The sequence below is a fragment of the Cynocephalus volans genome, chromosome 10 (assembly GCF_027409185.1).
Source record: "Cynocephalus volans isolate mCynVol1 chromosome 10, mCynVol1.pri, whole genome shotgun sequence".
Lineage (NCBI taxonomy): Eukaryota > Metazoa > Chordata > Mammalia > Dermoptera > Cynocephalidae > Cynocephalus > Cynocephalus volans.
In genome coordinates this window covers 2,275,251-2,555,648 of record NC_084469.1, presented here as the reverse complement: position 1 = coordinate 2,555,648, position 280,398 = coordinate 2,275,251, and the positions used below count along the sequence as shown (strand labels likewise).

The 280,398-nt window shown below is 49.7% G+C and overlaps 13 protein-coding genes and 1 non-coding gene across 31 annotated transcripts in view; 6 read left to right on the top strand and 8 right to left on the bottom strand.

Annotated features, from left to right (window-relative positions):
- The window catches only part of HAP1 (huntingtin associated protein 1), a 9,557-nt gene extending 6,793 nt beyond the window's left edge, over positions 1-2,764 (bottom strand). For all 4 annotated transcript variants that reach the window (XR_010024649.1, XM_063111953.1, XM_063111954.1 and 1 more), the window contains exons 1-6: positions 2,275-2,764; positions 1,247-1,323; positions 697-813; positions 443-585; positions 121-220; positions 1-42 (exon numbers count right to left, since the gene is read on the bottom strand). The exon at positions 1-42 is cut by the window's left edge and continues 25 nt beyond it. Coding sequence is in view for 3 of the 4 variants with exons in the window: in XM_063111953.1 (XP_062968023.1) it covers positions 1-42; positions 121-220; positions 443-585; positions 697-813; positions 1,247-1,323; positions 2,275-2,764 (969 nt within the window). In the remaining variant the exon portion in view is untranslated. The remainder of the gene's footprint in view (positions 43-120; positions 221-442; positions 586-696; positions 814-1,246; positions 1,324-2,274) is intronic.
- A 24,944-nt stretch (positions 2,765-27,708) lies between these two features.
- JUP (junction plakoglobin) lies at positions 27,709-51,579 on the bottom strand. 2 transcript variants are annotated; one of them, XM_063110173.1, is made up of 15 exons: positions 51,455-51,579; positions 40,783-40,998; positions 38,646-38,905; positions 38,188-38,426; positions 37,201-37,402; positions 36,116-36,260; positions 35,904-36,007; positions 34,456-34,794; positions 32,337-32,492; positions 31,990-32,109; positions 30,144-30,294; positions 29,925-30,046; positions 29,305-29,344; positions 28,865-29,029; positions 27,709-28,522 (listed from the first exon to the last, which is right to left on the bottom strand). In XM_063110173.1, exons 2-14 carry the CDS (start codon positions 40,988-40,990, stop codon positions 28,878-28,880), a joined length of 2,238 nt encoding a protein of 745 aa, XP_062966243.1. In that variant the 5' UTR covers positions 40,991-40,998; positions 51,455-51,579; the 3' UTR covers positions 27,709-28,522; positions 28,865-28,877. The 2 variants fall into 2 exon arrangements, with proteins under 2 accessions (XP_062966243.1, XP_062966244.1); XM_063110174.1 differs by having other exon boundaries at positions 40,783-40,995.
- Positions 51,580-62,084: 10,505 nt separating this feature from the next.
- Positions 62,085-68,273, bottom strand: P3H4 (prolyl 3-hydroxylase family member 4 (inactive)). The gene is made up of 8 exons (XM_063111599.1): positions 67,777-68,273; positions 67,532-67,684; positions 67,231-67,402; positions 66,357-66,485; positions 65,289-65,434; positions 64,567-64,650; positions 62,796-62,940; positions 62,085-62,522 (listed from the first exon to the last, which is right to left on the bottom strand). Exons 1-8 carry the CDS (start codon positions 68,242-68,244, stop codon positions 62,500-62,502), a joined length of 1,320 nt encoding a protein of 439 aa, XP_062967669.1. The 5' UTR covers positions 68,245-68,273; the 3' UTR covers positions 62,085-62,499.
- Positions 68,274-69,315: 1,042 nt separating this feature from the next.
- Positions 69,316-76,998, top strand: FKBP10 (FKBP prolyl isomerase 10). Its single transcript, XM_063112143.1, has 11 exons — positions 69,316-69,566; positions 71,815-71,960; positions 72,420-72,584; positions 72,639-72,663; positions 72,787-72,932; positions 73,321-73,510; positions 73,701-73,846; positions 74,449-74,641; positions 75,126-75,268; positions 75,475-75,638; positions 76,040-76,998. Exons 1-11 carry the CDS (start codon positions 69,322-69,324, stop codon positions 76,223-76,225), a joined length of 1,749 nt encoding a protein of 582 aa, XP_062968213.1. The 5' UTR covers positions 69,316-69,321; the 3' UTR covers positions 76,226-76,998.
- A 1,309-nt stretch (positions 76,999-78,307) lies between these two features.
- Positions 78,308-87,716, bottom strand: NT5C3B (5'-nucleotidase, cytosolic IIIB). Of its 4 annotated transcripts, none has more exons than XM_063111412.1 (9): positions 87,650-87,716; positions 87,373-87,471; positions 86,689-86,758; positions 86,556-86,602; positions 83,242-83,327; positions 82,226-82,315; positions 80,846-81,008; positions 79,794-79,994; positions 78,308-78,746 (listed from the first exon to the last, which is right to left on the bottom strand). In XM_063111412.1, the coding sequence occupies exons 1-9, from the start codon at positions 87,659-87,661 to the stop codon at positions 78,603-78,605; spliced, it is 912 nt and encodes a 303-aa protein (XP_062967482.1). In that variant the 5' UTR covers positions 87,662-87,716; the 3' UTR covers positions 78,308-78,602. The 4 variants fall into 4 exon arrangements, with proteins under 4 accessions (XP_062967482.1, XP_062967483.1, XP_062967484.1 ...); XM_063111413.1 differs by having other exon boundaries at positions 79,794-79,982; XM_063111414.1 differs by having other exon boundaries at positions 79,794-79,910.
- Positions 87,717-88,679: 963 nt separating this feature from the next.
- Positions 88,680-94,393, top strand: KLHL10 (kelch like family member 10). The gene is made up of 5 exons (XM_063113133.1): positions 88,680-88,873; positions 91,238-91,727; positions 92,533-93,150; positions 93,499-93,648; positions 94,019-94,393. The coding sequence occupies exons 1-5, from the start codon at positions 88,680-88,682 to the stop codon at positions 94,391-94,393; spliced, it is 1,827 nt and encodes a 608-aa protein (XP_062969203.1).
- Positions 94,394-98,521: 4,128 nt separating this feature from the next.
- KLHL11 (kelch like family member 11) lies at positions 98,522-105,957 on the bottom strand. Its single transcript, XM_063112658.1, has 2 exons — positions 105,413-105,957; positions 98,522-100,272 (listed from the first exon to the last, which is right to left on the bottom strand). Exons 1-2 carry the CDS (start codon positions 105,955-105,957, stop codon positions 98,691-98,693), a joined length of 2,127 nt encoding a protein of 708 aa, XP_062968728.1. The 3' UTR covers positions 98,522-98,690.
- Positions 100,588-100,662, top strand: TRNAI-GAU (transfer RNA isoleucine (anticodon GAU)). The gene has a single exon. It is a non-coding gene; the product is annotated as a tRNA-Ile (tRNA).
- Positions 105,958-107,071: 1,114 nt separating the features above from the next.
- Positions 107,072-163,085, bottom strand: ACLY (ATP citrate lyase). Of its 3 annotated transcripts, none has more exons than XM_063109595.1 (29): positions 162,978-163,085; positions 158,552-158,736; positions 157,119-157,241; positions 155,248-155,310; positions 154,559-154,749; positions 154,022-154,101; positions 152,740-152,870; positions 151,881-151,999; positions 150,860-150,996; positions 150,080-150,141; positions 148,472-148,589; positions 146,256-146,410; positions 145,498-145,588; positions 144,224-144,253; positions 140,990-141,131; positions 140,545-140,713; positions 138,500-138,604; positions 137,576-137,772; positions 135,435-135,516; positions 134,643-134,753; positions 117,909-118,036; positions 116,989-117,082; positions 112,576-112,730; positions 111,332-111,482; positions 110,989-111,132; positions 109,263-109,376; positions 108,741-108,823; positions 108,387-108,463; positions 107,072-108,040 (listed from the first exon to the last, which is right to left on the bottom strand). In XM_063109595.1, the coding sequence occupies exons 2-29, from the start codon at positions 158,708-158,710 to the stop codon at positions 107,946-107,948; spliced, it is 3,306 nt and encodes a 1,101-aa protein (XP_062965665.1). In that variant the 5' UTR covers positions 158,711-158,736; positions 162,978-163,085; the 3' UTR covers positions 107,072-107,945. The 3 variants fall into 3 exon arrangements, with proteins under 3 accessions (XP_062965665.1, XP_062965664.1, XP_062965666.1); XM_063109594.1 differs by having other exon boundaries at positions 158,552-158,733; XM_063109596.1 differs by lacking the exon at positions 144,224-144,253 and having other exon boundaries at positions 158,552-158,733.
- A 9,099-nt stretch (positions 163,086-172,184) lies between these two features.
- On the top strand, positions 172,185-194,819 carry ODAD4 (outer dynein arm docking complex subunit 4). The gene is made up of 11 exons (XM_063112580.1): positions 172,185-172,298; positions 174,012-174,143; positions 174,397-174,547; positions 175,229-175,290; positions 175,572-175,737; positions 176,982-177,206; positions 177,393-177,600; positions 182,527-182,613; positions 184,233-184,429; positions 190,551-190,635; positions 194,748-194,819. The coding sequence occupies exons 1-10, from the start codon at positions 172,185-172,187 to the stop codon at positions 190,580-190,582; spliced, it is 1,374 nt and encodes a 457-aa protein (XP_062968650.1). The 3' UTR covers positions 190,583-190,635; positions 194,748-194,819.
- Positions 194,820-201,262: 6,443 nt separating this feature from the next.
- On the top strand, positions 201,263-208,558 carry CNP (2',3'-cyclic nucleotide 3' phosphodiesterase). The gene is made up of 4 exons (XM_063111635.1): positions 201,263-201,397; positions 202,678-203,347; positions 205,467-205,606; positions 207,019-208,558. The coding sequence occupies exons 1-4, from the start codon at positions 201,395-201,397 to the stop codon at positions 207,466-207,468; spliced, it is 1,263 nt and encodes a 420-aa protein (XP_062967705.1). The 5' UTR covers positions 201,263-201,394; the 3' UTR covers positions 207,469-208,558.
- A 1,174-nt stretch (positions 208,559-209,732) lies between these two features.
- On the bottom strand, positions 209,733-236,986 carry DNAJC7 (DnaJ heat shock protein family (Hsp40) member C7). The gene is made up of 14 exons (XM_063112477.1): positions 236,873-236,986; positions 225,566-225,654; positions 224,243-224,367; positions 223,750-223,863; positions 222,968-223,042; positions 219,326-219,444; positions 218,436-218,589; positions 217,551-217,715; positions 216,651-216,742; positions 213,297-213,370; positions 212,746-212,892; positions 212,184-212,336; positions 210,477-210,539; positions 209,733-210,054 (listed from the first exon to the last, which is right to left on the bottom strand). The coding sequence occupies exons 1-14, from the start codon at positions 236,947-236,949 to the stop codon at positions 210,017-210,019; spliced, it is 1,485 nt and encodes a 494-aa protein (XP_062968547.1). The 5' UTR covers positions 236,950-236,986; the 3' UTR covers positions 209,733-210,016.
- Positions 236,170-244,714, top strand: NKIRAS2 (NFKB inhibitor interacting Ras like 2). Of its 6 annotated transcripts, none has more exons than XM_063112479.1 (4): positions 236,170-237,298; positions 241,632-241,739; positions 242,146-242,387; positions 243,004-244,712. In XM_063112479.1, exons 2-4 carry the CDS (start codon positions 241,646-241,648, stop codon positions 243,241-243,243), a joined length of 576 nt encoding a protein of 191 aa, XP_062968549.1. In that variant the 5' UTR covers positions 236,170-237,298; positions 241,632-241,645; the 3' UTR covers positions 243,244-244,712. The 6 variants fall into 6 exon arrangements, with proteins under 6 accessions (XP_062968549.1, XP_062968553.1, XP_062968554.1 ...); XM_063112483.1 differs by having other exon boundaries at positions 241,613-241,739; XM_063112478.1 differs by lacking the exon at positions 236,170-237,298 and adding an exon at positions 240,517-240,606.
- On the bottom strand, positions 244,596-279,240 carry LOC134389049 (zinc finger protein 385C-like). 4 transcript variants are annotated; one of them, XM_063112475.1, is made up of 9 exons: positions 279,179-279,240; positions 272,476-272,727; positions 252,922-253,067; positions 251,312-251,422; positions 249,751-249,913; positions 248,238-248,522; positions 246,956-247,158; positions 246,515-246,625; positions 244,596-246,019 (listed from the first exon to the last, which is right to left on the bottom strand). In XM_063112475.1, the coding sequence occupies exons 2-9, from the start codon at positions 272,723-272,725 to the stop codon at positions 245,783-245,785; spliced, it is 1,506 nt and encodes a 501-aa protein (XP_062968545.1). In that variant the 5' UTR covers positions 272,726-272,727; positions 279,179-279,240; the 3' UTR covers positions 244,596-245,782. The 4 variants fall into 4 exon arrangements, with proteins under 4 accessions (XP_062968545.1, XP_062968546.1, XP_062968544.1 ...); XM_063112476.1 differs by having other exon boundaries at positions 246,530-246,625; XM_063112474.1 differs by lacking the exons at positions 244,596-246,019; positions 246,515-246,625; positions 246,956-247,158; ... (1 more) ...; positions 272,476-272,727; positions 279,179-279,240 and adding exons at positions 256,130-257,434; positions 258,525-259,258; positions 263,346-263,384 and having other exon boundaries at positions 249,862-249,913.
- Between the last annotated feature and the right edge of the window lie 1,158 nt (positions 279,241-280,398).

Below are 280,398 nucleotides of genomic sequence, written 5' to 3'. Positions count from 1 at the left end.
GAGCATCTGCTCCTCATCCTCAAGGGTGTCGAATTGAGAGGCCTGGAGGGAGGGAGAGAAGAAGGGGCAGGGGAGTCAAGGCCCCCTGCTGGTGGGCGTGCCCTCCTCCCCCATCCTCACCTCCTCTCTCAGCTGATCGTTCTCCTCCTCCAGCAGCCTCAGCTTTTCCTGCAGGGCTTCCAGCTGCGGGCAGCGATGCATCGGCCCCTCCTGAGGAGTCCTATGGGAGGCAGTAATGGGAGTCAGGGTGCAGGGAGTCTGGGAGTGGCAGTTCCCAGTTCCCAGCCCACCCAAGGGCTTCCCTCCCCCCTGCCAATAAGGATGGCAGTCTCAATCGTCCCAACAACGCTGCTGGCCAGCACATTGATCGTGTCCCTGTTTACAAATGAGGAAACTGAGGCCCAGAGGAGGGACTGCCCAGGTGCACAGGCAGGACACTCACAGCTTGGGGGCATCACAGAGATGATCACACAGCTGCGCCTCCTCTTCCTCCTCCTCTTCTTCCTCCTCCTCCTCATCCTCAGAGTCTGAGTAGAGCTGAAGGAGGTCATCCCGCAGGTTCACCTGGTGTCTGAGGTGTAAAATCTGGCAGGGGGAGAGAGGAGCTGTGGGTCAGGGCGTGGGCAGGAGCAGGAGTGAGTCCTGGCATGACGGGCATGTAGACTGGCCCCCTGCCCCTCCTCCCCACCCAGTTACCTCCTCCCTGGCTGAGCCCAGCATGGCTTCCAGCTTGCTGTTCTCCTCCATCAAAACGCTGTTCTGTTTCACCAGGGACTGGCCGATGCGAGCGGCTGTATTCAGGTCCCGCTCTCTCTACAGAGGGACCACCACCCATGAGGAATACTTTCTAGGTTTCCAGGATCTCCCAGACAAGTGGGAGAAGCTGGGGACACCCAGAGGTCACAAGGAGGCTAGGCCACTAGGAGAAAACCTCCCCATCCCCCACTTCCTGGGTACTAAACCAGAGTCTGCCATGAACCCACTGCAGGACCTGACTCAGTTTTCCCTTATGGAAAAAGAGCAGATCAGACCAGACAGGCTCTGAGAGCTCTTCCAGCCTGGACATCCCACATCTACCTGCCTTCCACAAGAAAGACACCCCCACCCCCACCCCAGCCCCGACAGCTTGGCCCCTAGAGAGGTAACTAGGCAGGAAATACACAGGTCCCTACCCCTACAGGACAGAATTAAAATGCAGGCCTGGCTAAGGCTTGGGGCTAGCCTGGGTAGGGGAGTCAGTACACACCTCCTCCAGCAAATATAACATCACTTTGATATCTTCTTGGGTGATCTTCTTGACAGGCGGTGGGTTGGGACACAGCACTGGAAGAGGTGGGTGCGAAGAAAAGCCCAGGCCAGGTCAGGAAAAGGGAGACATGCTACCCAGGCAACCCACCGTTTCCTTCTCTGTCCCAGTTCTCCCTCAACAAGACTGAGCTCCCTTCCTGTCCCCCAACATCTCTGCTCCCAGGGCCAACTGGACTGGGCTCTTTTTTTGCTTTTTGTTTTTTTTTTCTGGAGGGCCTTGGTGAAGTAAAGGGATCACAGTCCTCTGGGCTGAGGAACTGGGCTCTCAGCACGCCTGGCTCCCTGGCAACGAGGAGAATGAAAGCAGCTGGGGGAAGTACAGCCGCCTGGAGGGGCAGCTTAGCCAGCTCATGGGAGCCTCACGGGTCATACAGACGCAGTCACCCACCCTGCACCTGTTGGCGTGTGGAGAGGATAGGAGGAAGGGACTTCGGCACCGGAGAAGGGGGTACCCGAGCCTCTAGACCCAAACCAGACCCTGAAGAGGATGGGAGGGAAGAAAAGGGGCAGAAGCTACGGCCCCGCCCACTCCCAGACTGCGGGTGTCCGGGTGCGCTACCTTGACGCAGACAGCCCCGAGGTGGGCAAAAGCTCCCCTCCGCCCGCACACCTCTCCACCGCGGGCGAGCCCGGCCGGGCAGCGCCTTCCCGCAGCCCCCCGCCCCTCTCCTGGCACTGCGGTAGACCGGGGCGGGGGCACCGAGAGTGCGCAGATCTGTCGCAGCAACAGGCGCGTAGAGGGGGACGGCGGAGCGCTTGGGGCCTGGACCGGACGCACCGAGAGGAACCAGGGAACGACAGAGGCAGGGAGGCGGAGAAGGGGCGACCAGACAGCGACTTCGCGGGGGCGGCGGAGGGCTGAGATTGAGCGCCGCAGGGGGCGGGGCGCCTGGACCCCACAGGACCACCTCCTTCCTGCAGCTGCCCTAGTCCCACCCGCTCGGGGACCCCGGGGACTCGGTTTACCTTCCTCCAGCTCCCGAATAAAGGCGGCGCGCTCGGGGCCGGACACCCCGGGCCGCCGGCCAACGTAGGCGGCCGGCGTCTTCCAGATGCCTGCCGCCTTTCCAGTCCCCAGGCCAGTGGCCCGGGGACCAAAGGGCCCTTGGAATACGAAGCGGGTCCACGGTGCATCCGAGCTGTCGGGCACGGACAGGGCATTCCCCTGGACGCCCGCCAATGTGGACGCGCGCTGGGCTCCTGCCTTGGCTCCGGCCTTGGAGGCGGAGCGAGCTCCGGCCCGGGCTTCGGAGACGGGTTGGGATCCGGATCCTGCTCCCAGACCAGCCCCCGGCGCCTGCCCGGTAGCGGGTTCGGGCTGTGCCGACGGCTCTCGGCCCGGACTGGCTGCGGGCGGGGATGCGGAGCTGACTGCTGCTGGGTCCCCGGGTCTGGGTCCAGGTGCGGGCCCCGGCCCGTCCCCGGCGCAGTTCCGCCCGGGCTCCTTCGGTCGCATCTCGCCTCCGCAGTCGGCTCCAAAAACCCGGCCTTTATAACCTGTGCCCGGAGCGGGCGCCCCGCCAGGCCGTACCACGCGGAGCTACGGGGGTGGCCGAGGAGCAACCGGCGGTGCCCGGGTCTTAGGGTCGCGTGGAACAGAAGCTAGTGGTGGCGGAACATAGGACGAGAAGAAACGAAGAGCAAGGAGAAGAGTCGAACGCACGTGCTGGCTGGTTCCGGGCTGGGTTCAGAGTGTAGGATCTCTCTTCCCCTCTCCATCTACGGGAATGGTTCTGCCCAAATCCACCGCTTCCGGGAGACTCGGGTACAGGAGGGGCTCGCGGGTCCCCCGCGAGGGTCACCCACTCCCCCTCGCTCCCGCCGCCCGGGTTTCCGGCTGCCTTACCTGGTGGCTTACCAGCCAAGCCAACGTTGCAAATACGGCCCGGGGTGACCTGTGAGTTAGGGCGGGTTGACCGGGAGAGAGATCCCGACTCCAGCCCTGCTTTCAGCGGCTGTCCGACCTGGTGCACCGTACACCATCCCGCGCTCCCGTGTTATTGCGTCTCCTCGCTCTTCACCTCCAGCCCTAATCTGCTTGCCCACCTCTTGCCATCCCGGCACACACCTGTGCTTCTGGGGAGACCCCGCTGAAATGCCTCCCTGGGACCACTCCTCCTACCCCCTGCGCCACGTCGCCTGTAGTGAGCGAGTGTCTGTCTTCAAGACCAGACCTGCGCCCCTGGGGCGGCAGAGGAGTCCAGAGGCTATTTCTGTGCCTTCAGACCAGGGGAAACTACAGGCCAAAAAGAGGTGATTGTGGCGCTGATTCTTTTCCAGCCTTGGGATCATTCTTGGTACCCCAATTTCCTTCTCTTTAATACCCAATTAATCACCAAGCCCTGCTGAATTTTTCTCTTAAATATTTCTCAACTGTTCCATCTCCTCTTCAGCCCTCCTGCTGTTTCCCAGGTTGAGGCCTCATCTTCTCAGATTCTACTGCAACTCCACACCCACGCCCACAGCACACCCGCATCTCCCTGGATCCACGTGGTTGAATTCGTCTCTAGTCCGTCCCTCTCACTCATACTCCTCTCTAAGCTAAGGAATTCCAGGTGCCTCCTCCCCACAGCGACCACTCCTAGCTTGAGTCCCAGACAGGAGCAGTCACCCAAGGTCTTCAGCTGGAACAGAAGCTCATAGTGCCTTTGGGGCCAGGTGCTCCGGCTGGAGCAGGGAACAAGAGAAACTAGATTCCTGTTCTCCTGGAGTTTAGAGTCTGGAAGGGAAGGCAGACAAACAAGAAAACAAGTAAGATAATTACAGATTGCAGTACGTTCTCTGAAAGAAACACACGGGGAGATATGACTGAGAAAAACAGAAAGTACCCACTCTGGCAGGGTGGAGAAAATCGTTAATTGCATAGTACTTTGCATCTCAGCACACGCTGCAGCCTACACAGCCCACTCAGAACCTCTCCCTCCCTCAAATGGCAGCCTCACCATCAGGGGGCCAGAGTTTCTCATTCCTGATTGGTGGCTGAACCCTGGTCAAAATTCACCTCCTTGCCCTCTCATCCCTCACACCCCCATCAGCCACCCATTTATCAAAAGATAAGAGTAATCCTCATTCATTACATTTCTGAAACACTGGCTCCGAATCCACCCCCCCCCCCTCATTAACAGGAAAATCATAAAGAGATAGCTCCCCTGCAGAACTCAGACCTCTCCCAACCCCTGCCCACATGGCCCCTGCTCCCTCCTTCCCTCCTCTCCTCCTATCCAGACCCCAGGGCTCTTCTGCCAACTCATTGAGGGTGGCTCAGGCCAGAGACTTTGGAGAAAGCTGGGACATCTAAGATCCACATCCACCCTCTGTGCTTTTCACACGTTGCCTTTTTTTCTGGTTATTGTCATTAGCAACTTTAATACTTGTTGGCTTCATTTCTTCCTTAATCTCAACTCTTCTCATCCCCCTAAATTATCTTCCAATCATTATTCATTCATTCAACAAATATTTATTAAGCACCTGGTGCCAGGCATTGAGACAGGCGTTTGAGACATATCAGTGAAAAAACAAAGAGTTCTGCCCTCTTAGGGCCCACATGCACTGCAGAGCTACAAACAATAAACAAAGAAATAAAGCACAGAGTGTATGAGATGTGCCAAGGGTTGGAGAAAAATGAAGCTGGGCGGAGGATCTGGGAGTGGGGGTGGGTTGTGGGTTGCAAGTTGAAATAGGGTGGTCAGGAAAAGCCTCACTGAGAAGGAGGCATCTGAGTCCAGAGCTGATGGAGGGAGGGAGCGACAGAAGATGTTCACTTAAAGAGGGTGAGAAGCAACAGCCCCTGCAAAGACCTGAGGCCTAGAAGGAAACCTAAGTGGCTGTAATGGAGTGAGCAGAGGGGATCGTAGATGGGTTGGAGGGGTGGCAATAGAGACAGATGGACTAGACCTTGCTTGAGTCCGTGGAGGGCTTTTCATCAGAACAGTGACATGATCTGACAAGTTATAATAGGAAGGCTCTGGCTGTTCTGCTGAGAATACACAGACAATGGGGGGCAAAGGTGGAAATAGGGTGGATCTTAGATAGCAATGTGCTACAATCACCATTGCATATCTATGATTTTGCCTGGAGTCATCTCTGCACACATTTTTAGCCATAACACATCACATTACCTCGTCCATCCATGCCCACATTTGTAGGTGACCAAAATTCTTGCTATTTTTAAAATCAGAAAAAAATTACATGCAGGAAATTCTCAGATCTTAAATGAGCAATTTAATTCGTTTTGACACATGCAAATCCAGACACAGAATATTTCTATCAGTACAGGAATTTCCTTCTTGCCCCTTTTCAGTCAATCTTTACCCCAAGAAGCAATTACTGATCTGATTTTTCTTACCTGCCTCTTCTAGAATTTCATGTAAATAGAATCATAACTATATACTTTTCTGTGCCTGGCTTCTTTCAGTCGGTTTAATATTTTTAAGATTTATCCATGTTCTGTATATATCACCAGTTTGTTCTCTTGTATTGCTGAGTACTATCCCCTTGCAAAGATGTACCATGACTTACTTATCCATTCTCCTGTTTATGGTTATCTGGATTGTTTCCAGATTGGGACTATTATAAATAAAACTACTATGAACATTCTTTTTTTTTTTTTTTTTTTTTTAAAAAGATGACCGGTAAGGGGATCTTAACCCTTGACTTGGTGTTGTCAGCACCACACTCAGCCAGTGAGCGAACCGGCCATCCCTATATGGGATCCGAACCCGGGGCCTTGGTGTTATCAGCACCACACTCTCCCGAGTGAGCCACAGGCCAGCCCAGTATGAACATTCTTGTACAAGGCTTTTAATGGATGGATCTTGCCATTTCTCTTGGACGATTACCTAGGAGTGAAATTGCTGGGTCATAGAATAGACATATATTTAATTTTATTTTTAAAACTGCCAAACGGTTTTCCAAAAGTGATTGTACCATTTTGCACTCTCACCAGCAACGTACAAGACTTCCGTTCGCTCCACATCCTCAGCACCGTGCGCTGTGTCAGTCTCCTCGGTCTTAGCCAATCTAGTGGTTAGGTGGAGGTACCTCTTTGTGGTTTTAATTTGTACTTCCTTGAAGGCCAGTGATATTGAACACTTTTAAATTTGTGTGTATTCTTTGGTGGAAGCGTTTGTTCAAGCTTTTAGCCCATGTGGGGCGATGGTTGTTTGTCTTCTTATCACTGAGTTGTAAGAGTTCTTCATAAACTCTGGATACGAGTCCTTTGCCAGACGTAGGTGTTGCAGATATTTTCCCCCAGTCTGTGTGGTGGCCAGCCTCCTAGGTAGCCCACAATGCTTCTTGCCTGCTGGCGTCCATGCCTCTGTATACGCCTCTCTCACACTGAGGCAGGGCTGACCTGTGGGACCAATAGGAGGCTGCAGGAGCGGCCTCTGAGTCTAGGTCATAGAGGTGTCATGGCTTCAGTCTTGGACTCGGAGATGGCCTGCTCCAGCAGCGCCATGAAGAGCCGCGTCCAGAGGAACCAGCTCAGCAGTCATGTGATGAGCCACCTTAGAATAGGTCCTCCAGCCCCAGTCGAGCCTTCGGGTGACCACAGTGCCAGCCAGCAACTGACTGCAGCCCCAGGAGACACCCCGAGCCAGAACAGCCCATCCAAGCTGCTCCTGAATTCCTGATCCACAGAAGCCACGAAAAATAATAATGGTTATTGCTCTTTTAAACTACTCAATTTGAGGACGATTTCTAAAACTGTCACATTATGGCTTGTCTCTTGGTTTTCTTGACATTTTTTGATGACCAGAAGTTTTAATTTTGATTATGAGCAGTGTCAGTTTTCTTCTCTTGTGAATATTCTTCATTTTGAGTGTTCCCCTTTCTGACCACTAGTACCAATGTGTTGCCGTGGAAAGGGTACAGATTAAGCAGCCACACAGGACTGGATTTGAATCTTGCCTCTGCTTCTCACAACAGGCATGGCCTCAGCTTCCATGTCTCTAAAACGGGACCAATAATTTAATTTAGTAAATTAAATTTACCAAGTAGAGTGTAGGCTGTGGTGGCCTCGGCAGTCAGTGGCAGCGGCTGGACCCCACCAGGGACCCACCCGAGCCTGCCCCTGCCCCTGTCCTGTGGCTCCTTATGGCTTCTGCGCTATCCCCTAGGGCTCAGGCTTCCTACTCAGCACCTTGGGGCCACCCAGGCCCCTGTGGCCCACCCGTCTCCAACACAGAAAATCTCCCTCACCCTGGGGCTTCTGGTACCCTGGTTACTCCAAGACCCGTGGGCCCTGATACTGGGATCTAGGGCTATTTGGGGTGCTACAGGATGCTTGGAAGGAATTGAATCCTCTCTATGCTTTTAGCTCTCATTGGCCCTTTTCACCACAGGGCCTTTGCACAGACTGCTCTTTGCAACTGAAATGCCCTCACTCCATCCTGGTCCTGTGCCATGCCCCCCACTACGGCCAGCAGGTCTTCGCACATCTGATTTTTAGTTGCTTGCTATGATATTTCTCTCCTGAAGACCCCCTCATGCTACACCCCTGCTCAGTGCTCCCGCTGACCCCTGGGTGCTGTGCTTGTCACTGAGCACGTCGTCTTTTGACACTGTCACAATGTAAGCTCCCTGAGAGCTGGGACTCCACTGCGTCCTCAGTGAAGCCCGTTCGAAGCAACTGCTTAAAATGGAACGAAAATGTTTTCAGATACACAGAGTGAAAAATTCAAGGAGCCTCAAAGGATATTTGGTGAAAACTTGAAGTATCCTTCCCACCCCTGACCTCTAAGGCCCAGTTATCCTCCCCTGGGGCAAAGATAAACCAGATCCATGGGTGTCAGCCAAGGAAGTCTATGCATGTACACGTGCATGTGTTTCTACAGAAGGTCAGTTGCTTGATGTTGCGCTCTTTTACTTAACATAGCTTGGAGATTGTCCTATATATTTGGACATATAGATTGAACTCATTTCAACGACTGCACAATATTTTATTAGTACTATAATTTATGGATTCCGTTTCCTATTGGTAGCAATTTAGGTTCTTTACAGTCTTTCACAACAATAAGCAAAGCTGGGGGGATTAACCCCGTACAAGCATCTTTGTACCCAAGTAGGAATATTTCTGGGGGCTAAATTCCTTGGTACGGAAGTGCTAGGACGAAGGGCTTCTGGTAAATCTCTGCATGGATCAGTTATCGCTAAATGGGTTGTGCCCCCCCCTCCCATTTGAATTTCAAACAAAAACAACGACAAGTAAAATGCCTGGCCTAGAGCTGGTGCTCAACAAACATGAACTTCCTTCAGGTACCCAATGTCAGACCTCAGGGTGGGTGGGTTAGTCTGCTCAGTCTGCCACTACAAGACACCACAGACTGGGTGGCTTAAACAACAGAAATTAATTCTCTCACAGTTCTGGCGACTGGAAGTCCAAACTTAAGGTGCCAGCCACGCTGGTTTCTGGTGAAGCCTCTCTTCTCAGCCTACAGACGGCACCTACTCACTGTGTCTTCATGCGGCCTTTCTTTTTTTGCACATTTTGAGAGAGATTTTTGGTATCTCTTCCTCTTCTTCTAAGGATACCAGTCCTATCAGATTAGGGTCCCACCCTTATGACCTGGTTTACCTTTTTTTTTTTTTTTTTCTTTTTTGTGACTGACCAGTACAAAGATCCAACCCTGGGCCTCGGTGTTATCTAACCATCTGAGCTAACCAACATTTAAACTTAATTACGTCCTAAAAGCCCCATTTCTAAATATAGTCACATTGGGGGTTAGGGCTTCAACAAATTTCAGAAACTCAATTTGGTCCATAACAGCTGGTTTCAAGTTTTACTACTAAAAAATGTAAAAAATAACATGAAGGTGCTTTTTACAACATGTTATTTAGGACATCATTGTACAAAAGACCCCATTTTTCTTCTGGCTTAGTTCCTGGAGCACATTCTCAGAAATGGAATGACCAGGTCAGAGGTCAGGAGGTGTTTTGTAGGCCCTGTTGCCAGCTGCCCATCCACTCAAAACCAAAACGGCATGGCCCTCTATGCAGGCCCACTGGGAGAGTGTTCTCCCATGGCCCAGCTAACTCTGGGCTTATCATTTTTATTTTTGCTGGTTCCATGGGTACAGAGGGCCTCCTAGAGAATTGCTTTTGTTTTCATTTTGTTCATTGCTGGCTACGCTGTGCATTTTGTGATGTGTGGACTGACTCTCTGAGCAGCTGTTTAAATGATCTTTTATACTTATTAAGTGAAATTCTCATCTCATATATATCATTTCAATCACCATCCAAAAATGTCAACACATCTTTTAAACCAATTTTTTTTTTTTAATGACTGGTAAGGGGATCTTAACCCTTGACTTGGTGTTGTCAGCACCACGCTCACCCAAGTGAGCCTACCAGCCATCCCTATATAGGGATCCGAACCCATGGCCTTGGTGTTATCAGCGCCGCACTCTCCCAAGTGAGCCATGGGCCAACCTTTTTAAACCAATTTTAACATATACCTTTTTAATGCTGCAAAACATTTTCACTCATTAAAACGTGATGTCATTTAAGCTTCACAACCACCCCAAGAAAAACGATGTAATTTAAGCTTCACAACCACCCCAAGAAAAATGAAGGACAGGCATTAAGTGTTCCCACTGAACCAATGTGGAAACTGAGGCACAGAGAGGGGATCTGATTTGCCAATGGGAACATAATGAGATGACAGTAGAAGTAACAAGGATTCTTTCCTCGACTAAACTCTAGTCAAGCTCTTCTTAATCCTCTTCCCAACTAGGCCTCAATTTGGGGGTTCATCTGTGCATTGTCCAATTTTAGCAAGAACCCTGCTAAGTTGGTTTAGCTAGATTCCCCGGCCATCAATATCTGGCCACCGTCAGTATCTAATCAGGTTCCTCCACCGTCCCATGGGTGATGTCTGTTCACTGGCCTGTCTTCAGCAAGAAGTCTGATAGGTTGGTTTAGCCAGAATCCCCCATTACCCTTGACATTTTGTCTTAGTAATTTCCCATCCACTGACCCCCACCCTGCTCCTTGGCTATAAATTCACACTTTTCCTTGTTCTTTTCAGAGGTGAACCCAATCTCTCCCCACTACTGCAAAACCCCATTGCAGTGATCCCTACACCTATCACAACGGTCTTGAATAAAGTCTGCTTTACCATTCCTCAACAAATGCCATTGAATAACTTTTCTTTAACAGAATCCAGGGGTTCAGACTCCTAGGCTTGGACTGTTTCCACCGCACTTCAGTGCCCGTGAGAGATACATTTGCTTCCTTCAGTCTGCCCGAGGGTCCCAGGAGATTTTGCCCAAGGGCCTTGACCTCTCCTCCCTCCATCTGCACATAAGCTCACTAGGTTCCAGCCCCTCGGACCCAAGAGAGTCACCTTTCCCACCAAAACCCCCCCGTGTTTGTTCCTTACAACTCAGAGTCCTCAGGAGAAATATTACTGGAGTCTCGGTATCAGGAATAATTGTGATTTTCCTGAGTGAATTGTGCAATCTTCTCCTGGGGGTGCTGCCCTTGACCCTGGCTGTGTGAGAAGGCACAGAATCAGGAGTTCACACCTGCATCCACTCCAGCACAGGGCCTCGGAGTCTGCCTTCAGGAAACCTCACCTGCCTTCGTCCCATCTGCCCAGCCTTCATTTTCTTGTGGTCCTGTTTTCCTTATCAGCTTCTTTTTCATTCTTTTTTATTTTATTTTATTTATTTATTTATTTATTTTTGGTCAGGGGGAGGGAGGGTGGCTGGCTAGTAAGGGGATCTGAACCCTTGACCTTGGTGTTACCAGCACCATGCTGTCATATATTACCCAAGTGAGTTAATCTTTCTCTTATTTTAATCTGGAGCTGTCTGAATTGACGGAAGCCACCTTAAATCCTTTCTGAGATAAGGTAACACATAAATAAACAGATGGATAGATGCAGGCATCTGCACAGGTGCACACAAGCACAAACATCACAAGTCTCCAGCCATCCCAAGCCAGAGGGGTCATCCTGAAATACAAACATGATCCTATCACTTTTCATTTTTTTTAAATAACAGCTTTATTGAGATATAATTACATACCATAAAACTCACCATTTTGAAGTGCACAATTCAGTGGGTTTTAGTATATTCACAGAGTTGTGCAACCATCTCCACTAGAATTTCTTAACATTTTCATCACGCCAGAATGAAACTCTGCACCTACGTGCGGTCATTCCCCATCCTTCCCCATCCCCATCCCCAGGCAACCACTAATCTGCTTTCCATCTCTGTGGATTTGCCTATTCTGGACATTTCACATAAATGAAATCACATACTATGTGGCCTTTTGGATCTGGCTTCTTTCATTTACCATAATGTTTTCAAGGTTCGTCCACGTTGTACCATGTATCAATACTGCATTCCTTTTTTTTCTTTTTAAAACAGCTTTATCGAGGTATAATTGACATAAATAACATATAAGTGTATGTATGTAAAGTGTAGGGCTTGATAAGATTTGATATACATATACACTCACGAAACCATCCCCACAGTGAAGATAACGAGCTTTTCCACCACTGCCATATATGACCTTTTTTTAAATAGAGTTTATTTCTTAGAGCAGTTTTAGGTTCACAGCAAAATTAAGCAGAAAGTGCAGAGTTTCCCTACAGCCCCTGCCCCCTGGCACACACAGCCCCCCATCCCCGCCCCCTCTATCAACATGCCTGCATCATAGTGGCACACTTGTCACAGGTGAGGTACCCACCTTGGCACATCATTTATCATCATAAATGATGTCCATAGTCTATATTAGAGTTCACCGTTGGTGTTGTCTTCACTCCTTTTTATTGTGGAATAAGACCCTATCATTCTTTTCTTTAGAAAAAACTCTAATGGGAAATAGTGTGGCCAAAAACTCAAAACTGAACTTCATTAAGATTTCCAACTCAGGGCCGGCCCGTGGCTCACTCGGGAGAGTGCGGTGCTGAGAACACCGGTCACAGGTTCGGATCCTAAAAAAAAAAAAAAGATTTCCAACTCAATTTTTCTTTTTTCTTTTTTTAGCTGGCCAGTAAGGGAATCCAAAGCCTTGGCCTTGGTGTTGTAACACTGTGCTCTAACCAGCTGAGCTAACCAGCCAGCCCTGTAATTCAATTTTTAACTACCAATGTACAGATCATAAGAAGAATAAAGGTAAATACTAAACCCACAGGAATGCAAAGAGCAGAATCCAGACTGAGACCCTCTGCAGGACAAATGATCCAGCTTCTTCAACAAATACATATCAAGGAAAATAAAGGGAATACCCTAGATTAAGAGACCCGAGAGTCACATGAACAAACCACCAACTGAGGACCTTATTTGAGTTCTGAGTCACCTGGAAGTTTAAACACTGACCAGATATTTCATGATATCAAGGAATTATTATGAATTGTTTGGGTATAATAATGGTGTTGCCCTTATGTTTTTAAAAAGAGCGCTTATCTTTGATAGCTACTGAACTATGTGTATATGAAATGATGTCTGGGATTCTAAATAATGCAAGAGGAGGAAGCAGATGGGGACGTGGGGAACGAAGTTGGCCGTGAGTGAATCACTGATGAGGCTGTGCTGTAGATTCAGGAGTTTCATAATGCTCCTCTGTCTTGTGCATGTATTTTTTAAGTTTTCCATAATAAAAAGTTATTTTTTAAGTAATCATACACAGACACATACAGCCCACTGATAGCTCCCCGTTTCTTACAAGGAGGGTTAAAAATCAGTTGTCCTCAATTGCCCTACTTTGTCAGTGCCTAGGACATTCCTATCTTACATAGCTTTGCTGTCATCGTAGTGAGTAAGAGTCCGACTTTCCAGCACCACATTCAAGCTCTTCCTGTTTGGGGCTCCCATCTCACCCACGTGCATTTCTGCCACCCCATTGACACACCCTCCGCTCCAACCACACAGGACTTCTCACTGCCAGGACACGCCGTACTTTCGTTCAATCAGTCAAGTCTTTATTGATCACTTCCCAAGAGCCTGCTACTGTTCTAGGCACTGGGGATACAGCAATGTACAAGACAAGCCTCTACCCTTGGGAGCTTCTGCTCTAGGGAAGCAGCCAGTGTAAACAATGTCACATGATGATAAGCATCTCAGGAGAGAAAGAAAGCCAGGTAAGGGGAAAGAGGAACAGGTACTACTGTTTAAGAAACGGTGTTCTGGAAAGGTGTCTTAGTCCATTTACTGTTGCTTATAACAGAATACCTGAAACTGGGTCATTTATAAAGAAATGAAATTTATTTCTTACAGTTCTGGAGGCTGGAAAGTCCAGGGTTGAGGGAGTACGTCTGGCGAGAGCCTTCTTGCTGGCAGGGACTCTCTGCAGAGTCCTGAGGTGGTGCAAGGCATCACATGGTGAGGGGGCTCAGTGTGCTAGCTCAGGTCTCTCTTCCTCTTATAAAGCCACCAGTTCTACTCCCATGTTAGCCCATTAATCCATCAACCCACTAATCCATGAACCGATTAATCCACTCATGAGGGCAGAGCCTTCATAACCCAACCACCTCTTAAAGACTACACCTTTCAAATACCATAGTTGGATTTTCCACTCTCTTAATACTGTTACAAGGGGATTCAGTTTCAACATGAGTTGTGGAGGGAACCAAACATTCAAATCATAGCAGAAAGTTTCCCTGAAGAGGTAACATTTAGACAGAGAAATAAATGAATTAAGAGAGTGAGCCCTGCAGATATGGGGAAGAGCTACTGAGCAGAGGAACAGTAAATGCGAAGACCTGCAGACAGGGGTGTGCATGGATTTTTATGGTATGGGATGGCTCTAGGGGTTTTCAAGCAGGGGAGCAACATGGTCTGACTACATTCAAAAAAAGACCATTCTGGCTGCTGGTTGAAGAATGGACTCTGGAGCAGCACTGTCCAACAGAAATAAAATGTGCGTCCCAAATGCAAGCCGAATATGTAATTTAAAATTTTCTAGCAGGCATATTTACTAAAGCTTACTTTTTAATATAAAAGGGGGCAAATTCGTTTCAATAATTTATTTTATTTAACCCAATATTTTCAAAATATTGTGAATTCAACATGTAATCAATATAAAAAATTATTAATGAGATGATATCTTACTTTTTTTTACTAAATTTAGTGTGCATTCTATAGCACATCTCAATATGACTAGCATTCATTCTCGTCTTTTATTTTTTTTTAAAGGAAACGGATGGAAAAAAGAAATTTTTTTTTTTTAAAAGATGACCGGTCAGGGGAATCTTAACACTTTACTTGGTGTAGTAAGCACCACACTCTCCCAAGTGAGCCATGGGCCGGCCCAAAAAAAGAAATGCTTATCTTTATTTCCGTAGATGTAATTTGTCTTTTTTTCCTGAGTGCTTTTAGATATTGTCTCTTCGGGGCCGGCCTGTGGCTCACTCGGGAGAGTGCGGTGCTGATAACACCAAGGCCACGGGTTCGGATCCCATATAGGGATGGCCGGTTCGCTCACTGGCTGAGTGTGGTGCTGATAACACCAAGGCCATGGGTTCAGATCCCATACAGGGATGTCCGGTTCGATCACTGGCTGAGCGTGGTGCTGACAACACCAAGTCATGGGTTAAGATTCAAAAATTTTTTAAAAAAATTTTTTTAAAGGAATCATTGTTCTGTGACAATGATTTAAAGCCGTGAGACCAGGTGAGATCCCTGAAGGACTGAGAGTAGACCAATAAGAGAGCCCAGGACTAAACCCTCGAGTGTTTAGAAGGCAGGAAAAGGAGGAGGAGGCATCAGAGAAGACTGCGATGGACAGGGCAGTGAAGCAAAGGAAAATCAAAAGACCTGGGTCCTAGAAGCAAATAAAGTGTTTCAAGAAGAGAGTGGCCACCTGTATTGAGTGGTGCTGTCGGATCATGCAAAGACTGAGGACCGAGAACCAGCTTGACAAGCTGGAGGTCACGGGCAACCTTGGCAAGAGCGGTCTTGGTATAGGTCTTGATATAGGCAGGAGAGACCAAGAAGGGATGAGGAAATAATGAAGGTGAGGAAGGGAAGACAGAGAATATAGAAAATTGTATTGAAGAACTTTGTAACAAAGGAGAGGTGGAAAAGGGAACACTAGCTGAAAGCGCACATGGGCGCTAGAGAAGCCGTTTTAAAGATGGGAGATAAGACCACATGCGTATGTGCTGATGGAAACGTTCTAGCAGGGAGGAGAAAACGGATGCAGAAAAGCGAGCCCATAAACCAGGAATAATTCCGAGAATGGAGGAACCCCAGTAATTAAGTCCGATCTCCTCGATGCTCAACGGTGCATATTTCCTATGGTTTCTTTGTTAGCAGAAAGCTTGGGGCTGAGCCCGTGGCGCACTCGGTAGCGTGCTGCGCTGGCAGCGCGGCGACGCTCCCGCCGCCGCGGGTTCAGATCCTATATAAGGATGAGCGGTGCACTCCCTGGCTGAGCGCCGGTCACGGAAAAAATAAAAATAAAAATAAAAATCAAATGTGCTACCATTAAAAAAAAAAAGAAAGAAAGAAAGCTTGAAGGAGCGCAACCCCAGGGTTTGCTGTGGAGAGTCAGGTGGAAGAACACGAAGAGGGGATGTACGGTGCATCACACAGCCCAGACTCTGTGAGGCTTCCTGGCTCTGGCTCCAGCTGCCTGTGCCGTCTCTCTGTGTCTCGGACATCTCTGCAGCCCCAACACCAAGCACAGTACAGAGCATAAGACAGGGGCCCATTAAATGTCTACTGAATAGATGTTTGCAAAACTGAATCATTTCTGGCCATGAGGAAGCATCCCTGAGGCCCCTGGAGGGTTGGGGGTGAAGAAGAAGGAAGTGGGTGGAGAAGACTGAGATGAAGTTGGGGACCCTGCAGGCTCCCAGTTGACCGCACTCTCTAGGTCAGGACTCCAGCACCCGGCCACCCTGCCTGCAGCCACCAGAGGGCAGTGCCAGCCCACGCATCACTCCACCCAGCTCCCTCACCTGCGGGGTCAGTTACCCCACAAGAGGCAGAGCAGAGATGGCGACTCCATTTCACAGATGGAGAACCAGGGCTCAGACCCCTGGCACTCTGCAAGCAAGCATTTTGGCGTAGCTAGTTGATGTCTGCCTCTCCATGGTCCAGGGGCTGCCCGGGAGACCCAGAGGGGGTCTCTGATCCAAGCCTCTCAAATGGTCTTTCTGTCCTCTGTCCCTCCCTTCCCTGCTTCTGCTCTGGGGGAGAGATCGGGCAGAGCAGAGACCCTAGGCCTCCTGCCCTCACTCCCAATAAGCAACCTCTGACCCCTGTTGGACCAGAGAGAGGACAGGAGGGGGTGGCACTTACCAGGCTATAAAGCCAGGCACAGCCTCCATAAACTTGGGGCATAGTCACTCAGAGGTCCAGTCTTGGGCAGCGCACACTCAGATCCCTCCCCCTGCCTCCTCCCCTGGCCTGACCCTGGAAAAAGTCACCTGGGACAGAATACCCAATAGAAAGAGCCTCCTGAGTCAGTGCCAGGGATCTGGGCAGGGCCAGGCACTAGGACTACTTTCTGCATCAGGCGGGGGAGCAGGAGGGAAGGGATGTCCTGGACTCGGATGGGGGGACCTCTCACCCCCTCCTCACCCCTGCTATCTCCTGCAGGCCTCAGGGGAGCCCTCCTTCCTCTCCTAGCCCCTCTTCCCACCAGAACAAGGCAATGACCACCATAGTCCCCCTTTCCCAAGCCCCCAGCACTCAGGTGCAACCCTCCTCCCATCATTCACAGAGAACGGGGGGCTTGAGGGCCCAGACCCCTACCACCCCTCAGGGTCCCCTTTCCTTTACTCCTCCTCCTAGGACCCCCCCAGACTCCTGGGGCATCGAGCCCCTCTGGCCTGGACCTGGGAGGTATAGATGCACCTGAGTTCTGAGCCCCGAAGCCTGCTGTCGTCTGGTTTCTACCGCCCCCTGCTGGCCAGGACGTGAAAGGAGAGAGAGGGCAGAGAGCAAGTGCCTGGACGGAGCGCGAGGGGCCGGTGGCAGGGGCTCCAGCTAGACACCAGGGTTCTCATTTCCTCCGCTCCCCTCCAAGCCCCACCACGCTCTCCGCCCCCCGGGGCTCTCGTCCTCGCGGATCACCCCTCCTCCCACGCAGCCTACGGGCTCACTCCTGCTGCAGTTTCTGAAGCCTGACTCCTCCTCCGGGAGGCTCTCCCTGCTCCCCGCACCAAGACAGCTCCTCGTTCTGCCCTCTCCTGGCATCCTGTCCTGCCTCTCACTATTCGCCACGTAAGACTATGTCAATTACGAGTTGTTCTATTTAAATAACAATGAGGGCAGTGTCTGTTTTGCTCACTTCTGTATTCTTCAGACCCTAATTAGGTGTCCAGTAATATTTGTTGAATGAACACATTGATGGATTCTCTGGGTGTGGGTGTGGGCGGAGGGGTGGTAATCACCCTGGGAAAGTGACCACCAAAAGGCTGCAGAGGACTGACTTGCTCAGTCAGGGTGAGAGCCTAGGCCTCCAGACTCCCAGTGCAGTGCTCCATGCCCCCCAACACAGGTGACCAAATGCAGGTGAGCCCCTCCAGGACACGTCCAAGGGGACACCTGTTGGGAGATGGGGAAGTCTGGCAAGGATGGGAGCCACAAACCTTCAGGGGGTGAACGTCAGCACAGTCATGTCCCCCCACTTCTCACCTAGAGCCCCTCAGCCCAGCCCCTGCTTGATTACTCCCGGGACCAGAGTTGGAGACCTGGGATTGGCCTGGTAAGGATTTGCGTCCAGCAGGTGGGAAGGCTCCTGTTCCCGGAGGCTCCGCGGGAAGCAGCTGGGAGTGGGAGAACTATAGCACCCTCTGTGAGGAAGGGCAGGGCAATCAGCTGGGGCCAGCCTGCTGCACAGGCAGTACCAGGCTGGGTGGCGAGCCCGGATGGATGTTCTCCAGCCCTTAGGCCTCCCTGAGCTATCTCCAGGCTCAGGGAGAACACCAAGGAAGCCTTCACTCCCTGACCTCTGACCCCAGAGCCAACAGCACCTTCTGATCCTTGTGTCCATGTCCAGGCTCTGAGCCTTCCAAGGACAATTCATGGGGTTAGGGACAGCGACAGAAGGAGAAATGCATGTTCACTGAGCCCTGACTGGGTGCCATGCTTTGCATGTGCCTTATATCATTACTGGAAGGAAAAAAATATTACTATTTTACAGATGAGAAACTGAGGCCCAGAGAAGTCAAGCAATTTATCCAAGGCCACACAGCCAGGAAGTATCAGAAAGGTAAAATAATCACAAAGGTTTGTCTTCCCAAGAGCCCATGTGCTGTCTGTCCACTGCCTCCCAGACCAGGGAGGGGCCCAGGGAACCCCTCCCCATGGGCTACCCATACTCATTGGACTTCCTTCCACAAAGCAGTAGGCCCACTGCTAGATCTTATAATATAATGTATTGACAAAGACACACATATATCACTAAATCGCAAATTTTAAAATACTTTGATAACTATATTTCAATAAATAGGTTTCCTCTACAATCTCACTTATTTTATCTCAGGCATTTAAAAATATTCTTCTAAGAAGGGGTCCGTGAGCTTCACCAGACTGCCAAGGGGGCCTATGGTGCAAAAATGGTTAAAGATCCCTGGGCTGGAGAAACATAAGGCAGCATTCATGGGTAGAATGATATGATGTCTGATGTTTGCTTAAAGAGACTCAACAAAATGAGCATGTAGACAAAATAAGAGAGGAAGACATCAGTGACTACCGAAGCTGGGAGACGGGCACGTGGGAATTTACTTCTCTGTTTGCTCTACTTTTACGTGTGCTCTAAATTTTTTCTTTTTTTTTTTCTTGGCAGCTGGCTGGTACGGGGATCTGAACCCTTGACCTTGATACTATAACACTGAGCTGTAACTGACTGAGCTAACCAGTCAGTCCCATGCAAATCTTTCTAATAGAAAGTTCCCTTAAATTTTGTTGTTGCTGTTCTTGTTTGTAGTGGCTGGCCGGTATCGGGACCCGAACCCTTGACCTTGGTGTTACCAGCACCACACTCTACAGAGTGAACCAACTGGCCAGCCCTTAAGTGTTGTTAAACATTTGTATGTGACAAGGTAATATTTCTTAAATATAGATAAGCAAAAAATAAAATAAAATAAAAATTTTGGGGGGGGTGGTTGACCAATACAGGGACCTTAGTGGTATCAAACAAAAATATTTTAAATCACCTGTAATTCTGTGGTTACCCAGAATAACCACTATTGACTTTGTAGTGTAAATGCCAACACATACGTTAAATTTTGTTTTGTTTTTTTCATCTTATATGTGTTAACAGGCTGGTGGGTTAGCTCATTTGGTTCGAGCGCAGCCTTATAACACCAAGGCCACGGGTTCCAATCTCCGTACTGACCAACCACAAAAAAAAAAAAAAAATCAGGGCCGGCCCGTGGCTCACTCGGGAGAGTGCGGTGCTGATAACACCAAGGCCACAGGTTCAGATCCCATATAAGGACGGCTGGTTAGCTCACTGGCTGAGCGTGGTGCTGACAACACCGAGTCAAGGGTTAAAATCCCCTTACCGGTCATCTTTAAAAAAAAAAAAAAAAAAAAAAAAAAAAAAAAAACCACATTTTATATGCGTCAGTCTTTCCATGTTGATGAACAAGGATCTCTATTCTCACCGCGGTGCCTCCCAGTAAGTATGTAAATAAGTAAATAAATAAACAACGCCTTGGCTGCCCTGCCCTGACTTACAGACCGCACAGGAGGGGGATCAGTCCCAGAGACACCTCCCCTCCAGGCGGCACCAGGATTGTTCTTCTGGTCTCAGGGTTCATGTATCCACTTCCTCTTCACTCTTCTAGCAACAGAAGCGTCCATCCCTCTAGAAGCCAAACAGCCCCAGAGATGGCCACCCCCACTGAATCCTGCAACCCAGGCCTGGGAGACTAGATGTGGGGAAACCTCTGGGTGTGGCAGGACCGAGTGTCCACTCTGGGTGTCTACACTGACTGTGTGAGGCCAGGCAGAGCCTCAGCTCCTCCCAGCACACAATCTCCCAACATACACCCTGACAGCTTGGAGGGTCCTGGACCCAAGACCGCCATCAATCCCCTGGGGACAGGCCCTGCCCACCAGCAGATACTCACCTCTTTTCCTCTGGAGGAGTCCTGCTACAAGCTAGAGGTGAAGGAGGGACACCTCCCTAGTGCCTTTGGAGACGCTATGCCCTCTTTTCCTCCTTCAAGCCTCAGCTAAGGTGCCACCTCCTCTGGGAAGCCCTCCGTGATCTAATCTGGGCCCCTGCTCTGCAGTGTGCTTCCCTCTATCCCAGTCCTCAACACACCGGTGCAAAAGCAAGAAAGGCCCTTGAGCCCGGCTCCCACTTCCTCTGAACCAGTCATGGAAAATGCTTTGCACCCCGACATAAACCAGAAATAAAAGCATCACCCTGACTGGTTCTGGTCTTCAAAATAATAAAGCCTGAGTTTTCCCCATAAACATGGACCACCTAACAAAAATAAGTCTATTCCTGAACTTCATGAATATGATATGTGAAATAGTTGCCGTTCCCACCCCAGACTGGATAATGTCAAGGGTTTCCTTTAAATCCTTGCTGTGTTTTCAGTTTGCTGAGCTGGTCCTTCTGAAAACAGACCCCCTTGCACTCTTCACAAGTAAAGTTTTCTCTCCTTCCCTCTAGGCTTCTGTCTCAAGTTTTCCTTTGAACTGGGCTGTAAACACTGACTTCCCCACCTATGGGTCCCACTCAAGGCAAGGGTTGGTCATCTTCATCTCTGTATCCCAGAGCCTGGCACAGGCCAGCGTGCTTGAGTGCTCAGTAAATGTTTGATGAATAATTTAGCCAATGAGGAGAGCAGGCCAGTGGACAAACCCAGAAAACCCCGACCCCAGGCTTTTCCTCGAGGCTCAGCTCTACCTAAACCCTCTTCCAGGAAGCCCAGAGCATCATAATCACTGGGGGACAGGAGGGTCTTAGGCTACCTCTTGGGTGGTTATTTCCCCTTTACTGCAGGTAGAGGTCTCAGCTTGGCCAAAAGTTTAGTCCTGCTTAGTAGAGACTTCGTGGACATGAGGTGGGATAGAAAAGTAAAGCACTTAGCACCTACATAGCAGATACTCAGCAAGTGCCTACAAGGTCATCATTCAAGGCCCAGAACCAGATGGCTCTGGGGGAGTTGAAGGGAAAAGGGTTCTCACCCCCTTCTCTCCAGGGATGGAGAACAAAGAGCAGCGACACGCACGAAGCTGGAGGCAGGGGAGGACCCTTCCATCCTGGACCACCAGGGTTCCAGGGCACAGCCAGAAACAATGAGGCTGGGGGAGCCAGGATGGAGTGTGCTGGAAGCAGGCGCTGTCCCCCACCCCCCAATCCATCCACCAGCTCCGTGATGACAAAGTGGAGTTTGATATAATGGAAAGACCGGGGACCAACCTGGGTTGGACTCAGCCAGGTGGCCACTCCCTGGTTCTAACACACAGCTCCACAACTCCATCTCGCTGCACTTTGTCTGTGAAATGGGGATAAAAGCACCTCTATCATAGGATTGCTCGAGAACTCATGAGCTCACACATGCTAAGTTCCACTTCAAGTGCTCCATCAACTGTGGTAACTGCTGCTGGTGGAGACAGACACAAACAGTCTTCCCAGCAAGGCTCTGAGAGGGGTCTATAGAGTGCTGTGTGCAGGCACAGGGAGGGACGGGTTACTCTGCTGGCAGGGGGAAGGAGAGAGGGCTGTGAGCTGGACGCTGAGGGGTGTTAGCAACTGCTGAGTGAAGATTCCAGGCATTCCAGACATTCCAGGCAGAGCAATAGCCCCAGAGGTTCCCTTACCACAGTGCTCTATTGCCACACCTTGTCCCCAGAGGTCTGAGGACCTGATGTGACTTCTGGAAGGGTTTTGGTGACTTCATCCAGGCCCTTCCTTGGGCTCTCCCACAGTCTTCCCACCAGGTGGCCCTCCAGCCTTTGCCTGAATACCTACTGTGATGTTGAGCTCAGGAAAGTAGTCCATGCACTTCCAGACAGCCTTCATTCTAGAAAAGTCTTCCTCAAGACTTCCACTTGGAGCAAAAATCTTCCTCTTTGTAATTCTCACTCCCACCCCCAGTCCCACTTCCTGTTTAGGGTTCTGCCGTCTGGAGATCCCCAGATGAGGCTGCACCCTCCTGTGCTCTGGAGGCATCTGAGTCTTTCGTGGGTGTGCTCCTCTCGATGGCTGTAGTGGATTGAATTATGTCTCCCCAAAACTCCCTGAAGCTTGAGTTGTGTCCCCCAAGTTTTATGTATTAGGAACTTAGCCCCCACTGTGTTTGTAAAGAGGGTGGGAATTGTAAGGTGGGGCCTTGAAGAGGTGTTTGGATTGTGGGACCATGCAGTAGTGAATGGATTCAAAACGGTGGTCAGGGACGTGGTTCTGAGGGTTTTAAAGGGAGAGTCTGTCTCTTTCTGTTCTCTCTGCTTCCACCATCTTGCAATGTGAGACCCTTGGGTAACTGTCGCCACCATGAGATGGGCTTTGAACTTCCCAGCCTCAGAAACTGTAATCAATAAATGTCATTTTTCTTTAAAAGTCACCCAGTTTCAAGTATTTTGTTATAAGCAACATAAACGGATTAATACAAAGCCCCACCTTTCATCCAGGCCTGAGCCCCATCTCTCCTGATCTCATGAGGGGCTCCAGGCCAGCCCAGTGGTTACCAGTGGGGCTGCAGCAGCAACACAGACCTAGGCTCTGGGTTGCAACCTTGCTGGGTGGGAGTGGAGTCAGGCAGCTTTCATAAACCTCAGCTCTGGCGCTCACACAGGCTGTGCCATCTTAGCACATTCCCTACCTCTCTGAGTCACGAGGACCCCATCTGGTATCCTTTGCCTTCAGTTTATACACCTCCCAGGGCTGAGGTTATGCTGTAAAGCTCCTAGCACCCAATGAGGACTGAACAATGGTAATAGCTGTTAACATTATTATTAAAAACAGTAAGGGGCTGGCCAGTTGGCTCAGTGGATTAGAGTGTGGTGTTATAACTCCAAGGTTAAGGTTTCGATCCCTGTACTGGCCAGCCAACCCCCAACTCCTACGAAAACAATCGAGTCACTAGGCAGGTCACCTGAACTTCTGCAGCCTCAAAAGTAAAACAAGAAGCAAAATATCTCCAACCTCCAGGCTGCTGTAAGGAAATCACGTAGCACAGGGCCGGACACAAAGAGCAAGCTCGGTGAGTGATGGGCATGTCACCGGCTCCCCGAGAATGACCCCAGGACAGAACCTCACCTTCCAGGAGGGGTTGCTACTGCCCTCCAGTGAAAGCCTTTCCATGGTCCCATCCCCATCTCCTCCAGGATCAAATTCACAGGCTTTAGCCATCTGACTTTTGCCTCATTTTCCAGCCTGGTTTCTCACTGTATCACTTGCCCCTCTCCCAGGCTGGTCACGCCGAGCCACTGTCATCTCTCCCATTCTCCACCCGGGTCAGATCTCTGTATCTTTGCTGCTCCAGCTCCAGAAATGCCAGTGCCTTCCCTGGGGCCCAGTAAACACCTCAGATGCCACCAACTCCCTTGCAAGGATGAAATGACCCGTCCTCCTCTGGCTCCCACTTTCCTGCTCATGTTGATTTCTGTCTGGTTCCCACTGGAAGACGAGAATCGTGGGGTCTCCAGTCCCAGTGCCTTGAACATTGGGCAACGAGCAGGCCCTCGGGAACATTCAGTGAAAGAAGGAATGAATGACCCATGAACGCAGCCGAGCGGCTACTGCTTTCCTTGTGAGACCTTATACTTCTCTCAGCACAAAGGTGTGACAGTTCCTCTTATGTGTCAATTTGACCGACCACAGAGTGCCCAGATTAAATGCTATTTCTGGGAGTGTCTGTGAGGGTGTTTCAGGATATTAGCATTTGAATCAGTGGCTCAGTAGATTGCTCTGCCCAGTGCGGGTAGACATCCTCAAATGCACTCAGGGCCTAAATAGAACAAAAGCCAGAGGAAGGAGAAATTTGTCCCTTTTATCCTGCCTCACCTCTTGAACTGGGACACCTCATAATCTTCTTTTCATGCCCTCTGACTGGGACTTACACCATTGGCTCCACCAGTTCTCAGGCCTTCGAACTTGGACTGAATTACACCACCAGTTCTCTGGGCCTTCATCTTGCAGATGAAGGGGCTTCTGGGCTTCCATAATCAATTCCTCATAATTAGTGAGCCACTTCCTCATTGTGTGAATATATATATATATATTCCTATGTATATCTCCTATTGGTTCTGGTTACCTGAAAACCCCAAGTAATATACTAGGGTGCATTTGGACTGTTTTCCACAGCTTTCTTGTTCTAGTAATCTATTGTGGACGTGGGAGTCAATTGAATGTTTTAAATCTTTCCCACATGTTCTGGACATAACAAAATCTCCTCATATTTTCTACATGGGCACAGATGATTTTAGATCAAAGAACAGTTGGCACAGTATATCCGTGGGTTCTGCACCCATAGATTCAATCAACCACAGATCAAAAATATTTGGAAAAAAAATTCCGGTTTCTAAAAGCAAAACTTGAATTTGCCACACGACAAGCACTATATTGGATCATGGGAATGAAGTGATGTGTAGGCATTGTATTAGCTGTTATAAGTAATCTAGAGATGACTTAAAGTATACGGGACCTGTGCTTAGATTATATGCAAATACTACGCCATTTTATATAAGGGACTTGAGCATCGGCAGATTTTGGAACCCACTTGGGGTTCTGGAGCCAATCTCCCACAGATCCCAAAAGACAACTGTACAGGATTTAGGATTCTATCTAATTATTTCCTACCTGGTTATTTTATCTTGTTGATTGTCATCTTTTAAGCCAAGTTATATGCTTTCTGCAATGAGGTCGTGTAAACATGTTTTTAAATTTTTTCATAACAAGACTTACTTTAATAACATTTATTTATTTATTTATTTTATTTATTTTATTTATTTTTAAAGATGACCGGTAAGGGGATCTTAACCCTTGACTTGGTGTTATCAGAACCACACTCTCCCAAGTGAGCCACAGGCCGGCCCTATAACATTTATTTTTGAATAACTGTAATAACATTATTATTTTTAAGACTTTTTGGTAGACCTCTTCTATGGTCATTTAAGATTTTAATAACTTATTATTGAAATCTCATCTTGTTAGTTTCTTTTTTCTTTATTTACTTTTTTAAAGATGACTGGTGAGAGGATCTTAACCCTTGGCTTGGTGTTGTCAGCACCATGCTCAACCAATGAGCCAACTGGCCATCCCTATATAGGATTTGAACCCGGGGTCTTGGTATTCTCAGCACCACACTCTCCAGAGTGAGCCACGGTCCGGCCCTAGCCTTGTTAATTTCTGTCCCTCATTCTGGTTCGTCACCGTTTCTTGGGGGCTTTGATTCTGCTACTCTCCCCTGCCATTGGCGTGGCACCTGCCATTTTGCTGTCTGTCTCTGTCTCCACTGGTATTGATTTCAATGCAGAAATGTTGCCCATGGCAGATGGCAGAGAAAGACATTCCTCCAAATCGACAGGGCCAGGACTCCTATTCCTTGGGGATGGCTGCTCCAGGTCTGCCCACATCACCTGTTTCCCCTTCTGGTCTTGCTAAACCCAGACACGCAGAGCTCTTCTGCCACCTCCCTGGCCAAGCCTACCAACAAGGAAACAAGGTTAGCCCGGGAACGTTCCTAGTTGCAACAGAGTTTACTGTTGATTTATCCAATGTTTTCTGCATCCCCTTTCTTTCTTACTATTAGAACCATGATTTTTATCGAGGGGGTTTTGTATGCAGCTAAAACATTCTCAATTTCCCAGCTTCCTTTGCAGCAAAAGATGGTCACATGACATAGTTCCAGCTAATGTCCAGATACATCCCTGGGGTGAATGTTCCTTCTGGAAATCAAAAAGGCAAAACCTCTCTAGGAGATAGCTTTTGCCCTTACCTCTTCTTCCTGCCTGGAATCCCTGTACTTTTTCATTTCATCCTCACGTTCAGTAGGTAAAGAAGGCATTATCCCCATTTTGCAGATGAGGAAACTGAGAGTAGCCCTTTCTTATAAGCCACCTCAAAAGAAGAGGTGGGAGTAGGGTGCTGGCTCTCTTCATTAGCCTCTCCAGATCCTCTCTCCCCTCTGCTGTGGGCAGCAGAGACAACACGAATAAACTACACGAATGGGCTCTCTGGTTGCCGCTGGGGTTTGGTCAACAGGGAGCTTGGGGAGTGGGAGGGAAACCACAGCCTCCCCTTGTCAGGGAGCCTGGTCCCTGCTAGGCATTCCCTCCCTCCCGGCCTGCTAAAGGTGGCAAGGCCACTGTAATTAGCCCAGGCTACTGTCCTCTGCTTTGCTGTTTCCTGTACCTGCCCACACCTTTGTAATTTGCCCCTTTACCACATTCTCCTCACATTACCCAATTCGAATGTTTCCTGCCAGGGCATTGTTCAAAGACCTCCACTGTCCCCTCCACCTTCCCATGGCTCCCGTCAGCAAAGCTCAGCTCTCATCCCCTCTTGCCTGGACCTCACAGCCTGCTCCTAACTGGGCTCCCTGCCTCCGCCCCCAGCACCAACACCACGGCCCACTGATCCTCCCCACATGAGGCCGTGGCCTCCCTCCGCTGCCCCGAGCTCCAGGCAGGTGTAGAAAGCAGGCACCAGGCCCGCAAGAGCAACCGCACAGGTACCTGATGGTCTCGGGTTTGCTGGGTCTGTTGTAACTAGCCCACCCCAGAAAGGAGAATTTGGGGTTGTGGGTGGAGAACCGTCACATCAGCTGACAGTTAGACCAATAGGATGGGTGAAATGACCGCCGCACACAGGGCATTATGGAATGTAGAGGCATCCACTCAGCCTGGCGGGGAGGGGAGGAGGTCACAGAGGATGTGTTCCCGGAGTCAGGTCTGAGCCAGACCCTAAAGGATGAACACAGGAAAGCATTCCAGGCAGAGTGACAGCACGGACAGAGATCAGGAGGCCAGAAAGTCTGGAGGATGCTGGCTGTCACTGGTGCTGCTGAGAACAGAGTGGGCAGCAGGGGTGAGGATGGAGGGGAGGTGGGCAGGGGCTGGGTGGGCCCACCACAGACCACCGGGGGCCTGGACTCCAAGCCATAGGCCATGGAGAGCGTTAAGCACAGGAGCTACCTGCCAAATGTAGATAAAGACTGGGTGGGAGCAGAGCAGGGCTGGAGGCTGAGAGAAGAACAGGACCTGGTATCCCTGAAGGGGAGACTCAGCCCCTGTCACCTCTTCACCCCTCCTTGCCCCCTAAGACTTCAAGCTGGAGCCCTATACATACAAGTACATATTGGATTAAATCGACTCTGGCTCCTCACACACTCCCTCCTCCCCAGCTTCCCTCTCCTTGTCTTTCCCACCCAAGGCAGCCACAAGGACATGCAGGACCCAGCCGAGAGGGTGCCAGGCTGCTAAGGGAGCCCCACCCCACTCCCCTAAACAGCCGCCAGTGGATCTGTGTATTATTTTTATTTTCTTTGCTTTGGTTTATACAAAACAACCAATAACCAAAAACATAAAGCAATAATAAAACTCTCCGCTGGGACCCCCCCAAGCCCCCCACACCCATGTGCAGGAGGTGGGAGGGGGTCTGAAACTGGAAGGGGAAGAGAAAGCCCCTCACCACACACCAGAGGGGTCAACAAAGAGCACTTATGGGGGCCAGCTAGGGCAGTTGTGTGGGTGGAACAGGGGTGCAAGGGAGCTGTCCCCGGGCTCCCCGGGGAGGGGCCGAGCCAATTTAGCATCCTGGAGAGAGAAGCAGGCAGTGTCCTGGAGCAGGGGACTGACTCTCCACATCTCTGCCCCATTTCTCCTGGATGGTCCCTGAACTTTTCAAGAGAAGCTTTGGATTTCAGGGGTTTGGGCCTTGAACCTGGGTCCTGGAGACCTTGGAGACTCAAGGTAGTCTGCTGGTGGAGTTTGGTGAGAAATTTAGACCCAAAAAAGAAACCAAAGCCCTGCGGGGCTCAGCCATCTGGAATAGGCAGGCTGAGGTGGGGGTGGGGGGTTGCTGGGAGGACACAGAGTGGGTGGCACGTGTCTAAAGCTTTAGTGGCCAGGGTCATGGGGGCAGGGAGGGGGTGTCATGCCCTGGACCCACTGCCCAGGACAGAAAAGCAGGAGCAGAACACCATCCCAAGAAAGACCCTACAGAGGACCTCTGGAGGCGCGGGGTTCAGCAGGAAGTCATGGCCCTGGCTCCCCCAGGCTCAAGCACTTTTCTGTCTCACCCCATCGCCTGCTCGGAGAGCCTTTCAGATGAAAAACTGCACCTGGGGGGGCAGCAGACACAGAGGGGTCAGGGGGCTTGGCAGACCTGCGTCCCCCAGAAGCTCATGCTACTCCCCAGTCACCCACCTACCGCCCCCCAGAGAGAAGGGGCCAAGAGGAGCAGGACTCCCCACCCCAAGCAAAGACGGAAGAACAAGGCGGCCCAGGCACACCTGCTAGGGAAGCTCAGCAGCAAAGGCTTCTCCACCCCCCAAAAAGGAGCCAGGGTTTCAGCAGAGACATGAGAGGGCCTCCATCAGAAGGAGGCTCTAGAGAGAAGGACAGGCAGGCGCCTCAGCAGCCGCAGGCATGAGGAAGGGCTGCGAAGCTTGAGGGGGCCGTACTGGGAGGAGCCAGCTAGGCCAACATGTGGTCCGCGGTGGGGTACGGGGGCCTGAGGCCGTCGCTGTAGGTGTCAATGGGGTAGTCCCCGTCCATGTCCATGTGCATCTCCAAGGGGTCCAGGGGCACATCGCTCGAGTACATGGGGCGGTAGGTGGCATCCATGTCTGGGGAAGAGAAGGGGGCTCCATCCAGGGGTTTGCAGATCACCCTGTTGCGGGGGGTCTGGACAGCCCTCAGCCACTTCCTCCGTCCCTGCTCACCCCCAGTGGGCCTGACCCCCTCCCCAAACTCCCACATCAGAGGATCTAGACGGGAGTACACGTGGATACCACACAGTGGCTGCCACTGGTCCTCTGGCCCAGGAGACAGTGTCTCCCCCTCACTCACACTCACAGCTCCCAGGCTCTTCAGAGTCCCAAAGAACTCTGCACACACTTACCATCTGCATAGGGCTCATTGATGGGGATCATGCTCTGGGCCTGAGGAAGGAGAGAGAAACACGGGGGAGAGACTGAAAATGCAGACTCTGGGCTACATCTCAGCTGCGGGCAGGGAGAGATGCTTCTACAAAAGGGGGCCGGGGGAAAAGAGAAGACTGCTTGGAAGAACACAGGATAATGAAACAGGGTTACCTAGTGCCCAACTCATGTCCCGGGGCACCTCCCCAGGGTGGAGGGTCTCACTATTCATGCTTGGGGGCTCCCAAGCCCTGGGGAAGGGAGTGGAGGGAAGAGGACTCAAGAATGGGTGCAGGGCCCTGCCCTACCCCAGATCAGAGCCACCACTAGCCTATACAGGATCTTTGTGCAAATTAGAAAAAGGTACTCCTCAAACACTTTATATCTGTTTGAATAAAATAAAACTGCCATTTTTGGGAATCAAAAACAGATATATGGTTCAACTTACTACCTCTACCTGCTAGGAATTGTCAGAAATGACCAAATTACAAAATAAAAATCTATGAGGTCTATGGTATGGTAGAAGCCTCCCTAGAAGTGCTGCCTTGTGCAGTGTGCAACCTGCACAACCATACATTGCAGTCCAGCTCAGGGTACTCACAGCCTCCCAGGCAGCTGGGTCATGCTTGAAGAGGGAGTTGGTGAGCTCCACGGACACGCGTTTACGGTAATCTGGGTTCTTGTCCTCAGAGATGCGGAACAGGACGGCAGCGGCATAGGTGGCTGGGCAGAGAGGCGAGGAGAGGCCGAGTCAGACGCCGGCCTTCACCGGGGCTGTGGGAACAAGGCCCAGCCCCCTCGCCTCAGCACAGACCCTCACCAGTGCCCTCGTTGCGCGAGTGCAGCAGCTCCATGAGTGGGGCTGAGGCCCCCTCAGCATCGATGGCATCAGCCGCCTCCTTGTCCTGGGCCAGCTCGCACAGCACCCCGGCAGCCACACGCTGGATATTCTCTACCGACGAGTACAGGAGCTGGGGGAGGGGCACAGGGTGGGGAGCAGGAGGAGAGGGCTGAGGGGCAAGGCAGGCCAGGCAGCACGCCCCGCAGCCTGCCCACCGCTGCCTCCCTTTCCTGGACGCAACACAGGCTCCTACTAGAAAATGTGGAAAGCCCAGGGAAAGTATAAAGAAACAGGAAAAAAATACAAAAAATACCCATAATTCCCCACCCAGACATAGCCTCAGTTAACGCACTGGCATATTCCCACTGTGTTTTTATCATAGTCCAATTATTAAATATATATACATACATATGTGTGTGTATATATATTTGGGGGAGGTCATGTGGCTGGTATAGGGATCCGAACCCTTGACCTTGGTAATATCAGCACCACATTCTACTGAGTGAGCTAACTGGCCAGCCCTATATATATATAATTTTGATTCCTGCTTTTTCACCTGACATTGTAGCATAAAGCATTTTCTTACATATTATTTTCAAATTTTCCCTTAAAATCTATGCATTTATATTGATACTCCAGAGAGAAGATAACCCTAAAAAGCAAAAGAAACAACAAGAAAACTAAAATACTCAATTGGTCACCACTGAAGGTGGCTATGGCCCTAATCCTTTACTCTGAAAATTAGTAATTAAAGGGGAAAAATTTCAAAAACAAAAAATTCTTCTTAAGCATCACTGTATATGGCTACATAATATAGTGAACCTCTTTTTTTTAAACCGTTCCCCTAGTCAGCATGCAGTTTGTTTTCAATTATTATAAGTAAGATTGCAATTGTTATCTCTATGCATAAATCTTTCTCCATATTTTAAGTTAAATTATGTCATAAAGAGAGAATCCCAGACTCGAATTACTTGGTCAAAGGACATGAACACTTTCTTTTCTTTTTTTTTTTTTAAAGATGACCGGTAAGGGGATCTCAACCCTTGACTTGGTGTTGTCAGCACCACGCTCAGCCAGTGAACCAACCGGCCATCCCTATATAGGGATCCGAACCCATGGCCTTGGTGTTATCAGCACCGCACTCTCCCGAGGGAGCCACGGGCCGGCCCCAGGACACGGACATTTTCAAGGCTGGCTGTACACATTGCAAGACTGCCCTCCAGACCTCCCTTCCCCACCAGCAGGGTGTGAGACCACGCATCTCATCACAACTTCACCAGCACAGGTCATCCCAGTTGTTTTCCTTTACCAACTCCATAGTGGAAAATGAGCTCTTGCTGGGGTGAGTTTCATTTCTTTAAATTCCCGGGACTGAGCATTATTTGTTTATGAGCCACCTGGGAATCATTTGTCGCCTCTGCCCGTATGCAACTACTGGGATCTAGTATGAGTGAGCTCTTTTATACGAAGGATATTAAACTCTTATCTACTGTGGTACTTGATCATAACTTCCCATTTTGTTGTCTACTTTCTAATGCTTTTTAGGTTGTTTCTGACATATAGATGGTTTTAATGTTTATGTGGTTGAATCTCAAGATTTTTTTTTTTTTTCCATTTGTGATCTCTTCCCTTGCTTTTGAGCTTGCAAAGTCATTCCCATCTAGGGGTTTGCTCAGTAGTCATTCATGATGTGGCCACTTTCCTCCAAACTCCTCCAAAGACCTCTTGATGCCTGGCCAAGACCTCCCAAACCCATGGCTCCCAACTTTCCCCTCTGAACAGTGGCTGAGGGGAGATCTTTCCTGCCCACCTGCCCCAGACTCACCTGCACAAACAGAGGGATGGTGTTGAGTCGGAAGATCTCCATGCGGTTCATAGGATCCCGGGCCAGGATGTGCAGGGCTCCAGTGCAGCCCTCCACGATCTCCTCCATCCTCACGCCATCCTGCACAAGAGGAGGCATGGGGCATGGGGACAGGTGGCCCTTGCACGTGGCCATCCCGCTATGACACCCTGACAAGCTTCACTAATTCTTGGAGTTGGCATCAATGGCAACTCACCGCCCCGTCTATACATGCATGCACGTACTCACGTGCACGCACTCACACGCATGCACAGAGGGCACCCTGACGCCCCAGGGAGGGCTGTCACAGGCACCAGTGGCACACTTACCGTGTAGGGCTGCTGAGTGCCTGCAGCCACGTGGCGCTGGGCATCCTGGTGGGCCTTAACCAGCAGTTGGACAAGGCGGGGAATGACCGCTGCCTCCTGCAGTGGGGCATGGTTCGCTGGGCACAGAGCCAGATTCCTGACCAGGCCGATGGTTGCCTGGCAAGAAAACAGGCAGCAGTCAGGGACATTTCTTAGGCATCTGGAGAATCCAAGCTCCCCAGCTTCAGGTATCTCCTCCCTCTCCTGTCGTCTCCTCTGTTCCCAGGCCAGACATAGACACCCTGGAAGATTCCAGAGAAGGAAACCACCCCCAGCCCATGTCCCTTAGTCTGTAGAATCTGTAGGTCCTCGTGTCTAACTCTAGTAGCCCCTGCTAAAATGACACCCCATTCCAGAACATTCCACAACCCCCATGCCCCTCTCTCTTAACCCATCTGCAGACACCATGGCCTTGCTTGTTTTTCTGATAGTTTCCAAACACTGATTATCAGGAAGTCTTTGCTATGGTTGACCCCAAAGCCTCCTGCTTGGTGGCAGCCATACTGGAATCAATCTCTAGCGGGGCAGCTCCAGGAAGTTCTCCTCATGGAGGCCTCCAGCTCATGGGAGCCACCCTGGCCTCCAGAGTAAGGGTCTTGCAAAGCACTCTATCATCTCATTTGATCCTCAAAACAAGAGGCCAGGAGGGCATGGATGAAAATCACATGAGAGATGAGGATGCGAGCACAGGGTGGATGGCTTGCCAATGTTACTTGTCACTTAGCTGCTGGGTCAGGATGTAAATGCTCCCCCACCTCAGGGTTGCAGCAGGGACCAAGCGCCAAGGAGAGGTCACACTCTGCCATTTTTTTTTTCTCGGTATGGATTTTTTAATTCAACGTATATAATCACTTAGCATCATTCTTTTTTATTTTTGGCAGCTGGCCAGTACGGGGATTCAAACCCCTGACCTTGCTGTTACAACACTGCGCTCCAAGCAACTGAGCTAACCAGCCAGCTCTAGAGTCATTCTTATCTGTATGTTAAAATGTCTAAAATTTAGCTAGTGGAGGCCCCGCCAGCTGGCTCCTGTGTCCACTGACAAGACCCTGGTCTATGGTAGCTTCTCACTCTCTGGCACCAAGCCACGCCACGTTTGGCTCTTTTCCGTGTTTCTTCACATACATACATACATGCGCAGACCCTCCCCCCATAACTCTGTCCCTTCGGCCTGCCCACCCCCTGGTCCAAACTCAGCACATCTGTCCTCTACCCAGGCAGCTCCTGAGAAGGCCCCACCTCCTCACACCTCTGACTCCCTATGGCAGAGACTAAGTACCCCCAGATTCATCTCTACCCTTTGTCTTTTTAAGACCCCTCCTGACTTTTATCAGGACACACGGACATCTGGCTGGCACATTTCCTAACCTCCTTGCATCTCAATGTAGCCAAACAACAAGTTTCTGAGTGTGAGCCAAAGCAATGTGTCCCGATTTCTGGTGGCCGCCAGCCTTCTCCACTTGTCCATATCTGTGGTAACGGCACAGTCTAACCATTCACATGAGATCAACCCTCTCATCTAGAGCGTCTGGCATAGAACAGACTGGCAGCCCCACCTGGGAGCTGGTAAGAAATGCAGAACCTCAGGCCCGCCACAGCCCTATGGAATAAAGACCTGCAGTTTAACGAGCCCACCCAGGGTACTCAAGTGCATACTGAACTTCTTAAAAGCTCTGCTCTAGGGGATGACAGAGCTACAAGATAAAAAGAATCTGGGGGCCGGCCCATGGCTCCCTCGGGAGAGTGCGGTGCTGATAACACCAAGGCTGCAGGTTCGGATCCTATATAGGGATGGCTGGTGAGCTCACTGGCTGAGCGTGGTGCTGACAACACCAAGCCAAGGGTTGAGATCCCCTTACTGGTCATCTTTTTAAAAAAAAAAAAGAATGTGGGTCTCTGGAGCAGAGCCGGTGTCAAGATCTCAACTGTCACATGAAAGAAAAATAAACTTCTATTTTATCTGAACCACTGTATTTAGGCTTCTTTGTTGCAGCAGCTTTGCCTGTACTGATACACGCCTATCTCTGCTTCAGGGAGCTCCTGCCCCTCTCCCGACCCCCATGGCAGCCGTGGTCAGTACCTTAACCAGTGGCCACTGGTTAGGCTGGTTGAGCAGCTTGACAATGGCTGGGATGCCGTAGTTGAGGCGCACGGAGTTCTGGGCCATCTCAGCCTCAGGGTGGCGGCTGGTGAGGTGGCGCAGGGCACAGACAGCAGGCTCCGTGATGTCGTCCTTGTCGCCAGCACGCAGGATGGCATGGATGAGCGCCTCCACACCACTGTTCTGCGTCACCAGCGTCTTGTTCTTGCTGTTATTGCATGTCAGGTTGGAAAGGGTGCCCGTGGCGCAGGTGAGGACATTGACGTCGTCCACACTCAGCTGGTTCACCAGAATCTTCAGCACACTCTCCAGGCCCTCCTGGGGGACAGGGGCAGTGAGGGAGAAGCCAATCCTGGGAAGCTTCCCAGATATGTCCATGAGGACGGGACAGCCTAAAGGGGTCAGTCCTGCCTGCATGTGCCTACAAACATTTCCATGACCTGCCGACCCTATGAGAGGGGGCTGCTACCCCTAGGGCACATGAGTCAATGAGGCCCAGAGAGGTCAGGGGGACTTGCCCACAGACCCACAGCCAGTGTCTGGATCTGGACCCAGGCCTGTCTCTAAGCCCCATGCTCTCCCTGCCACCCCCTCAGTCTCACCACTGGGCCCTCAGACCAGGCAGGGCCCCACTCAGGCCAAGGGAGGCCTCTAGGCCAGGTGGAGATTGTTGAGGAGGCCACATGCTTCCATGGCCTAGCTGTTCCCTCCAGAGTCCTCCAAGCCAAATTCACTTTCAGGAAAAATCCCTAACACAGAAGCCTCACTTCTCCCAGCAATAGCCATGTGGGACTTGTGGGACAGAAAGACCCCAGGCTTGGGGGACAAATAGCCCTGGGTTCAAATCTCAGCCTTGCCATTTACTAGCTGTGACCATAGGCCATTCCTTAACTCTCTGAGCCTCAGTTTCTTCATCTAACTAGTGGGGTCCCACGCTCCAGGTTGCTGAAAGAGTTGAACAAGCCAATATCCAGAAGCGTCAGCAGAGGGCCAGCAAAGATGAGTGCTCAGTACAGTTTATCGATAGGGACACTCTTAAGAACCATAGTCCAGTTGGAAGGAGGGGCCAGGAGCCTTGTCCTGAAGCTGGCTTTTCCCTTAAATTGTGTTTTTAGCCACCAGGGCCCCAATGCTCTTGGCACACTACTGCTTCCTGCCACAGGGTCCAGGTCAAAACTGTTCCTTTGCTGCCATCTGAACCCCAGCTTAAAAACATCAGTCCACTTCCTCCTCCCTTCCCAAATCCCTAAGAGGGTTTAGAGCGCTAAACTAAAGGGATGAAGGTCTTCAGGGCCCTTCCAGTCTCAGCAACAAGGAAAGACGATTTAGAGGCCCCCAAGGCTCCCACGGCACCTAATTCAGACATCCAGACAGGAGGCGCACGAGGTGGCTGAAGAGGTCAGCCCAGGCTCGGACGCCGCCCTCACCTGCTTGGTGGCCACATCCGAGAGGTTGCGCAGTGTCCACAGGCAGTTTTGCACCAGGCGAGGGCTGTTGCTTGTCAGGTGCTTGCCCAGGGCCTGCATCCCACCTAGGGCAGGAGACAGGGGTCTTGTCAGCCACAGGAGAGCCCAGCTGACAAAGCCTGGCCACTGGGCAGGGACCCCACGCCAGCCACTCTCAAGGCCATACTACTCACCAGCCTCCACAATGGCAGGCTTGTTACTGGGACACACAGACAGCACCTTGAGCACGCGGCTGGTGGTCCAGAGCAGCTTCTCATAACTGTAGTTACGCATGATCTGCACAAGGGCCTGGGGCCCTCCATTGGCCAGGATGATCAGCTGCAGGGGGAAGGGAGAGAACTAGTGTGAGTGACAGGGAAGATGACAGGGGACGAGGAAGGAAAGGGGAGGGCTAGGGAAGTGACAGACAGTCATTACTGAGTTCAGCTAAAACCTGAGTAACCTGTGTGTCTATTACATATAAGCCAAAATTTTGAAGAAAGGGTAACAGCCAATGCTGGCAAGGATGTGGTGAAACTGTACTCGCCTGAGAGCACTGGAAATTAGTCCAGTCCTTTTGGAAAGCAGTTTGGCCACTTGGGTAAAAGCACAGAGGTATTAAAAACCTTTAGCCCCACTGATAAAAATTTTTTTCCACTCTTTGGGAACAGCTATGTGCCCAAAGATGATCATTACAGCACTGTTTATAAAGGTGGAAAATTGGGAGCAATCTACTGGCCCTCCCTTAGAATAAATTCTGGGGCCTCCACTTAATGAAATGCTATCTGCCATTACAGAGGATGGTTCTGAGGACAATACAGCAAAAAAAGATTTTTCAAACATGATGCAAGGGGCTGGCCAGTCAGCTCAGTTGGTTAAAGCACAGCCTCGTAACACCAAGGTCAGGGGTTTGGGTCCCCGTACCCGCCAGCCGCTAAAAAATATAAATAAATAAAACATCTAAAACATCACACAGAAGTTGAGCATTGCTATGACTACAACTCTGCATACATATGTGTAAATACGCCCACAGAACAGCTCTCAAGGAAGCACATCAGAAAGACAACAGTGGCTGTATGAGAATGAGGAGGGACTTTTTTTCTTTTCCTTATCCTCAAATAGTAACTTTGAGTAATTCAGGAAGATGATGAACATGTCTATCGCATATGCAGGTACATGTCACCTAAAAAGAGTAGGGGGCAGCAGCCTGAAGCTGCGTCAGGATGGAAGGTGAGGCAAGGTGGGCTTCAGGCCCTGGGAGGGGCCGGGAGGGGCCCACCTTGCTCTCCTGGTTGCCATAGGCCAGGAGCTGCAGACAGTCGGTGGTGATGGCCAGGAACTTGGGGTTGTTCTTGTTGAGCAGGGGCACCATCTTCTGCAGCCCGTCCGCCAGGCGCACAGCCATCTTGGCGCCCTCCTGGTTGAGCAGCAGATTGTGCAGCGTGGTGATGGCATAGAACAGCACCGACTCCACGGGGGAGCTGGCAGGGCGGGTGGGAGGAGCACAAGTCAGGTCATAGCAGCCTGGCATAAATGTGGGCCTGGAATGGTTCCCTCCTCCCCCAGGATGCCTTCCCCTGTACCGACACCCCTGTGGAAATATCCCTTGACTAAAATCTCACGGTCCTTTGAGCCCAGACTGCTCTTATGTACTGAGCACGCAGCACCTCTTCTCTCCCCACTGGGACCATGACTTCTGCTCCTGGGCTCCCAGCCTGGTGCTGAGTGCATAGTGGGTCCCCTGGACACCCATCCTTACTGAGTAACTACCATGGGGAAGGCCACATGCCAGGGAGGCCCTGCCAGAGATTCAGAGGGGTCCAAAATCAGTACCTCCCCCCTCAGGGAGCTCCCAGCCTGGTACGGGGATGAGGAATGAGACCAATCAGTATTAGCATAAGGCCAGGAAAGATAAAGGTCACAAGGGTCTTTGCACATGCTGTTCCCTCTGCCTGGAATACCCTTTCCTTCATCTACACTGGCCAGGCTCCAGCCATTCATCAAACCCCTGCAGTCAGAGCAATTCTACCTCTGAGCAATCCCAGAAGCACCTCTGCCCTGGCCTATATTGTACCCTGATAATGAACCTTCTGTTTACATGGCTGTCTCCCTTGCTGGGCTATGAGTAGCTGAGCACCAGGATAGGGCATGGGTCTACACCTGGCACATAGTAGTTGCTCAATATATGTTTATAGGACCCCAGGGCAGGGAGGTGAGGAAGCACAAGTGGAGGGAGGTCCCAGGCCCCCGCAGCGAGCAGGGGTACCTGAGCATGCGGACCAGGGCAGGAATGCCACCCGACTTGAAGATGGCGAGCAGCCCCTCACGGTGGTGGGAGAGGTTGTGCAGGATGCTGGTGGTGCAGCGGGCAGTGTCCAGGTCGCTGGTGTTCTGCATGGTGCGCACCACGGCTGCCACTAGCTGGGGCGAGCCCATCAGGGCGCGCCGCGACGCATCCTTCTTCGACAGCTGGTTCACAATCATGGCCGCCTTGGTCACCACCACCTGGAGGGCAGGGGCAAGGTTGGGGGCTGTGAGCAGATGGGTCGGGCTAGGCTGTCCCAATGGGAAGGAGGGGCCAGGAGACCCTTCCACAAAGCACAGACTCCTCCTGCTCCTGGGGAGTGTGGGTCATGACTTCCCCCACACACAATATCCCTCCCCTGGAGACACCTGACCTCTTCCCTCGACCCTACTCCCATCCCGGCCAGACCCTGTACAGACCGGGTCCTCATCGTTGAGCAGTTTGGTGAGCTCGGGCAGGGCCCGGGTGGCAAGCTCAGCATCATCTTGGTAGTTGATGAGATGAACAATGGCTGACTTGAGCAGCTGGGATGGCTCAGCCAGTCGCTGCAGGTTGGTGGCCTGCCCCTCCACCTGGGTGGCCATCAGCAGTGAACTGTCCTCGCTGGACACACCAGGACACATGGCCTCACGAACCCGCTTGGCTCTGGCCGTTGTGGACATTTGGTACTCCAGATCACCTGGGGGCCAACAAGGCAGGCACTGAGCTGCAGGAGGCAGGCACAGGAACACCGGGGAGCAGGGGAGGCGTGCAGACAGTCCCACCTGGGTTCTCTGGGCTGCCTCTGCCCTTACTAAAGCCCCAGCATACCACTCACAGTTCTGCCTCTAACCAAGGACCCTGGGGAGGTCACCATGGCCTCAGTTACCTCATCTGTGAAATTGGGCACCACCTGTTCTGTCCATCACAGGGAGTTCTTAAGACAATTAAATGAGATAATGGTTGTGAATTGCTCTAACAAGAAAGGATTTGTGTGCCTGGCACTTATCACCACAAAATGTCATTGATAATTTAAACCATCCCACTCCTGACACCAAAAATAATTTTTAAAAAAGAATAGCTAACATTTTGAGTAATTATTATGTGCTTAACAGAGAATTAAGTGTTTTTCTCATATTTTCTCATTTAATCTTATGACCCTACAAGGTAAGTACTATCATTATCTGTACTTTACAGATGGGACAACTGGGCACAGAGACGTTATAAGGCAATCTGACTCAGGTGACCAAATCCTTACTCTATTCTCCTCCCCTAACCATCAGGGAAGAGATGGAGTTAGACAATCTAGGTCTCTTTTCAACCTTGAAATCTCATGATTCTAATTATACCCTCATCATCCCCAAAGGTAGCAACTCTCCCACTACATGGTAGGCAAACAGAGTCCCAGAGAGCCACCCAACATCACACAGCAGATCCAAGGTAAATTCAGGACTGTGGGTTTCAGAAAGCAGGAGCTGGATCCTCAGCTGCCACCCCAGGTTCCCTATCTAGCTTCTATCACCTAGGTGGGCCTGAGAGCCCCACAAATAGGTGCCCAGGCAACCCCACCCTGGCAATTGTCCCGATACCCATGAGGAGAGGGAGGCAGAGGTTCTACCCTCTAATTAGTTGGGAAGCAGGAGACATCTACATGGATTTCCCACCTGGATGCCATACTGATAGCTACCAACACAATGCCTGGCCCTGCCAAGCCCAGAGGCCTCTGCCTACTGTCAGGGAGGAGACCCAGAGTGCAGAAGCTGAATTCTATGGAACCCCAGGCAGCTACAGTTCACCTGGAACTTCCCCCAGCTCCCACAGCTCATCCTGCTGGGATGTGCAGGGCCCTGGAGGAATCTGTGGACAACAGTCCTAGGTCCCAGGTACTCACTCCTCTCCCGCAGTGGGGCCGGGGCACCCTGAGCTGGTGGGGCACCCATCCCTGACTGAGCCCCAGAACTGGGTCAGCCACTCTACCCCCTGGCCTTGGCCTATCTGCACGTCAGCATGTGCTGGCCTAGTCTCTCCACCACCACCCCCCGCACCCCTACTCTTAAGGGTCTCTCAGGCTTGAGGACCGCACCTCCTCTACCAGGCTGGGGGATCCCTAGGAGCTCCCTGAGGGCTGGAGCCCTGTTTACCCCATTAAACTTGAGACTGCTGGAGCAAAAGGGATTTGTCTTTCTCCCCAGTCCACAGGTTCCCTGAGGGCAATAGTGATGTCTCCTCATCATACACTAAGCTCATGAAAGCCAAGGACTGTGCCTCTTCCTTCAGACTGGCGGCACCCTGAGGGCAGGGTCTATACCTCCCCTCTATACTAAAGTTCACGGAAGAGGAGTCTGTGTCCCTCCCAGATGTGGGATCCCGAAGGAGCTGTGCCTCCTCTCTGACTGAGTGGGCCCCTGTGAGCATGAGCTATGCCTCCTCCCTTAGACTACACTGGTCCCTAAGAGCAGGAGCTGTGCCTCTCCCCTCAAGACCAGGAGCCCCTAAAATCTGTCTCCTTTTACTCTGACCAGCCTCCAGGGCCCAGCTGGGTTTTCTGCCCCATGGAAAGTCCCCAGGGATCCTGACCTTGGCTCTGGGGCACCCCCTGGGTATAGGTGGTGGTCTTCTTGACCGTGTACTGGCGCCCGCAGGCCTCGTCCTCATCTGTGATGCCCTTGCTGCTGACTGAGGGCACGCAGGTGTTGGCGCCTGAGTGGATGCCTGAGTCATAGGTGTATGTCTGCTGCCACTCGGTCACCTTGATGGGCTGTTCAATCAGGTTCATCACCTCCATCGTGGCTGCTGGGGGCACAAAGGAGGGACAGGATGTCAGCTGGCCCCCAGTGAGGCATCCCAACACCTGGCCCAGCCCCCAGCTTCAGTAGTCCCCATCCCCACTCCGGACAGCCTCCTCTGTCCCCAGGCCCTTCCTGTCTCTAACCCCATTACAGCCCCAAGGGCCCCAGTGGGCTGCAGGAGCGGGAAGGGGCAGAAGGTCATCACGTCCAGGGCGGGACTACCCATGATGGGATACCTGGGGGAGTGGTGGAGTCCCGGGGGTGCCAGTTATGTGTCCTGGGCTTGCATCTGACCTCCATCCCACAGTGGGTGAAACCCAGGGGGGTAGGGCAGTAAAGGAGCAGATGTCCTACCCAGCCCCAGGCTCACTCAGTTTGCTGCCCTGACACAACATTCCCAGGTGCGCAGGGCATTCAGGGCCTCCAGCAGTTTCTGGGGTCCCACAGACCCACCGTCAGCCCACTGGAGCTCCCTGGGAAAGTCTGAGGAGGCAGGGCAGCAGCACCTCAGCCACTGGACAGGAAATTGGGTGAGGCAGGGAAGCCAACAGACAGGTTTCTCTGGGATGCCCCAGGCTCCCTCAGAGATTCCTGGATCTCTCTTTCCTGCAGGTAGGGCAAGATCACAGAGGCCTAGGCCCTACAGTCCTGTCCGTCCCAGTACCCTAACCCCTAGAAGCCTTTTCCAGCTGAGTCCCACAGACCTGTTCAAATTCCAGCTACTTGCTACCAGGCAGTTCCCCTCTCTGCTGAGCCTGTGTCCTCATCTGCAAAATAAGGTAACACCACCTCCCTTGCAGGTTGACGTAAGGACCATATTTGCAAAGGACCCCACACAGCACCTGGCACATAGCAGGTGCTCAGTGCTGGAGGTCATGCCATTACCATCAGTACCGTCTCTCCCCAGAGGTGTTTTCTTACCTCCTGATCTCCATGAACCCAGGCTAGGGATAGGAAGGATAGGGTGTGTGGACAGGCCTCTGGGGAGCTGTTGCTACCAGGAACCCCTCCTTCTCTGCAGAGACTTGGGGGCACTTAAAAGTTAATGAATGGCCAGGCCTTACTGTGTACCAGGGAGGTGAACTTCCCCCTTGGTCTGTGTTTGGTTCCACCATCTGGGAAACTGACCTCCAGAGCTCAGCAGCTGGGAGGAAAGGCAAGGAAAGCTGTGATCTCATGAGGACCTACTATGTGCCAGATCTCTCACAAACACCCTCATCCTTACAAGTAGGTTTCAAAGCACATGCTCTGTTGCCCCATTTACAGATATGGAAACTGAGGATAGAAATGGCAGAGCCAAGCATTCCAGCCTCTGGTCAATTGTTGAAACTCTACCCCTTTACACAGGCGGCCTAGGTTCAATTTCCAGCCAAGGAGCCCGTCTCTTGGAGATGTAAATCCCTTTGGAACGTTAACATCCAAAAACTTAGCAAAAAAAAAAAATCAAGCCAGATTATTTGGAATAATAAAAAAGGAAATGGCAGAGCCAGGACCAGGCACAGGCATGAGTGACATCGAAGTCTGTGGCCTTTGCATATCCCAGTATGGCCTCAGAGAGCAAGCAGACCCCAGGCTGATCCACACATGAAGCCAGGCAGCACCTAGCATCTCAAACCGGTTGTCCCACTGTGATGGGGGAGTAGGTGAAAACCAAGGGTGGGGACATGGGGGGGCGTGGCTGGTGCAACACAGCCCCACCCCAGGAACAAAGGGCACCAGGGTTATGCCTCCCCAGTGACAGCCCCCATGCCACCCTCAAGGACGATGACAAATGATCCTTCATGTCTCATGGCCCCTCCCCTGCCCATGAGCACACCTGGACAGGCAGAGGCAAGAGCCAGACCAGCTCTCTTGCCTCCCTCTCCTCGTCACCCGGAGTGACTCAGAGTTTCAAGCTGATAAACAGAAGCAGGCCCAGAACACCAGACTGCAGGCTCTGTGCCGCCAGATGTGCGCAGCTGCTTCCCAGGCAGCAGCCAAGGGTGGCTATTTCAGGAGGAGCCCCCCCGCCCCCAACCTTCCCACACACACCCCTTCCCTGGCAGCAGAGCAGAAAGGCCAAAGGCAGGAAACAGGGACTTGAAGAAGACAGATTCATGAAAATCCTGCCCAGCGCTGGGATCCTCCCCACTGCCTCAAGGGTGGGTTCCAAGAGATAACCCAGGAGAGCCTGGGTGAGCAAGCCGGGCACAGAAGCCGTCCCCTGGGAGGAGTGCAGAAGACTGGACATCCAAGCACTTGAGAAGAAAGGTGAAACGGTACCCGTAAACACTGTGGCATTAGCCCTCCAAATGCCATTCTGCTGGGCAAAGGCTGAGCCCACATCTGACACCGAGCCTCACTTAATCAGCTCCACTCAGGACAAACTGGACATCTCCAGACCTGGTCAATAAAAACATCCCCTCCTAACAGGCAGAGGGGAGGAAAGGCCCCTCCTCAATAGAGCCAGCGCCTAACCCCAGAGATTCTCAGCCGAGCCCGAGGAGAGCAGACCTCACCCCAAACCACAGGGATGGTCTCCTCACCAACCCCATGACAAAAGGGACCACCAAGGGTAAGGCTGGCCATAGGTGAGGCATTTCCTCAGCAGGCCCCTCACCACTCCCACCAACCCAGGCCTGGAGTCCAGAGAAGCTGAGCTCTGGACAGCTGCCCAAAAGCCAGCAGAGGTCAAAGAGTACTATGGTGTCCAGTCACCTTTATGATCAAATAAATCTCATTCTTCCCTCAAAGCAACCTGGCAGGAATTCTATTATTCCAAATTTCTAAGTGAGGAAACTGAGGCTCCACATTGAGGAAATGAGACTCTGCTCAAATCCAGGTCTGCCTCACTGGAGAACCAGCATCCAGTCCCCTAGATAGGACCGGTGCAGCTGAGCCCTCTTGTGAGGGGAGCAGGGGGCTGATGCAGCCAAGGTGGAAGGGAGGAAGAGCACAGACTGCAAATCAGGAGTCCCAAGTCCTAGGCCCAGATTTGCCACAAACCTGCTGGGCGTCCCTGGGCAATTACTTTCCCTCTCTGGGCCTCATCTACAGAAAGAACGGCCCAGGTGACTGGCAAAGGAAAACTGATGTCTAAGCTTCTAGGAATAAGGAACCAGGATTCCCATGACAGACAAGAGAAGGCTGAGGGTGGGCCAGGTCAGAGCTGGAAAGCAGTTCGGAGAGAGTACACGCACCAGAATTCTCCTTGAGGAAAGGATCATAGGGAGAGCCATTCCTGCAGCAGGAAGGCTGAAGTCGGACCTCAGGCAGGGCTGTCAGACAGCCCCACCCGCCCCTTACCCTAGCAGAACCGGGCAAATGCTCCCACAAGAATCAAAAGTGCTGGGTTCACAGTTCCCAGGGCGGAGGAGGCCGCGCCCAGTTTGGTCTTGTCGCTCTCCACCCTGGACCTGGCGTCAGACCTTCCGCAATGCCCCTGGACAGAGCCCGGGTGGACGCAGGAGAGACAGACGCCGGCCCTGCCCATGCGCTCCGTCCAGAGACCGGCAAAGACAGAGACAGGTCAGGTTTCTGATTTGAATGGGTGGCCTTTGTCTAGCAGCGTGCTCTATTGTTGGCAGCAGGGGAGGAAGAAGCCAGCTCACAGATCACAGGGTGGAGTGGGGGACAGCTCAAGGACAGGAAGAGAGAGGATGGCCCTGGAGATGGTTTTCGAAGGACCCTTCCCCAGCCAGTCCATGCTGGGTAGAGTCTGCGTGCAGCACTGAGGTTGCTCTGAGTGCACCTCTGCCCTCCATCCCTGCGTCCTCCTCTGCACTGCCAACCCACGGGGCTGGCACTGGGCACCCTAAATCCAAGACTGTTCCAGCCCTGACAGTTAAAATAACCCTACCAGAGCTACACCAGCCTCCTGCCCCAGCCAGCAACTGCCGGAGACAGTCAGTAATGGATACAGCTCAGCTGGGCTGCAGGGCACCAAGTGTCAGTAAGACACCTGGAAACAAGGACATGACAGGCTGCCCAAGAGGCTGTGCTGGAATCAGGCTCAGAGCAGGGCAGGCCGGGCCCCGTAAAGGTTCTTTGGGACAGTGGCCAGCACCCTGTGCAGACACAGACCCACGGGCTCCAACAGTGACAGTGACAGAGGACTAGAGCAGTGGGCAGGGGCAGGACAGCATGGGATTCTGAGTGAGGAGAGGGGGCTCCATCCGGCCCCCACTCACTGGCTATGTGCCCTTGGGTAAGATTTCCTTAAGCCTCACTTTCCTCATCTGTGAAATGGAGATGATCAAGCTACTCCCTTCTTCAAACCGTCATGTGAATCAAACACAACCATGGCTCTGGAAGTCCTCTGTCGACAGGAAAGGCCCAGGCAAGCGTTCTCTTATTAGAGAAATAAAGAGCTGCAGAGGAGGAGGCCAACCCGGAGACATGCTTGGCCAGGTGGCCAGCAGCCACCCTGTTTTTTGAAATTAAAGACCCAGGTTCTCTGAGGGGCACTGCCTCCCAGCCCTAGGCCAGAGCCCCTGGGGAGGTATGGCTGGGGAGGAGGGGTTAAGTCCGGGTCCTGGGAGGGGAAGAGGGGCTTCTCCCAGGCCAGGTGGAGACACTGGACTGCCCCCCCTCCCTGTCACATGCAGCCTCCTGCAACCAGTAGCACTGGGCAGCCATGCCCGGGCATTCCCCACACAGCAGCCCGAGGGGAGAGGCTGGTCGCAGCCGCACCCTTCCCCACTCTGTCTCTGGCTCCCACTGAGATCTGGCCAGCACTCCCAAGCACAGAAGCAAACAGACAGCAAAGTACAGAGAGACGGACATGACTGCTTCCCTTCACAGCCTGTCTCTCCCTCTCAGGCTGGGGCTTCCCAAGGAGGCCTCCCCCAGGAGGCTGGTAACTCCAAGAGGGAATCTCCTGAAGGCTAGAGCTTCCCTGGCAGACACTGTGGTCTCCATCAACAGACTGGTTATTTCAAGAGGGCAGGGATGAAGCAGGAGCTACACATGGCCAGGGCTGGCTAGGCTGGGGACAGGAGAAGACAGAGAAAGCAGTCTTCCGGAGGAAAACCCTCTCTTCCAGTCTGGAGGACAGGCGAGCTGTCGCCTGAGGACTAGCTGAGGGGTGGGGGAGGCTCAGGCCAGCGATCCAGCTGCTGTTTGTTTTCCTCCTCTGGGCTCCTTCCCAAAGCAAACAAACCAGGGTGGGAAAATGAAGGGGATTTGTAAGAGAGGGAAATGCCCCAGCCAAGTGGCTCGACCCCAGGAACCTCTGGGCTCCCCTGGAGAGGGCTCCAGCTGGAGCTCCATTCCCTGCTGGTGACCATCTGTGGGCAAAGTCCCAAACCGGCAGATGACCCCAAACTGGGAATGGAAAAACACTTCACCCGGCATCAGGAAACAGCAGCAAAGGGTTGGCTTGTGTTGGTGACGTAACTTGATACACAATTACCCTCATCCCACTGCCCCCCATCCACCACCAGTGGGGCTTACACAGCCTCAGGTCCATGGGCAGCTCACTCCTTAGCAACAGCAGCTATGATCCCAGCTAATGGCCACTCCTTAGGCTGTGATTCTCCACGGTTTGATCCTGTGGGGACTGTTGCCTGACCCTCTCCTGGAAGAGCAGGGAAGCCCTGATGAACTGTTCATGTCCACTAGTTTCCTGTGCAGCACGTGCTGCAGAAAACTAGGATTTGGATGAAACATTTGGTTTAACTGTGTTACTGTACACAGAGCATGAGCTCATCAAGATCGAGGCTAAAGAGCAAAAGGGATGCTTAGAAAAAAGGGAAGGGAAAGAAACGTCAGTGGCAGCTGCCTCACAGAGTTGAGATTATGGGAGATTTGTCTTCTCCTAAACTCTTCCAAACTTCCTGATTTTTTTACAACGATCAGATATTATTTTTCTCAATCAAGGGAGGGGGGAATCACCCCCAAATAAGCAGTTTACTGATTGCCCAGCCCAATCCCAACTCTGCTCCCTTTCCAAGCCGCTAGTCGGAGACAAGAATCCATCTCCACGGCGGGGAAAGACACAGAAAGCTGAGCTTCCTGCCCTGAGGGCCCCCACGGCTGCGATGCCAGGAGGCTGAGCAAAGGGGAGTGGTCAGAGAGCTCTCTCTTCAGGCCTAGCCAAGGAAGTTGCTAGAAAACAGGGCAGTCCATGTCCAAAACCTCCACCAGATTCAACCACGTCCCAGGAGAGAGGCCTCACGGTGTCACTCGCAGTAACACAAACCCCAATGACCTGCCCCAGCCACACTGCTTTTTCTCTTCACAGGGGTCAGCGGGCCAGCCTTTCCCAGGACATCTGCTCCCTCACTGCCATGTCACTCTTGTCCCAAAAGACACAAGACCAAGAGTTTCCCAAGGGACCCCAGCAAGCCTCAGGCTCACCCCAAAGTGCAGCAATTCCCACTGGCCCTCCCCCTGCGCAGGATAACCTTCCTTAGAGAAGAGACAGACCCCTGAGCCTCCACCTCTCCCCTCTTATTCTTCTTCCACTCAGGATCTCATCTCTAACAGACAGGAAGTCATTCCTCCTCTCCAGCCTCCATTCCTTCTATAAAAGCATCAGTCCCAAGCACTCTCGTGTCCTCGGCTGTGATGGAAAACCACAGGCCAACCACTCTCTTAATCACAGCCAGCTGGGACTGAGTTCACTGTCTTTCCTCCTCTGTCCCATCAAGTCCCCTTAGCCTTCTCTTCTCCAGGATCAATACTGTCCATGACTGGGGTCCCCTCCTGCCCTCAAGGGTTGTGGAGCCTGGCGGTGACAGGCTCAGAACTCGAGCTGCACCATCACCTAGAGAGAATCCCTTTCCCAGACCCCAGTTCCAGGCCCATTCTGGTGTCAGGTGCCCAGCCGGCAGAGGTGACACAACCAGGCAGGTCTGAGAAGACGATCTGACATCAGCTCCTCCCTCGAAGGCCAGGGCACCCATGACCCCACCCCATCACCAGAAAGGCCCTCCCAGCAGCAGCCAGCCCCCTAGGACTCCCAGGCTCCAAAGCATAGGACAGCCAGTCCCCTGCCAAGAGCAGCCTGGCAGCATGGCCTCGTCCAATCCAGCAGGACATCAACCCAGACCTAGATCTGACTCTCATTTCTCTCCGCTCCCCAGGGAGCAGCCCCCCTTTATTTTGGCACAGCCCCAGCCCCCAGCATAGCAGGCAACTCCCATTTTCTATACAGGGACCAGCCCAGAACAGCCATGGCTCTACCCAGCTCACACCAGGAGACAGCACAACACTGACCCCTGTCCTCTTCTTTCCCTCTCAACCTACCCCAACACCCACCACAGCCCCTGGCCTTGGGGAGATAGCCCACTCTACCAGGAACTAAAAACCAAGCCACTGCAGAGGTTTAGAGGGCTGGCGGCTGGAACATGACTCACTTCCATCTGACAAACTTGCCTCCGCCTTCACCACCCACACATACCTTTCTGGACCCTTCTGAATTCTCTTCACCCCATTCAAGCAGAGGCTCTCAAAAAGTGACAGAAAAATACTTTCCAGAGCTTCACGTGGCAGGATGGGCTCTGGGCTTGGAGCCAGAGGACCCAAATGCCAGTCCTGGCTCAGCTTGGGTCTCACTGTGCCACACTGGCAAGTTACTTAACTTTCCTGGGTTTTTATTTCCTCATCTGGAGAATGTAGACAATGACACCTGCTTCTAAGGATAGCCGTAAGGATTAAGTGAGGACAGTTCACGAAAGTGCTTGGTATCTGCAGCGTCTCCCCTTGATTTTAAGTTACCATTTACCAACTAGTTACTGGGTAGGTACGTATTACTATTCCCATTTTGCCAAAGAGGTCACTGCGGCTCAAAGACGTAAAAAAAGTGCCTTGACCAAGGCAACACGGGCAATGAGAGACAGAGCTGGGCCTTAAATCCAGCCAAGTACAAGCCCCAAGCAGTGTGCTCACAACTGCCCCATCATCTCTCCAAATAAACAGCTCTTTTGTAGACAAGACAATTGCCCCACCTCATTCTCAGGTGGCTCCTAGAGGGGAGAGACCTCCCTCTCATCCGTACCCACCCCACAGGCCTCCAGGAAGGAGAAAAGGCTGCCAGGCCTGGCCTGACCCTCTCAGTTCCTACCAGCCTGGCAGTCCAAACAGAGGTGCAAGAGGGAACAGGGTGGAGCTGGGGTGCGGAGGAGGGGGGAGGGCTCATGTCACCCAAGCTGGGGCTTGATCTAGCAAGAAATGACTAATTGGATGCTACCTTCTCCCCCTCCCATCCAGTCAGTAGCCAGTTTTCACCAGGCACCTCCTAGCAATACTTCCTCATATATCTTTTCATCACTGCCACAAAACAGATTAAGCTAAACTAATCACTTAGTCAACATAATTACAATGCTTCCCCCTCCTCCACCTTGGCATGAAGAGGAGGGAAAACAGGTTATTTTTGCTCAAACTCCATGCCCGTGTAACTCCTCAGAGGTGCGCCCCTTCCCACTCCCAGAACAGAAGAGGACCTGGGTTTCCTCTTCAGCCTTCCCTACCTGGGACACTCCAAGGGGGTGGGTCCGACCCCCACCCCCACTCTCCCATCTACAACCATCTTCCCAAGATAACCAGGGCAAGCAGCTCTGATCTCCCCACAACCTTCCTCCCCTACCCAGGACTGAGAGAGAGCCCAGCTCTTACATTCCCCCTCTGTCCCTCAAGGAGGTGGAGCTCCAAATCCATGCCGAAAGAGCACACTTCAGATTTTTTAAAACCAGTGTACAAAGCCTGGTGGAGGGCCGGCCCGTGGCTCACTCGGGAGAGTGCGGTGCTGAGAACACCAAGGCCACGGGTTCGGATCCCATATAGGGATGGCCGGTTGGCTCACTTGGGAGAGCGTGGTGCTGACAACACCAAGTCAAGGGTTAAGATCCCTTTACTGGTCATCTTTAAAAAAAAAAAAAAGACAAAGCCTGGTGGAGATCCCCAATTCCAGCCGGGGGAGGGGCTCTCAAGAAAGTGGGGGGAAGGCAGGTGAGGGGTCTAATGCAGCTCTGGCTGAAGGAGTCTAGTGTTGAAGAAACCGTCCCCCGAAAAGCTTTCCTCCTGTCCTACTTTCCCCATCAAACTCTCTCGAGAAAGGGGTGAGTGGGGAAAGAACGGCAAAAGCCTCCAGAAAAAAATGCACCTTGATAATTCGGAAATCAAATGGAAAGCAAGCCCCAATGCTCTATGCTCCTCGGCCTCAATTATCAGCTGGCTAAGTCAGGTGGGGGATGGGGTAGAGGAAGGAAAAAAAAAAAAAGATCATCCCCCACCCCTGCCCCACCCCCATTCCTGGGGAGGGGGCAGAACAGCTTGGAAGAGAGCGCCGCTTACGCAGGCCTCATCTGAGAGTGTGGTGGTCCCTGGAGACAGGAGCAGAAGGAAGAAGCCGCTTCCCCTCTCGGCCCACCCCCACCCCGGCCCCCACCTCAGGCCCCAGGAGCCCAGCAAACAGGATGAGATGGGGGCAGGGAGGACAGGGTCAGAGAGCAGACACTGGCCCTGGTTCAGCCTGGCGCCTGCTGGGGGAGGGGGGCTCTGCACCAAGAAGGACCCCCTAAGCCTTAGAGGAAGCTCTGGGTAAGGAGATAGGAGAATCCCCAGAGAAAGCTGCCGTGAATACTTCCTCCCGGAAAGTTTGTTTGGGGTGATTTTTCTAACAATAAAAGGTTACAGAAGAAGGGCAGTCCTGTTCCCATATCAATACTCTGGAAGCCAGGGCTACTGGAAACTAGGCCAGGTGACCCTGAGTTCTGTACCCCTACACAGCCCCCTCCCCCCCAGGCCCCAGTCGCAGCCACGGGTGCCAGACACCAGCTGGATACTGAGCCGGTTCCGTCACCCTATCCCACCTCCGCTGGAGGAGCCATAGCCGGGCAACCACCGGAGCGGAGCGCGGCGCCGCAGGTCGTACGGACCAGGCTCCGGGAGCTGGGGGGCTGGGCCTCTGGACTCCGTGCACTCACCTGCTCGGCAGGTGGGGTCAGCGTCGCTGGGAAAATGTGCGCTCGGCCCCCACAGTTGGGCGAGCTGGGCGCAAACAATAGGGCCCCACCCAGGCCTGAGGGAGTAGGGAGGGAGGGAAAGCGAGGATGACGCGTGGGGTGGGGTGAGAGTGGCCCCAAAGAGACCAGCGGCAGCAAGTTTCCCAAACGGTAAATTCCTGACTGCACAGTGAGTCTTGGGACGTATGCGGAGCAGGTCAAAGTCTCCCCCGCCAGCTAAGGGCGTGAGTCAGGGACGCGGCGTCGGGCGAATTCCGCCGGCCCCGGGGGAGGCGCGACCCAAGTGGCACCTGCCCTGATCCCTCCGCGCCCTTCTCAGATCTGCGGCTCACGGAACCCCCAGGCGCACTCGACCCGAACCGCGCGCCCACTCAGTCGCCGCGCCCTGGACCCCAGCGCGCCCCCTACCGCCGGTGCAGGGTGGTGCTCCCTGGCGCCTGCCCTCACCTGCCCTCTCGGCCGCTGGCCACCCCTTCCCTCTCCCCAGAGGTACTTGCCCCCGATCGTCCGCACCTGCGTGTGGAGCCTAGCCGGGCTGGGTCGGGGTCGGGGTCGGACCGGGGTGGGAGCCGTCGCGGGCAGCGAACTGAGCTCGGCGCGCTCGGGCAGCGGCCGCTCCGGACTCTGACCAAGGCAGCAACTCAGTAACCGAACAAAAGGCGAAGGGACCTGACAGCCAAGCCACGCCTCTCGGGCCCTCGAAGCCCCGCCCCCGGCGGGGACGCCCACCCGCTGATGCGAGCTCACAGGCTGCCTCGCCTGACTGTCCCATCGAGGGGCGGGGCCTCGAGCCCAGTCCTCTTCCACGGCAGCCTCTGTTTATACGCTCGCCATTGGCCGCGGGGACTGCCAGTCTGCTCTAGGGATGGACTCCAACTTGAGGTCCCGTCCTAACTCTGCACATATTGGCGGATAGAAAGTTACTTTCTCCTGATTGAACAAGGGTCTGTCAGTCAGACAAAGAAAAGAACCAATGGAAGGAGTGGGGTGTGTCTTGCCCCACCCTAGCACTGAGCAGGTAAGACTCATTATTCTCCCCTTCCCCCTACCTGTCCAACAGGTGAGTCAGGGGGCTCCGTGGGAAAGGACCGACGCCTTCACCAGCCAGCAGACTCAGCGTCAGGCATGATGCTTCTTTGGGCTTATTCACCCTTGCCCCAAAGTGGTAATAACATAATTGTATAGCATTTCATAGGCTTTGTGCTGGCTTGGGATTTTTTCCCCAAAGATGGAGTGCTCCTGGGATTTAGAATTAGAAGGTCTGGGTTTGGGTCCTGGCATTTAGTACCAGTATGATCTTAGGCAATTTACTTCACCTTTCACCCTGTTTCTATTCATCTGTAAAACAGGTACATTAGCTACGTCTATCTTACCAGAGTGTGGGGGATTAAGTGAAGTAAGTTTTGTGAAAGTACTTGGACAACTGCTAAATGTTGCAATTTAAATTATTCATGTGGGTTTTTTAAATTCTCACGACAAGGGGGCTGGCCGGTTAGCTCAGTTGGTTAGAGCATGGCCTTATAACGCCAAGGTCAACCCTGTACCACACAGTTATTAAAAATAAGTAAATAAATAAAAAGCTGTATTAAATTTTTTTTTTTTTTTTTTTAAAGATGACCAGTAAGGGGATCTTAACCCTTGACTTGGTGTTGTCAGCACCACGCTCAGCCAGTGAGCAAACCGGCCATCCCTATATGGGATCCGAACCCGGGGCCTTGGTGTTATCAGCACCACACTCTCCGGAGTGAGCCACGGGCCGGCCCCAAAAGCTGTATTAAATTCTCATGACAGTTTTGAAAATTCGTTAGGACAACAAAACAATCTTCATTTTAAATAAAGATAAAGAAACTGAGGTTCAGAGAGGTCACAAAACGAGAAAGTGGCACACCCCAAGCTAGAACCCCTTCCTTCTAATTTCAAGGCCCATCAAACCATGTGTTCTCCTCCTGGAAGAATAGCATAGACATGAAATGTCAAAGCAGTGGGGAAGGGGCAGGGAAAAGATAAAAACACTCTGGGAGAGAGAGAAGGGCAATTATTTCAAAAAAAGATAAAGTATTGGTGTAAGGAGGCTTTGGTAGGTTTGGAAAAAGTCAGGCAGCAGATCTAAAGGAAATTGAGTGCTGGCACAAAAGAAATGAGGCAGCAGGCCTCTCCGGAGTGGAAGAGCCTGGGTTAGAAATCAGAAAGAACTTCTCAACAGGCAGCTTAAGAAGACAAAGGCATTTCCTTTCAGTGGTCGATAAAATGAATGCTGGTGGTGGCTGTACAGTGTGCCAAGGGTCCTACAGACATTTATTCATTCAATACCAACTGAATGCTGGACTCTGGGTTAGACCCTGGTGACACAGAAAATAGAAAGGATTCCAATCTTCAAAGAGCTCAAAGAGGGATAAGCATAAACAGCCTGTGTGTGTGGGTGTCAGGGGAGTGGTTGTTTAGAAAAGGGTCCCCCCTCAAAAAAGCTTTATATCCCCAAATCTAGCACAGAGGATGGGCTGGGTGAAAGTACAGTAGTGGCATCCTTGACTACTTTCCCCACCAGAGAAAGGAATGACGGCTGAACATTTTCCCTCCTGAAGTTGTGCCATCTAAGAAGTCTTCCCAGAGTAGTCCAGGGAGATATCAATATCCCCAAACCAGTTGCCGTGCCACATGCCAAGCCACTGCCCTTTGCTTTGTTTCCCTAACTCTCCCTCCTCCAGCTTACCCCAGTACCTTGATCCCTACCTTACCCCTGCTCCACCCAGCCACTTGCCACCCTGCTGCATAGTGCAGTGGCCAGCCCGCAGCTTGGGATGGAAAGAGTTCACAATCCTAGGGTGCTGCTACCTCCAGGCTTTCATTTCCTCCTCCTCCCACCCACCTCCCACCTCCCCACCCCCACCTCCACACATACACATGTACACACGTAAGTACTTCCCAGCCCAAGCCTGGCTCAACTCCCTCCTCTTTCTCCTGACTTAGCAAACAGGCAGGGTAAGGCTGGTTGACTGCGCAGAGGGGTGGAGGAGCCTGGGTGGGGTGGAGGGGCAGAAATAAGGCTTCAGAATAAAGCCTCGTGTGTGTGTGTGTGTGTGTGTGTGTGTGTGTGTCTCCTTGTGTGTCTTAGCATGGTACATGTTGCAACACACCAGCCCCAAAACTAAGCACACAGGCTGGGACTGGGTGGAGGCACCACCACAGCATCAGAAAAGACTGAGATTAAAGCTGTGCATCTCCCCCCAATCAAGGAATTTTCTGCACATTTATTAAGCACCTAGTATGTGCTTGCCAGGCACTGAAGATTCATCTGTATCTAAGGATACAGAAAAGAATCAGAAAATGATGTTTCAGCTGTCTGTTTAGGGGATTTGGTCTCACAGGAGTAGGAAGTGCCTAGGGGTAGGGATGAGGGTTGCTGTGACCACAGTCTCCCCTGTAGCTTGAACTTGAAGGAAAGCCCACAAGACCTTCTTTTCCAGTCCCCTGTCTTCAAGCCTTTAAAAGCAAGAATTCAGTTAGCTCACGTGGTGAGAGCGTGGTGCTGATAACACCAAGGTCAAGGGTTCAGATCCCAGCCTCAACGAAAGGGGGGGGGCAGGAATTCTCTGACAAATCTCCAGGAAAGGAGATTCTCCAGCTTCCCTTATGGTGAATGACCATGTCTCCTTATTCTAACACTGGTAAACTCCTTCTGGTGTCTAGTGTCCATTGATATTCGTACAGTTTAAAGTCATTTCTCTTGCCCAGAGCTCACTGGAAGGAGAGTCCGTGGGCCACCAAGAACACATACGGTTAACTCAACCTGGAAGCTTTTGGGGCCTCAGAGTAAAGAAAGAGGGCTGGCCAGTTAGCTAAATTGGTCATAGCATGGTGTTGGGTAACACCAAAGTCAAGGCTTAGGATCCTCAAACCCAGCCAGCAGCCAAAAAAACAAAACAGAAGCAGAAAGGGCACCAAGTGGCCCATCCCAAGCTGCCCCAGAGACAGAGGTAACTGACAAAGAGGGGTCCAGTAAGGACTTGTTGGGAGGGAGGGGAGCTAGCGGGGGATGGGGAGGCGCTTCTCTAGGGGAGGTGAAGAGCATCGCCAGTGTCCTGGATGGCCAGGCCACACCACTCACCTCGCTTCCCCTCGTCCTCCACGGGGCCTCTGGGGCCATATAAGGAGGTGGAAGAGGGTCTCTTCTCTGTTAGAACATAGTCCTTATTCTACAGGGCCCCTTCCCCAAACAGAGACAGGAAGAGATTTAGGTCTGCCCATGCCACGACACACACGCCCTTTCATGCTCACACCTCGCAGACATACACTCATGGGTGCACATTCACATACCCAAACGCCAGCTGCCTCGGCTTTCTCTCCCCAGCACACACATGCACACCCTTCTTCCCTCCTCTTCAGCTTCAGATGGCCACATCTATAAAGGGGGACCACGGGTGAGCACTGGGTTGCCAAACTTCAGGCTGATAGAGGTAACTTTTAATCACACAGTAGCCTCTCCCCTAGCTTTGTGGCAGCAGATAAAGAGAACAGACAACTAGAAGTCCTCCCAGGTGGAAGACTCAAATCAAAGGCAATATAAAAAGTTAGTGGCATCTTGGGCATGGGCAGGGGCAGAACCATCCTTAGAGCAGGGGAAGAGGGCTTCTGTCCTGGGTCCTGCCCTTTATTTATTTATTTATTTATTTATAAAAGATGACTGGTAAGGGGATCTTAACCCTTGCCTTGATGTTGTCAGCACCACGCTCTCCCAAGCGAGCTAACCGGCCATACCTATATAGGATCCGAACCCGTGGCCTTGGTGTTATCAGCACCGCACTCTCCCAAGTGAGCCACAGGCCGGCCCATGGGTCCTGCCCTTTAAAGGTCCCAGCTCTGGCCCTCCCAGGGAGGGGGAAGGTTGCCCCATCCACACAGGGCCCGGGCAATGACCTTACACGGAATTCAAAACCCTTCTAGACCATAATCCAGGTATCAGTAGCAGAAACTGTGGAATTCCTTGCCCAGCATTGACCCTGCTTCTAGGCCTGTGGGTCTCTTATGCTGGTTCTTCCCCGGAGAAACACACTAGCAGCACAGGTGGTGTGTGCATACTTAGGCCACAGGAGTGACAAGGGCAGTTACGGGGGGTGGTAAGGGGATGGACGCAGCACGGACACGTAAGCGGGCTGGGGTATCTACCTGTGTGTGCTGGAGGCCCTTGTGATATGGGCAGACCCAGAGGTGCTATGGGAAGGGGAGATGGTCCAGGGACTGGGGGCCGGGGACCAGTTCTCCCCGGGGCTGCCACATTCTGACAATGTCTGAGAAGTCTAAATTTCACAATAGCCTTTCAGGTCATTGTGGATGCATTCTGGTCACAGGATACCGTCTGTAACAGTTTGTTAGCCTGCTTTGTAATTTATTTACATCTATGTATGCAGGCGTCCACTTGTACTCCGGCCCCTGCCCACTGGTATTGGGGGGTGGGCCTCACTCAGGGTGACCCCTACACAGCTGGGGAGAGGACAGTGGCTGCAGAAGAGCCTCCAGGCTCCCAAATTCTGCTGGCTGGAGAGGGCCCAAGCATCGCCTAGAGCTGAAGACAGAGAAGGATGGTGCAAGGCCTGACGGGGTGGGGGTGGGAATGCTCCTGCTTTTTTGCTGCCCTTTGTCCAGCATAGGACGCTTGAGGGCACAGGCTGCCCACAGCCTGGTCCTCAGGCATGTGACCAGCCAGGGAGGGTTCTTAATTATAGAGGTAGCTTCAGCGACACTTCCCTGCAAGGCATGTGGGTGGGGATGGAATGTCAAAAGGAAAACAGGGAGGCAAGAAAACAGAGATAGGATGGGCCAGAAATAGTTCAGTCCAGGGCGAGACACCAGCAGCCAGGGGTGGTGGAAGGAGAGGCTGGAGGAGGGTCAGGACCTCTCCAGGGAATGTCTGTCCCGAAGTCACCCCCCTTACCCACTCCAAATCCCCCAAGGTGCAATTCCTCTGGGACTTCCGGAGCCCAACAAGATGGGCTCCCAGCATCGGGATTGTATTCTGGAGCTGGGTCTCACTGGCTCTCTGAGCGGCCCCCTCTCGCTCTGAGTGGGTTTGGTGGGGAGAAGGCGGAGCGAGACCTTGCCACCTGAGTGACCCCACTTCCGGCTCCTTGGGGGGCGACTCCACGCACAGGCTGACACGGCTGGGGCCCTGCCCGCCATGCCAATCTGCCTGCCCCTCCCTCCCTCCAGGACCCAGGACACAAGCCTGCCCGGACAAGGGTCCCTTCCCTTGGAGAGGCGACCCCTCCCAAGAGTGTGTGCGCATGCGCACACAGATGGGGGCCGCAATCTCCCCCCACCTATGGGGAGTCCTTGGGAAGAGGAAGAAGGAATAGTCTAAGCAGAGCCCCCTTTTCCTTGTATACATGAGGAAACTGAGGCTGGAGCCAGGAGAGGAACTTCCCTAACGTTCACACCAACAAATTGCTGGCAGGGCTGGGACGTGAACTCCCGACCACCAGCCCACTTCGCCCAATACAGGTCTCTTTCCACCCCAGTGAAGGTAGGGGGGTGGGGGTGCGCAGTGGGGGAGATAAGAGCGATTTTGCAGGGCTGATTGTGTCAGCCTGACGTGTGACTACAGGAAAACTTTGGGATTAGAGAGCCAGGGCTGGGGGAGGGATCTAAAGCAGAAACCTAGGCTTTACCACCCAGAACCACAGCAATGAATTATGCAAAAAGACCCTTCTCCAACCCCCCAGACCCCACCGCCCTGCCTCCCGGGTCTCCAGGCCTGGCTCCACCTTGGTAAGAACTGGGGTGGGACTTGGAGGCCCCCACCTGGTACTTTAATCCCATCTTCCCCAGTCCCGTCCCACAGCCCCCAAAGAATTTGAGAGTTGAGATCCTTGAATATTTCATCAGCACTTCAGCCTCCAGTTGAAGCAGCAGCCAACGTACAGCTCACGGATAATTTATGGCCCCAACAGAGAACCTGGAAGTAGCCAGGGGGAGGGGCGGGCGAGTGGGGGAGGGTGACGGGTGATGCCTGGAGCTGGCAGTTGATAAGGGTGCTGGAGAGAAGCCAGCCCGATCCAGTGTGTAAGAGGTCGGGGGAAGGCGCTCCAACGCCAGGGACATTGCCATTTCTGAGGATATCAATGTATTAAAAAATAAATAAACAAAACAGGGCTATCAAAATAATTGTGCTAAAGGTTAAAGTCACATGACAAACATTTTCTGACTTCAGTCCTGCCTCTGTCTCTGTATAACCTCATTTGGAGATAACATAGAAACTTGTAATAGGAAGTCCTTTTATGGCTGTGAGACCCTCAAATGACCCCCTTCTCCCCACAACCACCCGGGCCATGGATAAAGGCCAGATTCCCCACTTGGATTGGCTGAACCCCACCCCTTCCCAGCCTCCTCCTCCAGGAAGGCTGCTAGGATTTAGCGAAGTGGTCAAGGGAAAAGGAGGGAATCTGGCTTGGCCATCTCTTACTCTGGCCCAGGAACGTAAGATTGCACTTTTCTTCTAAAAGGCAAGATCGGAAACGTTACCCAAAGTGGAAAATGTCAAGTTCTCTTGGCCTCTTTGCACATGACCTACCTAAGGGACTCCTTCCAGAGAGTCAAAGGATCAATATTATGTATGTGGGGGGAAGGTAAACAAGCAAGCATATTCTCCCACTTACTTTAATTTCCCCACCTGAATCATGGGCATGAGACAGGCTCCCATCCCAAAGGCTGTTTGGGGGACAGAAGAGATGCTATCCAGGCACCTGGGCGCCAGCTGGGACCCAGGCAGGTGGTCATTATGGGGTGATGTGTCCACAGGTCAGGCCTGGGGTTTGGGCTGGGGCTGGTTCCCATGGGCCACCCTGGCCCCCAGCACACTCCCATTCAATCCCTGAGTCATCTTGGAACCTCATGGTGAAGGGAGCTGGGCAGGGCTATGCCAGCCTAGCTTACAGTGAGCCCCAGCCCTGGGGGCCTGACCCATACTCTCTAGGCCTCAATTTCCCCATCCGTGAAATTGGGGACATCTGCCAGGACTGTCCTTGGAGAGAAGTTGCAGGAGAAGGAAGGCCTGGAGGAAAGACCCAGGGTGGAGAAACTGGCCAGGGGGGCTTGGGCCCTACCAGTGCACTGCCAGGACCTCCCCAGCCTGGTTGAGTTGTTGGTCTTAGTGACAACTGGACACAGCCTTCTGACATTGGGAAAGTGCCACTCCTTATTCTCCCAGAGACAGGAAGCACCAGGGTGAGACTTCAAGAACGATTTGTCGGGGGTGGGGAGGCGGGCCAGTTAGCTCTGTTGGTTGGAGGACAGTGTTATAACACCAAGGTCAAGGGTTTGAATCCCCATACTGTGCAGCCACCAAAAGCAAAAACAAAAAAACAATTTTTCAAATCTCAGAGGGGAATTTCTCCCACTGGAATTGGGGGGGGGGGCGGCTGTGGGACTCCTTCCCCCCTCCCCTAACCATCACTGTCAGGATTCAGTGGTTGGTCTAAGTGACCCCAGCAACTCTGTCCCCAGGCCCCTTGCTCGCTCCCTTCTCCTCGTCGCTCCTTTCTTCCTTTTGTTTTGGCAGCCGGCATCCAGGCCATGAGGGATCTGACCTTTGACCTTGTTGACCTTGGTGTTATCCCCAGTGAGCAAACCAGCCAGCCCTTTCTTCTCTCTTCCCTCCTCTCCCTCTCTTCTCGAACTCCTTGCCTCCCACAATGAGCGTTGTAGGGCTTTGTCTCCACATCCGGGAACCCTCACCTTCCTCTCCCGAACCCCCACTGACAGCCTAAAAGGACAAGGACAGCACCTGAGACCAGGGCATTGTCTCCCCTCCCTCCCTTCCCTGAGCAGCACTGATGTAGAGAGAAAAGGTCCAAACCAGCTCAGCCGCCTCGAGGAAGCTCCGACAAGCTGCTCCTCATTCCGCAGGCTCGCGTGGAGCAGAGGGGGCTGATATCTCTGTTGCAAGACTGTTTGGAGGATTATGAAGAACTTGTCAAGTGCCTGGCACACAGGGGGTACTCGGTACGTGGTAGTAGCTACGATCTCCTTAGGATGGGGTCTCCTGGGGTCCAGGACGCCTCTGTGGCACCTAAGTCTGGCCCTTTTATGTGAGACCCATCATACTACAGATTCTAGGACTGATGAGCTGCTGGGTGGGGTGCCGGGGGCGGGGTGAGGAGGTGGGCGGGGCGAGCGAGGCAGAGACGGAGGAGGGAGGGCGCCTGGACTGGGTGGGGTTGTGAGAGTGGGCTGGAGGGCCCCAGAGGGCCCACGCTGGGACTCGCTGGGACTTGGTCTCACCGGTTTGGGGAGCTGGCTGGGCAATGCGGAGACACTGGGAGAGGTGGGAGGGGCAGGCGGCTACCTGGGAAAGGAGCTGAGTAAGGCACACTGGACAGGCAGGGCCTGGGCTGAAGGCCTGGATGGAGGGATACGTATCTGGGGGGGGCTGGCCTTCTGCTCCCAGGGGATATCCCCCCCAAACATGCACTGCTCAACCGTCACACACCCAGAGACACCCTTCTCAGACACACACATGGACACACATCTCAACACACTTACTCACACTGCACCCCTCAGCTCTCTCGATTCCTCTTCCCTGGCTCTATTTCCCCCTCACCCATATCTGAATGCCTACCTAATTTATATATTATAACATTTATTGTTTGCTGCCTGTTGTCTCCCTGCTTGAATGTAAGCTCCACGAGGAGGACGGTAGGGCATTTGACCTGCTTTGTTCACTATTGTACACCCATCAACCACAGCGTGCCTGGCCCATAGTAGGTGCCCAGTAAATATGTTGAATGAGTGAATGAAACCGTCTCAAAACACATTCACGTGTGCACGCACACTCAAACCCACGTGCAGAGACACGCTCAGCCACCCACAAGGCTGCCATGGACATTCCCAGCCCTGCGCGCACAGGCACACGCTCACACCCAGACCAGCAATCCATGTGACGCACAGCACACAGACAGACCTTCTCTCTCCACACAGGCACTTTCAGACCTACACCCGGCCGTCCAGATTCCAGAGCTCGCACTCATCACAGGCACACGTTTCTGCAGACCAGCTCAGGCACATCCCAGCTCCCCACCCTCTGAAGTGCCAGCCCTGGAGGGCAGCTCCTCCCAGAAACAGGGGCGGGCCTCATGGATGCTGACAACACAGCAGCTAGGAAGAGGAGGGGTGGGGCAGGGCCACCCTGGCACCTGGGAGCTGTAAGACCCACCCATGGGAGGGGGGAGGGAGTGAGGTCACTGAGCCCTGTGTCTTGACCTAGCCCTTGCTCCAGACTCAGACTTATCCCAACCAAAGGCCTAGAGGTGGGGTCTGGGGTGGGACAGGGAGTCCTCCCGGGCACAGAGATGGGTGAGGCACAGGCCAGGTCACCTGGCACATCTGGGGGAGGGGAAAGGTGTGGACAGTGAGAACTCAGCTTCCCAGCTTCGACGCCACTCTCCAGTAGGAAGACGCTTCTGCCACCCTGCCCCCTGGGAGGCCTGAAATGGGGGCAGTGGGACAGAATTGTCTCCTGCCTGGCCTTGGCCCTGGGTTCTTCCCTAGAGAGGCCCCCATGTCCCTTGTGTGAAATAGGGGTGGTGGTGGTGGTGAGTCACAGCGCTGGGTGGCAGCTACAGGGCACCATCCTTGCCCCCACACCTCTGGACCCGACCCCCTGGAGTGGATGCAAGATTGGGCAAGAGGTGTCTGGCTGTCTCACTGCACCCCAACAAGTCCCAATAATCAAATCATATCCCTAGGGCTCCTCAGATGAGCTGGGGCACCAACCTAGCAGGGCATGCTTGCTCTAAGGAGCCTGGGACAGTAAATGCCAGAAGTAGATGTCCTCGGCCCCCTCCCCACACTTGCCACATTCCCCAAGGGAAGTGATGTTGAACTAGGAAAACAGCACATCCCATCTTAGAAATCTGAAACCACCATCTTCCCCAGACTCAGGAGGGCAGTGTCCTCGCGCCCCCTGGTGGCGGGTCTACAATTGCATGCCACACACGCCCTTCTCATCTCCAACCCCACCCCGCCCCCAGGGCACCAAACTGTCCCCACCCCTCCATTTTACAATTGAGGAGAGAGGGGCAAAGAGGGAGGGAACAAAGGACCTGCACCCTTGCAGCCCAGCTCTGAGGAGAAAGGAACCCAGGTGCTGAGGTTCAGTCAACAACCAACGTTTATTGAGCACACACTGTCAGGCCACCAGACTGCTAGATTCCCGGTCCAGTGCTCTTCATGACCCTGGCTGCTCCTCTGCCGTTTGGGATAAGACTCAGGCCAGCAGCTGGAGCTTTCTCCTCCAGGAGACTGTCCAGGTGGGGGCAGCAGCGGGAAGGAGGACGAACCCCCATTAGCCCACCTGTCAACCTGCAGCACCAACACTATCCTGTGGTCCAGAGACACAGAAGCAGGACTGGGGAGCAGCACTCACAGCTGAGATAGGAAGGGGGCCTGGTCAGCTGTGTCCATTTTAAGTTTTTAATAAATAGTTCTTGCTGCTGCCCAGGCTGGTGAGAGTGGTGCCACTCGGCCCAGGATTCCCAAGCTCTTGAGGGATGCAGGTCGCCCCCTTTTCATGCCAGTTCAGGCTCTGGCTCTGAAAAGCAAAGGAGAAAGCACTGGGGTTAGCCCCCCACCGACTCCCAACAGGTGTCCGGGTGCTGTCCTGGCAGGAGGTGGAGGAGGCTGGGGAGGCTCCCAGGACCAGGTCTCGCTGGCCCCAGCTCTGGGAGGGAGGCTGTACCTTCCCCCACCCCCAAGCTGGAAGCCCCTAGAGGAGGGGTCCCAGCACCCACACACAAACTCCATTGGCTCTGCATCTGTCCCCGACCTCCATCCCTGCCACTCCACCAGGGCCCAAGCCACTGACCAGCCTCAGCTTCGTCTCCTTTGGCATCTGGTTCTTGCCACCAGTTGGCAAAGATACCCTCCTCGTAGTCACCTTCCCCCTCGAACTCGGCATCAGATGGGGGATCCTCAGGCTCTGTGGGCGGTTCTGACTCCTCCAGCTCCATCTAGAGCAGCCCCCGGGTTGGGGAAAAGCCAGGTCACAACAGGCCCAAACCCAAAGGGGGTCCTTTCTTGACCAAGAGGACCTCCCATACCATCTCTCAGTCCCCAAAACCCCTCCCTCCCCAGTCTCAAGTTCTAACCCGAGAAGGTTTTAAAGGTCTCCCTCAAGGTCCTATTCCTGAACTGCCACATCCCTGAACTGATGCCTGGGGCCCCACCAGTAGAGATTCAGTGTTAGCATGAGCATCACCCTCTCCACGGCCCCACCTTTTAAGGACAAGTGCACCAGTGAGAAGACTGCTAGTCCCTGCATAGTGTTTGCTCATACTGTCACCCTGCCAGGAACACCTTTATTCCCCTGTGCCTGATGGCTCTTGAGGATGCCTCCAAGCCAGGGCAAGGTCCTCGCTGGTAACCCTGGCTAGGCCCAGAGCCCTCCTCGGGTGTCCTGTGCTGACCTCTCCAGCAGCAGTGTGTGGCTCCCCCATTAGACCATGAGCTGCTTGGGAAAGGGCCTGTGCCTTTCATCCATTTTACATACTTGATCTCATTCATTCATTCATTCATTCATTCATTCATTCATTCATTTATTTATTTATATTTTTAAGATGACTGGTAAGGGTATCTTAACCCTTGACTTGGTGTTGTCAGCACCACGCTCTCCCAAAGTGAGCTACCCGGCCATCCCTATATTGGATCCAAACCCATGGCCTTGGTGTTATCAGCACCACACTCTCCCGAGTGAGCCACGGGCTGGCTCTATATATCTACATTTTTCTATCTCATTTAATTCTCACCACAGCAGTGTGAGGTGGGCATTATTCTCCCCATCTGATGGACGAAGAAACAGAACTTTGAGAAGTCACCTAGGACTTGCCTGGAGGCTACCCAGCTGGTAAGAGGTGGAGCCAGGTCTGCCAAGCACCCACGCTTAGGTGCTAACAGTGTAGACCCTGCCCCTGAGTCTGATGAGTGGGGAGTGGGTGCATATACAAAGGAGAGGATGAAAAAGTAACCCCTGAGCAGCAACACCTTAGAAATCCAGGCCGTCAAACCCTCATTCAGAGTCAATGTAACACGCTATGGTCCTTCCTTCCTGGCACCCTGCATTCATTCAATCATTCACTTACTGGTTCATTCAAACTCAGTTTCTGAGTTCATTCAAAACCAGCTCTGTGCAGGCACCATGGGGAGCTGGGAATAACCTGGTTCCCTGTTCTGGAGCGAAATCTTCCAGGGAACTGGCTAGAGAAGAGGGTCAGGTGTGCGATACCAGGGCTGCAAAGAACTCCAGGTGTAGGCCATGTGGCCAGGGAGGCACAGAGGGTCAAAGTTGGCACTGCAAGACCAGAAGAGAGAGCCGGGGCATGCAGCAAGGGCTTCCTGGAGAGGTGCCATCTGAGTGTGCACTGGAGAAGCAGGATTGGGACACATAAAAAGCAAGGGCCCAGGAACACTGAGGCGGGGGAGAGAAGGAAAGGTGTAGATAAGGGACAGGCAGACCTCTCCAGCTTCAGACAGCTGACTGCCGGGGGCTAGGGTTGAACTTTGACACATACAGTGGCCCTAGGAAAAGGCCCAAGGTGTTCCCACCACAGCCCAGCCCTGGAGGGCAGGGGGCCACTCACCTCGTCATCTGACTGCAGGTACATGTGCGTGAACTCCAGCAGCTCCCGCAGCTCAGCAGTCTGGTTGTGGTACAGCATGGCCTCCTGAAAGGAGGGAAGGATAGGACATGAGCCAAACCCTGTCACCAGAGGGTGGGGGGTCCCAAGATCTGTGCCCACTGGCCCTTTTTCAGTTCAAGGATCAGGGAACCGGTATCAGCCCACATGCTAATCAAATAACCAGAGCTGCTTGGAGCACCGGGTTAAGTAGGATTCTGAGGGCTTAATGAGAAAGAGTGCCTCAATCAATTAGCAATGTCTGCCACTGACAAGGAAAGCAGCAGTGACACCATGTGCTCCACATTTGCCAGCCTTTCCTTGGACTCCAAGGGGTGTCCTCAGTTGGTTCGGGCTAGGGGGTCCCTGAGGAAGAAGGGCACAGGCCAGCACTGATGGCAATGAAGGTGGGAGGGGAGTGGGCAGGAAAGGACATGTGTTTTCCTGCCTGCTGTGCTAGTGAGGTGGGTAGTACCACCTCCACTTTGCAGGTGAGGCAACAGATTTGGTAAGGGTCAGTGATGTCCCCAGGGCCACACAGCTGTGGGGCTGGGGTTTGAACCCAAGACTCTAACCACAACCTATATCCTTTCTTTCCACTTCCCTCCCTGCCTATGGAGGAAACCAGGATTTTTTTTTACAAACTGCATGTCCAGCGAGTGCCTCAGTCAGCATGTAACGCCCACCTCCCGGGGCTGGAAGTCCTCCTCCTGCAGGCCCCAGCGAGCCCGGTGGAAGCGATAGTACACCAGGTTCTGCTGCATGACACTGTCCTGGGGGTCGAAGAGCATGTAGCTGGCGGCACTACGGGCAGCCTGACGCACGTCGTTCACTGTGGGTGGGAAAGGGTGAGGAGTGGCCCTGGCACTGCCCCTGCAGGGGCAACCCCTACCTATCCCACCACCGCCCCCTTTCCCAATTTAGTTCAGTGCCCCTGCCTCCAGCCACCTCCCAGAATACCTGCTGGGCTTCTCATCCCATCCAGTAATAATGTAAACTAGCACACATTGGGCACTTACTGGGTGCCAGGCCCTGTGTAGTCCATTTAAGCCCCACTGTTACTGTCATCCCCACTTTACAGACAAGAAATTGGAGGCCCAGAGAGTTTAGATAAATCACTCAAGCCCACACAGCTGGAGAATGATGGCACTGAGGAAGCAGAGGCCAGTGGCCTGGCCCTCAACCTCTCTGCTATCAACATCCATGAGGGTCTCCTGGCCCAGTGGGCCTCAGCCCCTCCACTCCAACTCCAACATGATTCAGGCTCTGTCTGAATCATGGCATTTCTGTGTTGCAGGAACCCTGGAGGCTGTCCATCTCTGCCCCAGTCAATGCCAGGATCTCTCTCAAGTGGGGAGAGCCACAAGTACCGGTATTAGTTTTTATTAGCCATGCAACTAATGGCTCCTTGCCCTCTATGACCCTCAGTCTCCTCATCTAAAAAATGGGTCCAGTAATGCCAGTTGCATGGTGTTGGTGAGAGGATCAGGTGAGATAAAGGACTTTATAAACTGTCAGGTGCTTTGCAGTCCTTGGCTATCTAGTCATTTGCCCCAGACTCCCTCTAATTCTCCCCTGAGGCCGCTCTCTGTTCCCACTCATAAGTCTCTCACCTGCCCCAGGCCCCCAGGGTCCCTTCCTCATATCCCCACCACCCCTAATCTTTCCTCCCAACAACCAGGGGTCCCAATCTGAGGGACAGGTCCCCACAACTCTTCCTCCTCCCCCATCTCCAGCCCACCCCAGAGGCTCACACTTGTAGTAGGCAAACTGCAGGTAGTGATACATGGTGGCCACGAACTTGTCCACGAAGTAGCCACCCACATTGGGAGTCAGATTGGCCTCACAGTCCACCTTGCACTGCAGGGACTCTGCAAAGAGATCTGGGGTGGGAGGCACCAGTGAGGAGCTCGTGTTGCTGAACAGCTCCATCCCACTCATGGGGAAGGCGCCAAATCCCAGCTCTGGCTACTGAGCCTGCTTCCTTGTCCAAAGTGCTTTGCTGTTGCAATCACATGATTATCGTGTTATCTTGATAACATACAATACATGATGCGGCATACAATATATGATGCTGAGGAAGATTACTATGGGCTGGGCTGACTTAACACCCCACAGCTAAACCCCCACCCCAAGCCAGAGAGAGCCAGGGCATTCTGGGAGAATGGCAAGTGAGGTTTGGAGGTGGGACTGAGGACCAGACAGAGAAGATCAGGACAGCCCCCCTTTCTGCCCCTGCTTGAGGAAACTGGGGGTTAGAGATCCCAAGAGTAAGTGTGATTTCTGCCCACAAACTGCTTTCTGCACACACCTGCTAGGCTGTTTCCCACCTCAGCACCTTTGCACCCGAAAGGCCTGTAACCCAACCTTCCCGGACCCTTTTGGGATGTCCTCTCTCTGCATCGATGCCCAGCACCTTGGGCCCTCCCGACGGTTGCCATTCGCACTCAGCGTCTCTCTCAGCAGGCTGAAGGCTCCGAGAGGGCAGAGTTGACACCTTACTCCTGTCCTGAGCACTTGGTATGTGCTCCGTAAATATACATGGAATGAATATGTGTGTCAAGGGGCCTTAGGAAGCAGGGCCCTGTGGGTGAGCGGGACGCCCACAGCGGTCTGGGTGGGGAATACCTGCTATAGCTGGATAGAAGTCTTTGAAGTCCACCTGCTCGTGGGCCCCCTCGCAGCCGGCCAGACACCGGGCAAAGACTGCCAGGTACTCGGCCAGGGCCCGCTCCATGTCCTCGGTGCTGCTGCGGAAATCCCCGCTGTTGTAGAGCTTCACAGCCCGGAGGAACACGGCCTGGGGGGGAGCGTGGCAGGGGGAGTCGGGGACCTCAACACCGCCCCTGCCCTACAAGCCCTCTTGGTGGGTGGGGGCGGTCAGGAAGGGGCGTCCGGGTCAGCCCTCCCCGCTGCCCCTCCAGCCCACCTCGTAGGGCTGAGCCTCTAGGTCCGTGAGGGACTCTTCGGCGACGTCGAGCATCCCCCGGTAGTAGTTGAGGTACTTGGCGGTCAGCTCGTGCTTCGGGTTCTTCTGGAGGAAGGTGTAGGCCGCGGCCACAGCCTTCTCCACCCGGTTAGCCTGGTGGAGGCCGGGGTAGGGGGAGCAAGGTCAGGCGGGCTTCGGGTTCTGGGAGGCCGGGCCCTCGGGCGGGGGGCGGGGCGGGCGCCCACCTTGAACAGCGCGTAGTGCAGGTACTGGTAGGGCAGGCGGCTCTGGAAGTCGCGCAGCAGCTGCCGCGGCGGGTAGGGCACCTGGAAGGCGGGCAGCGTCCGCTTGCAGCGCCGCAGGCAGGCGGCGCGCTCCAGGACGCGGCCGAAGAGCCGCAGCTCGCGGGCCCACTCGTCGCCGCGGTCGCCGTCGGGCCCGGGGGGCGAGGCGGCGGGCGGCGCGGGGCCGCTGCAGTTGGCGTGGCAGAAGGCCTCGCTGTCGCGCAGCAGGCGGTGCAGCCGCAGCGCCGCCTCGAGGTAGCGCGCGCTCTCGCGCCAGCTCTCGCCCTCGTACTGCTCCAGCGCGTGCCCGTAGGCCTCGGCCAGCGGCATCAGGTCCTCGGGTGGGAAGCCCCGGAAGCTGTACTTCTCGTACTGCGCCCCGGCGCTGCCTAGCAGCAGCCACAGCAGCGCCCACGCCGCCCGAGCCATGCCCGCGCCGCCCCGGCCGGCTCTCCGCAGCTGAGCAGGCGGCCGGGCGGGCGCGGGGGCCGGGCGGCGCGCCCGCTGGGTCTTAGCGCCGGCCCCGAGGCGAGGCGGGCGGGGGAGAGGCCTGGGTCGCGCCCCTCCCACCTTGTTCAGAGACTCCAGTAGCGTCCTGAGCCCCCGACTCTGGCCCGGCCTCTTGTCCTCGGGGGTCTTTCCCTTGACAGATGGAGGTGGGTGGGGTACGCTTTACGCCAGGAGTGGGGGGCCCGGAAAGTCCCTCCCCACACAGAGAGAGTGCCCGCACCTTGAGGTCGAGACACGGAGGGGGCGTCCGCTCCGTGTGCTCTGCGCGGGCTGAGGGTGAAGTCCTGGAACCTGGCTTCCACCACGGCGCCCCTGCCGCACGGTCCGCGTCTTCCCAGCCCACGGCGGGAGGTACAAACCTGCTTTCCCCCGCACACCTTACGCTGTCACCAGTGCCACTCGATCTCCCTCTCCCCGTCGCAAGTCCTTGCAGTCCAGCTTTTGCGGAACAAAGCTGCTCTTCCCTGGAGAAGCCTTCTCTTGGAGGACATTTGGGGAGGGGGAAGCGCCGAGATACCCTCAGATTCCGGGGCCCCACCACCCACCTGAAGGGCCTAGATTTGGGGGTGCCAGCAAAAGAACCGAGGGATGTCTCGGCCCGGCTTTAGGACCCGGGGGCTCCGGAAAAAGACACTGACTTTTTAGGTTTTTTTTTTTTTTTTTTTTTGTTAGTCCACTCAGATTTCTCATCTTTCCCGAACATCCCTCCCTGTCCAGGCCCCAAGTCTCAGCCCCGGTGGAGATGGGGGATGGGGGATCCGAGCTCTTTGTGGGGGCCTGGAACTCTCAGCCTCGCCCCCTCCTCCTGTTCTACCACCACCACCACCCGGCCCGGCCAGCTCAGCCTCCCCAGCCCCCATTCCACGTGGACTAGCCAGGCCTGGGGCGGGGAGGGAGGACAGGAAGAGGGGGAGCCAGCTCTGGAGGAGGGGGAAAGGAGGTTGTCGGCGGCTGCCTCGCTCGCCCTCACTGCCGGCAGTCCCCGCTCCAGGCACCATGTTCCCCGCGGGGTCCCCTAGCCACAGCCTTCTCGGGCTCCCCCTGCTGCAGTTGCTTTTGCTGCTGGTGCAGGCCGTGGGGAGGGGGCTGGGCCGTGCCAGCCCGGCCGGGGGCCCCCTGGAAGACGTGGTCATCGAGAGGTACCACATCCCCAAGGCCTGTCCCCGGGAAGTGCAGAGAGGGGACTTTGTGCGCTACCACTACAACGGCACTTTTGAGGATGGCAAGAAGTTCGACTCGAGGTAATGGACTGGGCCCCCCGACTGGCCACTCCCGTTCCCTGAGCCCCAGCTCCCAGGTCCTGTGGTTCCTGCGTTGGCCCTTTTAATCTCTTCATGCCGTTACTCACTCGCTGATCCCCTACTCCCAACAGCACCCTGGAGGGCTCCCAGACATCCGTTTCCCCAAAGATACCCCCTGCCCCCAATTCCAAACCTTCATCTCTCAAGGGACTCCAGTTTCTCTCACACAAGCTCCCCACATCCCCCAGAGTGCTTGATAATCAAAGTGAACTGTATTGTACTCACCATTGCTTTATTTAAAAATGTGCTGGAGGGGGGTGTTCTGGTCTACAGTATTGGGGGGAAGGGATGGTCCCTGATGCATGTGAACCCTGGGGTGTTCTATCAGCCTGAGACTCCCTCACCTTTCCGCCCACGCTGACTCCATTTCTGGTTCCACCCCCAGTTTCCATACCTTTGTGGTTAGAGAAGAGGGAATAAAACTGTTTATTGGGCTGCTGGGAGTTTTCAGCAGGGTGGGCATAGCAAGACAGCAGGATGGATGGCGGGACGAGGTCATAGCTCTGTCTACGTGTCACACGGTTGGACGTGCCACCCTGGCCTCTTTGGAGGGTTTTCATGCCTCTCTCTCAGGGTCTCCTCACACCCCTATCTCCCTCCCTTTAAGATCTGCCAGCCCAGGGCCACACACCACCCATCTTGCTGGCCCTGGGCTTCTGGTCTATCCAGGCCTTCAGTCTGCTCAGCAACTCCACTTTGGTTGGTGCGGGCAGGGCAGGGCTGTGCACTGGCCTCTGGTAAACTTTGGGTCCCAGTCCCACATGAACCCCCACACCACACCCAAAGATGTGAGTCCCTCCTAGACCCTTGCCCCAAACACAGCTCAGTCCATGGGAAATTAGCGGATTTCAAAGGCAGGCAGTGTGTGGGGTAAGATTAGGAACACCAGAGTCCAAAACCCTGTGTTCAAGTCCAGGCTGTGGCTATGGTCAAGGACTTTGTCTCTTTAATCTTCACTTTCCTTGTCTGAAAAATAGAGATAAAAACAGTGCCTACTTCCTAAGGCTGAATGAAAGTGGGCTTCTCACAGTGCCTGGCAGTCCTTGAGCAGGTTCCATATGCATTAGCCTTGACTCTGGGGAGAACCATATACCCTGATGGTGTTTAACTTGTAGAAATTTCATGCAGAGCTTGAGCCTTCACAACAGCACTGTGAAGAAAACAAGCCGGACCTAAAACCTGCTGGGTATAGGCAGTAGCCAGGAATCAGCCCTGGGCTCCGGACCACTCGGAGTGGGAGTTGGGGGTGTCTCCCCTGGTGGAGACTCTGGCAGCCTGTCTAGGACCCAGTTTACTTTCTTAACCAATGGTCCCTTCAATCAAAATAAAAATCTCCCATTCTCCCGTACTTCTGAAAACTTAAAATAAATTAAAATATATAGCAAAAAACAAAAGCCATGGCAATTTTTGGAGGGTGAGGGCAGCTGGTCAGTATGGAAATCTGAACCCTTGACTTGGTGTTACAGCACCGCGCTCTAACCAGCTGAACTAACCGGCCAGCCCTATGGCAATTTTAGAATAGGCCTTTACAAAATTTGACACCAATCCCCATCCCCACCTCTGGCCATCTCCGCTTTCCCCTCCTTTCCTTGGGAGAGTGGATAGTGCGGTGGCAAAAACATAGGCTTTGGAGTTGGACAGACTGCATATTAGTTGTACGACCTTGGGCAAGTCCCTTAGTCTCTCAAGTGTCTATTTTTCTCATAAGAAAAATGAAAACAATAACGCCCGCCTCACAGGAGAGAGAATTAAATAAGATAATAAATGCAAAGTTCCAGATATTTAATCTGGCAGGTAGTAAATGTTCAGTAACGTTCCTCTGCCCCTCCCTGCTGTACTTACCACTCCTTCGGTATCAGCAAATAGAAGCAGCACACAGGCCTGTACACCCCACCCCGCCCCATCCCAGGGGAATAAAAGCCCCTGGCCGCCTCAGGAATTTCCCTTTTGCAACAGCCCATCCTCTTAAGGTGGGAGTCATGGCCGACTGAGGAGGAAGGCTTGAAAAGGAGGTAAGGAGCAGGTGTGTATATCCACACCTCTGTATAGGAAGGGGGACTGTGCATGTGTGTGTGCGTGCACACCTGTGCATATATGCGACCATGGGCTGAGAGAACCAGGTGGCTGTGTGCACCCTCACCTGTGCACACCTGAGGCCACTGAATCCCATCTGCCCCCTCCCCCCTAGCTATGACCGCAGCACCTTGGTGGCCATCGTGGTGGGGGTGGGCCGCCTCATCACTGGCATGGACCGAGGCCTCATGGGCATGTGTGTCAACGAGCGGCGCCGCCTCATCGTGCCTCCCCACCTGGGCTACGGCAGCATCGGCGTGGGTGAGAAGGGCCGGGGCACAGGCATGGGGATGGAGGAGGCCAGCAGGCAGAGTAAGCGACACCAGGGTCACAAAACTGAAGCACAGGGCTGGCCAGTTAGCTCACTTGGGAGACTGTGGTGCTGGTAACACCAAGATCACCAGCCAGCCACCAAAAAAAAAAAAAAAAGAAAGAAAAGAAAACCAAAGCACAAAGATGGGGAAGATGGGGAGTGACTTGCCCAGGGTCACACAGCACACACAGTATACATACATAGTGGTAGCCCGTGGCTAGAGCTTCGGTCTCCTGCCACTGGGATGGGAGGAAGGGAAATAACGGGCCCTGGGCATAGCTTGGTTAGGAGGGAGGGGAACTGGAGGTAGTGGAGGGGGAGGCAAAGCTGGACTCTCAGACCTCCGCTCCACCCCCTACCCTGGGGGATTGCACCAATTATGACCTCCTGCTTCTCTGCCCTCACAGCGGGGCTCATTCCCCCAGATGCCACCCTCTACTTTGATGTGGTCCTGCTGGATGTGTGGAACAAAGCAGACACTGTGCAGGTGAGCACCTTGCTGCGCCCGCCCCACTGCCCCCGCATGGTCCAGGACAGCGACTTTGTCCGTTACCATTACAATGGCACTCTGCATGGTCCAGGACAGCGACTTTGTCCGTTACCATTACAATGGCACTCTGCTGGACGCACCGGCACCACCTTCGACACCAGGTAAGGGGTGCGTGGGAGCCCTGAGGCACCGGGGACTGTGGCATAGGGAGGGGGGGTCTGAGTCCGGGGCCCATCCTGCCTATTCCACCTCCTGCAGCCCCACCTCTATTTCATTCTCTGCAGCTACAGCAAGGGTGGCACTTATGACACCTATGTCGGCTCTGGTTGGCTGATCAAGGGCATGGACCAGGGGCTGCTGGGCATGTGTCCTGGAGAAAGAAGGAAGATTATCATCCCTCCATTCCTGGCCTATGGCGAGAAAGGCTATGGTGAGGGCAGGCAGGGGCTCGGGGGAATTCTCCAGAAGAGGGAAAACCAGGGCTCCACCTGTAGTTGCTCAGGTTGTGTACTGCACAAGGGCACCTGGCCAAGGAGGCGAGCAGAGATGAAATCTAGCCCTTGGAGCTCATCTCACTAAGAAGGGGTGCTTTATTCTGATTCACACAAAGGTTCGGTATGGGTCAGTGGTGGCCTTGGGGAAAACCCAGCTCAGGCCTCACAGGAGGAGCAAGAAATAGGGCTGCTGAGAGGAGAGAAGGGGGTCTGCAGAGTAGCGTTGGCGTCATTTTGCGTGGTGCTCACATAGGCTTTCCTGAGTCACAAAGGAGCCCCGGTTTGCTCCCCACTTGTATGGTTCAAGCCCTATCCCTTCCCCAGGGACTGTGATCCCTCCGCAGGCCTCCCTGGTCTTTCACGTCCTACTCATCGACATCCATAACCCCAAGGACACCGTCCAGCTGGAGACGTTGGAGCTGCCCCCAGGCTGTGTCCGGAGAGCAGTGGCTGGGGACTTCATGCGTTACCACTACAATGGCTCGTTGATGGATGGCACTGTCTTTGATTCCAGGTCAGGAGGGTCCTGAGGAGGTGGGGAGGAGAAGCTGGGGGAAGACAGAAGAAGCTGAGACAGGAAGGAAAACACCAGGTGCTGAGTCTGGGACCACCACAGGCTGCAGCCAGGGGGCTCACTCTGAGCTACCTGGAAGGGGAGGGGCTCCTTTGACTCCCTTCCTGGCCTTCCCCACCTTGTATTGCAGCTACTCCCGCAACCACACCTACAATACCTATATCGGGCAGGGCTACATCATCCCTGGGATGGATCAGGGGCTGCAGGGCGCGTGCATAGGGGAGCGCCGGAGAATCACCATCCCCCCCCACCTCGCCTACGGGGAGAACGGAACTGGTAGGGTGTTCCCGGACTCCCACCTCTGCTCCTATCCTGAACGGCCCACAGTGGCCAGGGCCCCACCCCCACGGTGGGGTTCCAGCCACTGCTCTGCTCCTCTCACAAAGATTCATGCAGTTTACATCCGGTCACCCATTCCATTCCTGCCTCGTGGAGTTCATCCGTTTTCTCCAGGGCGGTCCCCTACTTCTCCCCTTGCATAGTGGAGAAGGGCAGCCAGCTGTTGCTTTTGGGGAGGGAGGGTGGTTGTGGAAGAACAGAACCAGCATAGCCCTAGGAAGCAGAGAGATCAAGGTTTGAGACCCAGCTGTGCTGGGAGTCTCACTGTCCTCACCTGTAGAATGGGACTAACCACACTGATCTGCAGAGTAAATTACTGGGAGTTTATAAGATGATGCATGGAAAAGGGCCTTCTAATTGCAATGCCTTCACCTACCCCCTCACCCCAACAAGAGAACCAACTGTGAACAAACATCCAGTCCCATCCATGTCTGAATCCTCATGGGGGGGGAGGGGTACTGAGTCTAGGGGCCTCCATGGGGACCTCAAGCGGCCCCTCCTAAAGCTCCAAGCGACCCACTGCCCCTTTCTGGTCTCAGGAGACAAGATCCCTGGCTCCGCCGTGCTGATCTTCAATGTCCACATCATCGACTTCCACAACCCCGCAGATCCAGTAGAAATCAAGACAGTGTCCCGGCCTCCTGAGACCTGCAATGAAACTGCCAAGCTCGGGGACTTTGTTCGATACCACTATAACTGCTCCCTGCTGGACGGCACCAAGCTCTTCTCCTCGTGGGTCCGGGGCAGGGCCAGGGCTGGGCAGGTGGGTGGGCACAGGCATGGGGAGTCCCCCCAGCAACACCCCAACTCCAGTACTCTCTCGGTCACCGAGTCTCTGGTGGAGCACCCAGACTCTGGCTTCCTCCATAAGACCCCGTCTCAGTGAGTGTCAGGGAGCCACAGGGAGACAAGATTCTTTACTCCATAGGGGAAGGGAAGGCAATATTAGCAATAGGAGGAGAGCTATTTCTGTTTTATGGAGGGGAAACTGAGGCAGGAGAGATGAGCCCTCAAGGCTACACTGTGGGGGCAGTGGCAAGGTGAGAGGGGAATCCCATGTCTGCACTGTGGGGCCTCTGAATTCTGCTGTGTGGATGGGCACCAGAGGGGCAACTCCAGAACTGAGGGCTTGTCCTGGGCCCAGGTCGGGGAGAGTGGGGTGTAAACTGGCAGGGGACAAGGACTGGCACTGACCTGGAAACCTACTCTCCCCCAGCCATGACTACGGGGATCCCCAGGAGGCAACTCTGGGTGCCAACAAGGTGATTGAAGGCCTGGACATAGGCCTGCAGGGCATGTGTACAGGGGAGAGGCGGCAGCTCATCGTGCCCCCGCACCTGGCGCACGGGGAGAGTGGAGGTGAGAGGCAGAGACCGTGGCCTCATTGGTGTTCTGTCCCTTTGCCCCTGCCCATCTGAGGCCTGTGGCTGGTGGGAGGAGTCAGGGGAGCCTCCAGGATGGTTCTGTAAACATCTCATGTACCACTTCCCAGCCACCAAGAGGGGAAACTGAGGCCTATGGACAGGTCTGATTGGGACCCTTCTCTACTCTTTCCCTCCCTCTAGCCCGGGGAGTCCCTGGCAGTGCTGTGCTGCTGTTTGAGGTGGAACTGGTGTCCCGGGAGGATGGGCTGCCCACGGGCTACCTGTTTGTGTGGCACGAGGAGCCCCCTGCCAACCTGTTTGAACACATGGACCTCAACAAGGATGGAGAGGTCCCTCTGGAGGAGGTGGGTGAAGGTGCAGTCCTTAGAATGACCATGCCCATGCATGCCCCCCAACCAGGAAGCCCACTTGTATGGTGCATCTAGCAAGAAGGCAGGGCCTGTCCACCTTCCTGCCTGCCACCTCTGCTGCCATGCTTCTGCCACCATGCTGAGGCACATGTGCAGCCTGTCCCCCATCTGGGCCCAGTCACTGACTATGCCCATGCCATGCCCTTCACACTGGCCCCAGCCAGGACCCAGCACCAGCTCCTATCCTCTTCCAGTCCTTACTGCCTTGTGGGGGGCACAGCAGCCTGGGAAACGATACTCACAGGCCTCCACCTGGGGGCCCTTCCCAAGACCACCCAACAGCTGCTCAGCCATGACACTCATTGCCCACCTCTCCCTGGCTCTCTGCCCCCCAGTTCTCCACCTTCATCAAGGCTCAAGTGAGTGAGGGCAAAGGACGCCTCTTGCCTGGGCAGGATCCTGAGAAAACCTTAGGGGACATGTTCCAGAACCAGGACCGCAACAAGGATGGCAAGATCACAGTCGAGGAGCTCAAGCTGAAGTCAGATGAGGACCAGGAGAGGGTCCATGAGGAGCTCTGAAGGGCGGGAAGCCTGGGCCTGGCCTCAGACATAAAGGCCAACCATTAGGCGGACAGTGGCAATGGGACTGACCTGCCAGCAGTCACCCCCTCTGCTGGCATAACGTCTGGGAGCCACCTAGAAAGTTGTCACAGGAGACAACTCTGGTTTTCCACTGGCCCTGGATTAAAATCCACAGCACAGACCTCTATTCCACTTTTTTCTTCCAGCCCCACACCCCTTCCTTAAAACGTTTGGAGTTACAAAGGCAATTTGGGGATAGCGGAGTCCAGGGTTGGATGGGTCTCTTCCTGGGTTGCTAGCCCCTCACCCACCTTCCCTCCACTTGCAAGACTGATCTGATCATCCCTTATTTCCCCAAACTTCCCCTTTATTTGTACTTCTCACCGCCCCCACCCCGCACCTCCAGTCCCCATCCCTCTGTTGTGGCAGCTCCCCAAGAGCAAGAATCAGGGCTGGGGAGACCCTCCAGCCTTCCTCCCTCAGCTCTGACTGGCTCTTGGGGAAGGGGGTGGCTCCAGGAGGGCAGCCCTGCCTCGTGGGTCCCACTGGCCCATCTCACTGTCACTGTCTCCACGGTGGGGCTGAGCTGCCCCTGGGGTGCTGGAGGTCAGGGCTGGACTTCATGTAGTCTTTTATCCCTAAAGAAGTCTCTCTCTAGGTGTAGAAGAGGAAGAAAATAAAGGTTGTGTGTGAGGAAATCTGCTTAGATGGGTTTTAGGGCTACAAAATCTTTGGGTTTGGGGCTTATTTGGGACTGAAGGGTGCTAGGGAGGTGGGCAGAGCTCTGCACACTCTAAAGGCTGAACTGGTATCAGATCCCTTTCTCCTTTGTGTCAAATAAAAGATTAAACCAAAGGCCTCAGAATGGAGTCTATCAGGGGCTGGCAGGGGGTGGGGGAAGGACTTTAGACCCAAAGATTGGGGTGGAAAGAAGAGACAAACCAAGCTGTTTCCACGGCCTCATTAGCTCAAGACAGTGTGCCTCTAGATCAGGGCTCCTCCCTCCAGAAGTTTCCTGCCTCCCCTGGGCCTAACCTGGGGGCCTTGCCGTGGAAAGGGAGCCCTGTTCTGCCAAGGAAGGGTGGATGTCCAACGAGGAGAGGGGCCTGCAGGGAGAGATAACCCTGCTCTTTGTCCCCTAATCGTCCCAGTCAAATGGGAAAGACGAGGTCCCTGACCTCAAACACAATGTACAAACCTCAAGAATCAAACCACTCTGGGCTGGCCCGTGGCTCACTCAGGAGAGTGCGGTGCTGATAACACCAAGGCCCCGGGTTCGGATCCTTAAAAAAAAAAAAAAAAAAAAAAGAATCAAACCACTCAGGTTGGGTTACACTATCACGTAGATCGTTTCCAGTACTGTGATATTCTCACCTCTCTGTGCTTCAGCCATCACCACTACCACCTGCCCATCCTTTTCCCTCTTGCCAGAAGGAAAGGTATTAAGTTCAGATCTCCAGACTCTGCAGGGAGGAGTTGCTTTAGCTGCCAGCCGGACCATCTGCCCTCACTTGCCTGCTGACTCTGGCCAATGTGACAGAGACAACTCCAGCCTTCTGAAGAGAGCTGGAGACTTGGGAAAGAAAATGGCAGGACTGGACTCACAAACCATACTGCCCCCATAAGCATCAATTTCTTGCCCAGGATCCCCTGAGAGATGTGACTTCTCCCCACAGCCAGGTGGAGGTCGGACAGCGGTTACAGCCCCAGCCTCAGATGTTAACCATCCTTCCCCCCAAAACCCCGAACTGAAGCAGAGAAATGTGGCTCTCAGACAGGGTCACCTCAACCCTGCAGGTGATCCAGGGTGATCCCAACTAGATTGCAAGTTTGATGGCTGCAGCAGAATAAAGCCAGATCATTCCAGGTCAAAATCAGACCCTTCCAACCCCACCCACCCACTCCAATCTGCGCAGACACACTTAGGCTGTGCTCAGATGGGCTCCTGGGCTGATGCATGGTGGTTTTCAAACTGTTCCATGGAAGCCCAGAGGCTTCCCAGAGGTTCCTGTGCCTCCAGGGCCGAGAGAATTCAGCCTGTGCCTCCCACTCAAACCTTCCACATCAGAACGGCTTTTTTCATTTTTTTAATGTCGATCTGTTTCACGTATTACATTTATTTGAAGAACAGCTTCCCAAGTTTAAAAATTGTAAAAAAAAAAAGAATCCCTGGACTAGGCGATCCCTAGAGTGCTGTCATGCTGTGGTCCACATTCATCTGGGACAGCACCTGCTGCCCTCCCAGGTGGCAGGACCTCCCTCGAGCCTCTGGTGAGCAGGCGAAGGTGCTGTGGAAAGGTGGGCATGGGAAGCGCCCAGCAGCTCTCCGCTGCCCTGGACTTTCCTCTGTGTTCGCACTGAGCGGCCTGCACCCTCAGGATCCCTGCAGCTCCACCCGCTCCACCTGGTCCCCCGGGCGCAGGATGTGCTGCAGCAGGCCATTGACCACATCCAGGGTCCCGTCCTTCTCCAGCACAATGTCATAGGCGTCCATGTAGCGTGCCCGCTGCTCCTCCACCTGCCAGGGGATGAGGGGAAGGAGACTAAGAGTACCCAAAATGCCCTGCCCGCTGTCTCTTATTCTTAGGCACTTGGGACTGGGAGGAGACATTCAAGCAGCAACTCCCCAGCTCCCTCTTGCAAGCCCAAGAAGTTCAAGGTTACAGGAATCTGTACTTTGGAGACAGATAGGAGATGGGCTGCCACAATTAACCCTTGGGTCAATGTCAAAGGACAGTAACAAAGATTATAAACCAAAAACCAGGTGTTACCTCTAATCTCTCTGGACTGAATTTTCCCATGGCTCAAGCATTCTGGTGGACTCTGGCACCTGCTGGCTGAGGGGCAGACTCCGGTGGCCACCAAGCTTGGTTCCATACCTCGTGCGCCTCATGACCATGCTGTTTCCACCCGTTAGTCTCTAACACGTTCTCGTTATTTTCTTCTCTACATCATAAACCTGCATCCTGAATATTGACGTCTCTCACCTCGATCATGCTTCCCAGGCATGGTTTAGGAGGACTGGTAATCAGCCCCACCGTTCCTTAAACTATTATCCCCTTGACCACATTATTTAACCTCCTTGCTTCGGTTTCCTCCTCTGTAAAATGGGGATAACAGTCACAGCCTCAAAGGGCTGTCGTAAGGATTGGATGGGTTCATGTCTGTGAAGCACTTAGAGCAGTGCCTGGGACCTGGTGAGCAGCAGTAGACACAGGCTGCAAGGAAGCGCCGTGGGTGGCCCTCTCTCTGGATGCCCGTGCTGGGTGGCACGCTGAGTGCACCGCTGTCACTGCTGGGTACTGCCTTTTGTTTCTTGTGTGGTTACACGCTCCGAGAGAACGTGGCTTGTATATTACCTCTGTACCCCTAATACCTCTAAAACAAAAGGGTTTTTTTTGCGGCTGGTCAGTACAGGGATGGTGCCCTGGACCTCGGTGTTGTCCGCACCACACTCTAATGAACTGAGACACTCTAACGGGCCAGCCTCTTTCTAAAGCATTTGTTAGCAGGGATTCCAAGAAAAGAAAGCCGTGAAGAGAGGAAGCTCTGGTCCCTTACCTACCTTGTCATTTAGGAAGCCAATCTTGAGAATGTTCTGCACACCGGGAACTCCTTCAGCCATAGTGAGATCCCCCATGGAGTCTCCAAGCAGGAGGACATTGGTTCTGCCCTGAAGCTGCTGGAAATAGCTAGAGTTCTCACACATGGAGCTGTTCTTATTGTACATGTGTATGAGCTGGCCCTTGAACCCCTGTAGAAAACCCTAAATAATCAAGACAAGAGGCAGACAGAAGGGCTACAGGGACCCACGGAGTGCCAGTTTTCCATTGTCCCTGTCACAGAGGAAAGGGAATCCTGCAAGCCACAGATAATGCCAAAACTTGATCATAGTCTAACCTAGGGGTCAGCAAACTAGAACCTATGGGTCAGATTTGGCCTGTTTTTGTAAACAAAGTTTCCTGGAACACAGCCATGCTCATTTGTTTACATCTTGCCTATAGCTGCTTTTCTGTCCTTTAATGACAAAGTTGGGCTGTTACAACAAAGACTGCATGGCCTACAAAGCCTAAAAGTATTTACTACTTGGCCTTTCAGGAAAATTTTGTAACTCTTGGTTTAAACTAACAGGGGCAGTCAAATATGGTTGCTCACCTGTTCAGGGGGAAGCATGAAGCCCGTGGCATAAATGATGTTCTGGTTACGTGTGTGCTAATGCTCAGCTGCGGGCCAAATCCTAACCACAGGTCAAAGTGATGAAAATTCCAGCCATTGGTGTTTAGGGGAAGAAGTCAGAATGTGGGTGAGTCACAGCAGCCTACCCCTGCCTCTAGAAAAACAAGTCAAAGTCCAAGCCCTTCCGTACCTGGGATGGCACGTGACCCATGACAGTGACATGGGTCTGGACTGACCCATAAACAGGTAACCCATGGCAGAAAGTTGACTGCCGGCCAAACACCAAAGAGAAGGTCCTTTGAAAGTAACCCACAACTAACTCTCTGAGGCTAAAGGGGCCAGCATGCCTCGCCTCCCTTCCCTCCCGAGGCTGGGGTTAAGGCGTCCTGCTGGTGGTCCCCACGCCTCTTTCTTTTTCAGTCCAAATGAGACTTGACTCACATCTTCATTAAAATCCATGTAGTTGGACACAATGTGGACGTTGGGGTAGAACACTTTCATCTGCCGGATAATTTCTTCCAAGATATCACCAATGCCCGCAGAAAAGATGAAAAGAGGGATGTTGTTATGGTAGAGGGTGTTGAAGAACGTCTTGTATCCCTCCCTGCAAAGAGACAAATGTGTATGGGAACAGCCCTGCCTCTGCTACTGTTCTTTATTTTCTACATGGGTTTTATTATACCAATCCTAAGTGTTCAGCTCAATTAATTTTCCTTTTTCTTTCAGCAATACAAACTCATAGGAAACTCAATTAATTTTTACATATGTATACACCCATGTAACTACTAGCCACATCAAGGTTCCCTGATGGCCTCTCCTGGTCAATACCATCCCTTCCCTATTTTGACTTCATGTCACAATTGGTCAGCTTTGCCTGTCTTTGCACTTCATGTAGATGGACTCATACAGACTGCACTCTTTCATGTCTGGCTCACTTTGTTCAATATAATGTCCATAACATGTTTTGCATTTCATGAATCATTCATTCTTTGTCACTGCTATGTAATATTCCATCATATAAATATGCCACAATTTATCTATGCAGTTTCCTATTGATAGACGATTGAGATGTTTCCAGATTTCAGCTATTATGTATGAGTAAAGCTGCCATGAACACCGTGTGTGTGTCTCGTGGTGGCTACATGCACTCCTTTCTCTCGGGCATACACCTGGGAGAGGGACTGTTGAGGCAGAAGGCAGGCATATCTTTTCTGCTACTGTTCATGCAACCAGGCAGCTATCCTGGGACCTCTTCACTGGGCAACACCCCACCGCCACGCTGGCACTTACTGGGTCTACACACATCTCTACGCTCAGCTTGTCAAGAGCTAGCCAATCTCCCCAGCTAGGACACGCCATCCTTGAGGGCAGGCATCTAGGTCCACTCCTTCCTCTAGGAGCCCCCACCCCGCCTCCAGGAAGGAAAGCTCCAGCAGAAAGAGCTGCTCGGTGAAGGCTGCTGACAATCAAGGGTCCCAGCTTAGCCACCTCCCATGTCTGGATGAAGAACATCAGTCACCAGAGGGGCCCCAGAAGTCTTTCACCATTGTGAAAAGTGAGTTAGACGCTGTCCTAGGAGCTAAAGGTCTGGTCATTTCACACTACATCCACTACCAGCAAACTGCTTCCCAGGAGGGTGGGAAATCCTTGAGGTGTATCCAGAGAGTAAAAACCAGACCTTTTTCATATCGGTGGCTCAAGGTGCCATCTCTCCTCTGACTCTCCCTGCAACTAACTCCTCTCCGTTCCCTAACCTCCTTTTTGTAAGTAAAACAGTTTCAAATAGTGTGGAAGAATTGTTTTCCAGAGCAAGCAGCTTACCTGAGCATTGCATTGGACTCTCTAACCACCTGGGCTATTTGAAACTTCTGAATCTTCTGCTGACACAGGAGATTGTGTGCTCTGGTCCACCTAGAAACAGATAAACCACAAAACCCCAAAATCAAATCGCTCAAGTAAGTGTCCTTTCCCTTCACAGAACCAAGTCCCCTTGACAGCATTGAGAGTGGAGGCCTCATCCTTCCCCACAGAGCCATTTCCTGAAGGACTTGGGCTGTCCTTAAAAGGAAGAGGTGAGAAAGCCACAGAGCAGGGAGACAAGAGTTGGGTGAGCTGCCTGCTGAAGGCAAAGCTCTTCTGAGTCCCTCTGTCCTTGACCCCACTCCCTGGAGAACTGGGGACTGTCCAGTGATACTGTTTTCTATAGGACGGTGGCTATGGTTTGAACACGTCCCCTAAAGTTCATGTGCTGGAAATTTAATCCCCAATGTGAAGGTGTTAGAAGGTGGGCCTAATGGGAGGTGTTTGGGTCATGGGGGCACCACCCTTATGAATGGATTAATGACACTACCACAGGAGCGGGTTCCCTGTAAAAGGACGAGTTCAGCCCCCTCTTCCTCTCTCCCTCTCTCCCCCTCTCTTTGCCCTTCTGCATGAGATGATGCAGCAAGAAAGCCCACACCAGTTACCAGCCCCTCTGACACTGGACTTCCCAGCCTCCAGAACCATGAGCCAAGAAATTTGTTTTCATTATTAATCATCAAGTCTGTGGTATTCTGTTATAGCAGCACAAAATGGACTAAGACAAGGGTCATTTCCCCAAAGCACTTATTCCCCCAAACCAAGGGGCTTCTAACTTGTTCCAAGGATTCTCTGAAGGCCTCCACTCCAGCAGCAACCACAAGCAGCCCCAGGCGTATCTGGACAGTTTGTTCTAATAGCTGTGCTAAGGGCATTCAGTTAAGCCCTCAGTAAGGTAAGGGAGCTGGAAAAACACAGCCCTCCCCGCCCACTGCATCGGAAGGGTCCAGCAGCACCTCCTCACCACCAGCACTTACCAGTCCACCATATGAGGTAACTTCTCTTTGATGGTGCGGTGTGGGTCAATCTCAATTGCATAATAGTGGTGGAAGAGCGCCGTGAGCTGGGACAGCCAAGGGACGAGAAGAGCCATCAGTCCACATCAAGTTTTCCCCAGCAAAGTCCTACACTTAGCATGAGGGAAAAAATCACCCAGAAGGTGGAACTTCATGTTCGGGAGTGTTAGTTTTCCGGACTTTTCATGTGGGGACACATCACTTATAGGATTCAAGTTCCTCCTCTCTCATCATCTTCCAACATAACTGGTCAACATGCTCGCAGTTACCTATTTGATAAAAGTCTGGGAGCAAATGGATCCACAAAGCTGGTCATTCCTTTGCAGCCACCCTGAGAGAGGGAGGTCTAAGAGTCAGCAATATAGGAGCTTCTACTATCAGAGAAGAGGGTTACTAGGATTTTTTTCTTTCCTTCCTTTTTTTTTTTTTTTTTTTTGCTGTTGCTATTAATCATCAGGGCTTAATCAGTAAGAATTGATTTAATACTGTATTTCCTAAAAGGTGGTACACTTTTAGGTGATGGACAAGATGATTTTGGGGAACACATGTATAAACACTTTTCATTTTAGTAGTCTGGGATTCATTTTAATGTATCTTAGAAAAAAGAAAACTAAGGGCCGGCCCGTGGTTCACTCGGGAGAGTGTGGCGCTGATAACACCAAGGCCACGGGTTCGGATCCCTATATAGGGATGGCCGGTTAGCTCACTTTGGGAGAGCGTGGTGCTGACAACACCAAGCCAAGGGTTAAGATCCCCTTACCGGTCATCTTATAAAAAAAAAAAAAAGAAAAAGAAAACTAACACATCGAACTCATGCTTTCATAGAGATGGATTATTTCTTTTATTAGTTAATTACATTCGGATTTCCAAAAGTAGGCCAATTTATTTATTTATTTATTTATTTTAATTTTCTTTTTTTAAGTCAAGTGCAGTAGTGAAAAGGGGGAAAGAGTAGAACAAGGAGTTTGATCTGTAACTGACTGTGATCAATCGATTGAGATAACTCACTATCTTCAGCCCAGCCTGCCGGCCAATTTAAAGAAAGATATTTAGTAAAGGTGACATGGCAAAAAAAAATCATGAACATAGTACTAGCTGATTGTAGTTTGGGGCATAGCATGTTGGTGGACAATTCCATCAAAGTGTCAACATGAGGCAAACTATCTCATAGCATCTAATATGTGTTTCCTCTGGCTAAGGTTTCCTTCCACATGCTAGGACTTTCGACACTCTAGGGAGGCTGTTTCAGGGATCGTGTGTCATGCAGAGTGCCCAGTAAAATTGAGAACTGACTGAGTAAAGAATTTTAATATATGCATGCTCTCAGGAATATTACCAGATCACATGGAGTCCCTGACCACCTGTCCAAAACAGGATTAAAAAGCAAAAGTGACAAAGGCAGAAAGTTCCAGAAATGTACGAAAATCCTCAATGTATATTTTTAGGAGTTATTTTTCTAAAAGTATACTAGAACTCAACAGAAAAATATAATTTTTAAAAAAGAAAAAAATTTTTCAATCACAATAATTCCTCAAACTGGTTAAGATAAGTGAACAGATATGATGTTGATGGCAGGGGGAGGAAGAGGGAGGGGGGAAATAAGGAATTGGTGAAGAGACATGAAAATCAACTACACTGTATATTGATAAATTAAAAGAAAAAAATGATGTTAAAACATACAGACAAAAAAAGAAAAGAAAAAAATTTTGCATAAACTTTGCTCCCCACCACTCCAAAACCCTTCAGTCCCAACAACCTTACTTTTATCTAGCTTCTTTATCCTTGAGAGCATCCAATCTACTATCTTATTTGGGAGTACAGCTTTCTGGAAGATGATACGATCAGGGATGTGAGGAACCAGAAAAGTGACTTGCCAAAGGCAATCAGTGTAACCAGAACCCACCTTAAACTAAAAGTGGCCTCTCTAGAAGGACAGGTTTTAGGAATATAAGAGCTACCTATAATTCACTGCCCATCTTAATAATGAGTAATCATGGGCCGAGCCCGTGGCGCACTCGGGAGAGCGCGGCGCTGGGAGCGCAGTGACGCTCCCGCCGCGGGTTCGGATCCTATATAGGAATGGCCGGTGCACTCACTGGCTGAGTGCCGGTCACGGTAAAGACAAAAAATAATAATAATAATAATGAGTAATCATGACAGAGTAACAGAAGTTGACCGATCTGAGAGACCAATAGACCAGTCATTATGCAGTTTAGTGAATAACAAAAAGGACCTAAGCGATGCTTATATTCAGTAAAGAGAGCTCAGCAACTCGCAGAGCAAAGCGCAGCTATACAGCATGGCTCTGCAGCAGCACAGGGCACGGATGGGAAGAGCATGGGGCAAAGTAAGGCCGACAGTCAAGCTCCAGGGGTCACTTTACATATTTGTATATATCTTACAGAAACGGGAGTTATCATATATTGTCATTAATTCAGAATCTTTCGTGATATCTGTTGCCTTACCAAGAAAATTACATTTATCAAGGAAAGAGCATAACGTAGTGGGAAGAGTTTGGAAGAGAATGAGATCTGTGCGAAAATGAAGCCGTGCGACTTGGCTGTATGATCCTGGGTAAATTGCTCAACCTCTCCAAACCCCTGTTTTTTCATCTGTTAAATGGAGACAGTGATAGTTTGATCCACCTTTTGGAGTTGTGGGCGGGTCAAATAACATAACATTCAGTTCTCTTGTAAACTCTATAGTTAACAGTAAGCGTGATGTCCATCTACGATCCATCAACCATCATACGTCTTGGCCAATAAGACTAGATTAGACTGAGCATAGAAACAGCAATTTTTATGTATTTTTATTTATTTCTTTGGTGGCTGGCTGGTAAGGGGATCCAAACCCTTGACCCTGGTGTTACAGCGACAACCATTTTTTATTTTTTATTTATTTATTTTTTTTAAAAAAGATGAACGGTAAGGGGATCTCAACCTTTGGCTTGGTGTTGTCAGCACCAAGCTCAGCCAGTGAGCCAACCGGCCATCCCTATATAGGATCCGAACCCGGGGCCTTGGTGTTATCAGCACCGCACTCTACCGAGTGAGCCACGGGCCGGCCTGACAACAATTTTTTAAAAATTAATTTTCTTTTTTTGGCAGCTGGTGGGTATGGGGATCCGAAGCCATGATGTTGGTGTTATAAGGCTGCACTCTAACCAGCTGAGCTAACCGGCCAGCCAAAACATTAATTTTGTAAGGTCTCTCTTCTGGAGTCTGGTTCTAACCAGGAACCATTTGAAGTAGCACATGATCAGGGGAGGAACCCACCTCTCTTCGACACTCCTCAGTGACGATCTTGCTGTTATCCAGAATATCTGGAGAAATGCAAAACTCTTTTTACTCGTCCCTCAGAAGCCATCACCTTGTCAAGCCCAGCAAGGCAAGCTAGTATGTGACTTACTGTGAGAAGATGGGCATCGCTTTCCATTACATGCAAACCTGCTCAAAGTCATGTCAAAATCAGAAATCACCTGCAAGGCAAAAGAGAGAGGATGCCTAAATAGGGTCCTCTAGTGTGCCCCCAAGGGGATGATTAATCAAGTCAAAATGGGTGAATGGCCAGCCAGCAGTCAAGGCCCTGGGGAGTTAGACAGGGAGAGAGACAGAGAAGTGATCCCAGTTAGCACGTGTTAACCCCGAGGAAAGCCCAGTCTCCTTGGGGGGTGCGGGGGCTGGGGGGGGGGTGTCAGTGAAGACTCGGGACTCCTCTGACCCTTTCTAATAGCACCCATTTCAATGCCCTGGGGTCCTCCCTAAGGTGTTTCCACCTTTATGGCCCACCTCCACACCTTCACCTTCTTGGGGAGCTCGCTGGCCAAGGCCCCACATCCTGGTGTGAGGTGCTTTCTCTCTATAAGAGGAAGCAGCATGACCATATTGAGAAATTTGGAATCTAGGTTTTAGGACAGGTGGGCTCTCCCCCCAGGCAGTCAGGAGAACCAACCTGCTTGCCTTCAGGCCCCTGGCCATTCCTGGGGCGGAGGGCTCGCGGGTGTCCGCAGCAAAGCAAAGCGGGGGGCCCCCTGGGTGGGAAACCTCCCCAGCCGCCCCCGGCCCGGCCGGCCCAACCTCGCCCCAGCGGTACCTGTAGCCGGTGTCCCCCGCCCCTGCGGAGGGCGCCCACGATCTCCTGCACCCGCCCGGGCTGCCGCATCAGCGCTGTGGTCTTCATCAGGGTGCTCACCTGTCCCGAGACCCGAGAGAACCGCTGACCTCGGCGCCGCGCTGGGCCCACGGGGAGCGCAGGGCTCGCTCGGGCGCCCCTGCGCGGCGGGTCCGCGGTGGCCCGCGGGGTACCTCCGAGCGCCCCGGGGATCGGGGATCGGGGCCCGCCCCCCGCCGCGCGCTTCCTCCCGCCTCACCTCCTCCGCCATCGCGCCCGCGGCCTAGTCGGCGGCGCCGGCCGGGGACAGTGACCTCCTCGCCGACGCACTGCGCAGGCGTCGCCTCCAGCCGGGGCGGGCGGGCCGGCGAGGGTCCGGGGCCGGCGAGGGTCCGGGGCCGAGGGCGCGGCACCGGGAGGGCCCGGCAGAGGCGAGCGGCCTCGGGAGGCTTGGCCTGTGTGCTTGGTGAGGAACCGGTGGAGGGTGAGGCTCCCAAGGTGCTGGGGTTGCGTGGGGGGCTGGGCCGTCCTGAAGCCTTGGGTGGGCTCCTGCCACTGCATCAGGAGCAAAATCCCTGGCAAGAGTGGTCATTTCCAGGCTTAAAGTTTGGGTGACCAAAAAAATAAATAAATAAAACTATTAATTGCCGGATGGAAGGGAATCTAAAGGAGCCATACAGTGAACTCTCCTAAACATCCAGAAGTTGCTTCCTTAACTGGGCCCACTCCTCATCCCAGAAAAAACAGAGTGACCCACACATCTGGGGACTGGAAGACCTTCAACAGCTGGGCCAGGGTCAACTTTCATCAGCTTGACTTCTCCCTCTGCCTCTTCTGACTGGGATTTCCTTGAACTCGGTGTCTGTCTCGGGAGCCAAGTGTGGAGCCCTGGGAGGTAGACGGAAGCTACAGGGATGCATTTGCAGGCCTTGGCAACCTGAAGTGGGACACGGGAACTAGAATCAATAAAAACTCTTACGTGGTGTTGACTGTCACAGTCTGCTCTGGGTTCCAGGACACAGAAGGCGGTGTGGGGTGGTCTTCAGCCTGAGTGGCATGGTGGGGGAGGGGGAAGGAAGGGAACAGGGACAGGAGGGAGTTCCAGAACCTGACAGCACAATCCTGAGAGTGATCTCACTGCAGGCCCAGGATTCTGGAACCTGGGCTGCCTGATGGCCCTATATGAAAAATGTAGTAGGGAAAAGGAGTGACAGCTGGCTAAAGGGGCCCCCCACAACCCTCCTCAGCACCCTAGGAGAGCAGCCTCCCTCCTCTGGTCCCAGGGTGCCATGGCAATGGAGAGTGCGGCGGCCTCTGCACGTTTCCACCAGCCTCACATGGAGAGGAAGATGAGTGCGATGACCTGTGAGATCTTCAATGAGCTTAGGCTAGAGGGCAAGCTCTGCGACGTGGTCATTAAGGTCAATGGCTTTGAGTTCAATGCCCACAAGAACATCCTCTGTAGCTGCAGTTCCTACTTTAGGTATAACAGGGTTGCCGAACTAAGCCAAAGGGAGGATGGGGCTCATTCTGAGACCTTTTAATCTATTTTGTTTCTCACTCCACCATCTTAAGTTTAGGGACACTGTCAAAGCTCTGGGTTCCTGTAGCCTGGCTCCCTTGTCTTCTGAAGACACACAGCTAGGGGCAGAGCCTCTTTTCTCTGATTCTCAACTGGATTTCAACCAACTAGTGGTGGGCCAGGTGCTTTCTTCTTTGAATCCCACCCAAACCAACCTTTGGGAAGGTTGGACACCCCTACTGGATTTCCTACTTAAACCCAGATGGCAACGCTGCTTGAGGCACCCCTTCCACCCCCTATCCCAGTAGAGACAATTTCAAACAGGATGATAAGTCGACAAGGATTGAAGAGATAGGAAGGGGAATAAGGGTAAAGTACCCAGGAAATATTTATTAGAAGAAAAAGGGAGTTTTTGGCCAAAACCATTGTAATTTAGGAAGTGGAAGGGCCATTTTCTTCATGAGCTGAAAATCTTTGGAATAATCAGTTCCAATGAAGATGTGATACATGTGTCTCACCTGTCGCTAAAAACTCTCATTCATCTAATCCCTAGAGCAGCATCTACAAAAAGATCAGAAAGTAAAGTTTTAGCTTCTCAGGTCATGCAGTCTCTGTTGCACTGCTCACCTCTGCCTTTATACTGTGAAAGCAGCCGTAGGCACTACTAAATGAATGGGTACGGCTGTGTGCCAGTCAAGTTATTTATGGACACTCAAATTTGAATTTATTGTAATCTTCAGGTGTCACAAAAGTCTTTTATTTTTCCCAACCATTTAAAAATGTAAAAAAATGTCCTTTTTTGTTTTTTTGGAAGCTGGCTGGGACAGGGACCCAACCCTGGACCTTGGCATTATCAGCACCGTGCTGTAACAGACTGAGCTAACCAGCCAGCCCACAAAAACATCCTTCGCTTGTGGGCAGTACAAAAGCAAGAGGTGGGCCAAATTTGGGCTGAATTTGTCTCAGAAGCCATACATAGGTTTTCAGACCCCTGCTCTAGAGGCAGAATTTGATCTCTAAGCCCATATTCCCTTAAACTTCTTAGAAAAAAATATATTAGAGCAGGAACTCTGTCTTGTTTAACACCGAGAAAAGTACATAGTTGCAAACTTGGCTGTAAAAAACAAATAAGTAAAAAAAGTACCTAGCTATAAGGTAGAAGAAGTCCAGTAAATAATTATTGTGGAATGGTAGTCACTTATTAATTCAATAATTATTGAGTGCCTATTTTGTGAAAGGCACTATTCTGGGTACTGAAAAGAAAACAATGAAGAGGTAAACATTCCGTTCTCATGAAGCTCACCTTCTAGTAGGGGGAATAGGCATTAAATGGGTAAAATACACATCAGATCCTCATAAGTGCTAGGGGAAAAAAAGAAAAAAGGAAGATAGGAAGTGGTGATGGCAATTCTAAGCAGGATTGTCAGAGAAGGGCTTGCTGACAATGACATTTGAGCAAACACTTCAAGGGGATGAGGGAGTGAGAAATGCAGAGATCTGGAGGAGGCTCCCAGACAGAGGGAACGGCAAGTACAAGGGACCAAAGGTGGAAGCACCTCTGGTGTGTCCAGAGAACAGCAATGAGGCTGGCAGGGCTGGAACAGAGTGAAAGGAAGGTGGGAAGAAATAAGGCCAGAGAGGAATTAGTGGTCCAGATCTCAGAGGCTTTTGTAGTCCCTGGTAAGGACTGTGTATTTTACTCTGAATAAGAAGGGAAGACAGCGGAAGGTTTTGAGTGGAAGAGGAACGTAAACTTTCACAAGGATCACTCTGGCTGCTGGGAAAAAACTATAAACTCTGCAGGAGTCAAGGGCAGAAGCAGGGAAATCAGTTAGGAGGTTACTCTGGATAATCTAGGCAAAAGATGCTGGTGGCTTGGACCCAGGAGGTAGCAATAAAAGAGGTGAGAAATGATCAGATTCTGGATATGTGTTGATTGAATGATACTTTTTTAAACAGTGTATTTGCTCAAGTTTAATTTCCTTAAGCTAGGTCAATGGGTTTGATGTCAAGGGGTGGGGACAGAAGAGACCTGGGTCTCATTCCCAGTTCTAGATCTCAATTTCTCCATCAACAAAATGGAAAAAAGACCTAGTTATCATGAGGATTAAGCAAATAGTCAAAGTTCTCGGAAAGGTTCTCTTCTTGCCCACTGTATAAAGCACAAACCTGCACCCCACTTCCTCAGGCCAATTTACTTCCAACATACTCACCATGCTCTATTTGGAAAATGCCCAAACTCCCCTTAAGAAGTAAAGGGGGTGGAGGGGGCATGGCAAACAGGAGAGACTGGTTCGGTGGCTGCTAGTTTCTTTCTTTTTTCAGGGCTTTGTTTACAAGTGGCTGGAACAACACTGAAAAGAAAGTATACAACATTCCTGGCATTTCCCCTGATATGATGAAGCTAATTATTGAATATGCATACACTCGGACTGTGCCTATCACACCGGATAACGTGGAGAAGCTGCTGGCTGCTGCAGACCAGTTTAACATCATGGGTATCGTCAGGGGTTGCTGCGAGTTCCTCAAGTCAGAGCTGTGTTTGGATAACTGTATCGGCATTTGCAAGTTCACAGACTACTACTACTGTCCCGAGCTGAGGCAGAAGGCCTACATGTTCATACTGCACAACTTCGAGGAGATGGTGAAAGTCTCAGCAGAGTTTTTAGAGCTCTCAGTCACTGAACTTAAGGACATCATTGGAAAAGATGAGCTCAACGTCAAACAGGAAGATGCTGTATTTGAGGCCATTTTAAAGTGGATTTCCCATGACCCCCAAAATAGGAAGCAGCACATTTCAGTTTTACTTCCTAAGGTCAAGTTTATTTGTGACTGCTTAATTGTTCACTTTTTGATTCATTTATCCCAGAGGGATTGTCCTAAGACACATTCAGATGTACAACAGATTCCAGGGCTATGTTTACATACACTAATATAGAAGGCATCTCCTACTGTTCTCAGGAAATTTGCATTTTCTTTTCTGTTGGCATTGATAATTCCTTCTACTCCCTTTATACATGTTTTATTTTCTTTTTGTCTGTTTGGAGGCTGGCAGGCACAGGGATACAAACCCTTGACCTTCGTGTTATCAGCACCACACACGCCGTTGTTAGCTCATCAGCCTTACCCTAGTTATATTCTTTGACCAAGATTCCCCTTGGTAGTGAAGGAAGAGGGCCTTCAAAAGAATTCTAAAGGGTCTTCATTTCGCCCTTTTTCCATTCCATGAGTTTCTCTACACCCAAGGTAGAAGTTGGACTACAAGCCAAATCATGAGGATTGCACACAACTGTAGCCAGTTGGTGCTAATTAATATTACTTTATATAATTTAATAGATTACATATTTAATTACTGAACAATTACCACAACTTTTTCTGGTCTAACAGTACTGCCCAGTGCCCAAGGAATGGGCTAACTCTGTGACCACTTGAGGTGCCTTCTATCTAGTTCATTCTCAGCATACAAATGTATACCACCTCGAAAAACAAACTGTGAGTCATACATTTCAAAAACAAACCATATTTTTAGCAATTCAAAGGCAGACTGTAAAATGGGTTAAGGGTATAAGGTTCCCAGGCACCCTCACCTCATCTGATGATAATCTGTATTTCCTTCTTAGGTTCGCCTGGCCCTAATGCATGCTGAGTACTTCATGAACAATGTTAAGATGAATGACTATGTAAAAGACAGTGAGGAATGCAAGCCAGTCATCATTAATGCCCTAAAGGCCATGTATGATCTCAACATGAATGGACCCTCTAATTCTGACTTCACCAACCCACTCACCAGGCCCCGCCTGCCCTATGCCATCCTATTTGCAATTGGTGGCTGGAGTGGTGGGAGCCCCACTAATGCCATTGAGGCATATGATGCTCGGGCAGACAGATGGGTGAATGTCACTTGTGAGGAAGAGAGTCCCCGTGCCTACCATGGGGCAGCCTATTTGAAAGGCTATGTTTATATCATTGGGGGGTTTGATAGCGTAGACTATTTCAATAGTGTTAAGCGTTTTGACCCAGTCAAGAAAACTTGGCACCAGGTGGCCCCAATGCACTCCAGACGTTGCTACGTCAGCGTGACAGTCCTCAGCAATTTTATTTATGCCATGGGAGGATTTGATGGCTATGTGCGTCTCAACACTGCTGAACGTTACGAGCCAGAGACCAATCAATGGACACTCATCGCCCCCATGCACGAGCAGAGGAGTGACGCAAGCGCCACAACACTCTATGGAAAGGTACAGGACCAGGGCGGGGGAATGTGGAAGCAAAGAACAAGGCCTCGCTTGTTCCTCAAATGACTGAGGGGCTGGCCACTTAGCTCAGCTGGTCAGAGTGAAGTGTTACAACACCAACAGCAAGGGTTTGCCTCCCTGTACTGGCCAGCCGCCAAAAAAAAAAAAAAACTAAGTGGCTATGTGTAGCTATCTCTTATTTTACTTATTAAAAAGCAATGCAACACATATGGAAAAAAGTTCAAACTGTACAGACTGGCATTAAAAACGACCCCCTGCGACACATATTATCCTTTCTTCCTACTACCCAGAAGTAACAATCTTAATAATCTTGCAATTCTCTTCAAACAGGTCTACATATGTGGTGGGTTTAATGGAAATGAATGCCTCTTTACAGCAGAAGTGTACAACACTGAAAGTAATCAGTGGACAGTCATAGCACCCATGAGAAGCAGGAGGAGTGGAATAGGTGTAATTGCTTACGGAGAACATGTATATGCTGTAAGTTTATCTTGTACCACAACAAAAACAATACTCCCTAGATTTTCTATTAGCAAACAGGTTTCCGCTACCATTGGTAAGCATTTTAAAGGCCTTTTTTCTTTTTTTTGACCAGTAAGGGGATCGCAACCCCTAGCAAGGTGTGGTCTGCACCACGCCCAGCCAGTGAGCGCACCGGCCATCCCTATACAGAATCCGAACCCGTGGCCTCGGTGCTACCAGCACCACACTCTCCCGAGTGAGCCACGGGGCCGGCCCTTAAAGGCCTTTTTTCGTGGAAGTTATATGAAATCGTTTCCTTCCCACAAGGCTTCCTCAGTGAACAGGAGCAATGGTTAGCAGTCAGCCGTGTTTCTTTTGCTATCCACAGGTGGGCGGCTTTGATGGAACCAATCGTCTCAGGAGTGCAGAAGCCTACAGCCCAGTGGCCAATACTTGGCGCACAATCCCCACTATGTTTAATCCTCGTAGCAATTTTGGCATCGAGGTGGTGGACGATCTCTTGTTTGTGGTGGGTGGCTTCAATGGCTTTACCACCACCTTTAATGTTGAATGCTATGATGAAAAGACCGACGAGTGGTATGATGCTCATGACATGAGTATATACCGTAGTGCGCTGAGCTGCTGTGTGGTACCAGGGCTGGCCAACATAGGGGAATATGCAGCTAGACGGGACAACTTCACTGGATTAGCACTGCGAGATGAAGTAAAGTATTCTGCTTCCACAAGTACCTTACCTGTATGAGCCTCTTCGTTTAGCTAATAAAAAGTCTAAGCAATAAGAATTCTTTTTTTAAATAAATGCAGTGTTTAAACTAGTCAGAGTACTGGAAAATGTTCAACTTAAGGGGGCCAAGCGTTGAATGAATGAGGAAGTAGGAGGGAAGGAAAACAGGCAATTACATTTGGTAGGGCATAATTAAAGAAGAAAAAAATCACAGTACAAACCAGTTCTAAGGAAATATGTTTACTTAAAACTTACATTGAGACCATTAGTGGCTTTAACACAGAACAAGATAAATTCAGGAACATAAAACAAGCCTTGTTTTTACAACGTAGTGTCTCAAAGTGTTCTAAATACTACATCTCTTCTGACTTAAAGGGAGATAGTCAAGTTACATTTTCAGTAGAGTAGCAGCTTGGATACTGCTAGCCCAAAAAACTCACTGTATCAACTCTAAATATTTATTTTACAAATAACAAGCCCTATCACATGGATCATAACATCTTCAAACATCTAGCAAGCACTACTTTTCACAAGTGCATTATGCAGGAGGACTAAGTTAACAAGTGCTCTATCGTATGTGCTTCAATGTAAGACATTCGCAGTTATGGTCATACAGAGTAAGGCAAAAGCCCTACAAAGGTCGACAAAGAGTAGTAATTTGGCTACTTTATTAAGTTCCTTGAAGCAAAATGACTACTATATTGTTACTGTTATTGTATTACATCACTCACCTATGAGCTGTTTCATTTCCAATGACCAGAACAGATGTTATAATGTAAGCATAACAAAACAAAAAATGGACTATTCTCAAGAAAGCAACAAACTGGAGTGATGAACCGTGCCAAAATATTTGACAGTTAAGGAGAGACGGAATTGTTTCTCAAATATTCTACAGTTAAAGCATCCTATTTTTCTAATGTAGGCAGAATAGTTGCTTCACAATACTGTACACTTGCAAACGCATGAAATGTGGCCAATATACCCTTTTTATTTAAGCTCAATTTGTGGAAAACACAAAAAAAGTCCCTTTAGTTATGCTTGATTAGACCACGTAACTAAAAAAAGCAAGTCAGCTCACCTGTCTACTTATAGCGTTGTGTTGATATTAGAATTATGAAGCAGAAAATGAAGTATTTGTAACATACCACATGCTATGCTAGTCAAGAGAGGAAAAATGTGTGCCCTAGAAACTGCCTTACCAGCAGCCTAAAAGGTTTAAAAAACAAAAAACACAAATTTTCCATAAACACTACGTTTCTAGTTTCAAGCTTCTGTTCTATAATAAAAAGGTCAGTATTTTTGAATTTTTTGGTCCCAGAAATACTATACAAAATCAGGTAATCAAAATAAAACTGATGTCAATGAATTTTAAAACTTTTTGGCAAAAAGGATACTCTTGAACTGGCACAGCAGAGCAAAACTGAATATCAAGATACGCAAGACTAATCATGCAAACACCTGCAAGTGAGATATATTACTTAAACACTAAGCTCATGACTGACATTCTCAATATATGTCGCTGATTTTTTTTTAAACCATGGTAGGATAGATAAAGTTAAAAGATACCCACTCTAAGATACAAGTGGCCTCAAAGTTATTTGTAGTTACTACTTTTCGGTATAATCAGTTCCTCTCTTTCCCTTCCACCAAATGAAAACAAAAGCAACAAAACAAAGGTCTACTTGAATACATATTAAGCTGTTTTTTTAAAGCCATGTTTTTAACTGTTTACATTACCAAATACAATCTTTAGAACCTTTCCAAATACTCAGGGAAGTTATTTCCAGTTTAGAATTTCAGAATGTCAGCCTTGAACAGATTTAAGCAAATCTGGTTTCTTTCCTTATTAACCAGTTAGTTAGGAAATTTCAGAAACACAAGTTACTGATGTGAAATCACACAGGTGAATTCAAATATAAAAGTTAGAAATTCAGTAGTCAGGAAAACCTGCACACATTATCATGCAATGAAGGACTTACCCCTTCTTTTCAGCCATGGCCTAGGCTGCCTGCTAAGTTAAAAAACAACAGTTTCAATCAAGTTTTTAAAACCAGATTATACCTAAATCTTATCATTTCTGGCACATCATGTGAAAAAAAAAAAACAACCCTACAAATAACTTGGTAATGATTGTCTCAGAAGACAACTGAGACCAAAAAACAAAAACAAAACACATCACACCTTTCTGGAGAAAAACTGGCATCCTAGTGAGATGCTAAATAATTTCAACACAACTAAGAAATGGAAGATTGCTAGCACAGTCTATTGGAGAGAAATGAGAACTTCAACGAGTTTCATTCAATGATTCTGTCTTACTTGCATAGACCTCTCACAACTAAGAATTAGTGCTTCTCAGAATCCAAATGGCTTTTATAAAAAATAACTACAAAGAAATGGAAATTGAGAAAAAGGTAGTTGTGGGGTAGGATAATACACCTTATGTAGAAATAGGCTTACAGTTTCCCATACCCCTAAATTAAAGGTTGGGTTTTTTTTTTTTGGTGGCTGGCCGGTATGGGGATGTGAACCCTTGACCTTGGTGTTAGGCTGTGCTCTAACCAACTGAGCTAACTGGCCAGCCCCTAAATTAAAAGGTTTTAAAGATTTCCAACACATGTATTAAAAACTCTTATCCTAGGCAGGGATACTAATTCAGAAATTTCAGGAAAGTTCTTAACATAGAGCCCAAGGGCTGAAACATTAAGTCTCGCAGCAAATAGCCAAAATTTCTGGTTGTGCTTTTTTCTTCTGATGTTTGATCTCACAACTAATAAGGTTAACTACAATGGATAAAGGGAAAAAAAAACCACCATGCTTGGAATTTGACTTCTAGAATGGTATTCCAGAATTTCTTTCTTTCTTTTTTATTTTTTTAAAGATGACCGGTAAGGGGATCTTAACCCTTGACTTGGTGTTGTCAGCACCACGCTCTCCCAAGTGAGCTAACCGGCCATCCCTATATAGGGATCCGAACCCGTGGCCTTGGTGCTATCAGCACCACACTCTCCCAAGTGAGCCATGGGCCGGCCCTGGTATTCCAGAATTTCTAAGAATGTAGACATTCCTTAAACAAGAAAAATATACTGGTCCCACTCTGCAAACCATTAGAACAGGAGTCCCTTATGTTAAATGAGCGCTAAAAGAGAAACTGAGTGCTAACTTGTATAAAGCTCGGGAGTGTGTAAGAGAATCAGAAGAATGCATAAAAGTAAATAAAAGATAACTGCAGTGATAAATCTTTAAGAGCTAAAGTTATGCACCCAAATTTGGTATTCTAGGCTCAGGCAAAGTTCCAATAAAAGTCTAGGACAACTGGATAAATCATTATTATAACAATCAGGGCCAGAAATAATAGGGCTTCTCTGTAGCTACATTTCTCTAAATTGTTACTTCCTTCCCATTTTGGAAAAAACCTCCTGTAGAAAGGAATGATGAAGATTCTATACAACATGCATTAGGGCAAAAATTAAAATTGAAGGCATTGAGTGTCGATTGTCATAGGCATTATTTATACTCATTAACATATCCTCAAATAAGCCTGCAACTCCTGGACAAAGTGTTTTTAATTTTTTAAATGCCTTTGATTTCTCTGTCTAAACTAATACTTTTCTTCGTAGAGAAATAAATTTCATATACGTAACTTACTCTGTATCAATCAATCGGTTAAAGATCAATACTTTTGCCAACTACCATCATCTCAGAGCAATGACTTGAAGTCTACAAAACAGCTGCTAAAGAAATGAAAAATATTTTTAAAAAATGAACAAAACAGCATTTCCAGATAAACACAAAATATCAATGCAAACATTATGAAATCATCTTGCTGAAATGTTGTGCTTTTTTCTTCAAATTTCGGTCTCACTATTGCCCATACCTCCTGCAGATGATGGCTATGCATAAATTCTCATCTTGTCAAAACCAACCATCCCAGAAAAAAAGAATATAAAAGTAAATGTGCAAATAAAATCGGTGCTTAAAGCATGTTTAAAACATAAGTCCCAAAGACAAAGGAGTTATAACTTGTTGGCAGAAATACAGCCAAATAACTACACCTGATTTTTCCACTTGTCTTTAATACGATCTTATCTAGCTAGCACATACACACAAAAGAGATAAAGATTGCAAGCTAACAAAAATCACCACGTATTGAACTGAGCTTCCCATTCTTCAGTTTTTAACTACACTTCCCTTATATGGGGAAATAATCAGTTCAGGTAGAATATAAGTTATCGACATACTTTTCCAAGTAACAGTCCGGTTACCTTCAGCTTCACGTAACACATATAACAGTTTAAGCTACACGTTATCAGAGAACCTAGCATTCAATCTGAGAGCTTGGCACTCGCCGCATGTTTAGTGCATGCCGATGTATTTCTTGCATCTGTCTGATGCGGTCTTTCTGCCACATTAGGTTTTGAGGCATAGGATATCTCTGTGTGCCATGCAAGTACCGGTATGGGATCCTCACGTGACAAGCAGTGGCTCTACAACGAGGCTGTGGCATGGGAGGAAGAAGCATCCACCTCTTTCTCTCAGCACAATATCGGTAGGCTTCTTTCCGATACTGTTTGTCAATGTCATCACTGTTTTTCCAGCCTCCAATAATGAAGACGTCATCTTTGTAATAGCAAATGGCGGCTCCTTCAATGCTTAGGACTTCTGGAGGCAAGCTTTCAAGGATCTCATCAGACACTTGGCTGGCAATTTTTCTTACTGCCTCTTCATTTTCTAAAGTATAAGTCTTAGGGCAGCATGACGCTGTCTGATAAAAGTTTGAATTGACCACAGACATTTGGAAAAAGCAATAATTGTCAATAAGAGGCAAAGATTCCACATCTTGCCACTGTCGAGTCTCTGTATCATAGCAAGTAATGACAGCCTTTAATCCATCTTCAGTGTCCCGGTCCACAGGAGTGCGGGCAGCAATGTACAGAAACCGGTCTTCGATGGCTAGTGCTTTAACATCTCGAAGAATCTTTGGTGCTGATTCCAAGTTGTGCCATTTATCAAGCTCGGGATTATAAACAGTCACATCTTTAAAGCCAGGACTAAAGTTACCATGTCCTCCAATGCTATAGAGCTTCCCTTTGACTTCTGTTAGCCCAAAAGAATGCTTTCTTGTCATCAGACTACAAACATGTTCCCAAGTATTCAAATTTGGGTTATACTTTTCTACAGTTTTAGCAAACCCTGGTTCCATTGACCCAGCAACATATACGTAGGATTCTGTTACTGCAACAGCATGTCCATCAAGGTGATTATGAATATGGGGCAGGTTTACCCATCTGTCCTCATCAACAAAATATCCCACACATTCACTTAAATAGTCCCCTCCTTCTGAAACGCCTCCAATAACCATGATCACGTCCATGTTTTGCCCATAGCGAGGTAATAACGAGACATGAGAAGCAGGATGCTGAAGAGTACCAGACTGTATATTCTCAGCTCTCAGAGCATGCCTCTCCACAGCATCGGCCACTAACTTGACACAGACTTCATTATTAGCCACCAGCCTCTCTGGCTTGACATGCCGAGTAAGGTAGGTAGGTTTCATCTGGGACAACCTGAGCAATTTAAAAAGTTCTTCAAAGTATCTCTCTCTCTCTTCAGCATTTCTCTGAACCCACTTCAAAACAGTTTCAAAGAGAACCTCTTCAGAATCAACCGTAATTTCCAAGTCTGAAAGCCAGTCTCGAATGAGATGGAAAGGTAAAGTATAAAATTCTTCATCCTGAATTACTTTGTGAAAATTCCTCCGTATCATATCAGCAGCTTTCAGAGCAAGTTGGCTCAGGGTGTACATGTGAGCTAAGCTATGAATGGCCACACAATTTGAGAGATGAAGCTTTTTCTTGAGAAATTCTCCACAAAATTCTTTTAAACGAATTAACAGGAACCTAAAATCAAGAAAAAGAGAAAAGATTAATTTTCAAAGGTACATATGCTCTGCAGTTGCATTTTGAGAGCATCTGAATTATACAAATTGAAATGGTAAGGTTAATCTCACTTTATGTACCAACATTTGAAAAAAGGAAAACCCCTCCAAATTAGAATATACTGTGCTGGAAAAAGTATATTTAAAAGCATATACAAAAGTCATCTTTATATATAAAATATGTTTTAAATATTATTTACATTATATAGTTTACATATAATTACATATTATACTTGTTATATATATGTATTTATATACAAAATGGAGTTTTGGGGCTGGCCAGTTAGCTCAGTTGGTTAGAGCGTGGTACTGATAATACCAAGGTTAGGGGTTCAGATCCCTGTACTGGCCAGCTGCCAGAAAACAAAACAAAAGAAGAAATATAAAATGGAGTTTTTAATCACGTAAGGTGTTCTAGAATATATCCTTCAATGAAATACAATAGTCTCATACTTTATTTTCACTTTAATTTGTCCCTGGCAGAGGCAAAGCCCAATCCAATCTTGTCTCTGCCATCCTTTGCTAATTCTTTGCCAGTCACCAGCCTCTTCTTAAATGAGGGAGGATTTCAGTGAAGAGGTCAACTGTATATGGTACAAGTAACAGCCAGGCAGGAACCATGACTTCCTGGAGGCTCTGTTTGGTCAGATATCGGAAGCAACACAGTCTAGGCTTTGTGTCAGAGGTTTTAATCTCCTCTTCACCAGAGCTTTCTCCCTGGGCAGCCAGAAGGCATGGGTGTTCAGGGGCTTTGCCCTGAGCTGGATTCTCATTAAAGCAGGGATGGAAGGGCAAACTCAAATATCTGAAGAAGCCAGAAACAAAACAAAAACAACAAAAACACATGTGTAGAGGGCCGGCCCGTGGCTCACTTGGGAGAGCGTGGTGCTGACAACACCAAGTCAAGGGTTAAGATCCCCTTACCAGTCATCTTTAAAAAAAAAAAACAAAAAACACATGTGTAGGACAGCCTCGGTTAAAAAACAAAAGAAAGTGGTTTTGCATACAGCTGACTAGACATTGTCTGCCCACCTAAATTAATTTAAAATTAAAACAAAAACAAAAACCCACAGTACTTTCAGCCAAATCCGTAAATCTGAAAGCATTCAGCCCAAGGGTGGCCAATTTGAGACCACTGATTTAAAAAAATTAAGTCCCCAGAACTAAGAAGAACCTTTTTTTTTTTTTTTTTTTTGTCGTTTTTTCGTGACCGGAACACACCGGTCAGTCCTATATAGGATCCAAACCCGCGGCGGGAGCGTCGCCACGTTGCCAGCGCAGCACTCTACCAAGTGCGCCACGGGTTCGGCCCTAAGAAGAACCTTAAACAATGAAAGTATGACTTCATCAGTCCAGGCCTCTCTCAATTCAGTAACCATTTGTTAATATGGTTATTGTGCTTAATAACTACCTTAACTATGATAATAAAGATGACGAAGACAGGCTCTCTTAAACCTCTTAAAGACACACAACATCTTAGAGATAAAATAAAGAGAAGGTGAAGTGCTTAGGACTCTAAGGGCTCCCAAACATGTCTGGGTGCCAGGGTCACCTAATTTGCAAGCTGCCCTGAGCTCCTATTTCTGGCAGGCACTCCAGGTAATTCTGACACATATTCCTTGAGACAGGTGTTTGGAAGCACTGCTCTACAAAAACAATAGCTATCATATACTAGTCATCTGCCACATGAGGGGCATTGTGCTGGGCGCATCCTATTATTTTTGATCCTTATAGTGTCTTGCAAAGTAGGCATGTGTAAAGCTACATGACTGCCAGTTGCTAAGTAAGGCAAATCATAACTAAAGCCAAAATGTTTCATTATTGTAATGGAACTAAGTTTCCATTTATATTGTCAGAGCTAGGGCTCAGACCCTTCAAACCCATTGTACAGACTGGGTCCCCAGACCCCTCACACGCAGGTCCACACTAGGTAAATGGGAAAGATCCCAGCAACCATTGGCAGATGACATGAGCTCAGTCCTCAGCAATGTCAGCAGCAGCATACAGGTCTGGCGGTGGTGGCAGACTTGCAGAAGGTCCTGGGGGCACTGGCAGCAGCAACTTGCAGCAACAGCCTGTAGCAGCAGTAGTGGCCTCCCTATGACCACCCCCCCCCAGTGCATCCCAGGGGTGGGGGGCTGCCATGGATCAGAGCCACTCATCCTTTATACTTAAGTCCATAACCCAGGACACCTAGGTGCATATGCACGATTACATTAGACAATAACCAAGGAACACCTGGGTGCATGTGCATATTTACACCAAATGCTCAGCAAGATTCTGAACATCTGCAGGGCCCTGACCATTTTCCTATATTTTCCCAACAGCAAGATCACCAACAGACAGAGTATATTTAGATGGAAGGAGGAGAGAACCTGCCTCAGAGATGATGGCAAGATTACATGTGATGATCACAGGGTGCTTAGAACAGTGCCCGGCACAAGGCAGCTGCTCAGCAGCTGTCAGATGAAGAGAAGTTAGAAGTTTTAAGTTGCCTGTAGTACCCTCTCCTCTCCTCACCCCTATCTCCCCAATAAAGCAGGGGCAAATCTGAAAAGCACAAGATTACATGACAAAAGCAAACACAGCTTGAGTCAGTGCAATAACCCTTCTCTATCCATTTTCATGCAACAAACCTCCCTCCCTCAGACCTATACCCATTCCACTCCACCTTCTAATTGATGACACAGCCTAATACTCTGAGAAAACAGAAACAATTGGGCAGGAACTTCATCTTCCCACCACCCAATCTGCCTGCAGCTGTACCCTACACTCAGTGCCTTCCCAGTCTAATCTCTTCAATTTAATTTTTTTTTTGGTTGGGGATCCATACCCTTGACTTTGGTGTTATCAACACCACGCTCTAACCAACTCAGCTAACTGGACAGCCCTTCTCTTCAATTTAATATGGATTCTATATCCCTCATGGTTTCAAGTACTTTATTCCTACAATTATTCCCCTGCTCCTGTAACATCAATTTCTCCTTTTCCACTGAATCATTTTCTTTTTTTTTGTTTTTGGCAGCTGGCCAGTACAGGGATCTGAACCCCTGATCTTGGTGTTATAATGCTGCTAGCTGGCCAGCCCGAATCATTTTCATCAGCACACAAATATGTCTCCTATCTTGGTTGGGGGGGTGGGGAGAGATAAACTTCCCTTGAACTCTACCCCTCTCCAAACATTTGCACATGTGCACCATTTTTCTGATCCTTTATAGCAAGACTTAACTGGCTCTTGTCAACGCCATGACGGAGCTCCAGTGATCACGTATGGGATGGTAGAGTTGACACAATCGCTACTCCCTACTTGATAACCTTCTTTTCTAGGCTTCCATGAGATGAGTTTTCTTTGCTGGCTCCTCTTTAACATTCTAGAGAACCCCAGGGCTCAGTCCCGCCTGCCCTCTCCCCCCTGTCCCTTTTCTATCTACACCCCCTAAGTAATTTTATCCAGTCCCATGGCTTTAATTACCATCTATATGCTAATTTCCTCCCAATCTGTATCTCTAGCTCCCAATGCTCTTATATCCAACCCACCTACCCAGGCATCTCCTTGACCAAAACCAAACTTCTGATCTTCCTCCCAAACTTGCTCTTCTGCAATCTTTCACATCTTAATAACTATATCTTTCCAATTGCTTGAGTCAAAAAACTAGCAGTCCTTTCCCTTACCCCCCACATCAAATCCATCAGCAAACTCTCCTCTACCTCCAAAATATATCTAGAACCGAGCACTTCTCATCACCTTCACTTTTCCCTCCTCAATTCAAGCTTCTATCACCACTGCCAACAACCTCCTACACTCGTCTCTCTCCTTCTGCCCTTGCTGGGCATTGCTCCACCCTTTTTTCAACACAGCAGAATTCATCAAATCACACTGCATCATTCCTCTGCCTCAAACCTTCCCATCTCATTCAGAGTAAATGCTCAAGACCACAGGCCAACAAGGCCCTGTGAGATCTGGATCCATCCCCATTACTGTCCTGAGGCTTCTCCTGCTCTTCTCACCCCGCATCCCTTTGATCCAGCCACACTGGCCCCCCTGCTATTCTCTAACATCCAAGCAAGCTCCACCTCAGGGCCTTTCTTTGGACCTGTGTCTGCTACCTGAAACACTCTACCTTGCCTCCTTCCGTTCTTTGCAAAATGTCTTCTTCAGGAGGCATTCTCTATCCACCCAATTTAAAAAAACAGTCCCTCTCCATCAGCACTTTCTGCATGCCCCCCAGCATGCTTCATTTTTCATCATAGCTATAACAATCATCCAACAGGCTATACATTTGACTTATTTACTGTCCGTCTACCAACCTAAGTGCGATGAGGAAAGGGACTTTTGTCTGCTTTGTTTACTGCTAAATCCCCAGCACCTTGGAACCCAGAGTCTGATCTAACCCATAATAGGTGTTCAACAGATATTTGTTAAAATAACGGATATGTAATATGATATTGGCAAAAGAGACTCCTCCCCATCTCTGTACATGGCATTCACCTGCCTCCTAACCAGTTTTGAAGCACCCATTCCTGTTCCCTACAATTCGTTTTCCACAGTAGCAGAATATTTTTAAAGTATTTAAATCAGATCATTTCTTTACCCAGCTTCTCACCGCACTCACAGTGAAGTCCAAACTCGCTTATTCCAACACCTGTCACACACCCTTCTCTCCTTCACCCAATAGATTCAGCCTCACTGGATTTTTTTTTTTTTTCTTTTTTCTTTTTTTAAGTTCCTTCTCTAAGCCAAACTGGATCCTGCCAGAGGGCCTCTGTGCTGCCTGCCTGGAACGTTCATCCCCCATCTTTGCACGGCCAGTTCTTTCTCGCCATTCGGAAGTCGGTTTAAATGTTACGTCTCCAGAAAAGTCTTCCCTCTATTCAACCACTCTTCTTTACTCCTGAATGTGAGCACAGCACGTATCACATACTGCCTTTCCTTTTCACTGCCCTTGTCCCCCCATGTAGAATCTGAGCTCCCTGGGTGCAGGGCGCCCTCGCCGGACTCGCAGCTGCAGCCTCCGTTCCCGCGCAGCGGCTGCCCACAGTGAGCGTGGGACGGGCGGTGGGCGAGCATCTCCCTCCTCCGCGACCCGGCCCCCCTCGCCTACCTGTCGGCCAGCTCCAGCACCTCGTGCACGCTGCCCGTGCTGACGCGGATGCGCCCGGTGTACATGTACTCGATAACGGCTTCCACCGTGTCGGGCTCGGGCCCCGGCTCGGAGCTCCACTTGCGCATCTCCACCCGGCCCGAGCGAGACTCGGAAAACTGGCCCGAGAGCAGGGGCGTGAAGTACTCGGTGGCAGCGGCCAACACCGAGCGGTGGGCCCGGAACTCACGGCCTCCCGCCCCGCCGAAACACAGGGTAATGTCGCAGAAGAGGCCCTGGCGCCGCTGCTCGTTCTGCCGCCAGGACAGCTCCGAGCAGTGAGAGCTGCACTCGAAATCCTCGGCCTCTGGGCCCGGATCGCCCCCGCTCGCCTCCATTGCAGAGATCCCAGGCCCGGGCCCGAAGTCCACCGTGCCGCTGCCTCGGACTTCGGCGGCCAGCCCGGCCGAGCCGGCGGCGGCCGTTTCCATGCTCTCCATCTCCAGCACCTGAAGGGATGCAGCCGCGGCCGCCGCCGCCGCCGCCGCCACCGCCGCAGCCGCCATGCCCAACCCCCGCAGCCTCCCAACGAGACGACAGTTCTGGTGCGACACAGAGGGATTGTGGGACTAAATAGAGCGCGCGGGGCGGAGCCGGCCCTGCCGGGCGCGCATGCGCCGCCGCCACCCGCACTCCCGCCCACCGTCTGTGAGGTTCGGCTGGAACCCTGGCCCAGCGAGGGTGGATTAATCCCGGGCTTCCCATCGAGATGTTCTTCCCCCAGAGTAGCATGCTCTCCGCGGTCATTCTGCAAAGTAGAAGCTACCTTAGGCCATCACCCATTGTTAAAGCTTCGGGTGGCAATATAGGATTTCTACTGACAATGGCTTTGGAGTAAAACTTTCAAGACAGCCAGCTAAACGGATGAGAGTGAGCGAGTTACCCACCTCTGAATTAAGTTATCCTCTAAAAATGGGGATATTATCTACTTTGGGAGATCACTGTGAGGATTAAATAACATAATGTTCAACTGTTTTACACAGCGCTTGGTCCATAGTCACTGTTCCCTATATATTTGTTAAAACGGTGAGCAAAAGCCACTTTTGGATTTTGAACAAGGGTGTGGTTGAATCCAATGTATTTTTTAAAATATCAGTGGTGGCTGTGTGGAGAACGGACAAAGCGGAGAAAAGGGGTGCCAGTTAACAGACCAGATATGGACAGGTCAGGTTGTTAAAGGGTAAATCGACAGGACTTGGCAACTAGATAGAGGAAAGGGTGACTCGCAAGCTTTCGGCCTGAGTATCCGGACAGTTTTGGTTATCATTCACAGATTTAGGGACAAGTGGGCTTTTAAAAAAATTTTTGGCAGCTGGTGTGTATGGGGATCCAAACCCTTGATCTTGGTGTTATTACACCAGGTGTTTTTGTATTTTTTTAAGCTTTTGTTTTGACTTTTTTTTAAGATGTGGATGAGCATTTTATTTTATTTTGGCTGGCCAGTACGGGAATGGAATCCTGGACCTTGGTGTTATCAGCATCATGCTCTAACTAACTTGAGTTATCCAGCCAGCCCCATGCATGAGCATTTTAAAAACTACATGTTCTGAAACTATTAGAAAGTACAGCTTGAAGCAATACAGGTGAAAGGATATAAATAACATGAAACAGCAGTATGCCTTCATTGTTAGTATATAGTTTATTTAAACCAAACTATGATAATACAGAGAAGAGACTGAGGTGAGAGCTGCCCAGAATCTTTGTGGATTATATATGCAAGTAGCTGGAGTCCTTGGATCCACACTTCAGTAACAGATAAGTCAGCTGCATAAATACAGACAACATAAGACGCAAGACATTTCACAGCTTTTTGCTTTGCGTTTCCATTTCAAACATATGTATGTTACAACTTTATACTTTAAATTACTACTCCACACATTATGTGACAATGGCTAAGGATGCAATGGTCCCATACCTCTGACATAGGCAGACTTTGGTCTGCAAGACAGGACATTTCAGTGGGATAACAAACAAACTCTAACACATAACATACAAAAAGATCCTTAAAAATCAGATTAATACGATGTTCTTCGTGTTATATGTGGAGGAAGAAAGGAAGTGGAAAAACAAGACATCAGTGGGCTTTAAATATATAGTATCTTGAGGTCTTAAAAGTTTCATTCCCTTCCTCCAAGGGGAAAATTTTTTTTAACTGATAGAAAAAAGAAAGCAACGTCACAACACCCTACAATGAGGAAGAATGTTATCCTGACAATGTTTAGATGCTTCCATATAATAAATACAGCAGGTAGCAGAGCAAATGTCACAAGTATTGGCTTGGTGTTTATTCCTATGCTTATAAAAAAATATTAAGCTTCTTTGTATGGACTGAACGGCAGTTAGCCTGTGGGTGTTGGTCTTCGGTCCCTGCACACCGGTGGCTGTTTACATTCCATGCTCATCCTATAGCAGGCTCCACTGCCAGCTGCCTGCACACTATTTCCCAAGGAGGAGTTCTTGTCTTCGATTTACTGCAGTAGGGTTCCTAGCTTAGTTACATGCTCATGTGTTCCGGAAGAACGTATGAAATATCATCCCACGGATGACGATACAGCCCCTGCTTCAGCCTCTTCTGATCAAGATAGTGTCCTAAAAAGGAGCAAATGCATCTTTTTATTACAGTTCCACAAGCCTGGTGAGGGGAGAGGCTAAGGAAAGGAAATCTTTCTAAACAAAAAAGGTAGCTACAAAGAAATGGGCAAGTAAATCCAGATCCATTCCACAGGCAGATCAGCCAGACGTGGTAAAAGGGTTTAATTCTGTTTTCCTGGGCTAGCTATCAAAGTCACTTCTAAGAACAAAGGAACAAAGACAAAGATAAGGGGAAATTTAAAGAAAAGAAGGATTAAAAACAATAACTCATCATTCGAGTAGGTGGTAGAGCTGAACCGTGGTTAAGAGGGAAAAAGAACAGCCCTTACAACAACAAACTTACCAATGAAGCCCATGCTCCTTCCCAGCACAAAGATACCGTTGAGGGCTCCAATGTCAATATATTCATCAGCTTCCTCCCTGCAACACACAATCCACTTGTAGTTTTAAAATGGCTCACATGACTGCCCTCTTTCCCAAAGACAGTACTACTTCTGCCCAGGAATGAAAAGCTCTCTTTGTGGTTTCAGAGTAGAAAAGAGGGGTGCCCTGGGCAGTGGCATGAGAGGCAATTTTTGTTTTCTTTATAGCTCTCCATATTCTCTAAATCTATAAGGAGCATGTGTGACTTTTATAGCTGGGAGGAAACCACAAAAATCAACAAACGTTGTGAGAAGAAAATAACTACAATGCTCACCGAGTAAAGGACCCACAGTTTCTAAGCATGTCTACAAATGCAACTCCAATTAAACCATCCACATTCAGGATAAGATTCGGTTTCTGCAAAGGCAAAAAATTCAAAGCATTTACCATTTTTTCTTTGTAATTTTCCACTGTTACTACTACTATTACCATGAATTTTATTTTTTTTGGCAGCTGGCTGGTACAGGGATCTGAACCCATGACCTAAGAGTTACAAGGCTGCGCTCTAACCAACTGAGCTAACCAGCCAGTCCTATTACTATGGATTCTGACCGTCATTTAAAAAGCTCCCACCAAAACATCCCAGTTGGTTGACACTGTGTCATACTCAGTTCAATTCCCAGTGTCTAGCAAAGGACCTAGTTGACATTTAATACCTGTCTGTTGAATTTAATTATGCAACAGTAATAAAATTTCCAAAATAGACCAGGTTTGATTTTAGCTGCACAACCAAAATTAACCTGGCTCCCCTTTCCCAAGAAATTTACACAAAAAAATGATTAGAGAACTTTATTACCTTTGAGGTGGTAATCTTCTCCACTTCCAAAGCATAATCGAGCAGCGGGGTGGCAGGGAAGTGCTGTCTGACATAATCTTTGAGGATTTGCACTCTCATGTCTGGATTGTTTATCTAGAAATGGACACAAAGTTACAGGGGTTACAAAAAAGTTACAAAGTTACCACTCAAACACTACTGTTAAGAGCCTGTTTGGACTTGCCATAGGTGGACAGAACTGTACATCTCTTATCTCAGAGGTGATTCAGGAACCTGATCCACATGTACTATCCATGTAGCACTGATTATGACACTGCTGTGGGGCTTAAGGTTTTTGAAGTCCTCTCCTATCTCAATTGGGCCTCAAACAACCTCTGTAGGTTTCTCTCTTTTATGTTACAAAGAAGGAACTGAGCCTTGGAGATGTTCAGGAAGTCAGCCATGGTCCTACAGTATCACGCAGCAGGGGGCTGGGACTGGCCCACTCTACAACCTGAAGTCTTAGGATCCAGCCACCAGCTATGCTTCCCACCAGCTCTGTGGTCTAGTCAGCTGTAGCAAAGTTCTACTCTAAGCAAGCACATGTTGGGAGCAGGTTGGCAAAGTATCCCCAAAATTTTAGGAAAAATTCCAGACCTGCAATGAATGAAATTAACCATCTGCTGAGAGATCCACACATACCCGTTAGTCAGGGAGTGAAGTGATTTAGGCACATGCCAAATCCCAATACCATAGTGACCTCCTTGCTCAGCAAAGAGAAATACTAGGTCAGTATGGACTCCAGAACGGAAAGAGCTCAAAGACGGAGTGTGGCAGAACAGGTCTAGCATTATCTTAGAAAGAGGCCCTGAGTTGTGGGTTAGAAAGTTGTTATCTGCTCAGGAGCTGGAGGTGGCTCAGCAAAGTTCAGCAAGGCCTGGTGGAATGTCCCTTAGAGTTCACCACCTTCCCTGGTTGGTTCTAATCCAGTCCTGGCTCATCAAGCAAGCTCTGGATGTCTAACCCAAGATGGCCAAGCATTTGAATGCCTGGAATGTCCTGAATCACACACATGACCCTCTTGTGTTAACACTCCCCACCTAAACCAGCACAGTGCCCAACTAAATGAGGTTTCTGGAACCACAGAGCCAAGGAGCTTCCTAAGGAGCTGTCGCTATAAGGCCCTTAGCAATTGCCAACTACCTCTTTTCTTTCTCTTTGGTTTCTAAACACAACACACTGCCAGGACACACAGAGGACTACCTGACCTGCGTGAGACTGCATGACACCAGCACATCCCAGACAGGGGCTGCTTCTTCAACACAGGCAACAGAGAACAGAGCCACAGCCACCCAAAGTGGATGTAGTGTGAATGAGAAATAAACCTTTGCGGTTGTAAGCCACTGAGATTTTTGGAGTTGTCTGTTATGGCAGCATGAAGTATTATCTAGCCTAAGGTGACCAATATGTCCCCTTAACCCTGACATAGTCCTTTCTCCTATAACGTTCATTTGGAAAGCTAAAGTACCAAGTTTCCACCTCATCATATTTTCACACAGCAATTGAACGAGATAAAAACTGTTAAGGACAATCTGTATTATAACATGAAAAACACAGCTGCCTTATATTTGGCATTTGTCAATGCATCCAAAGCTTTGCATGGTGGGAGTCAAAAGCTTGGGTGTTCCCAACTAAAATGATGCTCTCCTGTCACCATCCATCCTAGAGATCCATGCCCCCCCCGCCCCCCTTACTGAGAGCAACTTACTGATTTCACTCGGTGACCAATGCCCATGATCAGCTTTCCTTCCTTTTTCATCTTATTCACAAACTCCATGGGGATAATGCCACTGTCAAAGGCTTTACTGAACATCCTGGCTGCTGCATCTAAGGCACCCCCAAACCGGTCCCCCTGTAGGAGAAACAAGCACATGTTGACACAAGCTGTTAAGAGTTCCTCCAGCTTTGCAAACCAATTCAGTAGTTCCTGAGCAGCCCCCAGCACAGGGTTTCGCACTCAGGGGCTTCTTCTAGAACCTTGCTGGAGCCAAGCAGCATGATGCCAAAGCCCAGTGTTCCAGCTTTTCACCTCCCAGGATGACTATACTTACAATGGTGAGCAGCCCCGAGGTAAGACTGGAGACCAGGTCCTTTCCAGCCCGTGCACAGATGATGGTGTTGTGAGCCCCAGAGACGGCTGGCCCATGATCAGCTGTCACCATCAGACACATCTCAATAAACTGGCAAGAGTACTTGGGCAGCCTAGGGGAGGATTAGGGAGGGGCAAGGAGAGGAGAGGTGGAACCAAGGAAGAAGACACATTGATAAGGCCATGTTCCCACTTCCTCCCATCTTCCAGAAGGCATCACTCACATTCAAATCTAATACTATCACATAACTCCAAGGCAAAACATCCTGATTCTTCAGCAGCTCTGGATTTTGCTGTTATCAAATATTGCTTGTAAATCAGAGTCTGCAGCCAGAGGTTGAAGCTCTTCTTTGGGCAGTGGTTTTCAGCACAAGTTATTGAAACAGTATCTGATCTGTATTTGTGGCTACCTTCCATGTGCAAGACAGAGAAGAGGTGAGACCCTCATCTCTTTCACAGTGTATGAGGCCACCAGCCTCCTTCCTGCACAGTGTTCAACCTCCCAATTAATGATCAAGAACGAAGTCTGGAGACATGGAGAGGCAGAAGCAGACAAAGGGAAAACTGCTCAGGTGTTATGACTGTGAACTTTTTCCAGGAAGGGCTGCAGGCAGTACCAAGACCCATCTCTCTGCAGGTGAGAGCATGACATAGACCAAGACTTCGACATGGCCTTTTGCCCCATGCTCCAGGAACCATGTACTCACTAGCTCCCTTGCCCAACTGTTAGTTCCAGGATAGGACTAAACTTGGGAGCTTCAGAGAAAACCAATTTTTTCTAACATTCGGGCTAATGAGTGACACAAATTTGTAAAGAGAACACAACACAAGGTACTCTGTATTTGGTCAGCAACCCCACCAGGCCCACACTTTAAGTCACCAGATCTGCCCACATCTCCCCATTAACCCCCACCTCTCTATCAAGAGGTCTGCATTTACTCTTTAAAAGTTTCCAAGGGAAAGGGGCTGTTCCGAGACTTCTAACAAGGCCATTGCTTTCTGCTTCTCTTGATTTAGACTGGCCTTTCTGTCCGTGGAAGACTTTGGAACAGCCTATGTCTCTTTCCTCTGGCCTTTCAGTTGACCTGCGGCCATAAAGATGGACCCTGGACATACTCCCCCAGCCTGCCTACACCCACTCCTTTGGCAGGGGAAAATTGCTAACTGAGCCACAGGGCCCTACCACCTCCTGCCCCCATGCCTCACCTTTTCTGGAACCAGAGAAGGCCAAGGACCCCACCAATACCCATCTCTTCCTTGAAGACCTCGGTGATGGGCATGCCCGCATAGATGAGCTCTTGTCCTCGCTCGTCGCAAATGCTTGTCATGAACGAGGCAGGTTTGCGGATCAGACCCAGCTCCTGGGCAAAGATGGGTGCAGGGGGAAGCAGGGCTGTGGTGACTACAATAGATTTTCCTGAGATTGCCCTGTTGCACGTGCTCTCAGAACCAAAGAGTCCCAGGAATGTCTTAAACTTTAGCAGCCAAGCAACCAGACAAACTCCTTCTAAGAAAAAGTGTAAGAACCCTTTTATTAGATCATTTCAGGTTTAGAAAATAGGACCATGCCCATGGTAGCCACTTAGCACCAGCTATTTCTGTCCTTTACTGAGCTTTTTTGGGACCAGACAGTACACCAAGCAGTTCATATTCATTGCTTCGTCTTAACCTCATAAAGGAGGATCATTCCTCATGTTACAGCAGAGAAAATGAGGCTCGGAGAGGCTAGGTTACCAACCCAAGGTCTCCTGGCTAAGAAATGGAAGAAGGAATCCAGAGGGAAATTTTTACAACACTTCACATAAAGCAGCCAACCCCACCAAAATGCAATGTGGTACATGGCTGTGGACAGGGGGTAGCCCCTCAGCTAGTCTTTCAGCCAGGGGAAGGGTACTGAGCTGAATCTGCATCTCCGGAGTTAGGGCACAACAGGGGTATCATCAGCCAATTCTGCCCAACCCCATTTCTTTAATTACCCCCTGTGAATTTTTTTTTTTTTTTTAAAGATGACCGGTAAGGGGATCTTAACCCTTGGCTTGGTGTTGTCAACACCACGCTCACCCAGTGAGCCAACCGGCCCTCCTTATATGGGATCCGAACCCGTGGCCTTGGCATTATCAGAACCACACTCACCCGAGTGAGCCACGGGCCGGCCCCCTGTGACATTTTTTAAATGCTTTTAAGTTATATTTTAATTATAAAAGTAAGATGAATATGTTCTCCTTTTCAAAAATTCAAAGCAGAACAGATATAGTTATGTCCCCTTTGGCCTCCACCCCAATCTTCATCTTCTGCCTTAGTGTTAGTTTGTTTTTTTTAAAAAAGATGACCGGTAAGGGGACCTTAACCCTTGACTTAGTGTTGTCAATACCACGTTCTCCCAAGTGAGCCAACTGGCCATCCCTATATAGGGATCCAAACCCGTGGCCTTAGTGTTTATCAGCACCACACTCTCCCAAGTGAGCCACGGGCCGGCCCCTTTAGTGTTAGTTTGGTGGACATCTTTCTGGACCTTTTTCTCCCCATTTTTATTTACATGCATATATACATAGACACATGGGAAGTATACAGTGTTGTTTTGTGTGCATACGTTTTTCATAATCATCACAGATGTACTGTCCCATAATGTGCCATTTATCAATGAATCTGAGCTCTATAAATGTTGCTACATATGAAGAGAGAGCAAGATGGTGGAATAGACGGACCCTAGAGTCACTCCCCCCCACAAATCAACCAATTTACAATTATAAAAATGTAACACCAGCCAAGCTGGGGCTGCTAGAGCTCAGGGGAAGAGGAGGAGAGACCTACCCCAGAGTTCATGAAGGCAGGAGAAACCACGATGAGAGAAAGAAAGAACTGCTCTGAGCGTTTTTGGCTGCAGCCACTTTAATGGTGGAACTGCTGAGCACATGGAGCAGGAGCTGGCAGAAGCCACAAGCTGTGCCCTTCAGATGGAGTTACTTGGAGGCAGCAGGGGAGAAGAGAACCTTGGTGGCCCCCAGGACAGCAAGACCACTAATAGGGTTCCTGTGGACCCACACAGGAGTGAGGAGCCAGAACAGCTGAAAAAGGGGAGCCATTCAGAGGCTAGTGAGTCAACGCAATGGACCGGCACAGGGCCCGCCCCATGGGAAGTGTTCGGAGCACAGGAGATAGGGGAGACAGGCCCACTGGGAGAACACTGGGACACAGCAAGGACAGCTGATCCATCCCCCAATCAGCGCAGGACCACTCAGAGGAGACTGGTCGGGAATGCAGAATTGCATAGGGTGCAGTTTGATGAAAAAACTCAGGCCCAGATCAACCCAGGTGCACCAAGTCTCTCTCTGGAGAGCCCGAAGTACCTATAAGGTCAACCATTAAACCTTGAGCTGCACAAAAAGCCTTCCCTAGGGAAACAGCAGCAAAGCAGCAACTTAGGTCAACCACACAGCTAAAGTACTGATTCCCACAGGAAGTTCCACCATGTTAGAAATAAGCAAAGGACAAAAAATTAGTTCTGGCCCAGGCACACCACCAGTGCCTTGGGGCCCACCAGGGGACATGACGCATGGAGCCAGGGACAGGACCCCCACCTACAACCATTCACACAACCAGTGCCTCGGGGCCTGCCCAGGAACCCAAGGCTTGGAGCCGGGGACGGGACCCCACTCCCACATCCAGCACACTGCCAGCACCTCGGGGCCCACCCGGGGGCCGGGGGCATGCAGCCAGGGACTGGACCCCCCGCCCTCAACCAGGCACACCATGCCAGTGCCTCAGGGCCCACCCGGGGACCCGAGGCATGTAGCCAGGGACCGGAACCCATCCCACAATCAGACACACCATGCCAGCACCTCAGGGCCCACCCGGGGACCCAAGGCATGGATCTAAGGACCAGACATTCCCCACAACCAGGCACTCCACCAGCACCAAGGAGCATGCCAAAAACATCACTGTCATGTGGGTGGCCCACCACAGCCACCACAATAACCATGGTTGCTGCGAAAGCAGCTAGACACTACAACCACCATGCAGATGGTCCACCAACCACTGGATTGCATTGACACAAGGAGAGTCACCAACAGAGATAAAGAAAAGAAGATGATGTCTCTCTCCACAAAGCCCATTTCAGAGTGACAGAAGAAGCATCTGCTCTATGATAATACTGGGGAACCTGATCACACCTCTCAGCATTGGACAGATCATCTAGGCAACAAATCAACAGAGTAACCATTATTCTTTCAGAAGGAGAGAAGAAATCTAGGGTAATTAGAGGGGGAGGGGGGACGGAGAGAGGGGATGAGGAGAGATTGGACAAGGGGCATAAAGAATAATTATGATGTGTAACAATATATATGCCAGTGATATTGATTTGATCAACATATCTCAATGTTGAACCCCAAAAATATGTATAATCAATTTTAATTCAACAAAAATTTTAAATAAATAAATAAATAAATAAATAAGTGCTGCATACACAGATCTAGTTCATTCCTTTTAACTCCTATATGGTATCCCAGCATACGAAAATACCACAAATCACTGGTAATCCACTGAGTACTTACACTGATAACCATCAACTAAAAAAATATCCTTGGGGACGGCCCGTGGCTCACTCAGGAGAGTGTGGTGCTGATAATACAAAGCCATGGGTTTGGATTCCATATAGGGATGGCCAGTTAGCTCACTGGGTGAGGGTGGTGCTGACGACACCAAGTCAAGAGTTAAGATCCCCTTACCAGTCATCACTTAAAAAAAATATATATATATATATATATATCTCCTTGGATGTGTTTCTTTGGTATACACGAGCACATCTCTGAAGTAGCTTTCTAGATATGGAATTGCTGGGCTGTCAGGTATGAGGACTTCTAAACTTCACTGCTATTACTCAACTGCCTTTCAGAAAGACTTTGCCAATTTCTACTCCCACCAACAATGAATGAATGCAGCAGTTCCCTCATACCTGTATAAACACATTATCAAATAATTTCTTTATCTTTGCTGTCCTATAGGGGAAAACTGGTATCACAGCTTTTACATTATTCTTTTTATAATTGGTGAGGTTGAGCATTTTTTCATGTTGAAAAGCCATTTTTGACCCATTTTTCTAATAGGTTATTGGTCTTTTAAACACTGATTTCTAAGAATCATTGTGAATTAAAGAAAATTAGCTCTTCATCTATGCCCCATAAACAGTTATGCAGATGGACTCTCTACTTCACCCATGAAATCCCTTAGCAGGCACAAAACAACTGTAGAGACATTATCTGTCCCCAGGCCCCTTCGTGTCCAAGTCAGGTGGCAGATGTGGGAGACACAGTCTGTCCCTAGCCCTCCCAGGCCCTGCCTTTGTATTATCTGATGGTCAGAAGGGGCCACCTTACAAGCTCCTGCAAACAAGCAGAGGGTGGAATCCAAGAGTCCATCATGGGGTTTCTTGATGCCCTTAGAGAAGCCTCCCTTGGAGGCATGGTTTAGGGCCCAAAGAAGTGACCACATGGCTGCTTGAACTAGTTAGGAGAGCTAGGTTTCTAGGAGTCTGAGCCAAATCAACTCAAAAGCCACCACTGTACCAATCCCCACCCCCAAACCTCCTTTGCCCATACTACTAGGGATATCCAAAGCACCTACCCTGGCCCAGGAGTAGTCCATGGGCACTGTTGGGGGTGGCACCTCCTGAGCAGGTACAATGACTTCATTGGCCACAAGATCTTCATACACAGACCTGGGAGGCAGAAGGCGGGGAGACAGGAAAAAAGAAATCCACATGAATTTTATTATTCTGGGTTCTTCCAAGCCATCCCCAAAATGCTCCTCCACCTAACCCAAACACTATAGGTTTCTTCAGCTCTGAACCCTTTCCTGTCAGTGGCTTACTCTTACCAGTTGGATTCCAAGAACTAAATGAAAACAAGTTCTGGGGCCGAGCCCATGGCGCACTTGGTAGAGTGCTGCGCTGGCAGCACGGCGAGGCTCCCGCCGCGGGTTCGGATCCTATATAGGACTGACCGGTGCACTCACTGGCTGAGTGCTGGTCACGAAAAAACGACAAAAAAAAAAAAAAAAAAAAAAAGAAAAGTTCTGACCAAGACTGCACTCACCCCTACTACCTCACATCCCATCATATCCCCAACTCTGAATGGGGCTTTCTAGAAAGCTGAATCCAGAGGCTAAGAACAGAGGGAAGTAGCCTAGACAGGTTCAAGAGCTAGAAATGGGAAGAGACAATAACTTTTATCAATCGGAAGTGACACTTTCTAAATATCTCCATGCTCATCTCTCATTTGTGGCCACCAACTCCCAGGCAAGTAGGTAGCTCAGAAACAGGATACGTTTCAACACCAGCCTGAATGGCCTGTACCTGCTTCTTCTATAAACAAAACGAAAGGAAAACCAAAGACAAAGAGGACTTTGAAGCATCCATACCGCTGTGCTAGATGTCGGAGAGGGATCGGGAAGATAGGATGCCCCTGTGTTGGAGAGGCTGTCATCTTCAGGAGGGATCGGGAGGGGAAGCGGGGAGACCGGCATCTTCCCCAGGGTCTACTCACTGGATGATTTCTCCAAGCTCATCAAAGCTCCGGGGAACAAACACTCCTGCTTCCTTCAAAGCCTGGTTCTTGGCTACCGCAGTTTCAGAAGCCTGGTTGGCACAAGCTCCGGCATGGCCAAACTGGACCTGGAAGGCAGAGGAGAACAACTTCAATGGACTTGTTAATCCCTGAGAGAGAACAGAAGATCCTGGGAAACATCAGCCATGACCATGAGCCAGCTCGATCCTAGATGCTTTACATGAAATCACAGCCTTCCAGCCTGAAGCAAGATCACTAAATAGGTACGACGGATGATTCCCACTTTACAGATGAGGAAACTGAGGCACAAAGAAGTTCAGGAGCTTACCCAAGGTCATACAGCTAATGTGCACCGAAGCCAGGAAACAGAGCCTGGTGTCCCAACTCCAGAGACTGAATACTGAACCACATGGAGCTTCCCCTGGGGCAGTGGCCGGGGGATAGGGAGCAGGGGTTAGTTCTTTGCAACAATTGAAAAGAGATTACAAACTAGCATCCTTAGGCTATACTGAGCTCACAGATATAATCTCATTGTCTCACACATACTTTCTGTAAAATATGCATCAGTATTTTTTAAAAACCTCAAGTTTTCATGTAAAAATACAAATTTCCAGCTTCTTTTAAGAAGTTAGATCTTGGGCCGGCCCTTGGCTCACTCAGGAGAGTGTGATGCTGATGACACCAAGGCCATGGGTTTGGATCCCATATAGGGATGGCCGGTTCACTCACTTCGGAGAGTGTGGTGCTGACAGCACCAAGTCAAGGGTTAAGATCCCCTTACCGGTCATCTTTTAAAAAAACAAAACAAAACAAAAAAAGAAGTCAGATTTTGCACCACTAGACCTATTTTATTCCCACACAGCAATAACCACCCAGAGCCAATTAGCAACCGGCCCCCTCTACCTGAGCAAGCACTGAGGTAATATATATATAAATCCAATGGAAGTGAGGGAGAGGGAAGGGAAAGTCAATCAGAAGAGCTAAGTGGGTAATGTGTGCTTAATCAAGCAATGGGGAAAATGAATTAACCTAATGAAACATTTGGTACAAAACCCTGGCTTAGGGTGGGGTACAGTGGGCAATCATAGTATTATCTAACCTGTTTAAATAACACTACATCCAGAAACTTCCTAAGAGTTTTACTCATTTAATCTTCTAGCTGCTATGACTGTTTCCTATAAAAAAAGGAAATGGAAATTCAGAAGGGTAAAGTAACTTGCCCCAGGTCACATAGGTAGTATGTCGTAGCATTTTAAACCAGGCATTCTGGCCCCAGCCTGTACTTTTTTTTTTTTTTTAATTTTATTTTGTCTATATACAATGTGGTTGATCATTGTGGCCCATTACCAAAACTTCTCTCCCTCCTCCCTCTCCCACCCAACAATGTCCTTTCTGTTTGCTTGTCATATCAACTTCAAGGAAGTGTAGTTGTTATGTCTTCCCCCCACTCCCCCCGTTTTTTTTTTTTGTCTGTGTGTGTGTGTGTGTGTGTGTGTGTGTGTGTGTGAATTTATTTATTTATTTTTAGCTCCCACCAATGAGTGAGAACATGTGGTATTTCTCTTTCTGTGCCTGACATGATTCACTTAATATAATTCTCTCAAGGTCCATCCATGTTGTTGTAAATGGCAGCATTTCATTTTTTTTTATAGCTGAGTAGTATTCCATTGTGTAGATGTACCACATTTTCCGTATCCACTCATCCGACGATGGACATTTGGGCTAGTTCCAACTTTTGGCTATTGTAAAGAGTGCTGCGATGAACATTGGAGAACAGGTATGTCTTTGACTTGATGATTTCCATTCCTCTGGGTATATTCCCAGCAGTGGGATAGCTGGGTCCTATGGTAGATCTATCTGCAATTGTTTGAGGAACCTCCATACCATTTTCCATAGAGGCTGCACCACTTTGCAGTCCCACCAACAATGTATGAGAGTTCCTTTTTCTCTGCAACCTCGCCAGCATTTATCGTTCAGAGTCTTTTGGATTTTAGCCATCCTAACTGGGGTGAGATGGTATCTCAGTGTAGTTTTGATTTGTGTTTCCCGGATACTGAGTGATGTTGAGCATTTTTTCATATGTCTGTTGGCCATTTTTATATCTTCCTTAGAGAAATGCCTACTTAGCTCTTTTGCCCATTTTTTAATTGGGTTGCTTGTTTTCTTCTTGTAAAGTTGTTTGAGTTCCTTGTATATTCTGGATATTAATCCTTTGTCAGATGTATATTTTGCAAATATTTTCTCCCACTCTGTTGGTTGTCTTTTAACTCTGTTAATTGTTTCTTTTGCTGTGCAGAAGCTCTTTAGTTTGATATAATCTCATTTGTCTATTTTTCCTTTGGTTGCCTGTGCTTTTGGGGTCGTATTCATGAAGTCTGTGTCCAGTCCTATTTCCTGAAGTGTCTCTCCTATGTTTTCTTTAAGAAGTTTTATTGTTTCAGGGTGTATATTGAATTCTTTAATCCATTTTGAGTTGACTTTAGTGTATGGTGAAAGGTATGGGTCTAGTTTCATTCTCCTGCATATTGATATCCAGTTCTCCCAGCACCATTTGCTAAAGAGGCAGTCTCTTCCCCAGTGTATAGGCTTGGTGCCTTTGTCAAAGATCAGATGGCTGTAGGTGTGTGGGTTGATTTCTGGATTCTCTATTCTATTCCATTGATCAGTGTATCTGTTTTTATGCCAGTACCATACTGTTTTGCTTATTATAGTTTTGTAGTATAGTTTAAAGTCAGGTAGTGTTATGCCTCCAGCTTTATTTTTTTTGCTCAGCGTTGCTTTGGCTATGCGTGGTCTTTGTTATTCCATATAAATGTCTGGATAGTTCTTTCCATTTCTAAGAAAAATGTCATTGGAATTTTGATGGGGATTCCACTGAATTTGTATATCACTTTGAGTAGTATGGACATTTTCACTATGTTGATTCTTCCAATCCAAGACCATGGGATATCTTTCCATCTTCTTGTATCCTCTCTAATTTCTCTCAGCAGTGGTTCGTAGTTCTCATTACAGAGATTTTTCACATCCTTGGTTAACTCAATTCCTAAGTATTTTATTTTTTTGGTGGCTATTGTAAATGGGCAGGCTTTCTTGATTTCTCTTTCTGGATGTTCACTATTGGAGAATAGAAATGCTACTGATTTTTGTGTGTTGATTTTGTATCCTGCTACTGTGCTGAAATCATTTATCAACTCCAAGAGGTTTTTGTGGAGGCTTTAGGCTGTTCGATATATAGGATCATGTCATCTGCAAACAGGGACAGTTTGACTTCATCTTTTCCAATCTGGATGCCCTTTATTTCCTTCTCTTCTCTGATTGCTCTGGCTAGTACTTCCAACACTATGTTGAATAGGAGTGGTGAGAGTGGGCATCCTTGTCTAGTTCCTGTTCTTAAAGGAAAAGCTTTCAGCTTTTCCCCATTCAGGATGATATTGGCAGTGGGTTTATCATATATGGCTTTAATTGTGTTGAGATACTGTCCATCTATACCTAACTTATAGAGGGTCTTTGTCATGAATGAGTGTTGAATTTTATCAAATGCTTTTTCAGCATCTATAGAGATGATCATATATATGGTCCTTGTTTTTGATTTTATTAATATGGTGTATCACATTTATTGATTTGCGTATGTTGAACCAACATTGCATCCCTGGGATGAATCCCACTTGATCGTGATGAATAATTTTACATATGTGTTGCTGTATTCTGTTTGCTAGTATTTTAGTGAGGATTTTTGCATCTATATTCATCAAGTATATTGGCCTGTAGTTTTCTTTCTTGGTTATATCTTTACCTGGTTTTGGTATCAGGATGATGTTTGCTTCACAGAATGAGTTTGGGAGATTTGCGTCTGTTTCAATCTTTTGGAATAGTTTGTAAAGAATTGGTGTCAATTCCTCTTTGAATGTTTGGTAAAATTCAGCTGTGAATCCATCTGGTCCTGGGCTTTTCTTTGTTGGGAGCCTTCTGATAACAGCTTCAATCTCCTTTATTGTTATTGGTCTATTCAGATTGTCTACATCTTCATGGCTCAGTTTTGGGAGCTTGTGTGTCTCCAGAAATTTATCCATTTCCTCCAGATTTTCAAATTTGTTGGCGTATAGTTGTTTATAGTAGTCTCGAATGATTCCTTGTATTTCAGATGAATCAGTTGTGATATCACCTTTTTCATTTCTAATTTTTGTTATTTGAATCTTCTCTCTTCTGTTTTTTGTTAGCCGTACTAATGGTTTGTCAATTTTAATTATCTTTTCAAAAAACCAACCTTTTGATTCATTGATCTTTTGTATTGTTTTTTGGGTTTCAATTTCATTAAGTTCTGCTCTGATCTCAATGATTTCTTTCTGTCTGCTAACTTTAGGTTTGGATTGTTCTTGTTTTTCTAATTCTTTAAGGTGAAGTGTTAGGTTGTTCACTTGCCATCTTTCCATTCTTCTGAGGTGAGCATTTAATGCAATAAATTTCTCCCTTAATACTATTTTTGCAGTATCCCACAGGTTTTGGTATGATGTATCATTATTTTCATTAGTTTCAATAAATTTTTTGATTTCCTGCTTGATTTCTTCTTGGACCCATATGTCATTAAGTAGAATGCTGTTTAATTTCCATGTGCTTGTATAGTTTCCAGAATTTTGTTTGTTATTGATTTCTAATATTAATCCATTGTGGCCTGAGAAAATACATGGGATAATTCCAATTTTTTTGAATTTGTTGAGACTTGATTTGAGACCTAATATGTGATCTACCCTGGAGAATGATCCATGTGCTGATGAGAAGAATGAATATTCTGAGGTTGTTGGATGGAATGTTCTGTAGATATATGCCAAGTCCAATTGGTCTAGAGTATTGTTTAGATCTTGTGTTTCTTTGCCTAGATGATCTGTCCAATATTGACAGTGGGGTGTTCAGGTCCCCTGATATTATGGTATTAGTGTCTATTTCCTTCTTTAGGTCTAATAGAGTTTGTTTTATAAATCTGGCTGCTCCAACATTGGGTGCGTACATATTTATGATTGTTATGTCTTCTTGATGGATCAGGCCTTTTATCATTACGTAGTGTCCCTCATTGTCTCTTTTTATGGTTTTTAGTTTAAAGTCTACTTTGTCAGATATAAGAATAGCTACTCCAGCTCATTTTTCTTTTCTGTTTGCATGGTAAATCTTTTTCCATCCTTTCACTCTTAGTCTATGTGAGTCTTTATGGGTGAGGTGGGGCTCTTGAAGGCAGCATATAGTTGGGTCCTTCTTTTTAATCCAGTCAGCCAGTCTGTGTCTTTTGATTGAGAAATTTAAGCCTTTTAAATTAAGAGTTGTTATTGAAAAGTGTTGATTTATTCCTAGCATTTTATTGATTATTGTTTGGTTGTCTTGGGTGTCTTTTGTTCCTTGCTTTCTGATATACTGTTTGTTTTCTGTGTTTGCTGGTTCCTTAGGTTGTAGATAGCCTTTTTGTTCATTTGTTTTCTCTTCATGAATGCCATTTTTATTATACTAGTGGGTTTTGATTTTTCTTGGGTTTTTATGGCAGTGGTAGTTATTTTTCAGGAACCAAACCCAGTACTCCCTTGAGAATTTCTTGTAACGGTGGTCGTGTGGTGGTGAACTCCCGCAGTTTTTGTTTGTCTGAGAAATATACTATTTGCCCTTCATTTCGGAAGGATAGCCTTGCAGGGTAGAGTATTCTTGGCTGACAATCTCTGTCTTTTAGTATTTTGAATATATCATCCCATTCCTTTCTGGCTTTTAGGGTTTGTAATGAAAAGTCTGATGTTAGCCTGATTGGGGCTCCCTTATAGGTGATTTGATGCTTCTCTCTCACAGCTTTTAAGATTCTCTTTTTGTCTTTGAGTTTTGCCAATTTGACTATATCATGTCTTGGAGAAGACCTTTTTGGGTTGAATACGTTTGGAGATCGTTGAGCTTCCTTGATCTGAAGATCTGTGATTTTTCCTATACCTGGGTAGTTTTCTGCCACTATTTTGTTGAATATGTTTTCAATGCAATCTCCTTTTTCCTCCCCTTCTGGAATACCCATGACTCGGATATTTGAGCACTTAAGGTTGTCTGATATCTCTCTCAGATTTTCTTCAATGCCTTTGATTCTTTTTCCTTTTTTCTTTTTGTCTGCTTGTGTTATTTCAAAGAGCCCATCTTCAAGTTCAGAAGTTCTCTCTTCAACTTCCACAAGCCTGCTGGTTAAACTCTCCATTGTGTTTTTTATTTTGCTGAATAACTTCTTCAGTTCGGCAAGTTCTGCTACATTTTTTTTCAGGGCATTGATTTCCTTGTACATTTCCTCTTTCAGGTCCTGTATACTTTTCCTCGTTTCATCATGATGTCTAGCTGAGTTTTCTTGTATCTCATTCAGTTTCCTTAGAATTATCACTCGAAATTCCTTGTCAGTCATTTCAAGGGCTTCTTGTTCTGTAGGATCTAGAGCTTGAGAATTATTATCCTTTGGTGGTGTACTTTCTTGATTTTTCGTATTTCTGGCATCTTTTCTTTGATGTTTATTCATTGTGGCAGGGGGTTTCACAGTCCACAGGTTTGACACTATTGACTGACTAAGATGTTGCTGTGGTTGCCAATTTGGTATGGCTACCTCAGTGACTGCTCAGTTGGCCACTAGCGCCTTGCATGTGTGATTGCCTCGGGTCTTGGGCTTCTCCGGGGAGCCACCTCTCTGGTCAGCTTGGAATCTGCTGGGCTGCTGGATCACGGGGCGGTACCACAAGGTGTGTGTTTGCTGGTGAGCTTCCACCTCCCGTGCTGGACTTCTCCCTGTTCCATTTGCTCTGGCCCGGGCTGCTGGGATGCGCCGAGGCACCACAGAGCATGTGGTCTCTGTAGAGCTTCCCCTTCCCCTGCAGGATGTCTCCCTGCTCTGTGCGTGCTAGGCCGGGCTTGGGATGGAGCCAGGTGGCGGCGGTGAAGGTTACCTACTGCTGGATCACGCGGTGGCGGCCCCTCCACATGGTGAGTGGACTCTACAGAGCTTCTATCTCCCTTGCTGGACGTCTCTGTGCTCCATACGCATTGGACTGGGCTGCTGGATCGCGAGGCAGCAGTATGGTCCCCGTGGAGTTCCTGCCTCCCCTGCTGGATGTCTCCCTGCTCCGAGAGCACTAGGCCAGGCTGAGAATGGAGCAGGGTGCCTGCGGTGAAGCCTACCTGCTGGATCACGCAGTGGCGGCCCCACAGGGTATGTGGTTTCTCCGGAGCCTCCGCCTCCCCTGCTGGACGTCTCCCCACTCTGTGCACACTGGGCTGGGCTGGGAATGGAGCCAGGTGGCGGCGGTGAAGCCTATCTGCCAGATTGTGTGATGGCAGCCCCGCAGGGCATGTGGCCTCCACGGAGCCTCTGCCTCCCCCGCTGGATGTCTCCCATTCCATATGCACTTGATGTTATGTTTTTATAGTTTAAATTGGTTGATCTGTAGAAGAGAGTGACACTAGGGACCGTCTATTCCTCCATCTTGACCGGAAGTCTCCTCTATTACTCCTCATATGAGGGCACTGGCTCTTGCTGGGCCGGACGGCTCCGGGCTCCTCCTCCTACGCCCTCGCGTCATGCACTTCCCAGCCTGTACTCTTAACCACTAAATAGAACAAAAGGGGCTTTCAGGGGAGAAAAGGTTAGGTAACACTGCTCTGGGTAGCAAAGGCTAACATACATGCCTTAAAGGGTGGGTTCCTAGTGCATTCTTTGCAGGAATTAGTCTGCATGGGTGGGTGGGAGGGAAGGAAAAGAGATTGTATACTAAAACTCTGGGTTCAAGGAAGTTAAACAAATTTTTTAACGCTTGGATTTCTCAAAACTAAACCCAAAATTCCTAAAAGGGAGTAGATAATATAGCATTTTCCTAACTTCTAGAAGCTCCCTTGCTTTTCTGTTTGTTTTGTTTTGAGGATGATTGCTAAAGGACCAGTGTTTCATGGAACACACTTTTTGTGAACACCACCCTCTTGTCTCTACTCTAATTCCCCAGTTCTTTATTTTTCTTAAAAAAAAAAAAAAAACATTTACTTCTATATATTGGTGGGGTCCAGTGTGTTGTTTCAATACATGTGTATACTACACAATGATTCACTTAAGGTAGGTAGCTTAGTTTTGTACCTGTTGGTCCACCCCTTCTCTTCGTCACCACTCCAGTCTCTGGTAACCATTATTCTACTCTCTACTTCTATGAGAACTGATGGACCTTGGACGTGACCAATGCCATTGTGCACACAATAAGCCCAAAATAGCTGCCAGCCTTCTCTTCCACTTCAGCACCAAACCCCTCCCCCCTTCCCTTTACAAGAAGCCTCATGACTTCTGCAAAACAGAAACCCTTTTGCTTCTGCAAGGGCACAGTTTTCCACCCTGGTCACATAGCTTCGGCATTAGCATAATGCCCCTCCTTGATAGTATCAGCCAGCCCTTGGCACCCTATATAAGCTCTCTCACCCCCACGTCTGGTGCTGTCCTCCATCTTGAGGGCAGCCCTGGGCTGCCCTCTACTTTGAGCACAGCCTGGTAGATTCTTTTCCTTTAATAAAGCTTGATCAGTACCTGGCATCTTGGCTCACTTTCATTATGGTGCCAAAACCCTGGAAGTGTTCTGGCCGACATTGTTGGATGATCCCCACCTGGATTGAAGGGACCTGGGCCACCTTTCCTGGACCTGCTGAACCGGATACCTCCGAGATTCTCTCCTTTTGCCATTTCAGACCAACACATCCAACATTGGCCTCAATTCAGGGTGAGTCAGTGGGTCAGTCCTCTCTCACCTCAGGTTCCCCCAATTTGCTCTCTCTCTCATTCTCAAACTCCAGGCACCTGACCGGAGGAACTCCTCTCGTGCCCCCCAGCTATTGGAGAACACCTCATTAGCTGGTCGTGGCTTTTCTCTTGAAAAGAAGGTGCACAGCAAAGAGGACGCTCTTGTTGGCACCCTTCTTCTACCAGGACTGCCCGTTCCCTTTCTCACCCTCTACACAGGATCCTCACGATCCAAACTTTCATGCTCTATGCCTCTGGGCTGTCTCCTGGACAATCTCTCAGCCTCCAGGGAGACATTAAAACTCGAACACCTCATTACAATGGATCCCAATGGCCACAAGTTGGCACTCTCAATTTAGATACCCTCCTAGACAACTTTTGTCACTGAAATGGCAAGCTGGAGGGATTCTTTATGTTCAAGCCTTTTCCTCTATCTTCAATTGTGTCCTTCTCTCTCTGTCAAATCTGTCCTGTGTCTCAAACTCTCCTAGCTCATGCCCGACCTCCCCTTCTGGACTTGGATTAATGTTTTAATCCGTCAGACTACTCTGTTCCCAGAACAGGCCACGTCGACTACCTCCTTACACTCCAAATCCTTCACCAGCCCCTCCACCTTTTCCCTCTCTTTGTCCTCAGCCCTGGCTCCTCTATATCCCCTTCTGTGAAGTGGCTGGGACAGAGGGATTGTCCAAGTTCATGTCCCCTTTTCTCTTTTGGACCTTCCCCCCCCCCAAAAAAAAAAAACTGGGATCCTTCCAGTCCAACCCAGACACATATCCGTCCCCTGAAGATAGGGAGCAGGTCTGGACTGCAGCCCAACATCAGGCAGATGAGGGTGGCCTGTGGGAGCCGTTGCTGTTCCTTGCATGGACCCCAAATTGGGACCACCAGGCCAGCCACGGGGATTGGGATCTCCAGGATAACATGATAACACACTTGATTTACGGCCTCCAAAAGCTACTAATTCCTACCCTGCCTCTCTGAGGCTTTACATAAATACACACATATATATCCAAATTCCCTTGCAGGCATGGCCCTTTTACACTACCTCCTCAATGCAGCTTTCAAGGTTTTTAACAACAGAGAGAGAGGAAGAAAAAAAAAAAAAGAAAGAAAGAAAGCGTTACAAGAGATCAGGCCAAATACCAGCTCCTGGCTAATGCTATCCATGGTTCACATACTCCAAAGCCAGGTGCCTCTAGGGGCAAGCCACCTGGGAACTGCTTTAAATGTGGTCAACTGGGCCACTGGGCATGGGCCTGTTCTAACCCCAGGCCTCCTCCTGGGCCCTGTCCTCACTGCAAACAGCCAGGTCACTGGGGGGGTTGACTTCTCCACTCACCAGAGAGGGAGTGGCCCAGTCCCCAACCCACAGCCTTTGGCTCCATGGCCATCCCTACTGGAGCTGCTTGGCTTTGCCCAGGAGGAGGACTGATGATGCCCACCCAGGGCTCGAGGCCCCCACGGAGATCACCGTGCATGAACCCAGGGTAATTCTCTTCATAGCAGCCGATCTCTTTTGTCACCGATACAGGAGCCACTTACTCTACCCTTCCTGAATATGCAAGACCAACAACCCCATCCTCTATCACAATAGTAGGGGTCACAGGATCAGAATACCACCCACAGATCACTCAACCCCTTTCCTGCACCCTACATCACATGCAATTCACATACAAGTTTTTAATAATGCCTCAATGTCCTGTTCCCTTATTGGGGTGGGACATCCTTTTCAAATTCAAAGCTACCCTTACCTTAAACACTTTAACTCCAGCTACAATACTCCTGTTGCACGCTGCCCCAGACCTGGGCCCTGAAACCTCTACCCTCCCCTTTCCTCCTGACAAAGTTAATCCTACAGTATGGGACACCTCCTCACCCTCTATTACTATTCATCACCCTCCCATCTTCATGAAGTTGCGGGATCTTTTTTCTTTCCCTAATGTCCCACAATACCCCATCGCTAATAAACACCTAATAGGGTTAAAGCACCTCATACACAAACTCCTTTCTTCTCATCTCTTATGGCCTACCCACTCGCCTTTTAATACACCCATCCTTCTGGTTATAAAGCCTAATGGCTCATACCATTTAGTACAGGACTAATCTTGACATGCACCATTCCCAACAACTTACTTGGACAGTTTTGCCCTAGGGATTTCAGGGTAGCCCCCACTTCTTTGGCCAGGCCTTAGCTCAAGACTTACCTGAACTTCCTCCAACATCTAGCACATTAATACAATATGTGGATGACCTCCTCCTTTGTAGCCCCTCCTATGAGGATTCACAGGCCCACACTGTTGCTCTCCTTAATTTCGTGGCCTCTAGGGGATATTGAGTGCCCCCAGCAAGGCCCAAATTTCTTCTCCTTCAGTTTCCTATTTGGGAGTCCACCTTGCCCCCAACACCAGAGAAATAATGGTGGATCACAAGAGTCCCAATTTTTTTTTTTTTTTTTTAAAGATGACCAGTAAGGGGATCTTAACCCTTGATTTGGTTGTCAGCACCACGCTCACCCAGCAAGCCAACCGGCCATCCCTATATGGGATCTGAACCCATGGCCTTGGTGTTATCAGCACCGCACTCTCCCGAGTGAGCCACAGGCCGGCCCGAGTCCCAATTTTGAACTCCCTACTCCTACCGCAAGGGGTGAAATCCTTTCTTTCTTAGGGCTTGCAGGGTATCTTCGCCTACGGATTCCTAACTTTGGAGTGCTAGCAAAGCCACTTTATGAGGCAGCCAAAGGGGATCCTGCCATTCCTTTAGATCCCACAAAGCCCATCCATTCTCCCTTCCAGCAATTAAAAGCTGCTCTCCTCACAGCCACAGCTCTATCCCTCCCAAACCTATCTCATCCTTTTATCCTATACATCACTAAAACACAAGGATTGGCGGTCAAGGTTTTGGAACAAGAGGCAGGAGATATTTTCTCCCCAGTTGCATACCTCTTTAAACAACTAGACACTACAGCTGGAGGATGGGGCCCCTCTTTATGGGCCTTGGTGGCAGCTGCCCTTATAGCACAAAAAAGCTCAAAACTAAGTTTTGGACAACAAACAGTCAAGACCTTCTCAGCCATAAGGCCAAGTTAATTCTCTCTCCTTCCCACCTACAACTTATTCACCTTATTTCCATTGAAAATTCCCAGCTCTCCTTTAAAGCTTACCCTCCCTTAAATCCAGCTACTCTCATCCCAAAACACTCACGACCCTTCGAACACAATTGCATGAAAGCTTTAGACCGCTTTCTCAATCCCTTTCCACACATCTCCCCACATCCCATTACACAGCCCCAACATACATGGTTCATAGATGGGAGCACCACCTCCACGCCCACCCCCCGGGTGGGAGATGCCATAGTAAATCTAACACACCTCCCCAAGCTGTCCATGGAACTTCACCGCCCTTGTACCCAATTTCTCCCTTTAACACTCACTCGCTTGCAAGCTGCCCCCCACAATCCTACAGGCCTCAGCCCCTTCAAACTTATGTATGGCAGACCCTTCACTCTCACACCTCTCCCTTCCAGCTCATCACCTTTATGCCAGTATCTCCCTACTCTTTTACTCATTAGGGATCTTCTTAGGGAACAAGCCAACCTTCTATTACCTCATCCTTTTCCCACCACCCCCTCAGACTTTAAACTGAGCCCAGGACAGCAAGTATATATTAAAATCTGAATCTCAAAGCCTCTCTCACCATGTTAGGAAGGGCCTTATACAATAGAAAGGTCTCTTGGTATCACTTATCCTTGGCAAAACTAGCACCTGAGACTTTACCCAAAGAATCTGTTAACACCAAGCCAGAGGGGTCCCTCTGCTCAACCCCCAACCCAACATCTCCTTACACTTCGTCCATTTTAGAACCCACAAAACTAAAAATTTCCAGGCGCTCCGCTCTTCCTTCAATCCCAGAAGAGGATGATCTTTCCCCTGGCGATTATCCTCTCACTCTTGATGGCCCACTTCATGTCCTTCACACAGGAGCTGCTCTACGACTGGTCCCAACCTGCTATCACTGGTTTGCCATCGTGGGACATGATAAGTATATGCCACCCCGTGTCCCTAACCTTTATTATACTATCTGTTCTAGTACTTGCTACAGGATTGGCCAGTGCGGCCCCAAAGGAGTGTAACATTATAGGAAGATTTCTCCTGGCACTCCTTTACCTCCTATCAGTAGGATGCTTCTTAGCAATTCCATTGTGGCAATGTGCCCTTTAAATTCTTTTGGCTCCCTAACCCTTCACATCCTTCCCGTGTTTTTCCTCCTATCTCAATGCTCCCCCTTACCTGGAACATGGAGGTTCCAGGTCCACAGGGATGATGCAGTCCTCAATGAATCAGACTGGTCCCCTAGTGACTCATCTGTCTCCCACTTTGCAAGAAACTTTTTGTGGCCACCCCCTCCCTGTTGATGCAGCCCACAACGTTTCCACAAACATCTCTTCACTTTCCTCTAATCTCACCTCAGTGGGGACTGTCAGCGTTGTGTGGGTCCTGCTCACACTCTGCCTTACTAACACCACCAAAGGCTACCACTCAACCACTCCTCATCTATGCCCTACAACCAGAATATATTTCCTTTGTAAAACTACGTTATCCTGTTGCCTGCCCCCTAATGCGATTTCTTGCATATTTGTTTGGCTCCAGACAGATGGAGGGATGGAGACGGGACTGGGGCTAACTTTGGGCTCCCCTCTCAGGAACTGCCCCCCTACTCCCGTAGGGCACTAACTGTACCTTTTTTAATTGGGACAGGGATCCTTCCTGCAACTGGGACTGACATAGAGGACCTTGCTACTGCCTCTCAATTCTATCAAAACCTCTCAGAAGAACTACATATAGATAGCATCTCCTCTCTCCAGCAGCAGGTCACCTCACTTGTGACAGTCACTTTACAGAACTATTGGGCCCTTGACCTCCTTACAACCAAGAAGGAAGGCACCTGCCTCTTCTTGGGGGAGGAATGCTGTTATTACATAAGCGAGTCCGGGGTGATCCAAAACAATTTAAACCATTTAAAGGCAAGCATTGGTCGCCAACGCAAAGGGTTACAAAACACAAGCACACCTTGGGGGCGGCCCCAGTCACTGAACCCTTGGATACCCTGGCTTATGCCCCTACTAGGACCCCTAACTGTGCCTCATCCTACATTTTGGTCCCTGTCTCTTTTGGTGTTTCTCTAGTTTCTTGCAGGAATGAATGCAGACCTTCACCAACCAAAAAGTCACCAAATTGTTCCTGCGAGGAGGATATCAGCCCCTCAGAATCAGCGACCCTTCCCCGGAAGAACACAGCTTCCACACATGAAACCAATACCCCGCCACCTAATTGTTTTACCTGCCAACATAAATCTTTTATTTTTTCCATATCTTCACCCATCTCCAGCAGGAAGTAGCTTCAGAAGAATGAGACCTTCGCCCCTTTTCCCTTCTCCCTGTACTTAAAAGGCAGAAATGATGGATCTTGGCACCATTGTGCACACAATAAGCATAAAATAGCTTCCAGCCTTGTCTTTTACTCCAGCACCAAACCCCTTCCCCCATCCCTTTACGAGAAGCCTTGTGACTTCTGCAAAACAGAAACCCTTTTGCTTCTTCAAGGACACAGTTCTCCACCCTGGTCACACAGCTTTGGTATTAGCATAATGCCCGCCCTGATGGTATCAGCCAGCCCTTGGTGCCCTATATAAGCTCTCTTATCCCACATCTGGTGCTGTCCTCCATCTTGAGGGCAGCCCTGGGCTGCCCTCCACTTTGAGCGCAGCCTGGTAGATTCTTTTCCTTTAATAAAGCTTGATCGGTACCCGGTGTCTCAGCTCACTCTTTCAAGAGCCACTTTTTTTTTTTAGATTCCACATGCGTGAGATCGTTTGGTACTTGTGTGCCTGACTTACTTCACTTAATATGACGGCTTCCATTTCCATCTATGTTGCTGCAAATGATAGAATATCATTTCCTTTTATAGCTGAATGGTATTCCACTGTGTATATTAACACCGTTTTTTTAATCCATTCATCTATTGATGGGCATTCAGGCTGATTCCATCTCCTGTCTATTGTGAATAGCATTGCTAAGAACATGGGAGTGCAGGTGTCTTTTTGATATTTCATTTCCTTTGGGTTTATATAAGAAGTGGGATAGCTGCGTTGTATGGAAGATCTATTTTTAGTTCTCTGAAGAACCTCCATACTGTCTTCCACAATGGTTGGACCAATTTACATTCCCACCAACAATGTAGGAGCGTTCCCTTTTCTCCACATCCTCACCAACATTATTATTTTGTCTCATTGATAAAAGCCATTCTAAATGGGGTATGATGATATCTCATTATGGTTTTAATTTGCATTTCCCTGATGGCTGGTCATCATCCTCATTTTACAGCTCAGGAAAATGAGGTAGAGATAGGCTAAATGGCTTGCCCTGGTCAAGGCAAGTCCACCAGGGATCTACCAAAATCTGATTTTACAGCCTGTGCAAGTAGAGCTCATCCCTGAGAGTGGGCAGGATTCTGTGACTTTCATCTCCCCTTTTACTTACTTGGAAAAAAATACACACACACACACACAGAGTTTATACTTATACAAAATGAATCATATTATAAACATTTACTGCACCCTCCACTTTGTTAGATTAAATATATCTTAAACTCATTCCATATCAATGTATCAGGATCTACCTTATTCTTTTCATGACTGCTCAGTTTTCCATTATGTGGATGTGCCATGATGACACAGTCCTCTCCAGATGAGCATTTAGGTTGCTTCCGTTTTTTTGCCATTACAGTGCTGCAGTGAGTGTTCCTGTACACATACTGTGAAATATTTTTGCATGCATACCCATAGGGAAAATTTGCAGAAATGGAATTGTTCATTCAGAGGAGATATGCATAACTGGACAAATATTGCCAATCTGAGGTGAGCAGAAATCTGAAGAGAAAAGGCAAGCACTCTAGAGAGAAAAAATAGTGTGACAAAGGCTTCCTGGTAGGAAAAATTTAGGGTTTGAGTGTTACAGGAAGCCTTGAATGCCAAGTTTTATCTTTTTATATATACAGCACTAAGACAAGGCTGCTCACACCTGTTGACTAACTGGGTGACAAGTGGTTGTTTCCTTCGGTTTCATCATCACTGGATGAGTATTTTCAAGAAAGAGGATTCTCTGTGCTATAGTATAGGGACTGAAGTGTGGCTTATGAGACTCCAGCTGTAGACAGATAGCTCAGAAGCTCAGTAGACAGCAGAAGCTGAGATAGTGTATACATTCTACACCTGTGACATGCTGCCAGTCACTTTCACATACACGATATTACGTTAAAAATTCTATGACCAGGCCGGCCCGTGGCTCACTCGGTAGAGTGCGGTGCTGATAACACCAAGGCCACGGGTTCGGATCCTATATAGGGATGGCCGGTTGCTCGCTGGCTGAGTGTGGTGCTGACAACACCAAGCCAAGGGTTGAGATCCCCTTACCGGTCATCTTTATAAAAAAAAAAAAAAAAAAAAATTCTATGACCAACCCCCTTTCCTTCTACAACCTCTTCCCACACAGAACTTCTCACTGTGCGCCCTCCAGCTCTGAGCCAGGCCATGTCCTCTCCATTCTCGGCCTCCCTTTCTTCAGCAAACCCCTTCTCATCCCCTAAGACGCAGATCGAGCTTCACCATCTCAGTGACGTCTTCTCAGCTCCTCCAGACAGCTGATTGCTCCCTACTCTGAGTAGAGACTCAAAGCCTTGCTCTGGCCTTAATCTGCTGATAAGTGTGCCTCCACTAACTGGAAGTGAGCTCCCAGATAGCAGAGCCCTGGCTTGACCTTGTAGTAACCAAGCAAGTAATAAACGTTTATTGAAGGAACTAGCTGTTTATAAGATGACCACACGGTTCACCTCAAATGCTCCCTCTTGGGCTCCCCACTCCCTGCCCAGTAGTGACCTGTCCCAGTCATACCTCGGATGAGAACATAGAGGCACAGGTCCCAATGCACCAGCAGACCACGGGCTTGGTGATGCGGCCCTCCTTGATGCCCCGGCAGATCTTATATTCCTCAGTGCCCCCTATCTGTCAAGGAATGAGTAATGGCGAAAAGCCCACAAGTTAGTGGAGCCCATCCTGAGTTGTTCCAGAACCAGCACCGCAGCAGGAAAAACTGCCCCAAATTATGCAGGGGCCAAAAGTCATCAAGCGTCGTATGAGATACAACCTGGCTAGAAAATGAGGGGACATGGGCTTCGGCCAGATAACAGAAAGGGAGTTTAGTTTCAACCTGGAACATTCAGACTGCATGCAAGGAAAAATTCTAAAGAGATAGCATGTGTCTTAGGGGAGTCCCTGGGACCCCCGCTTCCTGATCTAGGGGTATAACACGATTTAGAATCAGACCTACTCAAGAGGTACAAGAAAGGACGTGGTTACGGACTCTCCCAAACTTTAAAAAATGCATTTCTTATTCTAGCTGTCTACTGCCCACCAGGCAGAGACTAGGGCCAGCCAAAGCAGAGCTTCTCCTCTACTGGCCCTAACACTGCATGACACTAGGAGGTAAGAACTCTTTTTTCAGGAACATACGGGGCTGTGCCAACAGTGACAACCTCTAGGCCCCAGATTCTAAGGGTGGGATTATCAGGAACTGTCACTTTTAAGTTATATATACACAAAATGTTGAAACGTTTTAAAAACTCAGTTTAAAACACTGAGATCACGTATGACTTTTACAACTGAACTTTTTTTGAAGTAACTCACCTCCCCAAGAACCACAATCATTTTGACTCCTGGAGTGTCCTGGTAACGTAACACATGATCCATGAATGTTGAGCCAGGGTACCTGTTGAGAACAGGGAGGACTATAGGATGAGAAGGCTTGGGGAGGTGTATGCAGGTGTAGAAAGCAACATGTGCACTTGTACTAGGCAAGCTAGATATTTTTGAGTTTGTGGATGGCCAATGAAGACCCAGAGATGCCCTAGGAATAATGGGGAGGTGGGAGGGGGAAGGTAGCAAGTGGAACAAAAGGGAAGGGAGGGAAGGAGAGTTATTTAACTTGCAGAGGAAGAGACTGGGCACAAAATAAGCCCAGAGAAGTTCACTCAGCAGTAAGAGATGCTCTGGAAAGCACACGTGTGGTAGTTGTAAAATATGACCACAAATTCTTTGAAAAAGGTGGAACCTGACGCCTCTTCTCCTGGATATGGGTCAGACTTAATAATAATCTCATGAACAGAATGTGGCAGAAGTGATTCTATGACACTGACTTCCAAGACTAGGTTATAAGAACACTTATACAAGAGTGCCAGGCAGCACTCTTTTCTGAATCACTCACCCTGGGGGGAACTAGCCACATGTGCTCAGGACACTCAGCCTATGGAAAAGCCCACAGAGAAAAACCAATTTGCCAGACATGAGAGTAAGCCACCTCCAGCCTGGGGCAAGCCTTCAGGGACTGCAGTCCTGCTGACACCTGACAGCAACTTCACGAGACCCCCCCACCCCAAGCCAGAGCTGTCCAATCAAGCCTCTCCTGAGCCACAGAAACCTCAAAGATAAATGTTTATCATTGTTTGAAGCCACTTTGTTTTGAAGTAATTTGTTTTGTTTTTACAAAGCAGGAGATAATTAATACAATGTGTTGAGCTATGTCCCAGGATGGCAGGCTATTATTAGAAGTTCTATACATTTTCTCTTTTCTTTTCTTTTCTTTTCTTAAAAGGATGACTGGGGTAAGGGGATCTTAACCCTTGGCTTGGTGTTGTCAGCACCACACTTAGCCAGTGAGTGAACCGGCCATTCCTATATAGGATCCGAACCCATGGCTTTGGTGTTATCAGCACCATACTCTCCCGAGTGAGCCACGGGCCAGCCCTATACATTTTTTCTATTTTCTACTGACTTACGAGTTTGCACAAGGATTACTTAATGCCAAGCAGGTTTCTCTGCAGTTTTTTTTTTTTATATGCTCAAAAGCATCATAAATATAAGAGGACGGTCTGAAAAGCAGCATTTCCTAAACTTATTTGGCTTGGAGCCTGTGGTCAAGGAGGACTCAGGGACTAGGGTTCCCTGAGCCACACCCCTGGAGATCTTGGCAAAAAGTGCTTCACTGGCACCCCATCTGAAATGATTTGGTAGAGTCAGGAAGATGGACAAGGTGACTCACTCTCCAGTAGCTTCTGATTTCTGAGCCAAATAGCAGTAGCAGTAATACTAGCGGTAATAATAAGAAACAGTACGGCTCACACTTATTATGGACTTAGTGTCAGGCATTACTCTAAGATATCACTCTTTTGATGACCTACTGATCACTATTCCCACTAACAAACACAACAAAGATACTATTACTAACTACAATTAACACTAACTGAGCACCTGCTAAGTTAAGCGCCAGGCCCTGTGTTAGCCAGTTTACGTATATCGCCTTATATGTCCTCCCATATGTCTGTTGTCCTCCCAACATTCCCACAAGGTGGGAGCTATTATTTTAGCCATTTCATATGTAAGGATGATGGAAGTATTGGGAGGTTGGCCCACCCAGAATGCCCCCTGTGGTAAACAGTGAAATTGGGATTTGAACCGCTTTGTTCTGATTTCAGAACTGGCCCTCCAGCCCACCACACTCTGCTGCCTCTCTGAGGCCACATCTCAGACAACAAACAGAAATACCCCCAATGCCCTGAAACACATTTAAAAACACATTTCCCTGTGTTTTCTGATTTCCTGCTCTGTCACTCCTGAGACAAGAGCAGACACGCCCCATTTTATGGCCTTAAGCAACATTCCTCTAGGCCTGGAACTCAGTGGTGGGCAGCAGACTGGAGGACCCAGTGTCCGGTCTCCCAACCCACACACTCTCAATGTGGGAGGCCCCTTCTTGGTCCCCAGCTGATTACCTGTCCCCGCCAATGGCCACGCCTTCATAGACGCCATCTGTGGTCCGAGAGATGATGTTGTTGAGCTCATTGGACATGCCTCCAGAGCGTGAGACGTAGGCCACGCTGCCTGGGCGGTACAGTTTGGAGGCCAATATGTTGTCCAGCATCCCACCCGTATTCCCGATCTTAAAGCACCCAGGCTTGATGCCTCCAACCTGCAGGAAGAGAAAAAGCAGTCAGGGAGGAAGGTAGCTTCCTAACTGATCAGAGGGCTCAGGGGAATCACAAAGCCCCCATAACTGCCCTGCCCCCTCTAGCCAGGCCCAGGAGGAAATGGCCAAGAGAACCAGAACCTACCCACTGAGTTTTCTGCTTAGGAAGAACATGGCTCACTATGCTCAGAGTGAAGTTACCTCCCTTGCTCCAGAGGGGCCACAGCAGCCAGCAGAGGTATAAAACACAGCTGTGCTCCCCTGCTCAAAATCACCCCTGCCTCTGAGATGAAAGGTCCCTTGCTTAGTTCAAAAATCCTAGCTTCAACTTTTTAATGCAACAACTAAGAAAAAACAAACAAAAAGATATTCAAAAGATCTTCTTATGTAAAGACCTCTGGGTCAAAATATAAAGCCTCCAAGAAGTTTTTGGGGTTTTTTTTGGTTTATATTTAAAGTAATAATCAAAGACTATGCTACGGTTTTATGAAGGTAAACAAATACTACAACAAAAACAACGTCTTGTTAGTCCCTTGAAAGTATAAAGATAGTTTATGGAGAGAACCCTTTAAAAAATTAACTGGAAATGAACAGACTGACTTTCAACAGGTACTCCCTAAATCTTTTCAACCTAGGAGAGAGACAGAAGAGTCAAAAAATGAGATTTCAAAGGGCCTCAAACTTCATAAGATAGACTTGAACTAAAAGGCTTTTCGGAGGGGAAGCTCACAGTGGCAGGTCCGATGATGGTCACGCCCTTCTGGTCTGCTTTCTTGATCAGCTTCCTTGTGAGGGCTTCAGGGATGCCTTCAGCTATGATGGCGATGGTCCGGATCTGGAGGATGAGATCAGTTCCTTCCTGCTGACTTTCTACCTCACACGGGAATGAGGCAGCACTGTTCAAGGGCCCACCTCCCATGCCCCCTTCCAGGGTCCAGAACAAAGTCATGTTAAGAATATGCACTTCCTTCTTCCCACAGACTTCTGTTCCTACCCTGATCACTCTAACCCTCTCCCAAAAAGAGAGGTGGTAGACACCCGAAGCTGGTCACCATTTACCACCGTGATTCAGTAAAGCAGCAGATGTTTCTGAAATCCTGCTATAGTCAAAGCTGCAACATTCTCTCTCTCCCCAAAATCTAGACTACCTGTTCCCTACCCTGTCCTCTTGCTTGCTCATAAAGCAGCTATCTATGGCTTTTCTCAGCAGTACCCTCTGAGTCTTGACTAGGTCCCCACAGGACAGGGCCTGTGAGAGAAATGAGCTACTTCCACACTCAACCCAGAGAGTGGGCTGGAGCGGGGGGGCAGGATAGATCCAAGAATCATCTCTCTTTGGCTCAAGACCAGGGCCAGCAAACTTCTATAAAGAGTTAAGATAGCATTTTAGACTCCGTGGGTCATTGTGGTCTCTGTGGCAGTCCTCTGTGTATGAAAGCAGCCATGGACAATATGTAAATGAGAGCATGGCTAAATTTTAATAAAAATTTTTTTACAAAAACAGGTTATAGTTTGCCAACCTCTGCTTTAGACTAAAAGAGCAGCTCATTTTGAGCAGATGTGCTTTCTTTTTCATTCACCTAGATATCAAAACAATTTTATGTTCTCCAGTCAAAAACTGAAATAAGCCATTGTAGGAACAGACAATAATTTTGAACAAAAGACTCAATATCCTAATCTATAATGGGCTTTTACAAATAACAAAAAAAAAGCACAAACACCCCGATAGAACAAAAGGGAGGGAGCGCAAGTCATAGCCAATGTTTTTAAAGCTCATCTTAGTTAATAATCAAAGATATGCAAATTAAGCAGCATGCCTATTAATTTTGCAAACATTTACTGTTGGCAAGGGTATGGGGGATCAGGCACTCTCAAACTACCAAAGGGAGTTTTACATTGACACCTTTCTTGAGGACAGGATATCAAAGGCTTTCAAATCTGCACATTCTAATGCAGCAGTTGACTTCTAGAAATTTATGCTAGGGGAATAATTAAGGATACATGCGAATGTTAACCCGAGATGCCCATCACAAGGCTTGAAAAAGCAAAAATGATGTTGCCAATAAATATTTATAGGTGTGGGAAAAGTAACTGAAGAAAGCAGATTGTACAATAGTTTTGTACAATATTAACTGATTTTGTTCAAATCCAGGGAAAGGTGTGGATAAGGACATACTCAAACAGCAGCAGCCAAGTATTTATTTTCTTCTTTTTATTTATCAGCAGTTAAAAATTTTTATATCATAAATAGGTAATATTTGGGGCTGAGCCCGTGGCGCACTCGGTAGAGTGCTGCGCTGGGAGCGCGGCGACGCTCCTGCCGCGGGTTCGGATCCTATATAGGAATGACCGGTGCACTCACTGGCTGAGGGCCGGTCACGAAAAAACGACAAAAAAAAAAAAAAAAAAAAAAAGATAAATTTAAAAATAAATAAATAAATAAATAAATAAATAAATAAATAAATAGGTAATATTTGTGTAATAAGAAAGTGCTTTTTGCTGTTTTCCGAGCCAGTCTTGGATAGCATGGAGAGGATCTGGTGGAGGCAGATAAGCCAGAACTGACTTTGTAAGCCCAAGTAAGCAACCCCACCTGGTCCCATCTGCCCTTGGTCACTATCCTGACTCCTGAAGATCACAAGACTCTAACCGCTTTCACCAAACCACTGGCCTCTCCCAAATCCCAAGCGTTTTGTTCTAGGTGGCAGGGACTGTGGACACCATTTGGGAGTCTCTCCTGCCTCCCAGCCCTCCACCCCATGGCCCAGTGCCTACCTGGGCATAATTCATGGTCTCCAGGGTGCTGTCGTAAGCAGAGCGGAGGGAGGCAAAGTTGATCAGCACGTCTACCTCTGGGTGCTTCTTCATGGCATCAGCCATGTTCTTGAAGACAGGGATCAGGATCTCCTTATGTCCCCAGTAAAATTTCTGCTTGTGGTCCCCACTGTGAGAAGGTGGGAGAAGGAGTTAGGATACTCTCAATCTGTCAGGACTGGGGAGGGGGAAGCTGAGGGGAGAAAGTTCACCTAGAAGGTGGAAAAGGCAAGGTCTCTGCCCTCAAAGAGTTTCCATCTAAGGGGAAAAAGATTCCCCGGGAATATCAACTCAGCAAAGGAGATGAGCCGGCTGACTCCCCAAGCTTTGTCTGGGCAGAGAGAGATTAGGTGAGGAAACCCTGCATGTCAGCTCTCTCCATGCTTCCTGCTGCAGTGTGACTCACGTGAAAGGGTAGACCATGGCGGCCACCGAGGGCTCGTCTCGGGAGCAGACGTAGTCAAAGTCCAGCATGCCTTGCACAGCCCGGGTCTGCATGCCCCACACAATGGCCTTGGTGTGGCAGCTGAAGAGGGTGGCACTCTTTCCTGGTGGGCAAAGACACAGCGAGTGCACCCAGAATACACACCCCAGGAGACCCGCAGGGGCTGTCTGCTAGACCCCTTCACGCCCCAAGTCCAGGATGGTGGCTCATTAAAACCACAAAAGAATGTCAAGATGAAATTTTGAGATCTCGAGGAGGAGGTGCCTCAATTTTTCTGGAAAGAGGCAGCAGAGGAAGCAAAAAGAGCTAAGAGGACCTGACTGGCTGGTAAATAGCTCAACAATGAGCAGAGCAAGGACTCCCCATACAGAGAACAGGCCCACAGCCGAAGATGCCCAGGAGAATTCCTACAGGACCTGATTAATTTCACGGGCAAGACGTAAACAGGTTATACACAAATGAGGTCTTGATAAATTATTTTTAAAGTCACTGGAAAAATGTTAAGTTCTCTCAATTTTGGTGGCCTCAGGACTTATAAACAACACCCTGACAATACTTATCACCTGTAAATCTGGACATAAAGCAAGCCCTGGTCAGGGTTTGAATCCCCAGAAATTCTCAGTCAGTGTAGGCACAATGAAGAGGTTTGATGCAGCTGGGGCTGAGGACAGGGCAGCCTTTTCTCCAACTGAGGTTGTAGCCAGGACTCTGGCACAGGCAGGAGCTGCCAGCTGGCAGCACAGTGCCCCCACTTTCTCTCTCCTTTCTTCCATCCTCCTCCCTTCTACCAGGTGGCTCTTTCCTGCTTAGCACAGCCTCTTGGACAGGCTCTCCTACAGGCAGGAGAGGTGAGGGGCAAAAGAAGGGAATAAAAGGAGCTGGCAAAAGCACAGGCTTCAGCCTGAAGGGAATGGACCCTCCACTATCCTGCAGGGAGGGGGCCTTCCCCTCCGGCTCCCGGTAAGTCCACGTAAAGGAAAGCAGCCCTCGGGAGGTTCTGAGCTTCCCCAGAGAGAAAATGCATCTAGCCCAGTGGCATCTGGTATTAATTAACTTATTATACTAGTGCAGGCTTAGCTAACCAAGTTCAAGATCTGATTAAATCCCTCTACAGGGATGGCACATGGCTCACTCGGTAGAGTGTGGTGCTGATAACACCAAGGCCAAGGGTTCGGATCCCATATAGGGATGACTGGTTAGCTCACTGGGTGAGTGTGGTGCTAACAACACCAAGTCAAGGGTTAAGATCCCCTTACCGGTCATCTTTAAAAAAATAATAAATAAATAAATAAATAAATAAATCCCTCTACAGGCTTGCCTCTTCCATCACACCCATAAGCTTCTCATGACAGAAGGCTCCTGGTGTTGCAAATACCTGGATTTACTGTCACCTGGACCCACCAGGGTTCTGATGAGACATGAGATCACAGAACAAGGGAAGCCACCTAATCCAGTTTTTGTACTTTCCAGTCCCCAGTAATTGATGCCCAGAGATGCCAAATGACTGAAGTCCTAGGTCATCCAGAATCAGAGCCAGGATTGCATAATAACTTAAGATGCAGCTCAACTGTGCAACTGAGGAGGAAGAATATAAATCAGCACGGCTGAGACTTGCCATTCTCAGGGGGAGCCCACACCCTAGTCAGAGTGCGCGCATGAGCACACACACGTGTCTGTCCCCCCAAGAGGCCAGGGAAATCAGGACAAGGCCTGGAATCTCTACAAGCCAGGCACACCTCTAGCACAAAAGGGAAGAGCTATCGTGCAGATAGCAGAGAAACCAAAGCAGAAGCGGCCGATCCTCAGCCCACCAGCAGCAAAGAGGCCCTTAAGAGAATCTCTGCCCCTTCAGGCTCCTCCTTTCCCACTGAAGGGAAGACTCCCTCCCTGACCCACCTCCCTTTTCCTTCTCTCAGTTCTTGGCATGGCCAAGTGACAGAGTAACGAGAAAAAAATCCTGTCCCCACAACCTCCCCGCCTCTGGTAGAAGAGCTCTCTGAGAACTGGAGTCTGTCCCTGTTCTCTCCGCATGGGGCTCAGACTCTGGTCTTGCCTTTTAGGTAACTTTGGATCTTGCCAGAGGCAGACAATGCAGGGATTAAAGACAGGTGGTCAGAGGCTGCGTCCATGGCCTTATCAGAGACCCTGCATGGTTACTCCTTCCCCTCTACTTAGCAAGGAGTCAAAGTCATCTCAGAACACTTCCCCAGCCCCACAGCTGTGAATGTCAGCAAGTTAAATGTTAGCCCTGAGGGGCCAGCCCGTGGCTCACTTGGGAGAATGCAGTGCTGATAACACCAAGGCCACAGGTTCGGATCCCTATATAGGGATGGCCGGTTAGCTCACTTGGGAGAGTGTGGTGCTGACAACGCCAAGTCAAGGGTTAAGATACCCTTACCAGTCATCTTTTTAAAAAAAAATAAATAAATATGTGTTAGCCCTGATGCTTTGAAGTGATTAATCTACTCACCTGGGCCAGTGGGCAAGTGTGTGTTTCTTCATGCGCCTGTGGATGTGTGCGTGCACAGAAAATGTCCATTGTAAAACATGACCTTACACATCAAAGTGCAGATCCTTTCCAATTACCCTGTCTATAGATATACCGCATACCCTTCCAGGTTTCGATCTCTCTCCTATATCTATCCTGTATACCAAATCCCTGGGGAAAATCTAAACTTGACCCTGGTATTAAGAGCTCTGGGGTGAAGTTGGCAGTGGTAAAGTTGAGGCAGGAAGTGAGAAGACAATGACCTCCTGAGATGTAAATGAGGAGCAGGGTGACCTGTGACTCCCCTCCTGCACACCTGAAGTGACAGATGCCCACTGCTCTCTGCCACTCCTCTTTCAGTCAGAGGGCTCTCTCCTTCCAAGGCAACCCTCCCTCCTTGACACCACCCCACTCTCCAGAGCTGTGGGTCTGGCTCCCGCTTCTTCCACCATCTCCACCCCCATCCCAAGTGCAGAGCCCAAGACAGCCACACAGTGAGGAGAGCTGGTGGGTGTGTGTACTCAGCAAGGGTTGGGGGGAGGAAGAGTGAAGATTAGGGCTTGGGGGCGAGCCACACTGAGGCAGGGACAGAAAATATACCAGACAACACTGCAACCCACCAGGGGAGGGGGAAACAAATCACACAGGAAAACTGCAACCCGCTAACAAAGCCACACGCAGAGTTGGGGCAGGTGGGGGAATCCTACCTTGCAGGGATCTTGGACTTGGGACTGAATCTGTCAAAGAAAATGACCAGAGCAACTGAGTGACCCACTGATGGCTGGAGGCTTTGCAGGCAGAGGGTGGGAACAGGGAAGGGTCCCATGGACAAGTCTTTCAGGACTGACACCCTCACCATCTCTCGTCTATTCCACAATGGACAGGAGGAGTAAATCCAACAGAAGAGGTGAGAACACCACTGAGCAGAACAGAAGCAGGAAAGGGCAAAGACCAAAGAGAGCAGAGAGGGGGCAGGAGGATACACCAGTGACACCTCCCCCAGGCCCTCTGGAGGGACAGCTGGGTGACTTGTCCTCCCATCTGGGCTCTCTGGCTGGCCAGTCCCACCCTCTTCGTGCCAATCCCTTTCTTTTTCCAAGAGGCACAGAAAGATGAGTAGAACAGCACGGGTTTGCACCCGTCATTCTGTGCTGTGGATGAAGCTGCTGGTCTGGGGATTGCAGGGCTGTGTCTCCTGATCTTGAGCCCCTGGAGCTAGTGTCACTGTTTCCCAAAATGCCTTAAGCAAAGTCTGTCTGTACCAGGAAGAGGATGCACAGGCCACATCAGCCCACTGGTAGCCACCACGGCCTACCTAATGCTGGCTACAAGGGCTGGTGGGCAGGGATCACGTCTAGATGGATCAGAGGATGGACAGAAGAATGGGGTGAAGTACAGACGGGCTGGCAGACAAGGTGTTTTCTCACGTGGGGCTCCCAGAGGAGGGAATGTCTTGGTAAGAGCCCTGGGGGCTGGCTGGTTAGTTCAGTTGCTTAGAGTGCGGTGTTATTAAGACCAAGGTCAAGGATTCAGATCCCCCAGCCGCCAAAAAGAAAAAAGAGTAAGAGCCCCAGGATGGTGGGACTGGGGTGGAAACTGCTAGTGTAGGAGCTTGCTCTGCCATCCCGAGCTCCCGGCTCCTGCCCTCCACTTAGGAGGAGAGTCTCAGAGAACTTTTCACCTCTGGTATTTCTGTAGCCCCATCTCCTCAACAGCCTCCCTACCCACTCACACCCCACAGGAAGAATGGGGGTAGAAGGGGTGGAGATAGAAGTGACACAGCATGGTGGGGGCCCTCGATCTCAGAGAGCACATGGGGAAGGATTGAGTCATTTCGTCCTCATGTCCCACTCCCAAAGCAAAGCCCCAACCACCTTCCATCCACCTCCACCAGCCCAGGTGGGACGGGGAAAGGGAAGAGAGAGAGGGAGCCCTCCAAAGGTCTGTTTGCTACAACATGCCTGAAACCTCTGGGAGTTACCTTGTGGCATGGCAGGCTTGGCCTTCTTTGCAGGTGCCACCTCATCAGCCCTGGACTCAGAAAAAGATGCTGTCCTGCTGGGGGCTGGAGTCTGGGGTGGGACAAGGAGAGAGAATAAGAGGTAAGAGTCACTGGTAGTAGCTTGGAAAAAAGCCACTGGTCCTTAAGGCCCCAAAGAAATCAGGTAAAAAAAAATTATGTACAGCACTGTTCTTTATAAAAGAACAGTGAAAAACTTTTGTTTGTTTGTTTGTTTTAAAAGATGACCAGTAAGGGGATCTTAACCCTTGACTTGGTGTTGTCAGCACTACACTCAGCCAGTGAGCAAACCGGCCATCCCTATATAGGTGTTATCAGCACCGCACTCTCCCGAGTGAGCCACGGGCCGGCCCCAAAAACTTTTGTTTTTCAAAAGTACTATCCTAACAATCCTGAGATAGGAATTAATATTGTCCCATGTTACAAATGAGCAAACAGAGGCTCTGAGTGGGTAACACACCTGCCAAGGTCCTTCCCTCAGCAAGAAGAGAGTCAGGATTTGAACTTAGGTCTGACTTAATCTTTTCATTACACTAACTTGACTGGGGCAGGAAAAAATTGGCACAGAGAACCAGAAACCAACCAGGTACTAACTTCCCTATATTTCTCCTATGACCCCAAATGGCAAAAGAGCAGCACTGTGTCCTGGATTATGGGTTTGGGGGTGGAAAAGATGAGATGGTTTCTTCCTGTGAGCTGGGAGGAAGCCTGGCACCTACCGATGTGCTCCCACTGGCGTTGAGGAGGAAGTTTGCAGTGTGGGCCGCTGTGGGCGGCTGATTGGGGATTGGCCGGTGGCCCAGGGCCATGCCCACAATGGCTGTCATATGAGTCTCTGTACCAAAGACGTGGATGGGGATCCCAGTGGTCTTCCCTGTGAAGGAAGGAAAAAAACCCATCATTCAAGTCTTCAAGTAAGCAGCCACGTGACTCTGCAAAGGTGTCTTTACAGCCTTGCTCAGTCTGGCACTTTTGGTGCAAGACCAATTCTCTAGGACAAGTCAGCTGTTGAAATTTCACCACCATTGCCAGTTGTTTGGTGGTATTTTTGGTGGCTGGCCCTTGACCTTCATGTTATAACACCATGCTCTAACCCCCTGAGCCAACTAGACAACCCACTGCCAGTTCTTTGCAAGAAGAAGAAAAAAAATTTCACCACCAAAAGAATCTTTCTAAAGACCACCTGCTGATAAGAAGAGTAAGAAACAGCTTTATTGGCAAGCCTCAAGTGATCAGAACGAGCATTCTTCCTGCTCAGGACCCGGGGCTGGCTCTCCAACCCCCTCAGCCCTCATTGCCTGCGCGCACACACTCCAACTTGCTAGCATGGCCTAATTTCTCTACTCCTAAACACACATTTCCCTGGGGCTCTGGCCCTGCTCCTCCTTCTGCATGAAGCGCTCTTGATCCAGAGCTTCCCCTGGCTGCTCTTGTCACTCAGCTTAACCCAAGCTAAGCCGCCTCCTGAGAAAGGCCTTCCCTACCTGATGGCTACTCTCCTGCAAAGCCCTCTTCCACTGTTTACTTGTTCCAATTGTGAGAGCACCATCTGGCAGCATTTGTTGTGCTGTCCCCAGGGCCTGGCCCACAGTTTTACATGAATGAATGAAAACCAGGACTTGGTATCATTGCAAGTAACTTAAGGGGATGTAGTGTTTGCCGTGGATACCAAATTTGGAAAAATGGAGGATGGAAAGGTTTCCTCTCTCCAATCAGAGGGTAAGCTCACTGGACGAGCATCTTATATCTGTCGCCCCTCTGGCATGTCACGTGAAGCCTGCTCCACAAAGACTGCTCTGAGCATTGGGGGCTGCACTTAAGACCAAAGCTGCTGGTCACAAGCTCACTTGTCTCAGGTTCAATCAGGTTGACTTAGGGAGACACCATTTTAGTTCTGACAAGACATGGTCCCTGACTTCCTAAAACTCTGTGTTTGAGGTGTCATAAACCTGCACGAAACACTCAAAATGCAGAAGCAAGAAAAGAAACCAAAATGGATGCCACCCCCTCTTCTCCTGCATCTCAAGGAGCAACTCTCTCCAATTTTACCCGTTGCTTGGCCCTTCTCCTCTTGTCCCCGCATCTAGGCCACAAGTGTTCCACCTCCTGTCTCCTGCCACCCCCGCCTCCTCAGTGCAGGCCACCACTCTGCCATGGCCTCCAGAGTAGTCTCCTTGCTTCTACCCTGGCCACCCTGCCCTTTACTCTCCACCCAGCAGCGAAATAACCCTATTCCAACCTAAGTCAAATTATGTCACTCCTCTGCTCAAAGTCCTCCCATGGCTGCCATCCCAGGGTCACAGCCAAGTCCTCCCAGGACCTAAATGGTCCCGCCCTGTCTGCTTCCGCTGCCTCTCTCTCGGCCCTCCCTGCTGGTCCCACACACACAGGCCCACTCCCAGCACAGGGCCCTGGGACATGCCCTTTCCTCTGCAGACAGTCACCACTGAGCTACTGCTGCCTCTCCTCCAGGTTTCTGTTCAAATGTCACCTTCTTGGTCAAGCATTTTCTGATCACCTTATTGAAAGCTGCCCCTCCCCTCCTACACATGCTATCCCTCTCCCAGCTTTGTTCTTCATGGCACTCAGCACTCCCTGACATTATGGTTAAGGTCCTAAGCTCCACAAAGTTGTGCTGTCTTTCAGGTTTGTGGCTGTAACACAAGTGCCTGGCATAGTGCCCAGCAAAGCAGACATTCTGTAAATATTTGTTAAGTGTACAGCTGAATAAAAATGTTTTCCTGCCCATTCTGAGATTTAGGACAGGCACGGGGGGGATGGGGGGCAGAGAATGGAAGAAGAAGAAAGCTGAATATCCAGAAAGGGGAGTAGGAGAGCATGAAAGAGCCCAAAGATGAACTCTCTTTCAGGAATCCCAAAGAGGCAAGCCACCCACACTCAAGGTGGGAGGGAGAGAAAAGGCCCCCCATCTTACCGACTTCTCCCATCACTCGTAAGCCCTCCTGATAGTTGGGGCCACCTCTTCGGACAAAGATTGTGACTTCATGCTCCTTCAGGGGGCCTTGGTAATCTCGAATCGCTCTCACAATGCCCTGGAAGCCCAAAGGGACAACAGAGACGTGACTAAAAACACAAGGTAGCATAAGTCAATTATTTATAACCATGATAAATAAATGTACCAGGTGTATATGACAAGCGCTACTTCTCATGAAACATGGCAGGCCCCGTGATCAAGGACTGTCTGTACACGTCAACTGGACTATGCACAAGCAACCCAAAGGCACAGGACATTCGATCATTTGTGATGTTGCCGAGGTGGCAATACGGGGTACCCAGGAATAACCCCTCAATGCACTGGGGTGCTGGACCTCTAACATCAGCAGGGCCTTGCCAGTATCTCTCTTGTCCCGTTGCTCTTATCTCTTATTACAATTTGGGGGGCAGGAAGGGGTGGGAAATCTATGCCAGGGTCCTATGCAAAGGTTCTCAGAGGCAGCAAGATGCAGTCTTCTTCAGTGTCAAGGTCCTACAAAAGCTTCTTCAAGTGATCTTGGGAAACTTTACAATTGTTATCCACTTTGGAAAAAATGGGAGGATGGAAAGGTGTGTACCATACCAGCTGTTTGTCCAGATGGAGAGCTAGTTTATGAGTCTGGAGTCTAATTTCTTGTCACCCAAGGCATTTCACACAAAGCTCTACACACAGTTCCTTCTCCAGACTTAACCACCCAGATCAAGGGAGCTGCCTTAACTGTAGGGCTGCTCAGAAGTTGAAACAAAGCTCCAGATTTGTCTGCTGAGTCAGGACCATTGAGGGAGACTTGTTCCAGGCAGGACTGATGAGGCCTGGTCCCTTACTTCTTGAGAGCTCAGACTTTCAAGGTTGACACTTACTTATACACTATTCTCGAAACTTATATGGAACTACTAGATGAGGCACATCCTTTTGAATAGCCTCACTGGGCATCTGATGATATGGAATAATAAATGGCCTCCTGAGGCAGCTATCTTGAAGGGGATGACTCTTGAGACACGTTAGCTGTCATCCTGGTGGACCAGTAGTCAGGTTTTCTTTAAAGCATGTGCACACAGCCCTGACCCACACACAGGGACCCAGGCTGACGGGACCCTGACTGGACAAGCAGGAGCCTCAGGTCATCAAACACTTTCCTCATTCCTATCTTTTGGAGAAGGAGCTGATGACAAGAGATAAAAGACCAGGAGTTGCAGAGAACCCAGCGAGTTTTACATGGAGTGCTGAAAATGAGGATCAATTGAGGCAGCTCTCCAAGAAATGATTCTGAGAGGAGGAAAGCAGAAAGTTGCCTTCTCCCCATGCTTCATATGGTAGAATTATGGTCCAGCGAGCACCAGCCGCTTGCTCAGAGACACAGCTTCAAACCTACATCTCCTACTCCAGTGTCTTCTCCTCCTCCAACAAAAGACCCTGGGGCAAGAACCCCTGCCCAGACTGGACAACTCATGGGAACTTGCCTCTGGCTCAAATCTTCCTTGTGAGACCCTTTCCCTGCTCCCCAAACCTACTCTCCCCAGAATCTGCACCACTGCTATGGCTGATTACCTTGAATGTGGCTGCCACATTGGTGAAGTTTGCAATGCTGCCTCCAATGATGAGGATCTTGCCTGGGTTTGGAGTAAATAAGAAGTCAGAACACAGTTAGAGAGATAGACTTGTATACCTTCCAAGAAATGCAAATCTTTCCTCTGAGTGACAGTCCCCCAACTTTTAGGAGGGGTCAGGGAATGAGTAGGATGGTCTCCCCTGATGTCTGTTCAGCTGTATCAGCCCAACACTCCATCATCTGCACCACTGGGCAGTAGTCAATCCAAACCCAAAGGCTCTCTATGTTATTCCTAGTTGGCATCCAGAAATCTGGTGTGGTTTCTAGATACCTCTGGTGGGAATCGCTCTCTGGCTTAAGGGACAGGGAACGGGTGTGGGTAGCTTCAAAACACTGGGCAGGTGGTAAAGGAATGCTGGGAGTTACCCAGCCCGGGTGATACCCAAGAGGGTCACTAAGAACTGAGTTTATAGCAGTCAGAGCAAGTACATGCCACCACCCCTCCTCCTCCCTCACACCTGTTTACAGGGCTTCGCTACAAATCGCCTCCTTGCTCGCTCACAGCCCCCATCTGATAGAAGCAGTCACTGCCCATTGTGCAGTCAGGAAAACTGAGATCCAGAAGTTAAATGACTAGCTCCAACTTGCAAAGGACTGGGACCACAGTCTCGGTGACTCCTAGCACAAAGCTGCTCCCACTGCAGCAGGCTAGGCCATTCTTAGAGTAGGGGTGCGGGTATGTGTGGATGGGTGGGTGTGTGTGCACACCCAAATCTCACCATCTGGGTGCTTCTCTCGGGTCATAAGGGAAAGGATCGTCTTGGCATAGTCATAGGTCTGTTGCTCGCTGGGGGCACCCGAGTACTCTCCATAGTTTGCCAGCTCGCTGACACCCCCTAGATCACAGATGGTATCACTGCCAGGGAGACACAGAAGTGAGTGCTGGCTCCAAACAATTCTTGGGGCAGAGGGTGGCAGTCTGGTGCCTGAGAGGACACCCCCACAAATACTGAAGTCAGTCTATGGAACCAGCCCCTCTGACCTCCAACCCTCAACCCCCATTCAAGTCTCACTTGAAAGTTAACTGTGCTACCTCAGACTCTCCTAGACAGTGCACTCTGCCAGCCCCAGCGCATCGGGGGGCCCTGACAGACAATGGTAGGTACAATGAACAATGTGCTTCTTCCTAACCTAAGGACAAGAAAAATCGGACACTGCAGGAGTCCCTGCCAGGCTGCCCAACAGAGAAAACTATGCTGCGGCCAGAGGAAAGAGTGCCAGCCAACCCCAGAAGGGAATGTGGCAAGTTATAAGTCTATAAATAAGCAGATATCTACTATGCTTTAAGTGATAAAATTGCTAATTATAGAAAAGGGTGTAGAATATGATCCTGGTATCTCTATAAAGTAAAAAAGTACAAATAAGTATTTACACTGGCATTAAAACACCTGGGAGGATATACACACAAATAATGTGCTCACCAGGGTGGCCTAGTTGGGGAGAGGGTGGCAACTTTCACTTCCTAGTTCGTTTTCTATATTTGTAGACCTTTGCATGGAGCACATGTCACTAATTATAAGAACTATAACTCATAAAATAAATACTAATTATGACAACTAAAACTAATAAAAATAACTCAATTTTGAAGCAGGAAACACCAGAGTCCCTCGAAGCCTTCTGGGATGCCACTGCTTTTGCCTGCCCCACTCCACAGTGAGAAAGCAGAGACCCCCCAGGCCGTGCACATGTGGATGCAGTGTGGGCCTGGCTGGCATGCCTTCCACAGCCCCGATCAGTCACCTGTACACAACAGAGGCACCACCCCCAGCCACCATGGTCCAGATCCTCCCCTTGGGGTTCAGCAAGGTCAACTTCAGGCTCGCCCCACTTTTGGCATCCAGGTCTGCAATGTAGGCTTCCTAAGGACCAGATGGAAACAGGTAAGCCCTTGGGACGCTCCCTTCACCAGGTCCTATGTCCCAAGACCTCTCCCCTTTCCCTGGAGGCACATGAAGAGGTCACTCTATCACTTTAAGGGGGTTGGGGAGAAGGGACATTGTGGGGCCTCACATGCCTGGGATGTCTCCAAGTACCCACAGCCACTGCCTGGGGACAAACTTCCCAACTCCTTTCTCTGACTTCAAGCCCTTGGCCCTCTGCCCAAGTCCATGGCCTTACTATCACTGTTTCTACCACACCTCCACCAACAAGCCTGCCTAGCTATCATCTGCCCTGTCCCCTCCCCAGGCCAGCCCAGCCCTTTCCTTGGCCTGGGTTACTTCACAGAAGGCCTGACCTCGCTGTGAGGACTTTTCAGAGGAGGGGGTGGGAAGGAGCAATTAAAATTCTCAGCGAGTGGCCGAGAGAACAACCTTCCTGACAGGATTAGGGGGGCTACTTGGAATTATCAAGAAGCAACAAATCACGTTAAGAGCCCAGGGAGGTTGATTGGGAGAGAAGTCTAAAAGGATTTCTGGCCAGGATTCAGGTTTGGCTGACTCCTACCCCCACCCCGTTGGGGTTTTAAGAAAATTAAATGGTTCTCAGCCTTCCTTTCCCTGCCAAATGTACAGCCCATGAGTGGGGACAAGTGCTGGTCTGAGATTGGTCATCCTCCCCCTGGCCCACCACTTCCTTCTCCTCTCCAACCCAGCCTTACCTCTGGGTACGCCTCCCGCCCAAAGGGTGGGGGGAACTCTATGTCGCCCCACTTCACTTTGCAGATGTAGTCAGCTGTGGCATCCACCTTGGCTGCCAAGTCAAGGACGTAGACACCATCTTTGGTCACCACTGAGAGCAGAGCAGAGGCAATGAGACAGAGGCTCCGGGCAGAGGAGACCACCCCGCTCCAAAACCCTGCCCCAGACTTCTCCAAACACCACTCCCATAGGGACCCACACAGACCTAACAACTCCCTGAGCTCGACAAGAAACCAGAATGGTCCTTAGAGACACAGTTTTTCCCTACTAAAGGAAAAACAAATTCTACAAGACCATTCCTCAGTCCCTGACTATAGGTAATGGGACAGGGAGGTCTGTATGGGTTGCCATGGCAATTTTCAAACATCTTGATAAAATGCTATACTCCCTGCTTTAAGTATCTAACTATTCGCCCAACCGCAGCCCTGCCATTTTAAGAAGTGTTTAAGGTACATGTTGCTGTTGGAAGACCCCCTAAGTATGTACATCTGGGTTTCCTGGGGTCCAGCCAGGGGAAAGGAAGCCTCAGCGTCAGGTGGAGTGAGAAGCCGTGGGGTGCACTGGGCCCCCTGCCAGGAGGATTCATTTAATGCCACCTCACTAGACATCCATCTTCCTTTCCCCCGGGGCCATTTAGCTAATTAAGTTACACAAGGCCATCTGGCCCATTAGAGGGGCTGCATCCATGGCTGCAATCTGATTTGATTTCTCAGCTTCCTGAACCTGGCCCTGAGAAGACCATGCCAGAGCCAGCCCACACTACTCCCCCTCACACCACCTGCCTCCTTTATAGCAGAACAGGCTTGGACCAAGCTCTTCCCAGTGTTGGGTGTCAATGATCGACCAACCAATTTCCCAGAGGGAGAAAAGGGGCCTCCGAATACACAGAGAGGAAAGAAGAGCCTGAAGGGGTTGGACCAAAGCAGAGGCAGCTCCCACTCCTGGTAAGACAGCCTAACCCACTGGCAGGAACAGCAATAGCATGCTGTCAGACCAAAACCAGGACTTTCCCATCACAGAACAAATTAAGACCAAAGAAAGATGAAATTGGTTAAAAGAGGAATAATTATAGCCTTCTGAGAGCTCAGAATCAGGAGGCGGCGCTAAATGAGCTTGGAGATCAACCTGCACATGCACACCTGTCCTGTATTGCCCTCTGGCAGATGGGGGTCTGGTTCTCTGAGGCATTGGGACTCTGTTATAACTGACCCTTGCCCCATGCCCCCCAGCAGAGCCAGTTACCAAGGGGGTTGATCTCGAGGTAAGTGAAGTACAGGTCCTCGTAGAAATTGAAGAGGCCAGAGATAAAACTGGCCAGAATTCTAGGGAGGGAGGGAGAGAGGGACAGTCAATCCATCAGGGAGCGGACTCAGCAGCACCCCCGGTGCCCCCGCAGCAATCTGTCACTGCCACTGACAGCTCTACTTCCCAACATCGCCCTGCTGGCCCCTTGGCCCCTTGCTCTCCTCTGCAAATCCTGCTCCCAGGAAATTGCTCTTCAGCCACTGAGGCGGAAAAGAGCTGTCAGGCAGGGAGCTGGAGGAGGCACCTGGGCAAGGAGACAAGGGCAAGAAGGTGAGGGACGCTGGCAGCATATTTCAGTCTGATTCTGAGTCAGCCCCACCACTGCACCCAGTTCTCTTCCCCAGGACAAGGGCTGTGCCTATCGCCTGCTGCCAACCCAAATAAAGAAGACCACTGTGCCCTCCCTGGTCTGTGCCCAGAGCTGTTGGTCTTCCCATTCCCACTGCCACCTCCCCACCATCCCTCTCACGCAACTCTTTCTTGTCGTCAGGGGCGTGGACCAACAGGTGTTTCTTGATGTCCTCAGGATTCAGCTTCTCATCCACACCAACAAGCAGCTTCTGGGCTTTGGCGTCCACATCACCCACGTCCATCCCCCCCTCATGGTGAAACAGGACGTAGTCCCCTTCTCGGGTGGCATAAATGCAGACATAGAACTCCTCCACCTTGCAAGTGAAGAGAGCATGAAGCTGGTGAGGGCATGAGCCAGGGAAGAGGAGGGCTGCCTCACACCAGGACAGGAACCCAACCCCTGTGGTCTCATTTCTAAAGCCCAGTAGAAAACAGTCACCCAGACGAGACGCATTCACTATCTTCCTCTTGGGGACAAGGAAGAAAAGAGGCCACTATCTGACTGGCTGACAGTCCCCATCTGGTGTGACTCAATCTGGAGAATGGTGTCCTGCCTTCAAGTCTTTCTCATCCCAGCACTGGCAAGTCCTCCCTATTATCAGCCCTAATTCCTCCATGCTGCAAACTAAGCCCCTTCTTTCATCTCTGTACTCCTTGCTCAGTAGTACCCTCAGAGCCTCAGTGCAGCTTCAGGGACCCTGGTCCCTTTGAATTTTCTCCATCAGCTTGACTTCCCCTTTCATCATTTTAAGGTGGGCAAACACAAAGCTTCAGCAGGAAAAAGACCCAGCTTGGAGCCTCCTCACACATACCTGACGGTGGGGGACGAAGGGTTCAATCAGAAAGTTCTTGAGGAAGCCTTTGGCCTTGCCAACCTACAGAGAAATTGAGGGAGATGAAGTGCAGATGCATGGCAGGTCTTGCTCCCCAGGGCAGAAGGAGAGATTGCCCAGATGTGAGGCCCAAGCACTACTACCACAACACCCGGTAGAGAGATGTTTCCAGAAACTAGGGCAATGGGGTTACAGATACCTAAGCTCAAGAAGTCCTCCTGAGATACCCTCTTTCATGCCCCTGCCCTTGTGCCAGCCACACTTCCACATGTACTGACCTTGCCCATTCTTTTTCTGCCTCTTCTGGAGGTTGATATATGAACTGCAACATTGTCCCACCCCAAAAAGCACAGAGACCAGGAGTCATCTCCCACCCTGCCAATCGCACAAATTAAAGGGCTCAGACAAATCAAGGCTATCCCTGAGCTCAGGCAGGGAGACCAGAGGACTCGGAACTTGGGTAGAAGAGAAGGCAACCATCCTGCTTTGTCTGCCTTGAGGTAGGCATACTGACCCAGCCTGAGGATGTGAGTCCAGGCCTGGGGAATCAGGCGGAGAAGAGGAAAGTCAAGAGATTTTCCTGGCTGAGGACAACAGGCCTGCAGAGCTAATCAGTTTGAGTGGGTCCCTGGTGGCAGCAAAGGCGAGACAGTCATCATCCTAGTATGTTCCAAACCCCCCGCCCGCCCTGTGCGTCACTGCTGAGTCAGGAACCAGACAGCAATCCATCAGAGGTAATGAGCCGCTCCCGCTGGCCCGATGCTTCTGCCAGCTCAGACATCCCTGACATCATCCTCCCGGCAGCCAGCTGAAGAAAGGGGAGCATGATGTGCTCCCTGGGGACATGCTTAGCCTCCAACCCCACTGTTCTCTCCCCAAAGGCCTGGGACATCAAGGATCAGATCCCTCCACAACCAGGCCCATGTGCAACTTCAAGGATCCCTCTTTATCCATGAGGGCCAGAAATTGGGAAATTAACATTAAGAGCTGCTTTGACAAAGCCCAACAAGGGAGGAAGACACCTCCACTGCCAACTTCATTGCTACTTCCAAGGCAGCCAAGGAAGAGAACAGCTCATCCCTGGGTCACATTCACTCCAGGCAGGCCCTTCAGAACCACGCACACAAAGCCAGGCAAGGACAACACATCGCTCCTAGGCTAAGCCACACCTCAGCCCACTCCCTCCCTTAGTTCTCCAGCTCCCTTGGGGAATGAGGAGAAGAAAGATGTTGTTTCTGAGCATCTCTCAGCCTTCCTAAACCTTATTTCACTTTAGTTCTCTCATATATACAGTTGAAATTAATCACCAAGCAGGGAGAAGTCAAGAACTGAATTTACCCTCAGCATTATTAGCTATTTCATCCTAGGTTCTTGGCCTAACACGTCTCTCCACCTAAATGATTGTGCATCTCCCCTTTTCATCTTTTTTTTAACTCACCCTCTTAGGTGTGCATGTCATCACAAGCTACCACAATAACACTTTTTGGAAACTGGAAAGAAAGTCTTTCACAGAATGGGCCTCGGAGTCCCATAGCTATGAGCGTTTTTAAAGACACAGACCATTTCCAACTGGCTCTTGAATTGTATTGGGGTTACTTTTGTGGTATATCTTGCCCAAACCAATAAAAAAGGAGTTTGGACTCCCTGATGGGGGAGGAGGGAATGAGCACCAAGACTGGCCCTGCTGCCTAAGACCACTTGGGTGGCTCAGCTCCACAGGACTCCTGCCTTCCCTGGACTGCAGTGTGACTGGCTTGTGGGGATGACCCACAGTGTTGCTCATCTGGAGGTGACCATGTTTGCTTCTGCTACCATAGCACATCCACCCCAACCCTATAGCCAGAACTCACCATGGCCTCCTGTCCCAGCCGTGGCTTCAGCCAGGACTTGACCCCATCCAGAGTAAGGTTGACCCCAACAAGGCCAAGCTTTCCACGACGTTTGATCAGCTGGTCTGGCTTGACTACCAAGCTCTGGAATGAAAGGGGTTTGTACTTAGAGCAAGGAAGGAGAAGACAGTAAGAGGTGACAGTATGGGAACCTAAACTACAGGACAGCCTGGGTGACTTCCAATTCGCCCCACTCCCAAAGCTAACCCTACTCATCCTTCAGGGTCAACCCCTGGAAGCTTCCCTCACCCTACCCGAGCCTATATCTTTCTTTTGAGAACCAGGAATCTAGAGCCATCTGTGCTCAGGATAGGGCCTGGCACACAGTAGGTGCTCAGCAAATACCTGCTGAATGAATAAGTGATTCCCTATTCCCCTGTGTGATATATTAGCTTCTTTTTTTTGGGGGGGGGGGCTGGCTGGTACAAGGATCGAACCCTGGATCTTGGCGGTATCAGCATTGCACTCTAACCAACTGAGCTAACTGGCCAGCCTATATTAGCTTCTTCATTCAACTGTAAACTATTCAGAATATGGACCAGCACCTGTGTTCTAAAAGGAAGAACAGAGAGACAGAGCTTTGGAGTGACAAAGGACCTTAGAGGTCATCTTGTCAACTCCATCCCTGTGCTTGAACCCTGTCTACAACAGGCCAACAAGCACCCCCTACCCACTGCTCATATGCCTCCAGTGCCAGGAAATTTACCACTTCCCAAGGCAGCTCCCTTTGTGGCTGGGCTGCCTCACAGTGGAAGGAAACCCCCACCATTGGCCCTCGTCCTGCTCTCTGGGCCCAGCAAAAGCATAAGACCCAACAATGGCACTGCAGGAATATCAAGACAGAAGCCTCTACTCCATGCTAACCTTCCAGGATCCTGGCCATCAGCTATTCTTCACAAAGTGCAAGGTCACACTTTCTAATTGCCCCAACACCTTCCTGATATGCTGCATTTGGGGGAGGGGAGGGCACACACCTACTCTTTGTTGAGCTTGATCTACCAAGTACCAGGCAGCACACTAAATAGCTTTCCGGACATTATTACTAATCCTTACAGCTCATAGAGTGACTGTTATCCCCATTTGACAGATGGGAAATCTAAGACTCAGAAATGTGAAACGGCTTGCCCCAGGCCACGTGGTTAATAAACAGAGAGCTGCAATTCAGATACCAATTTGTCTAGTTCTAAGCCCATGCCAGGGTACATCTGGCCAGGGTACTTCAACATGCAGGGCCCAGAGCAAACACCAGACCTCGCTCAGCCTACTGCACACTGCCCACTGATGCAGGCAGTCTGTGATTACATGACCTCTTTGGACATCTCCAATAAACCACTTGATTTCTCTTCTGCAGACCCTGAGCCTGGAGGAAGTTCCCATGGTGAGGGAGGGCTCACCTGGCCGAGCAGCCAGGGATGGTCCTGCAGCAGGCGGGCCCAGTCTGTGTCCGGGGTGACCCGGGCATATTTGAACCGGTTCTGGATGGCTGAGGTGGTGCAGATGTACTTGTAAAGGAGTTCCTTGCTCGTCTGCTCCGAAATCGCCTTGGCTGACATGGCTGCAAAGGGACCTGCTCTACCTGCTGGGGCGAGAGGAGCTGGTCAGTGGGGGCAGGGAAGTGGAAGCACCATCCTCCCCAGCAGGGCAGACCCACTCCCAGCTGCCCCCAGACAATAAAAGCAGACCTCAGCTTTCCCAACAGGGAGAAAAAGGGCTGCCCCAGCAGGAGGGATGGCAGGAGATCTCAAACGGCACTTTCATCAGCAGAGGAGGAGGATCCAGAGATGATGGGTGAGGAAAGATGATGGAGAAAAACACAAGTGGCATTTCCCCCAGGACTCTTGGCCTCAACTCTTCCTCTACTCCCTCTAGGCAAACTAGCTCAGCTACAACCACATTCATCTTGGAGCAAAAGGCAGCTGGACACAGACACCAGGAACACCCGTGCTTTAACCCAAATCTGAGTGCTGCTCCAAACCAAGGTGGACACAAACGCTAAAGCACACCCTGAGGTTCTCTGGCCTGTGAGGAGCACAGCCGGAATTGCACAAGGCTGGCCTCACTTTTCCTATAGGTTTCATCTCCCCAGACACATCCATACATACACACACACACCACCAGGCCATAGGTAGGCCAGGCCAGCAAGTTCACTTAGTCTTGAACAGGATCACACCTCCTAGGCCCTGGTTAGGTGAAGAGGAGGAAAGAGGAGAGTCATCTCAAAGCTCTCTTCTCCCAGGACACTAAACTTCAACCAAGGAGTACATAGCAGACACAGGGTGGGAAAACTGACCTTCGGTACATCCCACTGGCTGATGGGTCATCCAGCCGAGTCATCCAGCTGCTAACTCAGAGCAAAACCCACTAAGCAAAACAGAGGCCTCTCTGGGGACCACCCTGTACTAGTCACTTCTAACTGAGCTAGAGAAGGAGGGTGGGGCAGGGGGAGGCAGGAACCATCCTCTGTTCCATGTATAAATAAACTCATCTTATTTGAGCCCTGTGAGGTACACTGAGATTCATAACCCCATTTCTTAGATGAGGAATAAAAGTTGAGAGGAGTTAAAATAAGTTGCCCAGTAAGTCCAACTAATAAGCAGTGCTGTAACTCAAGGCTTGAACCCAAACCCTCTTACATCTGTGTCCCCAGAAAAATCCATAGCAGCCCAAGAAAAAAGACCATTTCTCCAAGATCCAGGCCTACATGCCCCCTTCACTTCAGTGAAGGGTCTGAATTTCTTCATCTCCTCTTCCCACGACCTTGTCCTGACACACCCATTCTCTCATGGGTAGCTTGAGGAGTGAGTTAGGAAAAAGGAACAGGGATTGGGGAAGACGGGAAAGGAAACCAAGTCATTCATGGCAAGAGCTTGGCCAGATCAGGAAAAGTCATTCCTGTCTCTCCCACAAAGCCCCAGAATCGAAGCTGTTGAATTTGCTGGGGGAGAAGAAAGTCAAGTACAAGTAAAGGAGGGTGGCATTAAGGAACTGGCTGGTTTACACATACAGGAAGGCTGCTCTTCATTCCCAGCTCAGGGAAGGCTGCTTTGCACCTCCCTCCTATCTGGACAGGTGCGGGGGTGGCACTTCAGGTTCTCATCCTGGCTCGGCTGCTCCCTCAGCCTCCCAGCTAGTCTCCCGCTGAGCACAATGAGCATATTCAGCCTGGTGTCTGGCCTAAAGTGGGGTAATTGGGAAGGGGCTCAGAGGAGACAATCTCTTTTCCGGCTTTCCCCTGGGATAACTTGTGACTCCTTCTCAATGTGAATTTCTGAAGGAGACACCCCAACCAGCCCCCCTGCCCACTCCTCCAACCCCCACCCACTCCAGCTCCATTTCCCAACCTTCTTGACTCAGACCAGAAAAACTGGTCCTGAAATCGAATGGGTACACCACCTTCCACCCCCCTCCCAAATAGAGGGCAGCCTAGTGCAGATAAAGCAGAGAGAGGAGGGGGCAGCAGCTGACCACCCTCTACAGTTCAGACACCGTCAGTAAGAGTGATCACAAACTCCAGGAGAAAGGAAGCCCCTCAGCTAAGCCTCTCTTAAAGAAAGTCTGACACTCCCAGTACAAGTCTCCCAAACCTGGTACCTTCCAAAATAGACACAAGACCCAACTTTGGAAAGGAAAAGGGAGAGAAAGGGGAACTTCTGTAGCTGAAAAAAAAAATCACAATTTTCTTGAGCCCCAGATCAAATCTCAGATCCAATAGCCCATCTCCATAGGGTCTTTGGAAGGAGGATAGGACAGAAGACACAACAGGGGATGTTACAGGATAGGAAACAAGATGTGCCAATTTAACAAGAAATTCACCACCAGAGTATTTTGGCTTAGATGGGGGAGGTCGAGACAAAGAATTTATACAACAGAATAAAAGGGGGAAGTGAGTCTGGCCTCTGCATATTCACCAGTGTAGAGTGATTAGGAAACTGACTCAAAAACCCAGGGAGTGGACTTCGTGGAGATAAATTGAAATTTTAATTGTTCAGTGGGATCTTGAAGTCTCTCTAGGGTAGTGACTCTTAACTTCTTTGAGGTCTCATACTCGTGAGAATCTGAAGAAAAGCCCAGAAAAATGTGCACCTACCCAACTGTGCATATCATTTCAAGGTGCTCACTTGTGACCATGATCTAATGGCCCATAGATCAACCACCAGTTAAGAACATTTTCTCTAGTGACAATGGGACTTAAAATGTATTCCAACCTGGGTTTTGGGGAAACTCCTCCAAAGTCACAGTACTGAATGTGCTGTGAAACTGGTGATAAATGGCTTCAGGACATAGGTTGGACCCCAGAAACTGGTTACAGGTAAATGTGCAAACCAGTTGTAGGAAATCATGCCAAGGAACCTGAACACATGCACACATACTGTAAGGGAGGGACCTGATGAGCTAAATGGAGTCTTTTCTGAAAACAGTGCCGAGGATTGAGTTAACTCTCAGCAGCCACTGAGAAGCAGCAGCCCACAGGGAAAGCTGAATGAAAAGAGCCTGTTCCCCAAGAATGTACTCCTGGGACACAGCCAGTGGAGAGGAATCACTGGGTGATGCTATTTAGGGGTTTCTCTGGAAAGGACACAAAGCAGTCATTTTAACATTAGTATCTGTAGAACTGGAGTTTTTTGAGAGGACAGGCGAACCCTGGAGTAAAGAAGAAGGGCACAATTCTGTGTGTCCCCTACTGCAGCAAGTAGTGTCAGAATGGGGATGGAGACACCAGCTGCCCAATGTCTCAGGGTTCTTCCCATTACCGCCACCCAAGATGTTTAAGAAGCTTTCAAAGAATGGTGAAAATAACCCTTCTGGACAGCTGGGGTCTACCAGCTGTCGCCCACCCAACATTTCCAAAATCCAAGGAGCCCAGCGGGTTCAAACAGAGCAAAGCGAAAGGGTGGAAAGGAGTGGACTGACAGAACAAACTGTGTCCTCACCACCCCTTCCAAAATCCTCTTCCCAGGCAGAACTTCAGGGACCCCAAATGACAGACCTACTTGGTAATGCATGCTATCTGCCAAGGGTGGAGAGGGCAGCAGGCGCTGGGATTGGCCTTCTGCCAGTCTCGACAGGAGGACGGCAGCAGCATCCTCCGGCCCCCTGAGGACCGTGTCAGACTCGGCGTCAGCTCAGGGGTGGGGAGGGAGACAGGCACCCCAGCCATCTGTCGCTTAGGGCTGGGCCCGACGGCACCTCCAGGGCGAGGGGGGTCCGTCCTGCGCAGCCGCTCTGGGGCCAAGTCCTCGCGGCGAGGCGAGGCCTCGGGCAGCCTGGCCCTGCGTGGCCTCTGCCCGGCTAGCTCCTTCCACTTCGGCGTGGAGCTCAATCGATTCTCCACAGAACTAAGAGGAAGGCCTGAGCCCGGCTCGTGAGGGGTCGGAGTGGCACCAGTCTCCACCGCTCTCTCTACTTCCCGTCCCCGGCATCTGGGGAGGGGAGCCGGATGGGGCAAAAGGTGGCCCGAAAAAGCCCGAGGAAGCTCGATGGCTCCCCCGGGTGGGGGCAAGGGAAACCAGGATGAGGCAAATGTAATTCGGCGGAGGGAAGAGAAGCAAGGACGGCGGCAAGCCCCGTGCAAACTCCCAACACCTGGAATGTGGGAGAGCGGGAGGGGCGGGGGAGGTGACGACCGACACGCGCCACCGGCCGGGCCCCGGGCGAAGACTAATCTAAAGCTAAGACCCCCCAAACTTCCAGGCAGGTGCAGGAAGGGCGCGTCAGCACCAAGCCGGCTTCGCGGGAGTTGGTTCCGGGTTGGCGGAGGGAGACAGGAAGCTCCCGGGACGGTCCGGGGTCCCGCTGGCGAAAAGAGCCGCCCGCACTCACCTCTCTGTGAAGGCCCGTGCGCGGCGCTCCCTCCACAGGACGCAACTCACTCCCCACTAGCCGGAGCTCCCCAGCCTGCCGCAACCGCCCGGGATCCGCTTTTGTCCCGGCCCAGGCGGGCTTCTCCCCGCCCCCATCGGCTCACGGCGCGAGCGGCCCCGGGATTGGTCACACGCGTTCCCTAGCCTGAGCGCCAGGGCTCCTCCCAATTCGCTGCCCGGCGAGGCCCCGCTCCCGGGGCGGGGCCAGGGGCTGCTGGGACTTGTAGTCCCGCTGGTCAGTCGGCCCCAGCTGTCCCGCCGGTACCGCCTCCGGAGAGCCGGCCTGGCAGGGGCGGGGGCGGGACATCGGGTGGGGAGATGGGCCGGACTACGCTGGGAGGAGAACGTGCGGGGTTGGGGGCAGTGGCCTGATCGCTTTAGAGGCTGGGCCTACCGCCCTCCGACGGGGGAGTTGAGCGGGGGGCGTTGCTGGCCCGACTTGCTGCAGCCCAGCTTTGGGGACCTGGAGTCCCCTTCCTCCCTCCCATTGGAAGAAACTGACATCCTCATCCCGACCGCTTGTAATCGGCCGCACCAAACCCAGTTGCTTAAATTCTCTCGTTAGGCAGACGTGGCAGACTTCTTTCCCATTTGCACATGGCGTTTCTCCCCTGCCTGGACCCTCCCCGTCGAGCCGTAGGGCGAAGCTGAGAGCGGAGACTGACAGATCAAACCTCCTGAGCAAGTGGGGCTCGGAGGGTGCCAGTCGCAACGCCTTCCGTCCCACTTACCTGGTCACCTCCGGATCGGGGCGGAGCTGAGAATTCAACGGGAGTGGAATAGTAGCATAGGGCTGGGGCCATCTCTGCCAGTCTCTTGCTCTCACCCAACCCCACGCTTAGACGCTGGAATGAGCGAACTGCCGCCTCCCGCTTCTCCATTACCTGTGCGACAGACCACATTTTCCAAACCAAAAACTGGAACACCCAGTCCGACAGGTGCTGGTGAATTTGTGGTGCAGAATACTTGAAACCAGACCGTCCTGGAGATCAGGACATACATCTACCGCTCTGATATTCTGGAGCTCGCTTCCTGCACCCCAGTCATGTAGGTCTCCTGAGCTGCTCCCTGAACCTAACAGCTGTCTGGCCCCAGAAAGGAGGCCAGAATCACGCAATGACCAGCTCAGGAGAAGAGGTCAACCCAGTGTGCAGACAATCAGCATGCTATGCTCCTGCCAAGCACCTGGGTCAGACTCATACTGTAACAATATTGCCACACTTTTATGGACAAAACTTCCCCGAGCACCCCTCCCCCTAGTCCCTTTGCAGCCAGGAGTAGGGCAGCAGAAGTTGCTACCCATGCCAGAACCAAGTGTTCCCTGATGATGTCACTTTCTGGTCCCTTCCCCCACATTCATGCTTTTGAAATAGCAGTTCCTTTCTTCCTGTCTCCTCTTGGTCCTAAAATGAGAAAGAGGCCCTAGAGAGTCTTCCATCCCTATATGGATTGAGCTCCCGCCTATCAAGAACCTCCTTAAATAGCAAATCTCCATGAAGGACCACCTCTCCCTAGGTAAAGAAAATATCTTCTTTGAAAGTATTCCATTTCCGGGCTTGGGGCATAACAACTCAGTGTCTTCACGGGCTAGCCAGAAGATTTTAGCTAGGAGGGATCACCTGTGCCACAATTATCCCTTTGGTTAGAAAGATACACTCATGGGGAAACAGGCATCTAGTCAGAACACTAACTGTAACGAACTCTTTGTACCTCAATTTGGCAGTATCAAAAACCTTAAATGCACTTGCTCTTTCCTCCAGCAATTCCATATCTAACAATTTGTTCTTCAGGTATGCTTGTATACGTGCATGAAGATAGCAATCTATGTCTGTTCTCTTCATCGCTATATCTCCAGCACTTTGAATAGGGCCTGGTACATAACAAGTGCTCAGGAAATACGAAGGTACTTCAAAAAGCTCATAGAAAAATAGAATTAAAAAATAATACAAATCTTTTGGTGAATTTTTTGAAGACCGCCCTCCCCCCATGTTTGTGGACCAATTAAGTTCCCCACCTAGGTGTTGCTAGGCCCAAGTTTGACTAGTTCGGGGCAGAGGCAACAAGAAGGGAACAGTCCAGGGAGTAAGAGTGAAGAGGTGCTCATGAGCCAGCCATTGAGTTTCCAGTTCTCTCAGTGGTTCCATTCCAGGCCTCTATCCCCAACCTCCAGCCTCCCCAGAGATGACTCTCTCATCACCGTGCCCCACACAGGTTCCTCTGTCCTGAACTAATCAGCCTGGGCCCCATCTTCTCATCTTTCTGTTTTCTGACTTAAAAGCTCTAAACTCTCTGGCTATTCCCATTTGAAACATCTCCCTCCTCTTCTGGACTGGGCTGGAGTACAGGTCCATGTCGCTGGTATAGGCACCATCTCCACACCTAGGCTTTGGGCATTCTACCTGAGTTCCAGAAGCCTTAGACTGGCTAATGGCTCCGTCCTGGATTTTAATCTATATTAGCTGATATCTACTGAGCACCTGCCATGCAAAAGTCGTGGGTGCTAGCACATACTCTTCACAGCAATCATTTGAGCTAAGTGTTATAATCATTTTGCATATGAGCAAATGGCCTTCGTAATGATTCTCTGACTCGAAGTCCCTGTCTCTGTCCCTACAATCTGCTGCAGGTGAGGAGGAGGGAAAGAAGATCGATCATATCCAGTGGGTCTCCCTCATTGCACTGTGAGCAACTGAAGGCCCAGGAGTGTGCCTTGTTCATTCTGGAATCTCCAGTGCCTAGCATGGGGCTAGGCATATATTAGGCACTCACTGTATGCATGACTTAATAAATACTGGAATGAATTTAGGAATGAATGAAAGAAAGCAATTGATTTTTTGGTTTATTTTGGCAGCTGGCAGGTATGAGGATCTGAACCCACGACCTTGGTGTTATAAGGCTGCACTCTAACCAACTGAGCTAAATGGCCAGCCCCTAAAGAAAGCAATTATAAGGGAAGGGTAAAGGGAGGAGGGAGGAGATGCAGCCAGAAGCACAGCCTACCTAAGTGTCCAGTTCTAAACTCACCTACCTCCTTGAGATAGCCTGAGACAGGGGCTTCCAGCAGAGGCCCATCGTGGTCCGCCCTGTGAAGAACCAGGGGGGATTCTAATTCCTGCACCACTCACTTTTGCCCTGTACTCACCAGCCTCCCATTGGAGACGAGGGCCCATGTGTCCTGAGGAGGCTCCCCAGCCTGACAGAGGCTTCTGACCCCAGGGAAGCCAGAGTAATGGACAGTTTTGCTCCCTGGGTGACGGTTATGCCTTTGGGAATGCAGCATCTGTGCTCAGGAAATCAAGATTCTCCAGCCAAACTAACCAGCTCCAGCCTGGCCCCTTCCCAGAGTCGCCGCCACTCCACTCTCACCCTCTCTCAAAAGCTGCTACTGCCTCCTCCCCGCACGTGTGTGCCTGTGACATTCCCTCTTCTTTCTGGAGAACCTGAGCAGCCCCCTCATCACACACACACAAATCACTTACCCTTGACTTTTATATAGGACACATTTAACATTACGTCTGAATGAGATAAGTGTTATTTTGCCTCTTGTCTCTCTTGGCCATGATCTGCGTTTGGAAATTCTCTCAAGGACAGGCAGGAGAAGAGGTCATGGTGTACAAATAAGAACTGCCAGGTGCTGACTGGGCCGAAGTCTCTTCCCAACACCAATCCTCAGAGCTGGACTGTGCTTCACCCTGAGGAGCTTGGAGGCCTCATCCTAGGCACGGGTTGCACTCAACCTTTCCCTCATAACTTAGGTGTCCCTCAAGGATGCTCAGCCCCAAGTGCTGCTTGTTCAGAGCTCTTTGATCACAGATTCATAGAGCATCAGAATCAAAAGAGACCTCAGAAATCCAACCCTCCTAACCTCTTATTTTACAAGGGGAACGCAGGGGAAATTGAGGCCCAAGGAGGTGATCTTACTGCAGATAGGAGGGTAGATGCATGCAACCACCTTGGACACCATTTGGAATTATCTAGTAAAACCGAAGAGTCACATACACTAAGACCCTGCAGTTCCACTCCTAGGTGTATACCCTGGAGAAGCTCATACACACAGATGCCAGAAAACATATGTGAGATTGTCTTAACAACACTGTTTGATGTGACCAAAAACTGAAAGGAGCCCAGATGTCCTTCAACAACTGAACGGATGGATGGGATGTGCTATATTCATACAATGGAAAACTTGACAGCAAGGGAAAATGAATGAACTGCTGCTACATGCAACAACATGGATGAATCTCAAAAATAGAATGTTGAGCAAAAGAAAGTGGGACATAAAGGAACAGATATAGTATGACTCAAACAAATACAGTATAGAATTAAATCAAGCAAAACTAAGTTGTATTCTTTGGAATGGTTACATTGATGGGAAAAGTACAAAGAAAATCAAGGAAATGATTATCGCAAGAGACCAGACAGTGGTTCTTTCACTCAATACATATTTACTGAGTACCCTGAATGTGCCAGGTATTGTTTTGGACACTGGAGAAACAACAGTGAATGTAAAAAATAGAGATGCTCACCCTTGTTTGCTTACATTATATCGGGGTAAACAGGCAAAAAACAATCCATAAAATAAATGAGTCATATAGTATATCAGAAAGTGATGCTATGGAAAAAAAAAAAAAGAAAAAAGAACAGAGTAAGGGGATCAGTAATTCCCAAATTGAGATGGAGGGTTAGTAGGTCACAGTATTAAATAGGGTGTTCAGGGTAAGCCTTATTGTAAAGAAGAGATATGAGCAAATATGAGGGTACTTCAAAAAGTTCATGGAAAGATTCATATTATCTTTTAATTCTATTTTTCTACAAACTTTCTGAAGTACTCTCTTACATGAAGGACGGGAGACAGTCTGTGAAGTGGCTGAGGGGAACATTCCAGGCAGAGGAAACAGTCAGAGCAAAGGCTGTAAGGAAGAAACAGTTCTGTCGTTTTCCTGTTCCACGAGCAGTAAGGAGGCCAGGTGGCTGGAGCACAGGATTGAGGGGGAGAGTGGCTTTCATTCTGAGTGAAATGGGGAGCCACTGTAGGTTTTCTAACAGAGGAGAGACATGATCTGACTTGCATTTAAAAAGAAATCTGACTGCTATGTTGAGAAGGAAGAGGGCAAGGGGAGACCGGGGAGACCCAGTTAGAAGGATATTGCAGTAACCCAGGAGAGGGATGATGGGGGCTCAGACCAGGGTAGCAACAGTGAAGGTGGTATTTACATGGGGAGGGAGCTGTGATTGGGGGGACCTCACAGGGAGTCCCCTGTAGGCAATATATTTAGTGACTTACCTGTGTGATGATTACATGGGTGTTCATTTTATAATTACTTATTAAACTGCACATGTATATTTTATATATGTTTCTGTACCTATGTTCTATTTCCCAATAAATGAAGAACTCAAGAGGCAGCATGAGGAGCCCAGCTAGCAAATGGCTGAGGCAAGCTGGAAGGCAAGTCCAGTTCTCTTCACCCTGCCAATCCAACCCAAGGGCATGGGCCAGGCCCAGCCCCGCTCACCTATATCCTGGTGCTGTGGTCTGGGACAAACCCTGTGTCACCTCTCTCAGCCTCAGTGTTTCATCTGTGAAATCAGGAAAATACTGCCTGGTTCTCTCCCTCACTGGGGTGTAACGAAGATGACAAAGTACTTTGTAAACTGCCAAAAAACACACATTATTGCTATTTTATAGTGTGTTTTTTAACAGCATTATTCAGCTATAATTAACATACAATAAACTGCATGTATTTAAAGTGTATAATTTGATGAGTTTTAACACATGTATACACCCCTGAAACCATTAACACAGTCAAGATAACGAACGAGTGGTGGAGTTGACACCAGCACCCAGTCCTCCTCCTCCAGTCCAGTGCTCTGTCCACCCCCAAAATGCCTTTGTACTCCTTTGTAATCTATCTCCGCATTCCTCCCCCACCACGTTCCCAGGCAGCCACTGTTTTGTCTTCAGACAATATAGATTAGTTTGCATTTCCTAGAATTTTATGTATCAATTTTATATATCAATGGGTTCAGATAGTCTTTTTTGTCTGGTTTCTTTCACTCAGCATAATTATTTTGAGATTTATCCATATTATACATGTATCAATAATGTACTCCTCTTTATTGCTGAGTAATATTCCATTATATGGATAAAACTACAATGTGTTTATCCATTCATCTCTCGGTGAATATATTTCCTGTTTGGGCTATTACAAATAAAACTGCTATAAATGTTCATGTACAAGTCTTTGTGTGGACATATACTTTGATTGCTCTTGGGTAAATTCCTAGGAGTGGAATGGCTGGATCACATGGTAAGTGTATATTTAACTTTTTAAGAGGCTGCCAAACTCTTTCCCAAAGTGGTTATACCATTTTACATTCCCACCAGCAGTACATGAGAGTTCCAGTTGCTAGACAGCCTCACCATCACCTGGTAAGATCAGTCTTTTGTATTTTAACCTTCTAGTGAGTATGTAGTAGCACCTCATTGTGGTTTTTAATTTGCATTTTCCTAATGACTAATGATGTTGAGCATCTTTTCATGTGCTACTTTGCCACCCCTATGTCTTCTTTGGCCAAGTAACTGAATCTTCTGGTTATTTCTTATTTGGGTTATTTGTCTTGTTATAGAGTTCTAAGACTCTTCATGCATTGTAGATACAAGTTCTTTGTCAGGTATGTTTTGCAAATATTCTATTCCAGTCTGAGGCTGCATTTTAATTTACACTTAACAGGATCCTTTGAAGAGCAAAGACTTTTAATATTGATGAACTCAAATTTATTATTATTATTATCTTTTCATGGCTGGTGGGTACAGGAATCAAACCCTGGACCTTGGTGTTAACAGCATCACACTCTAATCAACTGAGCTAACTGACCAGCCCCTCATTCTTCTTTTTTTTCATGCTTTTTGTGTCCTATTATTTCTATCTATGTTTTTCTAGTTGTATCTTACATTTAAGTCGTTCTAATTTTTATATATGGTGTGAGGTAATGGTCAAAGTTCTTTGTTTTTGGCGTATGGCTATCCAATTGTTCAAGCACCATTTGTGGAAAAGATTATCCTTTTCTTGTTGAATTTCCTTAGCAACTTTATTGAACATCAATTGATCATATCAGGAGGTATTTCAAAAAATTCATGGAAATACATTATCTCTTAATTCTATCTTTTTATATGAACTTTTTGACATATCTTATATTTCCGGACTCTCTTTTGTTCCATTAACTCATATATCTGTCTTTATGCTAATACCATTACTGCAGCTTTAAAATAAGTCTTGAAATCACAGAGTGTTAAGTTATCTTTTGTTCTTTTTTGAAATTGTTTTGGTTATTCTAGGGCCTTTGCATTTTCACATAAATTTTGGAATCAGCTTGTTAATTACTAGAAAACAGTCTGCTAGGATTTTGATTGGGATTGCATCAAATCTATAGATCTCTTCTTCGCGGAGATTTTTTTTTTTCTGATTAACTCTTGGTTGGTTCAGAAGCAGTCTTCAACTCACCTATGAGCCGACCTTAATAGGATCAGTTTCACTCCAGTGCACCAGGTTGCTTTCCTTAAACACTCTGAATTTACACACCTCCAGACTTTGCTCATCTCTTTTCCTTCTTAGGTCTCCTGGGCACCATCCTACTTGCCCTCAGCTCACATGCTACCCCTCTGCAAAGCTGTCTCTAAACCATCCCAAACCCTGACTGAAGAATTTACTTGCCTGGGCCTCACACTACTTTGTCCTCATTTCCCTCACAGGCACACAGAACTTTGAATTACTTAATATCACCTTGAATAGTCATTACTTGTTTATGTTCTTTTTCCCTTAGACAGAAGAACTCTTCTAGGCAGGGACCATATTATTATTATTATCATTATTTTTGTAACATCACATACTTGGGAACATATTATTTTTATCTCAGTATTAGTATTATTTTATCTCAGTATTTTTAAACTTTTCATTTTGAGATAATTGTAGATTCATACGTAGTTCTAAGAAATAATACGACAGATCCCATGTGCCCTTTACCCAGTTTCCCCCAACGGTAACATCTTGAAAAACTTTAGTACAGTAATACAACCATAAAATTGACACTGAAACAACCCACTGATCTTATTCAGATTTTTCCAGTTTTTCATGTACTCATTTGTGTATGTGTATGCATGTGTAGTTAAGAACAACTTTTAACTATTTAAGCTTTTTTTGGGGGGGGGTGGGCTGGCCAGTACAGAGATTCAAGCCCTTGACCTTGGTGTTATAACATCGTCCTCTAACCAACTGAGTTACCTGGCCATCCTTACTATTTAAATTTTAACAATGGCTTATTTAGCTCCTACTATGTTCCAGACAGCTGAATTGTGGAAATATGAGGTAAGACAAAGTCCCTAAGTGGAGGTCACAATCTCAGCGTTCGGAGTAGATGTTTTGAATGTAATGAAGTAAAGGCAGTTAATCGAGTTACTCAAGGTGCTGTGGGAAGCCAGAAGCACCTAGTCCACTTTGTTTGGTGTTGTGGTGAGGGAATGCGGAGGACGTCCGGAAAGGCCTGTGTTACACAATGCTGAACCTAACGTTATTTTCCCTGGAGTCTCATGCAAATCCTCACATTCCCGAAGGTTCTGTTATTTTTATGTTCATTGGCAGGTGAAACTTTCAAGGCTCAGAGCCCTTACGTGCCTCGCACAGGGTCACGCAGTTAGGAAGTGACCTGAGTGAAGACAGCTTTAGTTCTCTGACTCCAATACCTGTGCTCTCCCCCGCAATGGCGGTACACGGGGCACATGTTTGCCACGTATGCCTTATCCCTATCTGGAATTTTGCCTGCAACCCTCTTCCTATTTTCTTCGCTGCCTTGCACGGCAGACTTCCCACGTGGCAACTCAGGGGAGTACCGATGGAGCGCGCAACAGCAAACACTCGAGAGCACCGCCGACCCGCAGCAGCCCGCCACGCGGTGATCACTTCCCTGCACCGTGCGCGGCTGCACGGGCGCATGCGCACGCCGGGACGGCGGTTATACCCGGGATTCCCTACTCCGCACGCGCCAGGGGCGGGGCCGGAAGTCGCACTTCGCCTCCCGGTTGCTAAGAGACGAGGCTTTCAGAAACCCTACGGAGGTTCTCTAGCTGCTTTTCCTCCCTTTCTTCGGTTCAGCGTTTCCAAATCCGGTAACCATGTCGTACCCCGAAGCTGAGAGCTTGCGAAGCACTTTTTCCTCTTACATGGCGGAGGGCGAGCGGCTGTATCTATGCGGAGAATTCTCTAAAGCCGCCCAGAGCTTCAGCAACGTGAGTCGCGCTCTGAACTTGCCCATCACCCATCACCACTTTCTATTACCTGTAACACTGAGGTCCCGATGATGCCTGGAGGACCTATTGTTTCTATTATTCACTGGTTCCTGATGGATACACCTCTGGCATAGATAAGCCCCTGGCTTGGTCATTTTCTACCAATTCCCACTTGCATTCTCCATTCTCCGCATTAATAGTGACGTTTTCCTTTACTTTTACTTAAACGTTTTGTGATTAATTGTCTTCCTTCCGCAGAGCAGCCTTAATTTCCCATCATTGGCCGGGAAATTGGTTGGGAGGTTGCGTGTAGAAGACGCGAAGTCTCTACACACTTGCTCATAGAAGGTGGTCAGTCAATAACTAACATCATTATAGTAACCTTTGTGTAAATGATACCACCCCACCCTAAGGAGATGGGGTGCCCTTTTAGGATATCAGGCACACTGCTAAGCACGGTACAAGCCTGAGGGAGGTACTGTTGTTACTCCATTTTATAGATGAGGAAATTGATACAGAAATTGAGCAACATGCCCAAGGTCACTAAACTAGCAAGTGGCAGAGGAAGGATTCAAAGCCACGCACTTAACGCCAGTGCTGAGGTGCTAACCATCATACCATACACTGGCACAAGTAAACCATTAGATGTTCTTATGACAATTTCTTTTGCTACAGATAGCTCACTTATTGCAAATGGAGTGGTAGGATTGCCCTCTAACCAGTCCCAAGACTCCCCCTAAAGTCAAGCTTCTGAACTGCTACCCATAGTCTTTAGTCCCTTTCAATCACCAACTACACCCTAAAACCGGAAATGATGACCAGGTGGATGAACAATTGAGTTTAGGAACCCTGCCCCCACTCATTCTCCTCCTGCTGGACCAAGTCCCATCCTGGAGAAGCCCAGGCAGAGAGAAAAGAACACCCAAAGAGAAAGTAGCCCTGGATGAAGTGGTCTCTTTCCAGGAAAGACAGTAGCTACTTTCTCTTCTTAGAAAAGTAGGAAGGTCTTAGAAAGGGGTGAGTATGTCTGATGCCTCAGGAAGGACAGTAGTCCACAAACTACAGCGATGGTCTCAAACAGAAGAAGGAAGAGAGGACATGGGGAGTTGAGGGTATCACCCATCCCCACTTTAGAAACTGAAACTGAAAATCAGTTTCAGTTTTCCTGATATTTTCATCTTAATCTCCTGAAAGAGTGATTAGTTCTCAATTAGCTACATAAAAAGAGAAGGCTAGTAGAGTGGATAACTCAAGCTACAGATTGTCCTAAAATCCATTTTGTTTGCCTTCAGAATGCTTAGCATTTGATTTTTATTTTGAGAGTGTCGTGCAGCCATTTCAGGTTTGTGGTTGAATTTGGTGTGCACAAAACATCCTCATGTTCTATCACCTGAGTGGACTTGGGGGATCTCAGGCATTGCAGAAAGTTTGTATATGCTTAGTGGCATATTCTCACATCTCAACTAGTGGCTTCTGCAGTAGCTGTGATTCAGCTTTGTTCAAGAGGAGCAACGTGCTCATCATCAATCAAGTTGACTGAGGAAAGATCTGCGTTGAACTGCTCTTGGTCTGATAAGATCCAGATGCCTGTTTGATGGCGTCAAGAATCCCCCTGCAACGCTGCAGGAGCAGGAGGGTTTGGGCTGCCCTTTCCAGTCGAGCTTCTGCCTTGCTCTTCATGGCGCCTGTCAACCTGAGTGGTTCCTTTCTCAGGCTCTTCAGCTTCAGAATGCAGACAAGAACGGCCTGGTTGCCCGCTCCAAGTGCTTCCTGAAGATGGGAGAGTTGGAGAAATCCCTGAATGATGCTGAGGCTTCACTTCAGAGTGACCCAACTTTCTGCAAGGTGACTGCGTGGGCGGGAGGACTCAGTCGTGCTTTCACCACTGCCATTGCCTGCAGCAGCCTCTGGTTATAAGTAGTTGAAGAACCAGCCAGACTGCCTAGAGTCTGATGTCATTTTCTTCTTGTAGGTCACTTGTCTAATTCCCTGCACCCTGTATCCCAGTCTTGATCCTCATCCCAGGACCCTTTTGTTCTCATGCCTGAGTCCTGTAAGGCCTTCTTTTCCACCTTGATTTGTCTTCCTGTCATTCCAGGGGATTTTACAAAAGGCTGAGACACTGTATACCATGGGAGACTTTGAATTTGCTTTGGTGTTCTATCATCGAGGCTACAAGCTGCGGTCAGATCGGGAATTCAAAGTTGGAATTCAGAAAGCCCAGGAAGCCATCAACAACTCAGTGGGAAGTGAGTGACCAGAGGGCCTCTGCTCTTATCTAGGAAGGCTTTAGAAGTCCTTAGGTTTAGAGAAAGGCCTGCGGGACAGTGGTGAGCAACCACCACCAGGCCTACAGGGAGTCCCGTGCTTGGACGTGGCTCCTGATTTTGTTGAGGATTAGAAACTGTTCACTGGGAGGACCAGTCCCTGATCCACTGTACCGAGCACTGCAGTGTCTGGTTTTCCTCAAAGCCGGATGCGAAGAGCTGTTTCAGAGTAGGCCTGTCTTTAGCCTGTTGTCATAGGATAGAACAGGGTCCTAAGCCCAGCTTTCCCTAATCCCTGGTTTCCTCCCTCACCACATGTCACAGGTGGCGGGGGTGGAGGAAGGTGAATGAGAACTTGTCACTGTGTGAAGCAGAGCATGGAAATGGCACGGCAAAGAGCCCCCCCACCCCATGGCCAGGGCCTCCTTTTGTTTGGAAATCTGGCTGCCAAGGTCTTGGACTGAAAGGGGCTGTCTAGCTCCCAGCAGAGTGTTATACCAAGCAGCCTGCAACATTTGCCTGCTAGGCTGGCTCAGGGTCAGGGCCAGCTTTGCCACAGCCTCCATTATTCTCCTGCCAAAGGCAGCCATTTCTACATAAAAATATATGATAGGTTGTGCCCAGGGGCCTGGCCACCCTGAACTCCAGCTTCTGTCCTTGCAGGTCCTTCTTCAATTAAGCTGGAGAACACAGGGGACCTCTCCTTCTTGAGCAAGCAGGCTGAGGTAAGGGCCCTGGTTCTGAGGCCATGTCCCTGGTTCTGAGGCCATGTGTGCCTGAGAAGCACAGGTCTTAGTGGCCCTCTTACCTGGGAACATGGGATACTGCCCCAGCTCCAGAGGGGTTTCAGAAGTCTAATTGTTGTCTGACCAGGAATACTCCATGGTTTTCGGCGCATAAAGAGGTCCTGGAGGAGGAGGAATCTGGGATCACAGACTCCAGGGCTATGGCTGAGTACTCTGTGCTCCTTTCTGAGGCTCTGTTGGGTGTTGCTCCATTTTCCCAGAGTATGAAAGCCCAGCAGAAGCCTCATCCCATGAAATACCTCCCACACCACACCAAGAGGGAGTCCAAGCGGAAGGGCTCACTCAAGAGTGAGAAGACTGTCCGCCAGCTCCTGGGGGAGCTCTACGTGGACAAGGAGTATCTGGAGAAGCTCCTGTTGGATGAAGGTTTTGGACACTTTGTTGGCAATGGGGACTTGGGGGAAAGGAAATCTGGGTGGATGCTTAATGCATGACCTACAGGCAGATCCTGTCATATAAATTAGTCACTATGTACCTATGGACAGGTTTTACTAGAATTCTTATTTTACAGATGAGGAAACTGAGGGGCAGACCTGAGGAAACTAAGGTCACACATAGGTAGGCAATAACATGGCTCCTGTTTCAATCCAGGATGTTCGAATTCAAAGCCACTGCTCTTTTAAGCATGATGATACCGTGGGAGGGAACGACAGAGATTTGGGCTCCTTTACCACTGTAGTCCCTGAAGGGGCATCCCCTGGGCCTTCAGTCTGTGCAATGGGCAAAGGAATGCAGCAGACAGGTGCTTTAATCTGAGGATATTAGTACTAGAATGTTCTTAAAGATCATCTGCTCCAGTCCCTCCTTTCATAGGTAAGGCAATAGAGACTGTGAATGAAGAGTAGCTTGTCCAAGGTGATAAGCAAGTTAATGGTGGAGTCAACACTAGTACCCAGTCCTCCTCCTCTAGTCCAGTGCTCTGTCCACCACACTATGCTGCCAGTGACAGGACATAGGACAGAGGCTTGGAATGAATGATTCACATAAATTTGGGGGTGGGAGTGTTGCCATTAGCTGATAAGCCTGAAGAGTTACTCTTGAATCAAATGCCTTTTCTGCAGAACTGTCTTCCCAAGGTCATCTACAAGGTCCACTGCAGGGATGGCTTCACTGCTGGCACATCTCCTGAGTAACAGGCCTGAATGCCTCTGGTTCTCCAGAGGACCTGCTGTTGGGGGAAAGGGTGGCCTGAATGTTACCCCAAGTGGCCTTGCAGCTTTGCTACCAACTCTAACCTCTGGCCAGGCAGTGGCAGGACTTGGGCACACCCCTCCAGCTCCCAGCATGCACTGGCCCACTTGGCACCTGGGGAGTCACTTGGTACTGGAAACCTGGGCCAGGGCATGCATTTAGGCTCAGTCTTCTCCGAGGACACAGCTTGCAATGGGAGAGCCCCGAGGACTGGAGGCTTCTCAGCTATCCTTCTGCTAGCTCCTCACATCTGGGCAGAGCCACTCTGCCACCACATGCTTTCACTTTCTTCACTGTTTCCACAACTCCAGACAGGGCTTCTCTCAGAGGGTCCCCACAGCAGGATCCCAGAGCCAAGAGGAGGCGACTCACTTAGATGCCTGTTCTCATTGGCACCTCCTCACGCTTATTCCCCACAGACCTGATGAAAGGCACCATCAAGGATGGCTTGACTGTGGAGGACCTCATCATGACGGGCATCAATTACCTGGACACCCGCAGCAACTTCTGGAGACAGCAGAAGCCAATCTACGCCAGGGAGCGGGACCGGAAGCTGATGCAAGAGAAATGGCTGCGGGACCGCAAACGCCGTCCTTCACAGACAGCCCATTACATCCTCAAGAGCCTCGAGGACATTGACATGTGTGGGTGGTAATGGTCTCCAGGGGCGAAGCAGATGGCTTTGGTCCCTTGCCGGGTGGGGAGGGGCAATATAGTAGCCTGATTTTCTGTCCTCACTGACCTGTGGGTGGTATTTGGGGGGAGAGGAGTTGCCCCGTCTGCCAGGAGTGGACTGCCCTCACCGCCACACCACCTCTTTGCCTTCCCAGTGTTGACCAGTGGCAGTGCTGAAGGGAGTCTTCAGAAAGCTGAGAAAGTGCTGAAGAAGGTACTGGAATGGCACGAAGAAGAAGTACCCAACAAGGATGAACTGGTTGGAAACTTATACAGCTGCATAGGGAATGCCCAGATTGAGCTGGGACAGATGGCAGCAGCTTTGCATAGCCACAGAAAGGACCTGGAGATCGCCAAAGAATAGTGAGTGCCCTGAGGCGGGCTGAGGCCCGTGGACCTACAGAGGAGTGAGGCCTGGGGCTATGTCTCGGCCTTTGCCAGGGCTGCTGGTGGCTTAGGTCCTATTTTCTGCCCTTCATGCCTGAGGTAGATTCCCCTGGAGGTAGGAACCACCTTCCTAGGACTGAGGGTAGGGGGCAAACCTAGACAGTTAGCTTTTTTGCCACAAAGAGGAGGATAGTGGCTCAAAATTCCAAAAAGCTCCCAATGGTCTGGTTCTTAGGGATATTTTTATTCTTACATCATTTCAACAAGCATGCATCAAGCCCTGTACATGCCAGATGCTGCTAGCATTGGGAACACAGCAGTGACCGTATATAAGGATCATTTCCCTGCAGATGTCAAACAAAAAGTGACAAAGTTAATTAATTGCAATTGTGGTAAGTGCCATGAAGGAAAAGTCCAGGATCCAGTGCTGTGAGAAATATATTCTAGGAGGACTTGACTGGGTGTTGGGGAATACACATGGCTTGTGGGAAGGCCCCAAGGCAGGAGGAAGCTTAAGGTTGGAGAGCTCCGAGTATTGCCAGGGGAAGGGAGCCAAGAGGAGGCTGGACGAAGTGGGCAGGGGTCGGATCCAGCAGGGCCTCATAAGCTAACCAAGAGCATGGGCTCTGGAGTCGGGCGGACCTGGACTTGGGAACTTGTATCTCCCAACTGTGGGACCATAGGTGGGTCACTCAGCTCTCTCAGCCTCAGTGTTTCTTTTCTTCCTTTGCCAAATGGGCACAACAGTAGCACCTACCCTGTAGGGTGGATGGGAGGATGAAATGCAAAAGTACTTGTCAAGAACTGAGGACAGTGCCTGGTATCCATTCAAATAGTAATATCAACTCTCCCAGAAATGAACTCTTCTTAAGATGTCATGGCTTCTGCAGGGATCATCACTTTCTGGGCATCCTGCTTCTAACCTTTAGAGTCATTCTTGTCTTCCTCCTGCGCATCTGCTCACCCCACAGTTCTGAGCCTCTTTTGGTCTCCCAGTGCCCCAATTCCACTCCCAACCCCCTGGCCCCCGGCTGCCCACTGCTGCTCTCCCTGCCTCTGCTGTCTTTCTCCAGCCCCTCCCGCAAATCTCCTCCAAAGACACGTGGCTTTTTCTATCAAGTCTCCTTCCCCTGCTGACAAATAGGCCTTGGCCCCTCATTGGCTACAGGTTAAAAGCCAAACTCCTCTTGGCACTCTGACCCTGTCAAAACCCACTTCAGCACTGCACTGCTCTAACAGTCTTCCTTCGGGGTCAAACTTTCCTGAACATTCCTGCCTCCTGTCCTCTCCTCTCCACTGATCAAAGCCCCAAAAGCTGTCCGTTCCTGGTTCATTACTCACCTGCCTCCACTGTGCTGAGCAGGAGTGTTACATATTGGCCATTTCAGAAGTGGGATAAAAAAAAAAACGTGCAGGGCCAGCCTGTGGCTCACTTGGGAGAGCGTGGTGCTGATAACACCAAGTCAAGGGTTAAGATCCCCTTACCGGTCATCTTTAAAGAAAAAAAAAAAAAAAAATTAAAATAAAACCAACAAAAACCTGCTTTAAAGACAGACCTGTCTTTGATTCCTGGCTCTGCCACTTTGAAGCTGTGTGGATTTGATTAAGTTGTTCATTTCCTCAGCTTCCTCATCTCTAATGAAGTCACAGTAGTACCAACCCACAGGGATTGTGAGGATTAAATAAGATTTGTATGTACAGTACCTTGGATCCAACCATCTCCCATGCACTAATGACTTAAAAATCTTTGTTTCTCACCAGACCTCTCTCCCGAGCCCCAGACCTGCATGTCCAACTGATTCCAAGTCATTTCCATCCGGATGTCCCACAGGAATCCCGAACTTAACATGGCCAAATCAGAGTCCCTTCTCTTCCTCCCAAACTTCTTGCTCCAGAGTTCCCTGTCCCTCAAGATGGCACTGTTGCCCACTCAGTTCCAAGCCAGAAAGCCAGGAGACTGCCCAGACACCTGCCGCCCTTCACTGTTCATACTCAGCCCTGGTCACGTCCTGTCCCTGCCTTCTGTTTCCCTCCCACAGCTCAGTCCAGACCCTGCTCACTTCTTGCCTGTTTCCTCTGCCCTGGGCTTCCTGCAGCTCAGCTGGCCCTTCTGGGAAAAACAAATCCAGTGGTTAGGGTGAGGTTCCAGCGCCCTGCCCTGCTCGACGCAGGCTGCCCTCCCTGACTTGACTCACCCTGGCCTCTCCCGACCAGGCTTCCTTCAGGGCCCTGCGCCTCTTGTCCCTGGCCAGTACAGTGCTCGCGCATCTTCTCAGGCCGGGTAGAGGCTGGCCGGCTTTGTGCTCTGCCCCTGCTAGTCTCTTGGCATGACTGTCTTGCCTTTCCCCAGCGCCTGCTTTATCAAGCTGCCTCCTACCCATTCTTCAGCATTTAAACCATGTCCTGCTTCAGGAAAGCCCTCTCCACAGGTATCTTGTCTGCCCTGTTAGACTTTGGACTTTGGAAGGGGCTGTCTTCTGTTTCCAGCACCTGCCACATAATGGGCGTGTAATGAATGTGTGCTAAGGAACTGAATAAGTCAACAGAAGGTGTTCCTTGAAAATATTAGTTCCCTTTAACATGCACAAATGGCCCGCACCTGACCGCACCAGTCAGCCTTCCTTATGAGTTCTGTGGGCCCATGCACTCCCTTGTTCTAATCTGCTACTGGCTGATTAGCCATTTATTTGTCCAGGTAGCATCGTCGGTGCCCCCAGCCCTCGTTTATTCCTCCAAATATCCATAGATGATTTGATTGCATGCTTTCTCGTTGCTACTGTTATTTCTTATGGCATATGATTATTATGAATAAATTAACATGGTACAGCTTATTCATTCATCACACCAGAACAGAGCACCCACTCTTAGCAGGGAGACCGACCTTAGAGGTGCTGAGAACAGCAGGTGCGGAGCATGGCAAGGGGGTCCAAGGAGAGATGCGGGGGGGGGATCCAGGGGGCCTCACAGAGGACAGGAGGGTCAGCAAGGTGGACAAGGGGGAGGGAGAAGGGCACCCTAGGCAGAGAGGCGTGGCAGAGATGGAGGCTTGGGGAACTGCAGGTGGTATGGCAAGGCTGGGGGCCAGGACCCATGGGGAGTGGGAGGACCAGATGCCATGCTGAGGAGACCCAACCTGCAGGTACTGAGGCTGATGAAGGAGTTTGTTTTTACCCAAGTACTACAGTGTTGTGCTTGATTCAAAACTCTGGTACTCAGGGCAAAATGTGAAAGTCTCCCCGCCCCTACTATTCACTTCCCTGGGATCTTGTTGGAATGTGTCCTTCTGGCCACTTTCAGTGTGTTTACCTACAGCCCAGTGTACATATACACATACATAGGATCTTAAAAACACAAGCGATTCATTTCTATGTTTTTTTTAAAAGACTGTGTCATGGAAAGGGTCTCATTCTTTGAATGGCTTCAGAGAGGTGCTTCACCATGCACAGTGATGTGTTTACTTCCTGCGGGCGGGTGGACACTTAGGTTGTCCCGCACCTGCCACTGCAAACGTGCTGCAGTGAAGCTTCACGGGTATCTCTGAGTATTTCTGTGGGAGACCATGAAGGGCTTAGGCAGAGGAACTGCTTGGTCAGATTTGCGTTTTAGAAGGGCAGGCCTGGCAACTGTGGGGAGCACAAATCAGAGGGGAGATTCATGGAAGACATGTAAGGGAGGGGTCAGGTAGGGTGAGGGTGAAACGGGAGCCCAGAGGAAGTGGAGAAACTTGCCTGGGAAGGGAAGGAGGGAGAGGAGGTGCCAGTTGGAGAGGATCTGGGGTTGGGGGAGGAGGTTATTGTTTCATTCGTTGAGAGGGAGGTATTTTGAACAGAGTGATCAGAACTTGCTTACGGTAATGGTAAAGAACCCACCTGGGGGGTGCCATTGTCTTTTTCTTTATGGAAAAGCCTTAATTTTTTCCTGATGACATGTGAGTACTATAAAAAAAATTGTATGGATAAAATGAAAATTTCCCTCATAATCTTATTTTTCTCTTGGTAATCATTAATAATTAGACCTACATTCTCTACTTCTTTTAAAAATGCTCACGTGTGTGTGTGTGTGTGTGTGTGTGTGTGTGTGTGTGTGTGTGTGTGTGTGGCTTAAAAAACCCTCATTGGCTGGCTGGTTAGCTCACTTGTTTAGAGTGTGGTGCTAACACCCAGGTCAAGGGTTCGATCCCCACACTGGCCAGCTGTCAAAACAACAGCAGCAGCAACAAAAAACACCCCAGATTTATCCTCTTACAGTTCTGAAAGTTAGAAGTCTGAAATCAGTTTCACTGGGCCAAAATCAAGGTGTTGGGAGGGCTGCAGTCCCTCCAGAGGCTCTAGGGCACAATCTCTTGTCTTTTCCATCTTCTAGAGCTGCATGAATTGCACTACTGATCCATTTCTCCATCTTCAAAGCCAAGAGCATAGCATCTTCTTCAGGCCCACATATATTTTTTAACACAATTGGAACAATATACATAATATACTCTCCTGTAATCTGACTTTTTAACTTAATTTATCATGGACTTTTTTTCATACAGAAAAATTGCCATTGCTGGGGCACTGATAACATTTAGTTTGTTTCCAGTGTTTATTATTATAAACAACACTTTAACGAGTATTCTTGTCACACGACACACGAGGTAAATTCCTAAGAGAATTGAAGGATCAAAGGGACATCTTTGCAAGCTCTTGACTGATTACCCTCCAGAAAGGTCCTAATAATGTCCATTCTCAGCCCCAGGGCATCATAGAGCTTGTGTGCCACAGCTTTGCCAGCCTGGGCATCGTCCCTGCAACTGGAACACTGAGCCCCTGAGGCCAGGCCCCTGTCTTTGCCTTTTTTTCTATCTCCATGGTGCCTAGAACAGCCAGTTTCTAGTGAATGTCTTGTTTTGCTTCTTTCCCACAGTGACCTTCCTGATGCAAAATCAAGAGCCCTCGACAACATTGGCAGGGTTTTTGCTAGAGTTGGGAAATTGCAGCAAGCCATTGACACGTGAGTGACCAATTCCCTTCCCCATGCTGGGCTGGGACTTCCTACCCTCATGCTGGAATCCCAGCCTGGGGCCAGGATGCCAGGCAAAGATGCATCAGATGACCTGGATTCAGCTTCGTGTTCTGCCAGGCAACCTCTGGCAAGCCACTTTTTAAATTCTGGGACTCATCAGTTAAACTAGTTAGTAGAATCAGCAATTTCTCAAAATTTCTCAGTGATAAAAATCACCTGGGGTACTTGTTAGATATATAAATTACTGGGCCTCTCCCCTGGAAATCCCGATTCTACAGGTCTGAGCTGGAGCTCAGGAATCCATTTTTAAGAACACTCCAGGTGATTCTTACCTTCGGTTAAGTTCAGGAACTGGTGGACCAGTTGACTCTGAGACCTCTTCTGAGGCTGTTCTGTGACTCTGTGCAGTCATGTGGGGTCACTGGGAACAGGGTTGAGCTCTCCAGATGGCCCAACTGCCAGACCTTTGATGTTCTTGCCCTGCAGTTGGTTATTTGCTCAGTGGGATGGGCTCAGCCCCAGAGAAACTCTGGGGAGGCCCATACCTGGAGGCCAGCCCACCCTGGGAGAGCCAGATCCTTGGGCTCGCTTGCCTGTCATGGAGAGAAATTGTCCTTCAGGTCAACATCATTTGACTGAAACATTTGTTCACCAGCAGCCTTCTGCTGCACGTAATTTGATTTCCTAAATGGCCCTCAGCGTCTATGTACTGAAAGACAGAGGAGTATCAGGGCTAGCCGGTTATCTCATTGGTTAGAGCACAGCCTTGTAACACCAAGATCAAGGGTTCAGATTCCTATACTGGCCAGCCACCAAAAAAAAAAAAGAGGAGCATCAAAGTTCACCCACCAATTAATATCTTTTTGTAATAAACTGTTTTATAATAAATATGTGCTGGGGCCGGCCCATGGCTGACTTGGGAGAGTGTGGTGCTGATAACACCAAGGCCACGGGTTTGGATCCCATATAGGGACGGCCAGTTAGCTCACTTGGGAGAGTGTGGTGCTGACAACACCAAGGCCACGGGTTCGGATCCCCTTACTGGTCATCTTTTAATAAAAATAAATGAATGAATAAATATGTGCTTATTGTTAAAATATTAATTTGGAAAATACAGAAAAGTAGAAAAACATTATTCAGTCACGTTACCCACAGACAAGTACAAATTCTAATCCTACTCTTATTGGTACTTTTATTGGTACTTTGTTTTTTCATTCCAGTCTTATTCTTTTTTCTGTGTTGATTTTCTCTCATTATACTTAATATTTTTTCAACTTAGTGTAGTGCTAAAATACTTAATATTCTTAAACATTATTTTTATGTTATTTCTTTTTAAAAATTTTTTAACATTTGTGGGGTACAGTGTATTATTATTTCAAATCCTATTTTTTAAGCCTTATTTTCTACTGTTATATCAAATTCAGTTCCATAGATGTTATCAAAATAGCTTTGGTAGTTTTACAGTATACTAGTGCTTATTTACTCCACCCTGGACTGGTACTCGGGGAGCAAGTTTTAGTCTGCCACCCAGCAGGAAGCCTTGGCCTCCTGTGGCCGAGTGCAGGGTTTGAGGGGAAGAAGCTGCCCCTGGTTCTTCATGTCCCCAGGTGGGAAGAGAAGATCCCTCTGGCAAAAACCACCCTGGAGAAGACCTGGCTCTTCCATGAGATTGGCCGCTGCTACTTGGAGCTGGACCAGCCCTGGCAGGCCCAGAATTATGGCGAGAAGTCCCAGCAATGTGCAGAGGAGGAAGGGGACATTGAGTGGCAACTGAATGCCAGTGTTCTTGTGGCTCAGGCACAAGGTATGGGCTCAGATACGACCACCCTACCTTTCCCAGCCTTCAGGCCCAGCTGCAGCTCCAGGGCTGGGAATCCTGTGGGCTGAGCTTACCATCCCAGTGTTTCTCTGCCCAGATTAATTTTTAATCAGCACATGGTTAGTGCCTCTTTAAGCAAAGCCTGGTTAGGGCTTGCAGCACCCTGAGAGCTGCCCCTGCCATTGAGGAGCTCAGCTGCAGACTAGCTCAGTGTCATGTTGTCCTCGAAACAGTGCCCATGTCTTGAACCACTTCCTCTTGCCTTGGTTCTTTCTACACAAGCATTCTTGTATTGTCCTCATTTTAGAGATGGAGAAACTGAGGCACTGAGAGGTTCAGTAGATTGCCCCAAGTCCCATGAGGGAAACATTTAGAGTGATGGAAGTGTTCTAAAACTGGATTGTGGTGGCCATTGTACAGCTCTATAAATTTTCTAAAAATTATTGAACTATATCCTTACAAACATGAATTTTATAATATGCAAATTGCATCTCAATGAAGTTGTTTTAAAAAAAAAAACAGCAATGGGCAGGGTATGGGGAGGAATAGATGAAACAAGATTGACAATATATTCAGTGTTGCAACACCAAGGTCAAGGGTTCGGGTCCCCATACCAGCCAGCTGCCAAGAAAAAAAAAAAAAGATTGGCAATATATCAATGATGGTTGAAGCTGCATGATAAGTAATGGGGCTTCATTATATTCTTCCTTCACCTTTTGTGTATATTTGAAATATTTCGTAATACAGAGTTAAAAAAAATGGCCCCAGGTCACATGGCTAGTAAGTGATGGAGCTGGGACTGGAACCCAGTTCTGTCTGATTCCAGAGGTCAGGCTCTTAATTCCTCTGCTAAACTGCCCCTGCCCCAGGTATGCAGCTCACCCCCAGCAAGGGAGGAAATGTGACTGGTGCTATAATCAGGGCATAATCATTTATTCATTTGTTCATAGTACAAATACGTGGCACCTTCTACCAAGTTGGGTATATAGTAGGGAGCAAAACTGACAACTATTTCCTGCCCTCATGTCTGAGGAAGTAACTTTTAAGCAGAAACTTTAAGGATGAGAAGGCACCAGCTCTTCCAAGAGCTGAGGGCAGAGCTTTCCAGTCAAAGAAACAGCATGTAAGAAGGTGGCAAGGAGTTTTGGCTTAAGAAGCTGAAGGAAAACAGGAGTGTCAGTGAGCTCATGAGAGCCAGGACCATGTGGAGGGAGGAGGCTGATGAGAGGCCAGGTCTGCAGGACTTCATGGGCCTAGGTACAACTTACAGATTCTTTTCTAAAAGCCTAGAGATAAACCACCAAAACTTAAACTGGGGAAGACATGATCACTGTGGTTCTTTCTGGATCCCTTTCCTGTTCTTGGAGGGCATCCTACAGGCTGAAAGAGTGACATGCTTTAGCCCTCAGGGTTGACATCTGGAGTCAATTCCTGAGGACTTATTAGAGCCTTAGGGCCCTTGGAGAACCAAAGTACAATCTGTGGGTCTCAGTTTCCCTGCTCTGGAGTTGCAGAAATCAAATGCTGCAGCCTGGGAGCTGCTGGGCAGATTCTACAGGCAGCACAGCTTAGTGGGCAGAGCTTGGGCTCGGCAGCCAGAACAGCTCCTGGCTCAGGGACCTTGGGCAAGTGTCATTCTGTGCCTCAGTTTCATCATCTGTAACAGAATAATCATGGGATGGTTGTGAGAAATAAGGTCATACTTAAGCGCCTAAGCACTTAGAACAGGAACTGGCATATAGTGAGTGCTCCATAACTGTTAATACCTTTCTCCTTGCTCATCTTATTGACTTCCCATAAGTATCTCTAACAGTGATGAGAAATAATTATGGTGCTTGGAAAAGCCTGTTTATGGCTCAACAAAAATATAGGTATAAATGTATGGATTTGTGCATGCAGCACAGGGATAGGAAAACAGCCCCTAGAATTGAGATAACTTTAGATTATGTATTTAGTTAAGATCTAAAAGAATAGCGCTATTTAATGCTTTACTCTCTTGACTAAGCATTATGACTCCTATACAGAGTTCAATGTCAGAATCCCACTAGTCTGTGAATGAACACTGCATCTGGAAAAAAATGTATATTTGAGCTCATTTACTGTGACCCCACATATCTGCAGAATTACATTTGAATCTCCTTTCAAATGTAAGAGCATTTTGAAGTTTGACTTATGAACACAGGCCCTCCTTTCTGCATGGATCCCAAAGCAATACTTGGAAGGGTGTGCTCACTTATAAAAGAAAGCAGTGCTGTGTGAAGCAGTTGTGGTGTGGATTCCTAGATGCTGGCTGGTGAGCACTTTTTTCCTTCCTGCCTGAACTGAAGCTCTTTTGAAAGGCACAAATCAATCAATCAATCTATCAGTTAATCATTTCAGTCCCAGCTCCAGCACTAATTGGCTGGGTGAGCTCAGAGGAGCTGCTTCCTCTCTGGGTTCAGATTGCACCAGAGTGGGAGCTGGACTTGAGAGAGCTGAGGTTCCAGCAGCGGATCCACGGGTCACTTCCAGTCCTCCATGCTTTGTTCAGTCTGTGCAGTGTTTTTTGAGAAATTTGAATGACCATTTAAAAAATATGGATTTCCTCTTCCAGAACAACATGGGGCAAGATGGGGATGTCTCCTCTGCCCTGGAGACACAATGTGTGCATTGGTCCATACCCCAGGTCCCCTCCCCTCACTGACCCCTTTGAACTGCCAGAAGTCCAAGGCTCGGGTTCCCAGATTCTGGTGAGACGGCCCAGGAATGGGTGGAAAGGATGGTGGTGAGCCGCTCAGTGGGTGCCGGAGTGCTCAGGCCGGTCCCAGCTCACACACGCTTCTGCGGGCCCTGGGAGTGGCTTGGTGGCTCCGTCACGTGACACCCAGTGTAACGACCTACCTGTGCTGTGCTTACCCCCTGCTCTCCAGTAAAGCTGAGAGACTTTGAGTCGGCTGTGAGCAACTTTGAGAAGGCCCTGGAGAGAGCAAAGCTTGTCCGTAGCAGCGAGGCGCAGCGGGCCATCATCAGTGTGAGCCCCCCTCACAGGGCCTCGGTGTGGGGGTGGGCTTGGGCCCTCAGCTCCTGCGCAGCCTTTGCAGTTGGCCGTTCCTCAGCTGTCTATTAATTACCCACCAGCTGCGGGACCCATTCTAGGCAGGGAAGTGGTTTTGGAATGTTTGCTGCTGCCATCAATTTGTATGACAACCCAGTGCACATAGTTTTATTTGAAGCAAAAAAACAGAAACAAAAGTTTTACAAAACGTATTTACCTCTACCGTGTACTGTGCACACTGATATTTCCCATTGTATCATATTTTCTTTTATTTAATGCTGGTTAAGACCATCTAAATTGATTTTAGGATTTGCAGTTTGAAAAATACTACCTCCTCTGGAGACAACAAGAAATATACTATGATTTCCTCACCCTCTTGCTTAAACTCTTTCTTGCTTTCTGGGAGTCTCTGGGAGGAAGTTCCTGGCTTTTTCCCGCCGGGCCCGGGAAGGCCTTTGGTAACCTTTCCCCTTTGGGCCTCTCTAGCCATCCTGCTGGTCAGTCCCCACACCACCACCATCACATTGCATTCCACTTTGCCAAGGCCAGCTTCCTGCCTTTCATTAACAGGCATTCTTATGCCTCTTAGCGTATACTGTTATCTCTGCCTGGAATGTTCTAAACTCTCCCCTTCCACCTCCTTCACCTGGCTACTCCCACTCAACCTTTAGGTTTCAGCTTAGATGTTCCTTCTTCCAGGAGGCCTTCTCTGACCCCTAGGTCTGGGTGAGATGCCTGTCTCTGCTGGCTCCCACAGCCCCCATACGTCCCTGTCAAAGTCCAGACCTGTCTGTTGTAATTACGTAGACCTGGACTGCTCAGTGAGGCAGCTGCCAGCCACATGTGGCTATTTAAAGTTAATTAAAAGTAAATTTAAGAAGTAAATGACATGTAAAATTCAATTTCTCAGTCTCACTAGCCACATGTGGCCTATGTACCACATAGAACAGATCTGGAATATTCCCATGGTCATAGAAATTTCTGTTGGATGGTGCTGGCCTAGATTGTGTCAGGAGGCGGAGACCACAGGTGAAGCCGGGGGAAGCTTGGAGGTGCTTCAGCCTCCTCCAGTCCCACTGTCAGAGCCACTCCAGGTCGATGCAGAACCCCAGTAAAGTCAGCATGCCAACTTTGCAGATGCACAGGCAGCTTAAGATGAATCCCCTAACCGTCCCACCTCCTGCTGCCAACCAGACTGCTGTCCCTAAGCCCTTCCCACATTGAAATTCTGGAGCCAACACTGGTATATGGCTGGACCTCAGTAAGCATCTGCTGGGGTGAATTAAATGGGGCCCCTGTCCCTGGCATGCTTTGCCCTGCGGTTGAAAGAGGCCAGATTGTATAACGTGGGCAGCGCAAGGGCCACGGCCTCAGGGACCAGACCGGAGATGCAACCAGCACTGGGGAAAGGGAGCAGGGACCCTAGGTAGTGACACGTAGGATGCTCCCAGTTGGCAGTGGCCTCATGCTGGGCTCTGCAGGACAAGGACAGCAGGGTTTGGCCAGGCCAAGAAGGAGCAAGAGCCCTGAAAATGCGGGAGGCCATGGGCATGAGGGGCCTGTGGCAGGAAGAAAAGAGACCCTAGGCCTGGATCCAAGGGCTGATAGGGTTCACAGACAGTCTGGGCTTGAAGGGCTGTCAACAGCTTGGGGCTGGCCGCTTAGTTTAGTCGGGTAGAGGGCAGTGTTATAACACCAAGGTCAAAGGTTTGGGTCCCCACACCGGCCAACTGCCAAAAAAAAGAAGACAGCAGAGGAGTGACGTGACCCACTTGCTTTTTGAGGAGGCAAGTTCATTGTGTGCCGTTTGTGAGAACCGGGTTGAGACTGACATTATTCATCATGGTGGAGAAGTCGCTCCCAAGAGACGCCAGTAGGTGGCAGTCTGTGCCCTGCTTATCACATTGCTGTCTTTTTCCTTCTGCTGAGGGGAGACAGCTCCCCGTAATGTACATCCTGCCCCTCACTCTGGCCTCCAGAGGAGGAACGGCCACCTTCACTAAAGCCCTGCTACATATGCTCCACGATTCACATCCATGTTCTGTCCCATTTAATCCTCTTCCACAGGATTGCCCTGCAAATATCTGGAGAGAGACAGAGTGGCAGTTCAATTCAGTAAATACTCACTGGGCAGGAGTCAGCTCTAGGCTGCCAAGCCCAAAGGTGTACAACCACGGTCCTGGCCCGCAGGAAGACTGGTCTCAGCGGGAAGAGTAAAACAAAAGCACAAACCCTAGCTCATGACCAGCGTTTTAAGGGACTATTCAGAGTGAGAGAGCCCCAGCTGGGAAGCAGGGCTGGAGGCTCTCCCAGTGAGGAAGTTTTGAGGTCACTTTGAAAGCTGGCAGCGATTGAAGGGTTGAGAGGCAGTGCGCATGGGCCCTCAGTAATTCCCCAGGGGACCAGGTCCCTGACCCCTCATCCTACTGGATTGGCATCTCCAGGCAGAAAGGCTTACAGGGGGCAGACCAGCACCACAAGAGAGCATCCAGGCCCAGGCCACTCAGTAGCACTGCCGAGGGCTGCCACTAGCACCACTGCCAGGAGGAGGCAGAACCTGCCCTCAGGATGCTTGCAGGCTGGCTCCAGGCCCCTGTGCAATGCAAACTGGAGTTGGGGAAACTGCATACACTCTCGTAGCCCCTTCTGAAGGTGGGCCGGCCCCCCAGCCCAGATCCTCGGTGTGTTTCTGAGTCCCTTCCATGGCCTGCCGCCTTGCTGAGTGCTTAGGGGCTTGGATGGTCTTTTTACAGTGACTGAAGCCAAGAGAAGCTTTAGGTAAAGGGACAGAAATCAGTAGACAGACCCAACTCCCAGATACATGCCTAAGCCCTAGAGAAATGAACTTAGACTTACCTGTAGTCATGTCTCTCTCGTACCACTTAATGTGGATAATTCCCAGTCAATCAGTATAAATTAACCTGAGGGCAGAAGTCTCCAGAGGAGCCAGAAGGAAGCTGAGGTTGGCAGGGTCATACCCGAACCCCGTCTTCTGGGACTGGGGCTTGGCTGGGGAAAGGAAAACGTGCAGGTAAATGAGTTGAGTTCACTAGCTCCCTCTATTGTCCACAGGCCTTGGACGATGCCAACAAAGGAATCATTGAAGAGCTGAAGAAAACTAACTACAGGGAGAATCTCAAAGAGAAGAGAGAGAAAGGTGAGTTCCTGGAACGCTGAAGGGAAGAAGGCAACTTAAGCATTCTCCATCTGCTTTCTCTCTTGTCAGTCCTGGCCACACTTTGCAGCTGCTCACTGCCCACCCAGCATTGTGATTTCATGGCCACCAGCAGCCCCAGCCTTCCCTGGGGCAGGAGAGAAGGAGGATTCAGCTCACTTTGGGCTGAGCTTTGAATCCAGGCAGTCTGACCTGAGAGCCCCTCATTTATTTTTTCAATGAATTCATCAAGTATTTGTTGAGCACTTGTCATGGGCCAGGGAAGTGTTGGCTTCTGGGAAGTCAGGGGCTTGTCCCTTGCCCTGGAGGAACCCACCACGTCTGGGCCCTGCAGCAAGCAAGGGCTGCAGTAGAGGTAGAGGTTCATGCTGTGGGCACAGGCAGAGGAGTGCCGGTCATCTCTGGAGGGTGGGGAAGCTTCAAGGAGGAAGAATCGTCACCTCAGCTCCAAAAGATGCCCAGGAGTTTGCCAGGGGAGAGGTGGAAGAGGGAGGGCATTTCCAGCAGGAATAGCAGGGGCAAAGACACAGAGGCAGCATGACAGTAACTGCACTTTTGGGGATCTTACTGTGTGCCAGGCACTGGGATAAGCACCAGGCAGGAATTATCTTGTGTCCTCACCACCCTAGGAGGTAGGTACTATTTGGGGGGCAAGGGAGGCTGAATGAAGTGGGTGACCTGCCTGGGTCACACAGCCGGGTGCGGGGGGGTGGCGCTGTTCTTGGGCCAGCAGTGGGTGGGGCAGATGCCAGGCAGAGGGGCACAGGGCAGACTGAGGGGCAGCAGCTGTCTAACAGCTGGGCTCCAGCTCGTGGGTCTCCAGGGAGCAAAGAGGCCTTTGACCCCTGCCTCCAGGCTCTACTTCCCCTGCAGGGAGGGAGGGAGGGAAGAGGAGGCAGAGGTGGCTGAGAACCCAGGCCCCACCGAGTCAGCAAGGAAGGGCCCAGAGTAGCTGAGATGATAGGAGTAGTAGCCGATCGCCACTCAGGGCTTCCTGTGTGCCACATTTTCCCTAAGGTTTTGTCTGCACCAGCTCCTTTGATTCCTCCCAGAACACTATGAAAGAAGTACAGTCAGTCCTCCCTCAGTGTCCATGGGGGATTGATTCCAACGCTATAAAATCTACAGATACGTAAGTCCCGCAGTCAGCCCTGGGGAACCTGCATATGAAACGTTGGCCCTCTGTAAACATGGGTTCCACAGCCCACGAATACTGTATTTTTGACCCACAGTTGGCGGAAAAAAATCTGTGTGTGTGTGGACCCAGCGCAGTTCAAACCCATGGAGTTCAAGGGCCAACTGTATATCAGCTTGATTTTACAAATGAGGAAACAGAGGGGTTAAAGATCCCCTGGATTTGTCAGGGTTCTCCAGAGAGACAGAAGCAATATGATATGTTATATATGAGCGGATTTATTAGGTGAATTAGCTCATGCAATTGCAAAGAGAAGTCCCACGAAAGGCCATCTGCAAATGGGATGCCGGTAGCATGGCTCGGTCCAAGTCTGAAGGCCTCAAAACTGGGGAAGCTGAAGGTGTTGTTGGTGTAAGTCCTGGAACCCAAAAGCTGAAGAGTCTCAAGCTTTGATGTCCACGGACAGGAGAGGAGAGTGTATTCCAGCTCCAGTGGACAGGGAGAAATTCGCCATTTTTCTGCCTTTTTGTTCTCTCCAGGATCCCAGGGGATTGGATGGTTCCCCCCATACTGAGGGCAGATGTTTCCCACCCAGTCCACTCAGGCTCTCATGCTAATATCTTCTAGAAACACCCTTATGGATATACAAAAAAGATTTTTTTAAAAAAGGGATAGCTTTATCAGGCTTCTCGGCATCCCTTAATCAAATCAAGGTGACACCTAGAACTAACCATCACATCCCCCAAGTAGTTCTCAGTCTTGGTCAGTCTGGCTGTAGGGCCCATGCTTTTATCATGGTTCCATACTGTGTCTGGTGAGGAAGACAGCTTCTGTCTTCCCCCTCCCCTGCCATACCGTCACTCCAGCCATGTTGCAGGGAAGGGGAAAGGGGTTGGGGGGTTGGGGGGACAGAGCCCTGTGCAGACTTTTGGCTGCAGCCGTACAGGCTCCAAGGCTGACATCCTCTCTGGCCCAGGCATGGCAACAGGTTTCTGGGCACCTGAGCATCCAGATGACAGCCCTGTATTATCAAGAGCCTGCCATGTGGTGGCTGGGTCCCCTCAGAGAGGGGCTCTGCCTCTGCCCCCATGTGTCCTTGGAGTGTTCTGTGAAGCCACAGGAGCAACAGATGTGAAAAGTAACAGCAGGGAAATGGCAGATGCTCCAAGCAGCCTCCCCTCCCCTTGGCAGGCCATGTGCCGGGGGACGTATCCTCCCCAAAACACTGAGGCTGGTGGCACTTCCTTCTCAGAACAGCAGGTAAGCAGCATTGTGTACATTTTCACCTCCAAATGGCTGTGAGCCCAAGAGCCTCTGCAGGCGACTTAGAGACCAGCGGCTTCTGGGAAGAGAAAGTAAGGGAGACTCCGGAGGGGGATTGGTGACTTTTCTCTGTGCCTGTTAAAAACGAGGAGCAAGGATCCCTTTTGCTGTAAAACAGCTCTTCAGCTGAACTTCCTGCTAGCAGCCTGCTCACATTTTTACAGGAAATCTCCCAACAAATAATGAATGTGCTTCCCAGGAACAAAGAGAAAGTGGTACAGATCCCCATACTAGCCAGCCACAAAAACAAAAGAAACAAAAACCAAAAAAACCCCAAAGAGAATGGTCGAATTGTTACAGGGCACACTCGGCTCTGGCTGAGGTTCCCTAAAATTCATACAAACTCACAGGTCCAGCTGCCCACCCACTTCAGAAGAAAAAAAGACTCAGAAATCAAATGGTTGGTGTTAGAAAAGCAGATGTATTCAGCTGGAGGAGATGGTAGGCTATCCCATCTCAAGGACCTAGATTCACTGAGGGGTTTTTTAAGTCGGCGGGGGGAAGTTGAGGGAATGGAACGTGGGAAGTAAAAAGCAGGAGAGGAAGAGGGTGTGAGCTATGAGGGTACAAGTGCAAGGTCTATGAGTCAGGTACGAGGTCTTGCCAAGGCCTCGTCTGGTTCTTGTTCTCCACTTCACTGTTATCTCAGGGCCCCACAAGATTTTGACGTGCTCCTGAGTAGAATCAAACTCTTTTGTGTAGTTTCACTTCGCAGAGCTCTACAACTCTACAGTTGACTTGGCTGGTGGCCAAGGTCAGCTTCCAGACATTTAGCATTGATCACTTCTCAAAATTCTACAAACCTCAAAGAAAGAACTGTTAGCTTTGCAAAGTACCGATTAGCTTCTTAGCCTTGTTTTCCCATTTAGCAAACAAGATAAAGTCAGGAGCTGGGAAGAGTGGAGAGAGAGAAAATTATTATCTTTTTTGTCCTTTTTTTTTTTTTTTTTTTTCCCCAAAAAGATGACCAGTAAGGGGATCTTAACCCTTGACTTGGTGTTGTCAGCACCACGCTCTCCCAAGTGAGGTAACCAGCAGTCCCTATATAGGATCCAAACCCGTGGCCTTGGTGTTATCAGCACCGCACTCTCCCGAGCCACAGGCCGGGCCTCTTTTTGTCCTTTTTAACCATTGCCCACCCCCGGCCCAAGCAGTTTTAGGTCCCAATATGGCTTCAATCCTGCTCACTCCAGCAGAATGAGGATGCTAGAGAAAAGAACCCTTTTGTTGTTTCCCAGCACCTATGATATTTTGTGTCATGCAAAGAGAATATGCTCTGGGGTCAGGCTGTCCTGGGTTCAAATTCTGACCTTGCCATTTATTTACTTGCAGTGTGATCATTGTGTCACTCTCAGGTCCCTTGACTGCAAACTCTAATCAGTGACAGTATAAAGTTTCATGATGACCAAATGGCATAATCTACACAGCACCTCACACGATGCTCAGGACAGGACTGGCACTCAGTAAATGACACCTTTCTTTTCTCTTGGAAAGGAGTGCTGTCAACACCAGTTTAAAGAGCTTGCAAAAATAGTCTATCGCAGGGCCTTTCTCTTGCCTGTCTCTCAGAAACAAAGGCCTCCACAGGCCCAGAGATGAACACACTTCATCTTTCTTCCCTCCTTTCTCTTTTCAGAAGAGGCCATCGCTGCAATGAATGAAGATAAAACAATGGCAAAGAAGGAAATGAAAAGAGGGAGCGACGAACCTGAGAAGGTGATGAAGCAGTGGGAAGGAAAGCTCATCGGGAGTGAGAGAGACACAGATGAAGACGAGCCCTTCAGTGGCGGCCTCAGGGCTGCAGCAAGCGGACAGCAGGGAGTGGAGGCAGAAAAAGCCAGAAGAGGTTCAGAAGTTGCTAAGAGCCCGTCAGGAGGATTGGGCACAAGAAGAGCAGGAGGAACAGGCAGGAAACTACCAGACGTGGGCAGAAGAGAATCAAGAGAAATTTACAGGAAGTCTTCTGGAGAATTAGACCCAAGGCTCTTCGGAGAATTAAGCAGAAAGGAATCAAAAGAGAAGGGACTTTCAGAAGTAGGCACAAGAGAGTTGGGAGAACTGGGAAAAACAGAATTGGGAGAAACAGGAGAAATGAAAAAAGAGAAAATGCTGAAGAAATGAGAAAGTAACACGAGTGAAACCATCATTGGGGGGCATTAGGATCAGGAGGGTGGTGTTCACAGGGGTCAGGGGGTCTTATTAAACTGGATTTTCAAGCTGAAATCCGTCTTCGTAGGAAAAAATGGGGGACTGGGTCCCATAAGTTACCTCTGCCTTTCTGTCACTATTTTCCCACTAAATATATATCTTTCACTTTTGTAAACCCCGGGTCTACCATTTTGCCTCCTCACCACCACCCATTCTCAGAAGAATCCTCACGGAGGAAATGGGAAATGTGCTAAGAAGAGGGGTTTCAGAAGGGCAGAAAAACAGGTGAGCTCCAGAGAACTAGGGACGTTTAAAGAGAGGAGGAACGAGTCTGGGACTAGAGGTGTGTCTGCCCAGCTGCTGGCCATTGGTTTGTCTTGCTCAGCACCTACTGTGTGCAGGACACTGTGGGAGGCTTTATGGAGGGAACAGTGGTGGGACGGCCTCAGCCATCATAGGGTGGGGGAGGCCGGCTTGTAGACCCCAAGCCTTGAACGCAGAGTGAAGTGAGTGCTAGGAGTGATGAGGGGCGTGATCTAAGAGCCCAGAGGAAGAAAGACGGCCCCTGGCCAAGATCCGAAGATCCGGGGAGCAGCCTGGGAGTGGTGGCGGCAGGCAGACTGCACCTCTGCCCCCGCGCTGCCGCCTCCGCAGTAAATCGAGTAGGTCAGGCTCTCCAAGCTTGTTTCCTCCGCTGTGTAAAGGGATACCTGCCTCGGGTTGGTGCGAGGATTACGAGAGCTTAGCACCGTTCTGGGTACACAGGAAACTAGAAAATTAGACTGTTATGGCCAACGTCCGACGGGTAAAAGAAATTTGCCCACGAGAACCGGGTGACAGGAAAAGAGAAAAGAGTTTATTTCTGGCAGCCAGGGCTACACAGGCCAATCCAGAAGCGCAGCCCCGAGTTGAAACCTCTCGCAGCTTTTATTTTTAGCTAGGCAGGACTTTTTCAATTTTTTGCACCTGACACAATCTAGCCAATGCCAGCAAGCTGGCGGTCCATAAGCTAATTTTGTGGGTAGCCCTGTAGCCCCTCCCCACCCTGGATTCCCCTGGATTTAGGGACTTTCCAGCCTAAAATGGCCTTCGTTATGCTACTCTGTTTATTCCCCCATTTATTTTAGCAAGCGACTTGTACAGAAGCAGAATGCATATGTTAAGGTCAGTAGGGGTTGGGGCGTCCCTTAACATTTCCCCCTGTTGTTGTAGCTATAGCACATCATTGCTATCTTAGGGGTTGAATTTTTAAAAGCATGTTAAAGTCTCTCTAGTCTTATCTTAATTGGGTGGTTGGTGGTCTGGACGCTCCAGCAGTCGGTGCTGGGGTTTGAGTTCGGTGCCGGTTTGACGTGAGTCCAGTGTATCCAAGCGTCCTTTCCGGCTGCCTTTACAGCTGTGGGCGTGCTGAGGCTCCCCGGGTATGGTCCAGTCCAGCGGGGCTGGAGGGACGAGGCGGTTAACTTGTTCATGTACACCAAGTCCCCGGGTTGAGGGATGGGTCCGGGTGGCTCCTGCTTTGGAAGGGAAGCGTTAGCATTTAGTTTGTTTCTGATTTGTGAACAAATCTGTTGTAGGGCTTGAAGTTCCCCCCAAATAGGGGCAGGCAGCTTTTGGGGGTCAGCCTCCATTGGCACCCTGGGTAATAGGGGTGGGGGGTGACCGAAAAGAATTTCATAAGGTGTATATCCCTGTTTATATGGGGAATTTCGTACACTTAATAGTGCAAAGGGAAGGAGGTCTAGCCAGTTTTCGCCAGTTTCTAAATGAAGCTTAGTCAAGGTCAACCTGTCCTGAACTTTGAGGGCGGTAGGCGCAATGTAACTTCCATTTTATTCCCAAGCATTTGGCCAACTGTTTGGATACTTGTGCCGCAAAGGCAGGTCCATTATCTGACCCGAGGGTTGTGGGTAGCCCAAACCGGGGTAAATTTCATTGATTAGTTTTTTTACTACTATAGAGGCTGTTTCAGACTTGGTAGGAAATGCCTTGACCCATCCAGAATACGTATCTACTAATATAAGCAGGTATTTGTGTCCATACCTTCCAGGCGTAACTTCAGTGAAATCAACTTCCCAATGTTCTCCTGGAGTATTGCCTGTTTGTTGAACTCCAGACCATCGATGAGTGACCTGTTTAGAGTTTACTTGAGTACAGGCAAGGCATCGGTTAGTTAATGATTCAACAATTTTGATGCATTATTAAAATTAAATGATTGTCTAATTAATTCTAATAGCTTTGTTTTCCCTAAATGGGTGGCTTGGTGAATTTCATGAGCCAAGCATTGACCCATTTTTTCTGGTAGCCATATGGCTTTGTCCTTTGATTCATACCACCCAGTGGTTATGTTTTTTTGGTATCCTGATGTTTCAGCCTCTTTCTTGTCTTCTGGAGAGTACTCAGGTTTTAGTGGCAAATGAGGTTGTGGTAGCAAAGGTGCTATGATTGACCTACCGGTTGGTTGGAGTGCCACTGTTTTAGCAGTCTTATCAGCAAAGTTATTTCCTTGAGTTTCTACAGTTGTTCCCTTTTGGTGTGCCTTGCAATGAATAACTGCAACCTTGGTTGGAAGCCAAATAGCTTCTAATAGTGCCAGAATTTTAGGAACATTTTAAATTGTCTTTCCTTCTGAAGTGAGTAATCCTCTTTCTTTGTAGAGGGCCCCATGTACATGTACAGTAGCAAAGGCATACTACTGTCAGTGTAGATATTTACAGTCTTACCTTCACTAAGCTGAAGGGCCTTTGTGAGAGCGATAAATTCTGTCCGCTGGGCTGAGGTCTGGGACCTGAGAGCTTCTGCCCATAGTACTCGTTCAGGAGTAACCACCGCGGCACCTGCATACCTGACTCCGTCAACCATGTAGCTGCTGCCATCTGTGAAAAGAGTTAGCTCCTCCTCCTTGAGAGGAGTGTCTTGCAACCCTGGTCGGGTGCCCTGGAAGGTGGCTAAGATTTCAAGGCAATCGTCTGTGACTTCGCAGCGGTCAGGGTCACTGTCAGGGAGCAAGATGGCTGGATTTAGGGCAACCGGGTTGGAGAATGTAATATGTTCAGGTCCAAGCAGTTGGGTCTGGTAATGAGTTAACCTTGCATCTGAAATCCATTTTCCTGGTGGGGTTCTTAGTATAGTCTCTACCCCATGAGAGGTAACAATATTTAGGGGCTGGCCCAAGGTTAACTTAGTTTATTTTACTATGAGTGAAGTTGCAGCTGTAGCTCATAAGCATGTGGGCCAGCCGGCGGCCACTGGGTCCAGCTTGCATGACAGGTAAGCCACCGGTCGTTTCTATGGTCCTAGATCTTGGGTTAGCACTCCCTTTGCGATGCCCTTGTTTTCAGCCACAAATAAGGTAAAAGGCTTTTCTAGATTGGGCAGTGCCAGGGCTGGGGCCTGCGTAAGAGCGGCCTTTATGTTGTTGAATGCCAATTGGAGTCTCTCAGTCCAAGTAATTTGTTCCCCTGGTCCCTTAGTAGCCTCATAGAAGGGCTGGGTCATTTCAGCAAAGTTGAGAATCCATAAGCGACAGTATCCTGTGGCTCCTAGGAATTCTCAAATTTGCCTTTTAGTCTTTGGCTCTGGTATATTTAGGATGGCTGTTATGCAGTCAGGGGACAATTTCCTTTCCCCTGCACTTAAGATATCCCAAATATGTCACCATCAGGGAGCAAAGTTGGGCCTTTTTATCAGATACCTGGTATCTTAGGTATTGTAAGGTCTTTAATAAATCCCATGTGGCTTGTTTACAAATCTCCAGGGTGGGTGCAGCCAATAGCAAATCATCAACAGAGTCTGTAACAGTTGTTGGCAATCATCCCAGGTGGGCTGGTGAGTAAAAAAGACAGACTCCAGCAGAGACATGAGACCGTGTGGATTGGCGGAAAAGGGAGGGTTCTGGTTTTTCCAGTTGTAAAGATCACTGGTGGTAAAGGGAACATATACCATAAAAGGGCCATTTACCCCTGCGGCCTCACGCAAGGGGAAGAGTCCAGGAGGGGAACCAGTTGAGGGAGGTGAAGAAGGGGAAGCAGAGGAAGGAGGGGACACTGGTGGGGCGGGACTCTGGAGACAATAAGAGGCCCCAGAGCGGGTGTGTGGGGGAGAGAGAAGTGGGTTAGACACTTGGGTGGGGTCCTCTGCGTAAGGTGGAGGGCGGCAGGTCAGGTCGGGCTCCTCTGGCGAGGTTGATAAAACTTGCTTAGGGGCAGAATCAGGGCGCAGCTTCGTCTGGAGAATGGCGGTTGTCTCTCGGTGGCGAGCATTTTTCTTTAACCCTGGAAAACATCTTTTTAACCAAGGAGGAGGGTAAGACAGAATTTCAATCCAAATGAGAATATAAGGTATGTGATTGGGGTGTCCGGGTTTGCCGAAGATGACCCGTCTGAAGAGAGCCCCCTGCTGGCCAGCAACATCGAAGCCTGGCCAATCAGTCTCACAAAGGACTCGCAAGACTTTGGGCTCCACGGAGGCCCCAAAGTCTGCAGCCTTCTCTCGGAAGGTGTTAAAGTTCATAAGAAAACATTGGAGGACAGTTGGTCTGGAGGATCCTTGTCCCACGATGTCCTGTGGAGCGGAAATGGCCAAGCTACACTTATATCAGACAACACAAAACAAAACTAGACAGACAAAAGGACTTAAACGTGGACCAAAACTAACAAACGATACGCACATAATAAAAGATTTTAAAATCAAAATGAAAGTCCCAACGACCTAAAAAAAGGTCCCAACGGATCAGAACGACGTCTCGTTTGATCCAGGGAAAGAGGCGTCTACGGCTGCGTCCAGCCTAGCCTTTTCCCAACCAAGGAGTCGACTCACCAAGTTCAATGGCGCCTGCCGTGGGTTTGTCTCTCTGGGGCTGAAGAACGTCTTTTTAGGAATTCCCCCCTAGAGATCCAAAAAGTCCCACGGCCAAAAGGACGGTTCTCGAGAGGCTTAAGGGATCCCAGAGGAGCCCCCAAATGTTATGGCCAACGTCCGACAGGTAAAAGAAATTTGCCCACGAGAACCGGGTGATAGGAAAGGGAAAAGAGTTTATTTCTGGCAGCTAGGGCTACGCAGGCCAATCGAAGTGCGCAGCCCCGAGTTGAAACCTCTCGCAGCTTTTATTTTTAGCTAGGCGGGAATTTTTCAATTTTTGCGCCTGACACAATCTAGCCAATGCCAGCAAGCCGGCGGTCCATAAGCTAATTTTGTGGGTAGCCCTGTAGCCCCTCCCCACCCTGGATTCCCCGGGACTTTCCAGCCTAAAATAGCAGAGCAGCCTAAAATGGCCTTTGTTATGCTACTCTGTTTATTCCCCCATTTATTTTAGCAAGCGATTTGTACAGAAGCATAATGCATATGTTAAGGTCAGCAGGGGTTGGGGCGTCCCTTAACAAGACCGAGCTTTCAGTGGCTTTACACAGGCCACAGCTGAGCACCTGGCCTCAGAGGATGTTAGGATTTCACTGCACTATTTGTCTGTCCCTTTTGCCATTGCCATCCTGGTCCCGTCTCCACAATTCCTAGAAGGAAGGGTTGGGGCTGAGGCTGACTTTGGGTTGCCACAGGGCCAGGATGAGGGTGAGGACAGTGAGGCATTTCAGATACAAAATTTATCGCGGTGCCAAAAAACTATTATACAAAATGCAATACTGTAAAATAAAAAAATCAAAATTAATGCAAAAGTCCATAATGAATCAAATACCAACATTTAAATAGATAGGATCCGACTTTGCACTTGCACGACCCTGCCTCTCTCGCTTCATCCTAATCCCGGGGCGGGATAAAGGAGGGGTGACTGCATCCCTATTTCAAGAGTTAATCATTTCATCATTTACACGTAGAGGACACAGGCCGCCCAGCGCTCCGGGTCGCAGCCGGCTTCCGCAGGCGCAGGTGCAAGCCCAGTGCTGCAGCTCGGTGCAGGCGGCCCCGCGGTCCCCCACCGCGAGGTGGCACTTTCGAGTTTCGATGGGCGGCGCCTGCGCAGAGGGGCCGGGCCCGCCCACGCGCGCGATCCGCCTCCGAGCTATGTAAAGAGGCCCGGCTTGGGGTCGCGCTACACTAGACTCCCGTGTCCCTCCGCGCAGGCGGGCGGCCCCGGAGAGCTAGTGCCTGCAAAGGCGGCGACGGCGGTGCCCCCTCCTCATCATGGTGAGTGGACGCGTGGAGGCCGGGAGGGGCAGGGGAGACGCGGGCTGGTCACCACAATGGAAAACAAGAGTATTTAGGGCTTTTCGGGAGGAAGTGGCATGCAAATAAGATCCGAGGTTCCGGACTTAAGTTCAAGCTTTCTTGGTATTCCAGTGCAGCCCTAAGGTAGGGGAGAAGCGGGGAGACTTGGTTGAAGGGGTGTGGCCACTGGAGGAGGAAAACGGTGGCGTTTATGAGAAAGGGACTCGGGAGCTACAGAAGCTGCTGCTGCTTGCCTGGGGACATCCAGCTGGCGGGTGGGCCTGGGCCAGGGCTGCTTAGGACACCGCGCTGGGGCAGCCATTCCTCGCCTTCCTCTGCCCAGGGTCGTGTTTGATAAAACCGCTTGCCCCCTAAACTCTCAGGGTGCTGATGGGAGGCGGAGCCAGTATAGAGGAGAAGACAGTTTACAGTAAAAACTGTTGTCACTTGTGGCTTTTAGCAGACAGGAAAACAAGTGGCTCAGAGAGGTGCTGCCGACACACAGCAAAGTGTTAGGCAGAGCTAGACCCTGAACGCAGGTACCCTTTGTCGCCCAGTCCTGGGGCAGGCACAAAGACCACGACTTTGTGGGGGCTGGGAGATGGCAGAGGAGGAGGTGGCAGGCTGGTGAATGAAGCCCTTTGTCCAGTGCTCCCCTGCCCCCCCCAGCCCTTGTGTGGGATCATTGTCCCCCCATCCCAGACAAGAGAGTATTATCTGTTGCTGCCATTGTTGGGGGAAGGGAGGCAGTCTTTGGGTAACCCTTCTCCACCCCCACCCTCCTCTGCACAGTCAGAGCCAGGGCAGCTGTGACTTTGCCCAGACATAGAGACCCCCATCTCCAAAGATGTCCTTAATAGGTGCCTAGAATATATAAGTTAGGGCCAGTCCCAGAACTACAGGCACCGGGCCCTCCCTTGTGTGCACTTCCAACAGTTTCCTTTTAGAGGTGGCAGCAATGGGTGATCCTTGAGGCTGCAGCTCCAACTAGAGGAAAGTGAAAGTTTAGGAGAGTTTCAGACAAGCTTCCTTCTCCTCCACCCCCAGAGCAGAAGGTACTCAAGGATCTAAAAGGAGAAAAGAAAAATGTTCACCACTGCACCACTTGGGAACGTGCCTGCAACCCTGGGCATGCTTTAAGTCAGGGCTGGGGAGCCCGAAGAGGGGCTGCCTGTTAGAACTAGGCCAGAGATAAGGGGGCAAGGCTGGGGGGAGCCCATGAGTGACCTGGGCTATCTCCTGTTCTCCTCCTTACACAGAACAGAGGCTTCTCCCGAAAGAGCCACACGTTCCTGCCCAAGATCTTCTTCCGCAAAATGTCATCCTCAGGGGCCAAGGACAAGCCTGAGCTGCAGTTTCCCTTCCTTCAGGATGAGGATACAGTGGCCACACTGCAAGAGTGCAAGACACTCTTCATCCTGCGTGGCCTGCCTGGAAGTGGCAAGTCCACACTGGCACGGGTCATCGTGGACAAGTACCGTGATGGCACCAAGATGGTGTCTGCTGATGCTTATAAGATCAACCCTGGCACTCGAGGAGCCTTCTCTGAGGAATACAAGCGGCTTGATGAAGACCTGGCTGCCTACTGCCGCCGGGATATCAGAGTTCTTGTGGTAGATGACACCAACCATGAGCGGGAACGGCTGGAGCAGCTCTTTGAAATGGCTGACCAGTTCCAGTACCAGGTGGTGCTGGTGGAGCCCAAGACAGCATGGCGGCTGGACTGTGCCCAACTCAAGGAGAAGAACCAGTGGCAGCTGTCAGCCGATGAGCTGAAGAAGCTGAAGCCTGGGCTGGAGAAGGACTTCCTGCCTCTCTACTTCGGCTGGTTCCTGACCAAGAAGAGTTCCGAGAGCCTCCGCAAGGCTGGCCAGGTCTTCCTGGATGAGCTGGGGAACCACAAGGCCTTCAAGAAGGAGCTTCGACACTGTAGGTGGCGGGGTGGGGTTGGGGCAGGGAAGCTAAACCTCTGCACTGTTAGCTTTATTCATGAGCTCACTTTGCTGGGCACAAGGTGCTGCGTGCATAGGACAGTCATTGCACTCAAGGGATTGGGTGCAAAGTGGGGAAGGCAGATGGAGGCTCCTCTGGAGGAGGCAGAGGCAAGTTGGTGCTCAACAGGGGTGGCCTTGGGCAGTGGAAGCAGAGTGGGAATAGGAGAGGTGCTTTTTGGAGCACCTTCCCTCCCACTGCCTCTTTCCTTCCACCCCTCTTCTCAGCGCCCCTCTCCCAGCCTGGATTAGACCACTGTCCCTGTCTTGGAGGTAGGAAAAACAAATTACTGTCATAACAGGAAACTTTTCACTATATCATATAACCTTAGAGGGAGAGTTTGACCCAGTGTTCTCAAATTCGTTTTTAGAAGTAGAATCATGTTCCAAAATGAAATATTACACAGAATCCTAAGCTGCAAAAAAATTAAAACTAGGACTATTGTGACTTCACTGGGATTGGGTCTCAGGCCTTGGGCTATCCAGTGCCTGTGACATCTGTGGCTCCAGAGAAGGAGTCTCACATCTAGTCCCAAACCCCCTGCTTGCCAGGTGGGAAAACAGGCCCTGAAGGCATGTGGGATTGCAGGCTGGAGCCCTGGACTCTGTGTACTGTAGAAGGGTTCTCTCCTGGCAAGAGCTCCTTGCTATACTGATAGGGGAGGTTTGGGATAAGGAAGGGTTCTGGTGGTTCTTATTCTCCTGCAGTGGCCTTTTGGGGAAATGTCACCCCCATTAATCCCTCTATGCCTGTAAGCCATTTCTGGTTCCCCCTGAATTTTAGATTATACTTGAAACGTCCCACTCATGTTTCTTTATATCATCTTGTATTGCTCAGAGGCAGGTAATTTGTGCCTGTATGAGTTCTCACAGAACTTGTTTCTCGGCTCCTAAAGCTGGAGTTCTGCAGGGAACTGGAGGGCCTGCAGAGACACTGGCCTAGAGCTAGCCCTGTACCTGTGAATAGCCTAAGGGAAAAGCACCCAACAGCTGGTGGCTCTGCCTTGGGGAGTCACTGCCACCTGAAGCTGCTTTCACCATTTGAAACTGGAATCTGGGCTGGGCTAGCTCAGTTGGTTAGAGCATGGTGCTGAAAGCACCAAGGTCCAGCGTTCAGTCCCTGTACCAGCCAGCTGCACCCCACTGCCCCCCGCCCCCGCAAAAAAAAACCCTGGAATCCTTTTCTGCCCAGTATACAGCAGGAGAAATATAACGGAACTAGAACAAGTCCTGCTCTCAGAGTAGAGATCTCCCTGCTCTGTGGAGGGTGAAAGACATCCTTGCAGAGACTCAACTCGGAATAGACAGGAAAACGCTAGTGACTCTGAAGATAGCCACAAGGCTTGGAGTCTGGAAGGTGAAATCACTTATACGCCACACCTCCTCAGGTCTACCAGCCACGTAATGTTATCCCTTTATATTCCAAGACCTTTCATAGGCTCTCACCCACCAAACAAGCCTGCAAGGTGTGTATTATTATGGTGACCATGTAACTTCTGGTCCAGATGGGCCCTGAGTGAAATGCAGTGCTAATGGTTACCTGGGTGGTCCTGGGAAAACGGGGGCATATGGTCACCCTAATTGTTGTACTGGATAGACAGATGAGGATCAATCACTTGCCCCAGGCCCAATGGCTAGTAAGTGGCAGGGTTGAGACACTGTGTTCTTACTGGCTCTTTCCACGTATTACTCTGTTCCCAACCCTCTTTTTCCTTTCCACCCCTGTTTTCATGACTTGCTTTCCCCTTTTAGATGTAATGCTGGTAAATTTCATGTTCTGTTGGCCTGTCCTACCTTCCCCTGGGTTACAAATGCCTTAAGAGTTTGGGGAAGAGATGCAAAGATCTACACAATGTTAAGCCAGGGAATTCAAACATTTTTGATAGCTCTAAAGTGGCCATGAGTTTGACCAGCTAACGAATGAATGAATTGTCGTGGACTGTTTAAGAATTTATGCTTAATGTCTGAGTTTCTTTCGTCTGGGACCCTGTGATCTTGGTGGTAGGTGTTAGTATGCCCCTGCCCCCTGCCCTGACTGCCCCTCTTTCTCCCTGCAGTTGTCTCTGGGGATGAGCCCAGGGAGAAGATTGAACTGGTCACCTACTTTGGGAAGAGACCCCCAGGTGTGCTGCACTGCACAACCAAGTTCTGTGACTACGGGAAGGCCACTGGGGCAGATGAGTACGCCCAGCAGGATGTGAGTTCTCCCCAGGGACACTGATGGAAGTGGGGAGGGCAAGGGGCTGCAGTGGCTTCTGGATATGGCTGCCAGTGCCAGGCGGGGACCAAAAACTAGACAGCAGCTCAAGAAAAATGGCATCTCCTCCAGTTCTCCTGTCCCCAGGCCTAGTCATGTAGACCTCAGTTGCCCATTTTGAGGAGCCTGCCCAGGCAGTCCCGCATGCCTGTGCCTTCATCCCCAAGGCCCGCCTGCCAAAGCTTTTGCCTTCTGCAGATTCATGGAGGATGCTGGTTGGCAGTAGGCTCCTGTTCTGGCCTCTCTGGGCCAGCATTAACTTCCAAAGGCTAGGAATCACTTGCCTCCAGGGAGCCTGATGCACTGAAGTCCCTGTCCGAGATCAGAGACCTGGCCTTCCCTAAGTGAGAGAGTGCCATAGGACAGTGAAGTTTATTAGCTTAGGCCAGCCCCTTCCCCACCACACAGCTGGAACCCTCCACCACATCTTCAGACACAAGAGTATTGCCCAGGTCCGCCTGGCCCAGGCTGTGACCTGCTTCAGTGTGACCTTCTCGGCAAGGCCTTCTCTGCCTGGATTTATGCAGGCATTTTACTTGTTTGTTCATTGGTCTCCTCCCACTTGAACAGGAGCTCCCCGAGGGTGAGGAGCTTTTAGTTTTGTCACCCATGTGTTCCCAGCACCGTAGCATAGTTGAATGAATGTGTAACACGTGTCACTACCATCTCTAACCATTCATTCATTTAGCAGTATTTATTAAGCACCTATTACATGCCAGACACCGTTGGGACAAGGGATTGTGAGCAAAAATCCCATGAGAAGCTTTTATGGTCAGATGGGAAAGATGGGTTTTCTCAGAGAATCAGATAAAACCAGATATATAATCAGATGTAAACCAAAGTGTACAGAGGATTTTGACCCAGGGCACGTCTGATCTCACCCTGCCCTCCAGGGGTTGCCTGGGTCTTGGGGTGAGCTGAGTAGCAGTAACAGTAGCCCTTGCTGTGTGCCTGACCCTGTTCCAAGCTCTTCACCCAGTCATTCCTTCAGCCTTTATGTTAATTCAGAGGTAGGTTCTAGTATTATTCCTACCTTACAGGTGAATAAACCAAGACAGCGAGCTTAGAGCACTTGCTCAGCACCCTGCAGTAGGAAGGGAGCTAGATAAAGAGCTCAGCAAGTCTGGCTTCCCCCGCCATCCTGCCTTTCTCACTTCAGCCTGAGCTAGGGGCAAGGCTGCATGCTGCAGGCGATTGCGGATGATGTACCTTTGAAAAGACTTCTGTTCAGCTGCGCTCACTTCTGTTATACTTACCCTTCTCTCCTCCAGGAGTGGCCCACCCTTGGTCAGCTTTTCCCTTTTGAGAGGCCACTACCTCTAGCTCAGACCCCTATTTCTCACTCTCCCTAGGTGGTGAAGAAATCTTACTGCAAGGCCTTCACGCTGACCATCTCTGCCCTCTTTGTGACACCCAAGACAACTGGGGCCCGGGTGGAGTTGAGTGAGCAGGAGCTGCTGTTGTGGCCCAATGACGTGGACAAGCTGTCCCTCACTGAAAGCCTGCCCCGGGGAAGCCGTGCTCACATCACCCTTGGCTGTGCAGCTGACGTGGAGGCTGTGCAGACAGGCATTGACCTCTTAGAGATTGTATGGCAGGAGAAGGGGGGCAACCGAGGCGAGGAGGTAGGTGAGCTAAGCCGGGGCAAGCTCTACTCCTTGGGCAATGGGCGCTGGATGCTGAGTCTGGCCAAGAAGATGGAGGTCAGGGCTATCTTCACGGGATACTATGGGAAAGGCAAACCTGTGCCCACCCACGGCAGCCGGAAGGGGGGTGCCCTGCAGTCCTGCACCATCATATGAGTGTGCTCAGCAGCGCAGCCCCTTGCTCTTTAGAAGGGAAGGGGAGAACAGGGAAATACCCTCCGTTTGACCTGTGTTTAAAGATCTTTTTTTTTTTTTTTTTTTTACTCAAAGTTAATCTAACCTGTAACTTTTTGAAAACTTGTAAAATAACTGCCCTTCCCTTCCTGCCTGCTCTCTTCCCCTCTAATACTCAAGCTCTCAACACAAGGGGAGTAGGTAGGCACCATTCAGGAACCTGAGCCTGGAGCTGCAGCCAGAACTCCAAGCTCTGCTCTGCCTCCAGGTACTGGCAGACCCAGCCCCTAGCCCAGGCCCACTGCTCTGGCCAGGGGTGGGCCAGTGGAGAGAGAGACCTCAGAGCTGCATAAAGCCAGCTGACTGAAGGCAAAGGTAATGAGCTGGGGCTCGTAACCACAGCTAGGGAAAACTAGCAGCAGCTGTGGGAGGGGAGGATCCTTGGGCTTTTTTCCCGTTTCTTAATCAGTATTAGCCTCAGGAAGGCTGGGGCTATTTACCAGCACAGACAAAAGGGGTTTACCTCCCACCTTCACTCCTAGGTTCCTGTCCCCTCCTTCACACCATAACTAAGTAATAGTTTGATAACCAGGGAAGAAAACAGAATAAACAACAGCCACATGCCAGACTGGCTACTGGTCTCACTCCAGGAAGGGGATGGGCTGGCCATCCTTTCCAGTGGTGGGGCTCTCTTGTGAGCATGGGGAGATCAAGGCCAGAGACAGCATGTTGGTGGGGAAGCTCCCGTCTTGCTGTCTGCCCAGCCCATCTTGCCTCCGTGGTGCCTCTGGAGGCCTCTGGGCCTCCTCTAAAGGGGGTTGGTGGGTACTAAGAGCTAATGGAGTAGACCCCTAGCTGGTAAGGACCAAGTCCCACCTGTTGCCTCTGGGAAGGGATTTTTAACACTGCTACATGTGTTATGGTTCCTGGGGTGCCCTCCACTGCCCTCTGCTCAGTAACAGGGCCTTGCTAATCAGGTTGTCAGTCAATGGAAGTGCTTGGGATTTAAGTTACTATCCTGGCTTTGCCCAATCTTAGCAACCTGTAAGACTGATAATGAAATAAATCATGTTAATCCTAGCTGTGTGCAGTCTCTCTCACCCTTCTGTGCCCAGCTCGGTCTTCCCTAAGGCTAGGGCTGGGTGTATTAGGACTGGCTTTGTCTCACAGCTTGGGGCCATCGGTCCTGTCTCCCCTCTGCTGGCTGGGTACAGCTGTGGTGAGGTTGGGCAGCTGAACAGTGTTGGCTTTCATGAAGAGGCAGAAAGGAGAGAGGCTAGCCTCACACTCATGTAGGAGGTGGGGGCTGGTTGGGAATGAAGGATGTGGAGCACAAAGCCTCTCGTCCCCCATTAACCAGGGCAATAGGCCACAGGTGTCCCCAGCTCAATCTGACCAGAAAGATTTCTCAGCAAGACCCCAAGTTCCTAGTATAGGTTTTCTCCAGTTCTGTAGGAAAGGCTACCTCCAGGACAGTGCTACTCAAACACAAGGAAAGAGGTAGCATTCAGGAGTCCCTTCCAGGCCAACAGGAGCCTAGACAACCACATGGGAAACTTCTTAGGCCTAACAGTCATTTCACCACAGCCTAGGCACCAAAGGGGGAAGACTGGAAAGAAAGGGGCAGGAACTGTCTTTCTGGTTCAAGGCCTTCCCTGGGTCATCTCTATTAGCAAAGCACCACAGATCTACACTGAGGCTTCAGCCAAAGCCTCAAGTGTCTGCCCAGAACTCCTAAGATGGTCACTTACTTGAACACTAAGCTGACTGAGCAGCATGACACATGCCACTGCTTCCTTCCCCGGCTTGCCCCATATGTAGAAAGGGAAACCAGTGAAGAAGGCAAGGGGCGTTTGCTAAGAACGGTGTTTCCAACCATATGAGCTGACTGTCAGTGACCAGCCCCAGGCTCTGGAGCTGCTTGTTCAAAATGCAAGGGTCAGGAGGCAGGATTTCACCCTCGTCTCCGTTTCCTTCAAGCCCACATTGGCAACAAGAGCTGCCTTCTGAACTTGCATGCCCACAACTGAATGCTCAGCACTCACTTGCTAAACAGGTTTGGGAGAGGCAGCCACACCCCGCCTTCCCCAAGCTGGGCTCGGTGGCATGTCCAGGCTCCTCCTGCGGCAGCTTGCTGAACTTAAGTCCACGTTGGGATCAGTTCCACGCTGGGGACTCAGCTCTGGCCCCACTGACTCTGAAGTGACAGAAAGCAGCTGCCAGAGCAAAGGGCCAGAAAGGGTCAAAACATTTTATTCTCTTCTTTTTTTTCTTTTTTAATAAAGTTAAACAGTAAAACAAAAATTCACAGGCTGCCTCCCTGTTCACCCCCCCACCTCCCATCCCTTCCCAGTCTTCGGCACTGGCTCCCTTTCTTCACCCCACTCACACAGACATGGAGTATCCAACTGAGAAAATGAAACTGCTCTAAGTGCACGAAGACATGATGAAGGGAGGAGGTGAATTGTGTCCACATTCAAGGTTCAACTGAGTGAGTCTGCATTTCTGCGTTCCGGGTGGTTGCCATTCATTAGCCAAATTGAAAAAAGAAATTCCCCGGACCAGATGCTGAAAGGGAAAAGAAGGGCTTGTTAGCTGGCTCTGGATTTTCTAGGGAAGGTGACTGCTCTGATCATTGAAAAGACTTCGAGGGCTGCTTCAAACTCAAATACAGAGAAAGAAACTCTAAGGGTGTCAAACAGTCTGGGCGCTGGGGCACAAGAGGGAGCATGTGAGTACATTAAACGTATGTGGCTTCTGGACATCTTCGCTCTCGCAGAGAAGCCGAGCTACTAGGCATTAGAGACGCTTCCCTGACCCTGCAGAGATGCCATGCTAATGGTCCCAAGGCAAGGTGTGCCTGGGAACCTCCCCTCCTCAGCAACAGCTGAGGGGACAGATGCCCCCATTCATTCTGACTCCCAAAGAGCTGCCTAGGTGGGGAGTCACCTTATGATCTGAGAACTCCCAAGAACAGCAGGTGTACCCACCTTCAAAGCTGAAGCTCCCAGGACTGCCAAAAAATGCCTTGAAGATATTGTTTGCATCAAAATCTGTGGAGCAGTGAGAGTAACATGGAAGGAACAAAAAGGTGAAAAAAAATTAGAAGTGTTAGAAGAGGAACTTATGACACTGATAAGGGGTCTCCAAAGCTTTCCCAGATAGTATCACTCCTCTCCTTGCCCCACACTGCAGACTGGAGGTGAGCAAATCTGCCCCACCCTATGCAAAACATAACTGCTTGATCCCACTTCTAAAGGATATGTTCCCTTTTCCTTCCAAGTGTCGTCCAAAAGGAAAGCTTTCTCTGCCTCACCCAGCTTTGCTGGGCTGTCCTCTCAACAACTGGGAATGCCATTTGCACTTACTGATACAAGACTTACACGTTCTATCTCCCTATAATGGTGGGGCAGCTACTGAAAAGGCTAAAGTTTATCACTTAGATACACCAAAAATAAATATGAGAACAAAATCTATGATTTACTGTGTCTCTTCTTTGATTCTGTTCTATTAGTCTGTTTAAACTGTATGTCAGGAAAAAAAGCTATGTTTATTAAGCACCTACTAGGTGCTAAATCATGGTGCTGGGACTTTGCATACATTATATCATTTAATCCCTAGTAACTATTTGTCAGGGTAAGTCATATTCCCAATTTAGATTCAACAAAACATACATAGCAAGTTCAAGTAACTTTGCTTAAGATCACATGGCCAGTAAAAACAGCAGAACTGGAAATTCCAACTCCTATATGACTCTAGAGCTGTGCTCTTTTCACTAGGCCACAGCAGGTCTGATGGCCCCAGCCCCAACTGACTTCCTAAGCTGCACAGACAGACTGATTTCTACCAGCAGCTCCCACAGCCACATCATGTCCAAAAGTGCCAGCATATCTGCTCATCTGCCTGGGTCCCCTGGCTCAGTGAATGGCCCCACGAGTCAGCTATGTCTGAGTCACTCTCAATTTAGTCCTTTCCCTCTCCCCAACACATACAATCAACAATCAATTCCTGCTTAATCTACCACTATCTCCACTTGTGTCCTCCAGTGCTTTCCTGCCTACTGTGTCCTCCTTCCATTTCTCTCCTCCGTCATCCCCTCTCTTCTCTTCACTGCCATCACACATATATTTCTGGAGCCTAAATCTGGTCCCTAGTGCCTCTACTTAAAACTCTCCAATAGCTCTCGGCTGCTTATAGTTCTTCTCAACTGCTGAGCAGAGCAATATGTTTCTTATCGGTGAACTCACTCACACCCCTGCCCTGAACTGGAGAAGATTCAGGATTATTTGTGTAATCATCATCATTCTTATTTGAAATTCCAGTAGATTTTCTTAGTCATCAGCATCGTGCTCTAGCCAAGGAGCTAACCGGCCAGCCCTCAAACCTGCTCTACTTGATTGCATTTATTTGACTCCATGTCTGTTATTCTGTTTAGACCAGAGATCAGATCTGGCCTATGGGCTGGAACTTGCAAACACCTGGACTGTGGATTTCTGAAGGTTAGGGAGCCTATCTGATTTATCCTTGTTTTCTCCATCACCCAACATGGTGCGTCACACACTACAGGTATTCATCAAGGGAATGCTTTACAGATCACTGTGTGTCACTGGCTGATTACGTACAGACTCTCCCTGTGGAGTATCTTTAGAACATTTCACAGACATCGGATTCATCCCAGGCTGCCCCAACCAACTCACCACCCATATTCATGCCCTCCTCATCCAGGTCCTGTCCACTGTCATAGCGAGTCTTTTTCTTGGGATCAGAGAGGATGGTAAAGGCCTCTCCGACTTCCTTGAACTTTTTCTCCTCTTCCTTCTGAACCTCGGCACTGGCTCCACTGTGCCGATCTAAACAGAGGAGTGTAAGAAGAATGAAATCAGAGTCTAAAGAAAACAGAGTTTAAGAGAAAAACCACTTTATGTCTGATTTTAGAATCTGGTTATTTCCCAAGACGTAGAGAGCACAGAACTCAGCAGCACCTTATTCCCAGCTGACGAGCCTGTCCAAGGCCTCCGCGCCGGACTGCGGCTGGCAGTGGGCCTGCCCTGCGGCCCTCCCCACCGAGCCCCTGCCGGCTCTACCTGGATGGTGCATCAGGGCCCGTTTCCAGCTCTACCTGGATGGTGCATCAGGGCCCATTTCCAGCTCTACCTGGATGGTGCATCAGGGCCCGTTTCCAGCTCTACCTGGATGGTGCATCAGGGCCTGTTTCCAGCTCTACCTGGATGGTGCATCAGGGCCTGTTTCCAGCTCTACCTGGGTGGTGCATCAGGGCCCGTTTCCGGTAGGCTTTCTTGATCTCATCCTCAGAGGCGCTCTTGTCCACCCCCAGAATCCTGTAGTAATCTTTCCTCTTGCTCTTCTTCAGCTCCAGCTGTGCGTTTTTCAGAAGCTGTTTGTGTTCTAGAGGGAAACATCTGACATCAGTAGACAGATCTGATTCTGCTTTCCCTTGCTGGGTCTCAGCCTAGCTGCCTCAGAGTTAGAAGCCTTGTTAACCACGTCAGGGGCTTTTATGGTGCTTTCTTCTGGAGATTTAAAAAAAATGTACTCTAAATACTTAGGTTTCTCACATTAACCTCATCACACAGAAAAGGAAATAGAAGTGACAAGGAGGATTTGGGACTAGAAAACAGGTGCCTCGTGCCCCCAGTCCAGGATCTCTGTCCACTTCCTCCCAGCTGGTAAACAAATAAGCCCAAGGTACATCCCTGATGCCTGAATCAAACTATTCTGTGTCCAGCTTTAGGGCCTACAAGTAAGACCACACAGTTCTCCGGGAAACAAATGCTCTCAAGCTCTTTTACCTTTTGTTTTCTCCGTCTGATACACTTTCTCATAGTCCCGCACTGCTTCGTCATACTGTTCTGTGTCCATGTAACTGAGAAGGAAATATAGGGCAATACAGGACTCAGACATAATAGCAGTGGTCTTTGGTATCACTCTAGGGGAAGAGGCATGGCTCAAGCAAGAGACACACACTTTTGGAAAGATGCTTTATGAAACAGGAGCCCTGAATCTAGCAACGAGAGAAAATTAGCTATCAGTTCCTGAAGGAAGAAAAGACACAGGCCTCGTGGCACTTGTGCCCAACCAGCAAAAGTGATGCTCTGCTCTGAATGGAAAGTAATCAAGCAGAAAAAGTTCCTTCTGACACAGGGCCACTCAAGGGGCATCTGGACTGCCTTAGGAAAGGTAAGGTGAAGGCACTTACTTGATTACTTGGGATTCAAACATACAAGAGAAAGATTATCAAGTGAGATAAATAGATATGAAAGAGCTTTGAAACCTATAGTGCCATAAACATGCAGGGCTAGCTCTAACCCAGAGTAGAAGTGGGATTAATGTAAGCCACTAGAAGGATCAAGTTCAAGGTGGTGGCTGCTGGCAAGTGCTTCCATTAAGACCAGTCAATTTAGGGCCGGCCCGTGGCTCACTCGGGAGAGTGTGGTGCTGAGAACACCAAGGCCCCGGGTTCGGATCCCATATACAGATGGCCAGTTCGCTCACTGGCTGAGCGTGGTGCTCACAACACCAAGTCAAGGGTTAAGATCCCCTTACCGGTCATCTTTTAAAAAAAAAAAAAAAAAAAAGACCAGTCAATTTAAGAGAGATACTCATAGGTAAATGAGGTAGAAAAGGAGACTCTAAACACTGGTTTGCTTCTATTTTGGTAGTGCAAAAGAAAAGTTTTCCCCTGGGAGGAATCTAGTTTAACAGGCTGAATGCCAGACCTTTTAAGTGTGTCTCTTCCACAGAAGCAAGTGGCATTTTCTGTGTCCTGATAAGATCACTGGCACCAAGACTGACCTACCAATTAAACAGACTGTGGTTGGAGTTCTAGAGACAGAGACAGACACCATCAGCTGGGGAATGGGAAGTGACCACGCAGCAGCTAGCTGCTATACAACAGAGATTCAATTTGTTACACTGCTACCACACTGTCCATCTTTGCAACCATCACAGACCCCCACCAGCTATGGAGGCCAGGGCAGGGAGAGAGCTACCAGTGTGGCTGGCCAAAGAAAAGCCCAATATCTTGGGCATCTCTGGTTTTCTGGCAACATCCTGATTTTGACTTTAAAAAACCAATGCCCAGCAGACACAGGGCACAAATGCTACTATTTACAGAATAAAATGTAATATAATTTGAAGTACAAGTAAAACAAAATTGATAACTGAGAGCCCTTCCCTGGGTGAAGAATGATCTGACAAACAAGTAACGTGATGACATTTCCAGGCCCATATGCAATGTAGTAAATAAGCTATACTACAGAGATTTGCATTTTCACTTCACACTTTATAAAATTCAAGGATATCCTTACATTTTAAATGTTTTAAAAAGTTGAAGAAAAAGTAGAAAGTAGGGTGTTAGGGAAAAAGGGAGAACCCTAGCTCATGAAGGGAGATGTAGCAAAGAATTGGCATCTCTCCAACTTCCAGGGTAAGCTGAGGCAGACTGGGGCAGTAGTTAGACCTCTAGTAAAGCTTTGCCCAGAGCTAATCTCCAGTACTTCTTGTCAGTCCCAGCTGCTTGAGGGGACTGCTGTCAAGTACTCAGCCAACTGTGCTAAACAGGGCATGCTGTCCCCCAGTAGTGGGATCTTAGAGGTGGAAGCACTGTTTCTCCCACAAAGATAAGGAGATGTCTGATCAAAGCAATTACTGAATTTTGTTTATTGTGCACACACGAAGAAAGGAATCCTCCATCCTATTATCCTCCTAAGAAATCAAGAATTTTCAGTTCTCCTCTCATTCCGTTCAAATGCTACAGCGTATTCCTTTGAGTTAATGCAGTATCACGTATCTGAAATGACACGTTCATGTTCATGAAGGGGAGCCACCCCCTTCCTGCTAGATATTTAGGTGATTGTCCTTTGTAGTATTATAGATAAAACTGCAGTAAACACCTTCAAGCATTTTGAGTCTGTTTAAGTCTTTAGATGGGTCAAAGGGTACTCTTCTGTCCTCCAAAGCTTCTACTTTTGTCTGCCAGTGGTTTACAAAGATGGAATGACTGATGGTTAGTCTCACAGAATCTCTGTAATTCCACGAATGTTTCTGTTGGACAGACTTAGTCATCTAACTTAAGAAATTCACTTAAAAAAAAAAAAGGCACCACACACAGCAGCAATTTTCCTATTTTAAATATGGTAATTTTGGGAAAAGTAAATGGGAGGTAGTCCATGAGATATTCTGCGCCACAGATGAGATGGGGTAGCTTAAACTACTAGCTCGTCAGGCATCAGTGACATCAACTGTTTTTTGGGTATGACATTTCATAATAAGGAATCGAGCGGGTGTTGGAGGACTGGCATAAAACAAATATGTTTTCCTTTAGGAATTTTAAAGACAGGAATTTCTTCTCTGCCTGCGGAATAATCTGAAGTAAGAAGAGATGGATACCTGAGAGAGGTCTCTCCTAGCCCATGTTAATGTTCCTGTCTGAAGAAAATCATCTGGTGGGTCCAAGAGTGAGAGGAATATGTATGCTGCGGAGCACCATGACTCTGGAGCCAATCTGGGCACTAGAGGTAGGCATATTTTGGCTCATAAATCATCTTGTCAGAGAGGGAGTCCCTCTGCTCAAAACACACATGCACAGACTACCCATCCAGGATATTCCAAAAGGGAGTATATTACACTTCTGGGAGGCTGAGCCAGCTTAAATCCCTTCTAACCATAAGACTGTCTTCCCTTGACCAAAACAATCAGGCTAAGAACAACTCTCAACTGTCTCCAAGAAATACTTTATTTCTTCATCTTCCAAGCACCATCCATTCATTCAATAAAACATTTACTGAGTGAGCATCTACGTGCCAAGCACTGTGCCAAGTTAGAGCAAAAGTGTACAACACAAAATAAAATCTCCAAAGGAAATGGATTTAAACTTTAACAAAAGGAATTTGGGTCAGACATCAGAGGAAACTTACTGACCGTGAGGGGCGTTACACAGGCATGGGAGACTGAGGGAGCTTGTGCAATCTCCTCCGCTGGAGGTCTATAAAGATAGTCTAGGGCTGGAACAATCCCACCTAGAGGCAGGGGGAAGGACCAAATGACCTCACGACATCCCTGGGTCTGCTTCGTCATCCACAATGCAATTCCCCTGGTAGGCCAGCAGCAACTCCCTCTTCCCCCTACCCACCAGAGGCACTTACCACTGGGCTCTTCTCAAGTAGGCTTTTATATAAGTGTCATCGAGCTTCACTGCATTTGTGCAGTCTTCTATTGCATCATCTAGTTTCCTAAGCTTCAGGAGAGAGAGAACAGTCATACTTCACATCTTTGGTGATTAAGGGAGCCCAGAAGCTAATTCTAAGAAAATCAGTGTTGCTGGCCCCCTGTCACACTAGGTTCTTATTCTTGGTCACTGGGAATGCCAGTGTCTCAGAGGGCTAAGGGTACCAAATTTTAAATTGGTTTCTTTTCTATACGATGTAAGCCACACACATTTATCTGCAAGGATAAACTGCCTCTACCATTCCATGTCAGTGCCCAACCACAACATGGAAACAATAAGGGTGGTTCCTGCCCTCCCATCTTCCAGAGGCTGATTAGAGATACTGGAATTACTGTGATTTTTAACTACTAGAACTCCACAAGGACAAGGAGCCTACTCTGTTTCTCATGATGTGTAGGGCCACAGGAGCACTCAGGTCACTTTCATCCATGCACGGTAACCATCAGTGATAGAAGAGAAAAAAATTAACCCTGCCTCATACTCTAATTTCCTCCAAATCACTTAAAAAAAAAAAAAAAGGCAATAATTCTTTCTTAAAATTACCCCAAATCCTCTAGCCATTCTCTTACTAGAGGAAAGAGACTTTGAGAAAGAACTGGTAGGAATATCCTTCTAAATTATCCCTCAAGTGCCCCCAAATTCCATAGAAAAGATAAAAGCTTGCCTCTCAGAAGGTAGTTCCTAACAAGCTGAGATATTAATCAAAATAATTTTTCCTTTTTCATCTGGTTTAGCCTCATTGGGCAGATTTCCCAAGACCTCTTTAAGGTCCCTTAAAATATCTCCATAGGCTCCAAGACCCAGACCAAGTGCTTACCTTGGAATTAACCGTACCCCGATTGCAGTAGAGCTTAGCATTTGTTTTTATATTATTGGGGTCTATCCCCAGGGCTTCTGTGTACAGTTCATATGCTAGCTTGTAATTTCCTTCCTTAAATGCTTTATTCCCATCTTCTTTCTTTGCTTTAAGTGCTTTGGCATTCTACAGAGAAAAGCAAGGGGAGGTGAGTTCACATCCAGAGAGTCTGAGACTACTATACAGAGAGGCCTGAGTCTATAAGGGCACTTCAAAAAGTTTGTGGGAAAATGGAATTAAAAGATAACACAAAGCTTTTTCTGAGTTGTTTTTTGGTTTTTTGGTGGGGGCAACTGCCAGTAGAGGTATCTGTACCCTTGACCTTGGTGTTGTAACACTGCGTTCTACCAGCCAGCCCTTTATGAGCTTTTTGAAGTACCCTCACATTTCCAGTCTCTTCAATTCCAGTGGATTAGCATCACACAATTCCCCCACCTCACCCCCTGGGCTATTTGTTGCTCACTGATGCTTCCTAGAGAGCGGATGGGGAAACCAAGATTTACAGAAGAAAACCAAAATAAGCTCTGTGGTACCACGGGTTTGCCTCTACTCTCCAAGGCAAGCATTACTATCTTTTCTTCACTGAGGAGAAAAAAGAAAAAACAAAACAAAACAAAAAAAACCCCACTTAGATATTAAAAGGAGCTGACCTTATATGATCATATTTACCTTTAGATAAGTAAAAGTCATCCTAAAATAATTTCTAATGTAAGGACCAAGGATCCTTACAAAGCAGGAAGAGGAGCTATCACATCTTTTGTAATTCTAAAACCTTCCACTCTAATCATCTTAAAGGCCCAAGAAGAAAACTTTCTTTCCCATTCAGATCTGGTGCTTAGAACTTACTCTGCAAGCAATGCAGGCCTTCTCATGATCAGGAGCCATCCTGAGAGCCTGTACAAAAAACTGAACCGCCTTCTCAATACAATCTTCATAATAAAGGCAAAGACCTCGTACATACAGAGCATCCGCATTGGTGGAATCCATTCGTAATATATCACTGCAATAGCCAGAAAAGGCATATTCAGCTGTGGTTTGGAATGTCCCCACCATCACTACCATTTGTGGCCAGGTTTTTCCTTGACCACGTGTCTAATATTAGAAGTATCCAAAGGTAGACAGATTCCTAAAAACTCTTCTCAAACCTTCCCAAAACAATCTACCTATATTTATCTTTAAAACACTTCTTGTGTTGCACACTCCTTATGATATTAGAATAGGGGTTGGCAAACTATAGCCCACAGGGCCAAATCCTTTCTGCCACTGGTTTTTGCAAATAACATTTTATTAAAACACAGCCAAACCCATATTCATTCATCTGTTATCAATGGCTTCTCTTGCACTACAATGGCAGAGGTGAGCAGTTGCAACAGAGACCCTATGGCCTGCAAAGGCTGAAATATTTACTATCTGGCCCTTTACAAAGTTTTGCCAACCCCTGGAGTGGAAGGAAAAGGACTACACTGGGGGAAAAAAAAAACAACCAAAAAACTCATGTAACATAATTTGTTCTTTCACATACAGCTCACATACCTACTGTACTACAATACTCCTATATACCCTGTGGGTTTTCAAATCTGGTCTAAATTTTGGCTTTTAAGACCCAGGAATTTTGGTAGCCCTAGCTGGCTTACCCATAGACAATATAGTAGCTAGCTCTTGTTCTAAAAAGCAGTCAGACAGCATAAGTCCAGTAGTATCTGGCAATTCAATGCTAAACTGGCTTGATTACATACCTGGCCACAGATTGTGCTTCTGGATAACGACCCAACATTGCTAAACACTCTGCTTTGAGGATTTTGAAGCGATGGCAGGCAGGGGCAAATTCTAGGGCACGATCCATGCAGAAAACAACCTATGGAAAAGAAGAGAGCAAATACAGTTCTTCATTCTAGACTCTAGAAATGTCTTCAGTTTAGTTTGGTCACAGGCAACAGACAGATTCAAAGCTCAAAGAAGTTCCCCTAGATCCACTGTTGAGCAGGAAAGTAATATCACAGTTTAAAAACGTACCTAATTAATTAAAGCACTGAAATGAGGTGAGCAGTTGACTCAGATGATAATGAGAGCAAACATTTACTGAGTACTTTATACATTAACCCATTTAATTCTCACAATTTTATGAAATAGGTAACATTATTACTTTTATTTTACTGATGAGAAAACTAAGGCACAGGAACCAAGGTTCAAGGTCACCAAAATTAGTAATTGATAGAAATAGAATTTGATTTTAGACACTAAGACTCCAGAGCCTATCACAGTGCTAAGCTGCCTCCCCAGTGAATCATATCCATAGTGACTGTGATCGAAACTCACATTCTTCTCACAAACACTGTTATTGCTACTTTGCATAATTCAACATGCTTAGTCTGTTAAGCAAGACAAGGAATAGCCAAAATAACCTGCTACAGAATCATTGCTCTCTACATTATCAAAATTGTTCAGTTTCCTCCTTCCCTGAGCCAAGAACCTCACATCTCACTGAGTACAATGGTGGCCCCTCTTCCACCTATATTTTTAATACAGAAATATACCATTTTAAACAGTTCTATATAAACTACATCAGATTATTATTCCTAGCATGCTGCTATACAAACCATTAGCTAAGTATTTCACACGCACATAACAAGGTTGAGATTAGTTCACTCTTTCAGCCTCCTAGGGGGTCTCCACATACCTCTCTTTTCTCTTTTCAGAAGTTTGTTCTCTAAGCTTTCATTTTTGGTTTAGCCGCTATTCCTGGGAGATCCTTGCTGAATCATAACTTTCTCAAGAATAATTAACTCAAAGGAGAAATCTGGAGTTAAGGGACATCCATTCCTTCTAAGAATCTGGCCATGGGGATCAGGAAGAGGTAAATTCTAAGAACTTACAAGCAGAAATAACTCAAAGTACATCAACAGAAGACTGGTTAAATAACAGACATTGATATAAGGAATAACATGTAGCTATAAAATAGAATGAAGAAGCTCTCCATGTACTGATAGGGAAAGATTTCCAAGATCTGTTCAGCAAAAAAGGAGTACAGAACCGTGCACTGAATCCTATCTTTCATACTAAAAAAGAGGAAAATTAAGAATCTATACTTTATAGATTCTACATATTTCTACAAAACTATAGAAGGAAATAGAAGACACAGAACAGTGGTTACCTTAGTGGGGGTGAGAACTGGGTAGACAGAGGACAAGTTTGAGGGGATACTCATCACTGAATATTTTTTCATACTTTCTAGCTTTTGAACCATGAACAGCAACTATTCAAAAATTGAAATTAAAAAATATGGACTATAGCTAACAATCATGAATTATACATTTCAAATAGCTAGGAGAGGATTTTGAATGTTCTCACAACAAAGAAGGTGATGAATGTGCTAATTACCATGATTTGATCATTACGCAATGTATACAAGTACACATCACACTTCCCCATAAATACGTATAATTATGATGTGTCAACTAAAAATAAATATATGTGAGGGGTCTTCAAAAAGTTCATGGAAAGATTCATATTATCTTTCAATTCTATTTTTCCATGAACTTTTTGTAATACCCACATAAAAAAAGTAAAAGATATGGGCACGTAGTTTACCACCATGAACTATTCCACCGAGACGTTCTGTGCTGTCAACACAGCAGTGACAGGAGTGCCTCCCCTTCAATGGCACGGGTTGCTATCCTGGAAGTCCTAAAGACAATACGCAGACTTAGCTATTATGTAGGTAGAGTTGTAGTGCTAAATTTTTTTTCCTCAAATGGAAAAAGAATGAGGGGGGTGAGAAACCAGTCATGATTTCAGCGGCCACGCCCTGTTGCCTTCACAAGGACAACGTTTCTGTGCAGAGCGACTTCTGCTTGTTGTGGCGAGCATCAGTTAGAAGGCTCAGTGCTTCACTTCCCACCCCCACCTCCCCATGACTAGGGACAGCTGCAGGCAAAGAAGATCTTTGTTTCTTCGAAGTTCATCTGTTTCCCTTGCCAGGATCATAATTCTTCATTTGTGACATCACCATGAGCTACAGAGGAGGGGGGTGGGATGTTACAAACAGAGGATTCTGTCACAAACTCAGGATTCTGGCTCCAGAGTGGGTAAGAGAGAAAAGAAATCCAAAAGACCTCCTTTTGAGACAAAGCTTTTGACTATGTAAACCTCAGAAAACGTGACAGTAGGCAGAATTGCTTTCCAAACGCACACACAAAAACCAAACAAAACAAACTTATGAATCACACTACAAAGACACTGTGGTTATTAAAACCAATTGACAGAAGATGATGCTAATAAGTTAATGCTAGGACTCCGCATAAGCTAATCAGATATATTTGCTACCAGATAAAAGACCTTCACAGCGTTTGAGTTAAGAATGATTCTTAATTATATCCTTTTATCAAACATTTATTAAGTACCTGCTACAGCAAATACCAAGCAAATTCCCACATGTGAAGCAACAACTCCCTTCCCTGGATAGTACTTGTGAATTTATTTCAAGTAATCCTGAAAATCTCTCCTGATCAGTGGTATTTAACCTTTTGGGGGGCCATCCACCTCCCCTTTTGAAACTCTAGTGCAAACTATTTCAAAGTAGCGTCTAAGGAAAGGAGTTAGGAATTATACGGATCAGGCATAACAAGAGCTAGAAAGATACCTAGAACTTTTATACCTTTCCCATGTTTCAGATTTGTCAACCCATTTGACATATAAATTTTCAAGAAATATCATACAGTCTAATATCTAAGGACAGTCTAATGTCAAAAAGGTGGTAATGACCAATTATTCAAAAATGTAAAATGGGCTTCTATTTTTGATTTATCGCTCCCAGTTCACATAAAACAGGAGTTAAAGCCAGCTCTCATTATTCAAATAAAAACGGATTATCCAAACCCAGTATTCAATTCTAAGTGGCTTTTCCTCTATTAATCAGCACACTTTTAGGCCTCTACCTTGCATCAACAACACAAACTCAAGTAACAAATTCATTCTGCTATTTATTATAAAGCTAAATGTAACTAAGAAAGTACCTTAACAAAAAATTAAAAAATTGTAAGAGATAAACAAAATAAGGGCTGGCCCCGTGGCTCACTCAGGAGAGTGTGGTGCTGATAGTGCTGAGGCCGCGGGTTTGGATCCTATATAGGGATGGCCGGTGCGCTCACTGGCTGAGCGTGGTGCGGACGACACTGAGCCAAGGGTTGCAATCCCCTTACCGGTTAAAAAAAAAAAAAAAAAAAAAGAAAGAAAATAAAATGTCAAAAACCCAATTTAAATGATAATTTGCTGTTCTAGATATTTTGCACCATACTACTCCTCTTAATTATCATGCACATACACACATATAGGAACTTTGTGAGAAAAGATAGATGAAATGTTCTCATATTGTACTTTACCTTCCGAAAATCCCGCTTCTCAAAATCCATTTCTGCTATTTTCTCATACTCCATTACCGCATTAGCATTCTTGAACTATACCGGAAAACCAGACATGGAAAAGTTTTCATGAAGTTGTAGATTCAATAATCACAAAAATCAACAAGGCCTTGATTAATTTGTTACTTCAAGAAAATCACAACCACAGACTTTTCACAAATCAAATTGATGAAGATGAAGCCAAGATGCCTTAACAGAAAGGCTAAGACCCAAACTTCACTCTCAGTTTGAACTTCAAGTTAGAAACACAAGAGTCATACCTTGATATACATAAAATAAAGACAATGCATTGCCAGGGACTGAGCAGAAGTTTTGAGAATCTTACAACATATCCAGTGATAAATTGCATATATTGGCACATGGAACCAAATTATGTTTTAGTTGCTACCAATTTAGTAAGGATTTGAATTCACTTAAAATTTTTTTTTTTTTTTTTTTGGTTGCTGGCTGGTATGGGGATCCAAACTCTTGACTCTGGTGTTATAACACTGCACTCGAGCCAACTCAGTTAACCAGCCATCCCCCCTAAATTTTTCAAACTCACTCAAATCAGTTCCCTGAAGCATCTGCCTATTTTCCTTGCCATCTCAGAAACCCTCCAATTTTCATAGATTTTTAAAAAAGTCACCCAAGTGTGGCTGATGGCAGAAGTGGGACTAGATCTCAGTTCTGATTTTCAAATCATTATTCCTCCCAAATATACCACACTGCCTCTTTTGATACAAACAGGATCAGACCCATACCTCCTGTTGTGCCTGAGTATTTTTGTGATCCAGTTCTAGGGCTCTCTGGAAACTGCGACATGCTGCCATGGCATTCCCTAGAGAGAGGTGGCACTTGCCTTCTCGTAGATGTCCCTAGAAGAAATGTAAGGAGAGAAAAGCATGACTGGTCAAGCAGAAAGAAATCAACAGCAGCAACAAACACTCACGTGAAACCAACAGGGGATGAAACGGCTAGAACAGTGGTTCTCAACCAGGGCAATTTGCCCTCCAGGGAACATTTAGCAATGTTAGGAGACATTTTTGGTTGTCACAACTGGAGAGAGGGGTTGCTACTGATACGTAGTGGTTAAAGGTCAGAAAAGCTGCTAACCCTTCTACGATGTGCAGGATAGCCTCCCACGACAAAGAATTATCTGGCCCAAAATATCAATAGTGTCAAGACTGAGAAACCCTGGGCTAGAGGAACTCAACTGTAGCAACTAAGCCTTCCCCAAAAAGCCCCATTACATACCCGAACAAAACTGTCATCCAACCTCACTGACTGCTGTGCATCTCCAAGAGCTTCCCGGAACCTTCCAAGCATCATCAATGTGGCAGCTCGATTACCATAATAGCTAGCATTTTTAGGACACATATCTACAGGAGAGACAGAAGAATATAAAACAAAGAACAGGTCACTTCTTTGAAAACTTAAGGGGCATCTCCCATTTCCCTCAGAACTATGTCAAGGGAATAACACTATAAGAATATTAACACACTCTCTTTAGAAGGCCACAGCCAAATTTCTGACTACCTGTGCAAATGGACAGCAGCAATGGTACAACCAATTTTAAAAGAAAATAAGTTATGGCTTTAAAGTCCACTGATTATCTTTTTGGGGGGGAAGGGCAGGCTATTTATCTTCTCAATAAACTATGTTTTGTATAATGAGATATTAAAATGAATTTACATTTGTTGAGTTGGGGTGGGGAGACTGTAAGCAAGTTAGGTGAGAAGGATGCTGACAAGGAATTAAAATATGCTGGCGAACTAAGCATGGAGATAACTAAGACTTGATTTTATCTACAAAGGCCATTTTCTAAGATAGTAAATGAATTGGAAATGACTGAGATACATTTAGATGGGTATCTTTTCACCCTTTTTACCACAACGTTTAGTATTTCTGGAATTGCTTGCTTTTAATTTGCCAAAAGAATTACCCACTCCAGCTAGAAAAGTTATCCCTTATGAGATCATTGAGCCTGAAGGAGTTCACACAGAAATGAATTATCAATGCACTAAGCAAAAGGCTATTCCTTAGAGAAGAGTTTTATTCATTTATTTTTATTTTTTTCTGGTGGTTGGCGGGTACTGGGATCTGAACCCTTGACCCTGGTGTTATAACACCACACTCTACAACTGAACTAACTGGCCAGTCCCGAGAAGAGCTACTGACACTTGAATAACATGGGGATTGGGGTGCCAACCTCCTGCACAGTTGAAAATCTGCTTTTAACTTTTGACTCCCCCAAAACTTAACTACTTTGCTACTTAGGTATGTTGTGTCTCCCGAGTCTCAGCTGCACTGCACTGCACGCATGCCCTGAGCCCTTTTACTTAAGTGGTGGCTAAGGAGTTAAGTACTTAACTGCTAATAGCCTACTGTTACGTGTCTACTTAATTATTTGGTTAGGGATGTCAGGCATTCATGACATAATTTGCCAAAAATTTTCCAATATACTTATTGAAAAAAAATCCATGTGTGAGTGGACCCATGTTCAAACACCCTGTTATTCAAGGATTTGCTGTATTTGGCAAATGAGTATTTTCTAGTGTAAGTACCAGGTCTTCTTACCTATGGCTTTTGTATAATAGTTATAAGCTTCATTGTAATCTTTCTTGGCATAGTATGCATTTCCTTGTTCCTTGAAAGACTCTGCTTCCCTGAAAAGAAAAGAGAGAGAGAAGCATGCTACTATGCTTGGGAATAACCTCTGTAATCTCATGGCAGCTATCTTTGGTTTAGAGCCCCCAGAACAATGAGCTGAAAGTTAGTGTGATACTTAAAGGAATTTATACATTTGTTCAATAGGGTAATGGACCAAAAAGAGGTGCTAAGGAAAGAATCCAAGTTCTTCAGATGCTATTTTTTGTCTCTTAGATACATTCAAACTAAATAAAGAAACCTCTCTCATTTTGGCTGCCTGTAGTCATCTTCTCATAGGACAGGCAAATTTAGACAGTCTCTCACAGCAACTGAATTTTTATACCTATTTCATTTCCACTGTGTCACAACTGCTGCTGCTTCTGCAAACTTACAGGTAAATGAGCTACGGGTAATTCCATTCAGGGGCAAGTGATTTCTCAATGTGAAATGGCTCACATTCTTATAAGAATTTTAGTGATTTAGTCTCCTGAAAAGTGGTTCATGCATTTGTCGCTGGAAGGACAAGCAGAGCAAAAGCAGGTGGCAAAGGAGTTAAAAGCACGTTATATTGGTGTCTAAGATGGAGGACAGAGTTAAGTGACAGCAGAGACTAAGAATGTGGATGACAGGGTAATATGAAGTACAGGCTGCCAGTGCCATGCCGTAAGGAGTAACTATCTACTGGTGTTCTCTCTGCCCATCCATCAATTCTATGTGGCTACTTATTGCCCCCTTTACTGTCCCTCCAGTACCTTGTATATTCAGCAAGCAGGTTATATTAGAATTTTTTCCCCTACCCCAAGATCTTTTTTTTTTTTTTAAATTTAAAAAATGACCAGTAAGGGGATCTTAACCCTTGACTTGGTGTTGTCAGCACCACGTTCTCCCAAGTGAGCTAACTGGCCGTCCCTATATAGGGATCCAAACCCGTGGCCTTGGTGTTATCAGCACCACATTCTCCCATGTGAGCCACGGGCTGGCCCTCCCAAGATCTATTTTTTGTAAACTGTGCCATTAGACAAATTGTACTTTCCTAAAGGAGCGATGTTATATAATTAGGAAGTATATTCCTGACAAGTAACTAGAATCAAATCAGACATGACCAACAGTGTTTAAAAAGAACTAGTAACCTCTATCAAAGATACCCAAAATCATCCTACTGCCCAACCTGCATGATTAAGCTAATTCTTTATTGAAATAATTACTGCAACATAACTGAATATCTGAGTTATAAAGAGGAATCATTGTTTCTTTTCCTGTCCTATATATATATACACAAAAGAACACAGTTCAAGGTTGCCTGAAGTAGAGACAAAAGTCGTGGTTCTTAACCTTGGCAACGATATGGGAGTTTACGGCAGCTTGATTCTAGGGACGCTGGCATTACAGAGATTTGTGATTTATTTACTTGTGTATTTTAAACTATAAATTGGCAAAGCCGCCCTCCTTTTATTGAGGCAATCCTTCCTTTCCATTCTTCTCTATCACTGTCCTGGCAAGTCCTACTAACATGAAAAGGCTGCTAGAAAAAATGAGAAGGAAAATGGAAACAACCTATAAATGTTGAAAGATTTGAACTGTGATGGATGTAAATGTGCTTGAGTAATTTTATTATACCAACTGTCACGATGCTGTAAAGAGACCATCTGCTATTAAAAGTTCTCAAGAAGAATCCCCCTGCAAGACTTAAAGGACCAACTGAAGTCTTCCTGTATGTGTATACAATCCTGTAACTCTAAATTAAGCAAGGAACCATAAAAACTATGAGGAGCTTATCCTTTAAGGGCAGACATGTCAAGAGATTTGAAGAAAGGGCTTCCCCCAAACTGGATTTAACAGAAGTTGAGTTAAACTGCTGTGAAAACCGTAATAGTAAATTCCAAAGTAGACTTTAGGCCCAAACTGTATCTTAGAAGATCTTACTTCCTCTTTAGTCAGCTAGTGGCTAAGAATAAACAAATCCTTCAGAAAAACCAAAGGCATCTAGTTACTTGGACAGACATAGTGTCAGCAGTATAAAGCTTGTTAGTCAAAAGGGAAACAATCTAGAGAGCTACTGAAAGGTACCCCTTCTTTCCTGAAACACTACTCCCAAGGAGGTGAGTTCAGCATTGGCTTCTAGTAAAAATGCAAAGAATTATTTCTCTTGAAGATGATTAATAATAATTGAGGCCAGATACCTTCCATATATTATCCTCTCTAAACGATTAGTCAGGTGAGTTTCATTATTCCCATTTTTCAAGAGAGGAAATTAAAGTCTGGAGGTTAAATAACTTGCCTGAGGTCAGGATGAGACCCACACTTATCAGATTCCGAAGCTTGTATACTGTCTACTGTGCTAAACTTTCTCTCTAATGCTCATTTCCAGCTATTGCTAAGTACTTTAAAAATTAATATGTACTCTGGGAATAAGGCATGAAAAATAAATATGAACTTTTTAAAACTAAAACACAAAGGAGCCCCAGGATATAAAATTTAACCCCAAAACAGAAATTTGGAATTAAATAAGCTAAATGACATTCCTAACAATTAGTCATACAGGGAGCAGGGCTCCTTTCTCTTCAAGATGCAAGATTTAGTGAACTGGACTTTGCCTCCCCCAAGAAACACATTTCATTTTAGTAAATGGTGAGTAGATTCCATTCTAGAGCAAACAAAGCAAGTAATGTGGAGTCAGCCCACAGAAAAAAGAACAAGAAGAATTGTGTTGTGACAAGTTACCATGTTTTTAACCTCACACTGCGCAGCATCAGACCAGAATTAGCTATTCCCACACAACTGCCTCATGAAAAGGACTTATTTTCATAGAAACATGGCTGATTAACAGCTGCCTAAACAATAGGCACTTAGTGCTTTTAGACTGAATGCTTATTTTTTGCCTCCAGGTCCAGTGCCCAAAGTGGAGTCCCTCCTTCATTTTGAACCTCCCTACCAAATCCATAACAAGCTTTAACCAATGGGCCTGACCCTGCGAGACCAGCCAAGGAAAGAGTGGATCTTTGGAATACAGCATGGCAGCAGCAAGAACTGAACAAGGCTCATCAGGAACAATTCCAGGGTCAAATCCATTCAAGTCCTGCCTTAGGAGTCTGATAAAGGGCTGAAGCTTGTTCAGGTTGCCCTTACAGTAAAGGGACTGAAAGATAAGATGTCAAAGGCATGGGACTGGAAAAGAAGAGCTGGTTAACACTGGAATTGAAGGCAATCTGGTGTTGGCATCTGTCACTCCACTCACTGCTGGGGTCAATTCATTTGATGAACAAGTGAGGCTACAACATGTACCTACTGAAACACATCAATGGAAAGAAAGGAAGAATTAGCATTAATTGGGTTCACCTGGACCAACTAAAAAAAAAAAAAAGGAAAGGAATCCCAAGGGACTAAATTAAACTACAGACTATTTTCTGTGGCTACAAAATTAAATTCAGACTAAACCTTGAAATATAATACCACAGCAAAATAAAGACTGGGCTATAACTGACTTAATGGCACTATTAACAGTTACAATACATCTTAAGTGCTTTTTCAGAGTTTCAAAGTGTTTCTAAGGAACATTTTAAAAAACAGCCTTCTGCAGTAGATAATTTCACCCGTCCTCAACAGAGGAAGAGCTAGTGAGGCACCCAAGGTGGCTGCACAGGTTTCCTAACTCCTAGAGGCCTATTTTTTCCACAGATCCTGTTAGTGTCAAGGTCTTTATACTAAAATGAATTTATCCAGTTCCCCATCAAATCTTTGGGTCAACGCTAAGCAGAATAAGCTTCACAGCTCTGATTCACCAAGAGATGCTAGGAATAACACTACCTCCACCAATCCAGACCTTTCACTTTAAGCACCAGCAACAAATTCTTGTGAAAACAACTACTAGAAGGTTCTCAAGAAAATCTGTCTTCTCTGGATCTCCCACAACAGGATCAATATTGGAGGACTTGGCCTTCCCTCTGACATCCCACTCTTGGTCTGATTTGCTACTTAAAATATATTTGTTTTTCAGAAATGACCTCACCAGTTAGAAAACTGCAGCTTTGAAAACCTGCTCTTCTATACTGCACATGTGTTAAAATCTGTATATCCTCTGATCATGCAGTTACATTCTCTCTCCCAATTCAGCATTCATTCATTGCTGACGCTAATTACTCCAACAAACACTGCCAAGGGAATCATTTGGTATCACACAGGTCTTAGCAGGGCTCAGCATCATATGATCAAATCAGACAACTTGGGCTTATGATCATCAGCCAACTCTGCACATTTGCAGCTCAACTAAATTAAAAACACATTAAAATGCCATAGTTGACATTGTAACATGCTCCAAATTAGGTGCCTTATAAAAATTTCCACTTTCTCTCTAAATATTTCCAAGTTGATCACTTATGCAAGATCTCTGCCTTATGCCACTAGTCTATCTTTTAGCAATTAAAGAGTTATTCAGAAACATTAGTCAGCTTCTGCTAATGCAGGATTCACTGGGTGGCAGGGTTTTTTTGTTTGTTTTTTGGGAGAGGGGTAGTTTTAAAAATGTCCTTAACATGGCTGGGTTCTCTCTGGAATTGCTTGATGTATCACACATTTGCAGATTACTAAAAGAGGGATGAGATTCTTCATTATTTGTACAATATCATTTTAAAATTTATCCCACCCCATCCCATGAAGAATAAAGACTAGCATAGTTTCTCTATTCTATAACATTTGTAACCTAATAAATACTGATTAAATTTCTATATGACAAAAAAACATACCACATTGCTTTTATTTCAAGTATTTGGCTAGGATAATATTTTTACTGAAGTTAAGCTCTTTCAATAGCATCAATAATAGCTTAACTCAAATAGATGCAGCAGCTTGAATGGGTTTTTGTTTTCTGCATTTTCTTGATATATTCTGCTATTCCTGAAGGGGAAGAAAAATCCAGTTTTGCTAAAATCACAACCGAGAACAACATGATTTCTTTTGTTACGGCAGAGGAATATTTAGGCAGGGATTTGGTGGAATATTTTATTGGCAGAATGAACCTTAGAAAAGATACTTTTCTTTTCCTTTAGGCTATTAATAATGCAGTTATCCCTCAGTATAGGTTGGGGATTGGTTCCATAACCTCTCCGGGATACCAAAATCCGCAGATACGCACATCCCCGATATAAAATAGTGTAGTATTTTCATATAACCTATGCACATCCTCCTGTATACTTTAAATCATCTCTAGAGTAAGTATAATACCTAATATAATGTACATGCTACATAAATAGTTGTTACACTGTATTGCTTAGGGAACAATGATAAGAAAAACTGTACATGCTTGGTACAGACACAATTTTTTCCCCAGATATTTTTGATCTGTGGTTGGTTGAATATACGGATGCAGAACCCACAGTCATGGAGGACTGACTGTACTATACTGCCAATGAATCAAATATCCTTTATGTATTCCTTATTATATTTACTACTTCCAAAATGTCACCTTGCTCAATGATTATTGTGCCCCATTTCTTTTATTCAGCCAAATTTACTAGTTAGCCGTTGATCTAGAAAAGTCCTCCATCCTTCAGAATTTATGGGCTCTTGGCCAGTGTCAGCATAGAAATTCCTTCCCTCTACCCACAGTTCGAGACCTCTTGTCCCCAATGGCATGTCACAGGGCCTGTTTCATGTTGTACTTTCTCTGACCTTCATAAACGAATAAGGTAAAAGGAACCCAGGAGGCTAACTTCCATTCCACCTTACCAAAAGCAAGTCATCCCATTTCTTCACCTTTTTAAAAAATCTTCTACTAATCTAGGTGTGAAGTGTCAATGTGAGTTTCACACAGGTAAGTGAAAGCCATATATAACCTGGAACATAACATTTGAGTGCTTGCAAGGTACTATATGCTGGGTGCTTCATAATCATCCAGAGAAAACAGATGTGGGCTCTGTCCAACTGCCACTTGTTAGCAAAGCTACCTACTACCAAGCTTTCTTTACCAAATTTCCTATAAATTTTAAAACACAATTAAAATAACCCCTCTCACCTCCCCGCAAAAAAAAGGGAAGGTAGAACACAAAGATGAAAAATTCCTTAACACACTAGTTCAACCTGTTCTCTGGACATTCAAGGGGAAACCTCAACAGGGGCAGAGCCAGAATAGACCCAAGATATACCAAGAGGAATTACAGATCAAGTCTACACAAGGCAGTAGCACTCTCTACTGCTCAGGCAGGGAAGGACACCAGGCCACATGCTGGAGTTGGCTGTGTCTTAATCAGTGGGGGGAAAAAAGCAAGCAAGCAAGCAGCCAATCCAATCCTTACAGAAATTCCATGACTGCAAGGCAGAAGGATATTCACACAGGAATAGCTGCCCAATGCTGAACTTTAAATTTACGCTAGTTCCTTAAATGAGAAGTGTCACAACCCATGGCATCTACCTAACCTTCATTTACGCCAGGGGAGAAGAGACCCAACCATAAAGCTACTCTGAGAAACATGCTTCTCTAAAGCTGCTCTGAGGACACAAGTCTTTCCAGCATTAGCCAGAGGCCTGTTTTCACAACATATCCCCAAACCCACCACTTTCCATCCTTTGGTTCCCCATACTGAGGAGCTACGATTAACAAAAAGGTTGCTTCCTGAGGGTTTTGGGGGTGGGGGTGGAGATGGGAGCCAGAGTGGGAAGTCTGGATTGTCAACTAGTATTTTGCTTCTCAAAGTTCTCTTGGTGCCTTAGTTTAACAGGTGGTTAACTATCTCAGAGTTAAACTGCCCAAGGAAGAACTCTCAGGACAGAAACTCCAGGAACAAGAGAGTAATATTTGAATCAGAAGAGATGGTTAACATTGCTCATCTGACAATCTGGCCTCCCCACACAAACTGTAAGTTACATGCCAACAGAATGTTAGGTCTCAGAATCAGACCTTGAAAGTCATATATTCCTCCTCATATTACCGTTCTTAAAAACCTCAACCACTTATACTCCTGCCCATGGTGGGGTAGAACACAGGAACTACCATTTTGATCTGGTTGGGGGAAGAAAAAAATTGTTACTCCAATAACATGAATAGCCTACTGGAATAACTGCACTCTGAATCTTGTTCTTACTGCTGAAATTCACAGAATACCTGGAACGACCTCTAAGTAACTTCCACATCACTCAGCACTGGAGAAAGGGAACCAAACATCACTGATGTAAGGGAGAAATGGTCTCTCAGAGGGACTTTGCATTGGGCCACAAGGCACCTGGGCAACCTCTGACTGCTGTTCTCCAATCTTCTAAAGTCCTAGAGAAGGAAAGCAAAGGCAAGTACCCAGTACTCAGCGTTTAAAAACTTTTAAAATACTGGCTTCGATGACCAACCTAATCCCTGATTGGCTGGAATGTACAATAAGGCTGGGCTTTAAGCCAATCAGAGTTTTGGTGGTTGGGAATGGACTAGACACTAGAGCAACTGCCACTCACTTGGCCCAACATTTTTTTCAAACTTGCTTAGTTTCCTTGGCACTGGTTAATATGTGGATCTGAACAAAAGCAATAAGGAAAAGAGATCCTCCTCTGTACTCTTTGCTCTTGTGATGATTATTTAACAATTTTGCCATTTGATAGTAGGGTTCAATTAACTTGCTGGTATTCAGGATCCTGTATTCCTAGGTGTATCCCTTCCTTAAGCATGAATCATCTTTCCTAACTCCCATTTCTCATCATCGCACACTTAAAGTCCTGTATACCAAAAAGAACATGAAATGTTTCTCACTGATTTGGGTTCAAGGTCAAAGACAAATTCCCACTCACCTTGCAGGTTTACTGAAATGTGCTACCCTGGAAATTCAAGAGGAAGATTAGGGGGACAAATTCCTAAGAATTTAAGACAGGGTAAGGAAGAAAGGAGAGGCATCCCCATAAGTTCTTCAGTTACGTAAGGCCACGAACTCCAACACACCCTAAGAAGCTACAGGAAACAAACAGCAACTACAGCAAACCCTGGGATATGAATTCAGAGGTCAGTTCCTTCCAACAATATGGAAAGAGAAATAAAAGGCAAAATCCTAATCCACAAAGCGTTTAGGATACATAGGGTTAAGAAAGGGCCAATAAGAATTGCTCTTGCTCGTGTCCATCAGGAAAACAGATACAAAGTAAGATTATGATTTCAAGGAATCTGGTAAGAATGTCTTCGCTCCTAAGTTTATAGCTCCCTTGATTCTTCTGAGACCTCACTCACTGTCCAGTAACTGACACGCAGAAGTGTTTCCTCTTTGATGAACAACTTGAAATCCCTCAACTTTACCATAATAAAGTATACCTATAGGCCTGGCCCGTGGCTCACTCGGGAGAGTGCGGTGCTGATAACACCAAGGCCATGGGTTCGGATCCTATACAGGGATGGCCGGTTCGCTCACTGGCTGAGCGTGGTGCTGACAACACCAAGACAAGGGTTAAGATTCCTTCACCGGTCATCTTTTAAAACAAACAAACAACAACAACAACAAAAAGAATACATACACAGACACCAAACTGTTCCCCAGCCTGAGATAAGACCAGAGAGGCTTAACTCAACACAGGTATTCACATATTAAGTGAAGTGACTAGCAACCTCCCAGGAAAACATAAGGCCTTCAGCTACCTGAAATGCAAAACCTCTGATATTTAACCCACTGGCTCCTAAGTAGCTTTATTTGTTCTGGTAGGCAAAGAAAAATAAACAATCTTCATGCACAGAACCCTGATCTATTTTGGAATGCCAACTAATACATTTTTTATTTTAACCTCTTAGCTGCTATGGGGGAAACAGAACTTTGTGTCAAAGTAACAGGCAAAATTAGTCCATTTCTTTTCTCTCTAGAGACACTAAAGCTAAGGAAATAGAACCTAGCCATTTAAAATGCTACAACCATAAGGTCCAGTGTCTTGAAAGCACCTCCCATTTTGTCCCGTGGGACTATGACAATTTAGCAGCAGCAGCACGCACTTGAGCCAAGATGTAAGGTAGAGGGTACTCCTTGCTGGACCTCACAAAAACAACCCAAGAGACTCATCAACTCTTGTGTCCCTAAGTGAACTGGTAGTAGGACTGTAACAAGAGAGACAGGAACCTGGTCAAATGACTCTCACCAAGCCAAACAGTAGAAGGGCATTTGTAAGGGGATGTCCCTATCATGCCCTCTGCTATGGCTACACAGGATTCCAAGAAACATGAAAAATGTAAAACAACCTCCCTCCAAAGGTTCTAAATCTCCACTCCATATTCAGCACTGGAAAACTATACATAAACAAGGCTTTTTCATACTAACAGATCCTAATGTTTACTCTTCTAATGATGTCTTATAAGACAGAAGGTCAAACTGATTTTTTTGCTTACTTCACCTATTTTCCCTTTGACATGTGCACAGAAGTGGTAAATAATAAACATTAATGGCTTATTATGTCTAAAAGAGCTCTATGTAAATATATATAACATATAAGTCTGTTTGGTAAGAATGCATTTTTTCTTTAATTTACAGTTATATTTTCTTAGTGGTAGATAACACAATTGTGCATTTTACAATCAATGACATCTTAAATTCCATGAACTAAGGGCAGTTAACATAAGTAAACACCCTCTCTCATTCTGGTATACTGCTACCAAATACTGTAGGTTTTGTGTGATGGGGTCCATTACAGCATTACCTGTTTTATGTTTGATATATCTTCAGGTTCATTTATGACAATTTTATGATAGAATATCTTCTAAGTTTGCAATTTTTTAAGGAAAAGGATTTACTTTAGATAGGGGGCTCTGAAGTGAAACACAAATTAGGGACATAACCTACATCAGAGATTTACACCAGGCAGGATGAGTTTTTTAAATTACATATGGCTTTCCAAATACAAGTGATATAAATGCTTACAATTAATTTAAGCTCGACTATGTTGGGAGTTTTGTTTCCTATTTTACAATTCCTTGATGATGTTTATGAGCTGATGATGCTTAACTTTAACGACATGAAAACTCAAAACTAGGAACAGAGAGAGATTGGACTCTAGTATACACCTTTCTCTGATATCCTAGGGATCCACTCTACTTTGTCAAGCCTCTCAGCTCCCAACAGGTCGGGAACTTGAGACACTAGCTGTGGTAACTACCTTTAAGCTTGATAACTGCTCAATGCACCTCAACGATTACCTTTTATGTTTCTAACTTGAATAGTAAAAATCTCAGAATCCTGACTTCAGCTGTCATGAAGTAGTTCTACATCACCACCTCAAAATATGCAGACTGAAGACATACCAGGCTTATTATAAAAATATGAAATGTGTGAGGAGACTGAGGGCACTGTAGCATAACAAAAGGCTCAAATTAATCTGCAGCTGATAAGGGAAGGGTTCCAAACTTCCAGAACCACTCAGTCAATTCTGCTTTAGGATTAGAACAGGTATAGCTACCCACAACTGAGTTCCAACCCCACTTCTAATAACCTGCCTTAGCTGTTTCCAGAATCCAGAATGTTCTCAAAACCACTCACTCAGCAGCTCCCTTGGCTAGCCCGGGCTGGCAATCTAGAGCCACCGCGGCTGCCCAGCAATGCCAACTGCGCTCAAGAGGTCGCCCTCCTCCCCGCTGCTTAAAGATCAGTCCTAAGAGGAATAAGGATCTCACCCAGGAAGAATAAGGGTAAAAGAGGATGACGGGTAGAGCATGAGACAAGCCCTCAATCTTCCTTTTTTCTCTATCATCTTCGACTTCTGGGTTAACCAGGGGGCGATCAAGTCAATAATAGAGACCAACGATCGCCTTGAACCCAGACTAGTGGTCCCTAGTGGAATATAGCTGGTTATTGGGGAAGAGGGGGTGAGAAGAGCAAAGGCCTAGGAAATATAAAGTGCTGACAGACAACAATGCACAGAAGTCAACAAGAGAAGGCAGGCGTCGGAGGCGATGTTAGGAAGTCGTCACAGTCGCCGCGCCGCCGCCTCCCCCACCCAGCAAAAGACCTCTGAGATCCCCCTCATGGACCTGGCCTCTACAACACGGACGACCTTCTTCTCAACTGAAGAAAAAGGCTGTGCCTCAGTTACCCTGCCAGGCGTAAGTTGAAGGGGAAGACCGACCCCCGAGAGCGCTCCTCAGAGGGTTCATCCGGACTCGATCTCAGACGCGGGGGGAGGGGGAATTCACGGAGGGCGGAGCATCGCTTCAACAGCTGAGGGCTGCATCAAGGCAGGGACGGGTTTTCCTGACCCACGGAGCTGAAGGTCGCCCCCTCCACAACCCTGTCACCCGGTTACCTCTTTGCTTCGTCGTCGCCGAGCAGCTCTGGCTCGGTGGCCGCCATTACTACATCGCACTCAGCGGCAGCCGCCATCTTACCGCCGAGACCAGAGAGCCGAATGGGAGGCAGGCGGAGAGGAGCACTTCCGGCTAGAGCATCGAGCTGCTCAGTAGTGCTGAGCCCAGAGGGGCTTCCTCGAGCCCGTCTACCAGCGTGAGGCTCCGCTTGGGGCCAGAGCGGCCTCCCGCCCCCGGAGGTCCACGGTGGTCTCCGCGCGGAGGCGGGGGCCCAGGGGCGGTTCCTGTGCGTAGGAGGCGCCACTTTGCCCGTGTGTAGGAAGGAGGGGTACAGGAAGGTGTCGCCTCTCTCTCTAGGCCTTGGCTTTCTTCAGTATTCCTGGAGCCTCGCTGCCATAGCAACTTCCACTCCTAGAGAGTCTCGGGTAAGACTCAAGGAAGTCTGGGTTGGTTGGGTCCGGGTGACCCAAGACTCTGGAGGGAAAGGTCCCCCACTACTACCTTCCCGAACTTGGATAGTGTCCACAGTTTCCTCCCGAGAAAGGCTAGAAGAGACACTTTGAGACCAGTTCCCCCAGCTTTCATCGGTTCCCTGGAAGCCCTGCCCAACCAAGCCAGGGGAACGCAGGGCGTCTTCACCCCGAGCCTTTCATCCACCCCGGATCTCCTAGCACCAACTGGTTCATCCCCCTAACGACGCTGACCCTTTTATAAGGCTGCTTTCATGTCAGCCAGCTGGGCGTGCCATCCTAGCATTAAGCCTAATGAGGCTGACATGACATGGTGCCCCAGACCCTGCCCTGGAGTTCATAAGGCTGTTCACAGGGTGAGGTCCCTGCTGCTCGTGTCTCGAGTACTCCCGCCCCTCATATAAACCCCTTACTCAGCACGCTTGTCTTGCCAAATACGGTCTGGATTGGGAACTCATAGAGGGCGAGGACACAGTTAAATCATCTTTGTTGTACTTTCCTCAACCAAACCAATAATACTGGTATAGTTGAATTAAATTGGGGCTTTCTGAGGTTAAACTGGGGGAGTATGAGGTTCTAATTTAAAGATGGGAGGGGGGGCTGGCCCTTAGCTCAGTTGGTTAGAGTTTGGCATTAAAACACCAAGGTCGGGCCTACCCCGTGGCGCACTCGGGAGAGTGCGGCGCTGGGAGCGCTGCAGCGCTCCCGCGGCGGGTTCGGATCCTATATAGGGATGGCCGGTGCGCTTGGTGTGGCCGGTCACAAAAAAAAAAAAAAAAAAAAAACCACCAAGGTCAAGGGTTCGTCTCCCCCCACAAGCCAGTCACCAAAACAAAATAAAGCTAAGGGGAATTTTAAAAAGAAGGGGGCAAAGGAATTTAAAAAGGATCCACCCCCTTTCTCCATGAAGACAGTGTGTGCCAATGTCCTTACCCTGTTTGCATGGTCCCTGCCTATCGCAGTGCTTAGGGAACTAAAACCATAGGGACCACTGGGTAGGGAAAGATAGGAGAGGCTCAGTGGGTTGGAAGGGAGAGGTCACTCAACCAGCCAATCCTCGAATAGCCCTTAACCAAAATGACTATTCTGTGCTAGGTTGGGAGGGCACAAAATTCACAAAGCACCTGCCTTGCCTGCCAGTGGCTCACAGTCTACATTCTCACTGTGTGCCTTTATATATAAGCCAACTCATTTATTGCCAGCTTTAACTTCGTCTTGATAACTCTCAACTCTTGATTATCTCCAACCTACACCTTCCAAGTTCCAGACCTGTGTATCCAACACTACCGGATATCTCTTGGATATTTCACAAATTCCTGAGACTTAACATTTAAATTGAACTCATCATTTTCTCTCTCCAACCCTCAACAACAGAAAACACAAGTGCCTGGGGTGCTTCCTGCAGCGGTTTGGTGGTCGTTGCTGGGCTGGCTGCGCGTGTCCAAGGGGCCTGTCTGATGCCTGAGGCCCCACCACCACCCACCTGGCTCAGGAGAGCCCAGGGCACTTCTTGGGGCAGCTTGGTGGTCTTCGCTGGGCTGGCTGTGTATGTTGGGGGGTGTGGCCAAGACCCTTGTCCCCCACCCTCAGGACATGTTGTGGGTGTCCAGAGGCATTGCTGAGATCCCTGGACCTCCCCCCTTTCTGGCTTGGTAGCTCAGGGGACTTCCAGTCCTTCTAGGTATTATAGGTGTTCTTTGGTGAAATGAGACCTTTGCTAGTTAATACCAAACTTTGTCTCTGGTTGCAGGTATTTGTTTTCTGTTTTACTTCTGTGTTGGATTTTTTGCTGTTCCCACCACTTAAACTATGTGCTGGAACTAATTTGTTGTCCTTTGCTTATTTCTAAAATGGGGAAACTTCTTATGGGGACCAGTAATTGAGCTGTGTGGTTGAGCTAAATTGCCGCTTTGCTACTGTTTCCCTAGGAAAGGCTTTTTGTGCAGCTCAGGATTTAATGGTTGGCTTTATCGGTACTTGTGGGTCTAGTGAGATGCAGTACACCTGGGTTGTATAGAAACTCTGATCTGGGCCTAAGCCTTTTCATCAAACTGCACCCCCATGCAATTCTATATTCCTGACTAGTCTACTCTGAGTGGTCCTGTGCTGACTGGGGGGCAGATCAGCTGTCCTTGCTGTGCCCCAGTGTTCCTCCAGTGGGCCCATCTCCCCCACCTCCCATGGTGCAAACACTTCCCATGGGATGGGCCATGCTTCAGTCCCTTGCAATGACTCACCGGCCTCTGAGAGGCTCCATTTTTACAGTTGTTGTGGCTCCTCACTGCTATGTGGGACCATGGGAACCCTATCAGTGGTCTTGCTAGCCTGGGGGCTACCAAGGCCCTCTTCTGCCCTGCTGCCTCCAAGCAACTTCATCTGAAGGGCATTGCTGAAGCTTTTGCCGGCTTCTGCTCCATGCTCCATGCTCTCAGCAGCTCCAGCCTGGAAGCTGCCAGGGCTCAAATCGTCAGAGCAGATTTTTCTTTCTCATCGTGGCTTCTCCCGCCTTCGTGCAGCCTCTCTGTAGGCCTCTCCTCTTCTTCGCCTGAGCTCTAGCGGCCCCAGCTTGGCTGTCATTGCTTTTTTGTAGTTGTAAATTGGTCGATTTGTGGGAGACAGTGATGCTAGGGACGGTCTATTCCGCCATCTTAACCAGAAGTCCCAGGAAGTTCTTGATGTCCCTCGCCCTCAAGTTAAATGTCCCTTTGCTGTACCTCCTTAGCACCTCTGTAATATTCCTCACCATGCTGTGCTGTAATTGTTGGTTTAGACGTCTAGCTCCTCTAGACCGTGAAGTTCTCATGCACAGCCACCGTGTCTAACACGTCCGCTTTTTCTCAGCATGTGGCCCTACACCTGGCACAAAACAGGGGCTCAGAAAACATTTGACGACTAAATGATGGAGTAGACGAAGTGTTACTGTACTACAGTAGCCTTTAGAGAGAGTACGTGTGGGCATCAGAGACACCAGAGCAGACACCGCGCCCACAGAGCCTAGAATCTCTCGCTCCCACGCACAACCGGCCAGGGCCTGGCCGTCATTCTCCCGCCGGGCGCCGGGGGCGCTGTGCGGCCGGGGCCCCCTCTCTGCCGCCGGAACCTTCTTGCCGGACGGAAGCAGGGAGCGGGAGCGCGGCGGGGGCGGGGCCCGACATATCTACCTCTACAGGGCGGGGAAAGGGGTGTTCTTGCGACCCCGCTGCCCCTCCCCTGGTCCCGGCGCCCTCCGAGGGCCCGGCTGGGGTGCTGCGGGGGCCCGGGAGGTACGGAACTGGGAGGCGGGGCTCGTCCAGCACCGGAATCGGCCTCTGCCTCTGGGCCGCTTTGGATGGCCAGTCTCTGCCTCTGATTCGCTCTGGGGGCCTCCTCATGAGGAAGTCTATAGTGGAGGTCCCTCCGATGGTCTCTCTTGGGGTATCCACTTAATTGCGGAGCTCACCATACGGGGAGGGGGTCTGTGTCAGGATTTTCCCCTGGAGAGACTTCTGTTTGGGAACCCCTTTGGAAGTGACCTCTGTATCTCTGCTCGCTGAGGGGAGCAGGGAGTGCCATTGTCCGGAGCTCTTGGGGAGCCTGTGTTTGGAAGTTTGCCTTTGAGAAGATCGCTGTCTGGGGCCTCTTCAGAGAAGGGGTTTCTGTGCCTGGGCCCCCTCTTTCGGGACTGTCAATCCAGGAGCAACAGAAATTATCTCCTTTCCGAAGACTTTTCCTTTGATTCCCTCACTCCCTTCTCTCTTGTCCAATGTTCTTCGTTTTAGCCATGGATTTGACTGGGGTTTAGAGGGAATTGATTGTTTTCCAAGTCATATAAGAAAGCAAATTATCCTCCTTAGTTGCTTGCTCTCCCCAAGGAGCAGGTGGCTTATAAGAAGACAGATGCACAAAAACTATTCCTGCTTATTTCTCCATAGAGTCATGGTTAAAGAGAGGAGGCTGGGTTGAGCTCCCTATGTTGATTGGTTCTCTGCACATCCTGTGCATAGAGAGGAACCTGGCCAGTACTTTCAACCAGTGACTCTCCTCTCCCTTTATGGCAGCATTTACTGAGCACCTGCTCTGTGCCAGATACTGGTCAGGTACTGGGAATAACAAAGAATAAAATACAGCTCACTGTCCAGTAGCGGACATAGACGCACCAGTTCAGTATACACTGATGAGAAAAGGGACAGTGCTGAATCCCTGAGGCTATACCTTCAGTTCAGAACGTGGGCTGTCAGTTATGGGAGGTCTGCCCTCTGTTTTGATCCTCTCTTCTGTCACCTCACCCAGTGTGCATCTGTTCCTCAAGGTTGAAGGCTAAGCATGGGGAAGAGCTGCAAAGTGGTTGTGTGTGGCCAGGCATCAGTGGGCAAAACTTCAATCCTGGAGCAGCTCCTATACGGGAACCACGTAGTGGGTGAGTGTTGTTGAGGGTGGGGGATGGTGGAAGAGGTTGAAAATAAGAGGTAGGATTTGATCAAAACACGCAAAGGCTAAAAGCTGCTTCTGGTGGTTTTTACATTCCAAAGAATAAAACTTACATTGTAACCCCCAATTCTACAGCATCGATCAAATCTGGAGGGAGGAAACCCAATATCCAAGATAGGGAGGGAAAGCTCCAAAGTCACACTTTTGCTTAGCATGGTATTAGTATGAGATTAACGTCTGTTCCCCCAAATAATTCCAGTCCTGACAGACTCTCAATTCTGTCGCCTCCTCTCCTCAGCCCCCACATTCCTTCATTTCTCTGTCCAGTCAGACTGTTAGGATGTCCTCATCACTCCCAACTCCTTCCCACTTCAAAAAAGTTTTCTTCATCACAGGTTCTGAGATGATCGAGACACAGGAGGACATCTACGTGGGCTCCATTGAGACAGACCGGGGGGTGCGGGAGCAGGTGCGTTTCTATGACACTCGGGGGCTCCGAGATGGGGCCGAGCTGCCCCGACACTGCTTCTCCTGCACTGATGGCTACGTCCTGGTCTATAGCACGGACAGCCGAGAGTCCTTTCAGCGTGTGGAGCTACTCAAGAAGGAGATTGACAAATCCAAAGACAAGAAGGAGGTACATGGCTGAAGTTCCTGGTGGGAATCCAAGTGATGAGAGAGTGTGGGCCCTGGGCTGGCTTTGGGAGGCCTGGTCTGGCTCCATTTTATACTCATCTTACAGGAGGTTGGAGTTGGAGGGGGAATGGAGGCCCTGGGATGGTGTCTTGCTGTTGAGGCAGCCCAACAAAAAAGGCTTCTCTTCAGTTTAAGGGTCCCTGACCTAACGCATGAAGCTCCCACTGGTCTTTCTTCCTGACGGTTCTGTGTTCTTAGCTGTGAAGGCTTGTCTGTTCTGCAAAATCCCCCTCTAAGCTGCAGGCATTCTGGGAGTGCGTCCTCACTCATTGTTTAGCCAGAGACTAACTGCTAGTAACGAGCTTGTGTGGGTGATACAGGGCTTGTGGTGGAACTCCTGGAGGGAAGGCCAGATGGAGGTCAGAATTTGAACAGAGGAAGAAAGAGAAAAAGCAATTATCTCCTTTCTCTAGTCAGTGGTTTCTAATGTACAAAGAGATGAGACATCAGCTATTGAGACTTTCCTATCATAGAGCTCCTAGGTGGTTGCCAGCCCCCACCCCCTTCCTGAGGTCCACGGTATATCCACAGGCCTCTACTCTGTCCCTTTTTCCCAGGTCACCATTGTGGTCCTCGGCAACAAGTGTGACCTACAGGAGCAGCGGCGTGTAGATTCAGACGTGGCTCAGCATTGGGCCAAGTCGGAGAAGGTGAAGCTGTGGGAGGTGTCAGTGGCTGACCGCCGCTCCCTCCTGGAGCCCTTCGTCTACCTTGCCAGCAAGATGACCCAGCCCCAGAGCAAGTCTGCTTTCCCCCTCAGCCGCAAGAACAAGGGCAGCGGCTCCTTGGATGGCTGAAGAGCTGCCCTTCCTTCCTCACCCTCCCAGCCCCACACTAGCATCTGGGGCTCTAGAAGATGGGTTGAGAGCAAAGAGGGGGCAGGGGGGCTGGGGTAAGCAAGCTCTCCTTCCCTGTGAGCACAGGGAGCCCCCACTAGGCCAGGCCCAGGCCCCTTTTACTCCCTCTCAACTCTGGGAAGTGCAAATAATCTTGGTTAGCGCCCCCTTCTCCCCTCAACCCTTCCCCCCCCCCCCAGCTTTCATATCTGCTCCACTGTCAGCCGGGGTAGTCACAGGTCAGAGTCCCTTCCATCTGCTCTGGACAGGAAGCAAAGCTACCATGCAGAAGTACCCAGTCTAGGGTCTGGTTCCCATTATAGGGGTCCCACCCTTCTTTGCCTCCTGCCAGCAAAACACACACACACACACAGCACCAGCCTGTCCAGGTGTTGTGTATTGTGTAGATGTGCACACACGTATGTGTGTGCATGCTGGTATTAGGGGTCTCCTTATCCCTCACCCTGACCTGTCTTTTCATAAGCTGGAAGAAGCTGGCCTCCTGGGAGTGTAATTTTCTGTTTTAATTCTTCTCCCCCAATTGTTTTGCTTCCTCTTCCTGCTCAGGGAGCAGATGGGTCTCATTGGTTGAGGTGGAATGGAACGATGACTGGGCTGTCATCAGCTGACTTTGTGACCCAGCAAGGCCTTTCCCCTCTCTGGGTGTCAGTTTCCTTATCTGTAAGGTGATGGGGGTTGTTTAGATGATCTCCTAGATCCTTTCCAGCTCTATGATAAGCCTGAGGCTTCAGGCCATGTGACTGTACCCTTTGCTTCTCCCTCTTCAAGGTGCTAAGCCTAGCAGCCCTGGAGGCTGGACCATGTCTCTCCCTTTAACCACCAGGGGGCAGGAGTGCACTGTCCACTCTCAGTTGCCAGAGTAGCAGCTCTGTCCTGCAGGGGCTGGTCTTCATCCCTTCCTATAGTGGTTTTCAGCTGATGGCTGGACTTCTATTTATAAGTTACCTGTATTTATATTCCTGCTGCCATGTTGAAGGCTGGACAAGGTGCTCCTCTAGCCCTTCTTACCTCAGATGCCTGAACCAAACAAGGCAAACCAGTAGCAGCTTCTCAGAAGCTTCTGTCAGGGCTCAGGAGGGTGGTTACACACTCAGACGTGCTGTAAGTGAGCTTATAACCCACAACTTCCTGTGCCCACTTGTGCTTATAACGTGCACACGTAGCATAGGTGAGACACTATAGCCAGGCAATCTCCGATACATGCCCCTTCTCCCCCAAACAGGAGGGGTGAGGAGGAGTAGGTGCCCAGGGCTGGGCAAGTAGAGTTAGGGTGTATTCAGGCTCGGGCTTAAAGTTCATTTATTGATGGATTGGACACAATAAAACCACAACCGCTATCAAAACGTTTCCCTCCCCTCCCCCCATGTCTTGTTTTCCCATGGAAATATCTTTTTTTAAAAAAAGATGCAGGTGGATACTGGCAAAGTCCCATATTATAGGGTGAGGGGGGAAGTGCTGGGGTGGGATGGATTTTGTGACATTGACTTTGGCAGCATGAAAATGGGTCTTGAGTATGTATCAGACTACCTCAACACAGCTTCACAGTGGGGAGGCTGGAGGAGGGAAAGCTGAATTTGGTGCTAGGAACCAGTTTGGGGTGAGGAGCTGTAGCGGAAAACTCTTCCTTTGGGAGCCCTGGGGGGATTTGGTGTTAGCAGAGTACATAGTCTGAGGGAGACCCAGTGGTCCCCCACCCCCAGCAAGAGCTGGGGTTCAGGAGGAATGAATGAAAGGCTAAGAAGGGAGAGCTTTTGTGGGATGGGTCACTGCCTCTACTAAAACTGAGCCCAGCAAGAACATCGCCCTCACCTGCCCCATCTTAGCTCAGTCCAATTGGGGCATATAATGCCCTAAAAGCTTCCAGCCCAGCTCCCCTACCCCTTTGGCCACACCCACCATTGTACTGTGTGATCAAGGGACTCTTGGGTCCCTCTTTTTCCACAGTCCTCTGCCACACCCCCATGGTCACCTTGCCCTGAGCCTTGAACCCACTCCAGTTTGGACCCCATCTCCAAAGAATCCAGTGAGGCCCCAAATCATGGGAACTGGGGCCATATATTTGTCCCCAGGCTAGGAGAGGCTGGCTTGTGGAGCTAAGATTAATCCTAGAGTCTGGCCATGTGGGTGTAGGACTTGAGTTTGGAAAATGAGAACACCGCATGGCTGGGGCTGGGATTCTGCTTAGACCTTTGGGATTTATCAGGCTCGGAGAGGCCGGGGAGCCTAGGACTAACCATGGACTAGCCTCCAGGAAAGAAGTGTGGGGGTGATTCTTGGATGGGGGTTGGGGGGTGGGGTGTACTGGTTTAATCCCCAGTCCAGATAGGTAATGAAGGGCAGTTGTCCTTAAAACTAGCCCCGCAATTCCTAGATTGAGCAAGAACCCCTAAGCTGTAAAAGGCAGTCCCTGTGGGATCTTGGGGACAGTAGGAGGTGGTGAGTGGCTGTTGGGAAATCAGCCCTGGCCTCCCCATGAGGGCTAATAGTGGGCAAAGATGATGGGTCCCGTGGCAGGGCGGACGGCTCCCCCTGGGGTGCGGAACAGAGCTGGGCCCAGGATGGGGGCTGGGAAGAGGGTTGTAGCTGCAGTAGGGGCAGGCTGGAGGGCCAGGGGCCCTGGCAGGGCACACATGGCAGCAGCTGTGGTGGGGAGCGGGCTGGGCAGGAAGCGGGCTGCCAGCGTCTTGGTGAGTTCCCTCTGCAAAGCCAGTTTAGACTATAAAGAAAAGAGAGAGGAATGATCACTGTCACTACCCCAGAAAATCCCACCCCCTTCCTGGGCCCCATCCTCGAGGTTTTTGCTGCAGGAAAAACGTGCCTTTTAGAGTTCCAAAACTATCTCCTCCTCCCTTCCCACCCCCATTCATTCCAAAGGGCTTTCTCCACCACCTGTCTTCCTGTCCAGAGGGAGGAGAATCTCAGGATGGGAGAAGGTGGAGGATATGTGGGGGTGGGGGTACAGATGGTCTCTAGGAGATGCACGCCCACCCCTCACTCTTGCCCCTAAGATTACTACCCCAGCCCACCTCCCCGGGAATTCCTCTGGGCAGATCCCAAGACAGCCAACAACCCAACCCCAGCTCTTTCCCTGCCCAGGCAGCCTCAGAGTAGGGTGGCCTCCTTCCTGACCCCCCCATCCTGCCAGCTGGCCCCCCTGGCCCACCCTCCCCTCCTGATCCAGGTCCCCACTCTTTTGCCTGGAGACAGATACCTTGAGGATACTCACAGCCAGCGCTGCATGCTTCTGCAGCTTGCTTTGCTGGCTGGAGGGCTTGGGGGGCTTCCCAGCCAGGCGGTCTTTGTGCCTCCTGCTGCTCATGTGCTAATGGACAGACAGACAGACTGGGATTAAGATGAGGAAGCCCAAGGACCCTGAAACTACTCTGTCATCCTTGACTATCTTGCCCTTCCTCCACCCACAACTCACATTCAGTGCACATTCGTTGGGTCCTCATCCTGGGGTGGGCCCTGGAGAGGGAGGTAAGACTTGGCCTTTGCCCTCAAGGAGCCCACAGTCCAGCTGCCTCATTCCTTTTCCTCCAGTGCTCATGTCCTGCCCTGCCTGCTCTGCCCACCTTCTCTCTTCAGGCTCCCCCTGTTCTCCTCGCCCCCGCCTAGGCTCCAACCCCGATCCTGGTCTCACTGTTCCCACCTGCTTGAGTTGTGTCTCTGAATTGACCTGGAGCTGACAGAGAGCACAGTGGAAAGGAGGGCTGAGCCCCTGCTGGCCACTCCGGGCCCCTGTCACTCTCTTGGCCTTGTGTCCAGCTCCTCCCTGGGGCACTGGACGGCCCCGGCCCCGGCCCCTTCGAGGAGCCCCTCGCTGGCCTTCCACCATCCACCGATGCTTGGCTCCTGGAGGGAGAGTACAAAGTCTATCAGGATCTACCATATGACCCAGCTATTCCACTGCTGTGTATATACCCAGACGAATGGAAATCGTCATGTCAAAGGGATACCTGTACTCCCATGTTTATTGCAGCTCTATTTACAATAGCCAAGAGTTAGAACCAGCCCAAATGTCCACCATTGGATGAGTGGATAAGGAAAATATGGTATATCTAAACAATGAAATACGACTCTGCTATTAAAAAAATGAAATACTACCATTTGCAGCAACATGGATGGACTTACACAAAATTATATAAAGTGAAATAAGCTAGGCGCAGAAAGAGAAATACCGCATGTTCTCACATATTTGTTGGTGCTAATAAAAACAAGTAAATAAATACACAAACAAATAAACGGTGAGCAGGGGGAGAGAACACCCAACAATCACAATTCTTTGAACTTGTTAAGACAAGTGAACAGATATGATGTTGATGGGGGGGAGGAGGGAAAGGAAGGGTGGAAAAGGAGGAATTGGCAAAGGGTCATGAAAATCAACTACATTGTGTATTGATAAATAAAATAAATGTAAAAAAATAAAATCTTGAAATTCGAGGGAAACAAAATAAATAAATACATACATAAATAAGTCTATCCGCACAAAAGACAGGCTCGAGGCTGCTCTGCATGCACACACATTGCCCTTCAGCCACATGAAACTTCTCCCAGCTTCTCTCACTCGTGCCACCCTCCCCAAAGGAAGACCTTGCAGTACAACTGTCGGCCTCCCTTTCACTCTGATCTCAATCCCTTTCCTTCTGGTTCTGATCTAAGGAGAGATGGAGCATGTGTCTCCTGTCTTCTCTGGAGTGATCCTTCAGAGATTCAGTGACCTTCTTGCTGCCTCAGACTTCTCTTCCCAGTTCTCCCTTCCCAGAGATTAGCGGGAGGACCTAGAAATGCCTGTGCGACAGTAGCTGAGCACAACGCCCGTCACCATCACCCTTGAGCAGAGCGCCCAGGAACTCAAGCCTGCCTGCATCTGGTGAGGCACAGCCTCCCTGCCCCTCTCCTCCCCTGGACTCCAGCTCCTGGGGGGCACTGACCTGTGTTGTGAGCCTGCAGCTGGGAGGCCGAGTTCACAGTCACCTTACATGTAGGGCAGTAGAGGCGCCCCTTCTCACTCTTGCCTTCCTCACTCACACTGCTTCCCACAGTAGCCGCTGCTGGCTCAGGCCCTGGCGCCTCTCTCCCAGGCTCTGGGGAACAGGGTGGACAGGAGGAAGAAGAGGAGGAGCAGGAGGCAGCGTCCAAGAGGTCTGAGTGGGCTGGCTCCCTGGATGCAAGGTCCACAGTCAATGGTAGCTGGAGTGGAAGGGCTGCAGGAGCTGCTGGGGAGACAGAAGGCATCAGGTGAGAGCGTGAGGCCTGAGGTGATTCTTAAGACCATGAAGAGAAGACTGACAATGGAGGTGGCATGGTAGAGTGGAGGGGTCCCTGGTATAGGATGACCAGCGTGGAATTCCAGGCCCCACTCTCCCACCAACTCAATGAGCAGACTTGGGCTCAGTTTCCCCATCTGAAATCATAGAGTTGGACAGTGGTCTCAGAAAGTCCTCATAGTCCTGATTTTCATTATTTGCTAACTGTTAAATAATCAGGAATCACCAAAAAGATGTACTGGATATTCAAAGAGCACTATTCATAACAGCATAAAACTGGAAACTATCCAAATGTCCATCAACAATGGAGTACTGCATAGTAATGAAAAAGGACAACTTAAAGCTGCAGGCAACAACCTGGGTGGATTACAGACATAATGTTGACGAAGATGTCGGAGAGATGAACAAAAGCCAGACACAAAAGCCTACATACTCTATGGTTTACCAAAACCAGGTAAAACTGGCTGACAGAAATAAGAATCAGAGAGCCTGGAAGGGGGGTGTAGTTGGTTGAATAGTGTCCCTCCAAAAATTCGTGTCCATCTGGAACCTCAGAATGTGGCCTTATTTGGAAATAGGGTCTTTGCAGACGTTATTAGTTAAGCTGAGGCCACGCTGGATTGGAGTGGAACTAATGCAATGACTGGTGTCCTTCTAAGAAAATCACATGTAAGACACAGACACGCAAGAGAGACTGAGATGTGGAGATGGACACGGAGGTGGGAGTGCTGCACCTACAAGCCAAGGCATGCCCAGGGCTGGTGGCAGCCACCAGAAGCCAGAAGAGAGCAGGGAACAGTTTCTCCTTTTGAGCCCCCAAGAAGGAACCAACCCTGTCGACACCTTGATTTTGGGCGTCTGACCTCGAGAACTGTGGGGAAATAAATTTCTATTGTTTTCAGCCACCCAGTTTGTACCAATTGGTTATGGCAGCCCTAAGAAACTTATACAGCAAGGGAGTATTAATTTCTACCCCACGGCAGGCTTCTGGGGTGCTGGTAACGTGCTTCCTGATCTGGGTATGTTCAGGTTGGGAATACTCATTGAGCTGTAAGCTTGTGTGCCTTTGCCTGCATTCCTGGAATACTCCAGCACAAGCAAAAATAATCACAAGCAGAAATCTCTCATCAGAAGCCAGATTTGGAGTGAGGATAGGGGAGAAGACCTCAGGACTGACCTTTGCTCTGTTGCTCTCCGGGGGCTCCACTGGCCAGAGTTGGGGTTGGGGACACCACCCTGTCCTGGGCCAGGGTTTGCGGCCTCTGCTTGCTCTTGGCAGCTTCGACAGCCTTGAGTTTTCTGGCGTGTTTGTGGCCTTTGTAATGTGCTTCAGCCTGGTTCTGGGGAGGGGAGGCCAGGGGGTCACCACTATTCATTTACAGAGTCCACATGCACGTCTATGAGCTGGAGCAGAGCAGGAGGACAGGTCAAAGGAGGCAGGGCTTGGGCCACACAAGGGCAAATCCTTGTCATTGTCATCGTCACAGTATGTGTGTGGCCCTGAGGTTTACAGAATGTGTTCTCATGCATGAGCTCTGAGGGAAGCAGCCGCTGGCTTCAAATTCTGACTCAGCCACTTATTAGCTGTTCATCTTTGGGCAAGTCACATCAGCTCTCTGAGCCTCAGTTTCCTCAACCATGAACTTTGTGATGATAATACTGACTTCATAGGGTTGTCAGAATTAAATGGGAGCTTGAATTACAAGGGCCTAGTACATACAGGAAATGCTCAATGAATGCACCCCCAAATCATTCATCCCTTTCGTTCAACGGTTACCTAGCATTTACTGTTTTCCATGCACCGTGCCAGGGGTCTGTCACGAAGACAACATGGTCCCTCCCTCACAGAGTATTCTCTCTGTCCATCTCTTAAATGACACATATAACCTGAAAGCCTGGAGGGATCCCTGACATGTGCCTCATCACAGTCCTCCCTCCTTCAACCAAGGGTCCCTCTTGTTGCTCCCCAGCCCACCTCCCGCAAATGTAGGAAAGACCTGCCCACGTGTACCCTTTCCCCACAGAAGTTCTGCCAACATCTAGCCCAAACCCCAGATCGCCCACAAAGAAGGCAAACCTTCCCTGGGAGGTCAGAATGAGGCTCGTCCTCCACCTAGGGGTATAGTATATATCTAGGGATATAGGTTGTAGTAGAAAGTATGCAGGCTGTGGAGTCACCGAGGCCTGGGTTCAAATCCCAGCTTTGCTACTTACCAGCTGTGTGGCCTTAGGCAAGTCACTTAACCTTTCTGAGGCTCAGTTTCCTCATCTGAAAAGTGGGGATGATAATAGTGCCTCTGTCCATCTCACAGATGTATCTCGAGAACTAATTAAGACAATGGGCATGAACACATTCTGTAAACTCTCAGGTGCTTTGAGCACTCAGCTCCAGACCAGGAGCTGATGGAGTGGCACTGGGATCAAGAGTGGGCAAGGGCAGTCTTTTCTCTTGCAGAAAGATCCAGAACACAGGAGAAAGGCTTGTGGGAGGGAAATGGAATCCCACAGACTAGAGCCGGGCAACAGGGGGTTGAGGAAAGGGTCAGAAGAATCGGGAAAGAGGGGAGGGCAGGAGGGTTAAAGAACCAGACGTGTCTCTTCTGCAGCCAGGGATGGAAAATATGGACCACAGCCGCTCTGCCACCCACATTTCCCCCGGAAGGACCCCGGAAGCCCAGTCTCCAGCCCTCGCCCTGCCCAGCCCCCTCCCCAGACCTGCTACCACTCCTCCCTCTCACCGTTGAGTTGAACCTCAGGTGACAGATGTTACAGGAAATGAAGAGCTTCTTCTTCATAGGGGAGGGGACCCCAAACGTGTGGTTGATGACAGCTTTCTGGACCGGGTCCATCTGTGAAGGGGGTGGGAGGGCACAATAACCCTGGGTTCGGCTGGGGAAGAGGAGTGCAGTACAAAATGCCAAAAATGAAGACTAAGCAGGAGGGCAGTGTCTGCCTCTAGGAAGAACTTTCTCTTCCTATGGATGTTAGATGCAGAAAAAGAAACCTGTCCCCTGGCTGACTTTATCTGTTGCAGACAGGGCCATGGCCAGGGTGACCTGCATCATTCTGAGAAATAGAACCACGTCCTGGTGATAACCAGGCTTCTCTTGCTGACCCTCTGATCACTGCTTTTTGGGGTTTTTTTTTCCCCCTCATTCACAAGAATCAGAAATATTGGAACAGAAAGTTTAGCACAGGGAAAGCAGGGAAGGGACAAAGAATCCTCTTTGAGAGAAGAACATAATTGCAGAAACTTCCCTGAGAACAGAAAGAGGTTCTAACCCTCACAGCACCCAGGGCTGGTGGGGTGCTCAGGGGATAGAACCTCAGAGGAAAATGGTCTGCAGGAACCCCTGCAAGGAGGACAATGGCAGTCTCACCTGCCCTTTGGGGACCATGCGCTGAACAGTGAGTGAATGGCAGGGACTCAGGACCAAAGGATCCTCCCCAAATGTCTCAGACTCTTTAGGACTCCGCACAACCCCGGAGGGTGGGAGGGAAGGGATTCCTAAGGGTAACTGAGATGGAATTTGACACCATCTTGTCAGGATGGGGCGGGGCTCATCCATGATTTCATTTGATTCCTCAAAATTGAAAAACAGAGGGGCTCTTTACACCTCACGTAATGAAGTAAAATTCACAGTCAGTACACTTGTCATTTATACACATGTGCTCGTGGAAACGCATTCACCAGTATATAGACACATAGCACGTAAGCATACATGCAGTTACAAATTTCCAGACAAGCACAGAGACACAAACTGACAGGCACACAAATGGCCCATGACCACAGACAAACAACACCCAAACCACACAAAAACACATACTCAAGAGGTCAGACGCACACTAAACATACATAAAAGACACAGAGACACAAAAAACCCTCAGATACAAAGGCACACACATTAATTACCTACAATTACCAAGGCACAAAGAGTTGTTTACAAACACACACTGGACACCAACACACAAACTCACATCACAAACGACACACAAAGACCTACAGAGCCACAAACTACATAGAAAGGTACACCTGAATTACACACAGACATACACAGATCATCCGCAGAGGTCCCTACACCAAAACTCAAGTGAAACCCACAGTGTACAGGCCCAGCAGTTGTGATGGTGGAGGTGGGGAGGGGGGTGACACCATCTTGTTACCTAGACTAGGAGAGAGCTGGGCCCAGGGATCCTTATTTGGGGAGCCCCTAGTTGCTCTGGGGGATGTCGGAAGAGAATGAGCTCCTGGTCAGACCCAGCTGCTGAGAGCTGGCCCTTCTGAGCCCATCTCTCTGCCCACCCCCAAGCTTGGCTGCATGCTGCCACCCCCCAGCCCAGCCCGTACCGTGCTGAAGTTGGGGAAGAGACTGAGCGGGGTTGCGCCATTGAAGTGGAAGGCGAGCAAGTGCTTGAAGTCCAGCGGGGGCTGCAGAGGCCGGGCGGGCAGGGGCAGGGAGGCCAGCAGGTGGCTGGGGGTGCTGGAGGCCGGGCCTGCAGCAGGAGGAGGAAGGGCAGGGTCTGAAATGGGGAGCCACAGGGCTCGCTCCTACCTCAGCAGCCAGAAGAAGAGGCTGATGGGCTTCTTGGGTGTGCAGCCAAGGCAGAAACTCCTGTCCCTCTTCACAAAGTAGCACCAGCCAGACTTCCAGTTAAGATAGTGGAATAGTCGGTCCACAGTGTCACTCTCTCCCACAAATCAACCAATTTACAGCAATAAAAAAGCAACAACAGCCAAGCCAGGGCGACTAAAGCTCAGGGGAAGAGGAGAAGAGACCTACAGAGTGCATGAAGGCAGGAGAAGCCACAATGATGGAAAGAAAGAAACTCTCCAACCATTTCTAATCCTGGCCTCTTCCAGGCTGGAGCCGCTGAGCACATGGAGCAGGAGCTGGCAAAAGCTGCAGCTGTGTCCTTCGGATGAAGTTGCTTGGAGGTGGAGGGGAGAAGAGGGCCTTGGTGGCCTCCAGGCCAGCAATACCACTAATAGGGTTCCCCGTGGACCCATTTAGGAGGGAGGAGCCACAACAACTGAAAAAAGGAGCCACTCAGAGGCCAGTGAGTCATCGCAAGGGATCAGTGCATGGCCCATCCCATGGAGCATGGGCTGTGGGGGTGACGGGCCCACCAGCGGAACACTGGGGCACAGCAAGGATGGCTGACCTGCCCCCCAGTCAGCACAGGACCACTCAGAGGAGACTGGTCAGGAATATAGAACTGCAGGGGTGCAGTTTGCCAAAAAGATTCAGGCCCAGACCATAGTTTCTACACAACCCAGGCGCACCAGATCTCACTAGACCTGGAAGTACCTACAAAGTCAACCATTACAACCTGAGCTGCACCAAAAGCCTTCCCCAGGGAATCAGCAGCAAAGCAGCAGTTTAGCTCAACCACAGGGCTCAAGTACTGGTCCCCACAGGAAGTTCCCCCGTTTTAGAAGTAAGCAAAGGACAACAAATTAGTTCCAGTGCAGAATTTAAGTGGTGGGAACAGCAAATAATCCAACACAGAACTGGAAGAAAAAACAAAGTACCCACAACCAGAGACAAAGTTTGATATTAATTAGTAAAGGTCTCATTTCACCAAAGAACACCTATAACACCTAGAAGGACAGGGGGTCCTCTGGGCTACCAAGCCAGAAATGGGGGAGGGTCGGGGGCCTCAGCCATGCCCCCCGACATCTACAACCAGTCCCGAGGGTGGGGGCCAAGGGCCTTGGCCACGCCCCCTGATATGTGCATCCAGCCCAGCAATGACCACCGAGCCACAGCAAGAAGGGCCCTGGGCTCCCGAGCTGGGGTGGGGGCGAGGGCTTTTGCCACAGCCTCCTGAAATCTGCACTCAGCCTAGCAATGACCAAGCCACTGCTGGAAGCCCCCTGGTCTCCCCTGTGGGAATGAGGGGGGTGCCACAGGCCTCAATCCCATCCCTCCTCCTTCCTCCTTCTTCCATCCCATTTCCTCCCCCTTTTCTCTCTCCCCCTGCCTCCCAACTGCTCCACAATGATATCTTAGAATGTAAAAAAAATAATATTAATAAATAAAAATTTTAAAAAACAAAAGAGCACCAGCCAAGCCCAGGGCAATTCTAGCCCCATTTGTATGCCCCCCCTCCCCACAATTGGGGAAGCAGAGGCAGGGAGTCCACAGCTGCAGGCCTCAGTCCAGAAGGATGACTTCCCTGCCCCTAAAAAGGCAGCATAATGGCCCAAATGAACTCCCAAGGGGAGTCCAGCCAAGCGAGAGGACAGGAGTCAGGGTGGGCCCATGAGACACACCACCATGGACACAACGTGATGCGCTGGGTTTCCACTTTATTGCAAGTTAAACCCACATTTGGGGGCTTGGGAAAATGGCAGCCCCTGCCCTCTCACTTTCTACCACCTCCCTCCTTCCAGATCCCACACACCATTCACAGCAAGGGCCAACAGGAGGGAATGGGAAAACAGTCAGAATCTAAAGGGATGCATTCCCCAGCTCTGGTGAGGCCCTGATAGCTTCCCCAGCAGGCAGCAAACCCTCCTGGTCAAAGCATCTCTAGGTCAGGCCCTGAGGCTGCTCCTCAGAGGCAGCAGGTACAGCACTGGGGTTTTGCAGTCTTTGGGCTTAAAGGTCTGAAGCAAGGGCAGAGGAGGGCTAGGAACTTGTAGAGCAACCAGGGTTGAGGAAGAAAAAACTGAAAATAAGTCCAGTCGATTTGGGACTTTTTTGGACCCTGTCATTACAAAACCGAAAGAAGTCCTGGATTTTTGTGTGTTAACCCTATGAAAGATAAGATAGATTTATTTCACATTCATAGAATTATAAATCTATATACATGCACATATATAAAAAAGCCCGAGACAGCCTATAGGTAGGGAGGGGAGAGAGGGCACCACTCCCTGCCTTGAACCATGGCTTGTGCACAGAGAGGGCGCTGTGCTGTGTGTCAAAAACAAGTCCAGTCATGTGCTCTGCAGCCATATCTAAAGAGAAGCGATGCTGCCAGGCGTGGAGCTAAGACACAGTCAATTCTCCTTTCCCTCAGCCCTTCCAGTCCCAAAACCCAGACCTCCTCATTCCAACCAAGAGCCGCAAATTTTCTAGGGCCAAAACTTGGGCCGGGTCCAGAAGGGAGAAGGGTGAGCGACTCCGCGCCAAACTCGGAAAAGGACAGGAGTGATTTAGGGTGCCCCAGACCCCAGCCCACTTGCCCAGGCCCTTCTTGATCCAGACTCTTCGTCCACAGCCCACAGGGTGGGTTAGTGCGTAGGATGGAGCAGAGGAACCAGGGAGGTCAGTTAGTAGCTCAGCTTGGGTACATCACGGGCAAGTCTGGCTTGGCCCTTAGAGTGCCCAGGGCCCCAGGCTGGCCGGGCCAAGAGAAGGAAGCCACCTTCAAGTGAGCTGCGACCCCAGGAGCCCCTCCCCCCACCCACTCTCTAAGAACGCCACGGCCAGCGCAAAGTCGAACTCGTGCAGCGGGGGCCCGTCCACGGCGATCTTCACCACGTGGCCACCCCGGCCTTCGCCTGCCCCGCTCTGCCCCCACCACCGCAGCTCCCGGCTGCGGCCGACCTTGTCCAGGAGGCCGGCGCCCGCCGGCAGCACCAAGGCCAGGGCGGCGAGGGCGGCAAAGTCGGGGAAGAGCTCGTGCAGCTCGGAGTGCGCGCACGCCAGTTTGGCGCCCAGGGCTCGCGGGCCCAGCCGACCGAGGCTGAGCACCACGCGCTTGAAGGGCGCGAAGTCGCGCAGCGCCCACTGGCGCACCAGGGCGGGCGCGAAGCCGCGCAGCAGCACCCGCAGCGCCCCCTCGCCATGCGCGCCCAGCTCCTCCGGTGCCTGCGGGTAGCGGCGGGGGTCGAAGATGGCCGAGAAGGTAGCCACGAAGTCCAGCGAGGGCCCGGGGTAGGAGTCTCGCAGCCCTCTCCTTATGGAGTCCAGGAAAGCCCCACGGAGCCGCTCCAGGGTCCGGACCGCAGCCTCGGAGCACCCGATGAGCTCCACGCCGCGGTAGGTGCAGCGCCCGCCGCCCCCTTCCGGGCCCAAGGATGTCAGTTCCTGCAGGAAGCCTTGGAGGCGGGCCCCACCCGAGCCGCGCTGAGCTTGGAGGGAAGCTGCAGCCGCCATCACCAGGGGCTGCAGCAAGGCCAAGTCCGGCTCTTCTGGCTGCAGGACAAGGGCCAGCTTCTGCACGGAGGGCAGAGCGTCCAGTAGCAGGTGGGTGAAGGCCACGAAGGTGAACTGACGCAGGGCCAGAGCCAGGGCCCCAGCCGTAGGCGAAGCTGGGACTGCGGCCTCCAGAGTGGACACCAGGCAAGGCCAGGCCTCGGCCACTGCTTCCACCACAGGCAGCAGCGAAGCCCAGGGCACTGACCGTGGCCCTGCTAAGTCACTAGCTGCAAGGTCTAGTGCTGCCCGAAGTTCAGGGAACTTGTGGGAACTGGGGCCACTGTGGAGGCGGAAAACAGCATCCAGAACGCTCTCATATTCACCCAGGTAGGCAGGGGGCTCAGGATCTGTCCGGCCAGGGAGGCAGTGCAGCTCCGTTAGCAGTGGCCAAGTGGCCCGGAGTTGCAGGCCCACAATCCCCAGCCGGTCACTGGGGAGACTTGAGCTGAGCCAGGCCAGCTTCGGTGCAGATATGCCAAAGGCCTGCAGGATATCCAGGAATTGGCTGGCGGTGGCCTCACCCTCCTGTAGCTCCACATTGCCCAGGAAGGTGGTAGCAGGCTGGCCATTGCAGGGGGACACCGAAGTGGCAAACAGGGCCAGACTGTGGGACTCGGACCAGTCCCTGGTCTCGTCTAACACCAGCCCCACATATGGGGATGCCTTCAGGTGCTGGCAGGCCTCTGTGTGCAAGACACTGGCAATGGCCACCTGGGACAGCCAGGGAGAAAAAGGGAGGGAGGACAGAGTTAGGCTTGTCCTGAGAGGGGGAGGCAGGCAGTGTGGGGTGGTGGAAAGAGCACAGGCCTTGGGGTCAGATAGACTAAAGAACGAATCCCGGCTTTGCCACTTACTGGCTGTGCTCCCTTGGACAAGTCACTTCACCTCTCTGGGTCTCAGTTTTCTCAGCTTTAATACCTACTCTCAGCTAATACCTGCCCCCAATCTTCTGAAGTGTTGTGAACTATAAACGTCAATTTTTGTTTTTCTGCTTAAAAATGTAACTTATGATCCATAAAGAGCTCCAGGGAGGCTACTTTTTTCATTGCATTCTGCAGCACTGCCCCCAGTCTGCCTTACTGCTTGCAGTCTCTCTTCACTATCCAGCTCAGGAATTAACACAGTCACTCCCGACTCAGAACCAGTGACACAGGGTCCCAGCTGTGTTTGTCTGTCATCTCACTGTAGGATGAGATTCAACTTCCCCACCCGCCACCCAGTCCCCAGGACTCACACAGCTACTACCTAGAATAAAACTGCAACTTGAATGTCTCCAGTGGCCACGAGGGTGATATTGAGCTTGATGTGAGCCAGAGATAAACCAAAGGGCATGGAGAAGACTGGCAAACCCATGTCATTCTACAGCTCCACCCCTTTTGGGCTTGGGGACCTCACTTTTCAACAGAAGTCATGATTCCAGACTTTTATACGTTAATCTTCTGATTATTTTTAAGTTGGAGACTAATTTGAATTTCTCAAAAACATGGTGAAAATCAATAAAACACATCTGTGGGCCAGCCAAGCCCTGCACCACTACTTTGCAACCTCTGGCCTAGGTAGAGAAATGAGTGGCCCAGTGTCCCCTGAGGACAGGGCCTGGTCTGGCCTCTTCATTGCTGTACCCTGTGCAGCTGGCCCACTGCCAGGCACACAGTAGGCTCTCGGTGAAAGTTCTGAAAGGTGAAGGCATGAATGAAGTACCCTGGCTGCTGCCCAGGAGCCTGACATGCTGGGGCTGTTGCCAGACAGCTCAGTGTCCTCCCTCCCCAAACCCTCCTCCGTACCTCTGGCTGCCACCAACCTGCATGTCCCTCACCCTCCTAGGGCTGTAGTAATCGCCATGTTCCGTGCCCAGCAGCGCCTGGCACAGTTTGAACCTCTGCAGCTCAAGCAGGGCAGAGCAGCGGTCGTCGGGCACGTCTTCCTTGGCCATGCAGTACACAGTGGTCAGCACAGCCACTTTGGCTGGGTCCACCTCCACCGTGACGCCCCTGGAGGTAGGGGTGATCGCCAGGCCTGGGTAGGCCTCTCCTCCCTGAGTTTGGCTCTCAGAAGTGGGCTGGCCCTGGTTGATGGCCAGAGCCTGGCGGTGTGCTCCCGAGGTCACGTGGCGCAGCAGGGCGTGGCGCTGGAAGTTGTCGGTGCCCACGGTGAAGGCGTTCTCGGCTTTGCCGTGTTTGTTCCGCACAAGCGCCTGGCGGCACTCGAGGCAAAACATCAGCTTCCGCTTGTAGTCGAAGTCCAGCCAGGTAAACTCCTCTTTCCAGTGCTCGTTGAAGTAACGCTTGCACTTCTTGTTGGAGTTGGAGGCCTCTCCAGCTGGCTTCTTCCCCGGGGGCACCATTCCTGCTCTCGGGGCAGGGGACCCCGAACCTCCACCCAAATGCCCTTGCCCCTGCCTCCCTCCCACACAGAGGCATCTCCCTTGACAAGGGGAGTTGGAGGGGAGGCAAAAGGGGGGCAGCCCACCAGGCTAACAGGGACCATCCATCTAACTCAGCCTGGAAAGTTTATTCCCGCTCTGCTGGTGGGAGGCTGGAGATGAAAGAGACAAGGGAGAGGTGTTAGGGGCCATCATGGTGGCAGCGGTTTGGGGTAAGGTAGTAGGGTTCGTGCTGCCCACAGAGTCCTCTTCAATTGAGGGGTGGGCTGGACTCAAGGGGATGGGGGCTATTAGGAGTGGGTGGAGTCATGCAAAGGGCCATAGAGTGTTATCCCAAGGGGGAGATATGGGGACCCTAGCCCCCTCCGAGGGTCACCTTTCACCCAGCAGAAGGCATTGATTAGCTCTGACTGCTGAAGCAACTCAGCACTCAGAGCTGGAAAGACTGGCAGCATCTATGAAACCACATTTTATAAGTGGGGAAACTGAGTCCCAGAGACAGATAGTGGTTCTCAGGGCTTCTCAGTAATTCGTGGCTGAGCCAGGACTAAAACTCAGACCTCTGGACTACTGCCTCAAAGGATGACGGGTCCCTCCAGACCTGTCGTCTATTTCGTCAGCAGGAAAACGGCCCAAAGCTGAGCTTTCCAAGGCACAGGACTGAGGAAGGGGATTTGTTTTCTCTAGAGTTCCCTTCCCTACACACGCACACAGGCACATACTCACACGCACACAGGCACATACGCACGCTGGTAGTGTTGTTCTGGGAAGGGTATCCCAGAACTGGCGGCTGCTCTTGGGGCTGTGCCCCAGACTGAAAGCAGTTAGCTGGTTACCTTTACCTCCCCCACTGACCACTAAGCCAGACATGAGGCCAGGATGAGCAATGCAGGACCAGAAGGCCATGTCCAGCCACTGGCCAAAACCTGCCAGCTCTACCTCCCACTTATCTTTCAAACCTGTCCCCTCCTGCCCAAGCCTGATAGTAACAACAGCAGTAATTGCCATGTATGGAGTGAGAACTGAGTCAGGCCCTGATTCCCTGAGGAGACCACAGTTACCTCCTGTGGGTGGTATTACCTTCATTTTGGCAAGGAGGGAACCGAGGTTCAGTGACATTAAGTGACTTGCCCAAGGTTCTGCAAGCAGTAAGGGTCTGAGGCAGAGTTAGAACACATATCCTCCCAACCCAAAAGGCCATGCCAATACCCTGGGCTGCACCGCCTCTCTGCCCCCAGGTGCCCAGCCTGGGCCCAGGCCAGGCCCTCACCATGTCTCCCAGATTACTGCAGCTGCCTCTGTCTCTGCACACTCATTTCCCTAAACTTCGTCCCTCACTCAACAGCCAGAGAGAGCAAGCTCACAAATACAACTCTGTCCCTCCCTTGTCCCTTGCAATGGCACCCCATTGCCCAAGTCTACGCACCTCCGCATGAGCCAACAAGACTCTCCTCAGCCTCTGAATACCTCCAGAGCCTCCACCACTGCTGGCTGTGGGTCAACTCCAGTCGCTCGCCATTCCCCGCATGCGCCAGGCTGTCACTTCTATCCCTGCCTTCACCCTCTGTGCCTGGAATTCCCTATCTCTGCTTTTTTCCTGGGTAATTCCCATTCATTCCTTGAGAATAGCTCAGGTGTCCCCTCTGCCATGCTGACTCCCCCCCACCCCCCAGTGTGTGCTGGGACCTGTCCTCTAGTCTCCCACAATTCCCTGTGCTTGAGTCTTCGTAATAGGAGAGGATGAATGCAGGGATGTCCATGCATCTCTGCACTTGGTTCCTGGAAGGCCAAGATCACGTGTATCCGCTTTTGTATCTCTAAGTTCTTGTGTGAGGCTGGACACGCAGATGCATCTCAGTAAAAACTGGTTGTTTGAAAGAATGAAAGGACTTATTTTGTCTACATGAAAGAACTTCCTGTTTCTGAGACTGTCGATTAGATGATTCTAAGCTCTGTCTTGTCCGCTCGATATGTGTATCGGTGCCCTGCGTGGAACTGGCACATACTGTGTAGGTATGACATGGGCCGATGAGCAGGGTTCCAGGAACAGCCCATTCTGTGCAGAGAAAGGCGTTCCCAATTCCCAGATGCAGGTGGGACTTGTTGGTCCCTTCCCCTGGACTGTGAGTGGCACTTGCTGCTGCTCCTCTGGCCCTCCATGATACACTCTTTTCTCTTTGCTTCCAACACCACACATCCTCTGGCTTTCCTTCCCCCTGTCAGCCACTTTTCGACCTCTGGAGGTCATCTCCTCCTCTTCCCAACCTCAAACTGTCCACACACTCCAGAACCACCTCTGCGGACCACCGGGAAATATACAACTCCACCCTGGGCACCATGCCACTCCATCCCGCCGCCTTCCTGGCTCGTCTAGCTGGAACTCGTTACCGGTGCCCCTCTCCCAGTCGTCCCCATCTCAGGAAATGGCCCACCCTCCTTCCCAGGTGCTCTGACCAGACACCTGCCCTTCCAACTCTACTCTCTCCCACATCCAGTACCTGGTCCTTGCACAGGTCCCACTGATTCCACCTCCAAAACCTACTCTAACTCGTCCTTTCTCTCCACACTGCTGCCTGTGGCCTTGTCCAGACGACCTTTATCTTTTGCCTGGACGAATGCAGTCACTTCTTTATGGCACTCCAGGTTTCCACTCCTACCCCTCTCTGACCCAGAGCGGGGCGTTTAAAAGCACACTGCCTGACGCCTCTCCACAACTGCCATTGCTCTGAGGCCAATGCAGAAGCCCTTCTGAGGGCTGCCACGCCTGGGATTGCCAGCCTCTGCAGCGGGCACTCACACCTTCTCCCCTTCCAGCTGCACCTGCCTTCTCTTGGTTTCTCCTGAGCACCAGGTTCCCATCCCCAGGGCCTTCGCACATGCTGTCCCTTTTTCCAGAGTGTTCCCACCCTCCCTCCCAGCACTTTACCTGCCCCATTCCATTTCCCCTCTGGCTTTAGCTTTACGTTCCCCTCTTCAGAGGAGGCTTCTGATTGTCCTTTCCCAGGAAGTCCCCTTCTTTTCTGTCACTGCCCCTCCATTGCACTCCCCACAGTTACAAATCCCCGCTTATTTCTGCGTAGTCCTCTTGCTTCATTCTCTCTCTGTGTCTCATGCAAGTTCCCTGAGGGTGGGAAGTGTAACTAACTTACCCCAGAGAAGGGAACACTGCCTGGCACAAACTTTGGGGAGTGACTGAATAAAGAGGAGCAAACTGTCAGGCAGAGAGAGCAATGGAGTGGGTCCTTGGCTTAAAATGTTAAATAACTGCCTGTGACACCCTTTCTTCCCAAGATTCTGTGATCCTATGATCTTGTCCAGCCCACCACCCAAAGCATCTTAGAATGGGCGAAGAGGTGCGAGGTCAAGGTGGTACCCTTCTGGAAGTCTGTCTGATCCTTTCCATGTACCTAGAAGCTGGCTACCCTGCCCTATGCCGCCAAGGGTAAAATGAGCATGACCTGGGATGTTTTTCATGATAGAATGAAAGAAGAGGCAGACAGAAAAGTGGAGATTCTAAAACTGCACTGTCCAACATGGCAAGCGCTAGCCACATGTGACAGTTCAAATTCATTAGAGTTAAATAAAAATTCTAAAATTCAGCTCACCCTAGCCACATTTCAAGTGCTCAATAGCCACACGTGGCTAGCAGCTATTTTATCGGACAGTGCAGATAGAGAACGTCCCAGAACGTTCCAGGAGACAGAGCTGCTCTATCAAAATCCATTGACATTCCCTGCACCTCAACCCTCCAGCCAGGCTGGGTGGGGTGGGTGTGGATAAAACCTGACTCTGTGGGTCCATTTGTGACCCAGGATGGCGAGGAGGGTGTACTTGTCACAGACACGGGTCCCTCACATCTCTCCACACCCTGTCCGGCTAAGATGGGACTTGTGTGTCGCTTTGCTCCCCTCCTATGGCCGTCCCCGCATGTAAGCTTCAAAGGCAGTGCTGGTGGGGCCCATGGATCCGAGTCCTCAGCCTCTTCCCCAGGCGCCTGTGGGCCCCTTCCTCTGGGACCCCACTCGGAGGAGTCCACGTTCCGCGCAGACTAGGGGCCGTGCCCCCCTCCGCCGGCGGCCCCGGGTGAGATGGGGCTCCCCTGCCCGCCCCCGTCGCCCGTCCTCCTGGAGGCTGGGAGCGGGACGGCTGGGGCTCGTCGTCCGGCGGGCGCGTGCTGAGGGGGCCCTCGGCGGGTCCCTCGGGTCCCTCTTCCCGCCCGCGCGCCCCGCACACACTCACGGAGACGCGGGAGCCACCATCTTGGGCGGTGGACGCTCTGGCCGCGGTGTCCTCGGGCTCCACTGAGCGACAGCAGCCACTAGCGGTAACGGGGACGAAGAGGCGCCAGCAGCCGGCGCGGCGGGGGTCGCGGGCAGGGCGCGCGGCAGCGGGAGCGGCTGAGCTTCGGCCGCAGCAGGCGGGAGCGCGGGAGCCCGTGCAGCCACCGCGCTTGCCGTGGGGACACACAGGCCGAGAGCGCCGTGCGGCTCGGGCCAGCCAGGTGCTCCGCGAGCGGGGACCACGGGCTCGGGATCACCGCGGAGCACAGCAGCACGAGTGCGATGTGACAAGGGCAAGGGCGTTCCAGGCGGTGCGGACGGCAGGGCCAAGGTCCGTCGTCCAGCCACCGGACGTTGCACGTGACCGCAGACTCGAGCAGGTCCCGGTAGAGCGCCCTATAACCCCCAGGTCAGGGGGCTCAGATCGCGGTAGAGCTGAGGTATGGGGGTGCGGCAGGGGCAGTGCCTGATGCTGGAATGCTGGGAATTGGACCTTCCCACCCCATGGGGAGCCTCCGGAGGGGTGGGAGGTGGGGAGCTCCGTGTGTTAGTTTAATGAGTTCTTTGTAATGGGGGTGACACAAGTGGGGGAACGAGGGAGGAAGGCTGGAGTGACCTCTTCCTACAACTCTTAGATGCACAGGCCACCCTCACCCCTATCTGGGCTCCCCAGAAAGGTGAAGGGGGGTTCCCTGTGGGAGGAGTGTGGGGTCATTGCACTCCAGCCCTCCCAGACCTGGAGGCCTGGAGTCCCCAGGCCTAAGATGAAGCTCCAGTTACAGTTAACTCTGAGGTCTTGGACTGGACACTTAGCCAGGAGCCTCAGTTTCCCCACCTGTGAAGTGGGAGTTTCCACTGGTAGGAGGAAAGGGCAGAACAGGAATGGGTCTGAGGACCAAAGGAGGTGCTGGGTGTGGAGGCCATTTGAAGAGGGGCTGGGTCTGCGGCTGTGGAGCAAGGAGGTGCCACAGCACTCGGTGACCCAATCTCCCCTTCCAGTCCGCACAGAGTCTACTGGAAATGCCTTCCAGCCCCCTCCGTTGAGTACACTACTCTCCCGCAAGGCATAGGGCATGTGTTGATTTCAGGCCCAGATCCCTCCTGTGGCTGCGGGGAATTGCCCCCTAGCACCCTTCACATAACGCTGCTCCGTGCCACCCACCTCTGCCTCTGACATTCACCTTGAATTATGGCCCCCAGGGCTGCTGGGATGGTGTGTGGGTCATGGCAAATGCCATACATATACGTGTGGCCACCTGGCTCCTGGCTCCATTCAAATGGAGGGAGACACTGCAGCCCCCGCACCTGCCCAGGAAGGCACCACACAGCCCAATGCCTGAAAGGGTCAGGTGGGGGGTGGGTCTTCTTTGATGGCATTTTGCAGCAGAACAGCCACCCTGGCTAGGTGTCTTGGAGCAGTCTCTCCCCAATCCTGGTCAGGGTTCCACAGCCGGGATGCACAGCTCACTGGACCACTGCCTCAAGAGGGTGGGATGTTGGCTCTACTCAAACATATGAGCAAACCAGAGTGACTGAGTGGAGGAGAGGAGGTTGCCCCTAGGGGTCCGACTGAGGCCAGGGCAGGGGCCCAGAGTAGGTGTCTTATGAAATAACGTCACGCTGGCTGCCACCCAAAGGAGAGGATCTGAGAAACCACATCCTGCTATTTTGCCATAACGAGAAAGCACACACACACACACACACACACACGCACACACACACACACACACACACTGACCATAGGCACCCACACAGATAGCGACAGGCATAGGCACCAAGGCATATATGTACATACATCTCCCCAGAGTTAGACCATCTATTCTATCTACACACACTGACGTGCACACATGGAGGTGGTACCCATGCCGAGACAGACAGATACCCACTCTGGCCAAGAGGCAAAGGCAGGCATGGTGGCCACGCACAAGCACGCACGTATACACAGATGGGCACGATTGATAAAGATGTACTTGTGTATACACACACATACCCAGAAGGACAGACACACATAGACAGGCAGACCCCTACAGATGCGTATACAGACAATATAAAGCACGAGGCATGCAGCGGCACACACCTTCACCAAGACAGATCCATATTGTACAGATATAGTTGCTCAGAGATAGGGGCGTGCACACAGTCCCCTTACAAAATTAAGTGCATATGACTTACAAAGCATATGGCCAAACACAGAGTCTCTCTCCCCTACTCCCTCTCCCCACCCCCAACCCCAAGTCATAGGGGAGACGGTAGGGACCTCCCAGGGGCACATGCACACACACGCACCCACAAACACACACACCCCTCAAATAATAAGTTGCCATTTTTATCAGCTTTCATTTGCTCGCTCCCCATCACAGCCAGGGTGTGCCTCCAACCCACTTCTGGGTCATCCTGCATGCGGGATGGGTTGATGTTCCTGACCACCCCAAGTTGGAGGAAGATCCCAAAGCCTAGTCACAAGAGAGACTGTCCTTAGCCCCACGGCGTCCAGGCCCTTGCCCCCATGGAAGGGGTTCCCAAAAGCATCCCTTGAAGCATGATGGCTGTCTCCCTCAAAAAGGGCCAGGCAACCTGCTGTGTGGAGAGGTGAACAGGGAGAGCAGGGACAAAGTGGGGGGCATTTGCGTTGACCCCAGTGCAGTGGCTGGATCTCAGGTTGGACCCCATCCTGATTTCTGTCTGTCTCCCACTTTCTGCTTCTCTCTCCGTCAGCCTCCTCGGACCTCTCCCCCTCCCCTGGTCCCTTAGAAGCGGTTGAAGGTATGATCTGATACAAGGAACCTTTGACACAGGCTCCCAGGCACCCATTTGCCCAGATGTGCAGCACACCTAACTCCAGCAGTGGGGACCTCCAGCTCCCCAACCTTCCCCGCCCCCCTCCCTTCACCTTTGTTCTCAGCCAGAGCAGGAGTTTCCCTGCCCAGCCCTGCACCTGGGAAAAGGTTCAAGAGTCAACTGGCTACCAGCGTCTCTGACAGCCAACTTTTGGGGGCCAACAATAGCAAGAAAAGGATAGGGCTGGAGAGAGGACCCCCCTTGTCTCTAAGCCCGCTCCCCTCTCCCCAGCTCAGGCGTCCTCAGCACTCACCCAAGAGCATTCTCTGCCTTTGGAGACACCGTGGAGTGGAGCAGAGTGCAGAGCCAGGAGCAAATGAAACCCAGCCGGAGTGACAGAGGGAGGGGGTTGTGAGGGACAGGAGGGGAGGGTGCGAGGGAGGGACTCGTGGTCCTGCCTGGAAAGCAGCATCACTCCTGGGCCCCGTCTCCTCTTGCCAGGAGCTGCCTGTCCCCTGGTTCCCCCACCCCAACCACAGGCACATCCTTCCCCAAGGGTAGAAGTGTGGAGCAGATGTGGAGACTAGGGACAGGGGAGGGTGTCAGCGAGCGTCCCCTTCCCCCTCCCAGAACGTCCCTGCCTAGTGCCTCTTTTGCTGAAGCAAAGGGTTGACTTTGCCCTCAGGGACCTCCAGGGAAGGAGGTGCTGCTGTTCCCTTCTCTGCCTGCTGGAAGGTTCTTGTCACTCTCCTGCCTCAGGGCTGTGTGCTGCAGGAACCCCCATTCTCCTGGCCAGCCTCGTTCTCCCCTCACCATCCCCTTATATTTACCTGCTTTTGCTGAAGGGGAAACTGAGCTTCAGAGAGGTGTTGCCAACTCATCACAGAGTGTTGGCTGTGGGGCGGGGGAAGGGAGCCCAGGTGTCTTGCCAGTCTTAGTCCAGTACCTGGATATTTGGACCTGCTACCTGGGCAACGCCAGGAAGGGGGGACGTCTGTCCGGTCAGCTAGGACTTCTGACCCCCCGCCCCTGCCCACACTGCCCCTGCCCCTAGCGCCTTTCTCTCCTGCATTCGCTCCTTCTTCCCCCTCCTCTTCCTGAAAGCTAGCTCTCTACTCACCTGAGCACCTGGTGGAAGGAGCAGGGTGGGGGGAGGAGACAGCCAAGCCACAGCTGGATCCAGTCCCGCATTCCGAGCCTGGTCCCAGTGCTCGCCCCCCACCCCCTCCACATCCTGTCTCCACCAGACAATAACCTGTAATCTCTGGAGCAGCCAGTACCTGAACCTCAAAGAAGGTCTGGGGAGGGGTTGGCAGCAGCAGCTTCTGAAAACAGGTTTGTTAGGAAGGGGCTCTGGGGGAAGTTCTTGTGTGGGGAGAGGAAGGAAACTCAAGCCCAGAGCTAATTAAGCCACCCAGAGACACAGACAGAATCTTTGTCTTCTTTGAGGGCGGGGATCTGAGCTAAGCCCCCTAATTCTCTACCCAGACAGCATTGCCTTTCCTGGTGGTCCCCGTGGGGCGGGGGGGTGGGGGGGTGGTGGTGCTGATGGTCAGGGTCACAGCGGGGGAAGAGAGGGGGATGTGGTGGACACCCAGGGAGAGCCTGGGGCACTTCTATCACCTGCCACCAAAGGAGAAGGAGTGCAGTGGTTAGACTGCAAGAACTTCTCAGTGGCCTTGGGGGAGCAGTTTCTTTAAACATGTACCCAGAGGCCTCAGGATGGGGGGGTCCCTGAGGAGGAACCAGCAGCCCAGGGAGATACTGAAGGATGGGGACACGCTAGAGGGCTTCCAGAGCCTCCTCATGGGACTGAAATTAATCCATCTGCAGGGAGTGGGGAGCGAGGAGCTCATCAAACCAGTGACTCAGGCGTGACCTGAGCTCCAGGTCTTTTATCTCCAGGGCCCAGAATGCAGCCAGAGGCTTCTACTGCCAAAGACTTGGAGAGGAGATGGAGGGACTGATCCCAACAGGAGCGAGAGGAGGTCTGAGGGTGGAGTGGAGGGGAGCCTCAACCTGCCACGCTGACCACTACCCCCTCCCACGGGAGGGACGGGGACAGCTGGTGCAGCTGCAGCCATCTGCCCTGAAATCCACTGTAGTCTGACTCCATCTCTGCTCTCCTCTCTATCTTGCACTCCCCACCCAAGGCTCCTCTGGACATTTCAGTAAGCCAGGGCTTAAGTCCTTTGTGAAATCCCCTCCTCTCCCCTCCAGTGTCATGTTGCAATGGATGATGGGGACAGGGAATGAACCCACTCTGAATTGGATGGGTGGGTCAGTCCTGCCAAGAGACAGAGGAGGGACTGATTGGCTTTCAGAAGTTGCCCTCCCCCTCACTAGCCAGCCCAGATGCCAAATGGCTGGCATCTCCCCATTTTTCAGTTGAGGACACCAAGGCAGGGGGCAGGGGAGTGGCATGGGCCCTGAGCCCCTGTGGAATCATCTTGCCAGGAGCCAGCCTGCTTACTCTGGACCATCCCTCTTCCCCCTCCCAAAACATCGTGACTCAATCTCTCTCCGCAGCAGGTGTGGGGGGTGAGATAGCATTCAGAGTCAGGAGCCTGGGATCCAAGCCCAGTGGTGTGGCTTTGGGTATGTTACTTAAGTTCTTCTGAACCCTGATATCTGAATTTGTAGAGTGGGGACTAAAGTCATCATTACTCCTGGGATGGCTGGGTGAGGAGGAAATGCCATCCTTCGTGTGGAAGCATTTTGTAAACAGTCCGGCTCCCAAGCAGATGCTCACCATGGGGCTGGGGGAGGTCACAGCTCCTTGCCCAGGCGTCCCCGGTTCCCCGTGCTGGCCCAACAGACCACTTCAGGGGTTATGGCTAGAAGGGCTGAGGCAGCAAGCTGTTCTCTCTCTGCAGATCTTGGAGAACCAGTCAGAGTTTCTGAGCGGTGTGTGTGTGTGTGATGGTCAGTAAGGTCACTGAGGTCAGCCTTATTGTAGGGAAGGTTCCTCGTTTCCATACCAGCCTTGGGAGGAGGGGGGTGAAAGACAGCCAAAGACACTTTCCTGAGGAACGAAAGGGCCTCCCGTGTGGGAGATAGATGGGGCAGGGAGCACTGGGGAGAGCTGGGGCAGTGTGGGGTGCCTGCTGTCTCCCCATCCTGTGCCGCCTTCAAGGTGCTCCAACTCACTCAGGGCTGAGAATGAGAATTCATGAAGAGCCCTGTCCCCTCCCTCCCACAGACAGCCCAGGGATGTGCACAGGAGAGCGCCCCTTCCCCACTGCCTGCGACCGCCCGTCACTGTGGAAGCCGCCAGCCCCACAGGCCCCTAATCAAAGTGACAGCTCCCAGGGAACAAGTGCCCCTCCTGATTCCACAGGACTGAGACCTCACGTCTCAGTGTGGCGTGGAGCGTCGCACAGGAGTGTCTAGGAACAAAGCAGGGTGTTAAGAGCTCCTCACACTTAGCCTAAGCCTCCCTGAAGTAGGTGGGGGTCTCTCCCCTCCCCCAGGGAGCTCCAGTCCCCACCACGGGCAAAGCTGGAAGAGGGTCAGGACGGCCGATGGTCCTGAGTGCTCACCCTTCACCCCACTCCCACTTCAGAGGCAGCAGCTAGCATCTTCTTGCAAGGGGTTGCCTCTCCCACTGCCAGCTCTCAGAGAGCCAAGGAGACAGGAGAAATTCAGCGGAAAGGCTGGGGTTGGGGGATCACGGCTCGGTGCAGGCCTACAGTTAACCAGGCCAATAGAGCAGGTTCTCCACCCAGAATTCCAGGGTTCCTAGAAATCTGAGGTGGCTTTGCCCTTGCCCTGGGCACAGCTGTCACTCTCCCATGCTCCCATAATACTGGTCACTCCTCTTCTATGTCTGCCTCCCCCTCTAGGCTGTGAGGTCCCGCAGCCCCTGTGAGGGCTCCCGCATCCTGTGTGGGACCAGCACAGGGCTCGAGGTGATGGACGGACAGATGCCCCAATCCCTCTGGGCAGTCTGTCTCTGGCTGGGGGTGTTCTGGAGCTCTGGTCTTTTCCCCTCACACCCCACCTGCCTCTCTCACCTTGGCATGGTGGGATGAGGGAGGGAGGGGCTTTTGCCATGAGAACCTTTGCCCAGGAAGTAAGGCCTGAGAAGGACATGTTGTAAGGGGAACAAGGGCTGGACAATGTCGGGCCACAGGACTGGCCTACTCTACCCAACACTGGCCCTCCTGCCCTGTCTGGCTTCTCTCTTGGTGCTGCCTTTCTTTTTTTTCTTTCTTTCTTTCTTTCTTTTTTTTTTTTTTTTTGCAGCTGGCCAGTAGGAGGATCCTAACCCTTGACCTTGGTGTTGTCAGCACTGCACTCTACCAGGTGAGCTCACTGGCCAGCCCTTCACCCTTTCTGATAACCGAGCAGCCCTCTGCAGCATTACCTAAGCTGGAGTCACCAGTGGCACCTCCCACCCCTGGGCCTCCACATCCTATCGGTCACCAAGGCTTGACTGTTGTGCTCCAGAACAGGCTCCAGAACCTGTTTCTCCATCCCACCCCCTTTTCCCAAGTCTCACTCTTTTTCCTTGCCAGAGATATCTAAAAACATTAACTACTGCTGTTCAAAATGCTTCAGTGATGCCATCAACTTTGGAACCTAGGCCAAAGCCTGGTTGGGACAAGGCCCCGAGAGGTGGTGCTCGCTCACCTCCTGCCACATCCGCCCGCCACATGCCAGCACTCTGCCAGCTGCTCCTGGAAAGCCACAGGCTTCCAGGCCCCAGGGCATTTGGTCTAACCATTTCCCTGCCTGGGATTCCCTTTTCCCGCTCCTGTATCCACCATCAATGTCACTGCTATGTAGCTTTCCTGGACTTCTTGTGTCCGTTCACCACGCCCTCCGCTGACTTCTATAAGCACTCTGTACCCACCTCTGTAAAGTCTGTCATTATCTTGGAACAAACTCGCCTGTGTGTGTATTTAGATAGCTCTTTCCCGAAAGGCAGCTATGACACCTTTTATAAATGTATCCCCAAAACAGCAGCTTCTACCTAGTAGGTTGTCAATAAATATTTGATGAATTTATAAGTGACTTTTGACTCTAAACACACACACATGCTCCAGAAATGTCCATCAGTCAGATACATTCTGGCTCGGAGTTACACCCTGGGTGTCCAGCTCCAAATGCTCAGGTGGAGGAGTTGGTCACAGCCACCAGAGCACTCCTGGCCTTTCTTATGTCCCTTCTCCCCTGACCCATCTCCTGAGGCTCAGGCCCTTCCTCCAGAAGACCTTTCCTGGTGCCCTCAGGTAGAATCGCCCTTTCCCCTTTGGGCCTCTGGGGGGTGGCACGCACAGCACTCATCTGCTCTTTTCATGTCTGTCTCAGGCCAAAAGACAGACTCAATTTGGGGGTGAGGTGGTGAGAGGGGAGACTGTATCTTATTTGCATGCAGCCCCCAACATAATGTGTGTGTGGAGCAGGCAACACAGTGGGTGCCCCACCAAAAGGACGGGCAGCCCTCAAGGGTGTCTGGAAAACACCAAGGTCCAGGATTCCAACCCTGTACTGGCCAGTTGCCAAAAAGGAAAAAGAGTGTGTCTGGGTTCAGAGCACAGCCTCTGACAAAGCTACCAACCTGGGCTGCAAGGGAGGTTTCTGGTGGGCGCCCCCTGGAGCCAGGGGTAAGTTCTGGCCCTTCCCACCTCCCGTCACTGGGCTCGGTTGTGAATGTTTCCCTGCCAGCCAGCAGCCCTGCCTGGGCCGTTCTTATTTTCCCCATGGCCCCTCTGCGCCTGTCAGCTAGAATCACCCTCACAGATGCACTCACCCATTTCCCCCAGAAATCTGCCTGGCAGCCAGCTGCCCCTTCAGAGCTCCCTGCCAAACCTCTGCAAAGTCACCCCAGCTAGGGAGAGGCAGAAATCCTGGCCAGGAGTCTAGCAGCCAACGGAAGAGGGGCCTCCACTTGTCCCTCAGTTGGAGTGCTGTGCACCTTGCTGACCCGGGCCTTCAGAAGCCAGAGACCGAGCAGGAGCCTGGACACCCTATAGGTGAGGCCCTGACTGAAAGACTATCTCTGCCAGGGCGCTCCAGACTGAAGAAATGCTGCTTAGGGGTCCTGATCCCAAATGACCCCACAGGGAGACCCTCTAGAACCAAGACCTCAAAATGAGGCAGAAAGACCCTCAGATCCTGAGAGATCCCATAGAAGCCTTGTCCAGATGCAAAACAAAACTTGATGGCATCAGGTGAGCCTGGCACAAAGACCCCACTGAGTGTACTCCAGACCCAAAAGACCCCCACAGAGGGAGGCCATGGACCCAGAACCCCTCAGAGGGGCCCAGATCAAGTTTGTGGAAGCAGCACCCTTCTACACTGACCTGGCCCCGCGGGGGTCTTGCCCAAGCTGAGCTGCCGAAGCCGCCTCTGGTGGGCCTGGCCCCCGCAGTGCACCTGCGCCTGTGCTGCCGAGTTCAGCTGGATGTTGCAGACGTCGCAGAGCGTGTACGAGGGCCGTGTTCTTTCCCGCTTGGGCTTAGGTGGTTCTGGGGGCCGAGGGGGGCACTCCGCAGCTCCAGATATGGGGGGCTCCTTCTCACCCTGGGGGGATGGGCTTAACGGCCGCTTCATACCTGAGCAGATAGAGAGGGGGACAGATGAAGGCTGAATGGTTGTGAAGACAGAAGAGTCAGGAGGGTTTCAAGACCTGGAGATGCTGGAGCCCTCCATCCCAGCTGAGACTCCCCAGCTTTCTACCCCTGACCCAAGGATGGCAAAAGGAGGCATAATGGAGTCTATTTCATGCAAAGCAGCATTAAAATATGGGACTATCTGGAAGGGTGTCAGAAATGTTTACACACTGGGAGGTTGAGACACCTGGGGACTGAAAGGGCCGCAGAGCAAAGCTCAGAGAGCGAGACTCAGGTCTTGGAGAGCACTGAGGGACAGGCAGCAGCGAGGCCAGTGGAGTGCCATTTTGGGAAGCCAGAGTCCTGTTCTCTGCCCCGCGGCAGGCACTGACAATCCTGTGACAGGCAGGCATGTGGCACTTACTGCACATGGGCAGCCGCTGGCCAGAAACCCAAGCTAACTGTGCCCTGCGCCCAGCAGGGTGACATTCACAAATGGTGACAGCGGGCGAAGCCATCCCAACGCCTGCTCCATGTGGCTCCAGATGCCCCCTGCTGCCTTAGCTGAGGCAACAGTTGGTGTTTTGGGTAGAAGCCTGGGCCCTGGTGACCGGGTCTGCTGAGCACACCCCCAACACACACACATACACACACACACACACACACACGGACCCTCACGTCACCCCTCTAGACCCCTACCTTCCACAGAGTCTTTCTTTTCCAACTCACTTCTCTGAAACTCTCTGTCTGACGAGTCTGCCTGTGACTGGCTCCATTCTGGAGCTGCTCACACCCTTTCCTCAGACTGAGCCACGCTCATTTTCACTTGCTTCCCGCCTCTGCTCCAGCTGGAGGCTCCCTGAGAGCAGGCCTGAGTGTTGCCCTCAGAGGGGGCTACCCCTGGCCACAGCTTGGGTGCAGCAGGACGGAGCCCATCTCACCCGTTATGGACTGAATCATGTCCCACCCCACCGCAAAAAACTCATATGTGAAAGGCCCCAGTCCCTTAGAATGTGACTATATTTGGACATAGGGTCTTTAAAGAAGGCTGGCCAGTTAGCTCAGTTCGTTAGAGTGCAGCCTTATAACTCTAAGGTAATGGATTCAGATCCCCACACCAGCCCACTGCAAAAAATAAATAAATGAAAGAAAGAAAGAAAGAAAGAAAGAAAGAAAGAAAGAAAGAAAGAAAGAAAGAAAGAAAGAAAGAAAGAAAGAAAGAAAGAAAGAAAGAAAGAAAGAAAGAAAGAAAGAAAGAAAAGAAAAGAGCTCATTCAGTTACAATGAAGTAATATGCACAGGCTCTAATCCAGAAGAGGAAATTTGGAGGCTGGCTGGTTAGCTCAGTTGGTTAGTGCATGGTGCTGACAACACCAAGGTCCAACTATAGTAGTACATTGCAAATTAATACATGTCTCTAAATGGCTTTTCCTGTGTCCTTAGGCCCCCAGCTCAGTTTGCAAATTAGAGCAGTCAAGTGATGCTACAATGTTCTTACAAGCCCACATCTGAACAAGGAAAATTCGTTTTGCAAGTCCACGGCCAAGAACCCATCTGCAGTCCCTAGATGCCACCCTGTGCTCTCAGTAAGCTGCTCGGTGGTCCCACATAACATGTGTCTGTCATTACATATGTGGGGATGGAATGGAAGGGCACAGCGATAAAGAGCAGGAGCTCTATGCTGATTCACATGTGGGCTCTAATCCCAGCTCTGCTACTTACTGGCTGTGTGGCCTAAGCTCAGTTCCCACATCTGTACATCTGTAAAATGGGGCAAAAAGTAATCATTCCTAAGTTTACATACATTGTAGGGATTAGATGAGCTGATCTACATAAAATGCTTTTCAGTGTCCTGAAAAAGTCAACCGTTATATTTACCCATGGTATGTCTGTGTCTTATAGCTTGTGAGTGGACTCACCATGTTCCTCACCCTGCATGTCTGTCATGATGGACCTGGATCTCTGCAAATGTCTGTTACCCCATCGTTTGTTGAGGTGAATCTGTGTCACTTACTGTGTGCATGTCACAGTGTAGCTGTGGCAGAATGCAGGTGTCGTTGTGCCCATATCATGGAATGAAACTGTCACTGAATGTCTGAGACTCGCTGTGTGTTAGGGTTAAATTGTGTCTCCCCCCAAATTCAGCATGTTGAAGTCCTAACTTCAGAACTTCAGAATATGACCTTAAATGGAAACAGCGTCATTGCACATGCTACTAGTTATGATGAGGCCATACTGGTGTAGGGTGGGACCCTAATCCAATATAAAGGACTAGTGTTCTTATAAAAAGGGGAAATTTGGGCACAGACATGCACACAGGGAGAACGCCCTGTGAAGATGAAGGCAGAGATCAGGTGAAGCATCTAAAGCCAAGGAACATCAGAGACTGCCAGCAACCCACCAGAAGCCAGGGGACAGGTATGAAACACGTTCTTCCTCACAGTCCTCCGAAGGATCCAACCCTGCTGACACACCTTGATCTTGGACTTCTAGCATCCAGAACTGTGTGGCAGTAAAGTTCTGTTAAGTACCACCCAGTTTGTGGTGCTTTATTATGGAAGCCCTAGCAAACTAATACACCGTGGGTCTGACCCTTGTGTGGTAGCGGGCCTGGTGATTTCAGGGTCCCATCCCTGCACCTACGTGGTGTGACTGGGATGCAGTACCAGAGATAGCCTCCAGGTGGCACAGCGATCATCCATTGGGAAGATGAGAGGTGGAGACCCAGTACCCCCTGGGCAGGAGAGACCCCATTTCTCCACACTCAAGGGGCAATTAGGCTGCTGCCCAGGAGCCACACCAGCAGTCCGGGGCACAGCTCTTCCCACAGAGGACATACTGGAAGTCACTCCCATCACCTTTTGAGAAGGCCCCCCAGGACTGCACAGAGCCCCCTACCAACATTCTGTCCCCTTTCACCTGTAGATAGCAGTCATCCTAGCTCCTCCTGCCTTTACAAGTCTTCCCTCACCCTCCCAGCAGGAAGGAGTTCCCAGGTGCAAGCGGTGGTGGTGGTGCAGGGGGTGGGTGTGGTGTCCAACTCCCCAGGAAGGAGGCTTCAGAGGACTATTTTCCAGGCCATGCCAAGGACAGCTGCCTGCCCTGCCAGCAAGGGGACAGGGGTATTTTGAAATCTCAGTGCAACTTATGACAGGTGGGCTGGAGACATGGCCCAAGAGAGCAGACAAATATCTGCCACGCAGCTGATTAAACCTCCGTGATATACAGCCTCTGGGCTCACAGGGCCTCCTGAATTCCAGGGCTGATTGTGTCCCCTCAGCCATGCTGCTGAGCCTGCTGTGACCTGCCCTGCCTGATCCAGCCTTCCCAGCTGTCCCCTCAGGAACTACACTGCTCCAGCTAAGCTAGGACACCCAGTCAAAAAGTCTGGAGGGTTGGGCAATTATCAGGGCACACACAGGTCTGTCTAAACCCTGCCATGAGCATCAATAAGTCGACAACCCCCACCCCGGCCCCTGCTTAAAGCCAGCACGACTCACCCGGCTAGACCTACACTTGCACGGTACCTAGCTCACACGCTCCCTTTAACAGATGAGGACATTGAGTCCCCGAGCAGGGCCGTGACTGTTTCAAAGTAAATGGAAAGACAGTACAAGAGCTGATTCTAGAAGCTTTCCTGCTTCCTTCTCCACTACCCAGCTGTCTTGGCCACCTCTTCTTTATAGTAACAACCCCATTTATTGAGGGCTTACTGTGTGCCCAGCGGCTTACACATAGGATCTTTTTAAAACTTCACAACAACCCCATGAGGTGGGCACTACTATTAACCTGTTGTCCCACTTCATCGATTAGAGAACAGGCTTTGAGAGGTTTCACAGCCGGACCTGAACCTACACTTCTCTGACTCAGAGCCCAAGTCCTTAACCATTGCCCTATCCCACCTCTCCTTAAAGCCCACCAAGCCCTGATTGGAACTTCTGGGTAGGGAGGGAGGTTCACAGACTCAGAGAAGGGCTCCTGGGAGGATTAGGGCTATGCATCCTCCATCAGGCCTGGGTGCCAGACAGGTGGCAAACCTGGGCAGGAAGAGGCAGGGCCAGAGCCAAAGAGGCAGGGAAGAAGGACAAGGTGGAATCAGAGAGAAAGAGCATGCCTGTACCCATTTCTGTGTGTGTCTGTCTGTCTGTGTGGATTTACTCAGAAAGGGGGATAATCTCCCTCTGTTCTCCACTTTTCCTGAGAGATGGGCCAAGGTTGTAGCAGGGAGGGTGGGGGCTGGACCATGAGAGCCATCCCCTTGAAGGCAGGCTCATACAGGAGCTAGACAGCCGATTGAGGCCAGGGTTTCTGTCTGCTTGTCTGTGCGTCCATCCATGTGGAGCTGGTGGGGGTGGAGGGAGTGGAGAGCTCACACACACAGACAGAGATCCGAGGTCCCATCTCCACCCCTTCTGGCTGGGTGACAAATGCACTTCCAGGACTCTGAGTTTTAGTGGGGTCCTCAGCCACTGCAGGACAGTAAGATTCTCTGCCTGGCCATACAAGAGAGTTGGATGGAAAGGGACTTTGGAGGCCCTAAAGTGAGGAGTGGAGGGCTGTTTCAGCTGCAGCCTGAGAAAGGGAGTCCTCAGGAAAAGGTTGCTTCTCCCAAAGGGGTGACCAGAGAGGAAGGTTCTAGGCCTGCCCCTGGCCTTTGGCTGAAGGCATGAAGGGCTCCCTCACCAAACCCTTAATAAGCCTAATTACATAATTACACTCTGGCATTTTCCCCACCTGCCAATAACCACTATCCCACCTCTCCCAGCCAGGTCCCAGGCCCTGTCTCTGAGAGGGGAGCCTGGCTGGCTGGCTAACCTTAGGTCAGTCCCTGGCCCTCCTGGCTTCAGTGTCCCTGTCCCGTCTTTACAGAGAGGGGGTTGGGCTGGGCTAATTTCCTCCGTCCTTTGCAGGAGGTGTTACAGGGCAACACAGAGCAGCTGCCTCTAAGGTGGCAGGGAATAAAGGCCATGTTGTATGACTCTGCCTTAGCCACCAGAGAGAGGTGGGGCGGGCACAGGAAAAAGAACTGCCTGGTGCTGAGTGCCCGTCACCTTCCGGGCACTGTGGCAAGATTGCCCCATTCATCCTCCGGACAACCTTGTGAGGCTCCACAAATGAAGCAACTGAGATTCAGAGTCAGAAAGGGAGACAAGCGAGGAGAGCCAGGCCTCCCCCATTCTATGATGCAAGGGCAGGGCGTGAGGATCCTGGCAGCCCCCATCCCAGTCACTCACAGGGTCACGAGCAGGAGAATGGGATCCTGCCCCCCACACCTACCCAGCTGCAAAGAGGTGTCTGGAAGGAGGGAAGCCTCACCCGTTGTTGTCCTAGCACAGCATGAGTCCGCCTGGGCCTGGCTGTCCCCGCAGTGGCCCTGAGGAGCTACCGCTGAGCATTTGGGCCTCTCTACCCTGCCACCTTCCCACTGCCCTCTCCCAGCACTTACACCTTCCCAGGCAAGGAAGAGGAAACAACCCTCTTAGGTGTATGGTTGTCACACCCTGAGACCCCCCCAGAGGAGCCAGAGACCCCCACTTAGAAGAGTGGGATATTCAACCCCCAGCCCACACACCCCTGCTTTGCCAGAGCAGGAGGTCCCAGGGCTGGGCAACAGCCGGTCAAGGTGTCAGGGGCCAGGTGGGGGGTTCCATGTCTGTCTTCCCATCTGAAATGGTGACAGAGGAAGCCTGTCACCTTTCTCTGGGGACTTCTGGGTTCAGGGGATTTGGGGAGTGAGCTGGTTAAGAGGTGCTAAAAGTCAATGCTGCAGCCCCAAGAGAGGGAGAGAGGGCACAGGAGGTGAGGGAACTGGATGGCCCAGAGATGAGGCCACTGCCCCTCCCAACCTCCCCTCCCTGGTCTGCTCCGTCCTTGCCCCCTCTAGTCTAGATGCTCATGAGGGCCCCATTCCCTCCTGACACCCCCAAAGACAGGGGCTGCCTCTCCTGGCCAGTGAGACTCCTCCCTCAGGAAGGAAGTTCTTCTTGCTGTCTAGCCTGCATCTCTCCTTGCAGGGTCCGCAGTGGTAACACAGAGCAGCTGCCTCCTAGGTAGGGGTTGGTAGGGAGAGTGTCAGCTCCCCTCTCCTTGCCTCTGCTGCCAGCCCAAACCCAGGAAACCCGGCGTGTCGCCCTGATCACAGGCTGCAGAGGAGACCCTCCCCTGACCCCTGCGTGTGCACAGCGCGGCGTCACCCACTGCCTGCTCTCCCAGCCCACCTGCTCAGAGGGCCGAGAAGGGCAGCTCCGTCAGACCCGCTGCCCCCACCTGTCCACACTTCCAAGTCAGGCCTGGGGGACTGAGTCGTGGCAGCCAGAGGGAAGACGGCGGCGGGAAGGTCCCGGAACTGTTTCAGAGTTGTGCGAGAGGAGGCAGAACGCTGGGCTGGCCCTGGGCTGGTTACAGCACAGATCCCCACCCCGACCTGCCAGCCGCACAGAACAGTAATACTCACGCTGCCTCCTCCTTGGGCCAGGAGGGCCCCTATGCCCCTTGCTGGAGAGAGGCGCTCTGCTGGGGGCTGGGGGTGGGGGTGGGGAGACGGAAAGGCCTCCCACGGCCGTGAGTGACAGAGGTGGCGGTGGCAGGAGTGCCCTCCGCACCTCCAAACGCGGTGCACGCTCTCCCCTCCCCCGCCCCTTCCATCCTAGCCCATCCCCGGGGCTGATGCGCTCGGTGCCTTTTGGATTTTCTAAACTCCTTTGAAATAAAAGGGGGGTCATTTGGTGGGGCCGCCTGGGTGGGGTGCAGGTCTCACCCTCTCTGCCGGGGGGTCCCCAGCTAACCTTCCCCTAAGGGGAGCGGAAGTCCTTCCTGCCATCACCTTTGCCGTTCCCTTCGCGACCTCAGGTTCTGACGAAGTTACGGCCCTTGTCTCCCCGCCTTTCCCCTGCACGCGGCGGGGTAGGGTCCTCGCCGCGGTCCCCAACTCTGCAGAGCCACCTACGGCCTCCCGCCGGCTCAGCCCCGGCGGCGCGCGGGTCCGGGATGCCGGGCCACGTGTGGTCCCGAGTCCGCGCCTACCTGCAACCCGCTCCCGACCCGAGCGAGGCGATCCAGCCGCCCGTGGCCACCCGGGGCGATCTGATTCGTGGCTCCCGGAGGTGCGCGACCGGCGAGTCCCCGGCCCCGCGCGTCCCGGGGCGGCCGCCGCGTCTCCCGAGCCCGCCCCCGGGCGGCCCAGCGCGGAGCCGGTGCCAGGAGCCGGCCGAGCGGGGCCCAGGAGAGCCGCGGCCAGTCGGGACAGGGACTCCGCGGTGGGGATCCCTGGGTGGGAGGAGGAGAGGGGAGACATAGGGGCTCTCCTGGCTGAAGAGCTGGGTGCATTGGTGAGTATCCTCTCAACCCCTGGCCGACCAGCCCCTAGGTGCCCGTGGCTTCCCAAGGGGTCCCAGAGCTCAGAGAAAGGGTCCCCAAACCGGAAGCCTTCCACTGGCCCTCTGTGACCTCCGCCCACCCCTGCAAACTGGCTACTCTTTTGGGGGAAGCTGGGGAGAGGAGGAAGCTGACATTCGTGGAACACCTACTGGATGCCAGGACAGATGGCATTCAATCCTCATAACCACTCTTCCCGGACTGGTTTGAACCCCATTTTACAGACCAGGAAACGAAAGATTGGGGACCTTAAGTAATTGGTCCACAGTCACACAGGAAGTGAGCATCAGACTGGAGCCT

Coding starts and splice junctions, on each gene's coding strand:
- JUP (XM_063110173.1), bottom strand. CDS start 40,990: ATGGAGGTGATGAACCTGATTGAACAGCCCATCAAGGTGACCGAGTGG. Junction 32,110..32,336: donor GCACTCAGCAGCCCTACACG/GTAAGTGTGCCA, acceptor CCTCTTGTGCAG/GATGGCGTGAGGATGGAGGA. Junction 30,047..30,143: donor CTCGCGCAACGAGGGCACTG/GTGAGGGTCTGT, acceptor CTCTCTGCCCAG/CCACCTATGCCGCTGCCGTC.
- P3H4 (XM_063111599.1), bottom strand. CDS start 68,244: ATGGCTCGGGCGGCGTGGGCGCTGCTGTGGCTGCTGCTAGGCAGCGCC. Junction 66,486..67,230: donor CTTCTATCCAGCTATAGCAG/GTATTCCCCACC, acceptor CTCCCACCCCAG/ATCTCTTTGCAGAGTCCCTG. Junction 65,435..66,356: donor GCAGTTTGCCTACTACAAGT/GTGAGCCTCTGG, acceptor TCCCACCCACAG/TGAACGACGTGCGTCAGGCT.
- FKBP10 (XM_063112143.1), top strand. CDS start 69,322: ATGTTCCCCGCGGGGTCCCCTAGCCACAGCCTTCTCGGGCTCCCCCTG. Junction 72,585..72,638: donor CCATTACAATGGCACTCTGC/ATGGTCCAGGAC, acceptor ACTCTGCTGGAC/GCACCGGCACCACCTTCGAC. Junction 75,639..76,039: donor GAGAGGTCCCTCTGGAGGAG/GTGGGTGAAGGT, acceptor TCTGCCCCCCAG/TTCTCCACCTTCATCAAGGC.
- NT5C3B (XM_063111412.1), bottom strand. Junction 86,759..87,372: donor GCGGGGGACACCGGCTACAG/GTACCGCTGGGG, acceptor TTTGCCTTGCAG/GTGATTTCTGATTTTGACAT. Junction 79,995..80,845: donor ACATGGATTTTAATGAAGAT/GTGAGTCAAGTC, acceptor TTGATTATTTAG/GGTTTTCTACAGGGGTTCAA.
- KLHL10 (XM_063113133.1), top strand. CDS start 88,680: ATGGCAATGGAGAGTGCGGCGGCCTCTGCACGTTTCCACCAGCCTCAC. Junction 91,728..92,532: donor TTTCAGTTTTACTTCCTAAG/GTCAAGTTTATT, acceptor TTTCCTTCTTAG/GTTCGCCTGGCCCTAATGCA. Junction 93,649..94,018: donor ACGGAGAACATGTATATGCT/GTAAGTTTATCT, acceptor TGCTATCCACAG/GTGGGCGGCTTTGATGGAAC.
- KLHL11 (XM_063112658.1), bottom strand. CDS start 105,957: ATGGCGGCTGCGGCGGTGGCGGCGGCGGCGGCGGCGGCCGCGGCTGCA. Junction 100,273..105,412: donor GTGCTGGAGCTGGCCGACAG/GTAGGCGAGGGG, acceptor TCTTGATTTTAG/GTTCCTGTTAATTCGTTTAA.
- ACLY (XM_063109595.1), bottom strand. CDS start 158,710: ATGTCAGCCAAGGCGATTTCGGAGCAGACGAGCAAGGAACTCCTTTAC. Junction 146,411..148,471: donor ACGAGTGATGGGAGAAGTCG/GTAAGATGGGGG, acceptor CTTCCTTCACAG/GGAAGACCACTGGGATCCCC. Junction 108,824..109,262: donor AGAAGATTACCACCTCAAAG/GTAATAAAGTTC, acceptor TTGCCTTTGCAG/AAACCGAATCTTATCCTGAA.
- ODAD4 (XM_063112580.1), top strand. CDS start 172,185: ATGTCGTACCCCGAAGCTGAGAGCTTGCGAAGCACTTTTTCCTCTTAC. Junction 174,144..174,396: donor GTGACCCAACTTTCTGCAAG/GTGACTGCGTGG, acceptor CTGTCATTCCAG/GGGATTTTACAAAAGGCTGA. Junction 174,548..175,228: donor CATCAACAACTCAGTGGGAA/GTGAGTGACCAG, acceptor CTGTCCTTGCAG/GTCCTTCTTCAATTAAGCTG.
- CNP (XM_063111635.1), top strand. Junction 203,348..205,466: donor CAAGAAGGAGCTTCGACACT/GTAGGTGGCGGG, acceptor TTCTCCCTGCAG/TTGTCTCTGGGGATGAGCCC. Junction 205,607..207,018: donor ATGAGTACGCCCAGCAGGAT/GTGAGTTCTCCC, acceptor CACTCTCCCTAG/GTGGTGAAGAAATCTTACTG.
- DNAJC7 (XM_063112477.1), bottom strand. CDS start 236,949: ATGGCGGCTGCCGCTGAGTGCGATGTAGTAATGGCGGCCACCGAGCCA. Junction 217,716..218,435: donor AGGCCTGCATTGCTTGCAGA/GTAAGTTCTAAG, acceptor TTTTCTCTGTAG/AATGCCAAAGCACTTAAAGC. Junction 210,055..210,476: donor TGGGAGCTTCAGCTTTGAAG/GTGGGTACACCT, acceptor TTTCCCTTTCAG/CATCTGGTCCGGGGAATTTC.
- NKIRAS2 (XM_063112479.1), top strand. CDS start 241,646: ATGGGGAAGAGCTGCAAAGTGGTTGTGTGTGGCCAGGCATCAGTGGGC. Junction 241,740..242,145: donor ATACGGGAACCACGTAGTGG/GTGAGTGTTGTT, acceptor TCTTCATCACAG/GTTCTGAGATGATCGAGACA. Junction 242,388..243,003: donor AATCCAAAGACAAGAAGGAG/GTACATGGCTGA, acceptor CCTTTTTCCCAG/GTCACCATTGTGGTCCTCGG.
- LOC134389049 (XM_063112474.1), bottom strand. CDS start 259,067: ATGGTGCCCCCGGGGAAGAAGCCAGCTGGAGAGGCCTCCAACTCCAAC. Junction 257,435..258,524: donor GGAGGGTGAGGGACATGCAG/GTTGGTGGCAGC, acceptor TGGCTGTCCCAG/GTGGCCATTGCCAGTGTCTT. Junction 253,068..256,129: donor GCGCCGGCCTCCTGGACAAG/GTCGGCCGCAGC, acceptor CTCCTGCTGCAG/GCCCGGCCTCCAGCACCCCC.